This window comes from Phalacrocorax aristotelis, chromosome 1, assembly GCF_949628215.1.
Source record: "Phalacrocorax aristotelis chromosome 1, bGulAri2.1, whole genome shotgun sequence".
NCBI classification, from domain to species: domain Eukaryota; kingdom Metazoa; phylum Chordata; class Aves; order Suliformes; family Phalacrocoracidae; genus Phalacrocorax; species Phalacrocorax aristotelis.
The window spans coordinates 105,722,791-105,969,040 of NC_134276.1; the positions used below are offsets into that span (position 1 = coordinate 105,722,791).

Consider the following 246,250-nt stretch of genomic DNA (forward strand, 5'->3'; position numbering starts at 1 on the left):
ATGTCTCTCGCAGCACATTACCGCCTGCCTGACACAGCAGCCTGGCTTGCTCCTGCCCAGTAAGCATCCCTCTGCATGCTTTGGCCAGGAGTCTCGGTGGATTTCAGTTCCGAGTTCAACAGAAGATGAGGGCGAGAGCGGCAGGAGGACAACACAGCTCAGGCGTCTGCCACCCAGCTGTACACCGGGGAGGCATCCACCGCCTGCCCCTTACATGGCCTGGTGCAGGCCCCCGTTACAGGGTGGCTTTGGTAGCTGCCATCTTGGGAGCCTTGGTGGGAGCAGAGAGGCTGCCACAGGGTCCGCAGGTCAGAGGCAGAATGGCTCAGGCTCTGTCACGCTGAATTTTGTTGCTGTTTCAACATGAAACTCTGCTAATACTCATTTCTAGGTCTCCTTACAGGTTTACTACAGCAAGTATTACGATGCTACTGAGAAGACGAGAAAGTAAGTTTGCTTTGGCCTCCTGATTACGAGCTATGTGACAAAGCCCTAAATTTTAATCTGATTTCTTCCCTGTCACAAGCCTCAGCTCTGCCGATGTTCCTGCGTGCCTTCGTTATCAATAGCACTGCCACAAATTTCGCCTTGATCTTGCGGTTCCTTGTGGACAAAGGAACACCGTGGAGACCGCAGCCTCGGCTCATCAGCAGCGGGCTTAGGCTTCGCCCGTGTGCGCCGGCCTCTCAGGTACGGCCCCGGGCGTAACGGCTGTGCTTACTCATCGCCTCCACCTGGAGAGCGACTGAAGGTCTCAGGCTGGCGTGCAACAGTGCCAGAAGAGGCAGGATGTGTTAAATACCCTTTAAGTCACACGCATTTTCGGGTGTTTTTGTGAACACCCTGCAAGGACGGGCATTGCGTTCCGGCAGGCAACTCTTCCGAGGGGCGGTGGCACGTCGAGGCCTGGGGGCTCCTGCGGGAGCCTCCTGCAGCGGCGGTGGAGGCCGCAGAGAGGGTCAGCGGCGGTGCCCAAGCGGCCGAGTCACCCGCACCCGGGCAACCCCCCCCACCCCCACCGGCGGAAGGCAGGGCTGGGGGCCGGCCAGAAGCCGCATCGAGCCGCTGGGCCCCGGCCGCAGGAGCCGCCTCGCAGCTCGGGCCGAACCCCACGGCGGCCGGGCCCGGGGACGAAAGGGGTCGAGAAGGGCGGGCGGTCCGAACCGGCGGGACGGCTGCGGGCGGCGAGTCGCGGCTGCTCCGCCGGCGCTGCACCGCGCGGGCGCCGCCGCTAGGGGTCTCGGCTGGGCGGGGACGGCCGGGCCGCACCGCACCGCCCGCCCGGGGGCGGGCCGGGCCATCAGCTGACCGGCCCCGCCGCGGCGCTCGGCTGGTGCCGCCGCAGCTCAGTAGCTCTCCCCGGCAGCGGCGCGGCCCCGCGGATTTACTGCCGGACCCCGCCGCGTCTCGCCGGCCGGGCTCTCTCCTTCCCTCCCTTCCTCCCTCCTTCCCCCGCTCCCGGCCGCCGCGATGCTGCCCCACTTAGCCCTCCTGCTGCTGGCCTCCGGCGCCGCTCGGGCTCTCGAGGTAAGCGGGGCAGGGGGCGGCCGGGCGGGGGCTTCCCCGCCGTCCTCCTCCGCTTCCCCGGGGCTTTGTCTGCCCGCAGCCGCCCCTGCGGCGTCGGCTTCCCCGCGACGGGGCGGGGCGGGCGGGGGTCGCCGGCGCCCGTCACGCAGTCGGGCGGCGGGGGGGGGCTCCCCTGCCCCGGCTGCCGTCGCCCTCCCGCCGCCGCCGCCGAACAATAGGGCCGCTCCCGCCGAGCGGTGCGGCCAGCCGCGGGGTGGTGGAGGCGGCGAGGAGGAGGAGGGCTGAGAGCCGCCGGGGCGGGCGCCCCCCGGCCCCGCCACGCGTGTCCGCCGTGGGCGGCTGCGTCCGTCCTTGCCGGCTCCCTTCGCTGAGCCGGTCGCCGCCGGGGCGCTTCCCCGTTAAGTTGGGCCGCCCCCCGCGGAGCCGTCTGGCGCGGCGGCGGGGGTCCGCGGGGAGGGGCGGCGGCGCTGGCGGGCGGGGCGGGGGTGGGCCCCGCGCGTCCCGCGGAGGTTTCTCCGCCGGGGAAGGGAAACTTTTCCTGCGTGGGGGCACGCTGCGGGCGGGGAAAGCGGGTGGCTCAGCGGCATCCTCCCCCTTCCCGGGGTCGTGGAGCCGTGATGCGGGTACCGCCGCCCACGGAGGAGGGAGGGGGGGAATGTGGGTGGCAGGAGGGCAGAGCAGGGCAGCGCCTTCCCCATCGCGCACCCACACGCAGGTGCGTGGGGCGGCGGCGGGGAGCTCCCCGCGGGCTGGCGCAGCAGCCCTGCGGGGGCGAGAAGGCGGCGCCCGCGGGGGTGCGTGGGGAGGGGGCGGTGGCTGCCGGGGCCGTGCCGTGTCTCCCCCACCCACCCGTGGGCGGGCCGGTGTGGGGCGGCGCGGAGGCGTGAGAAGATGGCGCCTCTGCAGTGCAGCAGCGAGGCGCCGCCGTGCGCCCTGCGGCCGCCGGCAGCCCGCGCCCCTCCGCGGCCGCCCCTCCCCGGGGGCGGTCCCCTCCGCCGGGACCCCTCCGGCTGGGGTGGGGTGGGGCCGGTCCCCCGTTCCCCTCCTCCGGCCGGGGGTGTGAGCGCACCCCAGACCCTGCCGGGAGGAATCTGCGGGGCTTCGCAAGGCTTCACCTCAAAGGAGGGGCCGACAAGGCTGGGTGTCCGTGCTCTCCCCACCCACACACACCCCCCACACCTCCCTAAAAAAAAAAAAAAAAAAGGCGGCGTCGGAAGGGAGAGTTACCTCCTGGTGTCCTCCGGTCCTTGGTTGCCAGACGTCGGCCTTGAGACCTCAGCTTCTGTCCTTCTCTAGCATTAACCCACCCTTCTGCCGAGGGGGGCTCAGGGTGTAGGTGGGGGTGAGGTGAATGCCAACGTGTAGCTTAAAAGCAGAGCGTGAAGCTTGGCGCTCCTCCTTGGGTAGGGGGATGCAGGGCTGCGGCTCAGGTGCCCTTCCCGGGAGGGAGCCTGGTACCCAGCAGGTGAGGAGAGATGGAGCAGAAGGCTCTCCGTCCCTGTCCCTCCCGGCTCCGCGGCTGCCAGCCACAGGCTTTCGCTTCCAGGCATGATCTTGCCAACGTTGAGCAGGGTATATCAAGCTGAGCAGTTATAAAGATGCTCAGAGGTTTTAAAGCTTCCAGTTACAAAACTCATTTGGGTTTTATCAGCTTGATGTGATCATTTGTTGTCTGAACGCAATAGGAGGAAATCTCTGCCTTGAGTGCATAGCTGAAGTAAAAAATGAGGCTTTACAATTGAGACCAAGCTTCAGAATACAGCACAGAGGGATGGACGTTTCTGCTGGGTCCCTGTAGCCCTGGTCTTACAGACAGGTGTGTGGGTATTGCCATTGTAAAGGTGCTTGTAAGAAAGGGGGCTTGGATTTTGCACCAAGACTGTTCAGGGGAGAGTCTCTGTTCAGAGACCTCTGCAGTGGTGTCTGCCTTAGTGACATCCAGAATTTTCAGAGACATCCTTTGCCTCAAAACATTTTCTTAAATATGGGCACTGATATTTCTGCAGAAGCTTTAAATCTTGTTCTGTCATTCCATATGAGCATTTGCATTTATCCTTTTTAAATTTTTTTTTCATGTTTGATAGTGGGGTAGGTTTTAACATCTGGTCTTCTTGTGATCAGGCATTTGACAGTCTTGATACTCTCAGGTTCATGTTTTGAACAAGTGACTGCTTTTATAATACTGAAATATTTTATATTAGGGATTATATGTGTGCATTTACCACACTTGAACTGTCTTCATACGCTAATATGTGCAATTTCAATGTTTGAATTAGATTCTCTGTAGATCTCTTTTCTGAAAAGAAACATATTTCTTGCCATTTAAAAAAATTCTTTCTGGAAAACTGGAAAGAACCTCTACTTTGCTATAACAGGGCACAGTATAAGGAAGAGGGAAAGCAGGAACAAAACAAATTCTTTCTCTATTACACATGAAGAATTCCTTTCTAAAATTACAGGTAGATTAATATTTATGTAGCTTTAAAGGAAATATTCCTTAGTGATGCTTTGGTGATGTCGTGGTTGCTTAGCATGTTGCTTCTGCCACTTCTGTGAATCACACTCACTGATGTTAGGAAGCCCATTGGCCAAGGATCTCGTAATTTGCGAAACCATCATATTCTTCAGTAGCTATATTCCCATTTAATCTCTTTCCATTAACTGTCTGATTTCAGTAGATAAACGCAACATACAGTAACTATCCTTGTGAATTTGCGTGAATGATCCTAGTTTATAAACCAAGAATTCTTCGCCTGTTCTGCTTGCTGCTCTAGCTCCATGTTTGCAAGCGAGAGGCTTATGCCAGCCAACGGAAATCAAGTTGCTAAGGTGTCGCTATCATACAAGCTGACCCTCAGAAAGTCAGATGACAAGAAGTACGCTGCCTGACAGCTTTGTGAAACTGGGTGACGCAGTGCTTCATAGGTGGTTATTTTTGTTCTGTACTTTTTTTTTTTCTAAATGAAAGACCCAAAATATTGGTTTCTTCATCGCTTAGTTTTCAAGCAGACCTTTAGAAATCACTTTGCAATGTGGGAATTACAGACTTTCGGTTCCTCTTCCCATCAGTTCTGTTCCCGAATTCCTCTGGCAAAGGTTTTGTGTTTGTTGAAGGGTCCCTTTTTGCACTTCCTATTTAAAATGCTGCCGTGTTGTGGTGGGCGGGTGGCTGTGTGGGTAAGCGGGGCAGGGCAGGCACTGTGGGTTCTGGTGTGCTGACAGGATCTTTGGCAGTCAGGTGGACAGGTTAGGAGAGTAAAAAAGGAACTTTGCCCTTGCTCCCTCATTTGTCTCTTGTTTGATTAATTAGTGAGCAATGAACAATTTTGAGACTTGAGTTCTCTTCAAGTGCGTTTCCTGGGAAAAATATGATCAGCTGCTCTGCTTCTTCGCAAAACATGGATGAAAACACAAGGGAACTGACAAGACACTGATATTTTAAATTTTTTTTTTGCATGAGCTGTTTGTGTGACGGAAGCAACTGATCTTTCATAATCAGTTTTAGTTTATCAGTGTTGAATTCTGTGGCAAACCTATAAGAATTATAGATCATCTTTGATGGCTTTTCATGACTTCCTCTTTGCATATGTTTATTAAACTGTAAAGAATAATGAACAGTTTGGTTTGTAAGTTGTATGAAGAAAAGGTATGATGCTTTGCTTTAATTGGCAGTCCTTTTCCAGTACAAAGCTTAGAAAAATAGCTTAAGAGCGTGGTAACTTCATGTAACCAGTTGATAAATTGGCAGCTGTTTTTCTGGGCAGAATAATTTTACCGAGTCTTTTAGTGACTCGGTAAAATAATTAACACAAGCTGCTGGGTGTGGTGACCTGATCAAGAAATTAGTAGATAGGATCCTTCAGGAAGGCTCTGGCCTACCCCCCTGCCCAAAGCAGGGGCAGCTCTGGGGTCAGACCAGGCTGCTCAGGGCTTTCTGCAGTTGGGTCTTGAAAATGGAGCTCCAAGGACAGAGCCTGTGCAACCTCATGGGGCAACCTGCTCCATCTGCAGTTTGATTGGGTTGCCCCTAGCTTGAGATGCGTCTCCAAGCTGTTACTTGTTTATTTTTAAGGTAGTATCTCTAGGCTTAATTCACATCCTTAGTCCTGACTACTCTGGCTGAGTGTCATTTTGACATCTGCTACATCTTCAAAAAATGTATGTAAAAATCAGGAGTTGAAAAAATTGTATTTGAGTTTAATAAAAAAATATTCATGTCTGTCAAATGTCCATGTGTATATATACACATGTGTGCATACATATAATGCATCAAAATCACCTAATATGTCAACATAATGTATGCAAATATATTGAAATCCCCAACATATTTGCGTATTTAAAGTATGACATTAAAATCACCATACATGTACGTCTCTTTACATACATTATATTATTATATGGGCTATATTAAAGCAATAGTCACTTACATACCTTGTTATGTCCAGGCAGTGAAGAGAGAGACTTCTAGACTGCTGCTGATAAAAATATAATTGGTTTTATATATGGTAATAGGTTCATTGAAGTTGTTAGGTGAGCTGTCTGGTGTGGTTTTAACACGTAAGTCTAGAGCTGTGTGTTACCGGATTTAAATTTGGGGGATTTTGAAAAAATCCTGTGGTGTAAGAAGATTAAAAGTAAAGCAAATTGAAAAAATTCCAAACGACTTTCTGTAAGCTTGGCTAAATGTTAGAGCATGCTCTTGCGATGAGAGTTTACAGCAGTTCCTGCCAGGCTCAGGATTGCTAAGGGCAATGTTGATAGCAAGCTTGAGCCTAGAATCATTCGTAGACAAAGGACTCCTCAAAAGAGAAGTTAAAACTTTTGCTCTGACCTGCCTTCTTTTTTGTTTTGTTTGTTTAAAACTGAATGCACTCAGTCTGATGAACCCTTCTTCTCACAACTTGATCTGGAATCTACCCTCCTTCCCTGACTCTGCTTCAGAAATTCCTACAGTTGGGGTATTGAAAACACATTTTCCGACTCTTTAGGTGATACCAAACCAGCTGAGGGTATCAGCCAGTAATGGCTGGTATGTGGTTTTGAGTCTTCAGACCTAAATAAGTCCCTTTTCTGCCACTGATTGTAATGTGACATTGGTTCTGAAATGTGGGTACTTGTTGTCTTTTTTAATTCATTTTAATTAAAAATCCTTTAGAGAGCTACCTGATTATTAAATATTGTTGTGCTCTGCTGTAGATTGCGAAAGCTCTGGAGATGCTTCAAGTTAACAAAACCATCTACTTTTCCTTGTCAGAATTTAGTCATACAGCAAAAGAGAAACAAAACAAATGGGGATAATGGCCTCTGTTCAAGGGGATGAGTTTGAATGACAGCCAATTAGTAAGTGTGTATATATATGAGTGTTTATTAAAAAAACCTAACAAATGCCACACCTCAAGCTCCTTGCTACTTGGAGGATATGGGATTGTTTTGCTACTGCACTTTGTGGCAGAATAAGTACTTGACAATGATTCAACTTATTACAAAACAAAATTTCACATGATGGAAATATACTGGTAAAGGGCAATACATGCCACAGTGTGTAATTAATGCCGGTATCTTGCAGTGGCTCATAAAACAGACTTTCTGGATGACAAACGCATTTTGGTGTGTGCATGTAAAGATATTAAAATAAGTTAGGCTTTTTAGAAGAGTGGGAAACTTTAAACCAGCTACTGATGGTAAGGACGCTGCTATTTCGCAACTGTGTACTGCAGGTTTCTTGCCTTGCATGGATTAAGAGGACCAGGACACAGTGATAGATATGGGTGTTGCTGGTTTCTTTAGCTTCCAGTGTAACCACTTTGTAAGTGCTGTGACTTCTTCAGCTGAGAAGCAGGACTTCTGGCTTGCTGTGTTTTCTTGATGATCCTCCCAGCAAGTTCAGCAGAATTAATCTTTTCTTGAGGACTTAGTATTAAAGGATAAGTGTAGAATGCAGTGATTTACAAGGCTTTCCAAAAGAAGTAAACCTTCTGGCCAACTGATGGCATTCCATGGATTGTGGGACAGATGAGTTTTAAACAGAGGAGCCCGTGAGCTGGTGTGCTTTGTGGTTTTATAATCTGGCTGCTCTTTTCAGGTGGCAGTTAAACACTGCTGTTTGGCTGGCAACCAACCTAGCTCAGGAGTTGGCTGCTGAAAGCTGCTTGTCCTGCTTCCACCAGTGGCCACCACTCTGTAAGCTCAGCCTTTTCAGCATTCTTTCACCCCTCTCTGGGCTGGTTTTACGATCCTGTGCCATGTTGAAAGAAGTGAGCTGTGCCTTTTTTGGTAGGTGTCATCTTCTGGCAGATGCTTCAGAGACCTGAGTCAGAAAATGGCTGCAAGCAGTTGAACTGGCCCAGCTAAAAGGGCAGGCAGCTTCTTCGGGGAAGAACGACAACCTCTGAAACATCCTTTGCTGAAGTTGATATAATAGCATTTAATTAAGGCGTTAGTCGCTTTGCCTCCCTCTGGTGACCTGCCGCAGAGCTTGAACAGTCTTTTCACAACTGACCCCTCTTTGCTTCCCGATTGTTAAGTGTTAGCGTCAAGTCACTGTGAAAGGCAAAAATCCCCAAGGAGCCCTCTTCAGGGATGGATAACTCCATTCCATTCCCACTGACCCGTTTTGAGCTAATCCAGGTAGGAATTCCCTGTTCACCCTTTCCTGGGTTGTCTTTCCTTAGAGCACAGCGTATCTATTCAACCGCAGCAGATAACCTGTGACAGGAATGGGGCACAACTGGTTGTACCTGTTAGTAAAGGTATTTAAAAATTGCTCCTTTTCAGAGCAGGCTTCCACATGATCCACTTTGGCAGTTTGTATGATTTATGTAACTTCTGTTTGGAATTGCAATTAGTAAAACAAAGCGTATGTCTAATAGGAGTTCAGGCTGGGGCAGGGGGGAGGGTGAGCAAAACCCTGTATTGTTTGGGAACTGCATTAATTTTGGACTTTGTTTTTGAAACTGCAAAAAGGGGGTTTATGCATACACAGCTCAAATTTAGGTAATACAGTTATTTGGTGCTAATAGATTAGAAATAATACTATTAATGATTTTTATTTTTATGGTGAAGGCGAGAGTTGTCTCCTCATCCACCTCCACAATTTAGAAATAGTATCCAGTGGACAAACATAGGAGAAAATAGAGATGGGGCAGGATTTTGGAGTTATTTCCAATTTCCTTGTCGTGCTATTGTATTGTTCCTGTGCCTGCAGCAAACCTTCTCTTACCTTATCAGCACATTTTTGAGGTAGAGATTGCTCATTTTGAAGCTCTGACCCTGTAAAATTGATTTTTCGCTAAATTACGGGCTCTTCAAAGGGCTGATTCCCCCCCCCAACCCGCATTGTCAGATACCATGATATAGTTCGGTGACAAACAGCTAACTTGAGTTGTTCTTCCTGTGCTTAGTTATGTAAATTTATCTGTAACTGGAGTTCTGGATCTGGAATAGGGAGTACTGAACTGATAAAGTAGTTTTGTTGCATACTGCTTTCTCATCATTTGAAAGGTAACTTGAAAAACTACATTTGTTCCCTGTGTCTTACCTGAAAACATGGAGAGAGATATTTTTCTTGTTGTATCATTGTTAAAGGTTTGATTCTGTTAATTTTTGAAGCTCCTCATAAACTGAGTCATGGCTTTTTAAAACACATCCCATATAATGCCTGTATATTTGTAAACAGTGAAAAATACAGTATTATCTAGGGGAAGGTAAACTGAGGAAGAGAACAGAACTGTTACTGCAACAAAAAGGCAGTGGCTTTAAAATGGCATTTGTTATTTTTGGTATTTTCCTTTTTTTTCTTTATAGGTGTTGTAAATTTAAATGTACTAACTGTTGATTGATTGTAGTTTAATTGTTGAGCACTTACAGCATGTAAATTAGGAGTTTTTGTACATGCCTAGCGTTAGTAAGCATCTGGACCTGTAGCAGGCGTTAAGGTGTTGGGTTGTGTTGAAGCTTGTTTGATACTCTTCTGCAGCTCTGCTATGTGTGCCTTCTCTGTCTTCTGCCCAGTTCTCTTCAGTATGAAGTGGAATAACATTGCATTTAATGACACATCTTTCAGCATCCTAATTTTGTTTTGCCAGTTTTGTCTTTGGTTCCATTAAGCCTTGAAGAATAATATTGATCTGAAGTTGCTCAACAGCAAACATTCTAAACTGAGACTTCTGTAACTCCAACTAGTCCTTTCAGTGTTGCTTAGCTCCTAGAACTTCACTGCAAGCAACTTGCTGGCGGGAGCTTGTCTTTAATCCCAGCGTCCAGAAAAATATGACTTCATCATGAGAATGTCAGCTTTACTTTTTTTTTTGGGGGGGGACACCCACCCCAAACTTAAAATTTATTATTTAAATTTATGCAAGAGAGTGGGAGTGGGAGTTGGAAAGCCTTAAAACTCAAGGAGCAAATAAGGGACCTGTAATACATGTGAGTGTTAGAGAGTTTTGAGGACTTCTGAAGGTCCCCAAAGGGACCTGGACACTGACAGTCTCTTTCAGTCTTGTTTAGAATCATAGAACAGTTTGGGTTGGAAGGCACCTTTAAAGGCCATCTAGTCCAACCCATCTGCAATGAGCAGGGACATCTTCACCTAGATCAGGTTGCTCAGAGACCCCTCCAATCTGACCCTGAATGCTTCCAGAGATCACCAGCCATCTACCACCTCTCTGGGCAGCCTGTTCTAGAGTTTCACCTCCCTCATCATAAAAAAATTTCTTCCTTATATCTAGTCTACATCTACCCTCTTTTAGTTTAAAACCATGACCCCTTCTGCTATTGCAACAGGCCCTGCTAAAAAGTTTGTCCCCATCTTTCTAATAAGCCCCCTTTAAGTACAGAAAGGCCACAATAAGGCCTCCCTGGAGCCTTCTCTTCTCCAGGCTGAACAACCCCAACTCTCTTGGCCTGTCCTCGTAGGAGAGGTGCTCTAGCCCTCACATCATTTTTGTGGCTGTCCTCTGGACCTTCTCTAACAGGTCCATGTCCCTCCTGTGCTGAGGGCTCCAGAGCTGGATGCAGCACTCCAGGTGGGGTCTCACCAGAGCAGAGCAGAGGGGCAGAATCACTTTCATTGACCTGCTGGCCACGCTTCTTTTGATGCAGCCCAGCATATGGTTGGCCTTCTGGGCTGCAAGCACACATTGGCTTATGTCCAGCGTTTCATACACCAGAAGCCCAAGTCCTCCAAAGCGCTGCTCTCAGTCCCTTTATCCCCCAGCCTATACTGAATATTGGGGGTTGCCCCAACGCAGGTGTAAGACCTTGTACTTGGCCTTTTTGAACTTCACAAGGTTCACACAGGCCCACTTCTCAAGCTTGTCCGGGTCCCTCCTGATGGCATCCCATCCCTCAGCTGTGGGTCAACAGCACCACTTGGCTTGGTGTTGTCTGCAGACTTGCAGAGGGTGCACTTAATCCCACTATGTTGTTGAAGATATTAAACAGTACTGGTCCCAATACAGGCCCCTGAGGGACACTACTTGTCACCAGTCTCCATCTGGACATTAACCACTACCCTCTGGATGTGGCCATCATGGAGAGTGGCTTGGTGACTAAATCGGGCAATTCCCTCAGGACTCTGGGATGCATCTTGTCAAGATCCATAGACTTATGCGTGTACTGGTTCCTCAGGTCGTCATGAACCTGATCTTCTCTTACGGTGGGAGGGACTTTGCTCCCCCAGTCCCACTCTTGCCGTCCATCCACTCAATTGGTGTGGGAAGAGAGGTTGCCAGTGAAGACTGAGGCAAGCTGTTGAGTACCTCAGCCTTCTCCTCATCCATTGTTACCAGTTTGCTAGTCTTGCTCACCAGGGGGGTTATGCTTTTGCTGACCTTCCTTTTCTGGCTGACATACCTGTGGAAGGCTGTCTATCATTTTTTTGTGTCCCTTGCCAAGTTCAGCTCCAGCTGCTCCATGGCCTTCCTGACCCCATCCCTATACAACCAGGCAGCATCCCTGTATTCTTCCCAGGATACCTGTCCCTGCTTCCCCTGCTTGTGCACTTCCTTCTTGCCCTTCAGTTTGACCAGCAGGTCTCAACTCAGCCATGCTGGTCTCCTCCTGCCTTCCTTTTGTGATTTCTTACACCTGGGGATCGAGAGCTCTCGTGCTCTATGAAAGGCATCCTTAAAGATCTGCTGGCTCTCTTCTGCTGCCTTGTCCCTGAGGGCAGTTTCTCAGGGGGTAAGGGGGTACTATAGGCTGACTCCTTGAAGAACTGGAATTTTGCTTTCCTAAAATGCAGGGTTACATTAATTTCTACTTTGACATTGTCTTTTGTTTCTTATACTGGTACTATAAAGTTGTGGGGGATTTTTTTATGTTTCCTGCTAGCCTTAACACCCGATAGTTTCTCCTTTTCCACGCGCAGAGTGTTCTTTGTTATTGTAATGCCATCTCTGAGCTGTTGATGTGAAGTGTTTCACCTTTCACTACTAGCCTGTCAGACCTCTTTGAATCCAGGCCAAGGCGACATCTCTGACAAAAATCAGCACTTGCCTGGTTGGGTCACAAACTGCGTTGTTTTGGTGAACTGGAAGGATGAGCCAGGTTGGTGGGAGAGGGGTTAGGTGCCTGCAATGGGCAGTTCTTGTGCTGTGGTCGGGGAGGGAGGGTTGCGGTATCAATCTGTGTTGGCACCACGCACAGAGCTGGTGGCTCGCGATGGCTGACAGGCTTCATGAAGTCCTTGTTCTGATTACAGGGGGCTTTTGTTTGGGCAGAGGATCTGACGCCTTTCTGAAGGTGTTTGCAAGAAAATCCTGTAAACAGCTGAGCTTGGGTAGAAAATGTAATCTTTGATAAACAGCAGGGTAAAAGTAAATCAAGGCATTTTACTTCGAAATCACAGTCTAAACTATTTCTGAAAACATATTTAAAGGAGACTTAGGATTTGTCAAGCAGCTTTAGATTAATTTATAGCTACGATACAAATTCTAAACTACTGAGGTATTGTTTAAATCTAACAAAACCTGTGTGGGCAGGGGGCAAAAATTCTGAAGGTCAAGACCCAGGCTTTGAAAACTGAGGCTGATGTTGCTTGGCTGATCTGAACCATCCCCTTTCATTTGAGTGGGGCTGCCCATGCTTGAATATAAATGCGTGCATAAATTGGTGATATGTTTTAAGGAAATTGTGTCTCTTAACTGGTAAGAGGAAGAAAGCTTTAATTAATCTGTCACTTAAAAGAAAACTTCTGAGTAACAAAAGGCTTTTATGTACTCCTTTATAAGCAGAAAGACAAAATGCGACTTAGAGTGCTGTTGACTTGTGAGACTCAACAGTAGCAAGTGGGAGGCTGAATTTTCTGTTTTTGCTGTAAAACCAGTGTTTGATACCAAGGCTGGTAATAAGTGGCCTCCTCATTTTAAAGAGGAATGTTGAGGCCTGGAGCCCATATGGAAAATGGAACATGGGAAGGACTAGCGTTGGGTGAAGCCATGGGCACCTATGTTGTGCTCTGCAGGGCTTCCCCCTGCCCCAGGCTCCTCCTCTGCCCAGGCCTCCTGCCCCCTCACCACCCCACAACTGAGCAGCGGGGCTTTGCTGTGCGGCGAGTTTGGGTAAACTTGGCATGGATTTGAGATTACATTATTGTGTGCTAGGTATGGTTTTGGGGAGCTGAGCCCATCTTCTCCGAGAGGGCTCAGGGAAGAGAGGGTTAGGACAGCAATTAGTTGCTCTGATGGTAGAGGTAATTGAAAAAAATTTAAAGTTTTTTTAATTCCAACTCCAGAGATAAAGCCAGATGAGAAAAACAATCTGTAATTTATCAGAAGAAAGCTTGAACGGCACCTTAATTGCCTCCACAAAGAGAAAATACCAGGCAAGGAAAGGCATGCCAAGTACTGCTGTCTGGAAGGCATTCAGACAGGGAACTGGGGACATGTTTGTGTGACAGTACTGTCTCAGGGCAAACTGAGAAAAGAAACATATTTTTTGCCTCCTGATGTGAAGACTGTGCAACTAATTTTCCAAAGAAGTAAATACAAGATGTTGGACTCCATCGTGGTAAACAGGAGAAACATGAAAGCCTGTGATGTACAGGAGGTCAGGTCAGATGTTTTCTGTTCAAATTGTGGGATTTAAATTCTGTACCCACCCCCACCCTGGGGAACTCCCAGTGCCTTTAAACACACCCTGAGGGGAATACCGCCGTGTCTGGTCATGCAAAGTTTTGTAGACAATAACACTGTTTGCATATACAGCATAAGTTATTTGCTTCTGATTTTAAGAGGTGAGTTTTGCTGTTATCAAAACATAATTAATTATTTTTTTAAACCTGTTGTGAGGTAGCATTGTCTGTGACAAACTGTTTAGTATGGTTTGGGATTTCACAGATAAAATTGTGTATTAATATTTGCAGAACTACGCAAGGAAACATTTGCAAAGTGTCTGCTCTTACTGTTAAATTGCGATAAAAAATGAGTGAAAAGTTTTCTGAACCCTTTAAAAGGTTTAGTTTATTAACAGTCCTGGTGAAATAAAAGACCCTGGAGCTGGACACTGGCAGGCTGGGTTGCTTGGGTCTGTTTCCCGTGCTGCTGAGTAGTGCTGAACAAGTTTGGATTGCATCTGCTTGCAGTTGCCTATGCTCCGTGCATTCAACCCAGCTCCATGGCTCTCCAAACCAGAAATTTTAAAGAAAGAAAGAAACAGTTTTTAAGGAGTTGTCTGGAGTTGTAAATGGCCTTAACAGATAAGGAGTACTTATGTGTTTTCAAGTGTTCTCATTTTTTAAATGACTGAGCCTGCAAAAGAAAAATCCTTGGGAGGGTGATCACTAAATAATGTATCTTAGGAGCGATAGCTCCCCAGTGTTTCTGTAACAGCTGAGGCTGATGTAAAAGGCCATATGAGCTGTTGGGGAATGCTGCGTTTAAGCTGGAGTGCAGACGTTTTTTATGCCCATTACTTATTGCTTTTTAATTACAGGGAATAATTTGGGTAAGGAAAATATTTAAAATTTGAGGAATTGGGCTCATCAGAACTCGCCAAGTTAAATTTCAGTATGGTATCCATGCCTTAGCTGCCAGCAGCTCTCCCTGGAATTAGGCTCTGGCAAGGTATGAGCTTGTCCAGAGAGGTGAAAGAAAACTGTAGTAATTGTGGGTCTCTTTGCTTATCTCACTGTTCCAAGAGAGTATAATTTGTCTTGTTTGATCTTGTCTGAAGTCTTACGATCTGCTTTGAATTCCTACCTTTATATTGCCCTTTGCAAAAGCATGGATGGGGAGACCTCTTGGGTTCTCCCTCCCTTTGCTGAGCACTGCGGTTCTAGTGTTTTTCTGCGGCAGCTCTCCTGACGCTGGGCCAGCCGATGGATTATTGTCAGGGGCTGTCCCTCCAGGGCTTGAGGAGCTTTTGGGTGTCTTCCACACAAAGGAAAATTCCTGTTGTTTACCGTGCAGTCAATAAACCCTTTTGTAATTCTTGTTAGGTTTGTCTTCCAGTAAGCGGTGTCTCCGTCAAGTCTTTTTTTTTTTTTGGTGTTCAGCTGCTTTTGTCTTGCTTCTACAGTTTCAATTCTTGTTGCAGGAGAAACAATGCAGTATAGCATTCACCTCAAAAAAAAAAAAAAAAATCAACAAAAAAAGAAGGAAAAACCATCCCAAAAAACACCTCCCACCCCCCAGTTCTCCCTCTAGCTGTCTTACTTTGAGAAGCGTACGGTATCGCTGGCTTTCTAATTCAAAGCCTGCTTTTAATCATGCCAGCATTCAAATTGCTGGTCTGCCTGAAGGTGATCTGCAAGGGAAGAAAAGCAAGACAACCTTTTATGCTGCTCTGTGGTGTATGTTGTAAAAACCAGACTGAATGGTTTTCCCGAGTTGATGGGAAGAGGCAATAAACAACTTATTGAATGTTTTTTGGAGACTAGTGAAACTCTCACAACAATCCAGTGGAAGAGTAGGGAGAAAGCCTTACAATTACTAATTAATCTCTGCGTGGTTTAGCACTTCCAAATTAAAATGCCCATAGATCTTGGGTAACGCGTACCTTGAAGATTCAACTGCCTACTGCTTTGTTTGAATTAACAGTATGTGTTGTAGGATACCAAGTCTTCTTGCTAAACCAGGTGGTATAGAGATCCGGAACTGATGGGGGTTTTTTTGAGTCAAAATGTTCAGAAAAGAAAAGAGGATAATTTTTAGCCAACTGTTCCCATGACTTCAATTACATGTCATAAAAAAGCACATAAAAATTCCTTTGGGAAGTGCCTCTGTGTTTTAAGTCTTATGTAGTCAAATCACTTATGCCATCTAAATTGGTATGGTGTCAAGATCATTGAAGGTTTTAAACTGTGTGTGCCACGTCCTCCTTGTTGTTCTGCTTGTGCTCTGAAAGGAGAAAACTTATCTGGGGCGAGAACAGCACGCAGGCTGTGGGTAGCCTGCCTGCCCTGTTGGGATGTGGCTCTTTAAGTTCCTGAGAGATGCTTTGCTATGTATGATTTTTACCTTTTCCTTTAGCAAACTAGGGAGGGCACAGCTTTCTGAAGAACTTCCTTTAAAATGTTTATTGTTTCTAGAAATGTTACTTCAGAGACTTTCTTTAAATTGGGGGCCGGGAAGGGGTGGGCATCACTACTTGCAAGCTTGGTGTTCTGGCTACACCCTTACGTCTTTCAGAGAGGGTTGATCTCTCTAGTCAGTTAAAGCTGAGTATCAAGAACTGAAGGTATACAGAGCATAGAAGAGAAATAGGGGTTGAGCACCTACAGAGTTAAACTGAAACCTTGTATGTCTTTTTAAACATATTTGTACAAATCTGTTCTAGTGCTTTGTTTTAGTCTACTTAGAAACTTCCTCTGCTCTGTCTTTTCCTCTCAGACCTGAAATGATACTTTAAAAGCTTCTTAAACCAAACCATGATTTTTTATGGTTTGGTGGGGTTCTTTTTATGTGGTTGGTTTGTTTGTTTACATCGTGTGGGTTTGTGGTTTTTTTTTGTTTTGTTGTTAACGTAATCCTTCATAGCTCTCTCTGATGTACTTTAAAAAAATTCTTGAAACTTCCCAGGCTGATTCTCCTGTCTTTGTCAGATCACGTGTATTGTATTAAAAAGTGTTTCTGATGCCCAGAATTGTAACTTTTATTGGTCCTTTTCTTTTCAGTCTTAGCCAGGCTTACATACAGTATGTGGTGTTAGTTATGTGCAATGCCTAGATTTGGTATAAGCTTGCAAGGTAGATTCCCCTGTAAGTAGCAATAATGGACAAGTGGCTTGTAAACCAACAGCTGACAATTTAATTGCATAGGTTTCGATATACCTTTAAAAATAAAACAAGAAATGGAATGGATATGATGGCTTTGTTTTCAGAAGTAGCACTCTGGTTATGAATTTCTGTTTGCAGCGCTGAGTAAATAATGCGGTTCTACAGCTTGCATTATTTTGATTAGGTGTTCAGAAATGATTGTCGTAATTGCTGGATCATTGGCACTTGCAATAGGGAGCTGGGAGTTTTTGAGAAATTGGTCGCTTACAGCATACTGCAGGAGTGTTGGAAAAATGAAATTTTGTTTAGACATAGCTAAAAATGCAACATAAACGAAGGAGAGCTTGTCATTTGAAATAAGAGTGTTTCATCTCAGTGAGGCTCTACTGTCTCCTCAATCTTCAGTGAATTCTTAATTTTGTAGTTGGTTTCCACGCTAATGCAAAGGATGTTATGACTTGTGTGAGGAAAGAGGCTGGTTTAATTTAGTAGACATGGGTATAGTACTGTTTGTTGTATACACGGGTTTATTAAATAGTTCAAGAGAAAGAGGGTGTTAGGGAAGATACCATTTTTAATAAAAAAATGTATGCTATTATGCAATGGTGGTTGTTACTGTTTGTTTTGATTTCCACCCCCCCCCTCCTTCCAGGTGGGTTGTTAGATCCCTGTACGTAAGTCCTTAACAGCTTCCCCCCACTGACATGTTTAGTACCTGGAGTTATCTGCAGAACTAATTCTAAGTTAGAGAATGGGTTTGGTTGCCTGAAACTGTTTAAAATACGTAGCCCAGTTGTACTTGAAGGTACATGTACAACAAATACTTTGCTAATGTTGGGTTAGCAGACACACCCATGTTTCATAGTGGATTCCTCTCTCTTCCCAGTTCTTGACAATGGGAGGAGATGGGAAAGATGCATGAAAATTACATGCTTTGCTTGCAATAATTATCACTAGGAAAGGTGATGCTCACTATGTGCCTGCTTTGGCTTTGATGCTGGAAACTCTTACTAACTTGTGTTTGGTCTGCTTGGTGTGTCCTCCGCAGTGCCACTGCTATGCCTGCCACCTCCGCTTCTTGGTCTCTGCCTCCCTTCTTCGGTCCTCATCCTTGAACCTGTGGTGCAGGCCGCAGGTTTCTGCTACGTGCCACAACTGTCTTCCAGGAGTGCCTCTCTTGAGCCCTCTGCAGGGATGGCGTTTCTGCCATCCTGCTTTAATTTTTGGTTTGTGGTAGTGTGTGGGTGTACTTGACTTGGATTGTTGTCTTCCCTTCTCCGTGTGCGAGCACATACAGTTCCCACACAGATAATTTTTATGAGGTGTCAGAAGGAAACAATTTTCCCTCAGTGAAGCTTAGCTCTTAGGATGATGTTCTTCTGAAGTGGGGGTGAGTGCGTGTCTACTGATTCCCTTCTGGGGAAGTGATGTTGAACCAAAGAGTAGGCTCTACAGTTCCCCTACTAGCCACATCTTTTTGTCAGCTTTGCGCCCCTACCTTTAGGAGGTGAGGCCCTCCCGGTAGCTGTGAATCATTATTTTGGCTTTGAGAGAGATGCTCCCCCCACCCCCAACAAACACCAGTTCTGAATGAGTTTATACTACAAGGCAGTGGTTGTCGTTTTGCCAGCAGGTCTGAAAGGTCTGTGGACCAGCTTCCAGAAGCCTAGCTCTTTTGGACTAGGGTGTGCATTTCGTGCATGTATTTTTAGAGCCTCTTGGGAGGTGGAAGCAATTGTGCTGAGCCTTGTCTGGCTACAGGGCACCTGCTGCTATCAGCTGATAAACCCCATTGAGATGGTGTGTTAAGCCTTGAAGAGGAAAACATTACAGTGAGTCTAGAGGACGGAGTAGGTTTGTGTTGTGGTATGGTGTGGGCTGGTGCGCACTTGAGTTTCAGGAAACTCAGTGAGTCTGATTTTGGTGTTCCCTTTTGATTAAAATTGGCTTTTTGCTGTGCCGATGGTAGCATTTATGTTCACATCACAAGTGTGTGCAAGGAGAAGGTGCTGACGGGCTGACTCGCTAGGCTCAGCGCTGTGCTGCAGGGTGACCTTGGGGCGTGTGGGCTGGCTTCTTCCATGGTGGAACACAGGCAGAAGATGTTCTCCAGGAACATGCCTGAAATGTGCTGGCCCCTCACGGACACCCACGCCACATAACTGGACTAGGTGTGATTGGAAGTGAAATGCGCTGAGGACTGGTGAAAACACAGCTGTTCTGCTCTGCAGGTTCTCTCTGCATCTAATCTAATGTAACCGCAGAGGCGGCGGGAAGGACAGTGTCTTCCAGGCGTGACAACTTGTAGGGGTGCTCAGTTTGTCTATGGTAGTGTAGTCACTGAACTCCCAGCGTCACCTGGCTAATAAAGGCACTTGGGACAGCCACACCCATGGCCAGAAGCTGTGGTTACACACCACTGTCCTTCTGTTAAGGCTCCAAATGAAGGGGATGGGGGATATGGTCTTAAATAGTGTTTGCAATGAGAGAAGTTCAGCTTGAAGATAGTGGTTTTTTGCACCTCTCCTCTTTTTCTAGGGGCAAAAAGTGGTATGTGGCCATTTGGGAAAGACTGATTAAAGCAATCCGTATCTCTTGCAAAGCACTTAGTGACTTCTTCATGTAATCTACAGCACATTCCTCCAAGGGCACAGTCACATCCGTTGTTGCAAATGGATCAGTGCTGAGGAAATGTGCTGAGCGGGCATCTGGCTGGGACCCAGGATCCCCAAGTATCCATTCCTAACCTCAAGGGGTTTGTGGTTGTGTTCATCATTTAAAGGAGCAGTGCAAGAGCAAGAAACAGTTTCCTGCCTCTTTGGGGCTAGCTGCTTTTTTCTCTTTTCACTGTGAAGTGTATGTTTTAAGAATATTTTGATGTGGTTTGTATGTTATGTTTGGATGTAGGCTGAAGCTGGCAAAGCTCGATGCCTAACCTGTACATGAGCATATGTGTTTTTTGTTTTCTAAGTGCTGACTATTTGGAATCTCCAATGAAATATGAAATTCAGAGAAATTACCACTCACTTAAAATAGAGTGGCTAGCTTCAAGTTTACTTTTTATTTCTAATCCTTGCCAAGTCATCTCCTGTATTGTTATCTATTTGGTGGAGATGTTAATAGCTGCATAGGTGTGAAAATAAGAAGACCCTTGCTAAAAGTGGTAATGACCATAGGGTGGATATATAAAGCCTATTTTAGGTGAAATCCAAACAGTCTGAATGGCACTGTAGGCTGCTGGGGTTGGTTGCAAACAGTGTTTGTTCTTGTGTGTTGATGTGTATGCATAGTAAAGATAACTAATGCTAATTATGGCTAGCTGTAGAGTGCCTGTCTGAGGAAAGAATCAGATGGACAGGGCTCTTCTGAAGAACAACCTGGTTAGGTTTAGCAGCACAGCACAGATGTTATGTTTAAGTTGAGGTAGTTCTTAATCATCTTTTATTAAAATCACCCATTTATAATTAATTTATGGTCAGATGCTCAGGTGGCTTGCAGAAAAGTTGACGATAATGCTCTGGCATAATGTATTTTTCAGAATTTTTAGCAAACTAATTAAAATGCTACTTCTCTATTCTTGTGTTTTTCTTAAACTTACAAATCTGTTAAGAGTGTCCAGCTGTCATTTAGAAAGGTTTTTTAGATTTGCATACTACATAAAATTAAGCAATATGGTTATCATAGTTTCTGTAATTTCAAAAACTTGATGAGCACCTTGCTCATGTCCTTTATGGACATGTTTTGTAGTGTTGCATAAAAATTTTACCATCAAAGGTCTTGAAAGGAGAGGTTTGAACAGGACTGCAGTGTCCTCCTTCAGCAACTACTGTGGGTATTTCCCAACATGATACTTGGAAGTGCAAAAATGATCAAGGTACTCAGTGCAAGAAGAGTAAACCATGGTCGGAGCTAAATCCAGTTGGTGGCCAGTCATGAGCGGAGTTCCCCAGGGCTCAGTGTTGGGGACAGACTTGTTTAATATCTTTATGGAGGGGATTGAGTGCACTCTCAGGAATTTTGCAGACGACATCAAGTTGGGCAGGAGTGTTGGTCTGCTCGAGGGTAGGAAGGCTCTGCAGAGGGATCTGGGCAGGCTGGATCGATGAGCAGAGGTCAATTGTATGAGGTTTAACAAGGCCAAGTGAGGGGTCCTGCACTTGGGTCACAAAAATCCCACGCAACGCTACAGGCTTGGGGAGGAGTGGCTGGAGAGCTGCCTAGTGGAGAAGGACCCGGGGAAGCTGGTTGACAGCTGGCTGAACATGAGCCAGCAGTGTGCCCAGGTGGCCAAGAAGGCCAATGGCATCCTGGCTTGTATCAGGAATAGTGTGGCCAGCAGGAGCAGGGAGGTGATCGTGCCCTTGTACTCGGCACTGGTGAGGCCATACCTCAAGTACCGTGTTCAGTTTTGGGCCCCTCACTACCAGGAGGACATTGAGGGTGCTGGAGCCTGTCCAGAGAAGGGCAACGAAGCCAGTGAAGGGTCTGGAGAGCAAGTCTTATGAGTAGAGGTTGAGGGAGCTGGGGTTGTTTAGTCTGGAGAAGAGGAGGCTGAGGGGAGACCTTATGGCTCTCTACACCTACCTGAAATGAGGTGGTAGCGAGGTGGGTGTTGGTCTCTTCTCCCAAGTCACTAGTGATAGAACGAGGGGAAACGGCTTCAAGCTGCGTCAGGGGAGGTTTAGATTGGATATTAGGACATACCTCTTCACTGAAAGAGTGGTCAGACATTAGAACAGGCTGCCCAGAGAGGTGGTAGAATTGCCATCCCTGGAGGTATTTAAAAGATGTGTAGATGTGGTACTTCAGGGCATGGATTAGGAGACATGGTGGTGTGGGGTTGATGGTTGGACTTGATGGTCCTAGAGGTCTTTTCCAACCTTAATGATTCTATTCTTTGGTTAGTTATTGTCATCTAGGTGATAGTCCCAGTTTCATGTTTCCCTGGTAAATATGATAATTTTTTCTTGATCACCTAGACAGCTTCACTTTTTAGTCTGCCAGGAATAAGGTATAAATATGCATTATGTGGGATCTGTTCTCTCGATACAGAATATTTCCCTGCTAATTATGTATCAGGTGTACCAGTGGTAGATACTTAAAACAGTGAAGTTAAACAAGTGCCAATCGCAAATCTGGTCCTGCAGATGGAATAAATGACCAAGCAGAATTGAAGATTGTACTGCGCTGTGTTGCATATCTTGAAGTTGAATGTGCTGTGAAATGTGTACAGCATGCACCTGTCTCTAGGCTCTGTAGCACCTATTTCCAGCCTGTCTTCCTCAGTCATTCTTATTGTTAATAGAGATGTTCTGTCTTGCCTATAATTGCAAATAAATTGGGCTGACAGAGGTGCCACTAGCGTGGGCTCTGCTGCATGTCAGGGCCTTAGAAATGAGAAAAGATTGGAGCTGTAAGACTATGAAGAAGAACAGCTGGATATGGCAGCTCGCATCTGAGTGGCAGGCTTTTCTTTTGCAGAAAGCAAGCAATGTTTTCAGAGGTGTAATAAACCTTAATGGATGCAGTAATATTCTCATCAAAGCCTTACTCTGCTCATGGTTTCAGGTATTTGCTGGAACTGCGATTGCAGCGGAGGGGAAATGGGTGGAGGTAGCTAACATTTGCTTCTTGTCGAGTTGCTGTTCTTGAATGAGGATGAGATGTCAAATGTGCTGTCCATCTTGGAGGGAAATGTCTTACTTAATGCTTTAACACTGAAAGCTTGGCTACCGGCTTTGCTCAGAAGTTGGCTCTCTAGAGGGTGATCTTTGGTCTGTGTGAATTTGTGGGAGCAGAAATTTTGCAAATGAAGTTCATGAAGTTGCTGTTATGAACAGCATGAAGTTTTTAAGGTTTGATATTGATAGGCACTGATACATTGTTGCAGGGATGAAGAGACTGAGGCAAGGGCTTTATGCAGTTGTCACGATCAGTTTATATGTAAGCTTGTACCACTGTCCAACTTCCCCAATTAGGTTTGCATAGGCTAGCGAAACGTAGGCTGAGGTTGGTTGTGATTAAGGATACAGAAAAAACAGATCTGAAATTTGATGACATAGAGGAAATGTTTGACTTAATAGCTGGACTCCTAAATGTAAATATGCTGGAATCTTGGCACTCTGTCTGACGTGAAAACACTTCCTATTTATATTTCATTTTAGGCTTTAATGCTGTGTCACACGAAACTCTTTGCTTGCAACTTCAGCGCTTGTAATTTATTGAGGGTATTGCTCCATATTTTATAATGACATCAAGTGAGGCAAATGACATCAGTCATGCGCTCTGATGGATACAGGCCTGGTGGCAGAGCAGGGTGTGTGGGTCTGAGGCGGTCCCAGTCTGTCCGGTGTGCACATGTTGCTTTGGAGCGCAACTCACTGCTGCTCAAGGAGTGAAGAGATTCATATGCAGGACATCCACAATAGTAGAGATGGCATGTAGCTAGTTTTGGGGGTGTGGGATAAACAACCATGTCAGCTTTGAAGGCAAGGGTGGGTCTTGCCAGTGTGGGAGTCATCCTTCTTGTCTGCACTTCTACTGTGCCGAGTTCATCCTGAAATGGGAGAAAACTGCCCTGAAAATAAACATAGCAGTGTTGCATGTAAGGTTATGAGCTGTGCTCTTAAGCTTGGGAGTTTTGGGGTCCTGTGGGATGCAGTAATTGTGCAAGAAGTACTCAAAGTGGTTCAAGTCTTGAGGTTTTAACTACCCAACACTTGTACGGCAGGCACTACTAGTAGTTTTTATTCCTCTGCCATAAGTGAAGCTAAAGTGAGTGTAAATGAGGAGTATTAGTGCTCAAAATGATTCTGTTCGTAGAGGTGTATTGTGTTTTTGTATGTCTGCCTGGCATTTATGGATCATCCTTCTCAGAAGAACTTCTATTATTGCTGCTGTACCTTTACCTTTTCTGTTGAGTTGTGATAAAAATAAAATGTTGGAATCATGTTTATAGTCAGGAGTAGTAATAAAAAGAACGGCCAAAATCAGGCTTTTTTTTCTGTCAATGCCGTAGCTATAAAAAAAGCCCCAAAGTAGTTGTTTCCAGTTGTCATTTTTAGGGCAATAGTCAGTGTTACATCTGGACAAAAGGGCTAAGAGGTTTCTTGTTTACTGTGAATTTCCATGTGTGCCTGCTAATAGTTCCCACAGAAATGCCCAATAATGTTACCATTATACGTTCCCCTGTACTGGGGGAAGAAAAACTGGAAAATGTTTGGGTGAGAAGTGAGCCCTAAGTAAATGTGAGAGACTGGGTGGCTTTTGTCTCTGTTTCCTTGCTGTAAGAGGATCATTTTTTATATGCGCTTAGAGTTTACACCAGTGTGTTAAGGGATGATGCTGCAGCCAGGTCGCTGCACCACTGTCCTGAAGCCTGTCCTTAGATTAATTAGGTGGATTTCATTGATTTCCCACACATTCCCATTTCCATAGCAATATAAGTTTAGAGTGTGTGTGCTAATCAGTGCTGTGTAAAACATTCCAATTTTTTGAAAACCTTTTGTGTTTGCTGAAACACTTAGAAACCTCAGGTGGCAGCGCACAGGATTACTGCCAAAAAAACATTTCTGGTACAAATGGAAACTGCAGGATGGGGAAGCTTCATTACGGTGGCTGCTTGGAGATGGACCCAGGCTCCTTTTCATTCGGTTGTGGGGTGGCCAGGTAAGCCCGAGATTGATGCCGGGGTGCCACCTGTGCAGTTAGCAGCTGACGCGGCCTGCAGCTTGCACAGCGCCATGCTTGCAGTGCGGCAACCCCAGGGTGGCCAGATCCTGGGGGGCCACGCAGGGTGGTATGGTGCTATGAAGGGGTGCAGAGGTATGCTTGCTTCATTGTCTCGGGTTTGGCTTCAGTTTTCAGATTCCTAATTATTTCAAGGTTGTGTTTTCACTGTGTGAGACATACTTGTTTTTTCTTCTCCGGATTGTCCTCGCCGCAAGTTGATGTTAATTAGGCCACCGCTATATGTCATTTTTGCTGACAGGTGGGTTTTGCACAGACTCTTGCAGTGTGTTGCTGTGCTTTGGCTGCTCTGTCTCATGTACTGCCAGCTCGGGCGCTTGTGGATGCCTCTTAATCGATTTGGCCTCGGTGCGACCAGATCAAATATTGCTCTGCGTGATCTTGTTATGTTCACATATCCTGTAGCTTACACCGAGTGTTTTGATGCCTGCCTGACCGCAGACAAGTTTATTTTCTGCTTTTTGTAATCCGTGGTAAACTGAATAGAGAATTATAAAATGGGACAATGTTTCTGCAAAAAAATCCGTGCGTTCCATATGTACATGTACTTCAGCTCGCTTTGTGCGGTAGTTCAGACTCAGTTGTCTCAGTCCTTCATGCTGCTGGTGGAAGAAGAACAGGCTTCTGCGCTGGATTGGTGGCCGAGGTCACCACCATCCTGATTTTAAGAAGCTAGTGGTCCCTGGGGTTGTCTAATGTTCAGCATCGTCCTTCAGAGCAAGAAGTCAACAGAAAATCCTGTTGGAGTTGGTCTGTCTTGAGATGAGTGTTTTGTTTTATAAGCACCTTCGGTAGCTTCAGTGGCAGCTAGTTTTGTGGGGCAGCGTTGTTCCGCTCTGGGGAAGTGAGGGATGCTTCTCACCGCTGTGTTGATCTGCTCTGGCGAGTAACGTTTCACGCTTCACCTGTGGATTTGTGTGGGACACTGTCCCGGGTTTACTCTTTGTTTCGTATCTGAGAAAATAATGCCACCTTTTCCTCTTGCCTCCTTGGCAAAACTGCTAGAGGTCTGTATTCCCCAGTAGATTGGTGGGCATATGAGATGGAGTTGTCATTGCTGCACATTATAGCAGTCTTGTTTGTGCAGGGAAAACGAAAGGTTGTACTTTTTCTTCCTTTTCGTCTACCTCTTCTCTCTTCCTCCCCTCTTCCCCACCCAAAGCTGAGGTGGGTATTCCAGACAACCTATATACTGATTCTTATACAGGGTAATATTGCCTTTGATTCTTCAAGTGTCCTATAATTAAAAGTATCTAATTTTATTAGATCAGCTAAGGGGGATGTGGAGGGAGACTTAGAGATTCAAGGGAAAAAAAAAAAAAAGAATATTTTCAGTAAAATCTTTTCTGTGGGTGTTTTGTAGAGCTGTTTTTTGTGTGATATGCTTTTTTTTCTTAAAACCTTAAAGCAAAGATTTAATTGCTGACAGTTTGAAACTAGGTTTGGTTTCATGGCCTCAATGAGTTTGTGAAAATGAGATGCTCAGTTTGGGAAGGAAATTATTTTGGTTAATTGTATTAAGGTCAGATTTAATAGTCGAATTAATGCAGAAACATGTCAGTATTGATGAAAATGTGATGTTCCTTTCTGATCTCTTAATTGTGAAGGTTGATGTGGGGGGAAAAAAATTAATGGAACATAAATGAACCATTTTTGCTATAGAGTCCAATTATAGTTCCTGAAACTGGCTCTTGACAGCTGACTCCATTCTAGGTTTTGCATTTATTTTTGTGCTCCTTGAAGCTTGGTAGACATTTCAATTGATACTGTCTTTGTGTTTGCTCTGCCTCAGTATGTTTGTCTGTAACAAATGGTTTCTAAAACTGAATGCAGTATTTTGGCCTGACTAGTAGCAAACGCTTTCTGTGATGCTTTAATCTTACCTTCTCATCTTTCAGGAGTCAGCAGAACTGTGTGGGTAAGGCTTGACAGTGGAGTGGGCTGAAAGGGGAAAAAAGTGGGAGTCGTTTCACCTTCCCTTCTCCTCCTCTGGTGGCTCCTCAGTCTTGTCCCCCTCTTCATTATCGTGTTGGCTCTTTGAGAAGAGCCTAAATTGGCTTCTTCTGAAGGGACCTGTTGTTGTAGGGAGTATTTTTCTTCCAGCTGATTGCATTTTACTAATGGCAAGAAAAGAAGTGCCCTTTTGTGGCAGAATGCTTCACTTTCCATCCATTGTAAACTGTCCTTTGCAAAGAGAGGAAGAATGTCTTACTTTTCCTTCACACGCATGCATTTTTTTTTAATAGAGTAATGTAGTAAACAAATTGCGTGTGCAGGTTCAGAATGAAAACATCAGCCACATAACACTGATCCCTTCCAAGAGTAAATGCTTGGGTTTATTTGTCTGTGCCAGACACTTGGGATTCGTGAAAGACTGGCAGTTGGGACAGTGCAGGTTTTGTAGCCATGTGCTGTTTTCAGTAGAATAAAAAATGAGGGAAGGAGCACTTGAATGGTGGTCTGAAGAACCTATTTGGTAAACAAAATTGATCTGGGGTGTTTGCTTTGATAATAGTTTGCTGTTAACTCTCAAGTGTGCTTCACATCAAATTTTAGCAATAGTAAATTACATCATAACTTTGATTTATTTTTTTCCCCGGACATTTTGCCAACTGTTTAATATACAGATAATACAGTAAAAATAGATCCATATCCCCAAATCTAGATTTACAGAGATAGTTTGGGTTTTTTAAGATTTTTCAACCCCTCTGGTTGAGGTTCCTGCCTTCCTCAGTATGAGTTTTGAGTGAAGCAATGCCAACATTGGGCAAGTCATGATGGGGTGAAGGCACTGATTATTTTTGGCAAGCTTGCTGCCTTAATGTAGAAAGCCGAATAATGTACTTACTTTACTGTGAAATAATGTTTGAGAATTAATGCAGTGTGCCTGCATAGCTGCATCCCCAAGGGATGCCCCTCCTGGGAGGGGAAGGGTGGGGTGAGCCCTGTGTGACCATGTTCTCTGTGGGCTGTGGGCAGTGTGTTCTCCCCACCGTGGTACCATCCTCTGCAATGGCCCCGACTTTGTGCTATCTGGAGTTCTAAAAATGACTACTTAATTTTCCTAGTAAAATATAACATTGTTTTGGGGGAGTGGGAGGGACATCCTTCTGGAGAATCTGACCATAGGAACATTGCTAGGTCTGTCCACCTTACAGCTCTGACCCAGATTTTCAGCGTACGTTGGTAATATACAAGCACAGAAAGCATGATCTAAACTCTTGTACGTCTTTAATTCAGTCTCCTCCTCAATGGCAGTGGTGGCTTTTCAGTGGTCCAGAAGGCTGTTTGGACATCTCTTACTAAAGCTTCTTCCATTTCCCTTGATGCCGAAGTACTTTGCCAGTAACCTGAATGGTCCTGATCCTAGAAGAGAAACTTGGTGGTTTTGTCCCTCCCTTATCGCTCCCTTTGAAAAAAATCTTCATATCTTATTTCACGCAAGCCCTACTACAGGAGATCAAACAGGTTTTTAGTGCTTCAAATGTTGCTGTGTGTATAATCGTACTCGCACATTGTATGATCATTGCAATGGATTTATGGTGTCTGTTTATTCAGGCCAATTGCTTTTGACAGACTTTAATAACAAGTTTTGATTCAAGAGTGGGTAGCTTGTGTCTTAGAAATGAGAAAGCTGCCTGAACTAGAGACAGAATGTAGTATCTGTCTGAAGAATCAGAGTTTTTCAAGTCCTGGGAAAACAAGCCAAAAAGATCTGGTGTCATGACCATTCTGAAACCTTGCAAACGTCAGAAAAAATGGTATAAAATCCCCTACTTGTTTGAAAAGGCTAAGAACTGATGGCTTGACATTTAAAATAAACCTGCATTTAATTTATTCTGTTATACAGTGTGGGAAGAATCTACAAGAATCTAAACTTGTCAGGCAAATATATTCTGAAGATTTAATGAGATGGTGAAAGGCATGGATATGGAATCCAATTCACTATGGATGTGTAAGGACACATCTGGTGAAAACAGTAACTCTGCTTTTCCTATTTAAAGCTGAGAATTTGTTGTAGAAGAACTAAAATTCTCACAGTAGTTCACATTTGGAAATCAGTAAGGTGAACAGATGTTTGCCAAGGTCAGGAGATGGTGAGGGGAGGAAAAATTCCTATGTGGTAATTTACAAATACTTAGTGCTCTTTGAAGCCTGGGATGAGATCATTGCTGTACTTCTGAAATGCAGTAAATGGTTTTTATTGTGATTTGACACAACTGAGTTAACTTTTCAAAAACTTTTTATTATGTTGTTGTGAATTCAAACAATTGAGTAATGTCTATGTCATGTGATGAATTACTTTACTTTGTATGCTTTGCATGTTTGAAAATACTAGGATGTTTTATGTAGAAGTATGTATTTTTTTTAAGGGAAGTAAGGGTTTGCAGGTGCCCACGTTAGGCACTGAGCCTTCCCTAAGGAAGAGGTCAGTACGTGAGGCCAAGTCACTGTCTGCTTGAGGTATGTGCTAAAGGCTGTGTGATCTGTAGTGAGTGCCTCTAGAGCAAAGGAAGTAGGTCAAATGATCATTCTTACGGCTTGTCTGAGATACTAGTAGTCATTGACTGTTACAATACTGTCTTTTAACATTATTTTGTTAATTTAGATTTGGTGCTTATTTTCTGCCTTTATGTAACAAAGGAAAATAAAAGCGTATCTGAAATTAAGTGTGGTGTTCTGATGGTACTCTTGGTTACCTTCAAACTACTTCAGCTCTCCTCATGCTTGTAACAACGCAAGTCAAAACCAGTGCTGGTGTTAATTGATAATATTCTCTGTTATGTTAGCAGAGGGAAGAACCACATAATGTATGCTGGCCGACCCCAGAGCGTGCGGATGAAAGATAATGTGACCGTGTCAACAAAAGGGAAAACTGTGCTGTTGGTTGGAGTTAGTTGAGGGACTCTTAAAAATTAATCCGTTTTCAAAGTAATGTGGTTGTGGGTGATTTGCCAGTATAGGGCTATACCATCAACAAAGGTCCATTGGTATGCATGTATATACTGGGAATGTAATACTAGGAATCGCTTTATTTTCAGTAAATCCTTGGTTTCAGGTCCTGCGTTGTGCAGGGTACCTCATCACGGCAGACCAAAGGTGATGATGAACACTTAGCTTTGCTAAGACTAGGATGGGCACAAGAAAGGGAGTTGCTCTGTCCCCTCCTGAGTGTTGCCAGGGCTTCTGGAGCCAAACGCTGTGCTGCTGCAGTGCTGTTTCAGGCAGAACACCCCCCTGTTTTAAGCAGAGCCCCCCTGCATCTCAGCAAATGTTGGGAAGCCATGCCTCCCCTTCTGAGCTCGTGGGCAGGAAGGAGGCAGCTGGGAAAGGCTGCTTGCTTATAGCTCACTGCTAAGCTTGTCTCTTGCTGGAACGGATTACCACTCAAGGGAAGAGGACAGTAAGCTTCAGTGCAAGTCTCTGACCTTTTCAGCTAGCCTGGGGTAAAAGCACTAAGCAATTCTTGGTGACTTTCTGTATGAGGGTGGTGCTTGAGATGGTCCCAAGGCTGACATTAAACTGAAGAACTACCTGCTTGGCCATTTCCACTCTGATGCACTTCGAGGTCATCTTTTTACTCTTCTCTGACTTTCCCCTTGGCACGTTCAAGGAACTCTGCCTAAGTTATTGCAGCTTGTATTTGGAATTGCTGCTTTCAGCAACTGAACAGGGCTGGAAATGGGAAGGAGAACATCAAGGGAGCCTTCCTACGGTGGGAAATAAGAAGGCAGCTGTAGGTTGCTCTAGAATATCTTAGGCTGTACATGGAATAAGAGCAGGGTTTTAAGGTAATCCTTGGTGTCAGCTGTATTTTGTGCTGTACTTTTAGTGGTAGTTTCTTTCGACCTCTCAGCATAGCAAGTGAAGTGAAACCTAGTTGTATAAGTCATGTCAGATTCGAAGGTTTCTTGCCCTGAGATTGAAAGTGTGAAAATGAATGTGTACAGCTTTCTGAGAGCACGTTCTTCAGAAGGGGAAAAAACATCCAGAGGAGAGGCTGTGTTGCAGCTTGGGACAACTGTTTTGTCAATGTAGGTCACAAGCAATTTTTAATATCTGCAAATAAATCTGTGAGGAGAATTGGAGGAGAAATAATCTGTTCCCACTCTGTAGCGTTCAGATCATGGACGGCTTGTGTAGAGCTTGTGCTCTACATCTGCTGCTCTGGTCAAATACCTGATGAGGGGTCTGTATCCCTGCATAGAGTCCTTAGGCGTTGCATCGAGTGAAATAAAATAAACATTATTTCTGCTTTCACTGCATGTTGTGACCTAGCTAATCTTAAGAATTGACAGCCATTGTGCTTGTTTCTCTATTAGTGAGTAGAAATAAGGTTTCCTGTGCTCCCCTTATGAGGCATCATTAGTATTTAGTGGGACTTTCTGTAGTAGAGCTCCAGGCTCGGTAACCAAGTACAGATTTTTTTCTTCCTCTCCGTGGTTGCAGACTGTGTGACATCTTTTACAGTATAACTGGTTCTTACAACATCTCAGTAAAACAACAAGCGGGAGGTGGGGAAGCATAGTGCTGTTTCTTCGTTTGTGGTGATAGTTATCAGGATGCTACCGCTGATGAGTTTTAAAAAGCAAAATATGTTGTATTAATCTTCCAGATTATTCATTTAAAAGACAAAAAAACCCAAAACAAAACACCCACAAGTAAGCCACTGTTTGAAGGATTTATGTGTTCAAAATAGCAATAATATAATGGAGGTATTGAAAAATGAGTGGTTTTGTCTTGAAGTATGTGGTTCCAACATGATTAAAGAAACTGGAGATTTTTTTTTCCCCTTAGGAGAGGGCTAATGCTTTGGGTTTTTTTTCTACTTAATGATCTGTGGTGATTTTAGTCTACTTACTGGTGAGGAAAAAACACTTCATCTTTATTATGGCTTCTCATTTGAATCAATTTTCTCATATCTGATAACAGTAGTTAACAGTGAATAATCTCATTTATCTGTGTCATTTGAGGATCTGAAAGTGCCTCAAAGTTCATCTTAACCTCTTCATAAAAGTCTGTTGAATTAAATTAGTGTGAATTTGAAATTGTCTTTAAGGATGCTCCTTTTGAATGCAGTACTTCTCGTAAGCCTTGAAATCAAATGCATGTGAGCACCTCTCTTTTGTTCCCACTGTTGTCAAGACGGAGAGCAGCTGCTGTTAGTGAGTGGACTGAGCACAGAACTCTTGGGGTCCTTAGTAGAGTTAAAAAACCAGAAATCCCCACTTCAAATTTTGGCTTCTAGTTTACCTCTTAAATAAGTGACTTTCTCTATCCTTGTCTGAATGCGAGATGTTTATGCAAGCTTCTGTTAACTATAACAACAGCATATCCTCTTATGGAAGAGCAAGAGCTGTCTGGTACAATTTTTCTCATGTTTCAAAGAAGTTTTGCATAACTAAATGTGAAGGAGATGCCTACTACTGCATTATTAGAAAGTTAGAATAAGAATATGATGCTGGAAGGAAGTCCTTGAATTTACAGGGTCTAGTTGCCCCCAAACCTAAGCAACAGGCCAGGTACTGCCGTGTGGTATAGGTCATGGTACTCCAGAGTGCTCAGTAAGATGATAAGTCCGGAACCCACAGTGGTAATACGCAATGTGAATAGGAAAGAGTGAGAACATCAATGGGGTACTGTGCTGTCTTTTTTTGTGTTAACTCTAAAAACATTAAAATCAGTAAGGCTTTTTGTAAAAACCATCTGTGGAAGAGCTCAGATGAAGGCTATGCCTTTAAACATACTTTTTTTTTTTTTTAAGGCGCAAACAACAGTTGCTGTAAGATATCACAGGTAGGGTTTGAAAATATAAATGCATGAATCAGAAAAACTTTGTGTACTTCTGTAGCATTGGCCTTCGTGTATTGGGCAGTGTGGCTTGGAGTTTTTTTTCTCTTGTCCTGTATTGCTTCTTGCATATTAATTGGGTTTTTTTGGACATCTTGAATTGCATCATGGATTTTGGAAAGCTGTAGGCTTCTCATAATTATCTTTCTGGTTTTTATATCACTGGAAACTTATTTGATTCAGGGATGACAGAATTCCCTTAAATCTAGTTTTGGGTGTTTTTTCTAGTTTTTTTAAGCTGAAGAGTTGTGTTCTATAGAATAACTGGCTTGTTCAGTCAAGCCAGTAACTCCTGTTTATTATTTCCAATAAGATTAAGACTTCTGCCTTATATGATTTGCTCTTGTAAGTCTATCGTGACTGTGCAGAGGGAATGTATAAATCTGATACCTGCTTGAAGGAGAGTTTGTGCTGTGACCCCATCATGTATTACTGTTGCCCAGCCTGCAGAACAGAGCTGTTGGGTTGCTTCTGTGAGGGCTTTCCTCGGTCTTCATGTGCTTGTTCTTTCCCCTCCTCCTGTTCTATGCTTGCAGGTTCTGGAAGGAAGAGGTTCTTGGTTTTGAGTGTTAGCACAATGACATGAAGTTCATGTCTATGGTGCGCATAGTACAGTAGCATTTAATGAGTAAAAGAACATGCAAAGTACAGATGGTAGAGGGGAAGCCTGAAATGTGCCCAGTTGTGAGAATGATGGAATTAATTCTTCCCCAAACTGTAGAATCCTCTGCCTTTCTCTGTTAAGCACTTCTGAGGGTCTGTTTCCTTATTACTTAGATTTTGATCATTAGTATTTCATGTATGTAGTAATGATGGACTTGTCTTTGATGTGGTGGATGAAATTAAATAAGCTGTCTCTGTCTGCTAGAGCCAAAAAGCAGAGATGGAGAAATGGCTTCACCTTGGAGACCAGGAGAGTTGGGTGTAGCATCAGAGGTTGAAGGCCAGACTTTCTTTCTAAAGTGCAACATGATTATTATGAAAAGAACATGATACTTAAAATTTATATTGTGAAAACCTGTACTGAACATGAAGTAGCCGCTCAAAAAGATCATCTGGGTATACAGTGATGCAGAAGAAAGCTTGTGTCTAGTGGGACAGTAGAGTTTGGGTGAGTTTTTTTCTTACCTTTTTAATCGCAGGTGACTCGAGTATCCTAAAAACAGGTCCAGGGTGGGATCTGTTTCAGCATGGGATGTCTAGTAATGCTGTATTAATTCCCTTCTCATTACAGTATTGATGTTATGGAGGGGTAGCATTTAATACATTTTTATGGGGGAAGGATTGAAGGACTGGCCCGTCAATTCAACATAAAATGGACCAAAATCTGTCAACCATCTATTTGACTCTGTCAAGTGGTAAATAGTATTAGGCTTCGGTATGTGCCTTGAAAGGAGTCCAGGTAATTCGGTATGTTGTTAAATCCCAGTGTTGACAACTTAGTTCCTTATGGCTTGCTCATATTGGTGTTTTTGTGAGCTAAAAAAAGGGTTGTCTAATTAAAGACGTGTTGGCATCTTGAGTAGTGTAAATAATATCTCAGGAAGGATCTTATGGACGTGCTCTTCCCTGTAGCAGTCAATGAGTCTTCAACTTGCCAAACATTAATGGTTCAAGTCAGCAAATGCCAGCAATATCTTGTTAATTAATCTTCATGTTGTTTGTGGATTGAAATTGAGAAACCATTATTTTTACTAATAATAAAGCCAACCAGTTGGACAACTTGCAGAGAAGACTGTGAGTCACAGGCTTGCTGCCTGTGCAGAGAATCGTCCTGCATCAAATGAAGGTGAGGAAGACCTTTGGCATATGTGTGGAGCGCTGTTACAGTGCAAAATAGCTGCAACGCTTCATGTTAAAACTAGTGAGTTACGTCAGACTTCTCACATGGCTCTGTTCAGATGTTTGGTTTAGCCAAATGGCAGCAGAGGAGGATACCATTCTGCATAGTTTGAAGAATAACATAAGCAATGTGGTCTGTGGAGCAGTTACTTTAGTAGTGTAGGTTGTGCCTCTCTGTTGAGGGCAGATAATGAACAGTATGCTAAATAAATAATAATGAGAATGAAATATCAGCCTCAGAGCTTCATTTGAAATTCAGTTGATGCAGGGTGGAGGCCCTGTTTCACAAGCAAAAATTCAGCTCTTCTGGCCACAGTGAATTTCTGCTCGGGTAGATGAGGGTTTGTTCAGTCAGACTGTAACACAAGGAAAATCTGCTGAGCAGATGGGTTGCAGCTTCTCTTCCTTCTTGGAGGAGCTTACAAAATGCACTGTATAGTTCCTCCGCTGCAGTAATAATTCTGTAGGTTTAGAGTAATTAGTTTAGTAGTTTAGTGTTGTCTCTCTATGATAGGAAAGTGATGTAAGCCTACAGGATTTTCCAGATTTGGAAAATCTAGTACCTCTTTTTCAACGTTTTTTTTTCAGGAAAACTCAGGTGCCTTTTCTACTTTAACTCCCTTTGTCTAATTACTATATTGTCAAAAATATAGAACGTTAGCATTCTGTAACAAATTAGTCAAATGAGAGTCATGCTTGGAAGTGCAACTTGAGTATTGTAGTTTTCATACTGTGTTTTTAAAGTTGTTGTTGTTACTTATTTAGAAAGTTACAAGTCCAAACATTTAAACAGAGGTGTTTGAAACGGTGTTGTCATCTGTTCTGGGACTGTACTGCGAGCAAAGTCTGCGGATTTGCCCATATGGGCATCCCATATAGGATCTAAAAGGAATATAAAAAAATATGCTGAAGAGGTAATTTAAATAACTTGTTTTCTTTCTCCCTTCTTGAAAATGCTTTTAAATTAAAGATTCTGTGAGAGGTTGAGTACTAATACATTTTATGGAATGGAGGTAAGATGTAAGCATCTCTCAAATGGAATACCATTCTCTTACAAACAATCCATTTGTAGCCCAGTTTTAACAGGAAAAGTTGAAAAAATAAATGGCATAAAAAAGGAGCGAAGTTATTATACAGAAGAATTCTTCTATGAGATGCTTAAGTGAATGAGGTGCCGAAATGTGAGGAATGAGATGTGAAGCTATCTTAAAGTCAACAGCTACTTCAAATAAATTCCTGAAAATAGAAGACTGCTATTCTGTTTAAAAATAAGTCAATAAATTACAGGGCACTATTTTTGAGTGATATAGCTCATTTGAGAAACCGACGTTGCTCGAATGTAAACGTATTTATCAGTTTTGTTGAACTGGGATTGTTCCTCAACTTTTGGCCTGACAGATATAATATTTAGATTTGTTTCATAGCATGAAGTCTAGTTCTGCATATAGTAATTTTTCCTTTTCACATCCTTCCCAGGTATACACAGACATTGAAATAGGTTTAAAATATAGATTGCACCAGCTTGGGGTACCCTTTTGCAAGAAAAGGTGCCTTAATATAAATGAAAATTAGATCTGATTTAGGGCTTTTTTGTACGCTTGCTCTCATCTTGTAGTTTCAGTTATATAAGAGTGAGTTTCATGGGCATAATAGGAACCCAAAAGTTATTACAAAACTTGGAATAGTTCTGTAGTCTGTTGCGTTGCTGTGAAATATACTTTTCTTTTTCTTCAACTTCCTGTATTTATTTAAGGTAAAATAAGTGATGGTATCTCTGAGCATTGGAACAGAAAATACAATGCTGCAATTAGATGGTTTGCAATGAATGTATTTCAGTGCAAAATCATAATTTGTCTCTGTAAAACAGTCTTATGTTTGTTTTTGGGTAATGACAGGCTTTGAGGTGATGAGATTTTAATGCAGTATCATAGCATTTCTGCAAGTGTAGACATACCAAAAGAAACCCTAACACTTGTCATATTTATTGGTATCATTAAACACTACTTTCATCAAACTTGCACACCTGCTGATTGCATCTTTTTTTTTTCTTTATTTTCCAGATGAGATGGAGGATATTTAATTCTGACAGAAGTTGGGCTTTTTTGTTTATCTTATTTATCCTACTGCTATTAGTCAACACATAATATAGCCATGTAAATGACCAAAGACTGTTCCAAAATCTAGGTGAACAGCTTGGGACAAAGATTGACCTTTTTTAAATTATTATTTTTTTAACTTCCACCTTCTTAATGCACTTTTTATTTGGCTTGTAAAATCTTGATGTTTCCCACCCCCCATGTTAAGTGTTAGCTAGTGCTGCACTAGGTTTAATGCTTCCTGAAAGTCATTCCAGTCTTGGATAATTTTGGTCAACCTGCTTGTCATCATTTTTCTTCCTGCCAGAATGGCATTTTTTATAATAAGATGTGATTAAACCATGCAGAGGTACCTGCAGGCTGGGGAGACCTGGCAGGTGTGAGGGTTTTCAGTTACTGTTATATTGATGGCTAACTGCAAAATCTATCAGTTTGACTATGGACTCTTAAGATAACTCCAAAAGAGACCTGGTTGGGTCTGTCTGTGTTGTGCCCGTTCCCTGTGTTGTCCCTCCCTGTTGTCCCCCCGCCTTTGGTGATGCATGTTGTCACGTATATCAAACTGCTTGTGCTGCTGGTCTGGTTGTGACCAAAGTTACACAGAGGTTAGAACAGAACCAGACTATTTGAGTTGGAAGGGACCTACAGCGATCACTAGTCCAACTGCCTGACCACTTCAGGGCTGACCAAGTTAAAGCATGTTGTTAAGGGCATTGTCCAAATGCCTCTTAAACACCGACAGGCGTGGGGCATTGCCCACCTCTCAAGGAAGCCTGTTCCAGTGTTTGACCACCCTCCTGGCTAAGAAATGCTTCCTAATGTCCAGTCTAAACCTCCCCTCGTGCAGCTCTGACCCTTTCCCAATGTGTCCTATGACAGGATGCCAGGGAGAAGAGCTCAGCACCCCCCTCTCCACTTCCCCTCCTCAGGAAGCTGTAGAGAGCAATGGGGTCACCCCTCAGCCTCCTTTTCTCCAAACTAGACAAGCCCGAAGTCCTCAGTGGCTCCTCACAGGCCATGCCTTCCAGACCTTTCGCCAGCTTTGTTGCCCTCCTCTGTATGTATTCATTCACCTTCACATCTTCCTAAATTAAGGTACTCAACTTGAAGGTTGAGAGGCGGTGGGTTTTACAGGTTTTTTGTTGTTGTTTGTTTTTGTTTTGTGGATTGGGTTGTTTTTTTTTCTTTGGAAGCAGCCATGCTGCTGGTGGGGGGCTCTGTAGTGCTGGCAGTGGGTAAGAAACTCTTGACACTGCACTTTAGTTGTAGACATGTCTTTTTATTACATTCATGTAGCTGACACAAAAATCCACCTTATCTGACTTGCTAGGAATACTGTCCCCCTCCTTCCCCCTGATATTCTCCCCACATTTATGATCAAGTCCAGAGATGTTGATTTTTGTAGCTAAATTTTACTTTTTAGTGTCACTCTCAGGAGCATAGAAACATTTGCATGGCGAAGCTAGACGGGCTCTGCATATGAGTTAGGCTTTTGTGGTCCTCTTCATTGCTTGTGTTTCCAGGGGCCCTAACTGGGGAAATCCTTCCTCTCTTGGGTGTGTGTTTGCACGTGTGTATGCAGGTCTGTTTTTCATTACAGATATGATAGCAAAATTTCTGCTGAAGTCTTGCAAATATCTCTGGTAAGCACTTGGTTGCTGAGTCGCTCAGCCCTCTGGGGAGGGGGAGCACTTACCTCCCAACTGCTCCATGAGATAGCCTTGTAAACTTGGCACTTAGTCCTGCATATTTTTGGATTGTTTTTGATACTTATTTTGATTTCAGGGTGGACAGATACTTGGGTCTGGGTTTCAGGAGCATCCTACTGGTACTTGGAACGCGACCTGAGGGAAGTATTAACACTAAGGTGTATGGAATAAATACAACATATGCCTCAGGACCTTGTGAAGGGTGTGGGTGAGGAGGATGGTTGGCTGTCGGAAGATAGTTTTGAGAAAACTATTACTTCCTCTGCAGCCTTGGAGACAGACTTGCTTTTAATGTATTTGTGGAGCGGGTGATCCTTGAGCTGCTGTGGAGGAGTGGGCAGTGCACTGTTATGCCTTTTTGGCATGGCTATTTACGAAGCAGGCAGGAAGGACTGAACACAAGTATTTACACTTGGGTTAAATAGGTGATAGGGCAAATAAACACCTCTGACTTTCCAGGAGCTTTTCAATGGAGTCTGTTTCTCAACCAAATTTCAGGTGCCTTTTAGTTCACAGTGTGTTTGAACTTCTCCAAAGCTGATGGTTTTTTGTTAAGGAGATGTGGGTCTTTCCAGGGTTTTCTGTAGTTTAGGGACATGGACTTTTGATACTGTTTGCCAGAAACATTTGTCTTCCAGGAGGGAGCAACTGTACTGAGCAATTTTACTGAGCAATCAGTAGAATGTTTTTTGACCTATTTCTGTAGGCTGTTGACAACAATAATTGGTGCTGCTGTTTCTGTGTTAACATTATACAATAAAATGCTGTTTCTAAATTATTCATGTTGATTTTGAGAACCTCTTACTCTTGTGACACTGTTTGTCTCTAAGGAGAAGTTGGGAGATGGAAAATTTTCCTTGGTTTTGACAAACAGCCGTCTTAAAGTTGTGGGAGACAATAATCTGATGTTTCCTCCTTTTCTAATTTGGGTCCTTTTTTTAATTAATTTGTTCTGACTGCATTTATAAGAAAGTAAGATTTTTTTCATTACTTACATATGTGAACAGGTTTTTAAATGGAAATAGTCTCTAAAGGATTTATTTTCTGCATAGTTGCCTAATAAAACTAGGAGGAGAACTAGTATTTTATAGCTTAAATAGGAAGTCTGGCAGTCTGTATTCTGTTACTCTGCTGTAAAGTTGCTGGTTAACCAACAGGCAAGAAGCCATGGATTCGTCAGGTGACACGAGCCTATATTAGCATGGCGTTCGCTCAGTTTGAACTGTAGACTTCTGGAATTGAGCAACGATCTTCACTTGTAGGGTGCAGCAGACCAGACATAGGCCAGTGGAAGAAACTCAGATCTTCCCACAGGGGTTAACAAGGTTATCTCATGTTTTGCTCACTGGATGTGTAAGGCCAAGCACAAAGTCCTTTTATATTAATTTTATATTACCTCAGTTTGTTTTAGGAGAAAATAGCTATAAGCAGCCCCGCTTCAAAAATAGACTTTCTTTCAGTTTGCTAATAGTCACAGAGGAAGTGAACTGCTTTGCATGCAAATTGGTGCCCCTTTAGTTAATGAGAAACCTTGAATTTCAACCTGAATGAGGTATAAAAGTTTGGAGGAAGCACAGGCATAGGCTGGAAAGGTGACGTGTTACTTGGGTACACTTAATTCTTCACAATATTTGAACCCCGTCTTGATTTTTATTGTCAGCAGAAGTTGTTAAACCTTAAAACTGTAGTCATTGACTTCTTGGTTGAAGGCCTGGAACTGGTGTTAGCATTAAAAAGGGAAAGCAGAGAGGGATTATTTTAATCACCTCCTAAAATAAGGAGGGCATTTGTTCTTAAGTTGTAGATATGGAGGCTGCTACTGAATGTCCTCTCTTTGAAAGGAATTGCAAATGATGTAATTAATACAAATTAAATATACTTTGAAGGCTTACGAAAGTGGCTTCAGGTTAGCATTTGCAGAATAAAACAACCTAAAACATAGAAGCCATCTAGGGACCTCTGGGGAATGTTTTTTGATGTTTTGATGTTTAATAATAGTACATACAAGGTCTGATGCTTATTTTCATATTATGTGGTAGCCCTTAATCGTAAATTAATAGTGGAGCTATCTGGAGTTGAAGTTTTGTTGCTTTGGTCCCTTGATGGGAAACCTTTTGAGGGTAAAACCTCGCAGTCTGTGTTTTCTGAGTGTAATGTCAGTTGTGAACAAAGCCATCTCTTGTTGTTGAAATAGGGATTATGAAGAACTATTAGAAAATATACTAATTACTTTTGTAACTGTGGAAAGCAATGACGGAGAGAGTGGATGAAAAGAGGGCTACACTTTCTGTCTTAAATAATGGTGTTTGGTAGGAAAAGGCCTTTTGATGTTAAGATGAAATGGTAATGAGCGAAAAAACTCCAAATACCTAAACCATTGCTCTTTTTTTTTTTTTTTTTTTTTTTTTAATTTTGTAATTAGATAAACTTTTTTTCAGTCTTCTGTACTGTGGTGTCTTGGAAATCGTATAAATGGCATCCAGCATGCTATGTGGATGTGGAGTACACGGAAGCCCTAAAGACCCATTGCACATCTCCTCAAACAGATGTGTTGAATTACCAGGGCTGGAAGCGGTGAAGGCAGAGGCATCTCTGTACTACATCTTAATATGGGAAGGAAACAGACGTAGGGACATCTTAGTCTTTTAATGCTTGTGTGATGTCTTCCCCAACCCCCACCCCACCCAGTATTTAAGTCCACTTTTTGACATCAAATAAATACTTGGAATGGCTGGTTTTTCCCCTCTCAAAACAAACAGAAAAATACCGTGAAAAAACTATTTTCAAAGATGAGCTCCAGTAGTTAAACTTAATCATTAACTTTAAAGTTAATCATTCATGTGGCTTTGCCAGGACTCTGCCTTGTTTTGTCCTAATTTGACCAGATTTGTAAATATTTCTTTGATACCATCTGACGGGAAAACAGCTGGATTATGTACCTCTTCTTATCCAAAGCAGTTCTAATTGGTAAGCAGTTATATACCTGATGGGCTTTCTCTTACAGAGTTGTCTTTTGATCCCAGTCTTTGGTGTTGATTGGATTTTTTTCTGATTTTTTTTCTTTTTTTAAATATTCCCCACCTAAAGAATGAGTTCTTTCTGTGCTTTCTCTTTGAGAGTAGGCAAAATACTGAAAGCCTGTAATTAAAAAGTATTTTAATACTATTTGCTGTCAAATGATATTTTAAGCACTTCAGCATTTAGCTGCTCATAAGAAGGAAACGAAGCAGAGGAGCATGCAGAAAGATGCACGCAACTCTGGGTGAAATGAGTCCTGTGGCTGGAAGACAGGCCTGTGAAATGCTGAAACTCTTTAAGGGGGAACCTGTTGTCAGTGTTGACCATTACCACGGCCATGTGTCCTTTCTTTCAGAACTTGTACCCTTATGATAGTTTTGAAAGTTAAAATTATTGAGTAGTTAGCTGTTTCTTAATTATTGTTTTCTGTATCAAAAATGTTAGGCTGGTGCTTGAACATATTGTGACATATTAGACTAATGTATTTACAGAGAGCTCTGAATAGTGTACTATTGATTGAGATAATTTTTTTCAGAATCTGGAAGTTGCCACTTTTCAAATTTAAGTGTTTCCCATTCTAGAAATTGATATCTGATCCATATGCCTTGTAAAAGTGATGAGTAGTGTTTTATTTGGTCTTTGAAAACTGAATATACTGTGAAAACCCGAGCATAACTTCTGGAGTTAGCTTGAGACGGTGTGCTAATTGGTCTGTTATTTAATGATTTGCCAAGAGGCAGGGGAAAAAAAAAAAAGCATGTGCTGCTACTTTGAGGTCATATGCAAAGCAGACAAAATACTATGTGATTACAGTTTCATTAATATGCTTGGAGTTTTTACTTTTGCAGAATACTAATAAAGCAAATAGTTGTTGTTAATGTAATTTGTGTCGCATGAGTTACTCTTTGGGAGACTAATCTGCCTGAGAGCTTTAGGATTAGTCAAGGAGAGATTTGCCACTACAGGCGTTATTTGACACGCTGGACTGTAGCTTTGTGTTATTCAGCGTTACTGCATGGAAGCTGCTTATCTATGTAGATCGGTGCTGTAGATTGTATAATTGCATTGTAATGCAGATAATTTTTCTTGGCAGGGGATGAATTAAAATGAATTAAACCATTGGCTGTGAAGAAAACTTGATTGATACATCAAATTCTTCACCAACTCACTTATATTAGCTGGATATACCTTTGATGTGACCAGTGGTTCGTGAATTCATGTGTTTAAAATATTATGACAGCGTGTGTGGGACAAATCATTTATCACTGCATCTAGTTTTACTCTCATTTCACTCTGGCCTTTTTTTTTTTTAGTTGTTTTTTCTTTCTAAGTGTATGTGTTTTAAAAGAAGTGCTACTCCCCCCCCCGGAACACTGCTGTTCAGTCTCCTTTGTGATGGAATTGCTGTTGGATGTCTCGCTTAAAATCAATAAAAGTTCATTAGGTTTTATTTTACCAGTAACTTGCAGAGACTAGAAACCTCTCTTGAAAGTAGTTGTTATCTCAGCTAAGTTTAATCTTTTCTTTTTGGCTTTGCTGTGATAGCGAAGCATCAGCACGATTCAGTCCCTGGGGAGAAAACCAAACTGTATTTCCTCCCATCGTGCTGTGAAGCTTGAGGTCTTCAAGACAAACTTGATGGGAAGGGAGAGGGCTGAAGAGAAAGTGGTTTGTTTCTGTTTGTGTCATATGCAATATATAAGTGACATTTTTTGGCTCTTACCTGGAGATCTCAGGATAGACCCAGCAGCAGTTTCTAGAAAGCCTTTTGCTCCCTGGAGAGCTTTCCTAGCACTGCCCTAGTGAAAATATAGTTGTGGTGTTGGGTAAAGCTTAGTCTTCAAATGCAGCGCAGCCTAGATGCACATTGAATACATCAGCTGGAAAAGTTATGCATGTTTAGTCTTCCGAGCTGTTAAGCTGAGGTAGAGGCAAAAATCTGTGCCAGAGGCTGCCATAAGAGCTGAAGGTGGAAGATCTGTGTAAAGCCATGGGACATGCGGGTGATTGTGTTGGAGGTAAGTGCTTCTGGATGTTTGCACGAGAGATGAAATGGTGTGCAGTAATTTTGTTGGATTATCCCTTGTTTACTGGGTTTTGTGCTTTTTCCTACCAACAGATGCCACACTGAACACATGAGCAGAATTACAGTGCAAGGCTGGAAATGGGCATGCAGGCCTTATCAGCTCAGGATTACTTGTCATAATGAAGTTTTTTAAAACATATGGAGCTACTGAGGTGTTTATAAAACTCTGGGGTTTGTGCAGGTGGGAGAGACCCCAGGTTAGAGAGGAGGCCCAGGCAGTAAGTGTCGGAGAACCCCACCGGTGCCAGCCAGTCCAGACCAAAGGAGCTTGAGAGGCTTCACGTGTCTCTTATCTTTCTCCTCCAATATGCATCAGCCTTACAAAACTAAATGACAACAATGCTTTCTTGAATTAATTGCTTTAACTTACTGTTCTTAATTCAGGAATGTGTCATGGATTAAAATAGATCCTCAAAAAAATCAAGGCTACGAGGACTGATCTCTTCCAGACACCCATTTCAGCAGGTGCCTTGGCAATGCTCTTGTGTTCAGTGGCAGGGCACGGGCAAGAGGGGCAGCGTGGTGCATCTTGCTAACAAGTTTTCATTTGCTACTTCACCCTGCTTTGTAAAATTAACAAAAGGCTGCATGTTATGTAGGCTTGCCATGGAGGGCTGCATAGAGAAATGGGAAGAAATCAGAATAGGTGGCATCAGAAATATTCTTCTTAACTATCTGTTATTTAACATAACTAATTATTTTGGACCAAGAATGGATTTTTAGCTTTATGGATTTCAGCTTTTTCCTGTGAATTTTGTGGTAGTCCGAATGAATGCAGAGGAAAACAATTTGTAGAAGAGTAGAGCGCAATATGTAGTTTAATGCCGTAGCTGCAGGTTTTTGGCCAATGATTTGAAAAATGTATACGTTTTCCTTTTTTTTAATGTCAGAACCACTGTCAGTCACTGTTTTTGACATGTTCACTCTTGGGAAAATAGAAGTAAAGCTGCTGTGAAGCGTATGCTTGCAAAATGGAGCAAAGGGAAATCTTTTAGTCATGCACTCTTAATAGGAGTATCTTGCTCAGGTGTTGTCAGAAGGCCTAGCAGATGTTCTAAATCTGGGATAACTAAGGTCAGCATCAAATCTGGTAATGTACCCCTCCTTTGACTTCACATCAAAGAATGCTTCTAGGCTTGACTGTTGTGTTTTGACCATCATCTCTTCAGAAAAGCCTCCATCAGTGTTGGCTGTTTCTGTGGACCTTGCAGCAAGAGTAAGTCCTTGACAAGCAGGAAGCTGCCAGTTTTCAGTCAGAAAAAGTGCCATAGCATATCAACTTCTTAGTTTCTTCAGAAATGAAATATCAAGTGGCAAAAATCTTGGATTAGAGGCGTGTTTTATCGAAACAGCACGGAGATAGCACAAAAGCTGTCTAACGATTAGTCTCTTCTCCTGTTAAAACTTTGCAACATCACTGCAAGTTTCACAGATGCCATGCTGAAAATGCAGTGTATAAAACTGCTGCTTATTACTAAAGGTGAGAGGCTTTTATTTTAAACACCAGGGCGAAACAAGGATAGCAAGCACTTAGCTTCAGATATTAAACAGTTTAATGTGTGACTTTTTTTTTTCCCCTGATCTAAAAGGTGATATTTCCCTTCTGGGTGTTTACAGAAAATTAATGTGAGAGCTTAGTGTTGCACCTTAGCTGGAGATAAAACAGACAAATCCATTAACCTACTATCCTTGCTTTAAGGACACTAACAGAGTTCAACTTGGGAAGTTGAGTATTTGAATTATTCATGATGATAATCTAAATGCTTTAGTTCTGTTTACAGAGTCTGTTAATTGCTCCAGTATTTCTTTATTATTAGAAACATTTAGCTGTCCTAATCAATAAGATGAAGTGCTGTGCTGAGCAGCTCATTAGTATGACCCTGTCAGCTCAAAATATAGGGAGCTAAATGTGAGCATGACTTGCGCTGGTAATTTCATTAAGCTGGGAGATGTCATGTCTTTTCTGAAGGGAATGAGGTTTTAAGTAGGCAGTCATAGGTTGTCATGTTGTTAGAGTTAAATTGATAGCAGTCTGAGTAAACAGCCACTCTCCCCCGCCCCCACCCCCAACTTTAGCTGTCTTCCTAGCTGAGGCAAAAAAAAATACCAAAAAGCTCCCTATTATAAAGGACAAGGCAACGTCTCCATAAATTTACAGTTTATGATTTTGAGTGGAAAAAAAATTAAAATCTGCCACAGCATGACTGCTGTGTGCTTTATTAATTTAATAGAGATCCCAGTTGGAGGAGCTGACTGTGACTAGAGTTCACGTTCATACATGTCACCTGTGGAATGACTCGTTTCTATTTTTATCGAAATTTTGAAAGGGTTATGTTCATCTGTAAAGGAAAAAAGTAATTAATTTGGTGGATTTTTTTGCAAGTATTTGTTACAGATGTGTCATGTTTGAGATGCTGTCTGGAGTTTCTGAAGGTGTTAGAAGGAGTAAGCATGTGATAGCCGTACTGATCAAGGCAAGCCAGACGAGGTGTCATCCCAGTTATTGGAAAATTCTCTAATTGGCCAGTGGAAGGACAGTGATGGCTGACTGTTAAATCATACAGAGTTTAGAAGTCCCACAGGAGAAGAGAAATAGAGATAGTAAAGGGAAATCTCCGCCAGCAGAAATGTTCCTACTTTTTTTTTTTAAGCTAAATTGTGGTACCGTGTTAACATCTTTAAAAAGGCAGGAAAATAAGTGTTCTCTCCTTTTCCATAAAAAATGAAATACTTGTTTTAATTGTGGCATTTTAACTTACAGTGTTAAGTTAATGTGTTAGGGTAGTTAAATGTTGAGTCCTGCAATGCTTCTTGGTGTGATTTTTTTTTTTTTTTTAAATTACTGCAGGCCTATAAAATTCCTTTTTTTTTTGTGTGTGTGTTTGTCTAACCAAAGAGTGGGGGAACTAAGATACAGTGTTTGCATACCTCTTGTAAGACAGTAATTTTGTTTCTTCAGTTTTTAATGAATTTTTAAAATGCTTTTAATTTTCTCTTTGAGAAGCCTTCCAGCTAAAAGATTAAAAGATAAAAATAGGTATTTAAACCTAATTGCATACTCTGCTGTACCTCGAATGCAACGAGCTCACCTTTGGAATATGAGGGGCAGTGGAGAGCCATTGACTTCTCTCTTGAGGAACCTAATCCAAAAAGGGAATGTATCTTTGTGTTGTGTTTCTCGGATGGTAAAACTGAAGCGAGTACTTTCAGCTTACACCTGGGTTGGGTACACCGGTGGGCAGAAGGCTGAAAGAAAGAGCTCTTGATTTGCCTTAATGCTGTGGTCCCATGGGAGGGATTTAAACCAATGTTGAGGTTTGTGGGGGCGAAGGGTTAAGTTGGTTTATAAATGCAGGTAGGAAGCTCAGAGATGTTCCAGAGTTGCGTTTAATTGGGAAGTTGTTGAGGGCAGGTCTGATGTTCGGCTTGGTACCCCAGCTGTGCTCAGGTCTTCAAGGTGGGAGGCAGCTGCTGGCGCTGGGCGGGCAGGGGCGTTGCGGGCAGGCGAGGGGGGCCCTGCCCACTGCCTGCCTTAAGCCTTGGGGATTTAGTGTTTGTTCGGGTAGGCGCTGTTCTACAATACTTTGCTGTGAGCAGTCCTTTTTTGACAGCACCCCAACCACTGCATTTTAGGGTCCAGAAGAGTTTGTTTACAGCTTTAAACTCTGTGTTACGCTATTGTGTTCTGGATTTCTGTGAAGACCTTATTTACATTTCTCAAATCTGCCCCAATCAAACAATTGCAGCTTTTGCTGCCATGGCTGGGTAAGCCTCGGGTTTGGTTCTGGTTTGCTTCAGCTGTCCCTGCTTTGGATGGACTGAACTGTCAGATTACAACTATTTTTTTTTTTTCCCCCCTTCTCGTCGCAGGTGCCTGCTGATGGAAATGCTGGGTTGTTGGCAGAGCCTCAAATCGCCATGTTCTGCGGGAAACTCAACATGCACATGAATGTGCAGAACGGAAAGTGGGAATCGGACCCCTCCGGCACCAAGACCTGCATTGGGACAAAGGAAGGGATTCTCCAGTACTGCCAGGAAGTAAGTCCTTTCCTCGGGAACAGCCGTGCTGGTGGTTCTGCTGAAGCATCAGAGTGCTGGCGCGTGCTGGAGAGCTGAGTCTGTAGGGACCTTCCCTTCCCTTTCTTTTTCCTTTTCCCTCTTCTGCTCCATTGCCCTTTTGTCCTTTTTAAGAGATCCGCCTCAGAGCCTGTTAAAACAGCTTCAAAACCTGGTTGCTGGGGGTCACTGAGGCTGTTGGACAATTTTGTTCCTTTGTCTTCTGCCCTTGAGGGGTAATTTTGTGTAGTATATGCCCAATGAACTTCTTGATTGTAAAGTATTTTGAATAAAGCTGAGGTGGCAGTTTATTATTTAAAATGCCCTTGTTCTTTCTGGGCTGATCTTCAAAGAGTCAGCTGTAAGACATCTTTTGTCATCCTACCATGATACTGATATGCACTGGGTCAGTCCAGAGTTATTGGTCTCTGCTGTACACTGAACCATTCAGAGTTTCTTAATCGAAAAAGCTTGCCCTATAGATGAAGTCACAATGACTGATTTCATATTTGAGAGCAGAAACTTATTACCCACTCGCTTATGTCCTAAGAACAGATTGTGGATCTAATTTTGTTTTGTCTCCATGCTGTGATAGTGTGATAACCTCGTACCAGTGTGTGACAATTTGAAAAGAAAGCATGGATTTCATGCCATGAAACAAAAGGGCACAGCTTGAGTCGCTTTAGTCCTTATGTCTTCCTATACTATTTCTGCCTTTTTTTTTTTTTAGCAGGGGCTATTGCTTATTGCCATAGCAGTAGCTGTCTTGCTTCCTAAATGTCAAACCAATTCCTGTGAAAAATGCTTCTTTAGAAAATAAGATAATTCACTCTTCAGATCTCTGCTCTCTTAGCATCTTCATTCCTGTCCTTTTACCCATTGATTGTTCCTTCTGTTTCTTGCAGTGTTCATTTTTTCTGAGTTTGGGCTTTATGGTCTAGAATATTCATTTTAAGGAAGAACTTCTAATGGCTATTAGAATCAATTCTTCACTAGTAGCTTTGTCTTTTTACTAAAGGTATTACTTTGTGAGGTTCATAGTATTTTTGTTTACCACTAACAGAAACCTAACCTACTAGTAAGGTTTCAGAGTTTGGTTTTCCATTGCTTTCTTTGAATTATCTAAATAAAGTTGATTTATACATAGTGAAGTTGTTGAGGGTGAGGGAAGGAATAAGGAAATGGAAGTAGACAGTGAATAAAAGTCCACAGGGTAGTCGTTGGGGTGGTTTTAAGGCATGAATAGCTCAGTAGGCTGGAATCCTGTTACAAATGTTGCAGGTAGGGAAGGGATTCCAGAACAAGGACTGGGAATTGCAAATCTCAGCTGAGTGTCAGGTGATCTTGAAATTTTGGGTGGCATTAAAAAAAAAAAAAAAAAAGGCCTCTTAAAAATAAAGTGAAGAGGAAAGCAGAAGTAGGCAGAAGGTAGTAGCCATATATTGTTAGATGAGAAAGGGAATAATAAGGAAAGCTGTGACTGCACATAAGGAAAAACTCCATTATGAGAATGACCATGCAGTGGTGCAGGCAACCAGGCAGGCTGTGGAGTCTTCATCCCTGGAGCCTGGGAGAGCTGAACTGGACGAGGGCCCAAGCAACGTGATCTGGTGCAGATGTAAGCCCTGCTTGGAGCAGAGGAAGCTCTAGTTGACCTCTGTAGCTACCTTTTAACATTCATTTTTTTGAGAGTCTGAAATGTTCTCCTGATTGGAGAAACAGAGGAGAGACCACCTGTTACTTGTGGCTCTAGGGGTAAATATTTACACTCCGGTGTGATGGTAGCCTTGATTTGTGTGCTGACAGTTCATTAGCTTAAGATTACATGATTGCATTATGATTTTGGAGTGTCTCTTTAGCTGTGGTGAAAAGCATAGCTTAGAGGGTTTTGCCTTGTGGGACGAGGTGCTGGCAGGTCTACTCCCTGAAAATGGGGTGGGTGTTTCACTGGTTTCAGTTGATCTACATTATTACAGGTGTGCGATTAAGCAGTGTGCTCTTGTTAACTTCAAGTGAGCAGTTCTGCTGCGGGGATCTGGCTAAAACCCGTTTCTTTGCTGTGCTCACCAGTAGGCTATCTGTCAGTGGGAAACTGCTGATGTCCTGGCTGCCCTGCCCTATCCTTACTCGCTGAACACACCTGAGCTGCACAGTACAGCTGGCTGTAGGACACTGATGGAGAAAGGGGCAAGCTGGTCTGGGGTGAAAGAGCACGTGGCAGCACCGGGGCTCTCTGTCAGCCGCTGGTTTGGGGGTGGGGAGGAATTGGGTGAGCCCCTGGTTTTTAATACTGGTAATAAATTCAGAAATAGATAGCAAATATTAGGAAGGTCAGATCTGCTGACAGCAAGTTAAAACGAAAAGCCACATGGAAGTGGATCCAGCCTGGCAGTGTGGAAAGAAGCTCCCTGTTCAGTACAACTCTTCTTTGTAGCCTCCCCTGCAGCCCTCTGGCTGTAGCATGGTGGACTTTGGCTTTGGACAGGAAAGGGCGCTACTGCTTTGCTTCTGTTTTACTTTCCCATGACCTGACAAGAGAAACAGAAGAGTCAGATAAAAGCACCCACTTCTACCAAATAAATTAATTTGGAGAGAAGTGCTAGTAAGTGTACCTCAAAATGGCCTCTCAGCTGTGGGCAACCCCTTGTTACTTGATGCTCCAAAGATGCCTAGTATCCTCGGAGTAACAAATGAGGTGGTTTTCCTCTTGCCTTGTGCTGTTTACATTGGCTTTGAGACAGCGCTTGCTATCAGGCCCAGGGAGTGGGGTAAATTTGCATATTCCCATTAGCAGGAAGCCATAGGCATCAAGGCTGAGGTGTGGTACATCTTGCATTGGAATAGTATGCAGGTAAAAACCTACTTCATTACTTTTGCCAAACACCACCTTCTTCCTTCCTTCCTTTTCTCCTGTACATGCTGCTTTTTTCCCCAAAGGGAGGACTGGTACTTCTTGGGTGCATTTTTTCTCAGTATAGGCAGAGGCTGAGCAAATATGCTCTGCTAATCAAGCAGGCAGGTACTCTGCCTGAATCTGAATCTGTTCTTCATGCTCCCTGGCACCATGGCAGCTTCCTTGGTTCTTTGGTCTTGCTGTAGCAGCAGCTGTTAGTCCACTCTGCTGAGGTACTGTTTGTTTTTTTTTTTTTCCCAAGAACTGAGCAGAGCCCTGAAATGACAGGGAGCAAGGGAAAGTAAGATTTTTCCCTGCATCTCGGTGAGAAATCTGTCCATCCTGGTTTTTGTTGCAGATACCTTGCACGGCTCTGCAACAGGTGTGATTATGGCTGTAGTGCAAGAGAAGATGCTCTTCTGCCGTAGATCCTGTAAAGTTAGCTTATGCACCCAGTTCCTCGTACACGAGAAGTGCATCGAAAGGAGCCAACTGGGCAGAAATTCAATGAGCAAGCACAGTGGGGATCTTGATCTATGGCTCCTTGGGTCTAAAATAATACAAGTTTAGTAATTTGTATCACGAAACTCCGGCTAATCCAAAATGATGCTCTTTGTAGCGTCTGGCTTTGTTTTCTTCCATGGAAGGTATCTGACAAAAAAACAAAAAATAAAATCTCCCCTTTCAGCAGGACTTACAAGTAGATGTGTTCCTCTGCCTCCCTGTAGCTGTTTTATAGGAGCTTTTCCTGGCAATGCCAGGCCAAACGCCTGGGTGGTGGGCAGAGCACTGGGCTGGAAGGTGCATGAGGTACACTAGGGCTTGTATTTCCTTGGAGCCTTTTATCTTTTCCTTGAGATTGTCATCATTGCCTCTTCTTGTCCACTGCCAACGTAGGTGGATTTTGAAGTCTTGATGCAGGAATTAGCATCAGAGGAGCTTTGCAGGGGCAGAAAGGGAGGAACGAAGAATAAGCAGAACCACCTACATGTTTTAAAGATGTTATGTCACTTGTTGCTTCACTTCTTTTTGAGTGGGAGCTCAGTGCAGCACAGGAACTGTCTGGATTTATATTTGGACAACACATCACACAGTTTAAAGATGACAAAGCTCAGACTGTACATTGCTTATTTGAAAGGAAATGGAAGATACTCGAGTGCTACCTTCTAAATTCCTTGAGTTCAGTTAAACTCCACTGCCAAAGTCACAAGAAGTGGTTCTGGAAGCAGAGTGCATCCATCCCCTCCTCTGCCCTCAAATCTGCACGTTCTCCCTTGTTCAGCGTAAGCTGCTGGCCCTTTTTTTTTTTTTTTTTAAATATAGCAAAATCAAGCTTGCTTAGGTGGAATAAGATGCTGGTTAGAGAAGTACAATTTACTAGTGGTATCTTTTAATCTCAAACTAGCTATCATGTCGCTATATTAATTGTACCCGTTACTGAAAAATAAAACATCATGGGCCTGATCTGCAAACAGCTGTCAAATGCAAGTGCTGCAGGCACCAGAGCAATGTTGCATTAATGTAAATGGGGTGGTTACACCCGTGTACGTGCCAAAATCCTCAATGTGTTTTGAGTGTACTAGCTGACACTTCAAATCAAGCCATCGGTCAATCTAGTCCTGCTGCTGACGCTGCAGTACCAGCTGTTTCGGAGGGATGTTGGAAAAACCCTGCCATACACAATTACTGGGTAACCAGCCCCCTGGGGAAAGTTTCTTCCTAACAGCCCCTGATAGCTGATTAGCTCATGTCCTACAACATGTGGGGACCGCTGCTCCTGGATTTTGCTTTTTGTTGTTTTGTGGAAGAAACCAGGTACCACCACCCACACATGTTCAAGCACGGGGGTGGCACATCACTGTCGAAGGAGGGTGTGTTTTGGAGCAGGCTGCGCTTGTGCTGGAGGCCAGTCAACTCCTTGTCTTGCTAAACAGTTCTTATAAAACCAATCTGGAGCCTGCCCTTTGGCAAAGTAAGTGTTTTCAGAGTCACATAAACATGCAGAGTAGGAATTTAATTTAGGTGTGTTCAGTTCCCTGTTTAAACGGAATGAGTGTTCAGATGGAAGATATTGGTGTATGTTTTCTTATATTAGCAATTTTGTACAGCTACTATGTGCTGAATTTTATGTCTAGCAATTAGGATACATTATATGAGTTCCTTGAAGGACTGAAATTATTTTGCTGTCTGTGCTGAACTCAGTGTCCAAAATGAATTGTAAAAACAACACTCAGAGCTGGCAAAAAATTCATGTCGTCTAACGCGTGCTTTTTTTCCCCACTTAGTTTAATTTGGAGGTGCTTGTTTCCATTTTAAGTATCCATGGAATTGAACAGAATTGAAAAGAATGTTTCTGAAATATGGGGTGGGTTTATTTGTGGTTCCCCCCTTACCTCCCCCAAATCAAAACTGTAATAAAACCAATTTGGGTCTGGATATCACGTACGTGCCTGAGTGGAGGGAGTGTAAACCTGGGAGCCTGGAGATCTAGCCGCACCTTGTAAACAGCTGCTGGCTCACTGCAAGATCTTTGGCTAGGTGCTTAGAATAACTTTCAGATGTAGAGCGTATGTTGGCTTTGGCAAGTGTTACACCTGGCATCTCTGCAACAACATTGTGATTCCTTGGTTTCTTTTGTGAAGTCATGACATGTCCATGTTCTTTCTAAACATCGAGATCCATGAGCATCTTGCACTGAATGTGTATTTCTTCCAGAAGTCCTCCCCAGAAATAAAAAAATTAATTATAAATACATGCTACTATGCTCTTAAGTATATCTTTGTGTTACGTGGAGCGGAAAATAGTAGGGTAAATTCAGATAACAGATGATTCTTTATAACTGTTGACAGAACAGTGTTGACATTCCTAATCTCTAATCATAATACTTCCAGAAAGGATGATCTTGTCATTTGCTCAAATATTCTGTGTTTATGCCATGTGTTTAGGTAAGTTGCTGGTGAAACACAAAGCTATTTCTTCCCCAGATCTAGTACAAGCTGGAATGTGACCATAATGAGACTTTCACATTAATTTACCCCACAACCTCTGGCTTCAATGTAGTCCTCAAGTCCCGTATTTTGTAGATGGGCCAAAAGGGCCATCAGACAACTGCCCCTTCTTTACTTTTATTTACTTGCTTGCCTCCCTATTGCCATCATCTTGGATAATCATCATGTGCTTGTTGCCTTCACCAGGCAGGATCTGGCAGGCAGGCAGGACTGGTGGCAGTGGTTCCCTCCCTTTCTAGTCTTTGTCCTTGTTGAGAGCTTCTAGAGATTTGTCAAAGGGTTTGTTGAGCTGGCAGGGATGCTGAAGATTTTAAAAAGAAAAGAAACAGTTTGGTCTTCTCTTCTCAGAAGAGAATTTGAGATGCAATGAAAATGGTCTTGCTGCTTTGATAATGGTTTCTCTCCATGTTACCTTGTCATTTTCATCCTAATATGAATTGTTGTTTTTATCTAGGCTGCATAATATGCTCTTTCTAGTTTCTCAGAAAAGTAGCCACTGCACTGAAGAAGAAAATTAATTTTAAACCTGTGCTGCTCTAAATTCAGCAGCCTAAAAAGCCATACTTTTTGCTCTGAGGAAAACGACCAGTTTAATGAAAAATCATGGAAAACATACAGATTTTCGGCAGCACAGACTGTCCTTAAAAACAAATGACATTTTCAAGGAAAATGTGTGTTGGTATATTCTGAGATGTGCAGAGTATTGCTTGAAAGTTTGGGTGAACGGTATCTTAGCACTGTTCACATTGATTATTGAGGTCTTTTGTTTTCCTTAGCTTTTGGTCTACGGCAAAAGTTGAATTAATTCACTCTCTCTGTCAGTGCTTAAATCTCATTCGCTTCAATGAAGCCTTAGATTTTGGAAATGCAGGGTCTACTACTGATGGTATGTTCATCCTGCAGTTAAACCTTGTGCTCACCATATAACCTTGAGAAAGAAAGCTGGGCTTTTTAGCTCAGGCTGTAGTCTACCATTTAAACATATATTTCGAATCAAGTGACTAATAAAAATTAAAGCATATGTTGCAAGATAACGCCTGCCATTCTCTTGCTGATAATAAAAAGGTCCCCTCTCACTTTTTGCCTACACAGACTTTTTTTGTGTGTGTCTCAAAGAAATGACATGAAAAACATGAGGTTCTTAGTATGTTGTTGTTTTTATGATAAATTTTCCAATTCCTTTTGAAGTAACATGGTTTTCTTGTGGAAGGAGGGTGCTTCTGCTTTGAAGCTGAGGAAGGAAAAAGGATGAAAATGGAAGAGGGTTGTCTGCGTAAATATATATTTAGGTAAATGTGTACTGCCATGTTTAATGAAGCTGCAATGCTGCATTTTCCCCTAGATTAATTTTGAATTTCACAGATATGATGGACTAGATGAATGGCTCAACTTAATCAGCAGGTTCCACCAGCATAGCATTTGTGCCAGGAATATGATTGTTTCTCCTGTCCTCTAAAATATGAATGCAGTGGCTGTATGGAGGGTAGTCCTGTTGCCTTTTTTTGGCCCATAGTTGAACTAGCAGAGAACCTTTTAGCATGTGATCAAAATGTCTACTTAAATTGGAGATGTAAAACATCTTGTCTTTTATATTATCATCAGCATGCTGTGCTCTGTGCTGGTGGTTTGCTCCTTCACATTACAGAAGGACCAGCTGACCACACTTGCACAAGTCTCTTTGCATGCCTAGGGAAGGGGGCGAAGCTCGACTGGCTCAACTCTTGGCCTTACCAAAGCCCAAGAAACTTCCAAGAGGACTGTGTAGCATTGCATGTGGTTTGTAGAGCTGTTACCTCTCCTGCACCTGTGATGTTGCATGGAAGGTGTCCTGGTGGGGACAGCATGGTGGACCTCTCCTGCTGCGTTTCACCATTCTTTTTTCCTTCTTACCTACAGAGTTACCGTAGTAAGCTGTATGCTATTTTCTTTACAGATGCATCTCCCAAATGTCTTACACTATGTAGCTCTGAGATGGACTGGTAGCAGCTGTTCCATTAATAAATAATATTACAAGCCTAAGAGATACTAGGCGTAAAGCATGATGATTACCCTAAGTAAAGAAAAATCTGTTATAAATATACAGCTGTTACATTTCAGTCCTTCTGAGGAGGAAATGCCCATGTTAATCTGCTTTCTTTTCCCCCACCTTTTGAGACCATGCTTGCACAGACACTTCTGTCTGGCACAGTTCTACCCCCCTTCTGCTAAAGTTGTCCTGTGTTGTCTTTAACTCCTGGCAGTTTCCACTGTGATGCAGTTTTTATTCCTGGGGAGGGATGTTTTCAGATGTAGGTCAGTTCCTTGATCCAGCTTCAGTGTTCGCACTGGCTGGTGGAGAGGTGCTAGCAATAAATGGACAAGGGATGGAATAAGGCAGGAATCATGCCCTGGCAATGTCAGACATGTGTCCGATTAAAGGCACTGAAACCACAGTGCTAGCATCCGCAAGTGTACCTCTGCAGATGGATGGGTGCAAGTGTGACTCCTTCTTGGGATTGGTGCTCTTGAGAGCTGGGAGGCTGTCCTGGTTTCGCCTGGAATTGAGTTACTTTTCTTCCTAGCAGCTGGTATAGTGCTGTGTTTTGGATTTAGTACGGGAATAATGTTGATAACACACTGATCTTTTAGTTGTTGCTAAGTAGGGCTTACACTAGTCAAGGTCTTTTCAGCTTCTCATGCCCTGCCAGCAAGAAGCTGGGAAGGGGGACAGCCAGGACAGCTGACCCGAACTTACCAAAGGGATATTCCATACCGTATGATGTCACGCTTAGTATGTAAACCGGGGGAAGCTGGCCAAGGGGCAGTGACTGCTGCTGGGGAACTGTCTGGACAGGTCAGTGGGTGGTGAGCCAATTGCATTGTGCATCGCTTGTTTTGTATATTTTTTTTATCATTATTCTTACTTTCCCTTCCATCTCTGTCCTGTTAACTGTCTTTATCTCAACACACGAATTTTACCTTCCCCTCTGCCCCCCCTCGGTTCTCTCCTCCATCCCGCTGGGGGGGAGTGAGCGAACAGTTGTGTGGTTTTTAGCTGCCTGCCAGGTTAAACAGCAACAGAGGCTACTAGCAGGATTTGGGTGTTTGGGTGGGTTTGAGAGTTGAGGTGCTTCAGGTTTTTTTGGCCTTCATTATGTCTCTGTGCATGATTGAGTGTATGTGTGGATAGGTAGTATGCCTGGTGGCGTCCTGTGTTTTTTGGGTCATCCGCATCCTCGTGGATGGCTCTATAGCTTTCCTGTGCTGTACCTTACTGCTTTTTCTTGTGGTGGGAGGGTTACTGTCTTCTGGGGGTTTTCTTTGTTTTTCTCTTTCTTGGAGGGCAGGTTTCTTTTTTCTCTTGTTCCTGTCCCCTGCCCCCCATTTCAGCCTTGTCCATCTGCTTTGAAATATATGGAAATCAAAAATACTCACTACAGGTGTGTTTATTTCCCTATAACAGTGCACATGAAGCTTATTAGTAGCAGACGGTGGGCTGATCTGTCTACATTGGTAGCACAGAATAGGTTCGTGTTCAGAAGTCTGTCTTTGCAAGTAAAAGGGCATTACGCACATGTTTTCAGTTGTCAGTCTTGCAGGCAAAAAGTGAACAGGGGAAAGACAGTTGTTCTTGCTCTGTAGCTTTGAGGCTGTCAGGAAGGTGATGATTGAATTCATTGCACGTCAATATCACAAGGTTGGATGGGGGAAATATTTCTTGATTTCTGGGACATTCCATTTTTACCCCAAGCAGTTTATTACCACCACTTTCTAATTCATATTGGCAGCATTATCATCCACTTAGCCTTTATCCAGTTGAAAATATTATTTAGTACTGTACTAAAGTACCTGCTTTAATCTTCCAAATACTGTATACCTCTGACTAATAAAAAATTCCGCTGATGATCTGTTTTTATGGACGTGTGCTTACAGAATGTTGTTCTAGATGGGCGTGGATTAATTATTTATAATCATGGAGTGGTTTCTGCATATCTGACCAATTATTGATGGCTTTATCAACCTTTTTCCATTTTTTATGTATGTCTGTGTGTATATTCCTTTTTTTACTTGAATGGGGTGAGAATTTCATTCAAGGGCTGGTATTGCAAATTACTAATGAAAAGTTGGAAAAGTGTGAGGGTTTTAGATTTCTCTCTTCCCCCTCCGCCGAGCTCTTGAGGTATCTGGTTTAACATTGAGACTGAAAACAGAGCACTGGATTTAAGGTCCTTAAGGCCATTCCAAATTGTTATGAGGCCTTAAGGTGAATCCTTGCTAGGGACTGGGAAAGCATCCTTCTTTTTAGCTAAGACAGGAGTTTCTACTAGAAAGATACTATATGTAGTGGTTAGAAGACAACACATCACAATATCTGTTAGAACATCAGCTTTGTATTTTGTGAGTGCCAATAGCTGTTGCATATATTAACACACACAAAAAAGGATGTTTGCTTGTACGATAATGACACCACCATGCTTAAATTTTTTCTTCTGTTTCGGTATGAATATTGAAACATTAATACTGTTAACCTAGATATGAGGAAATATTATCTGACCCAAAAATCTTTTCTTGCTAGCATAGTCTCTCTTTCTATAAATATCATTGTAGGTTAGAAGAGCACTGACCCCATGGAAATGTAATGATATGCAACATGTCTGATTCCAGCTGTTTGAAAAAACCACACAGCGTTTCTAGTAGAACGTAAACCAATGCAATTTAATTTATTTGGTACTTATCCTAAGTCTTCTTGAAGAACAGTGATAGTTAAGCATTTATAAAACACCTAACTTCCTCCATTCGTTACTTACTTCTTCCTCTTGGCCTGGGAAGACAGCTCTGCCAAAGAGTTGACCAGTATATGACTTCGTTGTAAACTCAACTTGTGAGTTGCACATGGGAAACTATTGGGTTTTGAGGCAGCATCAAGATCCTTTAGTATTTTTTCCTTATACTTTGAGCCAGTTACATACTTAAAAAAGTAGATAAGTTTTATTTTATTTTAGTGAGTATTCCTTTGAACATCTGAAGTGTTGCAGCTAACGTTGCTTGTCCAAGTTCCCACACAGCCTGGTGAGTCTGCACACTTCATCTAAGAGGAGGAAAAAAAATCAGAAGGATCATCCAAGAAGCAGGAATTACATTATGCTTCTAAACAAGGAACCTAAGGGAATTTGGTAAAGCTAAACTCGTAATACCATATATTTAATATGTGTATACCTTTTAGTATTTTAGAGGAGATGGAAGCTCTCATTTTGAGCTATTGCAGAGAACATGTTGGTAGATACGCTAATAGGCAATTACTTGCTGAAGTCTGGAAGATGGCTTTTAAGATTTTGGTGCCAGTATGGATCAGAGTCGCTCTGTTGAGCAGTGGTGTGATGTTTTCCTACCACTGTTTCATTCCTCTACCCCAGGAGGGTAGGAGGTCATAAAAGAGCACCGCTCTGGTTTGTAGTTTGGAGTGATGCAGCAGACTGAGAAGTCCCCCGTATTCAGCCAGGTTCGAAGCTCCTGAATGTGTCCCCACCTCTGCATACTTCTAATTTTGGCATCTTGAGCTGTTGTAGCTTAAGATCTGTAGCAAGAACAAACAGTCCCTCCTATGAGACGGTCAGATTGTCTGAGCTAATTTTAGAGTTCCTTACCAACCTATCAGGAGTGCCGCTATAGAGCGGTTTAGCAGAAGTGTTGAGCTTAAGCAGTACAGGCTGTTGCAGAAAGAGTCGGTTTTCTTCCCCTCCTCCTCCTCATTTCTGCTCTGCCAGATTTAAGCGTATATCTGATCTTGCAGTGAGGAAATTTAGGGAGGCGAACTGGCACAAAGCTAACCCCTGCAAACGAACAGAAAAAAAGGATGAGTTTCTCCCTCTGACCCGGCTCGCTGAGGGTCAGGTGAGCCTGGAGTGCTAACGCAAGAGAGGTGGAAGGGCAGGGCAGGACTTTCCTTTTTTGTGGCAGCTGACCAGAGGATGGCTTTGCTATGGTGTTTGAACAGCCTGTGAAAGAGAAGCTTTTCAGATATTTCTGAAGGCACTACATCTTTCTGCCTCTTGGTTCTATGTGTTTTCAGAAGAACATATCCAGTTAATACCTGAATTTCCCCAGCAAGTTTCCTCTGGTGACAGATGACGTGAACAATTTAAATGGGAAAAAATTGGATGTTATTAGGTCTGGAAGGCAGATGTCAAATCAAGCCTGTAATGAAGAGCAGGAGACATGTTAATCAGAGATGCAAATGTGGCTCCATGATTTAATTTTGGGCAGCAGTAGGAACATAAGTGGAGAGCAAATAGATTCAAAATACCAGAGTCTGTGCAGAAAAGAAGAGAAAAGAAGGCAGGTGGAAATAAAGAAATGTGAACAAGGCTGGTATTTTTAGGCAGGATGATGACAACGTGAAGGACAGGAGAATTGGCAAATGAAAGAAAGACAGAGAAATTTGATGAAATGCAGTGTCCTTGTAGTGGTTATCCCATCTGAAATGTAGGTTGTTTGGGTCATTTGCTAAACCTTTCTTCCACAGGCCTGCCATAAGTATTCTGAGAAAAAGGATATGGACCCTCCATCTCAAACTTAGAGTCCCAACTGCTGCCGGTTTAGCTGTTGCTTTTGCTTCTGCCAGGGAGGTAAAGGAGGAGCAGCTGTGCTCAGGAGCACGTCTCACATGCTGTTTTCTAAGATTAGTGTTCTTTGTTGCTGTTGTTTAGCAAATAAAACCCCATCTTAAGCATAATGCAGAAGTGGAATCAGTATCTGCAAATTAATGGGATGTATTAATTTACCACATTTTGTAGCCATGTCAAAGAATTTCTTGTGGGAGAGTGCTGGGCTCTCGTACGGGTGTTAGAGGGTCTGCCTGGCGGTGCAGAACTGCTCACACTGCTCTAGAAGTCTGATACAGAGTTATATGAAGTCTGTAAATCCTTACATTGGCTTTGCTGCATAGATTAGTCTTTGGAGAGGGAACTTCAGTCTGGTTTAATGTCTCACTTTCATGAATCCTAAAGAAATTAAAGCTTGTTTCTGAAACAGTTACCCTGCTAAACAACAGAAACTGTTAAGCCACAGAGCGCAGTGAAACAGTAGCTTGCATCGTAACATGATCCTGAAGAAAAGAGCATTTAAAGCTTTGATACGCTTTTTTTGTTTCTGAAAGTTTCAACAGAAGCATAGGTGTGGTTCTGCGAGGGGAGAAGTAATCTCTCTCCCAGTGCGAGCCAAGGCAGTACGGAGTGGTAAGAATTTTTTGCTTCTCCTTTCTTCATCAGCTTGAAAATCCTTTCCATCAAGAAGTACTTGATTGGAATGGTCAAACTTGATTTCTTTATTCTTACTTCAGTTCAATTCAGCAAACTTAGTTCCTGTTGGAGGAGGGGTGCCAAAGAGAATTTTAAATTATATGTATTGTTTGCCAGTCTTACTGTGAAACAAAAGTAAAAGAAGAGACATATGATAAATTATCATACTTATTTTTAATGTTAAAGTTCTTTGTGGATTTTGAGGAATTGGCAAATTGGAGGATCAGGCAAGAACAAAAATTATTTGATTGCATTACTGCCACCTGAGTTGTGATTGCCATGATGACTCCAAATGTACCCGTTTGTGTAGCAATTAATACAAAAAATAAGTGTTTCTGCTTAGCTACTGTTCCTGATGCCGGTCTGTTCAATATTGTTGAAGTAAACATTTTTGATTATGAAGGGCGAGTGAGTTTGATGCCAAAGGTTGAGTTTCATACTACTTATAAAATAATACTTGAAGCCCCTTTCTTCTTACTGTTTCTTTGAAGCCTTTGCTGGGCTTTCCTACACAAAACGTCCTGTTCTTCAGGTGCTTTGAGCTTGTTTAGTTGGATGCAGCCATAACAATTGCATGTGAATTAATTGCCTCCAGCAACTGGTTAACTGGGGAATTGTTACGCAGTAAACCAGGAGGACTGACAGTAGACTCTGGTAGACTCCCGTCAACACCTTTTGTCAGATGATGTACTTGGCATGTGGTGTCATCTTCTGGGCATTCCTGGCTTCTGTTTTCTTAGGTTCAGAATTGGAAATGTTAATCTGCATCATGCTAAAACTTCCCTTTCTTTTCTTTCTTTTTTTTTTTTTTTTTTTCTAGCAGCAGTAAGAGTAAAGTAAGTGAGGGTTTTCATATACTGTTTCCTCTGTGAAAGGTATTTGTGCATCTGCCTGGTAGAGCTCTGTTAGAGGAAATTGCTCTTCATCTGTGCAAAGGGCACGGATGTCCACTGTGGGAATTACTGTATGCTCGGGCAGGAAGACGACTGACGCAACATAACAGACCTGCTCTCTCAGTTGGCTTTTTTAAAGAGTATTCACCCAGGGTCACGCTTTCTTTCCTGATTTTTAATCTTACCATACCATTAGCCCAGCATATCTTAAAAATACAATCGGCAAGACAGGAAACCAGCTTGAGAGTGCCAGCAGTTAGGAATGGCTGAGTTTGCAGTCTGAAGCTCCTAAACCTTGTTAACAGAGCAGAGCATTTTCTATGGTCCTGTCTCTGTATTTCTTTGAAGATTGTGCCTCAGTGAGAACGGGGTGCGAGCTTCAACAGAAATGAAATCCTATTGCAAACTTCATTGCCTGCCTTTTCAAGAGTGGAATATACTAAAAGCTTGAGGTGTGTGAAGTTCAGAAATGTCTGTGGAGTGGAGTTGGTGGTATGCTCTTAAAAATGATAGAAGTGTTTACCTATTGCCCCCCTCCCCTGTGTACTTGGAGATGATATAAACTGGTTTTGTATCGTGTTTTGGGACCACCGTACTGAGCTAGCCTGGTTCCAGTTTCAAGTAGCAGAGCAGTTCACCCCGGGTAGCAGTCAGAATTTGGCAAGATGTTGTGTTACGCTGTCAGCAACCTGTTAACACTGTTACTCATGTTAAGTAGACATTATTTTTTTTCATTTCGTGTTGAAAGCCTGATCCATACAGTACAGGGACTGAGAATGTGTGCTGATATTTGCCCTTTTGGCCCTGCGACAGTATCTGGCTGAGATGGGTGCTCTTTGCTTTTGACCTGGGTGTTTGCCCATTGTGTGAGTGGGTTGGGAGATCTGCTGGCAAGGGGCATGTGCATGGGCATGGTCCAGCTGCAGAGTGTTTTAGATTGGAAAGCAGATGCAGGATTACAGTCCTTCTTATTCTGTCCTTTAAAATTCAGGATTGATATATCTCAGAAGATTCATGATCAAGTTGGACTTTTGAAGTTTATTCTAACGCTCCCTTTGCTCAGCATGCCTTTGGGCACTTGGAAATGCACATCCTGTTTCTGCTTGAGAATAAGGTCTTACATGTATTGGTGTGGAAATTTTGTTGGATATGATTGGACTTAATGTTATGCCACAGCAGTGTTGTTCTCTAGGGATTAACATCGCTGTGGTCAATTGAGTCATTGGGAGCAATTTGAAGTGCTTCTGGTTTCTCCATTTGGCAACCATCCTAATCCTCTTGAGATTGTTCTTTTGTAGGAGAGGGGAAAAAAAGGCTTTTCATTTTTCTGGCTTTCTTTGCATTGGTGAGTTCAATCTTTCTGTTAGAGAAGTCGGTGTCAGGGTTCCCATTGACTTCAGTGGGGCATGCAGTACAAGGCCTCAAAAAATGTTTTGCCATCTGTGTGGGAACAGACTGCAGGAGGAAGAAGGCTGGCAAGGAAACGTTCAACTTCTTTTTCAGTGGGGGATGGAGCACTAAGACAGTTTGTTCTTCGGTTTGCATGCTTCTGAGCTGCTTCTGTTAAATGTATAGATGCCTATAAACAGCCCAAAGGATGGGAACTTCATGTGCGTCTAGGTTTGGTGCTTATATACTGATTTATGAGCAGCTTCTGTGAGAACTTTTCCTCCTGTCTACAAGGTTTGATAGCCAGCTCTGCAGCAACGTTCATCAGATGTAAGTGGAAAAAATTACTTAAAAGCTTTGGCCCCTAACCTCCCCTGTCCTGTGTGAACAAGTTGGAGCCCATGAGTATAGTGGGGCTTGCTGCAGACGTGCAGTGGTTGAGCGTGGGTCTGAGAGGCTGAGAGCCTCCTGTGTTCTCACTGCTGGAAAATAAACCAAGCCAGGTAGATCTGCCGCATTAACGCAGCAACAGAGGAGGATTTTCTGCTACATGGGTTTCCACTCTGAAAAAAAAAAAAAGATATTATGATTTTACTAATAAAGAGAGCAAACCAAGTGTCACACAGGTGAATTGCCCTGGGAGAACACTGCATGTGCACTTCTGTTTCAGACCCACGGCTAACTCAGTCTGCCACTCCAGGCACTGTGTGTGGAGTACATTTGTTCAGTTTATTCAACTTTCAGACTGCAGTACTGGAATTTATGGTCTGTGCTTTGGAGCATTGTTATTTTATAGAGTCCCCTATTTGAAACACAGACACATGTGAAACATAAAGACTAAATGAACTTTTGTCTTGGTAGCAGCTCCAGGTTACAGTTCCCTTGAGTAGACAGAGCTTCAGAAAATGCTTAGTGACAGTTCCTATAGATTAGCTTTGACGGTGAACCTCATTTAATCTGAGATATAGTTAATATTAGTATGGAAGTAAGAAATACCTGATGTATCTTCAGTCAGGTATTCTCCAGGTTACTATCCTAAGAGAGCAGTTTGCAGGCAGAATAACTGTATCTGTGTGACGCAGTGGGAAGGCAGTTCTGGTTACTCTGGACCAAATGTTATGAGAAAGACTTAACTTGGAGAAAAACAGAAATATATAAATATTTGTGAAGAAATGTGGGTTCTTTAGGAAGGAAACTTCTATTTTTTACTGAAACTAAATATTCTGTGTTTGTGTTTTAGAGCTATAGCCTATATAATGTTTATCTCATGCATAAGAACAAGAATTATTAAAAAACATTGTTGCTTGATTTTTTTAAGGTCAAGTTGTATTTTAGAACATCGGGTAGTCTGCTTCTAACTTGCACATTTGCCAAACTTTTTCTGTATTCCTTTTGCTCCAGGACTAGACCGTGCATGGTTTTCTATTATTCTGGATGATGGAGTACAATCACTCTTTCAGATATGACCTTATATTACCACTTCACGTTCTTAGTACTAGAGCCTGAAGTTGATTTCATGAAAAGGGAAATCACAGCCGCGTATGTCTCTTGGGGCATGCATACAACTGAATCTAGGCCCTTAGATTAATAAATCACCCTTTGGCTAGTTCTGCAGTAAACTCAAGAATGCATAAATTAATTAGATTATTAAAAATGAGTTCCCAGGCCTGTTACTTTGTGACAGTTCTTGCATGGCCCCGAGGACAACTTTGACATAAAGTAGGTCATTTCGTAAGCAGTGGAACTTGGAACTAGTTGAATAGAGAACAGTTTTATTTTTTCAAGTATATTGTAATAGATTTTAGGCTATTGACTAGGTATGTTTTGTACTATGATCTACTGAACAAACATAACTAACGACTCTGTTATAGTCATATATGTTCCCGTTTGACAGAAAGGTGGGAGGTTTCTTTAGTTGAAGCTTGTGAAACTAGTTCAGGTAGATATTTTGATGATTTAAAATTTGTATGATAGCCCATTTATATTGATGACTTCTTTCAAAACCTGGGAAAAAGGAAATTGTAATTTTCTGCATGTAGTGATTTTCAGAGCTATTAAATTGCTTAATTTCATGCCTTCAGAACAGTACCCCATCTTTGGGCAGAAATTGCTGGCACAAGATCGGGTTCTTTCCCTGCAAGCCATTTTTGAAATGTATCATGCTTGAGATGAAATACACTGTTTCATCTTCATCATGATAGTACAAGAAAAAGAAAGGTCAGACTTTGTTGTTTGGCTGTCTTTTTGTTCGTTTGGTTTTTTTTTTTTTGGTTGGTTTGGTTTTTTCTTATAACGTGTGCTTTTTTAAAAGAATAGTCCTACAAAAGACTCCTTTATTGCAGTCGCTTGGATGCTAGTTCTGTAGCCAAGACAGTTCTGTTTGAACACCCTCCTTATATATTAGTTGTCTTACACAGATCACTGACATTTCATATATTGATGCGATCGCTAAAGGAGCCGCTATCCAGGAGAGCACTATGCCTTGCCTTCCTCCTGCTGACCTGTGCTGTCCGAGGGGTGGCAGCCTGCAGGAGAATCCAGAAAACTGCACCCAGGCAGGCTCTCTAGCTGCTTACACTGTCCCACCTTCCTTGGCATGGTGACACAGCGCTTCAGGTAACTCTTACAGAGGGAAGGGGGTGTCAGGTTACCCTTACAGAGGGAAGGGGATGGGTGAAATCTTGTATCATGCCTAAAGGAAGAGAGGTGGTTTTTTTAATACTACTTCTGGCTGCCTGTTCTTTCCCTCTTGGGAGGACAGCAGTCGTTATCCTTTGTACCTGAGACTAAAAAATATTGTTAACTCGATTAGGTTTTATTCTGTCTCACCACTCTAATATGTAACCTTGTTCCTGCAGAAATTTGATAAAAAGAAACAACAACAAAAAAAGCCAAAAAGCACCCCCCCACACCCCCACACCCCAAACCTGTTAATTGCTTCTAGCAATACTGTAGAGGAACGGGCAGATGTAGTCTTATCTTCTGTTTGTACTCGAGCTGAGTAAAACTGTGAACGGACTTATGGTGGCATGACAAAGTGGACTTTGCTGTCTCTGTGAATAAAAATTTCTGCCTACAGAGAAATAGAAGTGCTTGTTGCATTTAAACCAGTAAGTGCTTAAGGTGGTCAAGGAAGCAGCTTAGAAGAGACTCTAAGTCCAAGCCTGTTTACTCTGAGGTTTTACAGTATGAGCAGCTGGATATCCTCCATAATTAGACAAGAGAGACTTTACAGACCTGATGTGGTAAACGGAATTTGCCTGGCAGGGCAAATTTTGGCATTTTTGGCATTTTTGGTTTGGTTTTCGTATTGCATGCAAACATATTCATGTTATAAAATAAAGGACTTGAAAGCCATTGAGGAGAACATGGTTGGCCATGCAGCCTTATATCTGCTTACATAGGCTTCTCCATTCCCCATATGCAGAGGAGAGCATTCAGAGAAAGCCAGTGTGCGAGTGTTCAATTAAGTCTGTGTTAATGCGTGGATTCCTGTGCGTGAATTAGGTTTGAGCAGGTTACCTCACGGCTGGTGCTTTTTCTGATTGCCTTAATTACAAGGTAAATAGCGGTCTTCCATGAAATTCCAGATAAAAAGCATGTTAAGGATTTTTAAGAGGAGAGATCATGTACACTTGAACCTCCTTGTGGGCTAACCAACCCAGCTGGCCACTGTATAAAACCAGCTCATGTCTCTACCACTCTCAATACCAAAAGCACTTCGGTTACTATGCTAGGATTTTGTATATACCCTGTTCACAGACAAAAGCTGTGAGTGCGTGTTCTCATGACCAGGAGCGAAACCGCAGCAACATCTCGATCTCTTCTCCCTCTCTGCCCCCATCTCCCTCCCCATCTGTGGCTAATACCTAGAAGGTTCGTTGTCTCTTCACAAACACAAACATACACACACCTGGTTTTTTGTTGGCTTGTGGTTTTCTTTTTTCCCTCTTCTGTAGGATAGGATCAGTAATGAAGGAAACTAGTTTGTGCGTTGAAATTATGCTGGTTTTGCATTCTTGGAGGGAAAAAATTAAGATGTTTTAAAAGACGCTTAGGAGAAGAGGACAGAGCGTTTGCTTCTTAGCGTGAGACTTGAGTCGCAGGGTGGGCAAACAGTTTGGAAACGTGAACTAACAGGATGCCAGATGAGCGGAATGAAGTGAAAGGAGTGGGAATAGTGGGTAAGTGTAATGTCAGGAAACTCTTGAACAGCAGCTCTGTGTATAATAGTGAAGCAGCTGAGATTTTGGAAGGGAGGAGGATGATGATTTGTTAGATGGGTCCTAAGAAATAGTTCTAAGAACAATATGTGAAGCTCTTGGATGAGGCTGAGGTTTGACCCAGATAGCTAGTGAGGCTGCAGCCATTAAAAACTGAAGGATGTTATAGATGGATGCTAGGTGATGTGGCCGAAGGTAAGTAGTACTATGTCTCTAGAAACTTGTCCTCAGGCTGGTTTGGAAGACACTCAGCCTGGGGTTATTTATTTACTCTAACTCATAGGGTGCAGTTTTGCTTTTAAGGATTGATTACTTCTCTTTTATTTTAAACTGCAACGTTGAAAGGGTTCTCTCTTCCCAAGTGGCAGCTGGAAAGTAGTGCAAATACCTAAGATGTTATGCTGAAGAAGTTGCAGAAGCAGATACCTGGGACTTAAGGTGCGGGGCAAAGGTGTTCCTTCTTGGTCACCTTGCTCTTTCTCAGGTTGGCCTGTGACAGCGAATTTGGCAACTGCTCCAATGCAACTGGTGCTGGGTTTGACTTTCCTTTCATAATTCTCTTTGAGCAAGTGAAGGAGTTGCAGGAGTTACAGCGAATGGCAGGAAAAGTTGGGATGCCAGCTAGCTCGGTAGTTTAGCTTCTGTGTGTAAAAGTGCCTGAGTAGCTGAGAAGGCCAGGGGCAAGTGGCTGAGCTTGGTCAGGCATGACAGGGCATAACTAAAGCAGCAGGGACGTGGCAGAGAAGGGAAGGCATTTTTGTTCACCAGGGGAGTGTCTGGACTGGACTGGAGGGTGATGGTTCCTGCCCCGGGGGCTGCCGTGGGGAGAGCTGCGGGCTTGCGTTAGGCAACACTGACTGTGTAAACACGCGTGTACCCTGATATTTGCAGTGCTAGGTGAAGTGCGACTGTGTTCTGCTTTTACTTGGTAATGAGGAGAGCCAGCTCATATTTCATAACTTTCTCTGAGGATATGTTAGTCAGAAGGAGAACAGAACTATTCCTGCATAATAACTCTGAGGAAAAGTGGAAGAGACTAGGATGTGGTGGCTGGGAGATGAGCCAGGATGGCAATATACGGTTTGTCTCTTGTGAAACACAACAGCTACTGTCTGCAGGTTTTGGACCTCAGGGCTCTCCGGAGTAGTCAACTTGACCCACACGTAGCATGGTTTTTGTGTTGGTGTGTTTAAAACCTTTCTAAAGCTTGCCACAGCTTCTGTTCTCTGCCTCTCTTGTCGATTAGGTACAGAGGTTATGCCCATGCCTTTAACAACTCTGTGTCCGTAAGAGAGGACTGCAGAGGTGGCGTTACCAGAGGCTTACTGTGCTTATGGTTACAGTGAGCGTTGTTTCACCTGGTAAGCATATGTGTCTGATCAAGAATTGTGGCTAGAGCAGACGCACACAAAGCAAGGGTTAAAAATCATAACTTGGGCCAGGAGTTGCTGAAGAAACAAGCAAATTTAGGACAGATGGTTGAAGTGAGCGGGAGTGTAAAGGTAATAAGCACCCATAGTTGTATGTTTTAAGTGTGTGCAATTTAATATATTTGTTTTCCTTTATTTGTAAATAAGAGAGTTCAAGGGACAGTCTTTCCACCAGAGTTTGAGGCTCGTGTTCTGTGTATAGCAGCCTGTTTTGCAGATGCAGATTGCAAGATTCATGACAGGGTATTTTATTCAGGGTTGGCTGTGCTTATGACGTTGCTGCTCATGTGATGCCACTACTGCGGAGTGTCACTGCTTCTGAAGGCATAGACTGGAAAGCTTGCAGGGATACTGTGCACAGACACACAGAAAGAATTATTGTATGCTTCCTCTGCATGGACATGCCAAACTCTTGAAGAATGAGTGCAGCATGTCTGCTTGTTACTGCTCTTCAGTAACATATCTATGCACAACACTGGGAAGCAGTTGATCTTGTGTTTCTGTCTGTGGCTTTAACATGTAGGTTGCCTTCTGCCCTCTGACAGGAAATTCCTCAAAGGATTTTATTTATTTATTTAGAGATGTACTCTAGAAAGTAGAAATAATTTTGATCCAACTGTAATTTGTTAATCTGCAACTGAAGGCTTTTTTTTTTTTTTTTCATAGTTGAAGCATTGTTTAGCTATCTTTCATATACGCTTGCTGTCAAAGGATGTTTTCCACAAGCCATTTTAAGATCACATTCTTCCTAAGCACTGGTTATTAAATGTGTGTAGGTTTTTGTGCTTGCAGTAACTGTTTGCAGACGTCTTCACTGAAGTGATAAAGTTCTTTGTCCATTTAAAGCACAGAATAATTACATGTGTCACGTAGTGATTTTTATTTACAGTTTTAAAAAGCAAATTGTCTGCTAATTTCTGTGAACAGTTCTCAGTGTTAAAGCAACATCAATATTTTAAGTATAGAATATTCAAAGTATAAACTTGCATGGTCCAGCTGGAAGGAAACTTGTCCACAGATCAACTTGTTTGTTTTTTTTTCCCTTTTTTTGGGGAAGGTGAGGGAGGAGAATAGGCAGGGGAGAGTCTGGATATAACCTAACTGCATCCTAGTTTGAGTTACCTTCCCCTTTCTTTAAGCAAATCAAAGCATTCAGATGATTCAAGTTGCTAAAGATGCACCTGCTAAAACCACCCAACTTTTTGTTCCATTTAGAGCAGTGATTTAGTTTCTTTCATCTGTATGAATATTCCTTTCTAACGTTTCTATGGTCAGTCTTGCATTTAGTTTTTATATAGATACTGTCACTGACTGCATGAGATTTCAAGCAGAATCCAAGCTCATAAATACCTGTCAGATCTGGGGTGCATTAGCACCAGTTCTTCAGTGGCATGTTGCAGAGCGACTGGACAATGTGCTTTTGGAGAGACTGAGCAGCCTTTTCTCATTGTGGGAGTAGAGAGTTGGGCATTACATTTTAATTCAAACTGGCTTCAAAGTCTTGACGTGCCAGGTGCTGAAGCTTAGGGTAAAAGGAAAATCTGGAAATGAAATGTGTGATCTAATTTAAGCCAAGGTATCATAAGTAGGTACAGCAAACTACTGAAGGATTAAGAAAAAAAGAACAGGAGGCAATGGTGATAAGAAAATGTGTGCACTTCAGCCTGATACAGCATTCGGTGGCAGTTAAACTAATACAGAGCTCTGATTTGGAATGGTCAGAATTCAAACTGGTGTGGCATGCACTTTGGAGAAGAATACTAAGGTGTTTAAATAAAAACTGGCAAATGATTACGTATTGATTTTGCACCTTAATTTTAAACAGTTTTGGTTTTTACCTCTTGCCCAAGTTCTCTGCCATTCCAAATTGTTGGTGAAGATGGACCCCAATTCCTGATTACGCTTTACATTCTTTAGTCTAAGATACTGTTTTCTTTTTGTTTTTTTTTTAAATATTTCTTTCAGGTGTAACACCACCCTGTATTTTCCAAGGGGTGCACATACATGTTTGTATGTGCAAGTGCGTGCAGGTGTGTGTTCCATTTAATGATTTCTGTGGATGGAGCATACTCCATTAGTAACTCAGACAGTTTGTTACTCTGAAACTGAATGTTCTTCTCTTCCCTTTGATGATTCTGCTTTTGGAATAGACAGGAAAAGATCCTTGAGTTCAAGCAGAAGCAAGAATAAGTCTGTACCACTTATTCCAATCATCTACATTATGTTAGTACTTGAGATTTATATATATTTATTTATATTGTTATTGTTATTTTAATTGTGTAATAAAAATGCAGAAGTAAATTGAAATAGCTCCACTAACCTCCTAATCATCAGCTAACCTTGTAAACCTTTCAAAAATTTATTTGAAAATATGATAAAAGAAGCAATATTCTGAATGGTCAGAGTTACTCTAGAAGATGAAGGGCATAATGAATAATATCAAGAGGTGAAATACTACGCTTTTGAATCTGAATGTCTTTTAGTTACAGGGATGACTGTCTCCTATGATTGTGCTCAAGTATTAGTTCAAGATTGCACCAAGATGTACAGAGTTTGTTTGCTTCTGCTGAGCACATATGACTGGGTGGAGAAACCTAGGTATATAATCATGTTTCAGGGATTGATTTTAAAAAAAAAAGTATCTCAGAGATTTCAGTAGTATTTAATGATGGTATTTGAGCGCTATAAATACCCAGAGAGACTGTGGAGTCTCCATCCTTGAGGTATTCAAAAGCTGTCTGGACACAGTCCTGGGCAGCCAGTTCTGGGTGGCCCTGCTTGAGCGGGGGAGTGGAGCCAGATGACCCCCAGACTCCAGAGGCCCCTTCCAACCTCAACCGGCCTGTGACTCTGTATGGATCAGGGCAATCATTAAAGATGGCTAGCCTCGTTCATAGGACACGTTTCCAAGTCTCATTGTGGTGGCTGAGTAGGAGTATCCTTGTTAGGTAGATATTTCCCGTTCTAACAGAGAAACCTCTAGTAGTGGGTAGGCTACTTGGAGAAGCACCCTCGGGGTCATGGTTTTTCAGGCTCAACACTCAGCAACTCACTCTTGTTAGCTATTTATGTGATAAATTAAGATCTTCACAGATTTCATATTTCTGAAGGTGGTTGTGAACTGCAGCCAAGCTTAGGCATACGAAACGGACTATTCCTGGAGCCAAGCACTTCCTCTGCACAGGATACGTGACCTTGTCGTTGCTCTGTGATCCTTCTTTGAACTCCTTCCAGTTTATCCAAGTCTCCTGAGCCTCTGCCCCTGCTGCTGGGCCTGGTATTGCTGGAGGGGCCTCGCCTCTCCGCATGCCCGGGAGCCATGCCTCTCTCTTGCCTGCAGCGTACCGCAAGGAGCTCGGTTGGCCGGTGGCTGCCATCCGCTGCCCAGCCGGCCCTTCCTGAAATGGTCTCCCCATCCCATGGGAGCGGCTGGCGCTCCCGGTGCGCAAGGGGCCGGGGAAACCCATGGCCTGCGCCGGCAGAGCCAAGAGGCATCTTGGCTGGTCTCCCTCCTTCTCACAGGGCAGCTGCGGTGGTGGTGCCCTGTTCACCTCGTTGCTTCAATTGTTTTCTCTGCCTCCCAACTCCATATCTTTTTCCCAGGTTTGTTTAAAAATCATCCCAAACCTCCTGTTAGGTAACACATATTCAATGAGGTTGTCGTAACGCTGTCACCATTGTATCATCAACACCTCTGTTTGTGGACAGATCAAAATGCCCTTTCTTTCATAAAGCTCATCTGCATTTCGGTCCTAAACCCGTGTGTCATCAGACTTGGTAGCAGTAAACAGGAATATAAACAAGATTACATTAAATTCTCAGTAGCCTGAGTGCAGAGGCTTTTTAGATTTTTGTTCTTGAGGATGGTATATAAGGAAAATCAGTAATGAGAATGGAAGAAAATTAAGATCTAACTTTTGATTGCCGGTTGAAATTTTTAGAGTACGGTGACCTCTGTTTCTTCCACCGCTTCCTTTAAAATATATTAAAGGAATTACTCTGCAGCAAGTTACAATAACATTGAAAGTTTGGATCTCCTGTAACTTTCTAGAGCTGCTCGCTCTGACTCTCTAGGAGCGGTTACTAATTAGGGACACTATAAATAAATGAGAGGCTCATTTTTCTGTGCCACTAAGTAGGTCCCACTTCAATTCAGAACAAATATCTTATGTAAGTCTAGTCTGGGGAACTTTCCTCAGTGCATACACGTTGCTGGCATTAACCTATTGATAATGAAATTCAAAGCCTCCTTTCTCTTCTGAAGGGTGGACAGAGCTTTGTGTGGGCTGTCAAAGGAAATCAGGAGTTTAGTAACTGATACAGAAACAGAAGAGGCTTCTTTGTATTTATTCATCCTTGTGTGCTTCTGACAAATACTGTTAACTACTTAGAATTTGGTCTACTGTACTAACCAGAAGTTAAAATGGTGGTTTTGGAAAATAGCAAAAGTAAAAATAATTTATTAATTTTTTTCCCCTCTAATCTTACTGTTTCAATAAATTTCTACAGTAATAGTTCACTCTTACTTTTTAAAAATTCACTTCAGGAAAGTGTGTCTTTGTTCTCACAGATCAGAATCCTATTTCCTATCCTTTTAAAGCTATGTACATATTCCTGTGGGTGCATAAATTGCTTTGAGGTTTTTTTTTTTTTCTTAATTATCTTTTTTTAACATTCCAGTCCAACCACTGTAAAATTTTTTTAGTTCTTTTCATTTGAGGCATTTACTTCCTCTATACGTGACAAGTGACACTTCACCCTGAGGAATGTTAAAATGTCCCTGATGAGAACGTGTCAGTGACACTGTGATATACCAAGCACGTGGTTTGTGACAGCAGCCAGTATTACGTAACTGTGGGCTGTAATCATCCAGATGTGATGTCTGTGGACACATGACTCTGGAAGAGTGCAGCATGACGATGCGAAAGGCAGTGTCCAAAGAAAATAAAATCTTTCTCTTGCATCTTGCTTTTTAGCTCTTGAGGCAGCTACAATGCCTTGCCGTGTAATACTTACACAGCAGTTGAGGTGTGAAATTTCCCACCGCAGTGACATCCTAATCCATTTTGGCAGTGCTGTGACGAGAGTCAAGAGTATGAGCATGTGCAGACCTGTTTGGTGAAACCGAGGGGACCCAAGGGAAAAGATAAAGAGACTGCAGAGGAAGGGGGGATCTTTCCTTGAATTCTGAATTTGCAACCTTGCTGTTTCACTTCAGAGTTCAGTATGTGAAGCACTGGTGGAGCGGGGGGAAGCAGCAACTTCCTCTGGAGCCGCTTTCTGTGATGAGTGTAAAAATGGCCGTGTATTTGTAATGTGGACAATGACCATCAGCCCTTGTCAGCTGCTGACAAAAAGAACACAGCAAAGCTGCAATCGTCTGAGTACAGGAAACTTGCACTCTTAAGTTTTCAGTTCTATTCTGTGGGCTTTTTTGAAGTGAACTGTATCATGTGTGCGGGGTTAACGCAGAAGGTTGCATCTGAAGCCTCTGCGCCCACTTTTATCTGCCTGTTGTAGTGAGCTGAGGGTGCTGCTGAAGCTGACAAAGATGTATCAGAAGGCTTCTGTGAAGTGCTTATACAGGGAGAGGTATCTGATTAAAAAATGCTGTTTTGTAATAGAAGGCAAGGTTGATGTTCAGCCTCTTTAGCATAAAGTGCATTGTTTAAGTAGTGTTTCTTTCTGTAGTAATTTCCTTGGCATTGTTATTGTAGTTGACCTTGTTTTGCGCATGAAGCTGTTAATATAGCTCCGTTTTTAAATTATCCTAGCCCCTTCCTGTCTTTTAATGGAAGTAGGAAGTTCTGCCCAAGTATTTCCAATCATGCTTTGATTACTTTCTCTTGTTACCATGCCTGTGGACCAGGCCACATTAATTCAAAGATTATTGATCTGAAATCTGAAAAGGCTGTACTGCTGTTTAGCAGTGTCTTTCAAAGTTTGAAACTTTTACTTGAGCTGTAGTTAAATAGCCTGCTTGCTTCATTTTTGCCACGGTTACATTTTAAACCTTGGGTCACTGATTCAACAGACTGTTAATACTGTGCAGACTGCAGTGGGAAAGAATTATGATTTCATTATAAAGATTGAGATAAACATAAAGGAATGCTATTAATTTTAGATATATGGAGATTAGGCCCAATATATGCAGTTTCGCAAGGGGAGCGATAACCTGGACGTGGAGGAGAAGGCATTTTAGTCAACTATGAAACAACTGTTTAGCTCACCTGTAGCTCAAGCAAGTATAACTGGTGAAGTTATATTCTGACAGCCAGCTGTCACCACTGTTGTATTCTGAGCTGGCAGCCATACGTTTTTACGTATGAACAAACACACCAGCTTTTCAGGTAAGTGCACGTACTCATATCATGAAGTAAATATAATATGCGGAAGAAGAGGGAGAAGATAAGAAAATGAGTATTGCATTGTGATATCCGTGCTACAAACACGTGTAACAATACTGCGTGACCCAGAGTGCATACTTGTGATAACTTTTGCCCTTTTTATACTTTTAATGCTAGGTCTACCCTGAATTACAAATCACTAATGTTGTTGAAGCCAACCAGCCAGTGACGATCCAGAACTGGTGCAAGAGGGGATGGAAGCAGTGCAACGGACACCCGCATATTGTGGTTCCCTACAGATGTTTGGGTGAGTGACTTGAATTTCGGTCTGTTTTTTTCTTGCTATTTGGTGTTTCAGTCTCTTCATGAAAAAGATGGAGAATCTACATTAATACCTCTTACGCCTCTGTATTATCATTTTCTCTGAGGTGAGTTTTGCCCAGTTGTTCACTCTTTGGAACTGCATTAACTAGAGAGAAAATACTCCCTGCTCTTCCTGATACTGTTTTCATGAGTGACTGCAAACCAGGCTTCTGCTTACTGCTCCGACTTTTGTCATTATCTCTCCTCCCCTCTTTTCCTCCCATATAGACACGCATGTGTGCACGCAGTTTACAGTTTTTTTTGCTTCTAAGCTATCCGTCTTTTCCCTAAATAAATACCTTTCCCCACCCTCCCATTATTTTGTGAATATCTAGTACTTGGTCTGTTATTGTGAAAGATAACTGGAAATCTGTTTTTATAATCTAGCTTCTGCTTGCTTTCAATAAAGTCCCCTCTTTCTTTCTGTAACTTTATTTTTGTAGCAGTTGCTTGCTATTCTCTACTGTGTCCTTGGTGCTTTGAATCGATTCACCAATTGAAAAGGGAGGTTCAGTCCTTCATTTTTTTGTTAATCTTTACTTCTCTGTTAGCTTTCTGTCAGCATTCAGAAAACAGAATCATATTTATTTGTTGTTTTTATTAACATCCTAGGCATAACGTTTTTCTGAGATTATTCCATGAGCTATTTAAATATGTTGCTTTACCAGTGCCAAATGAATTGTGATAAATTGGCTGCCTAGTTTCATGTTTAAATGCTGGAGTTCAAAGTTGGAACTTGCTTTTCTACTAAGCCAGAGCAGCTGAAATGTGTGGAAAGCAACTCAGGCCAGTTATTCTGTGAAGTAAATAATGAAAGAAATCCGGAAAATATGCAGTCATTCTAGAATTTTTGTTCATTTGTGTAGAATAGGTAAAACACGTGGCATGCTTTGCCTGATGCTCAGGCAGTGAGTGTGCCAACTTAACAAAGATAGGACTGCAGAGTAACTAACAAGCATGCTACCGCTATGGTCAGAGGTGCCAAAACAGCAGATGTACAAAATGTATACTAATTAGTATCAGGGAAATTTTATTGTTCAGTAAAGTTTCTAGATCTGATGTTTGTTTGTATGGTTACGAAATAGGTGTTTCTAGACCTGCAGTTTACTGTTACTGATGCTACTGTAGGTAAGAATGACTAGTTTATTCTGAGAGAAAGTGTTCACAGAGAACCCAAATTCAAGACTTCTGGTGAGGGGTAAGGACCTGCCTCTAGCAACATGAATCCTGCAGGAAGGAACCTACTGCTTTTTGTGTGTTTTCTAAACTTTTATGTGAGTTGAGTTGGTCACTTTCACCAAAAGTGTTAATGCTAAAAGGGACATGCTCTCCTACCCATTTGTTGCCGTGTTTTCTTTAGTTTTCCACAGTCAAGATAAAAACCTCAGCTTGTAATGTCGACGTACCTGTAGAGCCAGCTAAGCAGCTTGTTAGAGGTGGGGCAGGACTGAAGTCTTACCTAGCTTCATGATGATGCATTTGATGAGATTCCATGTGAGTGGACTTGTACTAATTAGAGATATGATTGCAGATCAGACTAGTGGAACTATAAAAATGAATTTTTGTTATTTATTATATTGTCATCATAAGCAAAGCTCTGAATTATGATCAGGGAACTATTATGCTCAGGACTCTATAAACTTATGTAGATTTGGTCAGTGCCCTGGAGAACTTGAACCTAATTTAAGATAAAAGACAATGTCATCACAAGAGCAAATGAATATAAATTGGCCATGAATAAATTTAATCTGGAAATTATAAGTTTCTGCAAGAGTAAGGAGTTCCAACAGTCTTCTGGTAAAAGGAATAAGAAGTCTAGTAATTTAGAAGGAAGTTCATAAATTTATGATCAGGATCATACGCAGTTCCCTGCAGGAGTGAGGAACTGGACTTTGACTTTTAAGGTGTCTTTCCTGGGTTGTGGTTTTGAATGAAAAATTATCAGGAGTTGAATGTCTGCTATCTTAGGTAGCGAGGTAGGCTTTGCTTGCTGGAGGCAAAAATTTGAAAGACATTTAAGCACCTCATGCCTATTAATGCTTTGCCCTTAACTCTTATCTTATATTTTAAAAATCCCCCATGTGCTATTTTTGTCTGACTTCCTTGTAATTGAGACTTATGCCATTATGTCTGCCTGTGTTTGCCATCCTTCTTCCATGCTGTCATTCATCTTTTCACCCTGACTAGAAGAAAATGAATAGAAATAAAAGCCTTAGATACTGATGTTCCCAAGAGTTTACTGTGAGAAGAGTGGCCATGTAATTATCTCCACTGGAGTTTAAATGGTCAGCGTGGGCCATTGTCTGCACTTCTCCATCCACCGGCCTTCTGCTTGTTGTGTGTGGTTAAAGTTGGACTTTTTTGCATGTGGTAAAAGTGCATTAGAGGTGGAGGCTGGAGGAGTGGGTCGTTTTTTGTCACGTATGGCTGGGAGTACAGCCCATCATGGCAAGTCAGGCTTGCTTAGTACCCAGCGGCTTGGAGTTCATGTGTTGCTGGCAGCCTGCATTGTCCTCACCAGTTGGCTCTCTGCCTTCATAGTGGTGAAACTGATGAACAGATCCTCTGAAATAAGAGCAAGTCTTGAAGGAAAAAAACAAAGTGTAGTTTAGGGTTTTTAACAAAGACCGTTCATTTACTTTTCCTGTTGGACAGTTACACTTCTAATTTATTACTTTGATTTTTCTGTAGTCTAAATGATGTGATCAAATACCTTGAACACTCTAGCTGCCTTGTACGTCAAGGGGGTAGACTGGAGGCAGGGAGTTGATTGAATTATTCTGTCAGTGTCTCATGGCTTTAATAACAGATTGTTTTTCAATATAATTTTATGCAGTATCATGTTGTTTGGGGGTTTGGGGTTTTTTGGTTTTCTTTTTTTAATTTTTTTTTTTTTTTTTTTTTTTGGTAACCAGACTTAGAGCCTGCACAAACAGCTCAGTATGGGGATACTGCTTTTATTAATTATCACCATAAGCAGTACTGTGCCTGTCTTGGAATACTTTTTCCTAAATCTTATTTGTTACAGAATTAGGGATTCCTGAGAGCTTTTTTTTTTTTTTTTTTTAACTTCATCTCCTGCTAATACTTCTTCAGTGCTAAAAGATAATTTTTTTAAAAAAGTTGATTCTTACCTGTCAGCTCTGTGTGTGCCTCCGCAGTCCTTGGTGTCGTAGCTGCCTGTGGCCAATTTCAAAAGTCAGGCACTGGCAGTGCCCATTCCTCAGCAATTTTGGTGCAAATAAACCCTAGATGTAGACCACCATTAAATCCAATGACTTGGGCAAGAATTAAGATGCCAAAAGAAAGTTTGGCAGTGGGCAGCTAATTCTGGTGTTGAGTCTTACAAATTTTACTTTTCTGTGAGAATCACTTTCAGTATCTTGAGTCAGCTTACAGTTTCTTCCATGTTGACATTTGTTTTGCACGGAGGTGAGAAACAGTGAGTGACAGAAATGTGTCTGCTTTCAGGCCAGAGCATCTTCACAGTCCGTTTGCGTCCCAGTCTTCAGCTGAGGCTTTCTGTGATGTGCAGAGAGCATATCGCTACAACGCTTGGCTGCTCCATTAGTTTCCTCTCTTTGAGATTTGTGCATGATAGGAGTTACAGCAGCTATTTGTAGCAGTACACTTCAGTAATATTGATCAGATTTATTAGATTACATGGCTTCATATTTTCTTTTCTTAAGTGAATGCAACTAAAGTATAAAAGCAGTAATTTAAATAAGGCAAAATGAAAGCCCGGTGTTTGAGTCAGCTATGTGTCTTTTCAGTGACCACATAAATATGCCCCTTAAATGTTCTAACTGAGCCCAAAGAAGAGGAGCATTACTGGTTTAATTTAATTTTAAGATATGATTTTATGCCTGTGTGCAGGCCTTTGCAATATTCTTAAAACTGCAAGCTTTGAGAAAATGTTCTCATGCAATAAATCTGATTTACCGATGTATTCATTGCATGCATCCGAGGACACAGGGAATTACTGTACAGTTTCAGTTCATTGAAGAGGGGAAAGCTCTTGTGAAAGGAGAATTGTTGAGTAAATTTTGGTTACCTTTCTGAACACACTGAAGGCATTTGCCTTAAAACTACCTTTATTTTTATCTTCCTGCTTTTAGAAAATGACATCTTCCAGTGTGTGCTTATTACAGCTTGAAGCTCTGTTAGTCACCTTAAGACACAAACAAGAATCTAGGTGGATATTTAGGTGTCTTGAATGATGGTGTCAAACTGCTGTCTTCAAGTAAAAAAAAATCTGGGATTCGAGAGGTTTTTTTTCCTTTAGTAATACAAATCCTAAAGGGTTAAATTATGCTATGTGAATGTGCTGCTTGACGTAGAGCCATGAATGTGTTTTTGGTGCTCAGGCAAAGATGATGAGCCATGAGACATGCTGGCCGAAGAGTGAAGATCTGCAGCGCTTCCTTGGCATGGTGTCGGGTGTGCGTGCTGGCATCTTCACACCTGTAGCACTTAAAAAGCAGGTGCTTTTAAGATCGAGTCCTCCAAAATGGTGACAGCGAGCTTGCTGTGGGACACGGGCTGCAGTGTTTCATCAGGCAGTGTCAAGAAGCCCATGATTTCCATTTTGGTTTATGGAAACGGTTCTCAAAAAATATCCTGGCTGCAAACCTGGCTTGGTTAACGTTGGAGGGAGACCTCTACCAGCGGTAGCAGGAGGGCAGGATTTCTGCCTGTGTTGGGGCAGTGTGAGCAATACACAGTTCTGGTTTGCTCTCTCCTCTCTTTGCTTCTTGCCTAAGGAAAAGCAGCTGGCGAATTAGTGCAGCGTGGGCTGTGAAATGAAGTAATTCACTCTGTGTTCCCGGCTGGCAGTGGGAGTGGGCATCCTTACCCCAGTGCCATGATCCTTTGAATACCTTGGATGAATGTATGCCTGTATTTTTCTGAATAGATGACATTTCATTTACGGATGGTGAAATACACCCCAGCCTAGCTACTAATTGTGCACCGTAGCCCTGGAGAGAGAGGAGAGGCTAAATTATGAAGATGTTCATGGATCGATCTGTGGGCATGGCAGACAAACAACTGTGATGTGGGGTAAAGGGGAGTTACCAAGGCATTGATTAACTGCGCTGCGTAAAGTGTTTGCTGGCATACTCACATGTGAACCTGTCTTGTTATCCCATTAACGTATACTGCTAAGCACTGTATTCAGGTGGTGTTTGAAGGATCCAGATGTATTGGAATATCATTATGTATGTAGCCTCTGTCAATCAAAACGTTATTACTTGCAGTAGTTTGTTCATAAACAAGTCGATTAGCTTAACAAGTATATTTTGCTGTTTGGTTATGTAGTGAAAAGCTGGCTTCTGCTTCTGGTTTCAACAAAAACATCTTTGAAAATATTTATTAACTTGTCATGCTTTATTACTCTAACAGCTTGTAAAGTTAACCACTTGTTGATGTCAGAAGAAAAGGCGTACTCAACTTTTGATACGCATGCCTAGCCAATTATACCAAAGAAAACACCAAGGCTATGCCTGGAATGAATCATTGAAATAGAGATATATGTAATTGACAGTTCTTTTGGTTCATCTAGTACTTGCAATTTTAACTGTGGGATTTCTTCACACAAGCATGTGAAATGCCTGTTTACTACTGCTACGTGACAGTACTTGCTATTTCTTTTCCTCTCAGCTTACTGGCTGGTGCACCTATTTCTGATTGCAATGGCAAAGCTTCTCTTCCAGATACTTTGGAAGCACTTTCCAGTGGCTTTTCTGTGCAATGCCTAATCAACAGAATGACATCAAATAATTGTCTCAGAGTTTTCCTGTCCCTGCTAGTTTAGCTATCCACCTCCAGCATGCCTTAGTCTCCACTCAGCCACATAACTGATGCAGATGAGCCTCACACTACGCTCCTTTCCTAAAATAAAAAAAAAAAAAGCACTTAGGTTCAGCCTACACAGCTACATCTTGTCTAGTTTTTCTGACAACGCTAGCTGACAGGAAGGAGAGGATCTCCAAGAAGACTGACAATCCAAATTGCATAGTGGGGAGACTGCGGGTAAAGAAATCTTAGGCGCAATGAAAGGTGCAACTATTCATTGGGAGAAATATTTCTCCCTCTCTTCTTTGCTCCCTCACAGACAATACTCCTGCCTGCTAGTGGTATTTTTGGTATAGTGCTGGCAGGCAGATGAGAAAGCCCTGCCTGTACAGGCTAGGCACAATTTTTTGTGAAACTGCAAGCGCTGCAGGGATAATGAGGTGTCCTAACACACTGGCTTCCTTCCACTGCAGCAAAGCCTTGGCAGGTGCTCCCTAGCCAGGTCCCTGGTTTTTGCCCAGGTCCAAAACCACGCTTGGCTCCACAGCACCATGTTCTTGTTTTTGCAGTTTGTGTTAAAGATTGGTGTTGGTTTGTTTAGGCTGCTGTGTTCTGCTGTGATTAGTAATGTTTTGCCTAAGAGATTTACTGGCCCTGCTTGTTCATCATCCCGTTCTAAAGGAGTTGACTTCTGCTTCCAAGATTTCCTCTTGTGTATGGGGGCGTCTGATACTGTCGCGGGTTGATTTTCTCACTCAGCTCCAGTGCCTGTCCTGGGGATTTGAGTAGCCACAGTGCCTGTCCTGGGGGTTGGAGTGGCCGCAGTGCCTGTCACTTTGCCTTTCAATCCAGAGACATTCTCTTCCCCTTGGGAGCACTGAATCCTGTTGAGCAGGGCTCGGTATGCCTGGGCCAGGCCCCAGCACATTGCGGTTATCTGTGTCTCTCTGGAGTTCCCAGCGTAACAACATACTTTCTCCAAATATTCTACTAGTTTTTGAGGATTCTGCACTTGTTCGGGTGTGAAACTCCAAAACACTGGGGGTGCCCACTGCCCTAGGTATTTGCCCATGCTATCCCACATGCCCTGCCGCTCGTAACTATCAAGCCTTGGGGGCAGATTTCTGGGTGATATTCTTAAGTTGCTTAGTCAAAACCAAAACAACATGCCCAAAAACTAACAATAAGTATATCTTAACTACCCAAGGATGTTCAAGATACAAAAAGGTGGTTGTAATAAAGGCGGAGACATCATAGAAGAAAGTTGCAAAGGTACTATTCTGTATTTCCTCCATATAAAATCTCTCCGAGGAGGAGGTATCATTGCTAATTGCCTCAACAAGGTGGTATCCAAAGCACAGTAACGGTTTCAGCAAAAAACCCCTAATACCAGATAGAGCTGAAAACCAGTGTTTGTATAAGAAATCTCTCTCGGTGTTGCGCCGGCAGTCAGAGTTTTCTCCTGTTTCTGTGTCCTCGTGGCTGAGCTAATTGCGGCAATCTTTAAGGGCCTCAATTCATCAAGTGTGTACTTAAATGTGCTTCTGTGCACCAGTGTAATTAAGAGCATGCCCTGACATGCTTTGTTGAATAGAAATAGTTTTCTGTGTACACCTGAACTCTGTTAACCTGAATTTTATGGTCAGCTACTGTAATAGAGGAGAAAGTGGCCGTTAAGCATCACTTGGGTTACTGATCATTTGTACAAACAATAATGAGTTTATCTTTCTATTAAAATTCTAAGCAGCTGTATTGCCTCGTGGTTTATACCTGTGTCTTTCCAAGTATTTCCGTCACAGAGCAGGACCGTATAAACCGTTAAAGTGGCCTTTGGCATTTTTCAGGGGACAAAATATCTTCAGTTGGAAGAACAGGTGGGGAGCGGGCAGAGAAATCCTGAATGAGATTGCTCACCAGTAGCATGAAAACATCCTTAGGCAGTCACGGAGCTGCTTCTGGAAGCTTCCATCTCCTCACTTGAGCCAAACATTGGTTCAGCTCTTCCTTGGTTTACCCAAATCCTAGCTGCAGGTGTGGAAACCTTGAAGTGAAGAGCCAAAGGAAAATTAGCATTCTGGTGGTGACTAGAATGTGCCTTTATGTAGGACTAAGAGTAAATATAAAACATCTTAGTTTTGTGTAATAAGTGCAGAAGAAATAAATCTGAACTTGTGTATTTCTGTGCATTTTTCAGGTGTACAAATGTGTTACTTGTTTGGTGACTGCAGTAGATTTTAATAAGAAAAGGATTTGTGGAATAAAAAACTTTTTGAGATCTTGAACATAGCAGCTCTGCAGATCTACTCCTAAAGCAGTGAAAGAATTCCTTATAGGTAAACATTGAGAATGAGGGGCTTATTTGTGTCTTTACAGTGGACAAAGGAAACCAGAAGAGGTGGTGCATACACTTCAGGAGCAGCTCATAGGAAGTGATCACTGTCATGTGAAAGTTTTCTGTCTCTTGTAACACTCTGTGCAGGCTATTTGAGTGTGTTGAGGATTAAAAGCAGCATGTTCCTGCTTTTTCTGCAGTGCTTTATATAAGATGAGTTAACAGCAAAAAGTAGTGCTGCAAGAGTATTAGTAAGGTCAAAAATAGCTCAAAAATTACGAAAGGGGGAAGCTGAGGTGGCCTTCTGATCGTAGTTCGACCCTTCCTATGCAAGGGTGTACCAGGGAGGCTGTGTTTGCAGGACGGCCCCCTCTGCCTGCCCTGCCCCGCTGTGTGCATCTAGTCGTGCTATTTGGTGCGTTCTTCTGACCTCCTGGTTCAGCCTCTCCCACAGCTGTAGCTACTGCTCACCACTCAAATCCTGCCTGAAGACAAAACTAACTTTTCTCTCAGAAGCTTCTCTAACCTTACCCAAGCACTTCGGAAACGCAAGTTTAGTTTCATAAAGGTCATGAGGTGAGGAGTGTTGTCTCAAGTTTGTAGTCAGAAGGCTGGGGAGAAGTGCCAAAACCAAAAGTATCTGCTGATAGTTGGGCTCCAAAGAGTAAAGCACTTGAACCAGCATGTATGTGTATGTTTGCATATGTACATGTGCACACAAGGATTCTTTATGAAGCATAAACGTATATTTGGTTTTGATAGATGCGTGAGTTCACAGGTGCACGCAACCTGTGAGTAATGCATGAAGCCACTGCATAAGTTTCATATCTTGTTCATTGTACACTGCCAGCTTTTGGAACAGGCAAATCAGGAACTTCTCATCTGAGCATCTCTGTAGTGCCACAGAGCTGATTCATCTTTTTTTTGGTGTTTCCTTCCCCATACAGTACTTAATTTTGCAGTGGGAGAATTCTGCTAATTACAGTGTGTTGTTTGCTTAGCTTTTTAGGAAGGAGAGATGGGGAGAGGGAGAGGAAGGAAGTGTACATCTTACCACATGTCATTACATTGATTTGCATATGGAGGATCTTCCCACAGATTTCTATCGCCTAACTGAAAGAAGTGGTAAGGTCTCATCCTAAATACATTCTGGTCTCAGAGGAGGATTGAATGTTGCCAACAGATTAGGTGCAGTTCTTAACTGCAAAGGAAGAGTCAGTGATGGGAAACACTGGATATTTCTAAAAGGTGCTAGGGAAGATCCTGGAAATGCTTTTCAGTAAGCTTGTTAAGGAGGGGTGATGGTGCTTTTTTGAAGTGCTGAACACCTAGGAATATTGCGCTTGTCAGTGAGTATGATACTGAGGAAGAGGCTCTTTCAGTTTTTTTTTGAAAGGCGTAGGTAGGCAAATGGATAATGTGTCTACTCTGATTTTTCAAAAGAAATTCAACAAGGTCCATTACCAGAAGCTATTAAAGAAATTAATCTACCATGGAATAGAAGAGAAAACTCTTATGTGGCTAAATAAGAAGATAAAAAAAGGCAGGAATTAATGGTCCATCCTCAAGGTGGAGGAAGGTCACCAGTAGAATCTCGAGGGATCAGTTCTTGTGCCTGTGACATTCAAAATATTTGTGATTTGGAAAAAAGGGTAAATTGTGAGGTGATCCGTTTGATGATGACACTAAATTATTCATGGTAGAATTAATAAAGGCAATCTATGAAGGATTTCAGGTGGGTCTTTGATATTTATTGACTGGAGGTAAAATGACAGGCAAAAATTGATTTAGTAAAGGCAGTTTACATGGGAGAGGCAAAATACATTAGTTTATCTTAGTGTATATGGTGATACTGTGAGTAGCCTCTAACTTTGCAGGACCGAGACCTTGGGTATTAGTAGCCCTTTGAAAACGTAGGTTCATTAGTGCCAAAAAAGCGGTGTTGGGGATTATTAGGAGAGGAATGGGGAACAAGATGTAGAGCATGACTGTGCCGCTGTGTCAGTTATGGACTCACGTGTATTTGTGAACACCATGTGCAGTTCTGGTCTTCCTCATAAGAAGTATATAGAAGAAACTGAAAAGTGATGATGAGTGCTTGAAGTATGACATTTCTTCCCATAGAAGAAATGACATAGTAGATCAGAACTTTCCAGCATAGAAAGAAAGATGCCTGGAGACTGACAGTGCTGTGTGAAGTTGTGAGTAGCTTGGAGAGGTTGGATGAGGAATGGGTGCTCATACTATCTTTCATGATGAGACCTTGGGTTATCAAATAAGACTAGCAGGCTTCAGGCTCCAAGCAAACAGAAGTCGTTGTATAGTTTTATATAGACACTGTGCAACAAAATAAGAGTTCCTTATCCCTCTGCTACAAAGTCTTGTGCATGCTGAGAGCCCACAGAGGTTCAAAGCCCAACAGGACAGTTCACTACAGGATAATTTATCAGGTGTTAGGGACCTTAGTCTTGTGTCTGTGGAGGTGGTGGTGAAACACGGACTTGGGGAAATACTGCTGCATGCTCTTCTACACTTTACACCCTTTTTGATGTTATATTGTAGGTACCTGCTGTTGACCACTTGAGCTAGAAGGTTTCTTTGGACTAAGATAGGCATTCTCGTGGGTTTTCTTTCCGATAAGAAAGCAGGGAGTGTTTCTCATACCCCATTTACATGGGTTCCTTTCTCATATCAAAGTGTGTTTTTCATCAGGCTTCTTAGCCCCGTCCCCTCTAACCTGCTGCTCTCCGGCTTTTCTGTATCTCTGAGGGCTGCTGCCCCTGTCCTGTTCTTCTTGCCAAGTCTCTCTCTTTCCCCAGGTTTCCCAGCCTCGCTCCCTTCTTCAGCTCACCATCACCATTCCACTCAAGTCTCCTTCCCCCAAGCACTGATTTTTCTTCTGAGTGATCCTCTTCCGAGCTTGGCATCCATCTCCTCCTCTCAGCATGTACTCTTCTGCTTTTTCTCAGCATCTGGTATCCAAGCCAGTATTACTTTGTCCGCTTCCCAGCTCTTCATCAGCTCTGCCATGCATGTCCTATCATCTCGTTTCACGTCTCACTTGATGCTACCTGAGCCAGGCAGATAGAGACCTGTGATCCATCCTGGGAGCAATGAGATCAGTCTGTTCTAGCACAACAGCAATGTAGCGCTTGAGAGGAAAAAAACCCACCCTTCTGTCACAGCAAAAACATACTCAGGGTTCTGAGCGGTAAGGTGTTTGTGCACACCTGTCAGTGCTTCATCAGATATAAAGAAAGGTATAATTGCCTCAACTTAGCTTCTGTTTTATATTATATTTTTCAAAAAATTGCAATAAAAATTGCTTTATTAAAACATTCTGTATTATCACTGTTACAATCACAGACTGAGGGTTGTTTCTGATGTTGTTTCATTTGTGTCGAAGGAAGTTCCGTTGCTCGGTCAGATGACACAACTGCTGCGAGATACTCTACTTAAAGCTTAGCTAAACTAAGATGACTTTGTGTTATATAACAAAAATGGTCATTGGTTTCCCCTTTGGTGGTATCTGAATGTTTTAAACGGTCTTTAATACCCCATTTTTAAGCAAAAAATGCAGATCTGTGATTCCATGTGTCTTACAACTGCATTTAATTAATATTTTAAAACAAACAACCTAAACAAAAAAAAAAACCACCACCTTTCATCCTTAAGATTTAACACTCCTTAACAATACCTTAAGGGCTGTTCTAAGGAGGTGACATGGCTGACAGCCCAGCTGAAGTGCCTCTACACCAGTGCAGGAGCACGGGCAACAAACAGGAGGAGCTGTAAGCCACCATGCTGCTAGAAAGCTACAACATAGTTGCCATTACTGAAACTTAGTGGGATGAATCCCATGACTGGAGTGTGGCTGTTGATGGCTGCAGGGTGATCAGGAGGGACAGGCAAGGAAGGAGGGGCAGAGGGGTTGCCCTCTACATCAGGAAATGGATAGAGTGTGAAGAGCTGTCTCTGAAGAACAGCCACGAGCAGGCTGAAAGCTTATGGATAAGAATCAGAGACTGAGGCAACAAAGGGAACCTTGTTTACTACAGGCTGCCCGATCAATGGAAGCCTTTTTATTCCAGCTACAGGGGGCGTCACCCTCGCAGGCTCTCATCCTGCTGGGGGACTTCAAATACCCTGACGTGCTGGAAAAGGCAAGCTGTGGGCAACCCAGGAGACTCCTGGAGTGCACTGGGGATACCTGTTGGTCATCAGTGCAAGTGAGCTAACTGGTGACTTCAAGACTGGAGGCAGCCTGGGCTGCAGTGATCATGCACTGGTGGAGTTTGCAGTCCTGAGGGATACGGGTCAGGCAAAGAGTAAAGTCGGGACCCTGAATTTTAGGAAAGCAAAATTCCAGTTCTTCAAGGAGTTAGCCTATAGTACCCCCTTACCCCCTGAGAAACTGCCCTCAGGGACAAGGCAGCAGAAGAGAGCCAGCAGATCTTTAAGGATGCCTTTCATAGAGCACGAGAGCTCTCGATCCCCAGGTGTAAGAAATCACAAAAGGAAGGCAGGAGGAGACCAGCATGGCTGAGTTGAGACCTGCTGGTCAAACTAAAGGGCAAGAAGGAAGTGCACAAGCAGGGGAAGCAGGGACAGGTATCCTGGGAAGAATACAGGGATGCTGCCTGGTTGTATAGGGATGGGGTCAGGAAGGCCATGGCGCAGCTGGAGCTGAACTTGGCAAGGGACACATAAAATGATAAGACAGCCTTCCACAGGTATGTCAGCCAGAAAAGGAAGGTCAGCAAAAGCATAACCCCCCTGGAGAGCAAGACTGACAAACTATTAACAGTGGACGAGGAGAAGGCTGAGGTACTCAAGGACTTCTTTGCCTCAGTCTTCCCTGGCAACCTCTCTTCCTACACCTCTCAAGTAGATGGACTACAAGACCGGGACTGGGGGAGCAAAGTCCCTCCCACCATAGGAGAAGATCAGGCTTGTGACCACATAAGGAACCAGAACATACACAAATCTATGGGACTTGACAAGATGCGTCGCAGAGTCCTGAGGGAATTGGCTGATGAGTTGCCAAGCCACCCTCCATATTTGAATAGTCATGGCAGTCAGGTGAAGTCCCTGGTGACTAGAAAAAAGGAAACATTGCACCCATTTTTAAAAAGGGTAGAAAGGAGAACCAGTCTTTTTAATGCAGGCGGGCAAAACTCCTTGTATTTAATGACTTAAGTAGTTTTCTGTGGAAGGTATTTTGTCCTTCATTAAGAGACTTCAGTCATTTGTTTGTAAATATGCCCTTACATTCTCATTCTTAGTGGATAGCCTAGCTTTTGGGGAAAGTTTCTTTCAAAGAACTCATCTGTAACCTTGGAAAAGTGTTTGCAAAATGACTTTCAGTAAGAGTAGGAAAGAACTTGGCTAATTTTTAGTAAAGTACTGCTCATTTAGGGTACGTTGCCCATCAGGCAAAGAGGACTGATAAAGCTAGTACGTACAATGTGACAGCGCAACACCTCACTGTTTATTTGCCCTCAAAGGACAAATTGCCCATAACTGTTAAGGGGAGGCATGGCAGCATTATGGGGCTGTTCTTGAAGTGATGGAAGTGGCTCAGGTCTAGCCACACGTTCATTCATCAGACCTGGTTGCTGACACCCTCGGAATGAAGGAGGGGTACGGCCTTACATTGCCCAGGCTCATACGTAACAGCATTCCCATGAAGCGACAAGCTGGGATTCAAGGGCTGCAGAGCAGTGTCCATGGAGCTGTGCTGGGATGACACCAGCCGTCTTCCTGCTGGATGGTTCACTGTGCTCAGAGTGTCTCCCTAGGGAAAGTGTTATAGCACTCCATGCTTGTGTAAACATCCGAAGTCTTTGCAAGATGAACATGCTGACATTTGAAGGTCAAATATGCTTCAACACTTGCAGTCCCTTACCCACAAGCACAGGAATCTTTATCATGCAAGCAGAAATTCCCTTTGGGTTCCTTCCTCTTTCACATGAAAGCTTATACTAGTGGTCAATGCTAAGAACTGCTGTGTAACCGGAGACATTTGTGTTCAAATGTGGGGGTTTATTTTCTTGCGGAAAGCTTCTGCAATGGAAGATACAAGCTGAGAATGGTTATACTCTGTTCATAAGAATGAAGCATCCATTAAGCACTAGGAATTCAGGTTTGGATGAATCCATGTATATAGTAGATTCTCTTTGACACTGGAAAAGCAGGCTAGTTTTAGTGTGCTTGTCATGGGATCAGTGCTAACAGAAACCCAAGAACTTTCTCATGCAGTTGCTTGTTGTGGTTTTTGTTGTGGGTGTTGGCTTGTTGGTTTTTTTTCTTAATAGAAGCATCCCAGATTCTCTCAGTTCTTACTTTTGATGACCTTTTTTCAGGTTTTGGGTTTAAAAAAAAAGTTTGCTTCTCTTGAAGCTCTTCAAATTTGGACACATGGTTTGTCAAGAGCCCTTAAAACTGAGAGCTGATAGACTACAACTAGCAGCCCTCTATCTGACCCCTCTTCCAAAAGAAGTGGTACAGTAGTATAATTTTTTTTTTAAGGAATCATTTTGACTGTGTGTGAGATTTTTGTGCTCAGAAAGCTGCGTGGAGGCCAGGTGGGGGGAGGGTTAAGTGGTCAGGATGGAGGTGGATGGTCCAAGGAGCCACCAGCTTGGCCCTGGGAAGCTGCTGATGAAGAGGCACTCTGGAGCAAGCTGTTATTTACCTCCCACCATCATCTGCCTCCTGCCAGTCTTGTCTGGCCTGTTAGCATGGGGGGTATCATGAGTTTCTGTAGTCGACTCATCCTTATTGTTATAGAAAGCTAAAGGAAGAACAACTACAGTACCCCGGGGTAGGAATGCAGTGGTGTTCACTTACCAAAGCAAACATCTGATGGGATTATCTGGGTGGGTTTTGGGTTTTTGTTTGTTTGTTTGTTTGGGGTTTTTTTTTTTTAATCCTGTGCTTGCATTTATTTATTTTTCTCCATAAGAAGACTTGCATTGGTTTTATTTGGAAGGGGCTGTACTCTACTATTCTTCCCTTGTGCCTTTGTTGGGTTAAAAATTAAAAAACATGCCAGCATAGGCAAATTACAAAGTGATGGAAGTGAAAAATCTGCTTCTGCAGAGTGGTTGTGCATGGCCAGTTTGGGTTTAAACTTCCTAGACTTGATCTGTTTACGCATAGATCATACCAGTGTAATACTTAATACCCACAGCCTGCTTGTTAACAAAAAGAAAGCTAATAGCTTTAATACTTCATTACCTTGAAGAATTGCTGCTGATTTACTGATTACAGTTTACTCTTTCCTCATGAGTGGTTTCACCTGTATTAGTGAACATATGAGCTGTTCTGCATTTTGCTTTCCCTGTGGATTTAAACTGTACTCAGACATTTTGAACTTTCTTACTGACCTCCAGGTTGAGAAATAGTAGTAGGGGTTTTTTTAGTACGTTCAGAATCCCATGGAAACTTTTCCTAATGATCGGTAAGGGAACTTAAGGGAACTTTACTTTTAGTAAAATATATGAGTATGCTTCAAAAAAAAAAAAAGTCATAACAGTTCTTCCTAGCCTGCTGAATGTTTATTATTGTTGTCCGCCCAGGAGTTTTTTTTGTGTGTACCTAAAAAATGCAGAATTGATAGGTAAGAGTTGTATCATAGTTCTGTACTCAAGCTGATGTACTTAACCTGGCCATTAAAAATGCTTCCTAATTTGTTCAGTTCGAAATGCTGAAATACAGCAAAAACCTGTGCTAGGGATAATAAACAAGGATCATGATTATTGGAAATTATTTACTTTCTGCATTAATATGTTTGATCTTTAACTCCCGGTGGCTTTGTCAGTAAGTTCTTGATGTGTAAACTATTTAAATTACCCTATTTTTTTTCTATTAGATCATTGCAACTAGGTCAACAGAAAATTGAATCATAACAACTTGATATCAAAGTTAATTTCGGTAACATAAATTAATTTTGACTCAGTAGTAATATCGGCTTCTACTTCTTCCAGAAGGTACACGGGTGAATACATAAGCAGTGTCTGCTTCTAAGTCTGATCCTCCATGCTTTGAAGGAGACTGGTTTTTATTTTATTTTTCCCCTTACTTCTCCTTCACTGAGCTGGTCTTATGTATGATGTGTTTTCATACCTTTTTTATCATAGTTTAACCCAGGATGCAATTCTGAATATCTGTTATTTTGTCAAGTCATTCTCTTCCCCTCATGACTCTTCTTAATCTGTGACAAGATTATTGATTATTTACAGTCAGCTCCCTGTCACTACAGCTGTTTGGAACCAGTCCACCCAACAGAGATTTCAAACCCTTTGGGAAAAGGACTATCTTACCGTTTTTACGATACTTAACACAGGAGTATCCTGCCCTGTGACTGAAAAGCCCATATTTCACCTTACAGTACAAAAGAAATGATCAACAGCATGCACATGAGTCGACATCTGGAGCAGTTTCCTTTTACCTGTTTTGGGGGATTTGTTTATTCAGTCTGTATTAAATATGTGATAGGCAAACTCTTTGCGTACCATGGACTGTTTTTTGTATATGTGCCTTTTCTTTTTGGAGAACAACCTTCAGGAATATTTCCTTCTTACAGTGAAATCCCTTATAACTTCTGTAATCAACCTCAAATTCAGCTCCCTCTGTACCAGGCAATTTTTGATACACCTGTTTCATAAACCGGCTAAGCTTGAAGTGAATTATGTAATTTTTCTTTAGTCTGCAAAGAAATAAAGTCTTCTGGGCAGGGTTTCCATCTGATGGTGCCTGTACTGCCATAGGGAGGCCAGTAGCCTCCTATGAAGACTTTGCTGAGCAGAGCTGGAGGAAGCGTTCAAAGGTTGATAGATCTGGGTTTGTCTTTCTGCTGCCTGTCCTCCAGCCCTCCTCTTGCAGCTCATCTCAGTTCAGCAAAGATCAGCTGGCAAACAGCTTTGCTGGAATGTGAGCCAGGCTGACTAAATAATCCCTCAATTGCCTTTCAGTAAGAGGTGTCTCAAAACCCAGTCTCTGATCTTACATGGTCTCAGAAGTGGTAACGCTGGGAGGAGACCAGGCTGAGTGGTGCAGCTGAGGAAGATTAGAGCACGGAGCCTCCATTTTTTTAGAGAAACATTGACCTGGATTGGCCTAAGCCAATCTAAAATGTTTACAGTATTCACAGGTTTTTTTTTTGAAAATGCAAGCTCCCATGCTTATCAATGGCCCATGAAACATTGGCTTCTCAGAGTGGTTTTTGCTAGTTGTCTTGGGTATTATACTCTTAAACACTGGGTTGACTTTGAAAATAGAAAACAAAGCCTGTATAAATCACCGTCATTGTTATATGGTTGTTCCAGAGCACTGAAATGATACATCTTTCATTTATTTTCCAGTTTCAGATTTGGGGGGGGGGGGGGGGGGGAGTCAAACTTCAGTCTAGTTACAGCGTGAACTTCCCCTCGACATGCCCTTTTGCTCAGTTCTGTAAATCCTAAATACTTTGATATGTCGCTTTGTTCTCAGTTAGTGTGGGAAACAAGGTTTTAAAGATTAGAACTTGATTGAATCTTAATCTAGCTTTTTTTTTTCCCTGTAGCCTACCCAGAACCTTTTTAGTACTTCATTTGTTCTCCTTTATTAGCTAACAATGATCCCCCAGGTTAATTTGGCATATCATAAAGGAGTAATACTGAAGTCTCGTACCTTTCCTTTTTGCTAAACTCTTTAAAATGATAGGCAGCTGTAAAGTTTTATTTCAATTTTCAGTTATGTAACTGCCCCCATAATTTACAAAATGTCTCCTATGTCAAGGTGTTTCAAGAGTAACTTTTAAATTCTAATAAAAATTGAAGATGTAATTTCAAGTTTAATGCCATTTTTAGTATGTATGAGCAATTGGCTGTGTACAATTACTGTTATCTGGTCATTTACAGTAGATTTTTGTACACTATCAGAGGTAGAGCTCTTAAGAAAAATGTGCTTTAGAATTTTAGAATAGCATGTGCTCTGCTGAGACCAGCTGGTTTAGTTACGGGCGCTGGAGAAGTGGAAGGGTGCCTTTCTGAGCCTCCTGAGTGCTATGAGGTGCCACCTTTCCCTTTGTCCCCCTCCCCTCTTCCAGTGATATGGCTTGCACGGTGTCTCTGAGGTTGCTCATTGTGAAAAACTCCTGTTGTTGTCAGCTGTGAGACCACAGGAGAAGTGTGAAAGATGCCTTCGCTGTGTTTTGGCCTGTGTGCCACACAAGGAGATGGGGGCTACCTCATGCCCAAGCATTCCTCTTTGAAGTTGGTTATTGGTAGACAGTACCTTCTTGGGACACTGATGCCTAGAAATACCCTTTCTTGTTTGGTTTTTTTTTTTTTTTTTTCAGTAGAATTTCCCGTTATTCTCTCAAGACTTCTGTTTATCACATGATGACTATAGCTGGGGATTAAATGGGGTAAAATAACACCTTCGGGGAAAAACCTGCTGAAGAACTCACTGGCGTTGCCTCTTATTTGGCAAAACTTACTTTCTGAAGTGCTGCCTAAAGCAAAGTGCTTATTTTGCTGGGATGTCAGTTCACTCAATCCTTTTCTCTGATACGGCAGGTTCGGGTTTCAGAGTGAGAACAGCCATGCTGCAAGAAGTGCTCGAGCACCTTCCCTGCTCCAGCAGACCCCTCTGAGAGGGGCCCACCTTGAACCTCTTTCCCATATGAGGCAGCCATGGTCTGAAGCCTTGGTTAGACAATGAAGTCTGAGCAATATATGTAAGAAAAAGAGGTTTTAACCATGACAGTCTGTACAAAATTCTTATCTGAATAACTAAATCGTACTTAGGTAAAATTTTTCTTGTTAGCGATTTGACTTCAAAAGCAAGCAGGCAAGGAGGCACTTGCTGTCCTGTTTGGTCAGTCCGGGCCCGAGTATGTTGTGAGTTTATTGACAAGGTGTCTCTGTTGCTGGGCTTAAAGAGGAGCATTGAGAGATGGGATCAGCTTCCTGGGCAGTTAGAACAGAGGCACTTGTGTGGGAAGAGGCAGCACCATCATGAGATGTTGTGCTGGTGCACTTTTGTGTATGTTCTCCATTTTTAGTTACCAGTGCAGCTAGTGAGCTGTCTGGAATGCTGCCTTACCGCCAACATCGGAGGAACTGTGCAGAGTAACAGCAGTATTCATCTGCTGCTTTGAAAATTTTCATTCCTGACCAATTACCAACCTGTTCTTTAAAGCTGACTCCTTCCTGGTGTCATGCGTAACTCCGGAATTTGGGTTCTCCTGCCCATGAAACAATTTGGCCAGCTTACCATTCTCTCTGTGTGGGAACTTGTAAGATGCGTTTCAGCTCGTGTATTTACATACACATTGTCAAACGTATATAAAAACATATAGTGTACTGACTTTGATTTCTTTAATATCATTCTTGTGTTGTCTTACAGGCTTTGGACAGATGCTTTGCCCTTAAATTTTTTTCAGTGATGATTCAGCTAGACACTTTTGACTAGGGGCAAAAATCTGCAAAGGATTTAATTCTTAAAAATAAGCTTTTATAGACCTTTCAGATGCATTACAAAATGTTCCATTCCAGTGGTTAGTCTTGATTTATTCAATCTAATCTGGTCAACCTTGCTGTAGGCCTACAATATGATAAATTTACTGTTATTGTTGAGTTTAATATCTTCCTTACTGTTGCTCATCTTACTCTAAAGTCCATTTATTCATTTTTATCTGTTGATATGATGCAAGGTATTTGAGTAAAAAAAAAATCTTCATTCTGATACTGTGGATTAGGCTTAGACACTAGGCAGTGTTTCTGAGCATAAAGTCTCTACAAATAGCAAATATTATTTTATGATATCGCCCTCCGTGTTTGCGTGTAACATACTGTTAATATGTTAATCCTCAAGGGCAGGATTCAGTTCTCAATAGAACATGATCTTGCATGTTAATCCTGACTGGTTTCTGTCCACAATGACTCATATGTACAAGGAAAAGAAAATAAATAAAACGGGTTGGAATTAATCACTTGATAAAATATGACCATCTTTTACCAGCTCTTGGTAACTACTGCTCTCTTCACTGCGTTTAATTCTTGCAATGAGAACTGGAGAGGAACGGTTTTGTCATAAAGTAGGGGGTTTTTGTAGATAACTCCACCGATTTCTGGGTTATTGGGTGGCCTTGTGGGAGGGTTAGGGACAATACAGATCTTTTGCCTTTTAGTTAATGAGAGCAGCTCAGCCCCATCATTAGTGTAGCAGTCGTTACTTTCACATCCTCTTCTTCAAATGGCGCATGGAGAGTTGGATCTTGGTGAACAGTGTCCAGTACCCTTTCCCTTGTCAGTATGTTTAATGTTAGAAGCCAGAAATGGCATTTGCATTGGGGTTTTTTTGTTTGGTTTTGTAAAAACTATTTTCTAATGTCTGGAGCGGGTCCAAAAAAATTGTAAACCTAGTAAGGCAGGTGATTTGTCTAATCTAATATACTGTGTTCCTCATTAGCCAGCAGAAGGTAGTGTGAGAAACCTATTCTGTGAACAGGAGACTTCAGTATATGATATTGAGAGTGTGCCTCTTGTTTTGTCTGTCCCTAAAGTTGACCCAGCCCGAAACTGGATGCAGTATTATAGGTGCAGTCTAAGGAGTGCCAAGTAAAAGGTGTTAATCACTTCCCTCAGTCTGCTCTATGTGCTTCTGTTTGTATAGCCCAGGACCCTGTTGGCCATCCTTGCTGTCAGGACACACTGCTGGCTTGTGCTCAGCTTGCTGTTGGCCCCAGCTGTGCCTTTTTTGCAGAGCTGCTCCCCAGTTTGCCTGTCCACAGCCTGTATCATTCCTAGGGCTTATTGCTTCCCAGGGGTAGGGCTTGGCATTTGTCCCTGTTGAATTTTGAGGCTCCTATCAGCTCGCTCCTCCACCCTGTCTAGGTGCCTCCGAATGGCTGCTCTGCCTGCAAGTGCATCAGCTGCCCGCCCCTCCCCACTTTGGGGTCATCTGCAGACTTCTTGAGGGTATGTTCTGTCGTCTTCTCCAGATCATTGATAGATACGTTAAAGCAAGTGCTAAAACGAAGCCCTGAGGTATTCTACTCTTTAATTCCTTCCAGGTAGAGTACAACTATGAGCCACTGTCCACTGAGCTCGACAGCACAGTCAGTTTTTCACCCAACTAATAGTCCATCTACCCAAACCGTAACATCCCAACTCACATACAGAGATGTTGCGAGAGGGAGATGGTGTTGAATTCCTTGACAAAATTAAGGTAGATGGTATCTATTGCTATGTTCTTACTCATCAATATTGCCGTTTCATCCTAGAACACAAGTTAGGTTGATCAAGCATGATTCTGTTTTGGCTGTTGCAAATCATCATCTCCATTGCCCAGAAATGGCTGTCAGTAGGACTTGATCCATGATTTTCCAGAAACTGAAGTGAGGTAGACTGGCCTTTAACTCCCCAAAGCATCTTTCTTGCAAAGTGGTTGCGGTTTCTGCCTTTCTGTGGACATCAGGAACCCTCCTCGGGCTCCATGCTCTCTCAAAGATATGTAAATTAGTCAGGTTTTGCTTTGAACCTTGTATTGGAATCTGGTGTATAAATCGAACAACCTGAAGCTTCTGACCGTGACGACTTTCTTTGGAGAACCAATATATAATAGCAGTAGAGAAGTTTCAGGGAGTTCTCTACTACTCTAATAATTCAAAACATGGCTTACTAGCCATTTAGAACTGTCCTTACATGAAGAAATTACAGCGTTTTATCAGTTGTCTGTTGCTTATAATTAGTGTGTTATTTCTAAAAAGTGGTGCTTGCTGAATGCAGAATGTAACATTAGATTTAGTCTACCTGACTGCTTGTCTTCTAGCTTCCTTGATTTACCATGCCCAAGTCAGTTCTCTTTCTCCCAAGCTGTCCCGTCCCAGGTGCCTTGTAGCTGAGCTGCGAGACCACACTGCCATCTTTCCTGCAAGATGAGTAAAGGCTTTACTCTGTGTAGAGCAAAAGCACATTTTGCCAGGTAGTCGTTAATCTGGTTACCTGTAAACTTCGCAAAGCCTGAAAGTGGTTTCTTATTTTCCATGATGCTGGTGATACAGCAAAGTCCTTCACCCACAGGTGGTAACAATTCGAGTGGCAGTTTGGTCTTGGCAAGTAGAACATTCAGGGCTCAGCAGTGCTACGATAAGTGATTGCTTAGGTTGTTAATAATCAGCAAGATATTTCTGCTAAGTTGATCTTCAACTGCTGCTTATGGAGTTATTTATTCACTCATCAGAGCCTTTGCACAAGATGGTATTGCTGAAGCAATTACTGCCTGAACTTGATTTCATAGTGATTTCTGTTCTTTGCCAGAAGAGAGAGAGCGAGCAACAGCTGAATTAAATTACTACTGAAGTAAAAACAATCCAAATTTTCATAAAGAAACATGCAGTATGAAGGTGTTTAGGAAGGGGAAAAAACCCACAAAACTGAAATCTTACTGAAGTAAACATTTCCTTGTTTAAAATGCGGTATATTGCTCATTGGAATCCTAGTGTTAGAAATGGCTTTTGATGGGCAAACCTTAAAGGTGTCTGTAGCATTTTCATTCTTTCAGCCTATCCGTAGGCTTATGGTTGTTACTACCTCTAGACATCAGTGACGAGTGGGGCCTTCTCTAGCCTTACTCCTAATACGCAATGCGTTACCCCAATTACTAAGAATTGCCCATGAGAAACATTTCATCGTATAGTAATGCAAAGCGCAGTGGGATTACTGGTCCCAGTTGTGCCGAATTGTTTCCAACCATCCTAACTTTCTGCCATCTTGCTGTTTGATCGGTGTCCTTAGCAACTCACTAGTATGAATAATAGGGTATTGATGAATTAATTAATCCAATTACTTCTTACTGCATGCTGTTTCCATTTCAGAGCCCATTTTCCAAGTACATCTTATGTAAAGAAATGCATTAAGTGTCACTTCAGTCAGAAGGGAGGCACGGAATTTTAAACTGCGTGGAGATTTGCACTTGCAGATCTTGCTGCAGAACGTGTCTGCTGCCTGCTGTGAGAGAGGGAGCAGAAGCAGTGGCAGCTGACGTGCAGCTTGTTGTGCATCTCAGCAGCCCCAAATTGTGATGTTAATAGCTGGAGTGTTAAAATTCCTACATTTGGTAGCATTTATGAAGCAAAATCAGTTTTGAAATATAGCCATATTATAGCTTGTAAAAACCTGAAGGCAGTGGGGAAAAACAAGATTCATACAAGATTCATAAAGATGCAATTCCTGAAGATTTTCACTTTTAAGAAATATCATGAAGTATATTTTGTATTTATATTTAAATATAAGGAAGAGTATTAAAATGTGTCCTGCAGTATCAGTCACCTTTATTTATCAAATCATGATGTGCAGTTTTCTTAATAATTTCTGAAAAAGTTCTTAGAAATGTGTGTATTTGTTTTGGTTTTTTTTGTTTCAAAAGCTGCTAGCTTTTGTTCTCTTTTGACATATTGGGAAAACCAACTTCATTTAAATCTTACTGAGACGGAAGAGAGTGGCTGATGCCTTGAATAACCCTAGCAATGGTTAACGACTTCACTGACGTAGATAAACTATTTAACATCCAGATTGAAAACAGTTAAAAACAAACAAGGGGGATTTCTCTTAATTTGTTGTCTGACTAGAGCTGACTGGTGTTTCTGCATGGGGAAACTCCATTATAGTGCAAGAGATAGCCCTGAAGAAGTCCGGCACTCTCACCTGAAACTAAAAAGCTCCTGTAAATTAAAAGTACTTTGTCTGGGGAAGGGTACGCGTTGATCCTGTATCATAAAATGGGGAGATCGCACCTCCTCAACTTTTCCTTCCCCTTCTGTTCTGTTGTGATTGCCAAATACGCATCCTGGCTCATGTGTCTCCAGCTCACCTGGTGAATTTAGAGCACAGGAGAAGCAGGCAGTTCCCCTGCCAGTGGCAGGGGCAGGAGGTGGAGGACCAGCTGATGGGAAACATGACCAAGTGGTATCCAGTGCAGCTCTGCTGGTTTCTGTCCCCTGCCATGGGAACCAAGGCATTTGATCTGTGAGCGACCTGTGCTGGCTTTCCATGAGCAACTTCTCCCTTGACAGGCTTTTTTGGTATTTTTATTGGTGCTTGATTCATGCCATGCTCCACTATTGAATGTCCCACCTGGCAGCAATGTTAGCAAAGCTGTAAAGGAGCTCATCAGTCATGAGACAGATGCATAACTGGGGGAGGACTTAAGTACATGAGTACAAGGAGTGGAGGGAATCTCAGAAAAGTCAGAAGACTACAAGGCAGGAGGCAGTTAATATTTTGAGATGCACATGAAAAAATCATAATGTACTTTTTACAAAGAAAGAGCCTGAAAATGATGACAAGACTGTATCTCAGCAAAATAATTCTCCCCACCTGAGGCTTTTTTTCACATCCCTGACTTTTCTTGCATTCTCAATATCTCAACGCTGGACCGATGATTCTGGTATAAAGACTGTTTTGGCTGTGTACCAACGACCTGTTTCTGTCCTGAATGAAACAGGGCCTTTCTTGAGGTGATAGGAGGTACTTTACCAAGAACCGAGCAGCACCTGTATGTATGACAAGGCCAGGGTAGCATTCCTGTTTCCTCCTCTTGAGCTTTCCTGCGTTAGTGTGTGTGTCTACATGGTGGTGTTTCTTCAACTTCTGGGGAAGGGGTTCTTGGGAAAAGCACCTCCTTAAGAAGAAAACCTGTGCTTCAGCCAGTTCCCCTAGTACTTTTTGGTGTCCACAGTGGTATACTTTGTGTTTTACCTGGTTGACTCAGCAGCTAATGATTTTGAGATCCTGGGACATGGTCGATGATGGCTTTTATTAGCTAAGCACTGTGAAAAGAAGTGGATGTGGAAAACAAAAGGCATTTGGTGAATTTAAACACTGGGTGATGGAGAATTGCTCTATATTACAGCACTGTCACAAAATGGGGGATGGGAGCAGGGGAATCTTACCTTTCTGAAGGAAGCATTCCCAAATACCTGGCGTCTTTTCTGCTGCACCATTCTGGTAAATAGGAAGTCCTCAGCATCTGAGCTGGGGTTCAGAAAGCTTACGATATTTCCCCCCCCGCCCCTTGATTCCCCATTCCTTGTGCCCCTGCACCCCACACATCACTTTAAGTACTTGACAGGGATATGTGCACTTCAGTGTGGAAGTAAAAGAATTAAACTGTTTTGATGGAGGAGAAATATTTGTGAAGAAAACATTTTAGGTTTTGTTTTCCATGATAGCTTTCAGGGGCATGGAAGGTCAAGATACTCTTATCTCTTGTCCCTTGCACTTCCTTTCCAGACCAAGGTGGTGAGTGCTTTGAGGAACAACATTTCTGTGTTTCTTTTACTGCAGCTTGCTGTAAAAAGCTACCCAGGAACAGGATGCTTTCCAAACAGAATGGCAGCTGGCATGTAATGGCAGGCATGTAACAGCACCTTCCAGACAATGCTGTGTAAACAGCCTGAGTGCACATACTTTTTTGTGGAGTAGAAGTGCTGTTACCTTTGAAGGTACCACTGTCCTATTTCCCTCCTGATTTTTTGTTCCTTGTGTGGTTGCAGCCCAGGATACTTGAAATAATTTCTACTCTCTTAAAATTCTGCTTGGGGAATCTTGACAAAATCTTATTAAATCTTCACAAAATGGTCTCATTAAGCTTTTCACATTTCAAATCTGTTCCTTAGAGTTTTCTAGTACTGTTCTTTTTTCACGGTTATTCCTTTCTGTGAATTTTACTGACTGTTTCCTGTAGATCAAGCAATTTCCAATAAATTCTTGGGTGATTCTGTCTTCCCACTTGTGGAACTCAGTAGTTACCTCTGTTACACTGTATGCAGAATCAAGCAGTGTTTTCTAATTTGCTCTGGCTTCCAGCACCTTCCAGCTTTTAATTCCCTGCTCTTTTTATAGCACTGTGGAAGATCTGTTTTAGCTAGACGCATTGCTGCCAGTTTAGGATGGGACCTGGAATCCCCCCAAAACACCCCCCTATTCCAAAAACCACCAAAAAGCCCCCACCAAGTGACCCTGCAGCAAGTACCCACGAGTAACATCCTTCACTTCACAATCTTTTTTCCACTGTCAGTACCTAGGCTTCGGTCCCCAGTGCACCCCAATCACCAGCCCTCCAGAGCAGTTGACTGCGTCCATTACAGATTAATCAAATAGGACTACTGCGATGATGGATTGAAAAGTAAAAAGTGGATATGAACCGTCTGTTCGGGAGAAGAGAGGGGAAGCAATTAAGGATTGTGTAGGAGGAAGGGAAAAGATTTTTGCTTGGGCAGCATCACGTAGATGCTCTGTGACTGAGACAAGACAGAGTCAAGCTATCCAGAGTGACATCTCTAGACTTTATTATTCCTTCTGTTCCCTAACTCGCCATTTCCAAGAAATTAGGCAGGATTTTATAATTAGGAGGGAGAGGCCTGTGTCTGCAAAAAAATACTTCCTCGTTTGTGGCAGAAGCTTTGCAGATATAATCAGTGCACTGAGGAACTGGAAGGGAGAGCAATTCAATCCTGAAATTTCTCAACTTCCTGAGTGGAGCCTGCTTTTGTGCCTATTTCTCAGTAAATCACGTTTGAGACGCAGCATTTTGATTTGTGGCGCAGGGCAAGAAAGTTTGCTAGTCTGAGGGGTTGGTGCTTAGAGAAAGCAAACTGAGTGGGAAACCCTTCAGATAGGCTTTTTGGGGTGACCTTTGCTGCTGGTCACACTGATAAGTTCTGGGAGGGTTTTCTTTGCCCTCCCTGTGGGCCTTTTAGGAAGACGGGGCAGGAGGAGGAATCGCAACATGTGACATAACCTGTGATGCTGTGGAAATGGGAATTAGCACAGTTCTGTTACATTGCATTAATGAGAAAGGGAGGGACAGAAGAGGCATGTTACTGGACTCCCATGAAGATTTTTCCCTGAAGATGGGAGAGACAAGTGGAAAAAAGGAGAGAATTCACGAACTTGATGCTCCAGTGAACCGTTGAGGTGCTGCAGACTTTTAAGGAATGTTTACATGTGTTGTCTATAAAGATGCCAGAGCGTGTGATGATGTGTATTTGAATCTTCTTGCATGTAAACAGATCTATCTGTTATTGGCATAATGCATCAAATCTGAATGATGCTTGTGTTCTTTCTAGAAAGTAAGACAAATTTATCAGAAATGCAGTCAGGCAAAAAAGTAGCAAAGCAAGCAGAAATTCCATTTATGTCTATGAACAAAGAGCTACAGAGGAAGGAAGAAGAAAGCTTGAGAATAACCCTTTTTTATGTATGATACCTTATGAAAATGAAGACATAATAAACACCATGATTTACAGGTATGTTTCTTGGCATATAGTTCATTATTTTCATCCAGGCAAATGTACTTTGATGGACTTTAGCCCTTCAACTCCGGAATTTTGTGTGAGGTATTTGGACTTTCTAAAAATCACAGTAGACACATTATATATCAAGACTGGAACTCCTTGTTATGTTGCATGTGTGGTTATTTAGATGTCAGTGAGTTCATTACAGTGGGTTTTCTTTTACCTTGATCTTGTGTCCCAAGAATGGTCTTACGTTGTGTGCTACTGCACCTTAGTTGTTGTGATTTTTCAAAATTGTTGTTAGACCGTCAAGACACTGAAGTGTAGTACAGCTAGAATTACCAGTCAGTTTTTAATCTACTAGAAGAGCTTTGCTTATCACAAATCATTGCCTTTTGTGAATAGTGAAGATGGTTTACATGAGAGGTGTTGTATTAGGGTGTATTTGATATGTATGCAAAACAACAGGGCAATAAAACACTTTTTAGTGGGTTTACTGTCTTTACCTTTTCAAGTTTGGCTGAGAGCAGGAATACAGAAGCATTCAAGGACTCTGTTGAAGCAGGAGAAAATACTAAAGCAGTAGGCACTTGCTTTGATGCATGAAAATGTCTGCTGGAGAACCGCTGGCCTTACTTTCAGATGCTTAAACCATAGTGGATAGCTTTGCTCAAAAATAAATAAATTTTAAAAACCCCAACCAGCTGTAGTTATGGGAAATAGCTTCTTGGAACTTAATGAGGATGAAAGGGTTGATACAGAGATGTAGTAATGGGGTCAGTGTTGGTTTTAGCCAAGCCCCTAGAAGACTGAAGAGCTGCAGCTCTTCCCACCTCATGCCCCAGACATGGCTACGCAGGTCGTGCTGTCAGTTCTGCTCCTGCCCTTCAAATTTGGGTCTGTATTGCTGTCCCTCTGCTGTGCTGTGGGTCTCTTACTGAAATTTTTGCCATAAGTTATAGATAAAATGTTGGAATGGGGACAGGTTTCTTAGAGCTGTTTTGGGGGCAGTTGTATGGGCAGGAGTTAAGCCCATTACTCATCAGAAAAATATAGATGGTCTGAGCTGCTGGGACACAGATGCCATGTTTTATCAGGACCACCTTGCCTTTCTGTCAGCTGATGAATGTGTTTTAGGGAGAGGCCTCTAACTTAGGCGTTTGGGATGAGATTGAGGGAGGTGGCTTAGAGGTTTTAAGGCTGGTTGGATTTTGATGCAGCACCAGGATCTCCCCTTTCCCACTGCAGTCCTTGTATGCAGGCTCTGTCACAGCCTGCCCTTCGCTAGCGACTGCCTGGGGGGCTTCAGCATTGTTTGATGCTGCTCTCAGTGCTTACAGCTTACTGATGGAGGAGATACAGTAGGGTGGTATTTGATCTCCAGCTGGCTACTGGTTATTTTTAAATGGCCTTTTACGTGCTTCCTAAACACTGTTTCTTTTTAACTTCCATTTAATATTGAATTTGAAATCGGAAAAATCTGCAAAGCCCTTGTTTGCTGTATGTTGTGAAAATCCTTTAGACTAGACTGAAGATATTTAACAGTGGCCTAATGTGACTTGTGCCTGAGTTTAGAGGAGAGCCGCACTGTGAGCTGGGCCAGGAATCCTTCCCCAGGGGCTGGGCGTAGCAGCAAACCCTTCTCCAAACCAGGTTGGACAGGCACCGCCTCACTCTCTTCATCATTAGATACTGAGTCTAAAACCTTAATGTACTCTGTGACTAGTTCAGTGTGTTGCTAGATAATTGTGCTTACTAACTAATTTTGCTGAAAAATGAAATGTATTTTTTAAGTATCTAGCTGCTTTGCATCTTCTTTCCTGGATTTATGAAGAAAAGAAAAAGCATTTTCAGTAAAGTGTTGTTTCTCTGCACATCAATTGATGCCAGTGTGTTAGGCTTGCACTCTGATGCAGATTGCAGCTAACCTTCAGTTAGCAACCTGTAAATAAGAGAAAGCATCATGCATGAAGACTTCTATAAACATCACCCTTAATAAAAGCACCTAAAGTTACATGGCTGCTTAAATAAATGTAATAATGTATGTTTGATGGAATAGGTAATAAAAAAGTACGCCTGAGCAGGCACAAGAGCTAGCAGAGGTGCTGTGGGGAGCTGAGCTGTTGTGCCGAGGGAGCAGGGCAGAGCAAAGCCCCGTGGCAGCAGGACTGAGGAAAGACACAGGGTAACCCTGCTCCTTGCTGTGCTGCGCCGAGGGTGCCGTGGCTTGGGATAATGTGTGTAAAGGTACAGAGGAGAGACATGTTTCTCCAAATGTTCTTAAATACGTATGGCGCAAGCACTTGAGCTTGTAAATTCATTTTAGCAAGGCCTTGTTCTCACCAGTGACAAGGCAAATGAAGCCTTGAGTCCTAGAGACTCAGTATGTGTGCTGCCTCCTCATGCAAAATTTAGCACAGGCTTTGTTTGAAAGTACTCCTCTGAACAGAATTTGAACATGCTTACTTTTGGTTGGGATCCTAACCATCTGCAACTATCTGCTAGCAGGTGTTTGGTTTTGTCATGGATTTTGTTTTATTACCTTTATCATCTTATCTTTGCTCTCTTTTTGTGCCATGTTGGATTGATCCTTGCATCCCATCTGTTCAATGCAGTGGATGGAAAATCTGCTGATTGGGACTGTCTCTCACACAGTGTATAGTATTTTTATTTTGAATTACTTTGCCCTGATATCATACCTGCCATTTAGACAGACAGGGCAGTCATCTTAAAAATGTGCCCGCTTGCTGAGCCTTTTTCTTCCTAGAGAAGATTTAAATGAGCATGTGATCAGATGCCTTCACTATGATCCTAATTATAATCCTAATTCTTTTATTAGAGGTTGAGTCTTAATGCTCTTCTTAAGCTTTGCTAGGTTAAAAAATGAAGTTTCTGAACCAGAACTTCTGGTTTTACAGCGTGAAATCTCTTGTTGTTTCAAGAGTATTTTTCAGAGAATAGTTCATGCTTGAGTGAAGTAAGATTATCTTTGAAAAATGTGAACTGCTACCCCATTGTGATACACCAGGATGGGGCTGTAAGAAGAAATCCACTACAAACATAATGGAGAACAGGGCATCAGGAAAGGGATTATTGCTATTAGGAAAAAATGAGAGTTGTAAAATGAACTTAAACTGTGAGTTACTACATTGACACAGTCCGTGTTCCAGTGATGTGCAGACAGTGACTATCGCAACTTAAATGTTGCTGTTAAAGACGTAGGTTCGAGTTATGAACAAGCAACTTATTTTCATGAGGCCGAGCTGCAGATTGTCTGCCTTCAGCCAAATGAACTGTAGGCACAGGGTGTGTTTTTCTGGCATGGTAATGTGATCTCTGCCCAGAATTCCCCTTCAGGTCTGTTTTTTTCCAGACTGATCAGAAACCCACAAGCCCGAGGGATCTGGTTTTGTCCAGCCCTTCCCTGCAAGGGTGGGTAAGCAGCAACTGGAAAACAAGTAGCTGTTATACTTGTGTGACGGATCACTTGAGGGAGTTTTGTGATTTATGAGCTCACCAAAAGACAAATTGTGCCATTGTGGTTCATTATTAGAGTACCTCAGCAGAGCGCAGATGTGCAGCTGTAGTCAAAATGCAGGGGAGAGAGAAGAAGGCAGAAAAATACAGGAAAAAAGTGATAAATGCAAGCCTGACAGAGGTGGTGCCGGTGGTGGTAATAATACCAAACCCTTGCTGGTTCAGATACGATACAAATTTTGCAAACCCTCCTGTCCGTGGTGTGGCAGCAGTTTAGCCATTACTTGCCCCCAGCAGGGAAGGTGGTGCAGGGAGTGGGTAAGGTGCTGGTAGGGATGGCGCAGGTCCAGAGAGGCTTAAGGCGGTGCTGCTGCTTGGGATAGTGCTCATCTGACTTGACCCTCGCAGGCAGGGTGTCAAGGATAGCCCGGTGAGGTGAAAGTTGGTACGTTGCTGTATGGGAGGGAAAAGTAATTTTGGAGTTGAATTGTGTGTTGTGATTCCAGCACTTGGCAGTGGAAATTACAACCAGCGCTGGGCTGGGATGCTCTATCAGTCAAAAAAAATGTGCTGATCAGCAAACACCTTAGTCATGGCTTGTACTGGCAAACAGAAGTATTACAATTTTTCCTTATTTCTACAGCCCATACACATTGACCCTCTTTCATAGGAGGCACAGGATTGCTCCCCCTTCATACATGCTTGTTTTCCCTATGTAGTCTGTGGGTTACTTTTTCAAAAAAAAAAGCAAAGAACCTTATGATTCAGCGACGTTGAAAACTAAACATGTACTGGAGTGATACAGGTAGAGGCTTGTCTGCAAATCAAGTGTGTTTGAGGTGCTTCTTTCTGATCAATTTGTGTTTCTGTTAGACTAGCCCAGGCACGATAAATGTTGCACTTGTCATCTGAACTTTAGTTCATCAAACTGCCACTTGAACATTAATTTATTTTTTTAAAAAAAAAATCAAACACAACAAAAATAGAAAACAGTTCAAAGCGCTGCATTCACACTTCAGTAATAATTATAATAAAATGAACGAAAAAAGTTTCCAGGATGAGTTCCGTGTGTGTAAATAAGGGAAGAATTAAATCTTACTTGTAATAAAGAATTGAATTGACGGCAATAGGAGCCATATTCTAAGTTGCAAATGGTTGCTACTGCTCAGACTTCAGTAACTCTTAGTAATTTATTGTAAATCTGTAAAATGAAGGAGTGTTACATTAAACAACCACACCCCACCCCGTCTCCTTCTTTCCGTTTGAAAACTGGTGGGTGCTTGCTTCCGTCAAATTTTTTGACTGTTATTGACACTACAGCCCAGGCTGCCTTGCCCAGAACTTTTGACATATAGCTTTTCATTTTATATTTGGTGGCTGTAATTCAGTTATATATCAACATTTGTTACTTTTGCTGAAAAGGCGTAAGCTTATTTTTTTGAGCTATGAGGTATAATATCGTTAACTGCCTTTTAACTTTGCGCACACAATATTCTGACAACGTTACAGGGTGTTAAGGTGAAGGGAGTAGCTTCATGCAGGTTGTCAGAAGTCAGATAGGTGACACCGGGTAGCAAGCATGACGGTGTGCATCGCTTCTGAAATCTGATCTAGTTTGCTGGAGTAAAATGCACTGCAGGATTTTTTGTTTGTTTGGGGTTTTGTTTGTTTGTTTTTGTTTTGATATAAAAGTTTGCCATAAAGACTGCTCTGAATGTTTTGCATGCTTGAACAGCCAGCAAAACATAACTGCAATTTTGTATGAAGTTATATGTCCTAGGAGAGTGAAGTTGACATGATCTGTGAGTCTTCAGCAAAACACCAGTATGCTTGCTTAGCGCTCGGGTACTTGGCAAAATTGAAACATTAGCAGTTACTTGAGCACTGAGTGATTTTGGGTATGTAGCAGGAGGGCCCCCTAAAAGGGCAAGTGCTGCTAAAACCAAGCTGCAAATTTATTCAAATTTCAGTGCAAGATTTGAGTGTGAATCCACTGGAAGCAGAGAGTTTGTTAACAGAAGCTGCAGATTTTGTATTTTGGGTTACCAAACAGTGTTTCAACTCATTACTTTTGCAAGTTTATTTTGGACGCCTCTTGAAGGCATTTCTGTTAATAATTTGCAGGCATTAGAGTATGTCGCTGAAGAATAAAGATAACAAAATCCTGTTTTTCATAGTAAACAAACTGAATGGCTTTTAAAGGCTTCAGATCAAAAGCACTGAAATATAGCAAGGAATTTAATGTGTAATACACGTCTTGGTGATTAGCAAAGGTATATATATCTATTTGCTGAACTCTGCTTTCTTACAGTGCATTGTGTGTTAGTTATTTTAAAACTGACTTTTTAATTGTAAGGCTCAAGGGCCACTTCATCAGCTCCCTGAGACAACCTTCCACCGAACAGTAAACTTGTAGTCATGTAATTTTGATTAATTAACCTGTTACTACATCCATGCAGCCATTGGGCCATCTTGGTTTGTTCATTTGACACATACAGGCTGTAGTTTTTTTGGAGGTTACAGGTAAATGTGCTTCAGGGAGCTGATGATTTATGCCAGCTGAGTCTTGTGCTTTCACAAACCAGTGTCTGTTCAGTATATCGACTTCTTGAAAGTAGTCTGTAATTTTTCCATTAAAAAAATGTCAGGGGATTTGGGGTTATTTAATTGCAGTGCCAGAATTGTACAAAATTACAGTGATTTTAGTCTAATAAATCATGTTACTTATCAACTGAGTTTCTTCTTATTCGTTAGTACTGAAGCTGTGAGCATTGTTGACATCATTAGCGTGTAAATTTTTGTCTTACTGCTGAAGATAGCACGTTGTCTTTTATCAGTTACGTCCTTGGTAAAGAGCCTTTTTTCCCAACTTCAAGCTGAACAGATACTCAGATGATCTGTGAATCATCTTGTTCCCTGGCTGATGAGCTCCACTCACTCATCAACCTTCTTGGCTAACCTGAATTTGTCTGGCTGATGAAATGAGGTTGCAATAAAGAGGCTGCATCAACAAAAATAACTAAGCGGACTGTGTTGCTGTTAGCACTGTAATTCAGTAGAAATGCTCTCAAATTGTTTGAAACAATATGTTGGTGTCAGATTTGTTTTGTGTGGAAAATCTAGGTATTTCAAAACACTTCAAACCCACTCCCTATCACTACTCAGATGCAAAACGTTAACTGTTTCTCCCATCCCTGCACTCCCCTTCTAGGAGCTGGATCCACCGACTCTTGACTTCACATTGCACCACATACTGGTGGTGTCTGACCGGTAGACCCGTCTTTGATGGGTCCTGCAAGTTTCACACTGGGTATATGGAAGTTAGCATATTACAGTAAAGTTTTCATGATCTAACACGTATCTGAGATCAAAGACAGGAGCTACTTTCACATGGGAAGTATGAAGAAGGTGGTAATGGAAGCACCATTTAGAAACTGTTCATTCTCTGCAGACAGACCCTGCCCCTCGTTCATGAAAGCTGCCCTATGCCTAGGTAAAGGTTTAAAAGGATGAGGTACTGGAAGCAAAAATAACGTTTGTTTGTTTTTCCTTTCAGTGGGTGAGTTTGTGAGTGATGCCCTTCTGGTACCAGACAAGTGCAAGTTCCTTCACCAGGAAAGGATGGATGTGTGTGAAACTCACCTGCACTGGCATACTGTTGCTAAAGAGGTATATTCATCTGTCTTAAATTTTCCTGCCTTCTTTATTTAGAGCTGTGTCATTCTTCTGAGGATGAGTTTAAATATAGCAGTGACATACAAAACAAAAAGCAGCACTTATGAGTGTCTGAGTGAATGGCTTTTTGTGCTGCTTTATAGGGTAGGAAACAGCTTCTGCTGAGCACGTCAGAGTCCACTATTGGATACTTAATGTTGGTCTTTGAATGTTGATCCTGTTTCATAGCACTGTTTTTTTCCTCTCATCCACTCACACACCCACCATGTTTTCTTCCTTCAGCTTCCTGTGTTAGCACTGCTCTGGAACTAAAGATTGGTCAGCAATGCCTTGGCTTTGCCTTGATCATTGTTCTCAATATGGACATTGGTATGCCAGGTGCTTCACAGAGATCAAACAAGCCTCAACGAATGCCGTATATGAAATTCAGCATAAAAGGGTAGAAGAGCTGATAAGACAGAAATTTTGCAGTCAAGCACAGAGTTTTTGCAGTTCACCAGTGCCTTACTGAAAACAGAAATAAACCTAATGTTATAATTGCTGATGTGTTTTGGACATTTTTGTCCTTATGTAGAAAGGTTGTAGGAATGAAAACTGAGATGAGCTTCAAGAAGATTTCTGGATGTTACTTTGTTTGGAACCTCATAGTTTGTATGTTATCCCACCTTCTGGAGATCAAAATTGAAATGTGCCTAGCAGCTTTTAAAACTTTCAGTTTTTGCTTGAATCATACTGTTGCCCCTCAAAGGAAGTGTTTAAAGCACCAACCTTCATGCAGGCAAATTCTAGTCTATTTTAAGTACTTGCAGACTTGGAATGACATAGCCTAGGAGAATGTCATCATTGTGCACCGTTGAACTATTTTCCTTTTTTCACCTGTCCTACGTTACTGTATCTTTCTGTCCTACTTTGTTATATCTTTAAGGTGTAATTATGCATGACTGGCTGTTTTCCAAACAAGGCTAGAAGATACTGTACTGACAGAGGTGTCAGACCAGATACAGTGTGTTTCCATTATATCAGATATTTCAACTATTCATCTATCTTGCAATGAACTCTTTAATAGCATCAGTACATCAGGATTAGGATTAATACATCAAATTATCCTTCTGCCTTCAAGTTTTCTGTTTATGAGGCAGAGCCTCTGAGGATTTTAGGCAGGAGGATATGGAGTCATCAAGTATATGGGAGGGGACAAGTCCTTCTATGCTGGCAAAGACTAAAGGGGAAGGGAGAGCATGTTGCCTACAATGGTCTTGTGGACACAGGTGGGGAGATAACTATGGTGCAGGTAGTGAATGCACATGTGACCACTCTAAATCGTGTTTCAAAATTCAGAGATCGTGCAGTTCACCAGCTGCAACCTCCTAAGGCAGTATGCAGCCACTTACATTTTCTCAAGGTCTGTGATATTTTTTCATGTTTCCTCCATAACAATATTGTTGCTGTTTTCTTTCTATTTTCTGTAGTCCTGTAGTGAGAAGAGTATGAATCTGCATGACTACGGCATGCTGCTGCCCTGTGGAATCGACAAGTTTCGAGGTGTGGAGTTTGTTTGCTGCCCATTAGCGGAGGAAAGCGACAATCTTGATTCAGCTGATGCCGAAGATGATGATTCAGATGTCTGGTGGGGAGGTGCAGATGCAGACTATGCAGATGGAAGGTAAGACTGATTTTCTACCCTTCAATTTGTTAATATCATCTTACTAAAAATGCCAAAAATCTGTCTAAAAGACCTCGGTGTAGAAGAGTCACTGCTCCTTATAAGTGACCTTGCAACTGCAATGGTTGAAAACATCAGTGTTCTACTGGTTTATTTTTAACTGTCTACAGAAAAGCTTATTGTTAATATAGTTATTGTGCTTTTGATGCCTTCATCTTTTCTTCAATAAGAAGTATTGCCATATTTATAAGAAAAATGCTTAAATGCATACTTATGACAACTGAATGATAAATACTGTACTCTTAAGATGCTTCATGTGCAGTCCAGGGTACTGCAGCGGATACTCAGCCAACATAACCATTGGAGGTTTTGAAATGTCTTCATTTATAATAGGCATTAGCTGTGTGCCATTATTACGTAAGAATATTTTTCTGCTGACAATTACTTTCTAAATATGATCTTTAAAAAATCTGTTTTAATATCTAGCCTTTGACAGGTTGATTAATACACTCCTGTTAGGTTGGAGTATGGAGGTTTCTTTTACAACACAGCAGTGGATGGGAAAATCTTTACCCTTTTAGCATCCCCTGTGCTTGTAGGCTGATTTTTGAGCCAAATATAGGTTATGACTGTGTTGTAACTGAGTGTTCTGGTGCTGTCAAAGCCTTTTTATATCACTCTGTTGAGAGTTTGTGAGAAGAGAGTACAACGTTATGTCCTTGCAACTGAATTCAAACAACTCTCTAAGATGGCTTTCTTCATAAAACTAAGATCTGCATTCAGATTCTGTTTGTGCTCCCTAGACTTCTTCCATCACTTCATACTGTACTAATGCAGTGTTTCTACTTCTTAGGTGACGGTACTGCATTTGTACAAGTAATACACAAAATCAAAAACTTGGGGCAGATTACAAGTGGTTTCAAGGCGAACCCTGAAAACAAATGGGAACCAAATGAAGTGAATAATGTGGAAAGTTAGCAGTACTGAGTTGCATTAAGTTTGAGGTTTTAATAAACCAGATGGAAACAAGTTCAGGAACAGTGTAGAGAGAAAGATCAGAGACTGAGTTGCGGCAATTTGGTGCAAAGAGATGGCATTACGACAATGAAAAACTAGAAACCATGTCAAGGCGGGCATCAAAATCTTTCATGACAAAGCATTAGTGTTTGCAGGGAAGAGTTCTTTGTGACTAATGGAAAAAGTTTAATTAAATATGTCCCCATTGTGATTTCCAGTTTTCTCTCATAAATGGGACTGACTGGTGAGGGCTGTTCAATGCAAGAAACCTGTGTCAAGCAACATTGCATTTTCCACCTTGACACCTTCAGGCTTTTTTCTGACTTGTACTTCCAACAGCTGTCAGTGTCACAATTTATAACCCTTTCAGTGGGATTTGTACACCAGCTTTGTTGCTGTGTCGCTTCTGTATATTTTCTTTAGGTTTTGATTGAAATATGTTCTCTTAGAATAAGACATGAGTACAGACCATGTCCTAATTGAGACAAATTTGCTTTTTGTCATCATCTATATATACACAATAGATACACAGATCTATCTTATATACCTATTACCTGTCTTATCTATGCACCTTTGATCTATTATATATCCCTATATACAAAATACATAGATATAAAATTTTTCTTTCATATATCTGATCAAAGACTCCCAAAATATTTTAAATATAAGAGCTCACAGGGGCATATATAGAGTAGTTTTGCTTGTAAGACAGATATCCCTTTCATTTCTCTTTTCCATGTTTATCACTGAACATTTAAGTTACTATTCTAGCCCATTTTGTTCCTCATAAAGTAGAACTTTGTCTGTGTATATTCATACTTATATAAGCATATGCCTTAGTCCTAAGCTGACTGTGAGGGAGGAAAGAGGAGAAAGGAAGTGTGAAGTAGGGGGAAACTTTCCTAATGCGAAATTCCCAATGTACTCTGCTATTAAAGCACCTTTGTTTGAAGTGCTTGCTTAAATCTATGTTTTTTCACCTCACATGGGTGATCTCACACTAACAACGTTTGCTTCGCCTTGAAGCCTTCCAAAGAGTTTAAAATCCCTTTGTGTGAAGTGCATCCTTGGCGTGACACTGCATGAAGGGAAGAGAAGGGGCTGGTAGCTCATGCACTGGCTAACGCCGACATCGCTGCTCAGCAGCTCTGAGGCAAAGCCCTCTGTCCGAGGAGGTTTGGGTTCTTCATGGAGCCCAAACCCTCTGGGCAGGGAGGGGGAGCGCTCTTAGCAAATCAGTTGGTCAAAGTATCCATCAAAGTATTTTCCTCCCTCAGGAATGGTGATAGTTTTTACTTGGTCAGATCAACTGAGCGCAGGTTGTTGGTGTCTTCCAGCTGACGGCTTTTTACGCGCACAGGGTGCGCTCCAAATCATGAGACACATGCTGCGCGTTTCAAGGCGCGGGCACTCAGTCCTTGTGGGGGATTCTGGTGTTTGCTCTGCTGGTCGTTTTTGTGGCCGCTGCTACAAGTACTTTGTTCATGCAAAGTACAAAGTTCACGACAGGAGCCGGTCTGTTCCGTGCCATTGCTCTGCTGCAGGTTTGTGGCGGCAATTCCACAGCATTCCTCTGGCAGTGGTTACTGGGTCTACATCTTCTGCCCATTTCTACCCAGAAGTCACAATTTCCGGCTAAAACTAGTTGCCAGTGCCACATGAGTACTTCAGTAATTGCTCTTTCTTTTATTTTTTGTTTCTTGAAGGTCTAGGTTTGGTTCTCTTGTACAAATAGGGCCTTTTAGATGCTTTTGCCATGCATATTTCAATACATTCAGTATTTAGAATTGCTTGGTAGTCCATTTAGAATATAACCCACTCCTCGCACCTAAGCAGAAACCAGTCTGCTGTAAATGATCTCATCTGCAGGATTTTGTATTCCTTCTTTCTCACCCTGCCTGTGTCTGGTACCTCTCCTGGGGTAGGGGAGCCTTCTAGGCTGGCTGCTTCATGCTCCCATCTCTGTAAAACGGTACTGGAAAATGTTGGGCACGATCCTCCATCAGTGGGTGGTGTCATGGTAACTGCCGTGTGCCTCGGTGCGTGGGCCTTCAGAAGGGCTGTGGTTGCGTTAAGATGCCCAAGTCAAAGTGAAGGTGATGTGTTTGAGGTAGAGGTGCCAACCTGAAAAGCAAATTATTATATCCTCGTTTTTCAGAACTCCCATCATGACAAAGCAGAATCCGATAAATGTAGGCGATGTATCTTGAAGTAACTTTGTACCTCAAATCGAAATTTTAAAGTATTTGCATTTATGATTCTGAATATTTAGAGGAAACCATACTGTAGCTGTTCATTTTGTAAACATCCTTTTTCAGACTGTCTTGTGTTTTCACCCCCAGCAGTTGTCTCTGGAGCACTGCATTTCGTTTTTTGTGTTGTCGTGGCTGTTCTCTTCTGCACAGGAGGAAGCAAAGCTCAGCAGCACATTGCATCCGCACCATCAGAGGGCACGTGGAGGCAGCTTGTGCAGCAGTGCTGTCACAGAGATGCTCTTCCTACCTGGTGCCTGACCACCACCTGGGTCTGGGCGTAAAAAGATGTGGCTTGCCTCGTGGTGTGGCTTGTTGACAGAACTCGGGGTGTATTTTGGCGGTGGGTGTGATATACCCTCTTTGTGTCATGAGGCCAAGAGGCAGGATCCACCCATGCTTTTGAAATTGTGTTGTCGTGCTTGTCCTGAACTAGAGTATAACCTCTGACTAAGAGGTCACGAGCGTTTTTCAGCAGTGGCGTTCCTTGCTGTTATCTACACCTTTAATAAAAATTTACCTTGAAGGCCTCCCTGAGGGACAGCCAGATGCAGGTGCTGGCTTTCAGTATAGCTGCAGAGCTCTCCCTGCATAGCTACAACTCAGTCAAGTGACCTGCAAGCTCTGGCTGCCCTTGAGACTCGGCACAGCCTTGTGGCCCTCCTGCCTGTACCTGGGTACTTGCTAGAAGCTTTGGCGTCCTTTGGCGTCCTTTAGGAGAGATGGCCAAGCTGGAAACTTCCAGGTTTTCCCTCTCGACATGTCTTGTACGTGCCTCTCCTCATCTTCCCATCGCTATGCACAAGAGCTCCTGGGCTTTCCTTCCCACCTGAGAAACAGATGGCTGTCGTTTTCCTTCTTCCACAGCAGGGAAACTGAGGCACAATAAATTGAGGGTTATACAGAAAGGGGTTTTTTTTTTAAAGTCCTGTAGCTCAGGAGCAGAAGATAGTGCCTTAACTTCAGCCAACTCTCATTTTTCTAGACAATCTAAATATATTTTCAGGGTCCAAAATAGGAGATTTAATTTCTCCTTGTTTTTTCCCCTTATCAGGTTAGGCCAAATTAATTCTGTCTGGTGTATAAAACATATGTTCAGGCTGATATAAAGATTGGGTAGTGTTGTAAATGTCGCGTTGTAGGGAGTAGTGTATTTTACAAGGGTTTGGTTTACAGTTTCTCATAAACTTCTGCCAAGCAAAATTTTATGGTTTGTTCATACTTGCCATTAGGATAGTTAATATGGTAGGGTTTTTACTACAGTAAATAATCCTAAAGGGTGCAGTCCACTTTGTGCTGATAATGAGGCATCTGTGAAGTAAAACTAAAATAAATCTGTGCTATATAGCATGGTAATTGTGTTTTTCTCTGGTTTTGCAACCCTGTACCAGACTGAGCTTAAGGATGAGTGCTTATCTCCCAGATGCTGCAAAAAAGTAAAGTGCTGTATCCTTTTTGACACCATAAAGATGTATTGGGGCTTTTTTTCCCAATGGTATTTGGGGAAACAGACTTAATTTTCTTAATTGCTTCCTCCGACTCTAGTCCAAGAAATCTTGAAAGGCTTTTAAAACTTGTCAATTTTTTGTAATGGCGAAAGCAGCGTTGTGTATGTGCCTGTTACGCTGAATTGCTTCCAGGTGAGACTCTATGCTTTTACTTATCAGTCTTGTTCTAACATTTGGGGAAGAGGAGTCACAGGGGCCCAACAGAATTCCTTTGAGTAATTTGTTAGACATCTTCACTTGACATGGAGGAAGCATACATTTAATTTCTTTCGCTTTCTGTCTCTTCTTATGTCTTTATCTATGACTTAGTGGCACAAGGATGTCAACACACATTTTACCTAGTGCCTTCCCTTCAGAAATGTCTGTGAGTTAGCCTCAGCATCAGATTAGTTACAATTGAAATTCCCCAGAGTGCTGTCATTAAATCAAGCTGTTACAAGGTGTGTTTAATTTGGCCACAGTCAGATACAGTCACAGTCAAATATGGTGCTCTGACCTGATATAACAACACACCGAGTCCTTGCGGTATGTCCCCTACCGCCTTGACGCAAAGTAGACAGGCAGGCAGTTGGGCTGTCTGCCTGTGGCACATGTTTATGAAAAATGCCTAAGTTTAAATAGTGACATATAAGCAAGTAAATTTAGTAGCATACAAGAGTCAAGTATAAGAATTTTGAAAGTAAAATTTAATGGGATTTAGTAATTTCTATACTTGGGAAAGTCTCCTTCCTTTTTCAAGTGTAGCCTTGACTAGCTACTGCTTAATTCCCTTTGTTTGGGTCTCTGCATGCCAGAGCGGTGGGAGATTTAATGCAGGGAAGAGTCGGGAAGCTGTTGATGTCTTAATCGTGAAAGCAGGGAAATGCTACCACTGGCGTGGCCGTTCTTTACTGTTCTCTATACTCTCAGTGTTCATCAACAAGGACTATACAAAATATTAAATCCTCTTGCCCCATTTCTCCCCATTACATCTCCCTGTGCCCCCTTACCCTTCTTCTTCCCCCACTCCTCTCCTCCTCCACCCCCAGAAAGTGTATTTGGAAATAGAGAATGAAGGAAGAGCCTTTAGGGGATTGTTTGACCTGGGCACATCTTGTGGCCATTGCATATTAACTGACCAAGGAGACTAAGAAAAAATAGCCAAAATACTCTAATCTTCCTTATCTGTTGCTCATATGGGTACTTCATTGTCTTTGGCATTTGAACTACAGCTGGAAGAAACAAAAATTGTTTGAACACGAAGACAATTGGCAAAGCTAGAAGGGTTAAAGTGGTGATGTTGATATGCATTGCCTCCTCCAATTTCAAAGAGATGTTTCTGTGTTGTGTCCCCAGAAAGCCTTAGTGGACAGGCTCCCAACCATATGTGATGTGTTGGCCAGTGCTGGCCGTTGGGCAGCTGGGTGTCCGTCGGTTAAGTACACCTGCCGGGAGGCCGTCCTCTGGCACCTGGAGTAAACCCCTGCTGTGTCTGTGTGGACCCTGGGGCATCAGAGTCCCCATGCAGTGGGGAAGTGCTGCACACCTGAGGAAGAGTCAGGCCCTGAACTGTGTCTGGATATAGAGCATTGCTGATGCAGAAATCAGGAGGGGGAGGGCAGATCTTTCCAAGATTCTTACTACTTCTTAAATCCTTCAATTTCTACTGTTTGCTTCGTTCTTTTATCTAGTATGTAGTGACATTGTGTTTCTTGCCCATTCCTCCCTTCTCCTCCTCCTTCTCTCCCATTGTTCTTAGTTAATGTCTTCCAGAATTGGGTCAAAAATCTGACGCTTAATTGGAAGTCTAGCTCTGAGCCCAAAAGATTTGTCTGAATAACACAGAAATGGGACATCTGGAGTCTTTTTGAAGTTTTTGCTATTCCAAAGCTAAAAAAAGTGTTATTCATCAAGAAGAAGGATAGTGCCACCGCTAAATTCTTCATTGGAGGCACATTCACCGGAGGAAAAAGAAAATTAACGTTTTGTCTCTGTTGAGTATTCATCTGTTTTCATGCCACCTTGTCACTCATGTTAAAACAAACAACAAGTTCTCATTGATGTAAGCTTTTTCTTTAAATTGGAAAGTCAGTTTCTAAAAATTCAGTGAGAAGTGCTCCAGTGGGAATCTCCTAAACGATTCTTTTAAAAAAACCCAAAACATTTAAAAAACAAAAAACCAACCCAAAACCCACAAAACAACCAAACCCACCCCCTACTCCCCAAGCACTTGAGCTAGTAAAACCGAACGAGGCATGAAGGGTCTGTACTGCAGATTCTGACTTAGAAGCAGGAAATTACTTCCATTTGGGTGGATGAAAAGATTTTCCTTTTTCCGTACTGTGCACACTGAGCTGTAGGCTGTTCATACCCCTGAAGCTGAAGGAAAACTGAACATTGTGCCAGTGGCGACACGCCTATTGCAGTGGTTCAGGGTCTGCTTGGTGGGGAGCTTGGTCGCCTGTGACACAGGAGCGGGGCGGGGTGCAGCCAGAGGCAGCGTCCTCATCAGCTGTCCTCATACTCCCAATTAGGAACTATTTGTCAGTGCCCTGAAATGAATGCTAGGAATTATAAACTTGCTTAGTTTTCCTTTCTTTTTTCCCCTCCTCTGCAGTTTGCCATCAGTATAGGTTAATGCCAATTATTGAAATGGGTGAATTTTGCACTACATGAATTGTCCATCACTAAATTGGTATTTTAGAGAAACTGAATTCATTTGGGGAGATGGTGTGTAAGGTGTTCTGATTACTGCAATATAGTATTTCAGCTAATTGGTCAGAAGTTCATACTTGGTTTTTGTAGTAGAACTGTTCTGAAGTAGAAAAAAGTGCTTTATACCTGTTCTAAAGCACTATTAACAGTACGGCTTATCTAAGAACTTCTGTGATTTTTATAAGTATTTTAATGTTAAAATCTAATTGCTTTTCTTTATAAATTAAACTAAGGCATTACCAAACTGTAGGCATAATGTTACTGCTTATGTTGAATGTTTGTCCTATTTGCATATAAAATATGCTATTAACACATTTTACGTTGTACATTCTTACATTAATTGGGTTTGTCTCTCATTTTGGCTGTTACTTTAATATTTGGGTAGTTCATGATACATTATTAATAACATTTTTTTTCCTTTTTCATGTGGAGGATATTAAAATAAAATTCAGAAAGCATAGAAACACCAGAGCATTAATGAATCTAGAAAGGCTGGTAAGTGTCGGATTTCTTCTTAGGACAAGTAAAGTTGGAACGGAATTGATGAAACAGCGCATTGCTTTGAGAGGTAATTACAGCGATGCTGAGCTGGCAAATCCAATCATCATTTGAGTATAAAGCATTAACTGAAGTGATGGATGAGGCTATGGGTGGAGAGAATTAATCTAATTGAGGAAGTGATGAGTAGAAGATAGCCAGGCTTTCATGACCCCTGATGAAAGTGGTTTGCTAGCTGTGCAGGCTACCTATCTGACTTAAGTGGGTGTTGAGCTCGTTTCAGGAGGTTAATGGCATCAAACTTGCACATTTAGTGGAAGGTTGACTTGCAGAGAAGGGTTACGTTTTCTTGACCTCACAAAAACAGAGCCATCGGCTGCTGTGTTTTCCTGAATAGGCAAAAAGTTTATAAGCAAAAATTTTGTCACTTGTGACGATTGAAATGTGAGAGGAAAAGGTTCCCCATACATGTTCGTGTAGTAATTGGCTCAAGAAACCCTTCTGATATGTCTGCAAGATGTTCTGAGAAGTTCTTGCAACGTCGTGATATACAGACCCCATTTCAAGCGCTGTACTATTTATAATTCATGAAGAAAATAGGAAGTGAGAAATTTACAGCTGTTTTTCAACACGTACTGTCACACCAACACGACTGTGTGCCTGTGAATGCACAGCTGGATATCCTTCCATGAAGTTATCCAGCAGTTCTGCCCTGTTTTACCTTTCAGTGATATTTGTGGTCTGTACTAGAAATAAAAGCGCAGCATTGGGGTGGATTGTGGAAATTTTAAGAATTCCACCTCTTGTGAGGTTTTGATATTAACAGCACAGTGAAGTAAAGTATTTTCTGTAGTAAGTACTTTTTCTCCTTTGCCTTCTAACAAAGGCTACACACTTCAAATACATGGATGAAACAGCAAAAACATATAGGGTTTTTTTTTTTTCCTGGCAGAAAAGGTTTCTAATCTTGAATGCAAACGTTTTGGCTTTGGTTACATGATGACAGGCCATTTCTTCACATGAGATCTCTGTTTTGATCACTGCTGATGGAAAAACAAACAAAACAAAACACTCAAATTGTGACCTGAGCAGAGAAGAAAAGGTTAAAACGGTAAAATGTTGACCTGAAGAACTGGATCTGTGCATGCTGCTTGGCTTGGCATGCTGTAGCCACCAGAAAAAGCTTGGTACAAAAGGCGCCCCTTTTTCTTCTGGCCACATGGGTGGAGATAATCTGCTCTGCAAAAGTCCTGGCCTCTTGCAGCTGCTGCTAGTGGCAGCTGTATTTAAAAAGCTTAAGATGGCGCATTGTCTGAAAAATGTTATTCGACGTCTTACATTGGACATCCAGAGTTATTACATGCTTCTGGTATTTTTTTGTTTGCTTTCCCAATTGCAAAACGAAGTTAATCTTCCATTTTTACCCTGTTATTGTTGTGTGAGGGTACCAAGACGATTAATTCCACAAACAGGGCAAGTACTTAGTTTGGAACAGAAATCACGCGGTCTGCCTGAGACAAGCTGTAGGATAGCAGGATGGACAAAGCGACACTGAATAGTCCATTCTGAGTACAGCAGAAGTTTTGTGGAAACAAACGTGTTGTAACATCCAGATTTTTCGGCTTGTTCTCAAGCTGGCTGAAATAGGGCTGAGCAGGCGACCTTTGCTCTGCCCTCTTCCTCGCATTTGGCCTGAATGCATTTTTGATATCAGGATTTTTAATTTCATATTTATTCAGTGTCATCAGGCTCACAGAGCCTGATTTTGTGTGTTTGCAGGTACATTTACTTTTCTAGTTTTTAAAACTAGCAAAAATAATCGAAGTGAGGAAGAATAGGGGTTACTCTGTCCTCTAAAAATGACATACTTCTTGCTGAATCCTCCATCTTCCAGAGGAAACTGCCAGAACAGTAACACCAGCAAAGGCTTTGTTTCAGAGAGAAAACTAGGTCGGTTTTGAAAAAATATTCTTGCACATCAGTCAACAGGTACCTTCTGCAAATGCACAAGATCAAATGTTACATGCTACCTCATATACCCGTCTTTTTAGGCAGGTCAGCTGTGGAAAGAAAGTTCTGACAGTATAAAGTGTACCTTCTTGTTTAATTATGGGGGAAAAGATAAATGTATCTGTCAGAGGCAGTAGGGCAAGGAATGTGTGTTTGGTTTTTATAAATGTCCTATTTAAAAATTAATTAAAAGATTTTTAGTGCAACTTTTCTTGTTTCCTATCAAAATTAATGAAACTAGGCACACTTTTATATTGTTTTTGTATAAAAGGTTAAAAGCATACAGTAAGTGGAGAGAGACAGTCTGAAGCACATAATTCAGTTGTTTGATAAGGTCTAAGAACTCAAGAGGTCTATGTGACACTTACTGAAATAGCTGTTTTAATATTTTTTTTTCTACTAGGAAATGTGAAAATAAATATAATTGCAACCTCTTCAGTAAAGAAAAAAAAAAAAGGAAAGTAATTAGAAGTGACAAAATGAATATCAGAAAAATGCTAGGCAATATGAATTGCTCATCCTGACTTGTGCAATGCAAGTTGCTCATTTGAGTTCTTAAAAGTTTAACTGTCTCTTAATAGGTGTTTATATGTGGCGGAATATTACATTATTTCTACTTACTGTAAGATTCTTGATTTGCTAACCTAGTATAATCCAATCGTGAAGAAAATAACCAAGGCAGTTTTTAAGCAGTTTCTGCTTCTGTGGTCACTTAACAGACAGACCGGAAACATTATTGTGGAGGTACTTTGGGGGTCAGACTTTCAATTCTGTAAATCACTGTAACTTTCTAGACTTTGATGCCAATAAGTCATTTAAAAGATCAGCTACATAGACCGGAGGTCTGGTATAACCCTTTTCTTTCCTGGCTCTGTGCCTAATCTCACGACTGCAATGCAGTTTAATTCTTGCCCTGCTGTCTGGTTCACCTCCATACTGCAGGAAAATAGATGTTTTTGGTATAACCCTCTAATCCTAGACTATCAAGGTGAATGCTGAAATCTTAATTTCACACTTGGTTTTGACTTGCTTTCCTCTTTTCTACCCCATGCAAAATTACTTTGGTAGTTCTTGTTTAAATTTACTACCTTGGGTACTCAGTTTCACATAGTTAGCATATTCACCTTAGCCTTGGAGTTGGCTAGTGTACCAAAGCCAAAGTTAAATAACAGAAGGTACAGTGAGGTGAGTGTTCATGGGCCAAAGTACACTGTTGCCGTAGATTTTAGCTTTAAGTACTTCCTGTGTTGACTTACATGTTTAATTAGCAACATCATTCAGAGGAGCGTGGTGGTGGGATCAAACCCGGTTCCTGAGAAATCTCATCCTTCATTCAGAAGAACTTTTTCTAGCATGCAAGGTTTGGAAAAAACTGTTTGGTGGAAAATACCCAGGCCTCTGATGTGCAGGTTTGTTGAGGAGGAGTTTGGTTCCTTGCCTATTAGCTTTCTGATTTGCTTTTAACCAAAAGCCTGGTAATGAGGCTGTCTCAAACGCACTCGTCTTCTTGTTTGGATTCCAAGTATGTGTCCTAGTCTTGTAATTTGCTTTGTGTTTCTGTTTTGTGTTTTCTTTAAAGGCTTTAACTCTTAAGGCATGTAGAGATTCACAGTTGGATCAGTCCATTTCTACTCCCACAGTTAAAGTACTTTGTGCTGTGGTGCTTTCATGCCCACAGGATTTAATATGTATCGGTGGTCATCATTAATCTTTTGCTGGAAGCAAAGCTAGACCCAGGCTGAATACTTGACAAGACAGTCCCATCGCAAGTTTCCTGGAGTTCGTTTGGGGGAGCTGTAGAGGCTATAAGAGGGGTGGGGTTTTTTGTGCTTTCAGGGACCTGAGGCACAAGATGGTGGAAACTGGGGTGGTGGCACCCACGGAAGTAAAAGTTATGGATGCATGTATTACCATCAGCGTGGCCTGTTAGGCTGAAAGAGCCCAGGCTGCAAGGTACATGCAGCAATTGATGCTTCTATGTTAACTCCCACAGCTGTCTAGAGCCAACATATACGGCCTTGCTCTCTTAGGCAGATGGCGGCTTGTTGCTACTGCTGATTCGGTTCCTCTCCTGGAATTAGCTTTCCCCCAGCTCTTTGCTTAGGCGTGGTAGCTGGTAAAAACCACAGTCCAGATGGAATCTATTTGCAATAAAGTACAGTTGCAAAGTGTAGCGAATGCTAATGTTTTCAGATATTAAAACATCTCTCTTGAACACCTTTTCATTCTTTTTTACCCACTGATGGAGTAGATGTTTCTATTCGTGTTACTTGGCAAAATCACGGTTTAAATACATCTAAATGATTGAGCGTTTATTGCAGACAAGCGTGAGCCGTTTCCCAAAACCATTAATTAGTCCATAGTTATTTGTTATCCTAAATGGAAAGCTTTGCCATGTCTTTGTCTGAAGTGAATAGTTGCAGACAGAAACCTCCTCTTAAAACATAGCTTATGCTGCAGCCCCATGAGTTCAGAAGTGCCGTTAGAAAGAAAACTCATTGTTCTTGTCATCTGTGTTCTGCCTCTGTCCCTGTTGCAGGTTATTGGGATACAGAAAGGGAACTTTCACTTACTGATGTTTTCGTATTTCTTGAACATGAAGAGGTAGCATAGTTCGCTTTCCTTCGCTTTTCACTTCAGTTTTATCTTAACAAAGTAACAGGACAATGCATGCTTCTGAGCGGGGTGAATAAATAATACATTGGTGCCAGGTCTTAGTGCAGGGATGGATTGAGAAAAGGAACTTGTTAGATATTACAGATCCACTGCTTGTAATGACGTGCTTAGGTGCATGCTAGCAGGAGCTGTACAGTGGTATGTGTTTTAAAACCAGAAGTATGTCCATTGGAGTGGTCCGTATGTTTCTGTCGGACTCAGTGGAACCGGTTACCTCTTAAGGCTGTCTGGAACCCCAGTGTGTCTGAGGCATCAGAAATATAGCTGAAACCACCAAACTCCAGATACCCTGTTTCACCACACACGGGAGTGTGGATGATTTGTATTGATGACCCAGTGTGCAACTTGGATGCTCAAGGACGCATAAGTTCCATTACAGGGGGAATGGATTTTAATAACCCATACGGGAGGATGTTGAAGTGGAAGGTTCAAAGCCATGATGACCTCTGTGTCCACCATAAAAGGAAAGTGCCAGCCCTCTTTGCCAGGAGTGTCCACTGACAGGAGATAGAGATATACTAATGTTTGGGGGGGGGGGGGGGGGGGGGAGGGGAGGGGGTTTGCAAGTTTTTCAAAACTGCATTCAAGCCTAACAGTTTACCTCTGTTGTTTACTGCTGAACTGTCAAATTCAGATGATGTTGATAATATGGCTTTACAAATCTGTGAATTTACCAGTGTATCACGTAAATTTTTTGAGCAGCCTTTGAAAAATCCTGTCACCAGCACCATGAAGCTAAGGTGGAATGTCAACAATTTCTTGTAAACAAGACACTGCAGTCTGTGGCATTGACAAATCCCTGGCTGGGGCGGTATCAAGGGGGAATATACAGAAAAAGCTGTTAAGGTGTCGTGGTTTAACCCCAGTCGGCAACCAATCACCGCACAGCTGCTTGCTCACCCTCCCCCCGGTGGGTGGGGGAGAGAATCTGAAGAGCAAATGTAAGAAAACTCATGGGTTGAGATAAGAGCAGTTTAACGATTGAAATAATAATAACAAAGTAATGAAAAGGAAAAAAACCAAAACAAACAAAAAAAGAACAAAACCCAGGGAAAACAAATTATACAACTGCTCACCACCCAGCCCGCCCCCAAGCAGCGATCGCTGGCCCCTGGCCAACTCCCCCCAGTTTATATGCTGAGCATGATGTCATATGGTGTGGGATATCCTTTTGTCAGTTGGGGTCAGCTGTCCCAGCCATGCCCCCTCCCAGCTTCTTGTGCACCTGGCAGGGCATGGGAAGCTGAAAAGTCCTTGATTTAGTATAAGCACTGCTTAGCAACAACTAAAACATCACTGTGTTATCACATTATTATAACGTAAAATCAAAAACACAGTGCTATACCAGCTCCTAGGAAGAAAATGAACTCTATCCCAGCTGAAACCAGGGCACCAAGGTATCATGGTTCCAGCAGATAGAAGACTGAGTTGTACTTGTTTACCAAAGAAGGTAAAATGTAATAATAATACCAGGAAGTAAGCACATCTGGTATTATTATTAAATAAAACTCCAGACTTCTGACAAAAATATAAGTATCCACATTCATTGGCAGTAAACCTTTGTTTGAAAACGGTGGATTTAAACTGATTACTGTGATGAAAGGTGTGCAAAAGTTAGATCACTGTGGTGGTGCTAACTGAGAAATGTGAATGGTACCAGAGCATTTAGCATGACAGGGAGAAACTGCTCTATACACTGTGCAAGAGAGAGGGATTTGTCTCTGTTGGAAGAGTTGATGGTTTTTTCCACACATTGAAGTATAAGTTCATTCCTTCTGTTGTTCTGTATTGTCCCTCTCACACGCATGCTCTTTGAAGAGGAGCCAGGGTGATAACAGCGGTTGAATCCAAGGAAACACAACCAAGCATAATTTTTCATGTTTCTTACAAGACGTGGTACCTTTTCTAATACTAAGAATATATGAAGTCCACCCGCTGTCTTCATTTGCAACAGAAGCACATCAAGATGTAGCATCGCTTGTATTAAACCTGTGTCTTGGAGCATCATGCTCGAAGTCCCCTGATTACTGACAAATACTGGGGCATCTCCTGCTCCCCCCTGGCTCCTGAGGAGTGCTGCTAAGGCGTTGCATGGTATTGTTGCTTTTCTCACATCTTTCGTAACTGTGGCCTCTGAGAACGCACGGTCATCATCTGCACTGCTGAGCGTGGTTACTGTAATTGACTCTTAGCAGCGCATGACTTAGTGGGTAGCCTTGATATCTAATGTGAAACTGTTGCTGTTGTTACTGATAGGCCTTGCTAGGATACGTCCCTACCTGTTGTGTGTTCGTGCCATTTGGTTTGTGATACTGTGCAGTATAGCTGAGCGTGATTAAACCACCAGAACAATGTCAGTCCACTTAGTTTCTGTTACGTGGCTTCATTGAAGAAGAAACCTTTTAAGAGAGCATAAAGCACTTCATCTGCCCATCCCCTTCCCTTTGGAAGACAGTACCAATAGGGGAAGAGACTAACTCATCTTTGTATAAATAAAGTAGACAATTGGGAAAATATTACTTCTAGAGAAAGCCTGGAGTGCTTCTTTAGAACCTGAGTGTAGTGTCACACTTCTGTACAATGAGAGTTTTTAAAACATGATTAGAAGGTCTCTTCCCTATTAAGCCCAATTTCAGGCATCTTAATTCTATAAGTATATAGCAATGTTCGCAATTCCATTTAGGTATCTAAATCTCAGGCAAAACCACTTCTATTTTCACTGCTCCTTTTTCTTGAAACTTACAATAAAATACAATCCTCTGAAATACTACCTTTGTGATTGAGTCTTGCAGAATATGTTGCTAGCAGAAATATTGTTTTTCTCAGAGTGATCAAAATAGTACAAGGAATATTCTAGTACCTTTCTGTGCAAGCTTTCTAGAATACTTTCAGGAGCCTGATCCAGTAAAATGTTGTGGACTTCCATCACTTCTGGCATTTTTTACCTTCTCACATGTCTAGTTCTTCAGCAAGCAGCAAGTCGTGAATGGGATGCAGGTGGAGGCTACCTTTAAACGTTTACTTTCTTGTAAGTTATTGGAGAGGAAACAAGGGCCCACTGTAATCCTGGGCATAGCCAACCAGTACACACAGAGAATTGTCATCTTTCATCCTGCCCCCTTCACCATCACACCCCTAAAAGGATGGGGTGGGGGGAAGGAGGAAAAGAAAAAACAAACCCAACAAAACCTTGGCTTTGATGCTGAGAATTTCCCGGCAAAATACTGTGGACTGACATAGCTGGGTTGATTGCTTTTGTGTAGCTAAAAACAGATGGATATTGGATGCACGCATACAAATTATTTTTGAAGTGGCTTTCCATGTGACTAATTGACTTTCCTTTGTTGGTTTCATTAGGTTGTTTTTGTTGTCCTTTTTTAACTTTATGAGCTTGCCAATATCCGAGAGTGATCATTCATGTGAAAGGAAGAGGAAAAATAATTGCACTATTTTTGCAGCATGCTGTGTTTGTAGCTTAGGTGAGAGAGAGACGGAGAGCAGCTTTCTTTAATGTTGAAAGGCATATGGTGTCTGATGCTCGTGATCAAAACCTGCATGTCTTATATTCAGCATGCCTAGTTTAAATGTCTGTAGTTAGCCAAAAATAGAAGCTTCTTAATGTGGGGATGGGAAACAGATACTGGACTTACAAAGCCACCTCAGTCTTGCAGTTGAAAAGTGATGGTGTATGTATAGCATTTACTTCATGCTCTTAAAGAGGTGAAATACTTGATAAGAAAAATAAAAAGAGAAGAAACCTGTTGTTCAGAAAGGAGTTAGTAAAAATGAAGTAGAATTTTTTGGACATACTGGATTTAGAATGGCAGTAGAAAACCACACAGTGCAGATGGTGAAATTTGTAAGCCAGTTCTTTGAAATCAAGAAACTAAAAGAAGCAGCCAGTGATTTTGTGCTCCTTTTTCAGTCTTTCTCCCGTGTGAATGGAAACAGGTCATCTCTTATCCAGGTTCCTCTGCAAGTTGGCTGTTACCGCATCCACTGGTATATCCTGCCTGGGCGTGAAAGCTTCATTATTCCTTTAAGTCTCCCTTGTGTTTCTGGAGGCCAAATATTTTGGGGAGAAAGGAACAAGAGATTCATTCTTGTTTTTATAGAGACTGAACTTTCTCCTAGTAGAGTCAGGCTTGTGACGTACAAGATTTTTATCAATAAATTTTTTTACTTCTTAATACCCTCTAAGAAAGATTGTACTGTCCTCCTTTTTGTTCTGAATGCAGTCTCAAAACTGTAATGGGCAACCTATAATAAAAATGAAATATTATGGACTTGGTCTCTGAAATGAGGTGAAGGAGAAAAGTTGCTAAGTTCACATAAAAGGCTGTTCAAGTATATGCGATGCTGTGAAAAAGATGCAAAACCACTTGTGTATGAAGGTGACAGAAAGGCACTGCATGTTTGAATATTTAAAGATAATTTACTCACTAGTAGTGAATTTCAAGTAGAAGATCAGATTAACAAACCTGAGACCTTGCTACAGCTGGGCACTGAGTGAGGAAGCCTTTCAAAAACAACAGTAGCAACTCATAGTACGCTCATACATGTTTTGGCTTATTGCCTGTGTATCATTCAGAATTAAGAGTGATCCCAGAAAATTCTTGACATATTAAGCCACCACATGCATTTGATAGTCAACTGCAGTATTCCCTCCTATCATCCAAGACTGATTAAATCCTGAGGATTTTAGGCAGCTATATAAATATAAAGCATAATAATGGATAACAATGTTTAGCCCAGTAGTTTGGGGTTTCTTTGTGAGCATAGGGGTGCTTGTGCTGCTGTCCTAATACACGTTGGTACTACAGGTCTTGTATGGAGGCGTTACAGATCAGCTGCACAGCTGTGTTGGCAGTGCAGAGCACCTGAGCTGAGCTTGCTGTGCTGAATGGCTGTGTGCGTTGGGCAAGATGGCAGCCTCACCAGCAAAACCATGTGGCTTTCACCTCTCCATTAGTGCTGCTGTCACACAGAAGACCAAAACTGGGTCCTCTCCTTCTCTGGGTGTTAGATCCTGAAAGGCAGTGTCGTGGCCACTGTCTGCTTTCAGGTGCCAGAAGGAGATAAAACCACAAAGACAAAAACTATCAGTAGTCAGCTAAACAAGAGTTGCAGCATTACATGTCGACAATCTCTGCCCTGTCCTTCATAGAAACAGACAGCTGAGTGCACAATTCGTGTAGAAGCAGCTTTTCTGTTCACAACACTATAACAACAGAACAAAAAACTCAGCAGTCAGTGTAGGCAATTCCAGGTCAGTTCAACACTTGGTAGGCTTCTATGAACAGTATGCAAGTTAGTCCACAGCAAGCCTCTGAGTAGGTTGTCTCCTGGGTGAGACAATCCCAAGGAACTCTCTCATTTCCATGTCGATATGAACTGAGTGCATTTTGAGCTAATTTGAGCTTCTTTCAAAATAAAAATTGAATTGTTGATGGCAGCGTGGAGGAAGCATGTTTGGAGTGTTATTCAGCTGTCAAAATATGGTATTGATGATGGGGGTTCTTTCTCCATTCCTTTGCAAAAGGAGGAGCTCCAGTCTGGCATCTTGCTAGTTTTCTCACTGCATTGCTAATGTTGACTCTTTTTTTGGCTTTTTAGCATTTCTGATTTCTTACTCGTCGGGACATTCCAGAGTCCCTGATTCTTTCTTTTTTATTTAAAGGGGAGGGAGATGGAGAAACTGGTAACTTACGGTGTTTCTGAATAAAATGTTCTCTCTTGTTGAGATAATTTTGTTGCTGATACATCATTATTTTCTTCATTTAGTGATGATAAGGTAGTAGAAGAACAACCAGAGGAAGACGAGGAGTTAACCGTTGTAGAAGATGAAGATGCTGATGACGATGATGATGATGGTGATGAAATTGAAGAAGAGACAGAGGAAGAGTATGAGGAGGCAACTGAAAGAACGACCAGTATTGCAACCACTACCACCACAACTACAGAGTCTGTGGAAGAGGTTGTCAGAGGTAAATTCATGGGCATTTAACTCGGGGCTGGAAAACTGATCCGGCTGCTTTGCATGTTTGCCCTTTACAACAAAAAAATGTTCCAAACAGCAAAACATCCTAAGTTGTAGCATTGTCATGTTTTGGCTTCTGTAACTTGCACATTGAATCCCCTCCCCTTTCCCATTACAAATAGCCTTTGCAGATGCCTGTCTATGAAGTGTGGTCGTTGCATGTGATGAGGATGGAAGCAGAAAGGTTGATTTTATTTTAAGGTAACATCAAATAAAATTTTGACTGCCATAGGTAGCAAATAGCACAGGAAAAGTCTGTGTGAGGGTTGTCGTGTGCGTGTGTTGCAAAAGGGTAAGGAATATCAATTCAAAGCAGGAGGTAGCACTAGCTGGTTTGGTCTCTTCTATTAACAGTAGTGATTAGTCATTTTGTGTGATTTTTGTTAGTTACCTATTTCCAGTATGTCTCCATGAGCTAGTAATTCAGTAAAATTAGATTAATTTAGAAATAATTATGCAGAAAAGTGAACCTAACTGATGAGTTGTACTGGGGGGGGGAGAATGAAGTAGAAATGCATTGCCCAAAAAAGAAAACATGGAGTGAGAAAGAACTCTTAGTTTCTAAAATTTGTTTTCATTGTATTTTGCAGTTATTAACCACATTGCATTTTAAACTTTGAATTTTACCCTAGTCCCTGGGCAACATAGGAACATAAGGTTTTTAAATGCCACATTTCTCCTAGGATACGTATTTGTATGAATTATCCTTATATTTCTGTTTTAATAAGTACAATTCCATATGGTGTCTCAGTAGGACAGATGCTGGTTTTCCTACAGTGCTTAGGTGCTGCAGGTAATGGCAGAAAATAAGATTAGAGGCTACAGTTGGAAAAAAAAAGGAGTTGGGACACGCAGGAGGCAGAGCAAAAATGGGAGCGAATGGGGCAGCCATGAAACAAGGCAGAAAACATCTTGCCTGGCTTCCTTCCTCCCCCCTTGCTTTCCCACCCCGTGCCTCTGGGGATGCTTGGGACTGAAGTGCCAGCGGAGTACCCCATTTTGCATGTGGCAGCGTCCTTTTCTCTTGAACCATGGTGCCAGAGTCTGGCAGAGCAGGTACGGAGCAGAGGGCTGCTGGCTGTGATTCATAATGTGTGCTGGGGGCAGAAGGGTCCCCAGGGGATACTTTGGAAAAAAACAGTTACTCCAGTCTATGTGTAGATAAGCTCGCTAGTCAAAAGCACTAAGGCTTTGCTAAAATCACTTGCAAATGTTTCTTTCTAAGGCTGGCAACACAGTCTTGTGTGTTTCTGTCTTATATAATTGCGTTGAGTGTTTTGCTCAGTTATAGAGAGTCATTTCAGTGAGGAGGGGCAGGAGGAGATTATGCTTAAATCTTTAAACCAATTAAATATATTTCCATATTTGAGCTTTTACCACCTGGGGATAAAACGCCCTTGCTGGTAAATGAATATTGAGAGAGAGGAAAAAAAAAAAAGAACACTTGACTTTAATGGGATTTTGGATGAGTGGAAATGAGGACAAATTAGGTAGAGCGTGTTTCTTTACTGAGGTTGACATTTCAAAGAGGTTGAGATGTTTAGCCGTCAGGAAAATAGTGTGTAATAATCCAAATGTAAAATACAAAAGAGATGAGGCAAAGTATTGAAGCCACCTTTTAAAAATCCTTTAGAAATGTATACACTTGCTAGCTGACAATGAAATGCTATTGTCCTGTTTATCTCAAGTCTAAAATGTCCTACCTTGGGTGACTATGAGTAAAATGTGTTGCTGCAGGTGAGGTGAGGGCAATCTGTTACCAATACAAGTTTCCAGTGCAGTTCTGCCACAGCCCTTTGGGCTTTCTGACCTCCAGCCGTCCTGGGGTTTGGAGGGTGTCGAGACTGTCCCTGGGTGTGTTTAACTGCTATCTGACAAAGCTGCATTATGCAAAATGCTTGCCCATTTGTGAATGTACATGTGTCCAAATAACTTAAAGTCTTGGCCCTTGCTATACTTCCCTTGCTGCACTTGAGAGAAAGCTTCCTACAGGGCCCCTGTCCTCCTGATGGAGCCACCACATCCAGCATAGGAGCTTCTGTGGTGAGCATCAGCTGTTGTCTTGCTGTTGCAAACAGAAAAGTTTGTCACTGTCAGTGCAAATGAAAGAGGCAGAGGTGCCTTGTAGACAATGTATGTATTAAGAAGTGGTCTATCCCATGGAGACACCTTGAAAGCCTTTCCAGATGGGGTTATGTGTTGGAGCTTCATTCTCGTGGACATGAGCTCTGCTCAGGCTATTTTTCCCAAGCATTACTAAGTGCCGTTCAAATACTGTATCCTAGGATGCTCTTCACAGACACTTTACAGCCAGTTTTATGTATGCTTTATGAAGCTGTAACTAATATTATGTCATTAGCATTAAAGAGCACAGAGAGTGGGTTTGTCCAATTTGAGAGGAGTTGCTTTTCATATGTGAAGCCAACAGAGCAACTGTTCTAAAACTGTAAATTAGGATCTAATTGTGGGCTGGTACTGAGCCCTTTCTCCCCCAAATCAACAGAATGATTGCTGTCAACCATAAATAATTGGAAAGTATAAATGTAATGTTATACTTTAAAGACACTTGAGCTACTGTAGAATCAATTCGTCAGGCAATTTTATTTCTATGCATATTTTAATGAATCGTGATCAACATAGCAATAGCACAACTACTTGCAAACTTACTTCAAGTGAAAAGGAAGTTAGTCTTTCCTAGAGAATGGGAGAGGCCAGAAGGACAGTCTTTTCATTCAGTTTCTGCAGCTATCACATTTTTATAAGCTAGTGGTTATTCAGAAATGTGAATCAGTTTTTCCTAGCACAGGACTTTCCAGTATTTACTTTCCTGCCTTTTATGAAGGACCATCTCTACTCTCAGTTCATATGGAGTGGGGCAGCAAACCCAGTTTAAACTTGAGATATGTACTTATTGGAGTTCAGATGTTAAAACCAGCCGATTGTGGGTCTGACGTTGCAGGGATGCAAAGATTGAAACTAATGTCAGGTCAACATTTTTCACCTTTGGTCTCTGGGAGATGTTATCACTGAATTTGTAGTGACGAAAGTGTGGCTCATTCATGAAGCCCTGCAGGAAAACTGTGGCTTGTGACTTTTGGCTCTGTATGGAGCACGGGAGGTGATTCTCTGCTGGCCAGGATTTAAGCAAGGGAGCGGTTTGATTTCTGCTGTCATTGTCGCAGCATCTGGGGTGTTGCAGAGCTGCTCCCAGGGCAGCCAGGCTCCAGGTGATTCTTCCAGCGCGTGACCAAAGCAAGCAGAATTGCTGCTCCCCTGTCACATACAGTTGTTTTGTGATTTTGTTTCTGCTCTCCTTCAGCACAGTAGGTGACAAGAAAGATCAGTCTCTCTCGGCGTACAACAAAGAATAAGCAATTTCAGCTTAGTGCTTCCCGTCAACATAGCAGTCAATCAGGTCTCATTTGAAGGAGAGCAGCGGGGTCAGCGCAGCAGCCCGGCAGAAAACACTTGGCAGCTTCTTCGCGTCCCTATAAGCAGATGCAGGGGATTCAGCAGCATAAGCTTGACCTGCCTCGTCTAGCATATAATGTTGCCCTTTAGCAATTCGTTTTGCTTTCTCTAATTCAGCTGGATTTCTTTAAACAGTTAGGAAAGAATTTAAGCACTGCTGCTTGACGTGACATTTTAACTGTGTTTACAATCTAGAGTTGCAAGCGAGAAGACCATATGCTGGTTTCCTAGCAAGAGAAAAGTAGCCTGATGTTTGTATGGTACCTCAGCTTTATTGATCTAGCATGGGTTTTTTTGCTGAAGGTTTTTATGTCTAAAAGACTTTAAATCCATTCAGTGACAGCTACCATCTATTCCAAGGCAAGCAAGCTTAACCCTGATCACTAGACCTATCAGCTGTAAATTTTGACGTAATATTAGTGGCAAATGCTAGATTAATTGGGCTTTTTTTTACCCTCCATATCTTTGCCTCACTTTCTTCTTTGAAAGGTTATTATCTTTCTTTTTAAGTAGTAGTTCCTTCTTGTTCTTCTTTTGCTTCAAGACTTCAGTATGCTGTAGTGGGCAAGTGATAATGTGGGGTTGTATTCCATATTAACAAAACATCAACAGGTTGCTGTATGAATAGTAGGCAGACATTATGCTTACTGGATTTTTGTAAGGAGATCTTCATTAAGAATGATAATCTACTCTAACCCATGAATAAGAGCTGATAAAATTAACCTAATGGATTTGCATTAAAATAACTGATAGCTTTTAATTAGATATTATAATTTAAAGCACAGCTATTCCACCGTTATATAATACCTTAAGATATGTTGCAATTGGAAGAAATCTTTTTTATTATCTAGTAATCTTCTTGATGAAAAAGCAATATATTATTACTGTTTTGGGTCAAGGGCAAAAGTGCTGAAATACTAAACACAGTAATAGCGTTGTTTTACGTAGGGTTGGAGGGTTGACAGTCGTTTCATTTGAAATACATTCTGCTGAAGAAAACCCCCAAGAATCTGCTTCCCTAGAGAAAATGCCATTTTATTATGTTGAAGAAATTGAGTATTTTGTTTTGCTGTGTAAAAAGATTGGAATGCACTTTTGGGCTAATCCTCATATTCACTGTCTTGCCGTGTTAGCATAATCATGATGTTATGTGGAAATGATACCTTTTCTAAAATGCACATAAATTAATGCAATTTTACTGACCTACGAATAAAATCAAGCTGGGCTTTTTGTTTGGGTCCTGGCTATCAGTAGTAACTATATGGCACCTTGGTTCAAAATGTAGTTGTGCACAAGTGAATAGAAAACGTATTTTCACATACTTGTTCTACTTTAGAAGTGTAAGACTTTGTATTCTAGCCAAGTATACAATTAAATTTTTTTCCTATTCCGAATATCCCCCTCAGTAGCTTAAGAATAAACATTAGAGAGAGAGAAATCCAATCTTAATTGCACAGGATGGAAATTACTATTTTAGGGTATTTAATAGTTTTAGAAGAGCTGTTCTTCAGCATTGTGTTTAGAAGTCATAATTTTGCTTTTTTCTTTTAACTTCCTCTGTACAAAGTATTTCAGCAATTGTGTAGATTGTGCACCAACTTTATTCCTAGAGTATGTGCCAGCTTCACAGCTGTCCTCTCCTAATTCCAAAAAGCTCTTCTGAAATCAGCTTTTGTCTTTGAATACTCAAACTAAAATTTGGCTGCGTCTTCTGACCATATATTCAGAATGAGAAAGCTTTGTTTCAGTGAAATTTTCTTTAAATATTCCCTTTTGATGAATTCATTGAGCAAAATAGTATTGTGCCTTTTTGGAACAGGAGCAGTATAACTAAAAGAAAAACAGAGTGCGTTTACTCCTGTCTAATTTTTCTCAGTTAGTTAAAAAATGGAGACTGATATAGATAGATATGTATTAATATCCTCAAACTATAGCTCTCAGTTCCTGAAGGCACAGAAGCCAAAATTACTCCAGTTGTAATATTATATATACTAGCACATGATAAAGTGGAGCATATACCTAATGATATACATTTGAGCGGTATATTCCTTTGGCCTCCTGTGCATTAGTCGATTACTCTGTTCTTCAGTGAAATATGAACGGTACAATACAAGATTGTGATCCTGTATACTTATGCAGCTAAGTGTTTTGGGTCCTTGCTTAAGACTTGTTCAGGTCCTACGTGATAATGATACACAGTTTGAACTGACAGCGACATAGACAAAGCAAACACATACCAGTGCTAGTGAGCTGGTTTATACCACCGGTATTTGTATGTACTTGACAACAACAACTTCGAACTTGAAGGGCTGGTAGTGTAGAGAGTGTCATCGATACAATATATTTTCAACTACCAAGGCTACATTAAAGAACTTGTAGTATTTATAAGCCAGCGTGATGGTATCTTTATACTGTAGTATTAAGGTAAGGATGTTTTTCAGAGGTGTAAACTAAACACAGGACCCCAACGACCCAGAGAGGTTAGAGTTGGCATTCTAATTCCTCCTGTTTGTCCTTTTTTTCCTTAGCTTTCTTCAAATTTAATTTCTGGTTTAAGGTTTGTGACTGACTGTACCAGCATTTAAATTAGCTTGGTTCTCATGATCATGTACGTAAGTTCAAATCCTGAAGAAAATACTGAGTAACCTTGATGTTAACATCAATAAAAGTATGTAAATGTAGCTTTAACTTCCCCCCACCCCCCATTAGAAGTTTAAATTTTATTTCAGATTCCTCAGTTGAAAATGTTGGTGTTCACAGAGTAAGTGTTAGTCTCAAGTGGAAAAAAAAAAAGCATGGAGTTGAGTTTTTGAAATAAAGCAATTATAATTTCACTTTGATTTAAAATCAGTTTTCTTCAAGGAACAGAAAAAAAAAAACAATTTATATGGTAATGAAAAATTTTAAAATGCCATTCAGAACCATACTTTATATCTCCCTCTGTAAAAACTGATCATCAAAAGTATCCAAAATGTTTGCATATAAATTCTAATTAGCTCTACTTACAGCATTTTTGTAAATGAGTGTTTATAGAAGTATTTTGTATAAAGCCACTATAAATCAATGCCCACATACTTGAAGGCTGTGTATTTCCTAGGGTGCTGAAGTCTGTGCTTTTCAAAGGAAAAATAACATAGTCAGTGCCGATGTTCAGTGTAACTGATTAGTTTTCAGTGTATCAATTTATTAATTTAAAAGCAAATCAGAAAGCTTTGCCAGGGCACTGTCCTCCAGGGAATGATCTACCTGCTTGGTTAGAAACAACTCTTTTTGCAATGAGAGGCTGGAATATGTAGAAGCAGCTTGGAATGAGGAAAGTTGAATTATACTTTCCTGATTATCTCAAAAATAAATTGCCATGTCTAAGGTTTTGGAAAAGGAGGGTATTGGCAACTGTAATCTTTGGCTTAGAGGACAGAGAAGGTAGAGACATTTTACTATGGAAGAAGGATGGTTTGAAAACTGTAAGCGTCTGAAAACAGAATTTAGACTGCTTATGAACCTGGGTTGTGGCAAGGGCTTATCATCTTCAATTTTATCCAGTTTCATGGAGCCCAAGGCAAAAATACATCCTTGGAGGAGGGAGAGTGAGCAAGTTCCCTAAACAAAGCAAAGCTCACTGTTAATGCTGTACTGGTTACAAATTATTTGTGGTAGCAAGTCAAATAGAATTACACAGTGGCGAAAAGTAACTCATCTTTTAATCAGTTTTCAGCAACAAGATTAATAAGAAAGACAGCTTTTAATTTTTTGATGAATCATTTAGCAGCGTATGCTCCCTGCCTACTGCTAATATCTGTGAAAATAACGTAGCTCATCCATCATAGGCATTAATTGCTACACTTGGTAGCAGTGGAAGGGGAAATGGTATTTGGATTAACAGCCCAGGGAAACCTGTTGAATTTCTCATCTCTGCACTCCATCCCCCATCTTCTCAGATGAAGTGGTACAGCTGAGGATGAAATGTGGTAGCTTTTTTCTTTAAGGACAAGTGATGGGAAAATGGAGAGGCATGGGAGGAGCAATTGGCCCACGAACAGGGGCAATGGGGACCATTTTCCAGGCATTGAAGTTGGTTTGAAAATGCAGGGGTGAGGGGACGCTACTCTGAGCCCTCCACAGAGAACAGGCAGTGGTGGACAGTGGTGTGGTACCCTGGGAGAGGGATGACAGCAGCAAGAAGTTTCCTAGACTGGACCAACAACATGCTTCCCTCAAAGACAGCAGTCATGAAACAGTAACCCAGAGCATTTTTTCCTTCTTGCTAGATGTTTATTTAGGTCATAAGCTGTTTGACCATTTCTCTCTGCGATGAAATAATTACCATTTAGGTCTTAGCAGTAGCAGTACAGTTGGGCGTGCGGAGTAGGGGGAAGGATGTCTCCCCACTGCCCTGCACTGTCACCGCCAGCCTGGTGGGAGATGACAAGTCAGGCAAGAGGCAGGTCCCTGGCCACAACACTAGGCTGCAGTGCTTCAGGCTCGCTCATTTTAATATGTTACCCTGTGGTTTCCTGAACGCTTGTTCAAGTGCATCTTCATGTGTATAAACGACCTTAGTGTCCAAAGAGCTAATTCCTTGTTGTCACTGGCATCGGTTATTTGATGGGTAATTACTTTTGCTTTTGCATATGCAAAAAAAAATCTCTGCTGCTCTTTCTGTGAGAGAGGTGCCTATAGAAAATTTCAGGTTAAATCTGTGAACCGTTCCCATCCTGATAACACAGTGCAAAATTAAATAAATCAGACTTTATTAGCAGAACTAGGATTTTGAGGGAAACCTAGAAGGCGCTTACTGTGTGGGTGGAGGTCAGCCCATAGTCAATATTAACTAGGAAAGACTGAGTTGTTGAGACCTTTGTGTTTTTTGAAATGACATATCCTGTCAGCAAAAATTCTCTTGATTATACCTGTCTCTCTAATGTCAGAGTCACTATTCATTTTTAATTGACATGTGGCAGCTCTTCCAAGGCTGTGCAAAGTTAGCTTTGTGTGAAGATTAGACTGTATAATTGGATGGCGGAGCTGGATTTGATTTTAAAATAAACCAGAAGAAGCACTTGTATACTAAATGTGGTCTATAATTAATCATATGGTAGTATATAATTAATTGTAATTAATGTGTTGTACAATTAAATATACTTAATTTGGGGTGTTTTTTTTTTTTTAGTAAAAAAAAAACTGGTGTTCCTTCACACTCTTCTGTTCTTCTCCCCCTAATTGCTTGGTACAGAATTGCGACATTTGCAGCCCATACTTGATGGTTGCATGCACTTGGATCTGTTTCTTTTAGACCAAATGTATGCTCCCTAAAATTGGTTCTTGATGTTATTTATAGTTCTGATGTGTGAATATGTTAAGCACATGTAAAATTAGACCTATGTTATATATTTAAGGAAACGTAGGTATACACCGACTGCCAATGGCAATTGGACAGAAAATTGGTTTATAAATAGCAGTGCTCCTGGGTGGGGGGTGAAACGATGGATCAGGACAGAGTCGTCTGAAAGATGGAATTATTTGTAGCCAACACCTGCGTGGTGTTGAGTGGCGGGGAGCATTTTCAGTGCTGATGCACTGATATTCATACCTTTAAACCCTTAGGGATCTGCCTTCCACAAAATTCAAATATATGCAGAGAATTTAGAAGCCTCTAGTTGAACATACCGGTTTGTCTGCCGCTGCAGTGCGTGGGATGAAAGCAAATGAGGGGCGTATTGGTGTTTAACGTTGTGTAGGTTTGAAACGACGTACGGCGCACGTTGAAAGATGAAACTGTTTTTGTCTGTTTGGAACATTATTGGTAAAGGGCTATACGTTTACGTGTGTAATTGGCTGAATTCCAAATTGCAGGCAGAATTTGCTTTGTCTTCCTTTAATTCGTGTGGTTTGGTTCTTCCCGCAGGTTTTCATGGGTTGCAGGATGTAGGCAGAGGCTGTGGCAGCTCACAATGAACACAAACCATTTTAATTTTTTTCCTGTATATATTCACTGGGGATGAGATTTCCTCCCATGGATGGCTTAAAGCTATGGCAGTAATTTTATATATGTGAGCCCTCAAACTGTGAATTAAAAACCCTGTGCTGCGTGGCTTGCAAGAGGGAGTTTCTGTGACAGTGACTATATATAAATAGGCATCTGAAGAGAATTTGTTTTCCCCTGTAACTCATAAATATTTTGGGTTTGTTTTTTCTTTTGTATAAGCTAGGAAACCTTCTCAATTTAGGCAGGGAGGGGGTATATAGCTGAAAAACAACAAGAAAAAATGTGACTCCTGCTTTCAGGTGTTCCTCTTCCAGACAGGTACTAAGTGGGCTGCTTGGGCAGGAATCTGCCTGGGGGCATTGGCAGACCCTGCGGACAGCCAAATGGTTGTACCCCTCTGGCTTGGAAGCAGATGAAACTTCATGCTTGTACCATTGCCACCATGCTGGAGCTTGTTTCAGGGCAACACCCCTTAGTGCGTGTGGATAAAGTAGCTAAAAACATAAAAGTGTAGGCAGGCCAAGGAGACTTAGTGGCACAAATCTGAGACAGTTCAAAATTTACCGTCATTGTCTCTGGGGTGGTTCTCCAGGGAAGGGTTTCCTGTTCCCCAAAGTATCTCCTTAGTGCATCTCCTTCCTCGCTCATGTGCGCGGACATTGAGAGGCACCTAATTAAGAAACCGAGACAGTACCATTTACATGCTAAATGTGGTTCCTCCGGGTCTCCTGTGACTAGAGGTGTGCTCTGAGCAAGCCGAGACTGGCCCCTGCCGCGCGATGATCTCCCGCTGGTACTTTGACGTGGCCGAAGGAAAGTGCGCGCCCTTCTTTTACGGCGGCTGCGGTGGGAACCGGAACAACTTTGACTCGGAGGAGTACTGCATGGCGGTCTGTGGCAGCGTCAGTAAGTGCCCCTCCACACCTCCCGCCTCTTGGGAGCGGGCCTGGGCTCACACTAACCCCCGGCCGCGGTCTGTCCAGCTCCTCCGCTCACTGCTAGGACCTCTCTCTAACCCAGCATGGTAGTGGGTGACTTCTTGGTGCTGTAGACGGGGGTCCGTAAGTAGGTAGCTAAAAGCCTAACGCTTCTTAGACGAGGCCTTCGCACTCAGCTTCTCTTAATTTTCTGTCAAACCGTACTGACATTTTGTGTGTCTCTGTGTATGCATGTTTTGTGAAGAAACCACAAACTTCAGGGAAGCGTCAGGTAAGTTTAAAAATAGCTCATAGTTTGTACAATGTATTTTCATGTATTATTTCTGACCTTTTTTAATCAAAGCAATATAAGCTCCTTATAATACCAGAATATTTATTTCCAACCTCAGAACAACTGATTCTTTTTGTTTGTTTGTTTTTAGTTTGATTGAATACTTTGTGTGTGTTTGCAATGAGAAGGGGAGAAATGGCTTTTGATTTTTAGGTTTCCCTTAGGGCCACAACGCACATGGATGTGAATCACCTCCTACTTACTTTCTTTAACACGGCATTTATTTTAATGTTCATTTTCCATGAAGAAAGAGCATTCTCACTGTAATTTAGGGTTGAGAAGGATGGCTTTCTCCATCACAGGGTATTGAATCAGATGCTGGATTTATCAGCTGTGTTATGGTTCAGGAGCCTCTGCTATGCTCCCTTCCCAACTGCCTTGCCTGCACGTACGCTCAGGAGAGTATTGGCTTCCATTTACATCTGAAACATCAAAGAGTGAGTATGTGTCTCACTGTCCTGCCTGCTTACAGAGCATGAAGCAGGATGTTAGGGCTGCTTTTAGTAAAATATTTCCCAAACTGCATCTTGGAATATTTGCAATATGTAGAAGGCGTAAAAATGCACACAAACATGGACATCAAGGTGTGCTATGTGTGTCATGGAGCAGAGGAGCTGACCTGTATTTTATTGGAGAGGGAGTAAAAGCAGTCATGGAAGCAGGACTGCTGCTCAGGTGCTACAGCTGCATTTCATCTCAGCATCTTTTAGAGCTGTTCGTTGTAAAATTCCATGGAGGGACGTCAAAAAAGTCTACCAAAAGGCAAATAAGGAAGATACATCATGGACAGTGATCAGCTTCTGTAACAAGTCAGAAGATGTAGTGAAGAGAGAGAAGACCTATGCAGTAGGTTGGAGTGAGGTCTATAATATATTTGCTAAAAGAATGATGTTTTGAGCTGTTAAGTCCCTGTGTTAGGTTAAGACGTTTCCAGACATGCAAAACATGGTTTGTCTCTGGTTACATGCCCTATGACAGGCAAGAAAAACTGGGGCTTTGTGACAAGTTAAATTAGGACAGTAGTATTAAAAAAAAAAAAAAAAAAAAAGAGTTTTAAAGAAGAAATATTTATGCAATGAAAAATGCAGGGTATGTGATCTTGACGAGCGGTTGATATTGTAGACATGGAAGGAGGAAAGAAAAGTAAACTGAAGATAGCTGGCTCATGCAGCTTAGAGGCCTAGAAAAAACACTGCAGTGAGAGGGATGTTGAACAGTAAGCCTAGAAAAGCCACTTCAGCTCATGTACATTTAGTTTCGGGTAGCCAAGATGAGGCTGTGTTTAGTCTTTACTGTTACGGCCAACAGAGAATTTATAAAGGACCATGACCTTTCTCAGTCACATGTGTGTATCGCATGTAAATGGTGATTGGATCCCAGTCAAGATGGTGGCCATTGAAACTGACAATGGAAAATAGCTGAGAAACTGAACCTTTTGCTACTTTGCATCTGGAAGTAGTCTCAGTTAGCAAGGGAAGAATGACAGGACTAAGCATGTTTTACTGCACAGAGCTTTGGACAATTCAGGTGTTTGCCTTGGTCTATATGAGGCAGATGAAAGTCACCTACCTCTGATAGTACACCTCTTGTGACAGTAGCTGTTCCTCTTCCCAGAAACTAAAAAAAAAAAAAAAAAAAAAAAGGGGGGGCAGGGGTGGACTTAATCCTTATGTTTCATGTCCAACAAGGTAGGGTTAAATAAAGAATAGCTGTTGGCCTTTTGAGCTGAGCATTTTACTTTTATGGTCAGTATAAGAATTTCTAAAAGCTGCATACACTGGTTCGTGTTGAAAAAAGTCAGCCTTTTCACATACCTGGTAGGAATTAAGAATTATTGCTGCTTTTGTCAGTGTTGCTAAATCTGTAATATTTTTTTAAATGCTGGACAGCAGCATAAATAAGGTCTTGTAGTAGATCTTGACTCTTGCAAGGTTGCAATTTTGTTTAAACATTGATTTTTACAGCTTTTGGCTCCTGCCCTTCAAGGTGAGCCATATGGATGCATTTCTTTGTCCAGATTCTGCAGTGGGACTATGTACAAAGTCTGAAGATCATGTGTCTTGCATACGGTGCTGTAGTTACTCACCCAGCACTTCAAATCTGAGAGTTTCATTTCTGGGTTTCATAGTGCTGCAAAATCATTACACAGAGGGAAGGATGTTGCTGACTAGAAGAGCAGTCACATCACAAAACAGACTTCTTAAGAGTTATTCTTACACAGTAAAACTTGGAGGGGTGAGATTCTGATTTGTCACCGTGATAATGCAGTGGCTTTGCCTTTCATATACAGGTTGTAGGTAAAATCATAGCACCGATTACTTGTAGTAGCAAGCCAGGAGAGTTTACTACATTACGCTTCCAATCAACCTAATGATCTTTTTGCAGGAAATCTTCTGCTACAAGAGGTGACCTAGGTCATGATCTCAAAAACAATATTATGGATTGAATGAAACGTGGAAATTAAGTTGTCTTCCTTTTTTCAAACTTGTCTCTTGGCAGCAGAAGTTGTTCAGCTCATGCTATTTGGGAGGATGAATTATATTCTCTTCTAAGACTGGCAGTTCTTTCTCAGCATGTGCAATCAGAAATGAAATAAAATAAGAAACAACTTCTAAATTTACTGTATATGAAATTCATTAGGATATTCAGATAAGCCCAGGAGATTCCTCACTGTCTCATGGAATTTTTTTCGCCCCCAATGCCTTAGATTCAGTTCAATAAAATAATGCCAAGAGCATTACCGTTTGTGTTCTTTCCGTAGTTATCTTGGCTTACGTGGGGATTCCCAATTCTTGGTATGAGTAGTTTTCTCTTTAAGGAAGATGGAGTTAGGTTGGGTACTTGAGCTGCTTGGCTTCATTTGCACAACTGGCAGTGAGGAAAAATAGAGCTGGTCTTGTCTTTCAAAATGCATCTCCCAGAGGGCTTCTCCCAGGTTTCTTTTCTTCAGTAGTTTCACAAAAAACATTTGAGCCTATAGGGTACACTTTCCAAGCTACTTTACGTATATTTTTGTTCCTGTATTTTCACATTATTTTAGTGTGTTCTATACCCTGATCTATACACCTGTTATTTCTGTTCCTAAGATAACTTTGTTTTGCTTTGGTTTCATCTACTGTTTCAGTACCACCATGCTGTTTCTCCCTATTCTTCATCATTTTGCTGAATAGAAATGGTAATGAAAATAATTAGAAGTGCTGAATACTGTATGTTTCAGCACTTAAGTGAGATCTTGTCTTTGGTACAGATCTAATGTTACTCAGAGAGTTTTTTTACCTGGCTGTAGCACAGACACCACCCTCACCCCAATCCCACAGAAGAAAAGAAGAAAAACAGTGGAGAAGAGTTTTTATCTAGGCCACCCTGGTTCTGTCCTGTCATTCCCTCTCCACTCCGCCACCCTTAACTTAATCTTTCTATGTGATCTTTGTGCCCCCACCCTGGCCCATTCCTGCCTATTTATTTACTCCATTCTTTATTCCTTTTCTCTCCAGTGTTCACATTATTGTTGCTCCCTTGTGTCCTATAAAAAAACCAGTGAGCCTCCCTTAGGCAGGAGAGAAGGTGGATGCTAAAGGCACGTCTTCCCTTTGTCTAGTTGTAGTTTACTTTGCAGGATGAATGAGTTAGATTTTACAGAGAGTAGTATGAAATAGTGGATAGCGGATGGGTTTCTCTTGAACAGTGGGCAAAGGATGAAAGGGTGGGATGTGAGTTTATTCTTCTTGTAATGCATAGAAATGGGACTGAACCAAAACCTGAGAATGTTCTGTTGTCACAAATACTCACATACTCTGCATACTGAAAGTATGAATACTGAATACTAATAGCCTGAACACATTGTCTACAGAAAAAAAAAATCATATTTTATTCTGCTTCCTTGCCGAAGTCTCTCTGCTTTAATCTGAAAAGTTGTGTCTATGCTGTCAGGCAAAGCCGTAGACTCTCTCCACTGTTCAGGAATTTGACTGATGCTCTGAGATCTGACAAAAATTATTGTCTGTTGGGTAGGAGCTAATAAGCACTATTTTGAAATTACGTTAATGTTCAAGTCTTAACTTGCGGACACAAGGTGCTTCAAAGCTGGGAAAATTTGTTCTCTTAAATGTGCTTCATTTATCAGCTGTTGCACAGAAGGCAGCTCTCCCAGCAGCTCCCGCAGCTGTGGCATGGTGTGTTCAGAGCGGAGTAGAATTTGTGCTGCCTTGTTTTCATTTGTTCTGCACCTAAAGCAGGAGTGAGCTGTACTCTGGTGGCACGGCCAGTTTTTGAAAACTTTGACATATCATTAAAATCACCTTTTATAAAATAGGGTTTTTATCATCGTACTGAATTCCTGCAGCGAACAACAGAGGGGGGGAAACCAACAGGGTTCAGCGTTGTCAGTTGCCTCCTTCCTTGTGTAAACCCTGAAACCTAGTAGTAAGTTTAAATGTTAACATGCACTGTTTTATTTTTGATCATTTGAGACCACGATCACAGATTTTTGGGTGAATTTAGGTAGGATAATATTTCTTCTGTAGACTAAATGTTGGAAACTTACAAACTTGCTAAATCTCTTGGTGATTTTTAAGTGACAGATACTTTATTTCAATTTCAAACGGAAGATATGAAAAGGAACACTAAAGGCTACAATTTCATAATGTATGTGGAATTTCACACCCTCTTAAGTATAGCTTAAAATTTTGTGCACAAGAATAAGACTAATATGGGGGATCCGCTCTTACTGCCTTTCATATAGGCTAACTTCAGCTTGCCCGTGGATTAGTGTCAGTCTGTCCCTGATAATTGATGAGATTGGTCTTAATGTGTTTCCAGTTCACGCTCTTAAGTGAGGGGAAAATTCATGACCTCTAGCATTTTGCAGTGTCCAGTTTAATTTCTCTTCACAAGTACTGCAGATAACAATCTGTACCTTTTAAGAGCAGCAGCTTGTAAGATGATACTGCTGTTGTCAGTAATTTCCTTTATCCATTTGTTAACTTGTTTGGGATCGTGACATCTCCCTGGTTAGCAGGAAGTAAAATGTTTTGGCAGCTAAACTTGCATGCCAACTTCCAGAGTGTGTCTAAGGCACTGAAGAACTGCAGTGCATTCCTGTAAGCAGAATGGTAAAGTTTACCCAAGTTTTAGTTACGTAGCACATTTTAATCCTTTGTCTTATTTACTGGGTGTTTGTTTGCTCATTTTATCTGTATGACCACAGAGACTGAGGCTGAGGTCAGGTAGGAGGCTCAAAGGCAGAAAGCAGGCCACATTTGCAGCACATTCATCTGGACCGGGTGATAGTGCCCCCTCACCGCTCGTGAGCTTCGTGGGGGAGCTGGCAGAGCCTGCAAGTTGCTTCATGCCAGGAATGCTTTTTTTTTTTTTTTTGACAATGCATCTAGTGCTGAAAAATAGTCATTGCAGTAACTAGCTACAGTGCTAATTTGTCACAGTACTACAGGAGATAGAATTTAAAATATGGAAGTCTGTCTTTTTAAGTAGTGGTTTTGCAAGGAAGCATTTCACATAGTAAGTATGAAGTCTTTTATTTGAATGGATAAAAAACCCCAAGTTGTTACAAAATACACTAAGCCAGTCACACTAGGACAACCTGTTGCTTCATCACAAAGGCTCTTTCTATTCAATTGTCTTACTGCTTCCCAAATTAGCACTAAAGGGGGCATTACCTCTCAAGATTTTACCTAAATGTGTCCCTCTCCCACCATCTCCAGCCCAAATTGCCTGTACCTGCTGGGTTTTATTTTCTCTGGCATGAAAACTCTGTCGAATCATGTATCTTGGTGAAGTTGAGGCCGATTCTCCAGTAGTGTGGATAAAATCTGAACAAAAACATATTTTTACAGTTCTTCATTCATTGTGAGTGCTTATTGTTCAGTGCCTAGGAGCTGAAATAGGATGAATTCTAATAAAATATATTTAAATTGTTAATTTTGACTACCACCTTTAGTGGATGCAAGTGACTAATTTCTGTTTCCACAGTTTCTTCATCTATAAAAATTTGCACTTGTATTTCACCCTTGAACCCCACGTGAAGCCAATTTTGGACTGGGCCATTTTAAAAAAAACAATTGGGTAAAGTTTAGGTTTCAAAAGGGAAATGATGCAAATGTTTTCATATACAAGAGTTAGACTACTGATAACTTCAAGCACTGGAAATTTTGTTAGTGTAATATATTGTTGTAGACACTGTTTTTGCTGTACCTTCTTTTCTTGGGTCTAACCACAATTGTTTGTTGGTTTTTTTTTTCACTCTGTGGAACTTGATGACTCTTGTTTACAGCCTTGGCAGAAGGCATGTTCAGGAGAATATTTGTCTTGTATTTGTTCGCAGCAATCTCGTTTGATGTAACAGATGAAGAATTTAAGGGATTTTTTTTTTCCCCTCATAAATATTTAAATTTATGGTGACAAATCAAAAGAGAATGACCTTGAAGCAGAGTATTGTAAAGGTGCTCGAGGAAAGTTTGCTTTGGGGATCTCGTCCCGAGCACGAAATGAATCGAAGAGCTTGGGGTGAGGGGTGATCTGAGCAATCAATGGCCGAGATGCTGTCAAGTGCATATGAGCAAGGCAAAATTGCATTTGTCAGGGCTGGTGAAAAGAAAGTGGCCGTCAAGGTTGCCAAGTTCTAGCTGCGCATAGGTTGAAATTGATTCTTGAAGTTCTTACACAGAAGGATTCTTACATGAGAAAATGTAACATGAACCTAGTTTAGGTGGCAAGTATCAACTTTAGTTAAGGCGATAGATGAAGAGAAATAAGAGTATGGTATTTTTCTTTTCTCTCCAAGAGATCTCTAAGAGGGATTTCACTAAACTGTCTTACAAGTTTCCTATTGTTTTGATGCCATGCCAACTATTTAAATTATAAGATATCAAAGTAAGATAGGATCAGTCTTTGCAAAGTAAAGTTCAAAAGGGAGTGTAACTCTCAAAAATGTGATTTCTCTATCTCAATGCATTTAATTATATTTTCAGGCTAAGATTCTTTGAATATTAATGCAAGTTATGAAATATTACAGAAACGATACACAGTCTTTTATGACAAAGCAGTTTAGCCTTGATGGTTAATAAAAACAATGAGATAACCCAACTGTTAAGAAGGGAAAGATAATCCCTCTGCAGCATTGGTTGCTCTTTCACGTGTTAACTTTCTTCAAGTCACCTGTGCCTGGAATTTCTTTCAATTAAACTCGAAGACATTTTTAAGCAATGTGCTTTCTAATCCGCTTTAGGAACATTCATTTAATTTAACAAAATTTTGGAAGGTAAGACGCAGCTTGAAATTGAAAGTGGAGAAGTCAAGTCTCAGAACTGGTGATTTTTGGGTTTTTTTACTGTTTCAGATGTGATCCCTGAGCATACAACCACCACTTCTATAGGGGGCTTTTTTTCTTAATTCGGTACCAACAGGCGTATGTTTCTTTTCTGACAGAAGAATATATTTGTTATTATCCAGTCTGTTAGTCCATTTTTTGTGCTTTCAGAGTCCCTACCGCTGTAGTTAGAATTCCTCAGCTTTTGTGAAGAACACTCTACTTTCAAAGAATTTTTGGATGTCTTCAAATTGTCAAAACATGAGGATAAAATAAATATGCAAGATAAATAAAGCCCAGATGAATGGTTATGCAGTCAGATTGAATGACAAATGTGTAGTTGAAATGGATGAGCCTTAACATCAATGAGTAACTTAATGGGAGTTCACATTATTGAGCATCTTTGCTGAAAATTAAAAAGTGGGCAGCTGGAGTTGCATGGCTCGAAGGACAGGAGTACCGGGCTCTGACCGTGATCAGCACAGTTCGCTGCTCTGCAGTTAGCTTCTGGGCAGGGAGAGATGTGCTGATGAGCCACGAGGTGAAAGATCTGGCTCTCGGAACTCCTGCCAGTCCAGGGGTGACGCCAGCCCTTGGAGCACAGCAGTGCTGTCTGTTTGCCCCCAAAAACCTTAAAAAGAAACCAGCAGCAGTAGCAGCAACCTGCCGCTTACAGGTAAAATACTAAAACTGGGAATACGTCAGGTTTTCATCCTCACAAGGTCTCCCTTGTGCTGTTGATTGTGGAAGGAACTCTGCCCTGCCCTTTATTCTTTAGTTTTAGAGAGGGTCGGGAAGTGGTCTTGGTGAAAGTGAGTATGAGGAGAAAGTAATTAAAAGTGAAAAGGAATGGCACTTTGCCTGCTGGTCCTCCAGCTTACAGTGAGAATAGTTGTTTTTATAATGCAGTAGATTATAATTTATGTATAGTATGTAAATGTACTTACTGTTCTGTGCTCTAGTATTGATCTCTACTAGAAAGCATACCAATGGGCACACACTTTTCTCCAAGTAATTAAATTATATTAAACTTAACATCTTATGTAAAAACTCATCCTGGTACTTCCTTTTCCCGATGGTTAAAATAATGGTAATTTGCTACAATCTTAGATAAACTTTTCCCAGCCTTCATTTGTCTTGTGTCATTCAGCCAGTAATTTGTTTTGTAATAAAGAGGTAATTGCTATTTTCCTTCCCTGTTGTTTAGGTTCTGTTCATTGGTTTTGCCACCCTGCTGTAAGCAGAGTAGCTTATTCCAAAAAAAAAAACAAAAAACCAGGGGATAGCATCTTGTAAAAACAGCTCATTTCACAAGGCAGCAGCAGCAATAATAGAAACCCTTCTTGCTAAAGATATTCCATACCCACTTGTGGTTGTCAGAAGTGCTACAATTAGTTGTGATCTTAGTCAACTACTGAAAGCTTTGGTCTTAATCCTTCATTAATGAGGCAGTTGCATATGTGGAATTCAGGGGCAACAGATGCATCCACTGAATACTACATGGTAGTTGGGCAATGCTCCTAATTCAAATGGTTTCCCATCTTTCATGCAATAGCCAATGTCATTCAGAAAAGGGGCATTTCCTAATCCTTTCACTTCATATGAGGTTGGTGAGTGACTGTTTTTTCTTTCACTGGAGAGTCTGATATGATTATTTATTTTTATGCAAAATAGTAAAACAGGATCTGGGAGTATATTGTTGCATTTTTTTTGTCTTTTTTTTTTTCTTGGCCTTCTGACACATAAGACTTGTTCTTAAATGGCAAGAAGTGTAGAGAATAATTTGGCTGTATTACTGAACCTGTGTCTCCAGGAAGGTTAGAATTTTAAAGTCTAATAAAAATTCTAAAAAAATCTGTTTGGGAATTGACAGGTAAAATGAGTGGAAGTGTGAAGCAAATGTCATCTGATACTGCATTTCTTCCACACCTGTCAACACACACTTTTTGATCAGTCTTCATGCAGTAGTAGAATAAGTTGCCTTATAAGACAAGCAGTGCATAGAAAATGAAACCTCTTTCTAAGAGCAGATGCGGTCAAGAAAGGAGAGCAGGCTGCAGATTTTTAAGGAATCGTTACATGTAACTGATGTCTGACCAAACATTCTCAATTCACTGTAAGAAAACATGCAATACATCTCTAGAACAAAGTGCCCAAATGTATTGGAGTGCAAAGGGTAGGGTTTGTGCCAACAACCATGAAGAAATTTTAAAATGTTTCTCCTTTATGCCAAGGAAGGGAGGCTCAGTATGTTTGTAACTCTGTCTCTTTTTCTTGGTGGGGAGGGGAGGGGGCAGGTAGGCTGTTGATTATTGCGATGTTGAAATCACAAGAGTTTTTTAGCATACTATTGATAATTATGATTTTTTTTTAATACTGGATGGAGAAGTGGTCACATAATTATTTGCAGGCTTTGTAAATACAGGGAGCAAAATCTTGTAGGGTTATTTGGTTTTAAGCAGACTCGTTATTTTTGTCAGAGAAACATTTCTGATTTCAAATTACATGAATAGCTAACCATTCCTAAAAAGACCGCTTCTGAGTTGCAGTTATAACAGAAAACAAAAACATATATCATCATTTCATCTCACCTTTTAGTATTTTCCTAAACATACGCACTGAACTTCTTTTTAATGAAAATTATCCTTTTTTTTTAAAGCAGCATCTCTGCAGAGTGGGATGTGGTCGGTGTTGGTGGGTTGGTTGGTCTCTGCGGCCAGCAGGAGCCGAACAGTCGTTCCAGGAGCAGTAAGCAGGCTGAGTCCTTACGGCTGGCTTTGCACAAGCTCAGCCTGCTCTGGTGTGTACTGGCCATGGACTGACGCCAGCAGCAAGCAGGGAGGGAGAAAACACCCGTTCTACCCCTTGCTTTCATGCCTGTTAGCTGGCTGGGTTTTGGAAAGACATGCTGAAGCAGGATGTTTTCAGGCATGTTCTTGGGTAAATCAGCGTATCTCCGTAAGTTGTTCAAATACTGAAATTGTACTTATTACTGAAAATGGGTGGCTTATTTCTGGTCTGGATTTCCAGCCTTATTTCTGCCTAGCTTTGGTTTCCAACCATCAGACCTCAGTTGCTTCTTTCCGATTAAGCTGTTGTCGGAAATCTTTTCTCGGTGGAGATTTTCTAAATCAAATTGGTAGTCTGCTCCCTGGTGGGTGAGTGTAACTGTTTTAGCTTTTTCCCATGAGACAGGTCCCCCAAGTTCCCATCAGCCCACATGCCTGTTTCCAAGCCCTCTTTCTTTTTGGGAGCACATGGTGGGGAGCCCCGTGGTGTTACACCAGCCTTTTGCACAAGGTGAGGGGTAGTGGCTTTCTTCTCCTATGCAGTGTTGCTCTTCGTTAGCGTTACCCTCTTTAGCGTTAGCTTGAGAGAGAGAGCAGGTTGAGGCTGGATATCAATGTACTTCCCATATTCTTTCCCGTGCTCCTGGGCACAGCCTGGCTGTCTCCGGCATCCAGGTCTGTGGTATTTAATGCGAGTCTTCGATTTGGTTTTGCACAGGTTTTGGAGGGGGATGGGTGCTGTGACATTCTTGGTTCCAGGCACTGAAATCAGGTTTTTCAGTTCTCAGCACCCACTACTCTTACCTGTTCAGAAACACACTAGCAAGCACCCCGGTGGGAATTAAGCATATCATCTGGAAGTCTGGGCCATAAAGACCATGCATGTGAGACGGGAGCTTTCGAAAATCAGACTTTGAATATGCAGGTGGCTTAACTGATCTCAGTGCAAATGCTAGTGACCTTTTTTTCCTGTTCAATAAATTAAAGGTTAAATTTGCATAATTTATTGGACAGTTATTTAGATTGTCACTTCTTTCTATTCACATTTGTACAGACTTAAGTTCAGTTAAAAAACAAACCAAAAAAAGCCCTATAAAAGATGGAGAAGGACGGCGAACGCGCTAGAGCTCTCCCCATTCGATCTTCCCATGCTAAACCCTGCTGTGTCCTGCAGAGGCAGCGATGGAGGGTGTAGGCAGAGGGGAATCCTTCACACAGAGCCTGATTAAACCATGGGACTCATTGCCACACCGTATTGTGAACATTAAACCTCATGCAAGGTTTTTTGGGGGGAAAAAAGCGAAGTTAGAGCCATGGAAGGAAAATCCAGCAATGTTAGTTAAACATTGCAGAAGAGTATTTACTGCACTTGCCTCGGGGTGTTTGGTGGACCCGTCAGGAAAGAGGAGCGTGGAAGGGATGGCCTTTGCTCAGCCTGACACTCTTAAATTTCTTCCTCCTTTGAAATAAAATTGTCTTTTCAGCTTTTAAATTGAATTAAAAATGTACTACGCTTAACTGCAGCTTCAGTAAAGATAAAGATTAAATTAATTTGGTGTTTGAGAGATTAAAAGGCAAAGATATTTAGAAATACTTCTGAGCGTTACAGAATGTTTTCACTCAGTCCAAGCTCTGGGTGGTTTGTTTTTGGAATTTGCTTACGCTGGTGGTAGCCTTTCCGGCAGGCAGCACTGCACCCTAGCACAAACCACATTATCATGGAGGATGCGTTGTTTTCATTAAGAGTTTAAAAAGAAAGAAAATTTTTATGCTTTTATAACAAGTATCAGAAACTTTAAATTGTCTGAAGCTGTGAGAGTAACCACTGAAAATATTAAGAGTTGCATTCTATTTTTGCAATTTTTGTAGCTTGTCAGGAAGCTTATTTGTTCCTGTATGATTGTTACAGTACTTAGGTAACACAGTTTACGATTTTACAAAATGTAAAGTTGTAATTAAATATTTATGAAACAAATCTAAAAATGGCGGGAGGAGTGATAATTTGCATTGCCTGTGACTTCTCAGTTGGATTTTTTTTTTTGGTTGCTTGTAGATTTTTGTTTGTTTTGAGACAAGCAAGACCTTTCCTTTGATCCAGTGAGTGACTTACAAAATCCATTGTGCAATTTATACCAACAGCAGCCAAAAAAGCCTGTTGCAGAGAACGTGCAGAAATATCTCAAATGCAGGCAAATCCAAGGGCTTTCTGCTAATCTGGGGCGGGTTGTTTGTTTTGCTTTTGTGTTATACACTTAAGGTAAAATTGAAGGAAAAGTTTGGATTTCGGTTTAAGTTTTTCTTAAAATTTGAGGATGTATTTCATTGGGACTAACATGTCATGCTTCTAACTGATGATTTTTTTATTTTAATAATTTAACATAGGTGTGTTTATAGTTCAACTTGTTTGGGGGAAGCAGTCATAAATATATATTGTTTGTTATTACTCAGTCTGATCTTCAGATTAAAGTTTGCTCTTGTTCAAGACATGGAGAAATGTTTGGGGTATGGGAGGGTCCTGGGTTTTTCCCTACCTGTGTAAGTGTATCTACTAAAATGTATTACCTCTGTAAGTGAAGTCAACTATGGTACATTTAGTCAAACACGTCTAAAAATAAAACTCCTGTGCAACTATGCGTATGGTCCTTGTGTGTTAGAATTTTTAAACTAGCTTTGCAATTGTTGAACTAAATGTGACTAGGAAAATTAAACTCATTATATAATAAAATATGTAGGGACAATATAGTTGAAACGAAAGAGTTGATCATCATTGGAGGGTTTTTAAAATTGCTGTTATGGTCCTAGCACAAAAATGTTACTCTAGTTAATGTAGGGGTTGTTGGATGTCACTGCGTAATGAAAGAACTGTTGCTCACTTTGCTTGAATTACCCCAAATGCAAATCTTCCACTACTGGTGTGATAGGTATCGCCTAGTTATCCAACAGGAATGGCTTGCAATTAATGCAAGCTTGCTGATTATTTCCAGCATCCATGAGGGGTTTTCGTAATTAAAGTTGTTACAAATGAAGCCAGTACGTGTGAGGCCAAACTGTCACTAAGGGAAGGGTTTGAGGTATTTCATTAGGGTACTGTGGGGTCCATAGGTGCTTTAAAACTTACTTGTGTTGGCACTCGTGTTACAGTTTACCTTTTAAAAATAAACTAACATACAAAGCATGTAACTTTGCAAAGGGCTTCCTGCTGGCTTATGTACATTAGTCATTGCTAGGCTTTTTTTTTTTCTGTGGAATTTTTCCTTTGGCAGCAGTTTCTAACCTGTTTGAATAACATTGCTTTGCTTACTCAGAAGAGTTTCTCCTGGTTTATTAAATGGGCGGGGGTAGGAAATCCTTATCTATTTTATGTATTTGCTGCGTGTAGCATATCCACCTAACAATATTTTTGTATCTTCCTCTGAGGTTAAATGAATGGCTTTATTCCGATGGAAATTAGAACAGGTGCTTCTTGCTTGGTCCGACTAAACTTTACCTGTACTAAAGTAAAAATTCTGCCTTTCTTCCCCCTCCCTTCCCTCTTCCCGCCTCAAAATTTTGCCTCAGTCCCTACCACTGCCGCTAGCACTCCTGACGCTGTTGACAAATATTTGGAGACACCTGGAGATGAGAATGAACATGCCCATTTCCAGAAAGCCAAGGAGAGACTTGAAGCTAAGCATCGTGAGAGGATGTCTCAGGTAAGGGGAGCTTTCTTTATTCCTGAGTGTGGGAATTTTGTCTGTCAAATCATGAGATGCTCGGGACCCTTCATCTCCTTATTTCCCAAGACTTCAGCCAGCAGCCCGGCCTATTTGCAGTGCTGTAAACACACCATCTACTGCCTTTCTGACTCTATCTAAGAATTCAGCTGTCTGGGAGGTACATTTGTGGTTGGGTCATGGCTGCGATCCTAAGTTGATACAGTTACTTGTGCTGGTAAAAAGGGGAAAATGCCTGTTAAAAATTGCTCTCATTTTTGTGGAAAAATGTTTGGTTTGTGAGATTATTCTTATTTCTAAGTCCAGCACTTGACCACTGTATTAGTCATTGTTCCTTTGTAGCAGCTGAGGGAGATTCCTTGTGATTTGCTTCATTCTCCCAGTGTATGCGCTTACAGGGCCGTGCCCTGGGAGAACGTAAGCTCGCATATGTTTGTCTAATGGTCTTGAGCCTCAAGTTAACATGAAATGCATCTAAAGCCAAAGAAAAGGGGGAAAATTAGTGCTTTTGAACAGAACTGAAATCCCAACTGAATCAACCCTTTTTTTCCCTTTAACCAAAAAGATTTGTATAGCCTGAAACTGTACACTTTTTCATCCTATGGAACACTAAGAGGTGAGCTATCCACTCTTTCAGAAATATGGTTTATAATAGCAATGCTAATTAAAAAATGGCACAGTTCTGCTCTGATAACAACAAAGAAAAAATACAAGAATTTCAAAGGAGAGCCTGTGATGTATATTTTTTTTTTAGGATGGAACAACCACTAAAATGAATGTAGTATAATCCAGATCCACTGCATATATCTCTGTAGGTCTTTTACTGTAATTTTTCATGGTAACTTTGTTCTCCTGTTGCATTTTCAGTGTTTCAGTGTATTACTGACATATTAACCTTTAGCTCTGTGGTAAAATGTTTGAGTAGGCCTGAAATTAAGCTCTTAGAATAAGTCCTCGTCTACTGGCACTGTAGCTATGCGTTGCACTTTTCTAATAAATAGAGCAGGGCATCTTAACCTGAAGCAGTCACCCGATTGGTGCAAACCATATGCCATGAATATGACACATAATAGATATGAAGATACGTGCTCCTCATCTGCCTCTGCTTGGGAAGCATTGTAGCATCAACAGGCTGTCTCCTTAAACAGAGAAAATAGTTCCAAGGAGCAGCTTGCAAGGCACCGGCGTGCTGTACTTCTGCCCAGGGACCGGCTCATCCCAGTCCTTTCTGTAACAAACTGCTGTGTGCCTCTAGTACTGAGTTTGGGAAGGGCAGGCTGGGAATTGGGATAAAAAAGGGTATGCACGCAGCCTGCCTGGCAGAGGAGAGAGATCCTGCCCTGGCTAGGCATGTGGAGGGTCGGGGGTAATGCAGTCATCACCCCGTTGTTACCACCCCTTGAAACAGCCTTTTTTTAAAAAACACCGTAGCGGGGCAGGTGTCCTGAAAGCTAAGGGCAGCCAGTGCGAAAGGCAGGTTTCCCTGGAACAGTCCTCAGATCCTCACCGTGGTTTCAGGTTTGTCTCCAAAAGCTAAATATGTAAAGGTTAAGCTGAGTATTTAAGGGCAGTATTTGGTTGAACTGTGTACTTTTCTATTTTCTGCAAAGCTGATGGTTTGTGGAAAAGAGCAAATCAAAGGCACAGACGCCCAGAAACTGTCATACAGAGAGACCTTACGTCGGTGCTTGAGGCCAACAAAATTAGCTGGGAAAAGCACTGAACCGTAGCACCAGAAAACTTTTGGGTAAATGCGCTGCACATTTTACTGTGCGTGTTTAGGGTGACCTCACAAAAGAAGGCTGTGGTTCAAGGGTTTGACTGAAGATCACGCCGGTGCTGTGTGTGCTCTGCCCTCATTAGCACATTCCCAGCCATCCTTTCCGTCAGGGCTAATAAGCGTGCGGCTGCCGGCTGAGGCAGGTCAGCTCCCTCATCCGAGTGCAATGTCACCCTTCCAAAAAAAAAAAAAAAGTAAAAGAAGCAACTCTGGCCAGTTCAGCAAGCTAAATCAGACCTGGGAAGCAGCAGCATGATAGGTACATCACGAAAGAAAGATCTTTGACCTTGAATTTGCTTAAGCTGCTTATGAAATCACAGCTTAAAGTACGTATGTCTTGAAGTACCTAGAACCCCTGCAGAGCTTTGAAGAAGAAAGTTAACTTAAGTTTTTAAACATCAGTTTTCCCTTCTATGAGTAATGTTTTGTACAGTATTGAACTAGCCTCTCCCAGTTAATGTTGTCAAATGTTTAAAAAATGTAAGATCTTATGGAGAGGTAGAAAAGCCACCTAGTTTACCATTCTGTGTTTCCTCATGTGGTATGTCTGTGTCCCACACAGTTTCTGGCAATTTATGTAAAAATTTCTTTTTACATTTTCTTTAAAATCAGGTATGCTCTTAATACACATTTAACTAAAAATTAATGTGAAGTTGTTAATTGTTATGTTAAAAACAGTGCTGAATAAATTAACTCAATAAGCTTTTGCTATCAATGTTAACAAGCGAGAGTCACTAGCTAAGTCCTCCAGCAGCACCAAATGTAATTATTCTCTTTTTTTTTTTTTTCTCTTTCAAAATCCAGTCAAAAATGCCCATTTTTCTTCTATTAAAAGACGAGGAAAAGATCAGTGGTTTTAAGAAAACGATCAAGTCATTCTTTAATCTCGATAAATGTCATAATCTGAAATGAATTGGTTTGTTCACAAAATTCAGTTATTGATTTAATAAAGCAGCTAGTTTTAAAACAGTAGTGGATTTGATGCATACTTAACTTTGCAACAGCCAATTAACTAATATAAAAATTCAGATACATTCTAGTTCGCATATAAAATGTAATCTAAGAAGTAGGGAAGATTGTCATTAAAAAAAATAAAACCGAATTTAAATATTTTCAATCAAAACATGTCATCAGGGCAAATGCATATATTCTGTATATCCTCTTTCTGAGGTTTCCCTTTGTTTACCAAGAAGTTATAACTCGTATTTCTTTTTCGCTTGCATAAAGATATTCACGCAGTCAGAGACCCTGCTTCTGTCGGTGGTTGTGTCAGTTCATAGTTCACAGCTCCTAAAAGACTCTCTTACTAGGGGAGTCTGTGCTCTGTAGTACAATGACCTGATGCACCTCTGGTTCAGGCTGCTTTAATCCCTTCTGCTCTTAAGTGTCTGTCCCTTTAGACTACAGGCCATGAAAGTTTTTCTGCCTTTACATCTTGCATGGCACCTGGAGCAACAAGGCGCTTAAACTTTCCTAGGCACTACTGTAAAGAGAATTACATTAGCATAAAATTTTAAGCTTTTCCCAAGAATTGTTAATGCAACTCCAAATAACAGTAAAGCTACATTCCCATGCAAACAGGATAGCTATTCAGTGATGCATGTGTAACCTTTAAATGTTTGCTGTTCTCTGACATATAACAGGGAGAGGTTATGCAAACTGGTTGCAGGATGTCATAGTTCTTGTTTCCTGTTTTGGTACAATTCCCCTTTTCCTCTTTCTCTTTCCAGTTTAACTCCTGTATAGCTCCCTCACTTAAATAGCTGCTGCTGAATAGCCTGGTGGAACCAGATATTGAACCTTACTCAAGGGAGCAGTATATGATATGTTTCTCTCCTCAAACATCTTGTGACACCCTCATGTCTTAAATTTACTCTTCCTCTGGCTGCTTACAATATTTTAGGAATCATAGCGTGTACAATACTTATGATAGGAAGGAACTTAATGATACCTTGTCTCCTAGAATAGTCTTGCTTCTTGGAAGTTATTTCCAAAGCAACTATCTGAAAATACTGCAGTCCTCAACCAGCCTGAACAGGACTGGTGTTCAAAACTTTTTTTGGATCATTGCATGCCACTAGTTCCAGTGTCTTGGAGGCGTCTTCAGCTGTTTTTTTTAGCACCAGTGGCACTATAAATGGTTTCAGTTGGAAGGGACCTTAAAGATTGTCTAGTTGCAACCCCCCTGCCATAGGCAGGGACACCTTCCACTAGACCAGGTTGCTGAAAGCCCCATCCAGCCTGGCCTTGAACGCTTCCCAGGAGAGGCCATCCACAGCTTCTCTGGGCAACTTGGTCTAGTGCCTCACCATCCTCTGAGTAAAGAATGTCTCCTAGTATCTATTTCAGAACTACCCTCTTTCAGTTTAAAACCATTACTCCTCATCACTAGACTCCCTGGTAAAGAGTCCCTCCTCATCTTCCTGGAAGGCTACTATAACATCTCCCCAGAGTCTTCTCTTCCCTAGGCTAAAACAACCCTATTCTCTCAGCCTGACCTCAGAGGGGAGGTGCTCCAGCGTCCCTGGAGCAAAGATGATTCCCTGATCATCTTTGTGACCCTCCTCTGGACCCACTCCAACAGGGCCATGTCTTTCTTATACTGGGGCCCCAGAGCTGGGTGCAGCACTCCAGGTGGGGTGTCCTGAAAGCAGAGTAGAGGGGCAGAATCACGTCCTTCAACCTGCTGGCCACACTTCTTTTGATGCAGCCCCGGATACGGTTGGCTTTGAGCTGTGAGCACACATTGCTGGCTCACGTCCAGCTCTTCATCCACCAATACCTCCAAGTCCTTCTCAGCAGGGCTGCTCTCAATCCACTCATCCGCCAGCTTGTATCAATGTTCAGAATTGCCCCAACCCACATGCAGGAGCTTACACTTGGCCTTGTTGAACTTCATGAGGTTTGCATGGGCCCACTTCTCAAGCTTGTCCAGGTCCCTCTGGATGATATCTCTCCCCTCTAGAGCGTTAACCACATCGCTCAGCTTGGTGTCATCCACAAACTTGCTGAGGGTGCACTCAATGGAGATGTTAAATAATAACTGCTCCCTATATTCCCTAGATCGCACCATCTCTATTATTGTATATGGCAGGGCTCTTTTCTTCTTTAAAACTGACTGTCAGCTTAGTAGGAGTACCCCCCTCAGTTACTCTCAGGGCTCTTTGGAGAGGTTTAATGATGTTATTACCAGAAAAAGGGTCACGACTTAAGTGTGGAACAAAAGCCCTTGACAAAGGTAGGCATTTTATTGGCATGACCTTGACCTTCTAACTAAGCAAACCTTCAGGCAAGCACCTCTGCTGATCTGATTGCTGTAACCCAAATGTCTGTCATAAATTTTTCTCTTGCAGATATGCTTCTGTGCCCCAGTGTAAAAAATGGGAGTAAATTCTGCTGTTTTCTGTATAATGAGATTTTTATGCTTAGCATCTTTCTTAATAATGAATGACAGTTGCAGTACTTCCTTTTTCCCTCTTGCTCTGTCCTACAGTGCAATTTCAAAAGGAGTCTGCCAGCCACTAAGTCTTGAGTTCTGAAGAAGTTTGACTTTGAAATGGCTTGCTTCTTAAATCTCAACCAGAAGTTGTCATTTTCCCTGCACAAAGCCGCCAAGCCTTGAAGAGCCATAAATCTGTGTGGCTTTGATAGGTCTGTACTGTCAATGAAGAAGAATAGGTTTATAGGTGCACAGAGGCCAAGTTCAGCCTTTCTCTGCACACGTGTGTCTGGGGCATTTTTTCCCCTTCTTGCTTTCTGGTTTCATACAGAGTGCTATAGCATATTTCTTAGTTGCTCATAATTCTCTAAAGCAATGACCTTTGGTGAGGACAGAAGTTTTCTCTGGGTGGTAGCATGACTGCCCATAGATAGATAGCTGTAGGGCAGCTGTACCTTCAGTTAGTTAGCATACACAGAGAGATGCTTTCAGCCATTGAAGGCTTCTCAGTTGCAAAAATTAGCACTCAAAGCACAGCTTCTGCAATCTTTACATTGAATATTGTTTTTGCAAACAGCCATGTCATTCTGTATTTTTTCATAAGCTATTCACTCTCATTGCACGAGAGCTGAACTCTGAAGCCTGTAATTTACATGCCTCCCAACTAGCTGTGTAGGCTGTCAATTTATCATCCTGCCTTCCATGCCTTAAAAGGTTTAGAGAAATAAAACAGGCAGAGAGACCTACTCTAGCCAAAGGTCTCCTTATCACATTACCCACAATACTTGTTTTCATCCTATGGATTAGCAGAGGGTTAGTTTGGGGGATAAAGATGGCAAGGGAACAGTTGTTCTGAAAACCCATCAACTGATCATTCAGAGTGAAAAAGAGTATTAAGCAGATGTCAGAGATGTGATTTGAAGACATAAAAGGAGAAATCATAAAGAAACTAACCTCGGCCAATGCTCAAGCTTGAGCACATCATTGTAGTTTATGACTTGAATTAATGCCATAATTTCTGGGTCTTCTGTAATGTTCACATCCTGGCACCAGTGGTGTTCAGGTCTCTAGAAAGGTGCTGCCTGTATACATGAATTCAGTTTTCTCAGCCACCACAGTCCTATGGCCAAAGCATACAATTAGGAGATGAATACCTAACGTGCAGTTAAGACACAGCAGCCCCCTAAGCATTAATAAGTTTTTTCCAGAACACATCACGGTGCTCTGAATTGTGGTGTCGGTTTGTCTCCTCTAGTCCTGCTTTGTCAGAGAAGTGTAAAATCTCCTGTGCCAAAGTACTGGGAAAGTATCCCTAGCAAATGAATTTTCGTGTCTCCTTGTAAATTTTGGTTTCCTACCCCCCTAGAGCTTGGCTGCAGTTTGCACATGAATGCATATTTGTCTGATGAGAAGGTAATGTAAATTGAAAAGGTACTTTTAGGCTGCCGGTTTCTGTAAATTGTAGTACAGTTCTTGGGACTTAAGTTTCAGCTTACAGTGCCCAGTAAAAGAGCAGAGTGAAGTCAAGACTGTGATTTCTAAGTACTTGACTTCAGGTCGTTGTGCTTACAACTGCTGTCTAACCATGCCCCTGCTGAAGCCCAGAAAACAATTTCCTCCTTTAAAGTTTTCAGCATCCAATTAGCTTCCCAAAATATACATCTCTACTCTCTTGGGCTATTATTGAGCCCAGAATCTCCTAGAGATAAATAGTTTCACTGACAGTGAGTCGATCTGTTTTTACTGTGACTGATTTACTGCTGTCTTGACATACATTCCAAGGCTTTGGGTCAAAAGGAAGGTGAAAACTTGACAACAAAATCCCGTATGTTGAGTCAGCCTTGAGTGCAGGTGTCTGCATGCTGGTTAATTGTTGAGGTCTACAACCCTATATAGGATTGTGAAGGGATCACATTTCAAGGACCGGGATTTGTAAAAGTCTCCTCTGAGCCCAGGTTTGTTTGGTTGGGCTTTTTTTTAAGGGCACAGGCTCAACCAGATACCCTGAGGCACCACCAATGCTTTCCAGTCTGTCCATCAAGGAGCCTGATTAACAATGTCCTGCATGTGGGAAAACTGGAAAGCCTGAGACAGGATCTGAGTGGTGGAGGCTCAACTTGCAGATGTGACGCAGCAGGTCCAATTTGTCCTGCCTTTGGTGTTGGTATTGGTAAAATTTCAGTCATGCATGTGGACTCCAAGCTTTTCTAAAATCCCCTTTAGAAAAGGTATGTTTGGCTATTTCTATTAAATGGTATGAAAGTGTGGTTTTTCATAAGAAAGGAAGGAAAGGAAATGCACATTTTGAGTAATTGCTTCTAGGTTTCTTCTGTCTTCTGTCATTGTGCTAATCCTGTAAATAAGCAAGTCTCTTATTTATGTGCACTGCATTTGGTGAGAGCAATTGTTCTTGCATAAAATGTGTTATCTGAGGAGATTGCTGTCTAGGTGTGAAATGAGTAAACTCCCTAAGACAGACCATGAGAAGGTTTCAGATGTCAAGGGCAGCAAATTAAGAGTAACTCATTCCCTGGCTATTGAAATACTGCCCTGTGTTACACAGGAGGAGGTGGCCTCTCACCTTGCTGAAAGGAGTGGTACTGAAAGTTCTCTTATGTCATTTTTCTGTCAGTGTTGTTCTTGAGATATAAATATATTCAGTTCTTGAAGCGTTGGACGACTATTTCTGGACAGACTAGCACAAGGCCAACAGCATCCTGGCTTGTATCAGCAATAGCGTGGCCAGCAGGAGCAGGGAGGTGACCCTGCCCCTGTACTCGGCACTGGTGAGGCTGCACCTTGAATATTGTGTTCAGTTTTGGGCCCCTCAGTACAAGAAGGTCATTGAAGGCAACAAAGCTGGTAAAGCATCTAGAGCACAAGTCTTATGAGGTTGAGGGAACTGGGGTTGTTTAGCCTGGAGAAGAGGAGGCTGAGGGGGAGACCTTATTGCTCTCTACAACTACCTGAAAGGAGGTTGTAGTGAGGTGGGTGTCGGTGAGCAATAGGACAAGAGGAGATGGCTTCAAGCTGCACCAGAGGAGGTTTAGATTGGATATTAGGACATATTACTTCACTGAAAGGTTTGTCAAGCTTTGGAACAGGCTTCCCAGGGAAATGGTTGAGTCACCACCCCTGGAGGTATTCAAAAGCTGTGTAGATGTGGCGCTCAGGGACATGGTTTAGTGGAGGACTTGGCAGTGCTACATTTATGGTTGGACTCAATGATCTTAAAGGTCTTTTCCAACCTAAATGATTCTATGATTCTTTAGTTCTTTATCTGTTTACTCAAAGGCCAGCGATGTAGTCCAAATAAATCTAAAAATTCTTGTGAATACTAAAAAGAGTGTCAATTAGAATGAGTTGAATTCACTCGTCTTGGCCAAGGACACGCAGTAGATGGAAGCAGTTTCCTTTCTCTGAGGTGAAAGGGGGTTGATGTGTTCACCTATAGAGACCTCCACGTCCCCCGTATGAGTGCTGGTTAACAGCTGTGTTGCTTCACAGTGGAGTTATGAGAGCTTTGCACAATGTTCAGACACTGAAGTACCATCTTTGTTTAATGTAATAACAGGATCCTACCTTTGTTAAATTATGTAACCGCTTTTTTAATAGATATAAAAGGAGAAGAACAGGAAAAGATGACTGTTGGAGCTGCAGTGTTTGGCTGTTGCTAAGCCCTGAGATAAGAGAGGAAAATACGAAAGTCATGCTCCTTGTTTTGTTCATTAGGTCATGAGAGAGTGGGAAGAGGCAGAACGCCAAGCAAAGAACTTGCCAAAGGCCGACAAGAAAGCTGTTATCCAGGTAAAGGACCTTACCCGCTGGGGCAGCAGTTAAAATACAGGGACTGCTGTGTGTTATATAATTTTAAAACTTCTATGGGGATTTAACGTTATTCTCTGCTCTTGCTGTGGTTATTTTTGTTTCCAGCTGTTCGTGGCTGCTGGGTGTCTCTGTACGTTGCAGACTGTCCCTGGAACTGCAGTGCAGAACATTGCTCATGACTGTGTGGAGGGGTAGAATTTCACCTGAATTTAGATTTGCCTCAGTAAGAACTGAAAACTCAGTTCCCACTGGCCCCTTTCAAAATTTAGGCCATGATAAACTAATATAATCTGCAGGACCTAAGATCAAAGCACAGATGGAAGATGTGATTTAAGGAAGGAACTGCCATCAGTTTTATCTGAAAGAAACTCTCAGCCAAAAATTATTTTATCCAAAATTATACTATAATTCAAAAATTCTGACAAGCCAGACACTCCTTGAATCCCACTGTGGCTATTTCAGGTATTATTCAGTACTGGTAGGATGATTTCAATGCAAAACTATAAAAAGGTACCGTTCAAAACCAGATTGCATCGCACATTAGATTCCACAGCTTTGCTCTCTGTGCATTTTACCCAGTCAATCTTTTCCTTTATTGAAAGAAGTTTAAGCTCAATTTTTCTTCCTGGTGGCCAGTTTATAAGAAATTATACTGACTCTGTTCAGGTTGGAATTTTGTTTTTTTCTCGCAGCGTAGATTTGCTCATGAAGTCATGCCGACACATTGAAAGCCCTCGTGATGGCAGGGAGTGTATACTTGGCCAAACTCCACCCTTTTCTAGACACAATTCTCTAGCGCTGAACCACTGTCTCAGGGGGCAAATGAAGGGTTCACTGGTGGTTGTGCTGAACGTGTCAGGAATATTTGGTTAGATTAATAAAACATGGCAAAGTGTTCAGGAGTGCAGGGCATCAGCAGTTTGCACTGAAATCAGTAATAGGAGCATTCAGCGTAGAGCTCCTGGCAGCCAGGCTAGACTGACACGGGTAAAGATTTCGGTGATTTGCAGATGGAGGTGTTCACGTACGCCAGTCGCTTCTGTTGTCCTCACTGTTCCTCTTGTGATGGGGTTTTTTTTTTTCAGCATTTCCAGGAGAAAGTGGAATCACTGGAACAAGAAGCAGCGAATGAAAGACAACAGCTGGTGGAGACTCACATGGCACGGGTGGAAGCCATGCTGAATGACCGTCGCCGCATCGCTCTGGAGAACTATATCACAGCCCTGCAGACTGTCCCGCCCAGGGTAAGTGCAATACCACAAGCTCTGTCAGCTGTGTCAAAATCACATCACTGTAGTCATCCTGGGGGAAAAGAAGGCGTGCCCAGGTACAGTCCAGCAATGGAGCAGGGAGTGTGTGTAGCAAGAGCTACTACAGCAGTCAGCTAGTTTGAAAGTTAAAGGTTTAGACTTTCTTTGTACATAAATGTAGGCACAGGCACACACAGACCCCGGTACATACCTATAGATAGATACATACGTACAGAAAGATACTTAAGCACATAACATGGGAGTGATTTGGTTGTCAGAAATTGTAGCCATTCACAGGTCCTGCAGAAGGATGATGAAGCATCCCTCCAAGTGATGCACAGTAGGCTACTCCGTCACATCAGGATGGAGCTTAAGGATGAGGGTAGTTGTGATTTTCTGTTATGTTTGTTGAACTGTTGAAATGTTTGATGGAGGATCTTGTAAGGATTGTCGGATGGCATGAAGATAGCACACTAGCAATTCAAAGTTGTCTGTGTTGGATGTGATTGCTATTGGTGGGTGCAAAACACTTCAGAATGTAGATTGAATGGAAGTTTTAATGACTCCATATCTATGACGTTTGTACTCAATACCAAAATAACTGGTCTGTGATTTCCAGAAGAAGAGAACCTGCACGAACACTGTGGGAAGATAGTCAAATGTTTTATATACCTCTCGCCTCTTGAACACTTCCTGGATGGAAAAAACATTATGTTACTAAGAGACCTTTGGGTCAGCAGTGTAAGATATAGCGATTGGATCCTCAATTTGGCCTTAAAGGGAATTACATCAATATGAGTAACCTGGTAAAATTATATGTTTTAAATGAATTTCCTTCTGCAGAGAAACCTGCATATTCAGTGAGCATGGAAAAGCAATCATTGTCTTAGTTCTTTATCATCATCAAACTTTTTTCTCCACCCTATGGTGCAAAAATCTCTTTATTTTTACTGCGTGCCAAGTAAAAGAAAAATGTACTTAGGTAAAAAAGTCATGGGAAGACTTCAGAGTGGTAGTATGACGAGCTAATCTGTATTTTGCAACATAGTAATTTGTGAAAATGAAGTTACTCTGTATTAAATTAGTAGAGGATGTTGTTTGGTCTGAAAGAAGCATATTGTAACCTCTGACTGTTTGAGGGTGGTGAAGGGCTTGGACGTGAGGGTCTCATTAGCAGACAGATTAGCAAATTACAAGCTGGAATGCAGCTTACTTGAGGAAACTGGAGTCCGTGGCTCAGAACTGAGAGTGAGATGAGGTGAGTGTATAGACTGGCTGCAGGTCATGTTTGCTGTCTTGCGGTGTGGTTTTCAGTAGTTCACCTAAGATACGATTTCACGTTTGGCTCAAGCCAGTCAGCTGTTGCTGTAAAGTTGAGCCTCATGCAAATGTAATACTGTCTGAAAAGTATCCCAGGAAAATGATTTGATTTCAAGTTGTGTGTGGATCAGCTTGGTCTGCAGGTATCTGAGGTTGTCGAAGGTGAAGATGGGGACCACACATAACAGCAGAACGGTCTCTAGAGCTGCCAAAATTTGCAACTGCATTCCTAGCGCAAGGGAGTTTGACTTTTCATGTTTGTGAAATGCAGGTGACATCTCCACTGCAGGAAAAAAAAAAAGTAAACTTCAGCTGCAGGACACTAAGGGGCAAAAATGTTAACACTGGTTTTGGGACCAGAAGAACCCGCATTTTATGCTTGGGTTGCTTGTAGTGAGCTCCCAGGACATTTAAATTAATAATATGCTTACTGTGTCAGTGGGAGAGCATCAGGCCTGAAAGGCTGTGTCAAAGAACACTGTTTGATATATGACTCCAGCAGAAGTAAGTATTGAAGGTAGTCTTAAAAGGCTGAGGTGCATCCTATATTGTGTCCCTACAAAAGCTGGTCATTCTGAAAGGAGCAGGCAGCAAGCATGAAGGTAACGTCAGCTGAAGGTGCTACCAAACTAGGATTCATCTCAAAACTAACGGGGGGGAAGTTTAAAGAATAATGTCTTAAAACAGTTCCTTTGTCAGTCTTTTTGATGGTACTGTCCTTGCCTCAGCATTTTTTGGTGTTGTGCTCTGTGGTTACTGACAGTTCAGGCATGTACCTCTGAATAGCTGGTAAGATGTGTGCCAAAGCACATGGAAAAAACTGACCTTGAATTCAGCAGGAGGATTCGTCTGGTTTTATTGTGGGCCAGAGGGTGAAACCAGAGGAGTGATTGATGATAGCTGAATGGCCTAATGAATGAATCCAGTCCACTAACTGCTTTGCAGGATATGGAGACAGAAGTCTTGAATACACTGTGAATCCAAACTTTGGCTGCCTAGCCAAAGAGAAAATGGCATTAAGGGAAAATTCAGCTCCAATACCCTCGCTATATTTCTCTCTGACAGTTCCCTACCTAACTAAAAGTACTTTTGATGCAATTATGTTGTCTTTGGGAGAGTAAGTCATAACCTTACCGGTGACTTCTTAAGTAATCTTACAAAAGGGAGGTTTTTCTGGAATTCTCCAAAATTTTTAAGGATCCCCTTCCACAGCCTGCTTCAAATTATGTGGTTTGCTATTAGTATGTTTACTACAAAAGTAGATTCTGAATATTTAAAGTGGTGGAGTCTCTTTCTCTGAAGTTATAAGGCAGAAATGGGGTTTAAATTGAAAAATTAAGTTAGGCTTTTTTAATGAAGTGCATATCTTCTGCACATGGCTAGGAGGGTTACTGCGAGTCTGACGTGTATAGATAATGTATATAGATGTATGTGTGTGCAAAAAGTATTTTCCATGTGCTGTTTAATCCCTTGGACATATTGCCTTGTACTTGCTTTTGAACGTTTCCCAAGATTTTTTGGACTTCTGGCAGACCACTTGAAGCAGCAGGATTTCATTTTGCTTTTGGATGTCTAGAAATCCATGACCAGTCTTTGCCTGAAGATCAGTTATCACAGGAACACAGTGAGTTTGGCACTCCTGGTGTCAGCAGACTGATCATGGATGTGGTACATGGTTCTCCATGAGTGACGAAATCCTGATCCGCTGGGATCTGCTGTTTTCTATATGTTAGCAGATTATGTGGTGCTTGTGTTCACGGGGTAGCCTCTTCAGGAGGGATGAAGAGAAACTTCCTCTGACTAGGAAAATCCTTGAACTATAGACAGGGGAAGCTGGAAGACTATGTGAAGAGAAGTATCGCCATTTACTTGCTCCTTTGGAGGAGGCTTTACTTGTAGGATAGCAAGATATGGGACTATGGGAACCTATGGTCCAGGCCAGTAGCGTAGTCATTACGTTCTTATACATGCTTATAAAATCAGTGGGTTTCAGTACCGTTCCACGTAAAACTACAGAATTCTGGGAATCCTTTATGAATAGCTTCTGTACGAGACCAAAAATTTTAACTGCAGGTTTTTTCAGGTGTTATGCAAAAGATTGCCCAATGGCAGTGTCAAAGGAGTGCTTCAGGGAACCATTCTGGGCAGCAAGGGAGACAGGGAGCATATAGAGATGAAATTGCATAGCTTCAAGGTCTAATAGAAAACAAATTTGAGCACAATCAAATATTTGTACTGTTGTTCTGTTCTCAGAAGCACTGTTGTGAAGGCTGCCCAGAAATTTAAAATTTGATCCTCATCCCTGATTCCTGATGCAGCTTAGCTGTGCTTTGTTGCCTTTGAAAATGGGGTGCAGCTGTTCAGTATCCAGTGTCAAAATACTGCATTGTTTCATCCTGCTTGATGGCCTTACTACAGAAAAGGAGGATTAGTGGCAGCTGGAACCAATATGCCTCTAGTTTTTAAAACAGTTGGAAATTTTCCCCTTCATTTTGCAAGTTAAATAGGGGAATTCAAATCCATCATTCGCTGTGAGCAGGTTGATTCTATAATTTGTTTATATTTCCTCTTTCACTTGCATGTCAAATTTTGCTGGATTTATGTCTCCCTGTTTAATCTTTGTTGGTAAGCGATGCACATTCTCTGTGGGAAGCCAGTAGCAGGGGGCAAAGAGAAGCAGAAAAGAAATCCAGCTCCTAGTGGTGAAATAAAGGGGTTTCAGAGCAAGGAAACATACAGGAAAACTTTGAAAGGTTTTAACCTACCTACTTACTTATTTATATTAACCTCATTACTTTGCACATAGAGTAAAGTGAGCATATAATGATTAAAATCAGTTTAAAATGCTTCTTTTCTAATTTGGTACTACTTTACTGAAATGTAAATTATTGCCAGACAGAGCAGGATTGTTAGGATCAACCCTAGCATGTACCTTAATCCATTTGAATTATTTTATTGCCATGTTTTTTTTTCCTGTTGCCCTCAGAATTTGCTCTGGTACCTTTTGTCTGTGGGAGCAGTGTCTGTTCATACAGAGAACACAGTGCGGGCTGAAACTAGTCGAGTTTCACTATTTGGATGTGGAAGAGGGATCTGCAGAGGGGCCCTTACTCAGTGCCTCTGCATTCAGGAAGCTTGAAGCCTTTCCTGAGTCCAACGAGGCTGCTGTGGAAATATGCAGTTGGAGGCAGGCCAAAGCGTCACTGCTGATCTGGTGATAAAAATCCTCCTGTGCAGTGGGAAAGAGCAGTCCAGCTCTCGTACTCCACCCTTCAGCTCCGCTCCACTAAACCCATAAACTTACAGCTGTGGAATTTCTCGCGTACACTTAATTTGGTAGGATTTTGTGCAAAGGGTGGCATAGACTTCGAGAAATGTGGTCACCTAACTCCACTTTCCAGCAGCTTCTGAGGCTTTCATGTGAATAAAACCAGACTGTCTTGTTTTTCCCCCAGTCTGTGGGCTTGAGCATATGGTGTAGTCATACACCTGGGCTTGCCGGTAGGGTTTTATACAAGACAACTAAAGACAGAATACGCAATTCCAGATGGGTATTAAGTTCTGAGAACCATGGCAGGTTCGTTATATCTAAAATGCAAAGTTTTAAAAGAGTGAGCAGAAACAAAATTTGTCTTAGTTTGTCAAAGTTGAGTAAGTTCAAATCCTGAAAGTAAATAATGAGATTGAATCAAATACAGTTTTCATTTTATTCTGCCCTGGGAAAAGTCCTTAAGGAGGTCAGGCAAAGGGAAGCTTTGAGTACCATTATAACCATGTATTTGTGATGTGTGGGGTAACATGTTTTGTTATAAACTAGCAGAAGTTATGAGAAGGCATCTTTAACTCCACAGGAAAGGTAGCTGGATGGGGGTTTGGTTGTGTTTCACTCATGAGTGAAAAGTCTTGCATCCATCCTAGCGAGCCTTTCTTGAATGTTCCTAAAATGAACTGTTGTGCCTGTGTCAAACATGACCCACAAGTTAATAAAATAGCAGGTAAAATATATACCTGATATGGTGTACAAGGTATTCCTAATAAGTGAATAAGAAGAAGCAATTTTTGCACATTTCAAGAGCAGTAGTCAGAAAGGGCTGGTGATTGATTTTTCTCTAAAGGCAAGATTAAATAGCACAATACAGCATTGTGAAACTTTCTGCTCTGATTTAGAAAGAATTTTGATCAAAATGACAAGCCAGCCCAGGATTTCCCATGGAAGTTCCATGGCACCGAGGCAGGAAGTTGTATTTTAAACACACAGAAGTGCTTTAATATGATTTTTGTGTTATTTCTCTGTAGTAAGTAAGTATTTTGGATTTCCATGGGGAGAGTGTAAGTTACATTTGTAGCAATCCAAACTACATTTGATATTTCCATTTTCCAATGAAATCGCACTGTTTTATCTCTCTCCCTTAAAATCTGAAATAGTAGACTAGGATCATGGGAGAGGCATCTGCATACATATGTAGTCATATTTGTATTTATGTGTATGTATTTCATTTAATAGAAACATTTACTAGATCTCATATATGTTTCCTTTATGGGAGTGACCTTATCTTGATGCTGATGCCACCTGAAATAAAGGCACTGGATTACAGAGTCAGTGGAGCCATCAGCAGTTTCTACTTCATTTGAGCCTGTGTCTTGTACAGTTGGAAACCTGTTAACCACGAAGTTAAGTTTTAAAACCAGGGCATTGCAGTGCAGGTCCTTAACTCTGCCCTGGTGCATATTTATATTCACAGAAAGAACTCTTCCAAATAAGAGAGTAGGCATATTCCCTACAGTTTGGATGGAAAGCCTAGATAGTCTACATAGACCACGTACGTAGTTTGTGAATCTGTCTACTCTGTACCAATTGAATACATGCGAGTCCCAACATGCTCACAAAAACTATATATGAAATAATACTTTGACAACATTCTCCAGCATTAATAGGATTTTAAACTAATAACTAAAATACCCACAGACATGAATACATCTGTTGGCCTGTCACAATATTTTGTGAAAGGGCTACGACTGATCGGTGCTCAGTTCTACATAAAAAGTAGGTGTTTGAATCTGCTGGAAAGGGGGAGCTTCGGAATGACTTTCATGGGAGCAAACAGCATGACAGAGCGCACTTGAAATAGTCAAAAGCAGCGTGTAACAGCAGCATTCATACTGCTTCACCCGGCATTGCCTGCCGTGCACCTCGTTTGATGCATTCTTTTTTTTCTGCATCTGCCTAAATAGTGAGTGTGTGCCACGAGACTGAGGACTCGTGAAATAATACACATTCTGAATTTGGTGCTGGATCCTGATGCTTAGGAAGTTACTGGCCATTCTTGTCACTGGATATACGACAGTCACCAGCAGCGTCGACCAGGGTGACTAAAAACATAGGATGACGTGTTAGGAGTCACTTTCATCCTGGTCACTTTCAGAGGAAGGCTGAAAAAAACAGCCAACAAAACAAGTACAGACAACTGAAAATAGTGGAATTAGTTCATGAGGCTTAGGTAGCCCCTGGTGGCTGATAGAAGTTAGTTATTCTGTGAGACGTTTTTTAGCAGATGACTACAGATGTGAATACATTGAGCTTTCCTTAGCAAAACATGCAGCAGAATTTCAAGTGCTAAATCCAGAATTTTTAAATGAAGTTTGGTGGTTGGTACATTATTTATGAAGAGCGAGAGGTGCCGGGCTGGTCCTGGCATGTGTCAGCCGTTTGTTCTCCTGCCATAGACAGTGTCAGAGCTCAGGCCTCAGAAACTTAATTTAGCTGATAACAGCACCACTTTCATTTATCATTTAATCTGAAGGTTCATGCCTACGGTTGAAGTAATAGATGGCTGTGGATATAATAGCTTCAGAGACAGGGTCTGACTGCATCTCCCCAGCCTGTGGAGCCTTCCCTCACCTCTGTGCTTGACTGTTCATTGTGGCCCCTCCGCCCTACCGTCACAGGAGTTCATGTCACTGCTTGATGTACTAGATTTGGGGGCGAATGCTGCTGAAAGTATCTCTGCAAGAAGTGCTTGTGTGGGTGGAATTTTCAAGCAGAACCATTTCACTCCATAATGGCATTTAAAGAAAAATGTGTGTAATATACTACGGAGGTGGGACTTGGGGTGAGAGGTACTTTTGCTAATATGGAAATTTGTTAAAACTGTGCAAGCAGTAGGTCTACAGTTCTGGGCATTGAGGAGAAAATGATCAATTAATTTTTTACTTTCAAAGTTACATTCACGTGTAAAACTTGGTCCTCATTTATGGTAACTGCTACACTCAGGTATGCAAAGTCCAGGGGAGAGCTGCCCATTGCCCACCACCAGCTCTGGCAGTTCTAAGCCTTCAGCCATGGCCCTGAAGCTGTGAGGCAGTAGCATCGCAAAGTTGTTGGGAAGGTTGGAGGTCTGACCTGATCCAGTGCTACTGGGGCTTTGGGCAGTTATGTCTACCTACATACAATGCTTTTCTAGTGGGTTTTTTTGCTTGAGAAAAAGCAAAGTCGCTGCCCCTGTAAGGAAACATCTTAAATTTAATATTCTTTCTGCATGTCCTATACTTGAGTTATGGTTTTCTGCTGCCATCACAGGAAGATTTCTTGGCAGACATGCAAGAGGTATGTGTATCCATTTCTCCTTTACAGTGAAAAGTTAGGGGCATTTTGCAATGCTATAAAAGGTACTAAAGTTGGTCCGGTTTACCTAAGTGACTACTACCTGTTAGATGGGTTCTTTCAGGATTGTTATCCTATTAAACAAATCTGCTTGCAACTCTTACTGGAAAAGTGTCATTGGCATATTGCAGTGAATACAAACATACTGAGGGAATACAAAAAGTAGATCCTTCTGGTGTTAGACATGACAATTAAATTAGGATAACTCTTGAAGAAATAGAAATTAATCCTTTTCTCTGCAATGTGCCCAGACCTGCTACCTTGATGTGTCTTGGGGGCAAGGAAAGCTGAAGTGTCAGGAAAGGTAACAATGCTTTCTGTCTTCAAAATTTTCTTGTTAAGCTTTCTGGTCTTCTAGCCTTTGTTCCTACAAAGGTTTACAGCTGGCATTTCAGTTTGTTTTGCCATTACTATAATGTTGTGAGGATTACTTACTTTCCAACATTTGTCCGCGGTTGCTTGCAACTTGATCCCAGGGTGCTTGGCTTTTGGGACTTGGGGTTATTTTCCTCGTGAATGAATTTTCAGTCATGGAGCCACTACATTTAATCCTTTGGCAGGGAGTGGCTTCACATCTCTCTATTTCTATCCAACAAATCTTCTTCAAATAACCTTTGTTTTACTGTCTAAGGACATTTTTTAATCTGTTGCTTCTCTTAAGCTGAAGAGATTGTTAAATCTTTGAGCTCTGTAGCTTAGTATTCATCTTTTGTGTAAATGTTGAATTAGTTCAGGCTCTATATTTGTCTGTGAATCTAAGTCTTCGTAAAGCTTCAACTTCGCCCACGGTTCTTCCTGCTTCGGAAAGCTGTGCATGGAGCCTCTGAGCTTATTTTGTCACTTCCCCACCCTCTTCCCGGTATCTCTGCCAGTGCCCAGACGAGCTGTTCACGACTTCTGCTCATTCTTTAATCGACTGCACACTAAGGTCACCTTTCCCTTTCTTCTTGCCTGCCTCAGCTTCATGCTTTTCACTGCTTGGCAGCTTCAGATAGGGTGCACAAGCGCAACAGCACAAGCAGAGTTGGGAAGGGGGGTGGATTTTCAGAATCCATCATAAACACTGAATTAAAAATTAATGTCTTAGCTGAATGCTAGAGAACACTTCCCTGTTTTGGCACTGTATTGTTGTACAGAGTAGGAAAGTACATAAAAATATGCATTTCTTAGTCTTCACTGTTCTACCAATCAGTCTGTGTATATTTTCGTGTCCCCTTCAGCTACAGACCTTTCCTTTGTTCGTATTCAGTTATATGCCTTAAGGTGTATATTTAATAGTTTTTACTAATTTAAATCACCTGCAATACATGCATAGGCTAAGATTTTTACAAAATCTGGCACCCAGGCTGAGTGCCTTCAGAAGAAGCAAGTAGGTCGCCCTTTTTTTAAGTTTTGCAGTCAAGTCTGATAATTACTACTTGGCTTAGATAGAGTACTGCTTTCACGTAGTCATCTGTGCAGCTGTTGAGCAGGTTACCTTCTGATTTGAATCTGAACGTGTGCATTCAGTTTACTGTTGGTAAAACTTCCCAGTTGTAATCAATTTTGTTGCAAAAGTTTAACTGTAGTTGACAGATGTTGATACTGGTTGAGTATTGAGTGTAGTAGAGCGTATATGGGGAATCTTTGAAATGCTTCCAATGGAGTCCAGGTTTCAGGGGATCTTCTGGGTGGGATTTATCTGGTGGTGGTAAAGGTTGCAAAACCGGGAGCTTGGATCATGGGGGCTTCCTGAGTTAGGGGAGAGATAAAATAGAGTCTGATGGAGAGAATGGAAGCAAAGCCCAAAAGAAATTGATGTAGGGTGTCCATTAACTAGCATGTTAAGGTGACACTTGCTGTCTTGTTGGGGCAACAGTATAGCAGTTAGACAAGGAAATGCAATAGCCAAACTTTCTGTTATGGTCAGAGATGAAATACAAATGCCCTCCCTGGGAACCATATATAGTACCTACAACTACTATTCAACGGTGCATCTTGCCAAATGGGTTGAGTGAGTGGATGTTCCTTATAGTATTCAGGCCTGCCTTCAGAAGGTAGCTACAGGCACTGGCTTTTGGTTTGGGATATGTCCCCAGTGAAAGGAACAAAAACATGTATTGTCCTAAACTAAACTGATTTCCCCCCCCCCCCCTTATTTCTTCCCTGTAGCCTCGTCACGTATTCAACATGCTGAAGAAGTACGTGCGTGCTGAGCAGAAGGACAGGCAACATACTCTCAAACACTTTGAACATGTCCGCATGGTAGACCCAAAGAAAGCTGCCCAGATCAGATCTCAGGTAAATTCCACTGAGGGTTAATGAGGTCGTGTTTGTTCATAACCATTGTGAAGTTTCTGTCAACCTATTTTTAAAAAAAAATACTTGACCCCTTTCTATGGACAGCTTTACATGCAATAAGAACTAATCTGCTTTCCAGCAGAAGATTAAGACAAAGTTATTGCTTTGTAGATAGGAGTAGAGTGGGTATAATTTGTCTTCTGAGAAGAACTGAAAAGCAGGTTTTCTGTCTGTCCAGTCAGTGAGTCAGTTATGGGCATTTCCCGAGCAGCCCTCCAGAGCATTAATGCCCAGAGCCTTTATTAGTGCTTTGGTAAATGCCACCTGTGGGAAATCGTCACTAACGGATTTAGCAACCACACATGATTATGCTTCCCTCAGCTGAAGTGGCAGAACCAGAAGTGGTGTAGCCATCTGACCACAACCAACCTTCCTATAGTCATTGCAGAGGTGCGTGTAGTGTCTATAAATGCCATTACTACTGCGCACTGGAGTTTAACATGTTCTTTTAAAATAGGCGCTGTACTTCATGGCATTTTAACTGCTGAATGTTACTGCAGTCCTCAACATTTATGTTTTGGATCAGCTTATATGTTGCCTTGGTAAATCATGGAGGGTGAGAAAGCAAAAAAAAAAAAAAAAAAGGTTAAGATGTAGTGGCTTTCAAAACAGCAATTAAAATTGTAGGCACAATGAACAAGCTGTAAAAGAAGTGTGGTGTAATGAGCAGAATCAGCTGCTGTTCCTTCTGCAGGATGCAATGGGAAATGCTGTTCCAGCCACAGTTTTTGAACTGACTGTCATCTCTAAAAGCTAAATCAAAACAATATACCTCCCTGAATGACACAGTTGGCATATTAGACTTCTCAAACATCTATTCCAGCTAGACTTGTGCATTGAGGTCATGCTGCCTTGAAATGCACGCTTCTAACAGTCTTCTGCGGTGACAGTTGTCTTTGCCTTGTATTAAACATTAAAACATGTCCTCTTGCATCTAACATGAGTTTTAGTTCCTAAAACACTGGATTATTCAATAGCAAAAAAGAGTGAAATTTTGCAGACTACACATTGTGTGGCAGCACAGGTGAAGAAACTGACATTTAGATAGAAGAAGTGTAGTGTATTGCTCAGTATCATCATAGGAAACAGTGTTTCTACAGTATCTTTGCTTCTTGAATGGATCAGAAGGTTGCGGGAATGTAGGCTGGAGGATCCAGCCTACTGAAATTGTTTTCAGTGGAAAATGGAAAACAATATTTTCTTCAAAAGTATAAATGCTACATTTCAGTTTGAAGAAAATGTAATGTTTTTTTCATCGAAATTGCTCTCTGCGAGCCATTTTCCTCTAGGTCTAATTGCCCTGTCAGTCTTCTAAGATGCACCTCAATTTCCCTCTCTACTTAAGAGGGGTGAATACTTGTGGAGAGGACCCTGAGGGAGCATATATCATGTGATGTCGTGACTCAACCTGTAGTAGTGGGCAGAAACCTGAGGCAACAGAGTTGGAGTCACATGAGGCAATGCAGTAATGCTTCTGGGTGGACATATTTATGTTTTCAGCTGAAAATGTTTGCAAATGTTTACCAAGAAAACTGGATTTTTTTTCAGAGAGCTGTTTCTTTTTGCAATATTAGGATAAAGAAGAAAAAAACAGCTGAAACATTTTGATGCAGCAATCATTGTGCCTCACTTAGTTTGTGTGTTATGTGGAAACTTACATGTATGGGCAAATGTAAATGTCGTTGAAGGGTAAATGAGGCTCTGGCTTTCTGCCACAATAGCTGCTTGCTTTGTCCCACAGCAACTGTAAACCCCTACCTTGATTGCTGCATTCCCATGGGATTTCAGGTAGTTGCTATGGAAGAGCGCCTAGAACAATATTTTTGTAGTAGCTGTAGGAGAGAGGTGAATTTTGCAACGGATTTGACAGTTTCAGTACATAAAGCATACTGAATTCTTATCCCTAGCACGAGTGAAAACTGTCTTGCTGTCTATAACCTATAAAATTTGTCATAATGTCAAATTACCACTACTAGTCCCCTCCTTAAAATACTCTTTTTTTCCATAGGTTATGACACATCTACGTGTGATATATGAACGCATGAACCAGTCTCTCTCCTTCCTCTACAATGTGCCTGCTGTGGCAGAGGAGATCCAGGATGAAGTTGGTATGCAAACTAGAAAACGGGAAATATTTCTGTGATGAGAAACTACCAGCAAAAGCGAAAATACAGGATCTTACTTCTCCTATAGTTACACTGTCCCAGCTGAAAAATAGGAGAGTAAACTTGCCAATGTTCTTAAATCATAAATTATAATGAATACTTGGAAGACAAATTGTATATAACGCATGCAATGGCATCATCCTATTGTTGTGTTTTCCCTGAAATAGGTTCATTTACATTTAGAGCCTCCATGCTATATGGAAGCAGCTATTGGCCATGAGATTTAGCAAATCCTTCCTGGGTTTGGATATTTAATTTATGTGGTAAGTATTTATATTATCTGATGCAGGCCTTTTGGGATTCCCCCAGCTAAAAAATTAGTTGCAGGCTCAAGCATCTGAGAACAGTGTAAGTATCAAATGGAAGCTGCTACGTGCAGCTTGGCAGTATCTTACTGGTCATGCTTGTTTAAACATCTCTTGTTTAGTTGGTCAAATGGGTGTCTCCTCTCCTCCCATTTTTTCCAGCGCACAGGCTGGGCTGTGGACCAGTCAGGAAGTAACAGTCTCATGTTTGACTCTTCCTTGAATGCTTTATAGCAGACAGCTGTGAGGGAGAATGGTATTGCCTCCCGTTCAGTTCCTGCTCTTGGCGGTGGCATCACTGCAACAGAGGTATCTCCATCACAGCACTTGGACTCTGCTGTGTGCTGCTCTTGCAGCAAGGCATCTTTACTTAGCATATATTATTTTCAGACGTAGCCACAGCTCTGGACATCATGTTGCTAATGTGCTTCTTTAAGAAAAATAATACATGGAGGAACGCAAAGGCTGGAGATGGGATGGATGTTGTCTTTGGAACAGCTTTTTTCACAAGATGCAATGCTCTGCCAAATGGCAGTTAATGGATTAGTTTCACAAATAACCAGCTTCAGCTGACTGAAAAAAATTATTGATTTCTTTAGAACACAAGGGAGAGAGGTGTGCCATTGTAGTAAGGATTAGGATGCATTTAGGACATAGGAAGGGGGATGGACAGGGAGAAGTGGTGGATTCATTTGCCCAAAGCACAGGTTAGGAAGGAGATGTGCTTCTACTTGTGAGGTGGCTTGAGAGGGCTGAGGATGAGATCAGGAAGTTGGGGAAGAGGTTGGGAGGAAACAAAGAGGAAGCTGAACTAGTAAGTGTCCTTCACCGTGTGTTTCTATGCTCCATGATTATAAGGCACAATCAACAGTCTCAGTCTGTAGTTGCAGAGAGTTGTTCGGGCGGGGGGGGTGAACACAACTTATTGATCACTTGAAAGCATATCATTTCTGTAGCAAAGGAGATGCCGATACTGTTAGGTCTTTGAGATGCTCATTTTGTTTTCTTTCTGCACCACTATCGTTCCCTTGGGTTTTTTGCTTGAAGCTTCGTTTTCTTCTATTATTGGTAATGTTAATGCTTGTTGGTGAGCACATTCTTCTAAATTTTCTTCTCCCTGCTAAATACCAAAATGGAATGGGAATTTCAGAGGCTTTGAGGTGACATGGGAGCACACGTGTATTAATTGCTAAGTGGTTTACAAAAACCTGACTCCTAATCTCAAATGTAATACTTATTTTTAGGCGAAAAAAGAGCCTAAAATTAGTAGGATATTATTTCCTAATAAGATAAGAGAAGCTAAGATATCTCAAAGAGCAGGCCTATCACAGTCTTGAGTGCTTTTCCCCTACCTCGATCTTTCTTTTTGTGGGTTTGGATATACTAAAAATTCTTCAAAGCATTGGAAAGTTCAAAGCAATGAAAAGTAAGTTTTCATACTGGGAGTTACCAGGCAGCAAATATTACACAAAGCACTATCAGATCTGGGCTGTACTAGATAAAAGTTTTCAGTACTGAGAAGAAAGCCTGTTCTCTTTCAGTATCAGCATTCTCCTTGTTGGTAACTTTGGCTGTATTCTTGGTTTTACATATTAGTTTTAATGAAAGTTTGTTGAGGTCCTTCCCATCTGTTAAAGGAAACAGCATTCTTCTAGCTTTGAGCACTGATCCGTCTGTTTCAAATTCTGTTCTGAAATTACTGAATTTCTTAGTCTCTGTACTCTTCCTTAACCCATGGAAGAGGAAATATATTACAGCTGCAGAATGTGTGGAGAAGTAAAACACTAATAAAATTGTACTTTGTAACATTCTCAAGAAATATTACAACTCTCATTAAAAAGACAAATGTTTCATTAAATACCTTTTGTTAGAACCATTGACCTAGAAAGTCTGAATCAGTGGAAAAGTTGAAAAATAACCTAGGTAAGAACATCTCACACACACAGGGTGTCTGAATACTAAATTACGTGTAAGGAAGCATAGTTGAAAATAGTTCTTCTAGGCTGGGATGCAAGTTAAATGGCTAATGTTTTAGTTCAGGTTTTTTTGTTCATTATACTTACAGTTTGTAGTTCCACGCTTTCCTGCAGAACTCTTCATGAACAGTTTTCACCTTGAGGAATAAATAATCTTTGCTTTAGAAGAGACAGCTCTGACAACGGTAGTTTTTCGCTAAATTGCACAGGTAGTTCTGTGAGCAGTAAAATAAATGAGATCTAGTTTCCTGTGAATTTGTACCATGGGTTTAATTCCTCTAATATAGCATGCTGGTTTTTACTAGATTTTCTCATTGCTAGAAATATTATGCTCTATTTTGCAGTTTCTCCGTTATTAGCTGTTGACAAATTTGAATCTCAGGTCTTGGCATTTAATTATTTTTTTAGAAAGTAAATGCAAATACATTAAAATTTCCCTTATGTCTTCCTGACAGTCTGCTACCAAAGATTCATCCATGAGAAATAGGTGGTGTTCTGTCATTGGAAAATATATTTGCCTGAAGATAAGGTGCACACTTGTAATTTCTGTCTGTTATTTTTGAAGTTTTTATGCTGAGCAGTGAACTTGAATTATATGAAACAGAATCTAGAGCTATTCCTGGGGCATAGCAGCTGCATAGAGAATATTTTCTTCAACAATCTGAAGATTTTTTAATTAATGCTTGGTGATCAGATGAATTACAATCCAGCAGTTGGACATTTGAAGTTCCTTTAAAACACAGGATATGTTTGAAGTTCCTACCTCAAAAGGCAGGCTTACAGCCGCCGTTTTAAGGTGCAGAATCCAAAATACAAAATCCAGCTTCTATGCTAAAAGCAGCCGTTTAAAACATCTGGTTATTTTCAGAACTCCAGCAGAGATGATGGGAGGAATTCAGGGTAAAATTTGAAAGAGTTGTAGTCCTTACCTACAGGTGTTCATGACCAGTTGATGCCTGTTGGCTTAAACAGAAGATGCCTTGGTTTGAGTCTATAGATACACAGGAAGACAAGCAGCACTCTGAAGGGTAGAAAGCAGCACTTACATGAAGTGAGGATTTTTTTGCTAAGCATTTGACCAACACGTAATGTGCAAATGCCCCATTAGGGTGACAGGCACATATTATAGCAGCAAATTTCAGATGTGTAAGGAAGAGTGCTGCTGGCTGTCTTTCATTCCTGTTGGGGCAGGGGAAGAAGCGTAAGAGTCGCAGAAAGAGGTCTGTCTGACCATGGCTGTTATGACAAAGCTTGGAAAGCATAAGCAGGTCATGTGTGTAGGAGACCGTTTGGCATTCTGGCTGCAAATGATTTCTCAAGAGGCAGCGATGCAAATGTGCTACAAACCAGGTTACTCTTGGTGGCTGATGTAGTTCTTGGTGTTAAGTGGTGTTGCTCACAGGCAGGAGTATGCCCCATAACAGGAATGTGCCACAAAAAAATCTGAGAAGAGGTATTTGTTTGCACACTAGGTGAGCAGATTATTTTGCTACCTTGGTATTTGTACTCACCTTTTACCTCTGATAAATCTCATATATTATTTAATATGTACTGAAGCTCAGAAAGAGCAATGGCAGGCTTTAAGAGAAATCAGCAGTTCCTTTAAGCACATCCTGCTTTAAATCCTTATTTGATTAGACTGCTTATCCATGTATGTAAAAGGCAATTTATTGCTGGGAGTGGTACAGCAGGCACAGCTTCTGAATCAGAAGCTACGTCAGAGCTATGTGCATTAGTCCAATGGGAAGGCGGTGAGCTGAATTTTTAATTCTGTCTTTGCTGCTCTGTTTCCAAACTGATGTCCTCAGCTCCATGTTTTCTAGCCCACCACTGATGAAATATTCAGCACCACCTACCACAGCAGTATCGTAACTAAGCTCTGAAACATTTGGTTATAGCAATAAGTAAGAGAATATGATTTCATCTGTCCCTTGACAAATAAAATCAAGCTATTGTTATTGTATTATTCTGTTCCACTGTGCCTATCCCATTCTTCTGCAGCATGTTCTGGATGCCACACTCACATTCTGTAGCTGGGAGAGAGGACAAGCACAAACAGACCCCAGATCACTGCTTCTGTTTAAATGCATAGTGTCCTCTGAGTCGTGTGCTATTTCAAGTATTTGTGTGCTCCAGCTTAGCATGACAAAATTTGAGCAAGAGAGTTTTGCCTCACAGCTTCCTGTGAAGACTTCTAAAGTATTTTTAGAGAAAGCTTGACAGCTGTAAATATAGGACAAGCTACAGACTAAAGATGTCTGAAGGCTTGCTTTCTTTTAACCCTTTCTCTTTAACCATTAGGTCCCTATACCTGTCAGGCTGAATCAGTGCATGTTGTCTGGACTACTTGTGGAGGGCAAAGTTACTGCTGCCTCAGCTGGTTCTGGTCTTTCAGCATTTATACAACTAATTGTTGATTTCGTGTTTCTAGCTGCTGATTTTGACCTGTAGTCAATCCGCAGCCTTGCTGCATTTCTTTCGCTGAGTAGGATTAGGATGCTTTTCTCCATTCATTCTCTACCTTCTTAAGAAGTTTTGAGGGCATTTGCTGCTTGCTGCTGGCTGACAATACCGTACAACAATTGTTGTGGTTTGGGAATTGATATTGCAAAACCAAAACACACCCTTGGGGGCTTTGCAAAGGCAAATGCTGTGTCTGTCCTGTTTGGTGCCATTTCTTTTGTGATTGTTTTCTACATCCTCTCCATTAAAATGTTATTTTTTGAGTATGTAATCAATAATGTCTTTCAGACTGCAGTGGGACTTCGCAGTGTCTTGTTTTTCTGTAACTCTTCCTTATACTTTCTGTCTTAAGATTTAGCTGAAGAGAACAACACTACTTTCAAAACGTATTTAAAATCATGAAGTGATGCTTAGGATTTCTGCACCTTTATTTGAAGTTGGGTTGCCATATTGAGGTAACAATAATAAAGGGAAGTTGATATACATTAAATGTGTCATTAGCTTGTTAAAAGGATGTTGTAAGATTATCAAGGGTATTGGAATGGGATCGTGCAGAACCATATAATTCATATCGGGAAAGAACAGTAATTGCTCTATGACTCAATTTCAGTACGTTACACTAGAAAATTCTTGAAATCGCTTGTTGGTCATGGAGGTGGCAGTTCTAGTCTACTGCATGGGAAGCAGTTCTAGTCGGCCTCTTAGACTAGAGGCGAAAGCACTGGTAGCAGCTGCTTGATGCAATTGATGTCATGTATCAGAGTGGTTATAATGCCTTTTTTTTTCTTCTGGCAAAGAAAAACAGGGCTGTTGAAGCATGGGTAAATGAATAAGCACACTGGGACAGACCAAGTTCAATCAACTGGTATAGAGAAAGATGAGGAATTGTCATTCATGGTGCTCATCCTCTGGCCAGTTGAGTTTTGCACAGGTTGACAAACCTGCTTAATCCAGTCAATGTAAATCCTCCTGGGTCTACCTACAGTAGCATTTTAGCTCACATAGGAGTACATTTTGGTAACAAATGTCTCAGTTGTCCCTATTTATTGTGTTGTTCCGCTTCACGACTTTCTAGTGTAAGCATGGGCTCTGACTACTTTTGGGAACAGGCGCTTTCTAGCAGTAGATGGAGTTGCAGAGGAGTATGATGATGACTGGGAAGCTAGAGATGTTCTTTCTGAAGAAAAGCAGTTCCTCTTTGGTTTTGGTTATCCATACTTTCCTTTCCTCTTTATAAAGGTGTCAAATGGAGTTGAACTTTTTACCCAGGATAAAATAAACAGCCACAGATCCAATGTGCAGCTGCAGTAGTTATAAAAATCTGTAGCTGAGGAAGGTTGGACAATTCCTGCTAAGTTTTATACTTTCTGCCATTCTAGAAGTCAGTGGAATTGTCCTTTCTGAATTGCCCCAGGCACTTACTTGGCTGGTACTTGAGAGGGAGCGTCTTCAATTTTGGACACAAGGGAATGTCATCTTTGCCAATCCTTAAGTGTTGAATTGCCTGATGAGCAATTAAGAACTCTTCCACCCAAGTGTATATACATGAAGTGTGTGTGTATATATATACACATACAAACACACTTCAGCTTTTTTTTTCCAGGTGGTTTTTTTTTAATCATCACAAGCTTATGGTCTTTACTAAGCTACCAGTTTTGCCATTTTGTTACTTCTATAAAATATTTTTATAATGACGTAAATGCCATAAATAGTTCAATAAATACCATCAAGGTGCTTATTGGAACAAGGTGATGTATTCTGTTTATGTGGGGAATCAACCAATGCCAGAGAATCACAGAATGGCTGAGGTTGGAAGGGACCTCTGGAGGTCATGTGGTCAAGCCCCCTGCCCAAGCAGGGCCACCTAGAGCCAGTTGCCCAGGCCAATGTCCAGACAGCTTTTGAACATCTCTAAGGACGGAGTCTCCACAACCTCTCTGGGCAACCTGTGCCAGTGCTTGGTCACCCTCACAGTAAAAGAGCGTTTCCTGATGTTCAGAGGGAACCTCCTGTGTTTCACTTTGTGCTCATTGCCTCTGCTCCTGTCACGGGACACCACTGAAAAGAACATGGCTCGATCCTCTTTGCAGCCTCCATTTAGGTATTTATACACATTGATGAGATACCCCGTCAAGCCTTCTCTTCTCCAGGCTGAACAGTCCCAGCTTTCTTAGCCTTTCCTCATAGGAGAGACGCTCCAGTCCCTTCATCATCTTTGTGGCCCTTTGTTGGACTCTGTCCAGTAAGTCAATGTCTCTCTTGTACTGGGGAGCCCAGAACTGGACACAGCACTCTGGGTGCAGCCTCACCAGTGATGAGTAGAGGGGAAGGATCACATCCCTCAACTTGCTGGCAATGCTTTGTCTAACGAAGCCCAGGATACCATTTGCCTTCTTTGCAACAAGGGCACATTTATGGCTCATGTTGAACTTGGCGTCCACCAGGACTCCCAGGTTCTTTTCTGCCAAGCTGCTTTCCAGCTGGTCAGTCCCCAGCACATAGTGATGCATGGGATTGTTATTCTCCAGGAGCAGGACTTCACACTTCTTGTTGAACTAACTATAACTAACTGACCTCCCTTAGTGTGTTATATGTTAATAGGCCAAGGTAGTTGCCAGCCGGAATGACAGTCCCATGTTGCTAAGGCTTTGTAAATTCTGCATGCCATTCAGAAGCTTGGAAGAGCTGAAGAACTTTGGTTACTTCTCCAGATTGGAGACTCTCTGTCTGCTAGTAAAATATGTCCTTTGCTGCAGCTTAGAAGAGAAGGAAAAAAAATCCTGGAAACAGATCTGACATTTTCCTCTTCTAAGCATCTCTTATTTTCTGTCCAGATTATTTAACTGTCATAGAAAATTAGGCAGAGAATAGTAGATGATTAAAATAGATATAAATGCACTTCACTGACGTTGATGTTCTCAAAGGCTTTCATTAGTAGCATACTATATCCTCCCCATCTTTTGTAGCTAAATGGTCTATTGTGTCTTGTCATGGGCACTAATATTCTTCAGAAAGGATATGAATCCCGATTTTTGTGCGCACAAGCCCTCTTTTAATCTCATAAATATTGTGAACATGACTCAGTATAAGAGCCAGTTTCCTCCAGGTTTTATAGATATTGTGAAAAGGATAAATGACTTCACATGACTTTGGATCAAGGTGGCTTTTTCATTAGGGAAAAATATGGGGCATCTGTTTTCCATGTACTTTTCAGAAATTTGATCAGAATGAAAGGACTTACGAAGTTTCTTAAGAGAATATTTTTCCTCTGGTTTGAAAAGCACTGTTCTGTTTCACTTACACCTTTAAGGAAATCTGGTCTCATTGTCTAAATGTTAGAACTAAAAACCAGGAACTTTTGATAATAATTATGGGCTCATAGATTGTAAACAAAGTATTTTTAAAATTTTCTGGGCATCAGCTATTTAAGCCTTTCATTCTAATTAATTGATCCTTTAGTGGGATGTTTAAAGGTGTTGCTTTGATGTTCTTCAGGAGCTGATGGCTAGAGTACTCTGTCCTGCATTGGTAGATCCTTCTTGAAATATCTATTCTGTATCCTTCCTGTTACTCTAGCCTCAAGTATTTTTTCATAGACACTTCTTTTTAAATAGCAAGTTATCATCCCCCACCGCAGGTTCCACAGGAGGTTTATGACCAAGAGACCACTCTGGGTTCACAGTGGCAGCAGGTGGAGGCTGGTACCGTGTCCATTTCACAGCTTTCTTTAAAGATCCCTCTGGAGAAGTCTACAGGTGACCTTGTGCGCAATGCATTTTTATGCTAGAATTAAGGAAAAAATGCACTTAACTTTGAATAACTGTCCAATGGTTGGTTGTATTCTCTTCTGTTTTTTCTTGTTTGATTGGATACATGGAAACGTGTGGATTTGATGAGGATTTTCGTCTAACCCTCCAGTCATTTCACACGTCATTTTCTGGTGTCATGGAGACAGCAGACCGAGAAATTCTGTGTCGGAGGGCATTGTTTCTTCTGGTAGAGGGGGTACAGTTGTGTGAAAACATTGAATGTATAGGAGTGTGTATATTATTTAAAATAAGTATACTGGATACGTTTGATTTTAAAAAGCATCATAGGTCAGGATTACCTCATAGTTACAGATTTGTTGATAAACATCTATTTGAGTTGATTTCCTGCTCTACTGTGTCTTCAGTGTAAGTGAAAAGAAAAGCTGGATCACTCATATTTGAGACAAGACAGATAAAGCATGTGGTGGTACTAAAATTTTAAAAAAGTCTGATTTTACTGTCTTATGAAGAAGGATGGCTTCTCTCCGCCTTTCCCTTTTGTATTGCCTGGTAGTTGCTTTTGCCATTATACTTTAAGGAATTAATACATTAGCTCATGTGCCAAATTTAAGATGTCATTCTTTTATTGGATGGATAACAGAAGTCTGAAAAAATCTTGCAGTTGTTCACCTTGCAAATGTGATCTGAGAGCAGGTTAGCTCAGAAGAGCCTGACTTTCTGAATGCATAGTTTCCATTCAGATGGGGAGGCACTGGCTTAGTGAAACATTGCCCACTTACAGAAATGTCATTGTGCTTTAGTATTGAAAATTTTCTTGATGCAGTAAATATACGTGTAATTTAATTCATAAAAATGTTATCTTCCCGTCATCTTAAATCAGGTTAATGAAGTCAGTGTCCATGAGTGCTGAAGCAGCCCAAAATCATGGGAGCACAGGCACCCCAACAACAGCTCCCACTTCATGCTTGCTGTTGAATGATTGATTTTATTTTCCTAGTTTCTTGGTTTGGAAACACAGTTGTGTCATTCTGTCTAACTAACTCTAAGATCAGATTCCTAATAGGAAGTGTTAGATTGTGAAAGAAGCAAATTAATCATCTTAATTCTTATGTGCCAGCAAATTGCAAGTGCCCAGTGAGAACCAGTTACAGACCATCTGCACAAGCTATATATTTTAGCATTATTATATATTACAGAGTTAGCACGTCAGTCGTCATTCCCAGAGCAGTCTCTGGGATTGTTTTCCAGGGGAATGCAAACACTGAAGCCTGAAATGCATCACTGTGGGCAGGTATCCTGAGGGGGAGGGCTAAATATGTCTGTAATGCAACGATGTGCTAAGTTTTGCTTTACTCAAGCATAACTTCCTCTTCAGATGTGCAGAGTGAAAATTCATGGGTGCTTATTATGGCCAAGAGTATCTGACCAATTCCTGCTAGGCAAGCTCTTACTAGTGGGATAAAAAGGGAGGGGAATTACTGAGGATGTTTGGTTTTGCAGAACAGCAGGATTGATGGAAATGTTTCAGTTATCTCCTAATGGTTCCCATGCATGTGGGATTACAAATGAAGCAATCTTTCATCAGCGCAGCTTTCTCCCGCTGTGTGGTTTTCATATGCCCAATTTAATCGAAAAATGCATTTTCCTGAATAGTGCTACCTAGGCGGAGTTCCAGTCCTTTCACTGTTCTGCTTCCTGCTATTAGGTTGTGCATATGAAAAAAATGGCGTAAAAGCCATCAGAATAGGTCATTTCCCACTTAATGGATACATTTGTTAAATTTAACAAATGCATCTCTTTAGAATACTGGGACAACTCAGGATACATTTGGCCTATCACGTGCTAAAACTGCAGTTAATAAATAGGCAGAATATATTTTATCTGGAGCAGGTGCTGCACAGTTCAGTTTTCGTGAGTTCTGATTTAAACTGTTACAAGTGAGTCAAAATGAAAATACTCTCTTTGACCAAGGGAATCAGGTGCAACAAATAAATGTTCAGATTTCAATATTTTTATGGATTATTTAGTGATTCCCAAGCTGCCTCTGAGTTCAGTACACATCAAAAATTGTTGTGGAATTCATACTCTTCAGAAGTGTTTATAGAAAATGATGGGTAACTGACTTTTTTCAGGTGTTAGAAACTAGTAGAGTTTCAGGTTCTACTGCAGTTCTGAGTTTTACTGTGTATTATAAGTGTGGCAAATAATTCTGATCATTTTTATCAGTAAATAAGACCGATAAATAATTTATAAATAAATAAAGTAAATAATTATTTTCAGAAAATAAGACAATAAAATTCCAGAGCCATTTCTCATATAAATGCTTTTTTGCAGGACAGTTTCACTTATAAGCCTTACAGCCTACTTATTTAGGTTGGAAATGTACTTGCCTTTTTCTCCTTCACACAAGACTAAGGGGGAATAATGAATGTTGATTCATCTGGCAGAAATGTCAGGGATGATTGTGGGGGGCTGTTTATTTGTTACAATTTAGACTCTTCAGCCTATTTTGAAGCACTTAATGATATGTTAATTTGGAATTAAATGTGGAGTTAAATTTAAACCTGGGGAATTTGTCACAGTGCCTTATGTGGATGAGGATGATGACATACAATGTCTGTTCTGATTGCAGTATAGAGTTTCAATTCAATTTTTTCCCCAAGATTTTTTAATATTTCCTTGTCTACCTTAATGTCAGGTTGCCGTCATCTTACCTGGAGAGGAACTTTCCACATGCTAGTACAAAAAACTATGTTTCATTTCAAGTTTTTACCTAAAAGAGAGCCACAACGTGGAAATAGGATTTTTCTGCATTTTAATCCAGAGCTTCTGAGGCTATGAATGGTGAATCATTTTTCTGAGACAATATTATTAATTTAACTAAATTGAATGCGGAGGGGATGAGAGGAAGGGAAGGAGACAGAAATGGGCAAAAAGGCTTGAAGCTGTGAAAGGGAAGAGCAGGGTCTTTAATTTCTATTTAATAACTTTTTTGGAGATCACACAAGCTTCTGGTTTTGGACTGACTTTATCTCATAAACTTCCTTTAATACTTTCGGCTTTGAACTGAAGGGGAAATGCAGTCATTAATCAGATGACTTGCTGATAAATATTTAAAAAAATGATAAATGTGCACACATCTATAGCCATATATTGATACTTAATTTTAGCTAATAACTAATTCATGTAGCTGTCAGGTAGCTAAGGGTCTGTAGTAATTACAATATTCTTTCATTGAAGGTAAAGAGTGTCATAGCAGCCTTCTTACAAAATCAGACAAAATTTCAAGACCTTGAGCTCCAGAGCAGGCTGTAAAAATGGGAGAGGATGATTCTGGTTCTTCCTCGATGAAGTGATGTGGAAATTCTCATGAACCTTTGCTCAAAGGTCTCTGCAATTGCATAGCCATGTACAAAACTTGGATTTGTGCTGAAGTCCATCCCTAATGAACAAGTCACCTAGGTCATATTGAAATTAATCACTACATGGTAATAAATGTTTTCCTCAATTGGATCTTCCAAGCTTGCTTGTGCTTTGAACACTGTTCACTACCAGAAAACTTGTTATAACGGGATCTACCTGCAAAAGGACAATTGCTCTATATCTAAGTTAAACATCCTTGGGTTTATTTTTAATTTAAGTTAAATAGTCTGCAAGGCAAATGTAACTGAAACATTATTACATGTACTTGCTTAGAGGAGGAGACTCACTTGTGTTGTTTTTATGATGGGATTTGGGAAACATTGAAATTCACATATGCTGAAAGAGCAGAAGCAGCAAGAAATGGGAAAGAAATGAAAGTGATAAAGTTGTGATTTTTTTAAAAATGTGTTAGAAACATGTTCTTTTTAGTATGTTCTAAATATTGCAGCTATTCTTAAGTTCAGAGGTGTATTTCTTCTGAAGTTTGGTTCTTAGGGAACAGGGTATTGTCTAAGGCTATGGGGTGGTTATTCTTCTACTAACTTCTAGGAAAAACTTCTTCAGTCAGCTGTTTTATAATACCTTAAATGTTCGTTTTCTGAGAACTTGAAAAAGGAAAAGTTGTTTCACCTTATTGAACAAGATTTTCATACACATAAGAAATTTCTGAAATCTGAAAAACTACTGCTGCTACTTATTCTTGTCCTAGTGGTGATGTCTCTGAAGGACAGGAAGTAAGAACTATGAAATACTAATTTCCATGGTTCTTGCTCTTTCAGTCTCAGTTTAACCCTGAGAGAGAGACATACTGCACTGTAAAAGCTTCCAGATAAGGCCACCTGTGGTGTAATTTCACAGGCTAACCAGGAGAAGAGAAGCAGCTTAAATCTGATGGGGTGGTCACATTTCTCTGTCAATAGGGGTCTGAGCATTATAGGTTGGGCTCATTTCCAGTATTTCACAGATCTAGCAGATCACTCTCTTATCATCATCTTCAAAGCATGCAGGCAAGAAAGCCACTCACACATTCCAGTAGGCAGGTCACTTCCGATAAAGTTCTCATCAGAGTTGTTCTCTAAATTATACTTGACTTGTACTCTACAAATTAGTTCAACGCTGAATACCACGTAATTGTGTTTTGCAGCTTGATAATGTTATAATTATGACACCTAGTAGTATGTAGCATTATAATCTTATATTTGATTCAGCAAAACACCTTAGAATAACAATATGCTTGAAATTCAGTGGAGCTTAACTCCTTGTGGTTAGGCACAGACTACAGTGTGATTAAATTTAAGCACATGCTTGAAATTTCCTCTGACTTGGGCAGAGGCTGGAGGAAATACCCATGGTATTTTCTGGTATATTCTCTCCTTTCGCCTCAGAGGAGGGACTCCTACTTGATGCAATAAATTAAATATATGAAATCCACAGGATATACAAGTGACTGAACTACCTTTCTGACTCCATTAGAATTTGCATTCATCACAGGTGCAGAAAGCCCTTTGGACCTTCCTAAAACACTTGTGCTACTAATACTTTGTATTTTTGAGTTCCCTATATAAACGCTTATTTACTACATGTCTCAGTAGAAATGACTTGTGGGGAAATATATGTGCTTCCTGAATGTGAAATATGTCTGTTCATTTGCATCAAGTTTGTGCTGCTAGCATAACTGGGTTACAAGCGTGCTGTCAGTTTTTGTAAGCACTAATATAAATGCAGATATTCAGGTAAATAATGTTTTGGGTTTGTTTTGTTTCAAAGTATTCACCAAGGCAAAGCCTTTGAGGAGGTCTTGTTTTCATATTTACCAGTTTGGGGAGTTTTGATTCATACAGCTGACAAGATACAGACATTCAAATTTAGTTAAAACCTGACTGCATTACATCAGTGCAACTCCTTTGGGCACATGCTTGTGTTGAAGATTATGAACTATGGCATATATAATTAGCCCCTAAAGTAGGGCAAACAGACAACTGCATCTAAACCCGTTACCTCTTATCACATGCACTGTTATAAATGATTGTGTAAATGTTCTTAGTGAACCCTAATAGTGACATGCAGCATTTGCATGATTTAAACTGTATTCAAATTGGTATAATATGTGTGCACGTGCAAATGAAACAATTGCTGTGACTCAAGCACTCTAATTTCTGCCATTAAGAAGAATAAGGAGGTTGCTGACACTTCTTAATTTTGTCATTTTGAAAGCACATGTTTAAAAGCAACTGTAACCTTGGGAAGAACATATGTTCAGTTCAGACTGAATGATGACTGGTAAGATGATGAATATGAGGCAGTAGGACTCTGCATTTGTATCAATTTATTTGAGCTGGTTCCCAAACCTGTATTTGTTGACTTAATATATATTATCTCATGTCAATGTTGTTCTACAAAGAAAGTTTGGTGTTGGGTCAAAACTGGCAGGTAACTTGATGGTGTCTTTAATTAGTATTTAGAAGAGGTTTTTTCAGTGCACTTTGTTTCTCATCTGGTTCAAGACGTTAAATTGCTTTATAGAACTTTCAAAATTACAATTGTCAATTTTAAAGCTGCTTTTCAAGTAAACTCAGAAGTCTTGCACATGATAGTCATAGCAGAGCTTTTCATCTGGCAGATAGGCTCCTTGAAGAGAAAACACAACAAACAAATATTATGATTACTTTTGGAAATTTTAAATCATGAACTATGAACTAAATAAAAATGATGGTTTGAAAGATAACTATTGGATTGCTGGCATTTTGGGGCAGCAAGTGGAGCTGTTCCACATGAGATTTCTGTTATTATAGCTATGCCAGGTGGGGACTGGGGTGTGTATGCCCCAGAGTAACACTGGAAACAAATACTGTATGCCAATAAAACCTAGATAAAGTCACAAAATAGCATGGTTTTTGCCACTGCAAGACTCCATCACCTCTGTCGGGATTTGTCATGGTATCTTCGCTGGTACAGTGCTTTTTGCAAAGCCTTGTAAGAAGTGTGGTCTAGGGGCATTGTGGACAAATAGCTTCTAACAATCCGGTGTCCACCAGCAGATTTTGTGATAAGTTTTATTTCTTTTCCTCTGCTGCTTCTTCGCTTTTGGCTCTATATGTGTCCCTGCAGGATAAGAGAATGGATTTGAAAGGAGGTTGTAGTGGTACTACCCTTCTATTTTATCTAATTCCCCAAACATATTTCACTTCAGTTTTTCTAGATGCTGTTGTTGAGTAGTACGTACTACTACTACTGCTACTCAACAACAACATCTAGGTTGATAGACTACTGCTACTACCCAGTACCCATGGGGAAATGCCTGCAGCGAGTCCAAGAATGAGTAAAACTTCCTTAGACCTGATGATAATTCCCAGAAGTGTTTTATTGAAGTACCAGAAGTGAGCCTGGGTCTCATCCTGATAAAGACAGGGTTTGGGTGCCTGAAGGAGAAGCAGTAATTGTGCGTCCCTACACTACATCCAGAGCTGCTGGGAGGATTGAGATCCCAGGTGACTGTGGGTTTTTCCCAAGGTCATGGTCGCTTTTGAGCACATGTTCTCAGAACGACAAAAAGTTTCAACATCCTCCTCGATGGAGGGACTTAGCAGAACGCTACAAGGAGATAATGAGCCAAGCAACAACAGCAACAAAAAGTCTTATTATAGGAAGATTGTCATGGGGTTTTTGTCCTGTTGGTTTGACAGGAGATGAAATTTTGAAGAGCAGCCTAGAATCTCTATTTTCAGCACCTAATAATGAAGATATTCACCACACAAAGAAAACCCCTGAAACAGTCTTGAATGCACATCCTAGCCTCCAGCTGTGTCTGTACTCCCTGCTTATTTAGGGGAATTGTCTTCTGCAGGGTGGGGGAATTGAGCTGGCAGTTGTGATAAAGGGAGGGAATACTCTGGATGGGTAACAACGAGGCTATATGGCTTTCTATTAGCGTAACTGATGATTCAACTAGCCATCAATACTCTGAACAAAATCAGCACTGAAAAATTGATCTTGGACTTGGCCAGCCAGTCTTGATAACTGGAAATCCTAGGGCAAACTTTTTTAGCAGTTCAGAGATTGAAACAATTGTTTGCAAATAATTTAGTCAATGCAGACACAGCTGCCTCAGTCTGATGGACTCCAGCACAGTTTCTAAGCCAGGAACTTCCAATTTCTCATTGTCGTTCAGTGTCTGATTCATCATGTCAGATGGGCTTGATTCATTTTGGCCATTGTTTCCTTGCTTGTGAAATGGATGCGATCATAATCTGTTGGTTGTAGTATCTGTCCGCCTCACTTGAGCTATTGTGCAGGTCAGTTAATGTCCGTGCTGTGTGCCGCAGCTGAATGGGAAACAATGGAGCCTGCAAGCGCCAGCGATGACGTGCTCCCAGTTGGGTAGTGTAGAGAGAGAGAAACTTTGTGTATGCATCCCTGCCAGCCTCTAGGGATTTGGAGTATCGTGATGGGAGTCAGGTGCCCCTCGCTGTCAGCCTGGTGGGCCCAGCCATGCCTGCACCGTGGCCTCCCCCCAGGCCCAGTCCCAGCCCTGGTGCCCTTCCTTCGCTGCTGGAGGCCAGGTCCTTTTCCCTCTGCTCCTTATTCTCGTGAACCATTTGTCCTTCTCCAAGGGCAGGAGCTGTCTGCAGAAAACAGAGTGCATCAGCAGTGGGGAAGGCATAGGAGTTGTGGAAGATCAGCACCACCCAGAGAAAAGGGGCAACTGGGGCACAGCTCCTGGCCGCCACTGCCTGGGCTACAGCTCTCTGCAGCTGCCCCACACGATCCCCTGGGGATGGGGGGGACAATGAGAACATGGGGAGCTGCACCCCAAAACAGCAATCCTTCTCATTCCTGCGTCCAAAAGGCTTGCAGGCACTAGGATGCTCAGCAGCACTGTAATACTCACTTCCCTGTGGTTCATGATGACTTGGTAAATAACATGCACGGCTGGTATCACCCGTGGCTCCCTGCAGGGCACTTGAACGCCAGGCTTCTCTCTCAGGCCGCTAATATCCAGGTCCTTTTCTGTGAAGCCTCTTCATCCCTAGCTAATGAAAATTAGTATCTGTCATGTGATACGGTGTCTGCTCAGAGTATTGAGGTGCTTCATCTGCGTCTCCTCTGATACAAGGAGACGCTTTAATTTGATAAAGGGTTAGTCTAAGTGCAGTGGGGAGACAAAAATTGGACTTGCCTTCCATGCTGAAGATTTATTAGGTATCTTATAAAATAATACTGTTTTCAGTAGCATGACCGCAAAGGGAGAAACAGTTCAGTGTTATGTAGGCTTTCTATACTGTCCTAGTAAGTCCTCCTAATGAACAAATTAAATCACTGAATTAAATTTTGTATACGCATTAGGCTTACTGTCTACTAAAGCAATTGCTGTTTAAACAGGAAAATTTGCTTTAAAACATCATTTTACAAGATTCAAGACCCATATTTGCCCCAGGGCCAGGGTTACAATTTTTTGTTTTAGTTTTGATGTTCTGAATTTGGTGCGTAATGGGGTGGCAGAGGGTTGCATCAACTGTCTCACTAAGAGGGAGTCTTTATTACAGAGACATATTACAGAGCAGAGTCCTACTACATCATTGTTTATAAAGGCAGCTGATGAAGCAGTGCCAGCTCTAATGCTTCTGACTTGCTGGGGATACTTACTGAGGGCTGCTGCATGGGTACAGTGTACTTCTGTGGTGGTACAGCACAATATAAGGTTGGGAGGCAAATAACATTCAAAAGATTTTACTGAGGGCTATAAAGCTCTGCTGTGTGTAGAAATGTAGATGCACTTTCTCACTGATTATATAGGAAAATAAGTGAGCCCCTACAGAGTGACATAAAGGGTCTGTCAAATAGAATGGGGATTCCTGTCCCTGAATCGCTACAGGTTGCAGATGTGGGCGTGAAGCAGTGACAGTCAGGGGGTCCTTAATGAAGTGAAAAGAGAAGCCAGTCTTAATAAAAGCTTTTGTATCATCAGCTCATATGTGTGCCCTCATGTGTGCAAGCACTTGAGTAACCTTTACAGTCTTTGATTCTGAACTGTAATGGTGCGTACCAATTACATTGATGCATTATTAGCGGTTAGTTATTTTCTTCATTCAAATTGCGTGCTTACTTGAATGTGCTCTTCTCCACCAAGTTCTCTCAAAGTACCTGCAAGTAGTGTGTTGCTCCTACAAACAAAATAGCAGTGAAGGGGAAGATCAAGTGTGGGTGAACATCAGTGGGAGAAGGGAGTTGGAATAAAGAAGCGCACACAACCTCTAAGCTTACTTTTAACACTGAGTTGGACAGTCTGTCCTATATACCTGATGGAGCTGAAAAGTGCTTCGGTTGTTCTCACTTTGCTTAACTCCAGAAAAACCCAGCCTAGCAGTATTGCACAGCTTTAGGCCCTGGTTTCTTGTAAAATAATTTGCCTACAGATACCTATTACCACTTGGATTTTTAGCGAAGCGCAGCTTTGGTATTTTGGCAAAGTTGTATATGTTAAAAGAACAAATGGTTCTTCAGATTCAGTGCATTATAGTAAGCCAAATTTAATACAGTAACTGTTGCGGTGATGTAGAATTTAAGTGCCACGGTGAGCTTTGATAGTGAGCATTTAAGAGGAAGGGGGAATAAAGAAGGTGTTCCTTCCTGTGGACTCCTTGTGTGTTGACTTATGGCAACATGTTGAGTTGAAGAGAATTGATTTGTGTTTCTTTTAAAAGTGGTGGGGAGGAGTCCAGGGACTTGTAAAGCACAGACCTGCGATCGGTTATGTGGTAGAAATGTGGGTAGGAAATGGTATTGAACAATTCTGGTTGATGTTTCCAAAAAATGCCTTACTTCGCAGCAGTGCTTTTCACAGAGTTTTGACTATTCCAAGCTTTTATGGTTTTTCTTTATCAGAAGAAAACAGAATCTCATGACAGTAAATTATTACTTTAATAGCATTGGAAATAGGTCCTCAGAAATGCCGGCTCCTTCAGATAGTTTCTGTGTTGAAATTTCCTTGCAGATGAATTACTTCAGAAAGAGCAAAACTATTCTGATGATGTTTTGGCCAATATGATCAGCGAACCCAGAATCAGCTATGGAAATGATGCTCTCATGCCTTCATTGACGGAAACTAAGACCACAGTTGAACTTCTTCCAGTGGATGGAGAGTTCAGCCTAGATGACCTTCAGCCATGGCATCCCTTTGGTGTTGACTCTGTTCCAGCCAATACTGAAAATGAAGGTATGTACAATAGGGGCAGAAACCGCAGAATATTCCGAATTGAGCTTTGTGCTCTCTCTTCATGTTGTTCCCTGAGAATTGACATCTTTCTGATGTAAGCAGGATAGAAGCTCTCAAATCTAAGTTTAGAACTGGTCTGCCGTGTCAGCTATGTCTCTTTGATGGAACAGAAAATCCTGATTAGAATTTGGAATTCAGACACCCAACAAATTTTGGTGTTCCAGCAAATCATGAGCGACAGTCTTATAAAATAGGTGACAATGAGCTAAGGGAGTTAGATAAGTTGTTAGATTTGTGCCATGATTGAGGGAGTGTTTTAGTTAAGGAAGAGTTTTTTTATTTGCTGATGTGAACATGATTACAGATCCAGCACAATCCTAGCATGAGAGTTGATTTTTATTTCCCCCTGCACTGGTTTTCTGGAAGGTACTGCAGAAATGTTCCTGCATACTCAGCAGTGCAACTGCCTAGTGAAAACATTTTTCCTGACGGGTATTTTATGTTGCTCATGCACTAATTTATTGAAGTGACTGCATAATACTTTAATAATTTATGTATAATCTGGAATTGGTAGTTTACTTAGGTTCCAGAGCCAATTAATCAGAAACCTGAGGGACTTCGATCATGTCATTCAAGTTCCTCCTATTGTGTTTGTTTTCCTTTATCAGTTCAACTCAGTGCTAAGTTAATCCTAATAGTGGAAGTTTGTTACTGCAAAGCAGCAGTAGATTCACAGAGGCTGGATCTACAGAAGACTTTTTTCAGGCAAATTTGTGTTTTGTGGATCTGTGATTTGTAGCTGAACTGCACAGACTTCAACATACTCCAGCAGTCTTTTGAAACCACTGTCTTAGGCTATACCTGCTTTTAGAATGAGTTTTGAGACCCACCTTACACAGTTAGTCTCACTCCAGCATGATGTGTGAGTGACTGTGGGCAGCTGGGTGCTTGGGAGATGAAACATGGTGTGTGAACACGGATTTGCAAGGTCTAGTGTTGGTGCCAGGTGAAATCAGTGGAGTCAGAACCAGTTTTGTGGTCAAGGTGGGTCATCCCCAGGAGACAGAGAAGCCTAAGGTCAAGCAAAAGAAAAGACATGGCTAGGATTGGAGTGAAGGTCAACAAACCCATGAGGCAGAAGTGTACCAAATTTGAGGGGAAGAGGAGAAGGGTGTTCAGGAGTGGGGCTAAAATCAGACCGCCAGGGAGTCAAGAAAAAGAGCAGAGAGAGCTAGAGTAAACTAAGTAGACTGGCCAGGAGCAAGAACCAGAGGATGGGAGATGGTGACAAGGACTCCAGACGTGTCTGGAGGGCACTTGCAGCCAAGTGATCTGCTGAGCGGCCAAGAGCATCTGGCTGGATTGCGTCAGGTGCTGATAAGTAGTACAAACGGTTGACCAGACTGGCAGGCTAAACTTCAATTTCCTGGGGAATCAGCTGTACCTCCTATAGTGCATGTGTCAAGGCTGTCTGCCAGGAGCAGGCCACAGTCCAGCTGGTGGTGTCTCTCCTGCAGGAATTTTCCAATAGAGCTCTCGCTGCAGTTTTTTTCCATAGTTGAGGCATAAGGGCATCAATTTCTATACCCTCTGCCTGCTTTCATGAAACTTGGAGGGGGAAAATCAATTACTTTTGAAGTTTGTCCTCCCAGCTTTCAAACTGTATGGATTTCAGTCACCAAGTTCAGAAGTTATTAGGTACACAGATGCACCCAGACATGCCCACAGTTTAATCACACAAGCCTTTTTTTCCTTCAGAAACCTGACTAAGCCCAGAATTTAATAATGAAAGGTACATACTTCAATGTGACACTGAATTCCCATTGGCAAGTATATTGAGCATGGTTCTCCTTTTAAAATGTTTGACAGCAAATAAGAAACAAAAACTCTTCTGCCTTGAATAATACACTGTTTAATTATGAAAACTGCATTTGAATGCACTACATGGTTTGTTGCAGCACTTCTTAATGTTTACTGTGGGAACATCTTTCAACTTTCATGCCTGTAAGTTGTTGGCAGTTAAGGGTTGGGTTTTTTTGATACCAGGACTGAATTCATCATGAAGTTACTGTGGCAAACTGTTCTTTTAGGCCAACCATTATTAGCATTTAAGTCTGCACAGTTAGAAATAGAAATTGTTTGATGACTTAAACCTCTTCCAAGTCCTCCTTGTTTCCCATTATACTTCTCTGTCATCTACCCAGACCATGATGCTGTCAATGTGATCATGCCTACAATACCTTCTTTCTCTCTTTAGATACCCTGTCTGTGCCTTTGCCCATAGTATCAAAGGGGGATTTCACAGCCCCATCTTTTTCCTTTGTGTTTGTCTCCCACATCTTTGTTCCGGAAACCCAGGACTAACTGTGCCATTTGTCCTCGCTTCCCATGCCTGTTTTCTTCTGTGGCTATGGTCTAATTCCAGGCTTTGTCTAAATGTCTTCCAAAAACGTGTGTCTGTCTTGTTATAACATGCTTTGGAAGTAGCAAGAAGTAAATAACAATTGACACAATTTTCTCCTCTTTTTTTCCCTCTCCCTTTTCACTAAAGGTCTTTTTGCATAGTCTGTTTTTCATGCAATAAGTTCCCCTTATGGAGAGAGGTTTTTCTATTTTATGCAGTACTGAGCAAGTTACTGCTGTTTCTTAACAAATAACCATTGATCAAAAAAGTGTAGTTTCAGAAATCATGGCTAGAGAAATCTCAGATACTGTAGAGTGACTAACTATTGCAGTCTTAGTGACTGTCAGCATCTCTTGCTGCTGGGAGATGCCAAGCATGCCAGCAAAGGTCAGAGAACTGAGCATCTCATCTCCCATTTACTTGGGTGAGGGCTGAAGATACTCAGCACCATCAAGAAAACCACAGCATGTTCTATGTGAACAGCCTGGTACCTGGGAAATCTGCTGAGCAGTGGGTCCACCAGATTTATCAGAGACTACCAGAGGAGTTTCAGATGGCAGGCAAGTCACAAGTTCAGTTGTTGATACTGTTTTGGACTAGTTTGAAAGCTGAAGTCAACTTTTTTAAAACTCAGCTGAACACAGATTCAGAGTGCTAACAGCTCGCCCTGTGCAGGTGGGTTTCTAGGTAGAATGAGAGTCTCAACTTCCTCACTGCAAAGAGCTGTTGCACTGTATAAGCAATAGTTTTCTTCAGTCCTGAGCAGGCACACCAGGTAAATCATTTACCTCATTACAAATTTGCTTTACTGTCAAAACAAATTTCTAATGGGGTCGTTGACATCTGAGAGGCAGCTAAACAGATCCTGGAGCTGGCTGGGTTAGGATCCCACCCCCTCCAGCACAGCCACAGCGACAGGACTTGTTTTTAATGAACCATTCAGGCAATGCTTAAACCAAAATGTGGGTGTGGAAAAAGCGGAAGGAAATGCAGCCAGTAAGTCTTAGTTTCAAAGTATCCAGTATTCTGCATACAAGTGATGAAGTTAAAATACTACCAAAAATACCTTAAATTTGTCACTAGTTCCCATGCCTGTTTTCTTCCATGGCCATGATCTAATCTCAGGTTTCATGCAGAGATATTAATAATGTATTGGATTGGTACGTTGCCATATAATCTCAAGGCTTCATAACTCCATTTGAAATTTTCTCAATCTAAACTGCATGTTTAGGTAAAAGGATGGGGTTTATGCAGAGTTTATTTTACTAAAATTGCTTTTTATGATGAATGAGTGAAAAACAGTCTAAAAATAAAAAGACCTTGAAAGTCTAGGGTGGCTCAGTATTCTCTGAAAGTATTTCCTTCCTTGTTGTTTCCCTGAGGTAGTTTCCCAGTAAATGTCCACAGACATGAATCCAATGCACCGCACCGGGTAATACGCTACACAGCCTGAATAGCTGAACGTATGTCTAGCGTATTGCAACACAAATTAGGTCAACGAAAAATGCTCTCTGAGGACACTGCAGAAGGCACCACCAAACTGTCAGGAAATTGTATTTTAACAATGAAAACACATCCTCAGAGGTGGGGGCAAAACCCCAACAGCTGTGAAGCTCTGACACTGCCAAGGTCCCTGGGCGTTTTGCCGATGACTAACTGGGTTTAGTGTTTTACCCTTTGTATTTTACTGTGCGGTCACACTTAGCCTTAGTGACAAAGTATTTCTCTAAAGTGAGATTTTTGTGAATATACTGCATTATCCTTATGACCTGGCCAGTTACTCCCTCCAACACTGTTGTTACTAGGTGAGCATCACATAGCTCTCCTTGCCTGCTGCTTTATACCAGCTTTTGGGCTTTTTGATTCACCTTTCTTTTATTTTTGAAAAGAGAAGCTACCACATTCTCTCTCCCTCTTCTGAGATGTATTAGCATTAGATATAAGGTGGGATGAGTACCCTGTATGAAGCCTGCATAGTCAGCGTAAGCAGGTATCTACCAATTTAGTTCTGTGAGGCTGTTTGGAAAATAAATTTTGGGTCCTAATTCTGTGTACTTCTGTGCACATGGAAGTGTGTTCAAGAGAAATATGATTCTGGAGCATCAAACGGAATGCAGTTTTTATAGTAATACATAGCACATCTTAAGAGTTTTGACTATTGATAAATACTGTAATAGGTTTAAACTATTTAAACTAGGAGGTGGTGTGGTCCAGTGGGGCAGGCAATGAGGAAGCCCACGGACAAGATTTTTCAGAGTTAACTGCTGTTCGTGCACACATCGGTACCAAGGCAGGAGCAAGCAGGTTTTAAAATGCAACTGAAATTCAAAAGGTGGCAGCTCAGGGTTCTCCAGAAGCCAGCCTTTCTTTGTATCGTGCTGCCTGGGGTGCGTTACACTGAGGTGCCTGGAATTACAATCTGCTTTGCAAGACCCTGGGCTCCGAGCTTTCAAAGTGCTCTCAGAACTATAGATGGCAAGAAGAATTATTCATTATTAATACTTTCACCTAACTCCACAAACACTGCATTGCCCTGAGGTGAGGTCCGTGCTACTGTACAACAGAAACTTCCTCTCTCCTTTTGTCCCTTCACCTACTCCCAGTTCTATTGCTAGCCACAACCTGCTCTCTCAGTTGCAGTAGCTATGGAAATGTAGGGTTACAGAGTGGGGAGAGAAAGGGAAATAAAACCCATCAGGCTTCTAGGGAGGAGGTGCGGGGGCCAGGGTGACAGAGGAGGGTTCTGCAGGAGCAGTTTTGGTAATGTTGGTCCTTGGTTGTTTCTTCCCTTCAGTCCTTTCCACTGAAAATTACTGCTGACCTGCCTGAGGGCTGGGGCCGACAATATTGGAAAACCTAGCAGAAGACTTAAATAGGAAAATACTCAAAATAGTAGTTTTTAGTTAAGGAGGGAAATTGGTTTTTGTATAGCGCTTTGTAAGGAAAGCAATTACATGGTCTGCTAGTGCCACTTGAACTGCTGTGAAGGAAGGTGGTTTGATGGCTTGTCTCTGCAGCACCAGACCAGCAAGCTCTGTGAAAATTTTGCCCTTCTGGAAACACAAGCAAGTCAGATGTGCAGGTGCGTTCTTAGTCCACGGCTACTATAAAGCTGACTTACTGCTTTTTTTTCTGGCGGCAGGAGCTATTGCAGTCATCTCCCGTGTACAAAGGGCATGGGTGCCACAAGGGCTCTCACTTACAAGCATGGCAGTTGTTTATCAAACCCATAGGAACACTGAGCAAGTGACACAGACCTCTAAGAAGATGGGCAGTCCCCTTGCTTAAGTCAGCAGTATCATAAGAGCAGTGTGATTTTCTGATGCCAAATACAGTGAACAGTTCACGATTCAAAACTGTACTTTTGTCAGGTTTCCTATGTTATTGTGGCTCTCTTACTGCTGATTAGAAGGTTCATACTTGAATCCTGAAATTCAAATTAATTTGAATATCCTATTTTAAAAATTCTGGATTCCAAGCTACAATGTAAAATTTTATTTCTGAATTTAATTTCTTTCTGAGAGTGGCAGTTGGGTAGATAAGGAAGGCCAACAGTATTGGAGCAAAAGAGAAAAACAAAAAAAAAGTGTGCGTGTGGGTAAAATCTGAATGTTTTAATGAACTTCTCCAGTATGTTCAGTTTGGACTTAACCAAGGCAGCTCTAAAAGTTCTGCACATCCTGTTTTCTGTTAATGCCAGTGAGCTCCATCAGCCTTAGGTTTCAGCTGGTAAAGCATTAGTATAGTAATACAAGAGTTTTAAAACTCTGTATGACACACAAGTGGGTAGAAAGTGGTGTTTCTCCTTTGCTTCCCTTTCAAAAATTGGAAGACAAATTTGCTGTCTACAAATGGGAGCGTATTGGAAGGCAGTATCGATTGTATTTTCAAAATGTGCTTTGCTTTTTTCAAACCGTGTAGCTAGGGCTGTAAAGAATCCCTATTGAAAGGAAAAGGAGTCAGGATTCAGTGGGTTTATAAGTCAGCATTGATCAAGACTGGCCACAAGAACTCACTCATCATGTCTGTTCTTGCTGCCTGAACGATCAATTCTGATCAGACAACTGGTTGCACATAATGAATATAGTTCCACTTTATTGACAGAAATTCTTTAATCTTGATGGCTTCTCACTTTAAGCAGTAACCAGATATATGATGTAAAATTGACAGCTGTCAATTGATCAGCTGTGAAGCTTTTCTTTTGGAGTCGTGCCCATCCCTTCCTTTTCCTTCAGGATTAACTGAAGGCAGATCTTTTCTAGCTGTTGCTTTGGTAACTTTGTTTACGCAGTATGTCTCTCCTGCACTGGCCCAACGGAAGAGCAGTTGACTTTATCATTTTGGGGGTTTTTGTTTATTTTTTATTTGCTTTTTTGTTTCTTTTCTGCACATGCCCAGTTGAGCCAGTTGATGCCCGCCCAGCTGCAGACAGAGGACTCACCACACGACCAGGTATATAACTTGCATGGCTTTTACCTAACCTGTGTTTTCCCAGCATGCATGTGGTCTGCTTGAGCTGAAATGATCACTTTTTCTTTGGTGTAACACACTCTTAAGAGGTAAAGCTATGCCACGAACCAGGGAAGAGTCCCCACACAACCCCCCATCGGCCTGCGTGAGTGCTGCCTGTGTCCAGGGTGTTGGGAATGGGTACTTGCAGAGGGAGTGGGGCCCAGAGACCCAGAACTGACATTTGCATCAAGGTGTCATCCCTTCTAGCAGCAACGCTTTGGCAGGTGCAGGAGGCAGTAGACACGGTACCCTGTAGCGCAGAGAGTACCTTATTTGGGAAAGCATGATAGAAATGTCGAATCCTCTATCTAAAGTATACAGCTTCTTGTAAGTTGGGGCTAATAAAGAATTCATGCATACAATTTTAGAACTGCAGGGGACATCAAGATTTTTTGCTGCGATAGCTACCCTAGCAAACTCCAGATATCTAAAAATTGATACATATATTCTCCCTTGGATTCACTGAGGACACCTCTGTACAGCTGTTCATTCCATTCTACGACAGAGAGGGGTGATTATTTGCCCTCTGTAGGTACCTGTGTCTTCCTGTTGATTTCAGTGTGATAGCAGGTGACTAGCTTGAGTCAGGTTGCAAATGTTCGGAAAAGTTAAATGGGACAAATCCAATTTTCAAAAGTAAAAGATTGCTTTTCATATGAACTTTTTTTGCTTTTTAGGTTGTTTTTCCCCTTGTTTTTCGTTAGAATTATCTAGGAATGGCTGATTCCATTGAGAGCAAACAGCCTTCTATTTCAGAAGAGGTTACTCTCCAACACATAGTGAGATTAGATCAGTATGTTTTAGGGTCGAGATTATTTCAGTGTCACGTTGTCATTGTGTTTTTTTCTTCAGATCAGATAAAACTGATCAATGTCATCTTTTTGCCTTCATCTTTTCCTTCAAATGTCCATTAGATAGCATTATAGGCAACACCCTCCTAGTGTGTTTAAATATGTCTGGTATCTCACCAGTGTTTACTGATTATGGAAATTGCTACAGTGGGAACTAAAATAAGCTCATACGTTACAGCAATTGGGATACATGTCAAGGCTGGCCAGGTGACATACTCTTAGGACTGTTTTAGGAGTCTGACATATTTACTTGTGTTTGGAGTCTTAATTCATTCCATGAAGAGAGCCTGGAAACAGGTACAGAGCTAGCTGTACAGCAGTGTCAGAAATCGTGGGATCATCCATGGGGAGCCATTCTCTCTGCCTTCCAGATTAGTTTTCTTCCCCAAGAGCAGTAGAAATATCATCACAGATGACACATGAATGTGTTCAATCCAAATTTTGTCATGCTAGTTCAGTCTAGCAATTTTCTTGTAACACTAAAGTTTGTGATTGTTAAATATTTTAATTTCAGTCATCTTGAAAAATCTCCTGTTTGTGAGGCTCATATTTATTACTAAAGATTATTCCTTCCTCCCCTCTATTCCCCCACACATACACAAGCTTGACAGAAATCTTTGGTGTCCCTTCTCCTGAGAAAGGATTTCTTCACACTGCCACCCTGTAGTTTGAGTGAAATTATATGGTTTAGTCCACTGCATCAGAGTGCTTTTTGGTTGGGGTGATACAGATAGTACTAAAAGAGTGGCTAGCGGTAGGTCATGACTGATCTTTGTGAATGTGTACAACAGACTACTGAGGAGAGGTAAAAAATATTTCAGCGTGTGACCACTGTGGCTTGAAATTTCCAGCAGATACAGTCATTTTTTCACTATGAAAATCACACAGGATGTTTCCTCAGTTTTCTGCTCAAATGCAAAAGCAGCACTGCCCGGGGGCCTGTGCCACCTTTGTTGCTTTTAGCGCAGAGTCTAAGTGCTGCAAAGGCCCCATGCTCTGCTTTTGGCACAGAAAGTGAACCCCTCCAGCCGGGCAAGGACACACGCCGCATTCCTCCATGCAGAGGGATGGTTGCTTCCCTGGAGAGACTGAAATCTCTCACTGCTGTGCCTGCATTCCCGAATTTGACAGCATGAAGTGTCTTACATGTTCATGTGAAATAGGGATTTTTCCTCCTTTACAGTAGTGTTAAATGTATCATAACAGGAAGAAAAACGTATTCTCTTCACCATTACTGGTAGACCTTAAGTTCCTTATGTCTTTAATCACGAGGTCTGGACTTCCACAAATTTGTCCTTACTGATACAAAATCTGGCAATAGATGTCCACTTGATTTTTCATCATCCTTTAAAAGCAATTTATCTGTGATAAAATTTCGATTTAACAAAAAACTGTTAGCAGTAGCTTCATAAATTAGGAAAAGAGGAAAACAAATGGGTGCTCAGCTGAACTGTGAAATACAAAAGGGAATCAGACAGCGTAAAAATGTGTGCTTTAAAATTGGTTTACTTGCTAATTATAAATAAAACTACTATGTTAGAGGTTAAAAAAGGAAAAGAGATACTTTTTTTTGCAGTCACTATTCTTTTGGGATAGTAATTTTTTATTGCTTGAGGCTATCCCTTATGGAAAAAAGAAATCTGAAAACCAAGGATATTTATTGTAGAATGAGAAAGTATTAACAAGGGACCTGGAGGCAGATTAATACATGCAGCTGCTTGTAATATTTTGTGATGTTTTAATTGCCCAGATTCTTGTTGATTTCCTGGAAGGTTTGTCCTTTTCATAGTCCTGACTTTCCAGTTTGTGCTTCTGCTTGTTTGGCTCAAGTGAACAAGGTGGTGACCTGCTTCTTCGGGGTGACAATACTGGTGTCATGTCAACATGCAACAGTCCAAATCTGAGAATAAGAACAAATTAATGTTTTGTAGGTGTTCAAAATCCTTGAAGAAAATGAGCTCTGAAAGGACTAAGACAAACATACAAGTGCCCTTTTTTCTCTTTTCCATTTTGTTTTTACCACTTTTCACCCACACAGCATTCTTATAACGATCACTACGTTTTTCTTTAAAGTAGGTCAAAGTCATGCAGATGATCTTTGTCCCTTTCCCACAAGAGAGATAATTTGGTCACAGTACAGAAAAGAGCAGCAAGTACTTAGCTGTCAGTAGTATTTGTGATAAATAGTATCTTGTTACTTCAACGCGTCGTTCTCGCTCTTTCAAAAAATAAATATATTAAAATCTATGAGTGAAGTCAGGAAATGTGAGGAGTTGTCCAATCCATAGAGCAGAAAAGCTTTTGAGTAAGGACCAGGTTTAAAGCATTTACTAAAATTTAAGCCAGCTGTCAAAATCGCTACCTCTGCCTCCCTCCACCTTGGCCGTCAGCAGTTGAAGCTTGAATTTTAATCTGATTTACAACAGTCCTAGGAGGAGAGTAATGTTGCGGGAGGGGACCCGTGTTTCCTAGTATAGATCCAACATCTGTGTGATTCGCATTGGTATTTGAAAAGGAGACTAGTGCTTCCACACACTGTCCTTCCCCTTTTTAATTCACAAATGGGGGAACAAAAGTAAGGATTATGCCTAAATCTCTTTCTTGTCATCTCCTTCCTGAAAATGAAGTAAACAGAAATAATAAAAGGTCAAAGGTAAGGAAAATATGTAGATGTACTAGCAGTCACCAGTGAGCTATTTTTTAGTACAGCACAAAATGATAAGAGATTATGACGTGTTTCTTGCTATTTATAAATTGCTTCGTACAGGGAGAGGTTAGAAGGCTTCAATCCAGCCTGAGAACTTCCACAGGAAGAGCTTCAAATAGAAAGAATACCTCTTTACTTGACAGCCGCACTCTAACAGCCTTCTCAATAGCGTTTTCTTCTCACCTCTGCCCCAAAGGTCACTTTTTCAGGATGAACATTTAATTTCTTGCAGCTGAATTTTGGGTGGGTGTCTATTAGTAACTTCTTTCTCTTTGTGTGTGTGTATATAGAGAGAGATACATACACGCATAAAGATACGTATAAAACCATCCTTAAATACTCACAAGCAAGCTCCTTTTCACTTATGTTAATTCAGCAGGTCTGATCTGTGGAAACTGAGTGAAGATTAGAAAACCTGCCATCAAATGGATGTTGCTTGGTATCAGCAGATTTTCTGAAATTCAAGGTGATGAAGAAAACAGCCAGTGCTCTGTTCAGGGTAGATCATATTCTCATCTGTTGCACAGTTGCAACTGTAATTGTACCGCTAACAGCTGTAATTGTTTCACTCACAGGATGCCCGTAACTCACAATGCAAGGATTTTATGATATAACTGTTACTTTCTTCTATGTTGTATAGTTTGGGGTTTTTTTTTTGCATTCTCCCAACTCTGTCAGTTAATGATTTTTGCAAACCGTCAATAATTTTGAGGAGACATTGCACATAAAGCTGGTTCTGTGTCTCTGGCCCTTCTGCTGATAAATCAAGACAGGTCTGTCTTTATGACATTATATGGAAAGTTGAGGGATTTTTTTTTTTCACATGGTTGCAGAGGCTCTCTAAGCCTAATGGCCATTCTGCAGAATCATTAGCACATACGCTGCAGTCTGTATGAGGTGAGGACATAGAGCAGCTCAGTGAATTATTTATGATCTTCTTGCAAGAAATTGCCAGGGGTTTTCTTCCTGTCTTAGTGGTGTTAGGTCAATACAGTTGTCTTAAACCAACTGTCTGCAGCTACCAAATAAAAATCATTAACGGATTTTTTTCCATTAGGTTGTTTTGTTTTATAAATCAGATAGTTATTAACTGTGGATGCAATTTTATGTACATATGCACAGCATCTGCATTGACATGCCAGAAAGATTACCAGATTATACTTGTTTTGATTATTCATTTTTATACACACGTAAAATAATCTCTAGTATTCTGAGAAAGAATTATTCCATACTAAGTTCCAATGGGATTATTTTTTAAAAAGATAACAGTCTTTTTTTGCACTTATTTTCTGCTTTCTCCAATTTGAGAGCCCTGTAGTCATCCATGAAGTAAAAGCAAACCACCATATTACTAACTTCTAAGGAGAGACCAGAAGGCTTTAGTTCCGTGCAGTCTTCAAAGTACTTACTCCTAAAATATATTTGAGGTGTCCTTACAAAACTGAGTATATAATCTTCATTTTAATCTTCGTGAGTATACGATCTTCATTCTTCTTCTTCCATTTCAAAATGGAATGAGCTGCACAAAGTCATAGAGTCATAAGGAAGTAATAGTTGAACTTCCACTAAGACCATGCAGCTGTCTACCCAGGTAGTTGCTCAAACCCTGCATTCCTTTCCATCCCCGCTTTTTGTTTTAGGTGATTCTTTACCCAGATAAAGCTGTTTACGACACTTGTAACAGGCCTTGATTCAACAAATCTTTTCTTCTTCTTGACGTTACTCAGATACACTTCATGGACATGGAGTTAAATGTTTTCCTGAATGCAGTCATTACATCTGTTGCTTGAACGTGCTACTTCTGGTTTTCGCTGTGTAGACACTGGTAGTTTCAACTATGCTTCACTTGGAGGTCTAATTTTTAGCTCTAAAAGTAACTGGAAGACCTCAGGCACAGCTAATGCTGTTTGTTCCTTGCAAAACAAAATCGCAAAGTCTTGCTAGGCTGTTACTTAAGCAGTAGATGAAGCAAATACAAGCAGTGTAGTGGATAACGTACACCTAATTGTGTCCTTGGTGGAATTCATTGTATCCTCTTTTTCTTATCCTTCTTAAAGCCTAAATATATATTTACACAAATGGAAAAGCTCATCTGTGGGAGAATAAAGTGTCTCCCAAAGCAGTTTTCATGTCATATGAGTAGTTTTCAACTCCCATGTGATTTTTTTAATATTTTCTTTCCTTTAAGGGCGAGGAACAATAAGGTTTGCATATGCTGCTCTTCTTGATGCTTGGATATGTGTGTGCCTGCACGTGCGTGTGTACACATGTATGTATAAAAGCAGTTAACGTTGCTAATTAACAGCAATATAATTAAAAGCCCATCATTGATAGCTCATTTTGTTGGATTGTACTAGATGTTCTTCAGCCCATGTTTTGATGGCTAAATAGTTTTGTCAGGTTTTCTAAGGAGTTGCAAGTTAATTTATTTACCAGCTGAATTGTAGCATTTTTAAATGGAAGTAATTAGGAATGCAACTCCCTAAAGATAGTATGTAATTCAGAAGAAAAAGCACTAATAATTATCATTATTTGTGAATCTGCAGTGAAGCTGTTGCACTCACTTCTCTTCTTTTACATTGGCTTTTGTGTTTGGGTTGTGTTGTATTTTAGACTCAGTAGTGGAAAAACCATCATTTTGTGTCAGAATTAAAAGTCTTGTCATATAGTTAACTTTTCTTCGTATACTCATCTTCAGTGCGAGAGTAGAGTGGTATTAGGCAGCCCGTAGCTGTTTGCATCTTACCTGATTCACACACCTCTGTTAAAAGTTTGGAAAGACCCTTTTTCTTCTTCAGTTAGTTTTTCCTTCTTCAGTTACTACCTTTAAAAATAAATCTTTGATTTTAGCATGTAGGACTAAGTATGTAGTCAGCAGGACAGGAGGGTGAATGAACTGGAACTAAAGAAAAGTCTGTTAAATAGAAAGTCTAAATTCTATAATGTAACATGGTAGAAAGGCATATTAACCCCATGTATATTTTTGTGTTATACCAGCTGTTTAATTGATTCCAGTGCAGAGTCATGCTTCTCTTACTATATGATTAATTATTTGTAGAAGACCACCAGTTTACCCTAGTTGTACTTTTAAAAGTCTTTTTCCTCACTTCTAAGGGAGATAGGAGGAAGGAAAAATTTCCTATCAGGTTTGTTAGAGCAACAGAAGATTTTTCTGTTTCTGACCTTTTTCCTGTGCCAAAGACAAGCTTTAGTAAGTCTAACATCATTAACTTCCTAGTAGCAGGCCCTACGTTGTGTTCAGATCCCATGGCATTTTTGTGGATTGGCGAGTAAGGCCAAGTACGTCACCGGACCTTGGTCACACGGCACAAAGCAAAAAATTTCTGCCTGACCAAAAGATTGTTTAACCTGCTGCACACTGGAAGTACGGCTCCAGCATTACTGTTTGATGAGAATGCAGGAGGAGGGAGGGGAACCCTCAAAGAAATGTAGATTTAGGGAAGCCTGAGCCTGCATTTTTCCAGCAGCTGAGACTGCTGATGAACATACCACCCTCTATGGCTCATTGATGTGAAGGCTCCTGACTTGTTCTGCCCCCTGAAATGATGCCATAACTCATGCCTGTGGCGATTGGCTCCATTTAACTGAAGCTAACAAAGACCCTCAGTCTAAGCTATCGTAGCTTGCTTTCACTGAAAGTGGTCAGAGCCCAGGAGCAGAAGTACCCAAGCCCATTATCCTGTCTAGCAGTGGTGCATACAGGATACTTAGAGGCTTCACCTCTGCCTTATACTCCTGGCACATCAAATGAGCCTTTGGCAGCCAGCATTTTATAGAATTCCAGGACTGGAAATTGTTTTTTTCACCGTTGTGTTTAGTAACCCTGGATGAACCTTTCTTCTTTGCATTTGTTCGTTTGTATTTTGAACATCCTCATGATTTGTGCCAATGAGTTCCACAGTTCAGTTTTGCATTATGCCAAATTATATATATATATAAATACACACAATTTTTTTGTTAGCTTTTAATCTGCTGCGTTGTAGCCATGTTGGTATCCTGTACTTTCTTAGGAGAAATCATGAATAACCGTTTCTTGTAGACTTTCTCCTTGTCATTCAGTTATGTAGACCTCTGTAGTGTTCCCCTTGGTTGTCTCTTCCAGTCTGAAGACAGCCAATTTGTCTAGTCCTTCTTGTACAGAAACCATTCCATACCAGTGATCGTCTGTCTCTCCCTGCTTTATATCTTTTCTAGTTCTTCTGCCTTTGTTCAAGGTGGGGTGACCAGAATGGATAGCCAGATTTAAAATGAGGATGCATCATTTATACAGTGGTGTAACAATGTCTTCTGTTTTCTCTGTTCCTTCATAATTACTCCTAGCTTTGTCTTTGCCTTTTTGACTGATACTGAGCCACCTGCCCACAGACAGATATCCTCAGTGACTACAAGGTCCCTGTCCTGTGTGGAACAGAACTACTTTAGAGCCTATTGTTGTGTATGTGTAGTTAGGGCTGTGTATCCCTCTGAGCACTGCTTTACATTATATCAACACTGAAAACCATTTCCCTTTTATTGTGCACTCAGAATTTGTAATATCCTTCTGCAGTCCTTTGCAGCTGGTTTTACTTTGACTACCCTCTTTTTTTCTTTTCTATTTTTGTCAATAAACTTTGTCACGTCACTATTCACTCCCTTATCCGGATCACTTTGGAAACAGCATAGCACAGATCCTTATGGGACCCTGCTGGTAACCTTCCTGCCTCGTGAAAAAATGGCTGTGTATTTACGCTTCGTTTCCTATCTTTTTGATCAGTTAGGGAAAGTTGTGTAGGACTTTCCTCTTAATCCTAGCCATCCTAGCTTCTGCCAGAGCTTTGATCGGGGACCTTCTCAAAGGCTTTTTGGAAATCCAGACTCACTCCAAGCTGAATCACTGTTTCCTATGTGCTTCCTAACTCTTCAAGTGACCTCTGAGAGGTTTGGGAGGCAGGACCTCCCTCAACAAAAGACAAGTTGTTTCTTCACAGATGTATATCATATATGTATGGATATGTTCCAATCAATATTTATAGCTTCAGTCAGTGTGCCAGCTGTAGCAGTAGAGTCGTGCGATTCCCCAGGCCCTTGCCTTGGGGGAGTTTCCACGTGGTGCTTTTGCCAGCGTGTCTAAGGGGCAGCAAGTGTGGCCGTGGACAGTGGTGAGCAGCTGGGAGCTGTCTGCCTGTTCAGCTGCTATACCTGTGAGCAATGAACCAAGTCCTGGGAAAGCCCTTTCCCGCAGCTGTTTAATCTATGTGAAGCACTTTTCCACTCTTGTTTCCCCCCCGCCCCCCCCCCCCCCCCCCCTTTTAATCCTAAAACCAAAAAGGCAGGGAGAGTTGAAGAGGTGAGCCTCTGTGTAGCCCGATACATGTTCTCATTTTCTTTGCTTCCCGTTGATTGCAGGTGTAGGGGCTATTTTGAGATGATGCATAAAGGAGAGTAAATTGTATTCTTATATTAGTTTGGAAAACTAACCGTAGCTGCTTCAAGGATAGAAGGTTAAACCTCTTCTCATGTACCATGTGAGTTTTATTTCCTTCCTGTCCATTTCATCCTGCATTTCATTGACAGAATATCAAGGTTTGTTTTCAAACTATAATTCCATTTAGAAACAGTCTCATATATAAACATCATAATATACTTGTGTCGGTACTGTAATGTGGCATCAAAAATCAGATGCTTAATAAAGACATTTGAGATCTTTAAGTGCTCTATTCCTTAAAAAAAATACAGTTACTAAGCTAGAACTTATGGGGCAGTCAGACTGTTAAAGAAAATAACCGTAAATACTTTACTGCATGAAGATGGTTCTTGTTCTCTCTTTTGCATGCTTTACTGTGAAAAGAAAGATCAGAATCTTAGAATGGGTTTGTCTGTACAGTCCAAAGTAGTTCTCAGGAAGGTCTGTTCTTGCTGACTCATAATACAAAAATAAATCAGCATTTGATGAAAAAAGAAATTGCACATTCAAAGGCAATAAAAGGGCAGTAATTCTTGCACTGAGCGCTACTTTAGACTGTGGAGCTCATTGGCACATGGAAGTCTTCAAGAATTTATTGAGAGTCCAGAGAGGCAGTGGAGCATAAGAGCAGTCAGTGGTGATGAGAATTTTAGAAGAGGTTCTTCCTCTGCATCAGAGCTTAAGGTCAGCCCAAAATACTAAGAATCAGAATGAAGGCTTGGAGAGAAGAGTTGGAGTGATAAAATGCTAAAATAAATATAGACAAGGAATAGAAACCAGTTTGTTCTTATCACATTAGATAGGGTGAGGAAATAACTTCTCATAAACACCATGCTTCTGCAGTGTTTGAACCTCCAAGAAATACAAATGTCAGTCAGTTGGTACTGAGAAGGAAAATAACCAGCTACATGAATACCCATATGTTCTCTATAAGCCAGAGCCAGCTTTTCAGGACAAAACATTCATATATAGAGAGAGAGATAGATAGATACATATATATATACACACACACACATATATAAAAGATGCACTGCTCAGCTGTTGTAAGTCTGGCTCATTCTTCTAAGGCAATTTTCCAGGTGGAAATCCTGGCCACCTTTGCAGTTAGACAAGTGCAGCATCTCCCCTTTGCACCCTTAAGGGGAGAACACGACTGCAAACTATCTACAATTAAAATCGCTGCAAGCTTTGCTTACTTGCTTTACTGTAGGTTTCTAATCAAGAGGGACAGTTACCATCTGTCAGGCAGAAGTCAAGACTTGAATCATATTAATTCTGCGCAGTCTGAAATACGAAAACAAATAACTGTCTAAACTTCACAAACTTTTTAATAACTCTTATTTGTGCATGTTTGTGCAAAAAGGTAGAGACTCACAGGAAGCAAGAAAATACAGTGTCTGGGGTTCCCCACCTCACACTATGGGTATGTATTTTTCCCTCACAGCTGCCTGAGCTTAGGGATGAGGAAGATTTCAGCCTAAACACCGAATTTTCCTGACATTGCTAAAGAGGTTGTCAGAGCAGATCTGTCTGTCTGTGATCACTGTCCTGTGAGCCAGTTCAGGAGACCACTGTTGGTCCCTTGCAGCTTGGTTCTTGTGGTGTTCCCTGCTGAAAGCCTTTGGTGCTTGTACCAAAATAGCTGGAGTGGATGGCAGAACATTTAACAGAGGATAAATTTTACCAGCTCATTCTGTGTCACCTCAGTGGGACTGAAACATCAGATGTACCTCACTTTCCTCCCAATTCCCTTTCATGTTGCATCACACCTCCTCCAAGTGAATGGTACCGTTGCCCTCTGCGCTTGTAATGGTGGAGGTAAAGCAGAGCATAACCGAGTCGATGACATTAACGATTGTCATTACGGTGCGATGCAGGTTCTGGGTTGACCAATGTTAAAACAGAAGAAATATCTGAAGTGAAGATGGATGCAGAGTTCCGGCATGACTCAGGATATGAAGTTCATCATCAAAAGCTGGTGAGTAAACAAACAGTGCTTTCCACGCGTGCCTTTTGAGTGGCTGATTCAACCTTGAACTAGTTATGGCCATTTTTCCCCTGAGTGATGTGGATGCTGAAAGTGCCAACAAAAAGTTTTCACATGAACAGATGATGATTTTTCTGGTTCTCTCTCAAGTGAGAGTAAACCTGGAATAACTTCAGCAGAGAGGACGGAAAGCCATTAAGGCTCACATGACAGGAAATTCTGACAGTCCCTGCTCTTGCACCGCCACGTGACTGGATGTGGTCATATGGGCAATACTTGCCCCACAGTCCATCTGTCATGGTCACGTAACTAAAGAGAAGGGATACAGAGGAAGGAAAATGCTAAGTAAGTTTAAAAAAAGAAGACGACCTGTTTGATGGAGACCCGCAGCATGGTGCAGCAAGAAACAGAGTGGCACCGTTTCAGGAATGGATTCCTTTTCTCTGAAAACAGATGGTGGTGGTACACGAAGGAGGCTGAACTCCATGGAGCATAACCTTTTGCAAGATTGCCTACTTGGGATAAGAGGAGATTCTCCACCGGCCTGAATTTTAATTTGTACCTGGCTGTACCTGTGTGTATTGTTCCTTAAGGTATATTAAATTATTAACAGGTGAAGGGCAGGTAGGAGCAAAATATTGTTTCCCATTTGAACTGTGCTTCTTATGAACACAAAAATACCACCCAAAAGCAAAGTAAGAAAGAATAACCATCTTCTAAAGGCTTTTTTCAGTCCCTTAGTCAGTAACGAAGAACCCCTACAGCAGTGTTGACTATAAACCTGTTCTGCTTCCTCTTTTGTAAAGGTATGTTACATGATGAGATTTCAGATCCATGACTTTCGATATCCTGATATTAAACTTGAAAGCTTTTTTTCTTAATATATTCTTAAAGCTAAGTAGTGCTGAAAATTAAAATTAACATGGGACTCAAATTTGCATTTGAACTAGGCAATCACTGTGTGAAAAGATATTCTGCCATCTCTTTGATGCTGAGAACTGAGAATTCCCAGTTTGACGAGCTAATCCAAAATGCATTAGCACTAATTTGGGAATTTCTGATGTGCTTAGCTCAGATGGGTTAAACATCCTGATGGAGTAAACCTGTGCAGTTTGCTGAAGAGAAGGAACTTGCAGGAATGTGTTTTAGACACAGTGGTTATTGGTCCGGTGTCACATGCACTCCTCAGCAGCAACCTTTAATGTTTAAGTGGTCTGATACCATCCTGAGCAGTTTGGTGCTGGAATCTACCCTTGCCGTGGTGGCTGGTAGGGAATGCATTGCAGTCCCTGCACATGAGTAATCTGTGTGATGCTTAAAATGGGACCTTTCCAGCTTTTTAAAGCATTTTATGCTGTACTTCTTACTAATAGGTACAACCATTATTTAAAAATTAGTAAGCTGTCCTCTAGGTTATCTTTTCAACTGAGACTGAGCAAGGAGTGTGGCGTTGCTGAGAAAATACCAGACTGATCCCTTACGGGCGTTGCTTCTTTACCACTGATGCCCTTCTCCATTAGCTTTAATTCAAAAGCAGTAAGCAGAAAACACTTTCACCTGTGTTTTCCTTCTCCTGCGCCCAGTAGTGTTTACTGAAATAGTCTCCTTAGGATATTGCTTTGAATTCAGCTGCACATTGTATCTTACACGCAAGCTTCTGAATTGAGCTGAAATTGCAGTTATTTTCTTCTTTATGAGTGTTCACATTTTAACTGTACATTAAGTTGATTTTCATGGCTCAGAGTGCTTAAGGCCTTCCTCTGTTGCACATGTATATTAACTGGGGCATTTCATGGTGCTCTGAAATAGTATGGTAACAGAATTTCAGTCCTTGGCAGGTAAAATTGACAGAAGAAATTATTACTTCACATCAGCTTATGCCAACACTGTCCATTGTGTGTACTTTCTAGTGAATTCTTAACTTTGTTTAAACACATTCCTTGCTTATGGCTAAGAACAATATAAATATTTATACTGCATGCTTTAATACCTCTCTGAGGAAGATTGTGTTTCCTAAAGAGTGCAAATATTATACAGCTCATTATAATTCTCAGCTGGTTTCCTTGTTCCCTCTGCATTTTTTGTTAAATACTTGTCAAAGTATTTAGTCTTTCAGAGTGAGGTAGTCTTACAATTCTGCGAGTGTAATTTATTCTCTAATCCTTTTTGCCCATTTGGGTTAAAAATAATAATAATAAAAGCCCGCTATTGACAAGCGGACAAAAGGCTTGTAAAACATGCATAAATGTAAAATAATCCAGCATATTCCTCGAATACAAAACAGGACAGTGAAAACAATTACCCACGTTTCATACCTGCTCCTGTTGCTAAAGGCCAATGTTATTAGATGCGTAGTAAAGCATCTTGCTGTCCACTGTTTTGCCTTATCAGTACATATAATTCAAGTGGATCTTTTTTTTTTTTTTTTCTCACACAACTGTTACCTCCTCTAGGTGTCACATGAGTCTTGTCATCATCCAGGTATAGCTCATTCTCCCTTTACCCTGCAAAATCTTGAAGCATCCCTTGGTGGTCACTTAAACCAGCAGCTTGTTTTTGTTGGACTCCTGTCTCTTTGGTGTGAGAACTTTCTCTCAACCGGTTGCATGCAGGTTTCGCTGTTGTCCTACAGGTCTTCTCTACTCTTTTATCGAAGAAATGCATCATAGTCCAAACAAGCCACACAAGCGTAGGTATATGAACGCTTTCAGGATTAACATTCCAGAAGTAAAGAAATGTGTATTCTCCCTGGTTACTCATCTACAAGCTTATCGGTATTTTGCAATTAGCTTGACTTGCTTACCCAAGGGAAAAAAGCAGCTACTGTCTAAGACCTGAGTGAAGCAGAAACATGGAGATGAGCCCTTCCCCTTTGCCACAGCACTGCTACACCACGGGCAATGCAGATTTCTCAAATTGCTCTTCTCCAACTATGAGAGCTTTGTGGTACAGTAATCCAGTTTTGAATAATCAGGAGGGCATGCAATACTGTTTAATTACTGATGCTTCAGTAGGCTTTATACTGCTGGACAGGTTAGCCAAATACTCGGTGAGCTTTTTGTTAGCCACCTTCCTTTATTTTTCTTTTGTAGGTGTTCTTTGCTGAAGATGTGGGTTCAAATAAAGGTGCCATCATTGGACTAATGGTGGGAGGTGTTGTCATAGCAACAGTGATTGTCATTACTTTGGTGATGCTGAAGAAGAAGCAGTACACATCTATTCATCATGGGGTTGTGGAGGTAAGAAAAGACTACCAAGTACAGCTGGTGTCATATGTACAGCATGCTCAACACACTGCTTTATAAATACCTTTACAAACGAGAAAACCGTGGTTTTGGCTAGCCCAGTGTTCAGAGTCAGAGTGGTTGCATCTGGCAGAGTGGAATCAAACTGCCTTATTTTGTAAATGCAGACACAATATAACCATGTCAAGTTGGGTGTAAAACCACAAAAATCTCTTCTGGAACTATCTCAGACCAGTCACCTCATCGTGTGAAAGTTCATTTTAAAGGAAATTTAACAGTAGCCAATGAGCAGATACTGCACAAGAGGAAAATCTGGTTTTATTGTTGTTGGGAATTCACACATGCAGATTTCTTTACTTAGCTTGCAAATAAACATTTGAGGCAGGTCTTCTGTGGATTGGGCTGTACACTACAAGGATTTTCCCTACACAGATACTTTATTACTTTTTGTTCTCTAAACAAGATTTTCTTTTGCTACCAACAGCTTTTGATTTATGGCTAATCTGAAACTTACAGATTTGAGAAACAAATAATATACAGGACTCTTACATGGGATTTTCGAGATGAAAACCCTTGTCTCTTCCCAATCTACCAAGTAAATTTGTGGTCAATTTACAGTAACTTAAAATACCTCATCTGTTGCTTGGATTTAAAACAAGATCTGTGTAAGTAGGAAAACTTAATTATGAGAACTGGAAGGGGGTTCATGTAACTTTTTTTCCCCCTAGTGTGGATTGATATCTAGTTTGCTGTGTGAGTGTCTGGTTTGCAGATAGTACTTGCATGAGCAAGCATTGAGACACTTATCTGATTTTGCCTTCCAAAACTGGCATTTTACATTTTTGATTGAAACTAAATCTTGTTCAAGTCCACAGTTTGTCGGTTTCACCTTGAGTCAAATGAACCTTGCTTTGGTCTTGCTGGAGACGTACATGCTTCCTGATGCATGTAGTCCACTCTCTGGGGCAATGAAGGGTCTTAAAAACACTTGACTAAGCCTTTGTCATAAGCCTGTGCTTGTGTGTCCCTATGTCCATGCTGTGGCTGCCCAAGTGGTTTGAAACCTTCCAAAGAGACATGGTCAGAAGAGCACCAACTGCTTGGGGTGAGATCTGAGCAGACAGCAAGCCATGGAGAATTTTGGACCGAGAGGCCGAAAATAGCAAGCAAGAATCTCAGCTTTAACTTTCCGCATGAAAGCTTCCAGCCTATTTTGTACAAAATTGAAACAGGTTTTAGTTTTACACCACTGAGTTGGTAGCTGCTGCCAACAGTTGTGCAACCTGAGACCCTTCTTTAGCTGAATGTAGCGGCGACAGAGTACATCGGGAGACTTACTGAAGCCCCACGTCAGGCATTGAATGTGGACATACCATTACTGCAGGACAGCCTTAACGTTTCAGATGGGCTTCACCTGATCGAATGACGAGGCAAGGGTAATCCTGGATTCCTGTGAGCTTTCTTCAGTGACAGTGAACTTGGAAATGTTGGGCTAGAAAAAACATGCACAAACTGAACAAGTAATTCACGTCAAAATGACAGCTTCACTTAGGGACAAAAAAAAAAACTTTGCGGGTAAAACCATAAAGCCATATCATGCAAATCTACCAAAAATATTAGTCGGTTTATAGTACCACACCGTAGATGGTGTTGCCTTGTAGATTTGCTGCATTGTGTCTGGCACCGGCAGGCAGGATTCCTTATTCTGCCAGACTTGCTCTGTGGTCTTGGCAGACTGCATAGCCTCACTGTCTGAGCTTCTCGCCTGCAAGAAAGGCATAACATCTATTTTTGTCCTAGGTTGGTGAAAATTTTGTAGCGCTTGCTTTGGGGCAAAAGAACCCAACCAAAGACCCATATGCAACTGATGTTTAATATTGAAATGTCTTCAAAATTAAGCCGTTCCATTTTAAAGAGGATTAATTTATTTAGCAACAGTGCACCTTTAATGTACTGTGCACAAAAAGCATGAAAGAGCAAAATCACTCAATGTAAAAATAACTGTACATCAGCTCTAGGTTGGCTGAGTGTATTTTAACAAATCTTGCAGCCTGTTTGTTGCATGACAGAAGTTACTGTGAGAATTTAGCTCTGTGATAATGGATGCAAGATTACAAAACAGGTTTTGTTTCACCTGTGTTATCTTCCAATAAGTCAACTCTGACTGTAGCAGTTCTTCTCATTTCACTATTTCTTTAACAAAAAACATTATTAAAAATCCCGTTAGCCTTTTTTTGAAGCTCTGAGGAGGAATGTACGTGTCCTATTTAGAAAAAGTGTCAATGATTTTCTTCCAGTCTGAGGATATAAGCGTTTCAAAGTAGTTCAGCCTCTCTGGGAGCAGGATTGCCAGAGTTAAATAAATGACTGATTGAAAATTACTTATTATATGTGCACATAGGAGCTCCAGCAAACGTTCCGAAGGTGTTTCTTGCTGGTGCGCCCACCCCAGCTGTCTGCAGGAGGTTACTTCCTCTGTGAAAGCAGACGGCAAAAGAGAGGTTCTCACCTCTCCTGTGCTCCATACTACAGCCGACTCTCTGAACTCCTCCTCTTTCAGGATCTCCTCTTTGAAGCTCATTTGCTTTCTATTATGAAGGCAGCACCTCCAGCAGGAGCGAGTGGGGAGAGGTGACAACGGGAGGGCTCACACAAAAAGCAAAGCAGCCATTAAAATTGCTGTAGTACTCTCCAAGTCCATCTCCCAAAGCCCAGTCTGCAGGTGTATATTGGGCAGCATCCACTTCCATCATTTAAACAACAGTGGTTTCAGTGCATCATGGAGGGCTGACAGCACCTCCTGTCTGGGCTTTTGATCTGCCCCATGCGTGTAGAGGCAGCACATGAACTTCTCTGCAGCATTACCATCTTCCTGACTCCACATTAGGATTTTCTGTGTGAAAGACCCATAGGCTGGAGCAGAAGGGGATAGATGGACAAACAGTCTCAAAAGAGGTTATCCACCTGACCGAGCTGTTTTCTCAAGAGGCATCGCTTCGTAGAAGAGAGAAGTGTCTGTGCTGCTTCTCAGCAGTGCCAGAGTACCCACACCTCTTATGTGCTGTGTTCAACTTCTGCCACCTCCATAACGGGTGCAAAAAGCTTCTTAAAATGGTAAAGGGCTTTAGGGATTTACTGACAGGGAGATAATCGGGTTGAAGGCATGTCGTTTGGCAGAGCAATACCTAGGACAGAGGTTGTCAGAAACAAGAGGAACAGTTTGGCAGAGTCGAAATGGGTACAGTGAGTAGAAGCAAAGACATTCAGGATGAGCGATAGTGCACATAGGTTGGCAGTGAGATGGATTACCGTGCAGCAGACAGCTACAGGAAAGAGAGGGGCTAGCGTACCAGCACTAGTTATTTTAAAGGCTGAAGGGGAAATTTAAAAAAAAAAATAATTGACTAAGTCTGCAAGTAGGGGCCTCAATAAATCCCTTTCATCTATAAATGTCATACTTCAGAGGTTATTGGACTCCCACTGTAAACTAGTTCTATCAAAGTGGGGCTTTTTAATATGGAATATTGTGCCAGGGTTTTTAAAATTCAGTCTGATTTTACTGTCCTTCATCATATTTTTTCATGATCTTTCTCCTCTCTGATTTTCTTCCAAGTTTCTCTAGTTTCTTGTCAACTCTTTAGTCTCTTCTGCCTCGCACTTTCTTGGATTCTTTTTTTATTTATGTTGTTGTCTTACCCTGTTTTTTCCTGCAAGCAGGTTATGCTGTGTGCTTAACACATCTTCTAGTCCTGAATAAGAAGTGCTGAGTGGGAGGCTTAAGCTAAAACAGGTGACAGAGTTCAATGTAGTGTTGTTTGGAGCTTAAATACGAAGAAATGCAGCGCAGGTTCTGGCATACCCCTCCTTTGCATCCCAGCCTAGTGGGGGGAGCCTCCTAGAAAGGATGATGCTCTCAGGGATGTATTGGTACACAGAGACCCCTGATCCCTCAACTCCAGAGCTTCATATTACACTTTCGTTCACACTGGAAGGAGTATCTTTTAGAGCTATTGGTGGGTTTGGCTGTGAACTGTGAGGCTCTCACTTCTTGACTTGGAGAAGCACCAGCTATTCCTGTAGCGTGGTGTTAGTTGTGCACCAGAACCAGGGCTGACCTCATGCTACATCAGCCCATTCAAGAATGAAAGGAAGGGTGGCTTTTCCTCTGCACATGCTTTGTATTCTTATTTTTTGTAAGTGGTGAAAGGGCTACAGGGACATTTGCCTGCTTTGTTCTTCTCTTCCCTTCACATCCATGTTAGCGACAACTTCAGCAGCAGCAGATGACATGTGGCGACACTGTCGCAACAGAAATAGTTAACGCTGTTAAATTCGCATGGTCCTCAGGGCAGGGATTAGGCCTTTCACATGTTTGTACAAAACCTGTGTGGAATGGATTTATTAGGCCCTACTGCTGTTGCACTGATGACATACATTGAAAACAAGTGCTCTGCTGAACAGCAGTAGCATTAAGGAACGACCAGAAGTCGATTCGCTGCATATGGATATAGATGGTGCGTATCCTTGTGGAGGGAGAAGTTGGCAGCCCCTGGAGAAAGGACAGGTAAAACATCAGGAAGCAACCCAGCCCCTGGAGATCTTTGCAGAGATGAGCACTGTGAGTTGTGGCAGCTCTTCTGCTGCCTCTCACCCAGCCCCACCGCTTCCCTCTCTGATGGGCATAGGTGAGTTTTGAGCAGCAGGCATGGACGAGGCTTTCAAATGTGAGTGCACAGTTGTACGCTGGCTGCTGAGTGCGCCGTTGTGCTGAAGTGTCTTGGGGATTTGGGTGTAGAGGCTGGAGAGGAGACAGGCTGTGAAATTCCCAGGGGTTCTCCTGTCCTTGATGGATCAAAATGATTGTTGACAGTCAAGCAATGCACTCACTGCTCACATGGGCTGGCCAGGGGGAGCTTGCATGCTTCAGGAGAAAAGAAAAAGCTTCTTTTGTCACTTTTGGAGAGGGAGGGGGGTAGGGAAAGAAAAACACTCCCCCTCTTTCCCCCTCCTCCCCCCCCCAATTTCTAAAACAAGGGAAATCTGGAAAGAGCAGCTTAAAGCAAAAGCAACTTCTCTCTAAATAGGATCTCACTGCCTAAGAGCATGTCACAGGAGGTGAAGAAATAGATGTATTTTGGGCTTGTTTCATAAGAGAATTACTCCATGCAAACCCAACTTTAAAAAAAAAAAAAAAGAGAGAGGAAAAAGCCAGCCTTTGCATGGCAGTATTTTAACAGCAAAAAAGGCCAAGTTTTACTGCAGAATCTGAAACACAGGGAGCACTGTGTCAGTTCAGCCCAGTAATCCTTTCTGCCTGGTATCGTGTTCCTTGCCAGCAGGAGTCAAGGGCTTGCTGGAATGCTCGGGATTCCCAGCTATGAAGAGTTTCACAGAGCTTGTGAGCAAAGGCAGTGTGTGACCCTTGAAGTTGGGTATTTCACAAAAATGTGCAATTATTGCATAAGAAAAAGATTTGATGGAAGATACAGTGTTGATTGAAAATGCAGTTTGGGAGTTGGAATGTGGATGAGGAGATTTAGAAGCTGCACAGATACGAAAGCAGATCAGATTTGGCGCTAGCAGTCCATCTGAGCAGTCCAATACACATGCCACACACAGAAGCATTTCTTCTCCTAAGTAACAAATAAAAGAACGTCAAGACAGAAGATTGCTCTGAGAGGAGCCATTTTCTGGTGGTACTGTGGGGAAGGTGGTCCTGTGGTATAGCCTACCACACTAAAAGAATGGCTGCAGAAATAGGCTGAGCAGCCTGCATTTGTCCCAAGGGTGGAGGAACATACCTCCCATCTTTCTCCAAGTTATCAGGTAGCAACTTACCAAGGGTCGTAGTCTGTCCTCACTGAGCTATTTCCAGTATGGTAGAGTAGATTTAAAATGGGTATCAGACATAAATATTTCTCCTTTGCTTTTTTATTAAAAGGTGAGAGAAAGTTAGCCTGCTATATAAGGCCTCTTGAGAAAATACACTCCATTTTCCAAAAGGCTACTTTTATGCCAAAAGTAAATGACTGTGTTTCCTAAAGGTCACTACCTGTAGGAATCCACAGGAAAATGTTCATACGTAATACTTCAGTGTAGAGTCTTAGGCACCTCCCTGATTTTAAATTTTTGACATTGTAAAATTCACTTTTTACCTTCTCTTTTAAGAGCTGTCAAATAATAGAGATGTCAGAGAGCAAATGAAATAGCTGACAAGCAGCCTTTCTTAGCTCTGTTTTCGAAGGTGGTTAGTGAGATGGCCAGGATACGGTAGGATTTGAATATACAACAGCTATTGAGCTCATACAGCAGAGGTAAAATACCTAATTAACATTTAAAGACTGTTCTCACCCACTCTAATTTGATGGAGGTTTATATTACTGTAATGTTCAGTGAAGGAAGAAAATAATTTGTGGAGCAGCAGGTATTCGATGGAGAAGTCTTGACTGAGCTGTCTTTGTGCCTGTCTTCCAAGTAATCAGGAAAGATCAATTTTTGTTAAGTGGAAATACTTAAACCAGTGCAGACACATCAAGCTTTTTGTCACTAAACTGAACCAAACTCAACCTTGGAGCCAGAGAAGTTCTGTTTCCGTGAGTGCAATAGGACTTCTTGCTCACCTTGTGCCTGGCTACTCTGGCATTTTCTTGCTACCCTCATTGTATTTTTTCCACTTAATTTTTCTTCATCTTGAGATCACAGCATCTGCAACAGATCTGAGAGCACAGTATGGAGAGCAGGCAGCCTCAAGGTACTTCCTTCAGCCTTTTAGTGAGATTTTTCTTTTCTTTTGAGATCCAGTTGATCCCAAGTATAGATACCGACCTATATCCTGGGGGCAGGGAACTAATAACGGGGGGCTAGCGGGAAGATGCAAAATATAGCCCCTTTTTTTTGTTTGGTGAGTTGCACGCTTCCTGATCCAGACAACAAAAAACCAAAGCTGGTACTGCTGAGTTTGGTCAGCTGTTTTTGAAGTCCCGCAGCAAAATAAGAAATTGCAGCATTGTTCCTGTTGCTGTATCTTCTCCTGCATATTACTCTGTCCAAAAAGTGAACTATCATTACCCAGGCTGGAAGGGCCATCTCTTGCAAAGCTGCTCTTTAAAGCTGTTTGCTGGCTTCTTGTTTGTTGCGGGGTGCAGTGTCGTTTGTTGAGGCTGTTCGTGAGGCCACTCGCAGTGCTGCGTAACTTGGAGAGAAGAAGAGTTTTCGGAGACAGTTGTGTCTTCAGGCAACACGAGAGCCTCCAGGTCCTAGGTTTAATACTCTGTTTAGTGGAGAGGTATCCCGGTCACTTCCCAGCCGCCTTTCCTTTAGACTTTTTTATTAGATTTGGACGGAGCTTGGGACCGAACTTTCTACCCTGAATGTTAAAAAAAAAAAAAAAAAAACAACAACTGGGGGAGGGGGAATAAACCTGCCCTCGACTTGAAACCTGTCTTGTGTTTCAGAGGGTGCTTTCTGCCTGAATGCACAATGGGAGGGTACAGAGTATGTTGGATGGCCATAAAGTGGGGAAACGTCGGGTATGCTGTGAATTAAGCAAGAATCTGACCCTGGTTCGTTCTTCTCCCGACAGGTGGATGCTGCAGTGACACCAGAGGAGCGCCACCTTTCCAAGATGCAGCAAAATGGCTATGAAAATCCCACCTACAAGTTCTTTGAACAGATGCAGAACTAGGACACCACAGCAGCCTCATGAGTTGGACAGCAGAATGATTGCTTCACTGCCCATCGGTGTTCAGTTATAGAATAACGTGGAAAGAAAGAAAAACACTCTGTTTTATTATTTACTCATTCTCGCCTTTTGACAGCTGTGCTGTAACACAAGTAGATGCCTGAACTTGAATTAATAAAATCAGTAATGTATTTTCTCTCTCTTTCTCTTTACATTTCAGTCTTTACATTATTAATGAATGTTTTTTGTGTACTGTAAAGAGGTTAGCTGTATTTAACTAGTGCATGGGTAGATTCTCTTTCCCGATTATTTATCACGTAGCTCCTTAGCCAGTTGTATATTATTCTTGTGATTTGTGACAAAAATTAAGTCCTAATTGAAATATGCTTTAAGAATTGATGGGGGATGCTTTCTGTGTCTGTGGGGTTTAGCTGCTTCTCTTTGCTGAGCATTTTTTTCTGATCACTATGCATTTTAAAGTAAAAGAACATTTTTTAAAAAGTATTCCAGATGAGTTATTGAAATTCTTTTCCTCTGCAGCTGCATTTTATTGTACAGATTGTTGCTCCTGCTGTATTAGTGACGTAGAAACCATGGGAATACACATTTGTTTCTTTGTGCCTGTTTTATGTGCACACTTTAGGCATTGAAAGGTAAACTTTATTTTCTTTTCCATGTATCTTTTTGACCTTAAAAAAAAAAAAATTAAAAAGAATCCCTGTTAATTGTGAGCACTTCTGGGGGGGAAAAGTGCCTGCTGGTCGAAAATTAACAGGGATCCTCTGCAGGATGATTGTACAGAACCATTGCTTATGAATTGATAGCTTTCTACACTGTGTTACATAAATAAATTAAGAAAAAAACGTTTGGGCAAGAGTTTTCTTTGGAGGCAGAAAACACACATTTCTGAAAGCTGCTTAAATGGAAAACATGGATGTTCACACTGAGAGAGGGTTGGGAAGGGATTTTCCTACAAGGATCACAGCACTTGCAGTCGGACCAGAGCGGAAGGAAGGCAGCAGCGAGACTGGGTGGGAACGAGGGGCACCAGCTTCGGCACACCTGCCCCTCTAAGGCATCGTCTGGTTTTTTTTTTTTCTTTTCCTTTCTTTCAGCTTGTATGATAGTGTTTTCATGTAAATAAATACATTCCTGGAGGAACCCCATTGTAGCGGTGTGTTACTGCGCCGACCAGCCGCCCTCGCTCGTGCAGAGGAGCACAGCGTGAATGCCTGACCTCCTGCCTCCCCGCCCATCCCCAAGAGCAACTTGCCGGCAAGCTCTTCTCTCGCCACCATTGATGCCCGCACTCGGCGCCTTGCGCTGGCAGCTTCCTGGCAAGATCGGTGCCCTGCAACGTGCCTCATCGGTAAATGCAAGGAGGACCTTCACAGGCTACAAGACTATCAAGCCCGGCACAGCGGCATGACAGTGGGTACCCAGGAAGGGTAAAACAGCACCACCAGTAATTTTTGACCAAAAGCTGCAGGAAGGGGGTGAAGCTGTTGGTGAGCTGTGGTACATAAACCCCAGCCCGGCACCTCCTGCCCATTGCTGGCTGGAAGCCGCACTGAGACCTTCTGTCAGCCTCTGGCCCTCCGGGGCCTGCCTGCAGCAGAGGGAGAGCGCAGTAACCCATGCCATAGGGCTCACCTGCCAAGAGAGGCAAGGCTGGCAGGTGAATAGACCCAGCGATCTCCAAGGTGGCCTCTGTACCCAGCTCATAGCAAGGACCCCTCTGGTTGAGCTTGGAGATCAGTTGATGGAGCTAAAAACTGGGTTGGGAAGTAAAGCTGGAGGTGCGTGTTCCATGAAGAGGAAAGCTAGTAACTTTCTCTGTAGCAAACAGGACTGAGGAAGGAGAGCTCGGAGCAGAATAACAGCAAGATATAAATCTAGGGAAAGCTTGTTAACTCATTTTATCTGCAAGCCATGGCAGCATCTTCTCTAGCATTGCCCGTGGCGTTTGCACAGCAAGATGAAGCGTGGCTGCAGCAGGGCTGCACGGCTCAGGTGAGTGGGTGGGTCACTGCAGATCCTGACTAAGACAAGGCTACAGTTTCCAGCCCTGTTGCACCAACTCGTCCCTCCTCCCCATCCATGACCTTCCACAAAACCTCACCTGTTCGGCCAGTTTGCCTGCTGGCCTGGGACACAGCCGTGCTGGGTAGCTGACCAGGAGGTATGTTCATTCAACGAGGGGAGAGCTGGGGCAAGTCATTTCAGAAGCCACCTGCCGAGAGGTAGGATGATGAAGAGATACCTGCTACTCTGAACCAGTAGGAGGAAAAACTGCGGAGCCTCCCATTGCCTGTCACCAACCAGGTGTTCACTGCCTTTGCTCTCCCATCCCTGCAAGGGAATTCAGTGCAAGGGATCAGAGCCCTGGAAATGGTTGGCGTTATTTGCAGGCCCTGGAGTACCAGTGTTTTATAAAGAATTTGCAGAACATGGCTGGAGGATTTACCATCTTCGGTTTTGAAGCTGGACTGTTCAGGCCGGAACAATGGGTGGTGGTGAACAGAGACCTTAAGGCCCAAAATTGCTCCAGAAGAACCAAAAATGTTTTGTTTCACAAATATTCTGGGTTTGGCCTGTGTCTTTGTGGATGTCTTGTTATATGGGTCACGTGTACCCCCTAGAAAGGAATAAATAAGACTGTCTTCTCTGTGCATGTCCAATATCATAGAAAAAGTTTCCACTTTGAGGGAAAGGCAGGATATAATTCAATTTAGTGCAGTCTCATTAAAGGAGCATTATCAAAATTCCTTTTAGGAGAAGCTGGAGTAATCCATAAGATATAGAGGTTCACCAGCCTTTAAAGCAAATCACATTTATAATACCATAATCCCCTGCAATCCCAGTTATAGAAAAATGAAATTACTTTGAACAGTAGTTCCCAGACCATCAGGCTTTGCAGTGCGGGGTTATTTGTCCAGTGAGACACTGGTGCTGCTCTTGCTACTCATGGACCAACTGTTAATTAATCACTCGGTTTTATGCCCTGATAAAGTAATCAGTTTTTACAATTCCTTTCACACAGGCACACCCCTGAAAGAAAGGCAATAACTGCACACCGTGACATGCACGTGAGGCACAGGGGGTGAACAAAGTTCCTGAAACTTGACAAACACTCCCACAGCTGCTGCAATCCTGAAAGCTGCGTAGCAATTTATCACGGTTCCCAGGTAATATCAGCAGCCTCCTGCCCGTCTCCAGCCATGCAAGCTCCTTATTGTGGAAAGATTATATTAGGAGTGAATAAAAACATTTTGACAGGCTCATAAAATAGAAGAGCTGACAGAGGACAGTAGCTAAGCACCTTGCTTCCAAGTGTGGGATTGATTGGGCATCATCCACTTCAGCAATAAACCAAGCAGGGCAGTTGCATGCAGCTATGGGCTGGAAACAAAATTCCACTCCCCAGCCTCAGGGAAATTACTCTTGGGGGGAGGGGGAGTGGGGAGAAATAAATAAAATAAAAATACCCCTGGCTGTTGAGTTGATACATTTAATGAGGAAAGTTTTCTAGACTGAGTCATTTTGACAGAATGGGGTTAGTGTGCACTTACACTGCGGGTCCATCAGCAGAGCTGGTGAGGGTGGTCCCTGGCAAGGGAGAGCGGTGCTGGGCAGGGATGAGGGCCAGCCCCAACCTCTTCAGCTGCTGGCACACCTGCTGGCTTTTGAAGATGCTGGTGGTCTTGCTCTTGGTTGGTTTTCACAGGCCCACTCTGATTAATGAGTACCAGCTGTGAGGTGAAGCTTCAGACATTATCTAGAATCTATCTATTATCTAGACATGCCAGAAGAGCCACCCTAAAAAACATGTGTGCATGTGCCCTGCTCTACGTTCAGTATCTGCCTCAGGTGAATTTGGCTGTCCAGCTATGGGGTGGTCTAGGAAAAGCAAACTGAGGCCTGGTGCTGCCCGTACAGAGAACCACTCACAGCAGCTGTATTTTCCATTAGGTCTGTCATGATCCTCGCACAGCTCCGAAGTCTCCATCCTCATTATCCTCTTACCAAAGCAATTTTAAGACCATTGCTGTGTGGCCAAACAGTTAATTTTTATTGTTTAAACTAGTGGATTTTGTGGGTGGTGGGTAAGCTGCTGTTAAAATGCCTCCAGGCAGCAAGGTTGAAAATATCCTAATGACGTGTGAGAACACATTACAAATAATGCTGTGCACAGTGTCCTGGTTGCATTCCTCTGCAATTTTTCCACCACTTGGAAAGACAGGGTCTCAATTCGGTCAGACCACGATGGCTCTTCTCTCTTGCTGCTTCCCAGTAATTGTCTCTTCCACCTTCTGCCTAGAAAAGGCAAACTCTAAATCTTCCCTGCAACTTTCTACGGTCCTGGGAAATTTATTTGGCTGACTATACAGAAAAATCTTTTAAGGGTCCAAATATAAGTATTGAGATTTATATAGAAGTAATAAAATATTCTGGCTTTAATGGGATTCTTAGTTAAAGCTGAATTTGGAGACTGAATTAGAGAAGGAGTCTCCCTAACTAGTGCCTTCTGTGTTTGTAACCCAGTTTCTCTGAGGTAGCTCAATGGAGAAAATCATCCACACTGGTTTCAGATAGGATAGCACCTAGATCAAAAGGTAGACATTACTCTTTAAATGCTGCTAATAAATAGAGAGAGAGAGAGAAAGAGAAAATTAGCTGGCACTGGGCAGACCCCCCTCAGCAGGGGCTGACTAGCACCTGCAAGAAGCAGACCCTTGAAACAGCTGTGATGCTGCTGCTGGTCCAAAATGGGATGTGGTAATTATGGCTATTTTGAGCCCCTGATCACCACACTGAGACCATCTAACTATGCCTAAGCGCTACTTTAGGCTATAGCTCTGGGGAGCCTTCCAAGTGTGGGATTTTTTTGCCATTTAATTAGGATGAGGGGTGGGGAGAAATGGACAGAATCCCATTTACCCCATATGATGCTTCTTTAAAAAGGGTTTGTGGAAAAAGCTCTGCACCCCTCCAGCCCCTGCACAGGGACGGGACCAAACCCAAGCTACAGCCAACAGTGGTCCCCACCAGGCTGGCAGGGGGGAACCAAGCTCCAGCAACGTAATTTGATTTCTAGAGCCCTTTGATAAAATAAAAAACTCCTAGAATAAATAAATACCAAAGAAGATGGTTTTATTTCCTTTTACAGCATTGTCCCTCAACCTGCTTCATAAAATAAAAAAGAGGTGGGAAGGAGGGAGACGTCTATTTTTATGAATTTTTTGAGCGCTAAGAAGCTGGCTGGCGGTTGAGGAGGAGGCAGGGAGGCCGTACCCCCTGTGGGTCGTGTGGGTCGGCCCCAGGGCAGCAGGCCATGGAGGCCCTCAGCCTGGTGGCTCTGGCACGTGCCCGGCACAGTCGCTTGTCAATGCGTTACAGTGGCAGCACAGGGACTGCCGCTCACCATGAAACGGGGCTGCCCTCCAGGAGGCACCCGGCGGCGGCGGTGGAGCCCCTGGAAGCGCAAGCCCCGGGCACCCTTCTGAGGCGGTCTGGAGGGAGCGCGCTGAACGCTGTGCCTCGGCCTGCCGTGCGGCTGTGCCAGCCCACCCTGGCCACGCTGAATGCGCGGCTCCCTCACTGACCATTAACGGCTCAGTGCCGTGCCTATGGGTAGCCGTAATGTTAAGGCAACACAGGGGTGCAACGCCATTTTAGGCTAGCTGGGATCCAGCCTGATAATGACAGGTCTGATGTTACAAAATCATACCAGCAGCAGTGCGGACTGGAATCTTCTTTGACGTCTTAGATGCGTGCTGCCCAGTGACCACCTGGGTGGACTCGGCTTATTGGCACTGTAAGGGCCAGATCTGGGGAGCTGAACCACCACCAAACTGGCTTTAGCACCTGGGGAGATATGATGGAGCCTCTGGTCTGCTGCCAGTTCTCTCTGGCACAGCACTACAAAAGATGATTGTCACCTGCCTTGCAGGTATGATTGTTAGAAAACCTTTATTTACAACAGAATAAAGTCTCCCCAGAGCTGATATAAAAAATAAGCAATGAGAGACTGAGCTGCAATTAGCCCAGACCTTTTTTAAAATATCATAGAGTTCTAATATGGTTTGTCATTTGGGTTTCTGGCATAGAAAACCTGCACTACCAAGGCACTTGGCTGGTTTTGGTAACACGGTTGCTAGAAAATCAGCTATGAAACAATCTGTGGGCTGCCAAAATTCAGTAGCCAAGAGTTTAGCAGTCAACAGCCTGTGTTTTGCAAAGCCTGATTTTTATGTGATTGTTACAAAAAAGGTATATAAAAGCTAGATATAGAGAACGAAACTCTCTATTCAATGCCCCCAAGATAGGTGTTATCCTTAAGAGCCCCTATAGGGGAAGTCAGGAGGAGCAAGTTGGTTACAAGCAGCAAAGAAGAGCTTCTTTCCTTCAAGGCAGGCTGGTCAAGCCTCCCTCTGCGGCTTGTCAAGGACAGCCCTAAATCTGCAGTTCTGGCCTAGTCCAGAAAGGGTGTCAGGGCATCCTCTATGAAATCTGTTGACACTGGCGCACACTAAAGGTTCATGTGCCCACAGAGAGTGGAGCAACTCTCAGCCTCTCCTTAGAGAAGGAGACACCTGGAGCCACAGAAATAATTAATCCATGATTGCAATCACAGTTATGCTCTGTAGTTTATCCAGCAAACAACCAACATCCCCACCCTGCCTCCCTTAAATGCATAATCAGTGCCCTAAGCAAAGGCCAGAGGACACCTTCCAAAGGGTGTAGGACCCACCAGCGGAGGCTCAAAGTAGAGAGAGAAAAGTCTGGTTTGCACTGCATAGCACTGGCATGACCAAGTCTCCTAAGCCAACGCAGAAGAGAACAGAAAGACTAAGGAATAGCAGAAATACACAAATGGCTATACAGTGTCATAGCAAAGGTCCATCTAAACCCAGCATCCTGCTTCCCATGGTGACCAAAAATGGAAGGCTGGAGATGAGTGTAGGAGCATGGCAAGTTTGCAGTGCTGCTTTCTGTGGTTATTCTTCATGTCTTACATAAAATTGTGGCTCGGAGAATCTGCGTGACCCAGAGACAGTGGTTTTGTGTTTAATTCCCAAGTGAAGGTCTTTTCCACAACCTGCCTAGCCATTCTTAAGGCAACATACATTTTAGCATCCTATGACAGCCTAAGCACAGGTTTGTGAGGAACCATCTCTTTTTGTTTGGTTTCGACCTTCCTCATGGTAATTTGATTTGATGCTCCCTAGTTCTTGTACCAAAAGAAGCACCGAGGAATTGATCTCTACTTGCCCTTTCAGTACTGTTAGAGATTTCCTAGATATCCACTGTGTTCCCCCCACCAGTCTCTCTTTGTCAGGACTCCTTGAAGGGTGTTAGTGACTGAGCGTACTGTAGCTGGTGCAAACCTCAGGGAACATTTAACGCCCACAACACCTGGTCCGGAACATGCCAGTGCAAGCTGGGGCTTCAGTGGGATGCAGGCGTATGGGGTCTGTTATAGAAATACCACAGCAGAGTGTGTCTAGCCAAGGTAACTGCTACTGCCCTTGGCCTTTAATGCATTTTAATGGAGAATCACATTTGTGACACAGAATCATTAGAATAACACCCAGAGCTTTTAGGCAAGTGATGTGTCTGAGAATAAACTCTCTTTAATTTGGCTGAACATATACTAGTCCCACCAGAGGACTGAATCGTCATTCTGAGCATGACTTTGATCAAATAATATAATGTTTAAACATAATGGTTAAACAGCATAATGCAAATAAAAATGATCATTTTACAGAGTTCTCAGAACGCCCACTTTCTTTAAGCTTCTGGCAATATTAAGGAATTGGGATTCAGTAGGATTTTAGTTGGAGTTGCTACTGAGCTCATGGCTAAAGCTAAACAATATAAATGCAGACTGAAGGTGGCTTCAGCTTTCAAACCTGAACTCCAGACTTGCCTGCAGTAAAAAGTCATGTAAAGCCCGTTCTGGGAAGATGCTTGTGATTTCACACCACTGCCTCTGGGACAGAAGAGGTACAAGGAAGCGATGAGACGAGGCACTGTCCACCCCTCCTAGTCATGCTGCAGGTGCTAAGGAAGGGAGGGCTTTCCTTCCTGTCTTTCCTGAAGTGCAGGCTCAGCCCCATGCCTACCTAACAACTTGAGTAATGCGGATCTATCACTATTTTCTAGCGATAAGCCCCATGACAAGAGCCTTCCTCAGCTGCGGAAGTTTCACACGTATTTTCCCATTTATCCCAGCAAAGCAGCCTGCCTACACAGTGATATTACTGTTCAGCAATGGGAGGAGGCTCTTCTGCTCAGCTTGTGCCATCTTATAGCATGAAGTTAACTGAGCCTGGGAGAAAAAGAGAGCCTAAGAAGGTTCCTATAAAATAGTCATGAGGGGTGGTGCTTTCTTTAAATCCAGATGCGAGATGTTTCGGCGTTCTGTGTTAAAAATCAGTTTAATGTAAAATAAAAAAGGGACAAAAATCTCAACTGTATTTTATGAGCAGAAGATTAAACCTTGGACAGTTTATGGAAGGAGGAGGCTTACAAACCTACTTTCTGGGGAGGATTTATTGCCCTACTTTAAGAAGAAGCAGAGACAGAGTACTGAAGCCCTGAGGATATGGAATAAACACCCACATCCTCAGTTTTTCTTGCTGGCTTGTTCTAGAGGGCTTTCCAATCATTATCCTCGCCGTAGGACCTCATCTGAGGCTTGGGAACCAAGTATGTTTAAAAAAACCCTACAGCTTTTATGTGTATCAGTCTTTTATTGATCTGCCTAAAATCATGAGCCCTGGCATATGGCTTTGATAGCCACATGTGAGAGCTGTAACAAGTTTAGTTGAAAGAAGGAGCATTTTGCAGCATTAGCAGTCCTATGCATTCAAAACATGTGCTTGAGCAATGCAAGATCCTGAGACTTCAATATATTATGCATTCTTATCTGCCTCCCGATTTCAGGACCTTGAAGATATACTCTCACCTCACTGCCAAGCGCTTGGCTGCAATCACATGGACTCCAGCCTACTTGTGATGCTGTCATCAAAATGCAAGGTGAGATACTTGTGATGTTAGTCCAGTCCATCATCAGCCGGAATGAAATCCCTGATACTGCTGAGACTGACACAGAGCAGAAGATCATGTTGCCCTCTTGCAATTATAAAATTGCCTTAAAAAAAAAAACAAACCAAAAAACCAACACTTCCATAGTATGCTTGTGAAAGGAAGCAATTTTGTGGCAGAAATCTTACCAAGTTAGCATACCTAAAATACATACTTGTTCAAGATGCAATGCCTGTATGCAGGCAAGATACCAAGAGTCAGGGTTTTAGACTCAGAAGTGAGCATGAAGATTCACTTTTTCCCCAGTAACGTCTCTTTCTTAGCCCAATATCATGTAAAAACACAAACACAGCAAATACCTAATCAAACAATTACTCTTACTGGCTGGGAAGGAAGACAGAAAATGCTACTATTATTTCTATTTTGAAATAACTGGGAACTCTTTGAGGTCCGCAGCTCTGTGGCTTTAAAGAGCACACAAGACTCTCATTGACATGGACTTTTATATTTAAAAATTCAAATTTAAATACACAACTCAAGAAATGTTGTAAGTCAAAGGCAGTAATAAAAACAGGCCTCTATCACAGAGTCAACTACATTAAGAGTACACCCTTGTATATGCATCTCTGTAAACCTATAATTACAATAAACACTAAATATACGTGCAGTGTAGGCAAGTCAGTGTTAGCTGAATGGCATTTTAAATGGCTCCATATGCTTTTGACTAAACTACTTTGTAAATGTACACAATAAAGTTCTCGACATTTTGCTACTGCATAATGTTTCCTGCAGTTTTATGGTGCTGCAGACTATTACACAACTCAAGAACAAACTCTGACTCCATTAACACAAAGCTGTGGATTTGTTTATAAGTTTGCTCTGATTATTTTCCTCCAACCTGGCTGCAGACTGCATAAGCTGGAAACTCTTTGAAAGCGTCTTTTTTTAATCTGCTTTGGTGGCACTTAGCTGAAGGAAACTCTGGTCCAAAATCCATGCTTCTTCAATAATAAATAGTTAGACCTCAGTAAGCACTCTTAGCCTTTTCTTATCTGTGAACAATGGTCTTAATTAGTTCAGAAGCAGGCAAGTTATTGCCTCTGTAAACATGCCGTATTTTTCATTTTGTATCACTTCTATCTTGGGAGCATTCAGCTCAGGGCTTCATGAGAGAGGGGAGCGCATAGATCTCAATATTGCAAAAGAAAGGCAAGTTCTTCTAGGGTTGAATTAAACAGAGTTGTTCAAGCAACTGGAAAAGAGAGCAGGGGAACCATGAAATATAAAAGCTGTTCTGAAGGAAATGAGTGCTGAGATGTATAGGAAACTTCATGCTGCTGCTGCTTTTGATGAAGAGAAAGCTGGTGTGACATCTGGCTCAGCCTACCTTAGCAATTAATGCAGTGTAATAAGTGTGGATCTGCTGATCAAAGCATTTGGTCCTGAGGCATCTCACGTCCTCATTACGACCCAAGTTCAAGATGTTTATTTCAGAGTATCTATAATCCAGCCTCCAGGGCTAAACAATTCAACTGCATGTATGGTCTGGCACTTTCAGAAGCCCACCAAATCCTGCCTCCCTCACTTACCACCCCTTCCAGAAAGTACCACACTGTCCTTTCATCTCTCTTCTGTAATGTGTCACTGCCCACGTCAGTTTGTACACATATCATCTCCCTTTTAAGGCTTAATGCCAAAAACTCTATTTCTGTCTTTCCTAGTGCTGCTTCTGAGTGGCACCATAAGCTGACTTCTCCATCTGCCTCCCTGCTCGTGTTCCCTGCGAGGGGCTTTGGGCTGAGGGTGGGAGCCTAATCCTGCAGCAGTACTGGGAGGACTTCTGATGTCTGTTGTCCTGGGCTGGTTTGTTTGGTTTTTTTTTCCCAAAGGATGAGGATGGCAGGATTCCTCCCAGGCAGTCACCATGCTTGGACTCCTCTGCCCGAGTCTGACCAGGGCCTTGGGGCCGCATCAACCCTGGGGTGTCTGGCAAACATCCAGCTTCTGGATGTGAGTGGCCACAGTCAAGGCCATCAGCTGTGACTGAATGCTGGTGCTCCCTTTGGGAGCTCACCCCTGGGATCAGCAGTGGAGCTACTGCCCTAGGGTGTCTCACCATGTAAGTCCTTCCAGTCAACCATTACCCAGTTTGGGGTGGGCAAGACTGCCAGTGTAAGGTGTGGCTCAGGGTCTGTGAGATAGTCCTCCAGGCTTGCTCCTTCTGAGCAGCACAAGTGGGAGAGGCTGCCAAAATAATGCATCCTCCAGGCCTTCAATCCCTGTGGGGGCCAGCATGGCGGGAGCTACTGGCTGCTCACACTGACCCATCCCTAGCTTAGCTCAGGGAGGCCCTGACAGCGCTGACCATCAAGGCTGTCTAGTCATACAGTCATAGAATCTTAGAACAGGTTGGGGTGGAAGGCACCTTTAAAGGCCATCTAGCCCAACCCCCCTGCAATAAGCAGGAACATCTTCAACTAGATCAGGTTGCTCAGAGACCAGTCCAGTCTGACCTTGAATGTTTCCAGGGATGGGGCATCTACCACCTCCCTGGGCAACCTGTGCCAGTGTTTCACCACCCTCATCATAAAAAAATTTCTTCCTTATATCTAGTCTAAATCTACCCTCTTTTAGTTTAAAACCATGACCCCTTCTCTTATTGCAACAGGCCCTACTAAAAAGTTTGTCCCCATCTTTCTTATAAGACCCCTTTAAGTACAAAAAAGCCACAATAAGGTCTCCCTGGAGCCTTCTCTTCTCCAGGCTGAACAACCCTAACTCTTTCAACCTTTCTTCATAGGAAAGGTGTTCCATCCTTCGGATCTCCTGTGGCCCTCCTCTGGACCCGCTCCAACAGGTTCATGTCCCTCCTGTGCCGAGGGCTCCAGAGCTGGATGCAGCACTCCAGGTGGGGTCTCACCAGAGCACAGAAGAGGGGCAGAATCACTTTCATTGACCTGCTGGCCACGCTTCTTTTGATGCAGCCCAGCATATGGTTGGCCTTCTGGGCTGCAAGCACACATTGTTGGTTCATGCCCAGCTTTTGATCCACTAGCACCCCCAAGTTCTTCTCTGCAGGGCTGCTCTCAGACCCTTCATCCCCCCGCCTATATTGATACCAGGGGTTGCCCCAACCCAGGTGCAAGACCTTGCACTTGGCCTTGTTGAACACCATGAGGTTCACACAGGCCCACCTCTCAAGCTTGTCAAGGTCCATCTGCATGGTGTCCCATCCTTCAGGTGTGGGTCAACTGCACCACTCAGCTTGGTGTCATCTGCAAACTGGCAGAGGGTGCACTCAGTCTCACTGTCTACATCACTGATGAAACTATTGAACAGTACTGGTCCCAATACAAACCCCTGAGGGACACCACTTGTCACTGAGGTCCATCTGGATGTTGAGCCACTGACCGCTACCCTCTGGATGTGACCATCCAGCCAATTCCTCATCCACCAAACAGTCCACCCATCAAATCCACATCTCACCAATTTAGAGAGAAGGCTGTTGCAAGAAGATTGTGTCAAAGGCCTTACAGAAGTCCAGCTAGGCAACATCCATAGCCTTTCCCTTGTCCACTGATGGAGTCACTCCATCATAGAAGCCCACTAGGTTGGCCAGGCAGGACTTTCCTTTGGTGAAGCCTCACCCATGCTGGCTGTCTCGAATCACCTCCCTGTCCTCCACGTGCCTTAGCATAGCTTCTAGGAGGATCTGATCTTCCCAGGCACAGAGGTGAGGCTGACAGGTCGGTAGTTCCCAGGGTCCTCCTATTACCCTTTTTAAAAATGGGCACAATGTTTCCCTCTTTCCAGTCACTAGGGACTTCACCTGACTGCCATGACTTCTCAAATATCAAGTGGCTTGGCAACTACATCGTCCCTCAGGACTCTGGGATGCATCTTGTCAGGTCCCATAGACTTGTGTATATCCAGTGGTCATGACCTTGATCTTCTCTTACAGTGGGAGAGACTTTGCTCCCTCAGTCCCTGTCTTGCAGTCCATCTACTCGAGAGGTGTGGGAAGAGAGGTTGCCAGTGAAGACTGAGGCAAAGACGTTCTTGAGTACCTCAGCCTTCTCCTTGTCCACTGTTAATAGTTTGCCAGTCTTGCTCACCAGGGGGGTTATGCTTTTTTTGACCTTCCGTTTCTGGCTGACATACCTTCAGACGCCCTTCTTGCTATTCTTTGCGTACCTTGCCAAGTTCAGCTCCAGCTGCACCATGGCCTTCCTGACCCCATTCCTGAGTCATACATGGACCCTAAGTCATACAAACCCTAGTCATACATGGGCCTTCATGGACCCTGACAATATATTTATAGACGGCGCTGCAGGAGGACTCCATTACCCACAACATCTGCTTCCAGCCTTGGGTTCAATAGCTTTGCTGGTATCTTTCTTTTCAAGCCCTCACCATGAGCATGGTGGAAGCTGAATAGCTGTTTCTTGCCGGCAAGGGAGCCCTGCATGACTGACAGGGTGCCAGTCCTCCCGTGGCATCCAGCACATAGAGCTAATGGCTGTCATTGATGAGGGTTACAAACACACTGGTCCCCTGGAGTTGATTGCATGAGGAGGGTGGGGAGCGTGCTTCATCACTGATACTTTTGTCATTGTAGTGAATGTAATGTCAATATGAGAAGAGTCCTGGTGTTTCTCTCCGTCACCTTTCTCCACTCCCTTTACTCAGAGAAGGTTTATTCTTGCCTTCCTACATGAGGCAGGAAAAGTGCAGTAATTAATGATGCTAACTGAAGGAGTCAGTAGCTCTACAACAAAGACTCTGGTTCAAAATTGGGAGCAAGATTACCAAATTAGAGTGAAGTAGCTAGCAAAAACAGAGGCTGTATAATGATAACTATATTATGCAATCTTCAGTTGGTCAAAAAGGAACCCCAGTCAGTAAACTTACTGACAGGGAGTCCAGTTCCAGGGTGGAAAAAAGCAGGAATTCCTTACAGACACAAGTTTAAGCCTTTCAGTCAAAATACCTAGACAGTGAGACATTTTTTTAAAGCTTTTGATAACTGCCTCAGAAAGCTTCACTCAACAATAAATGTATATTTGTGCAAAGCTGCAATATTTTCCTCTTTTTTATTCTGACTGTAAGACACCACCTTCACCTCTATGCCTACAAACAATTAATTAGGCAGCTGGTGTGTGGATGCTGCTTATCACACCGAAGGAGAAATGGTAGCACACAAGGTTCGGGGTGTGAGTTAAGAGGCCAGCCGTCCTACGCTCACTTCGTGGGCGAGGAGACAGAGCTTCTGGGGTGAGTCAGGGAAGGAAGACTCAAATAGGACATACCCCCCACTCCCCACCCCCGTTCATAGCTGGGTGCTGCAGAGGAGATTAGAAACTTTCCCAGGCAGGCAGAGCCTCTGCACTACATATCTGCAGGCACAGTACCTCACAGGCTCTGGCTTACTTAGAAATAACTCAGTTATAACTAAAGAGCAGCTGCATTTTAGAAATGCAGAAAGAGAACTATCGGCTTTTGCAGAATAGGTGTGAGGTTGTGTAAAGGTATAAAATGCCAAGGCAGGAGGAAGGGGCAATCAAAAGAAAATCTGAGGGTTCAAGCTGACTATCAGTGTACTGCTGGAAGTGCCAGGAAATGCCTTCCTCCTTCCCAGGGACCCCTGATTGTAGCTTTGTAGGGAGAAAAAAACAAGCAGAGAAGAAACCACCGAGACTCACTTGCACTTCCCAAGACAGCCCAGCTAGCTAATGATCCACAGCAATTTTGCCTTGTACTAGAAAATGATTTTGCCTGCTGATACCTTTCCTTGAAGGAGCCACAAGCAAACCCTACACCCAACAGTGTGATGCACAGGTAGGGAGAGAGAGGGCTAGGGAGAAGTTCTTGTTTCATTTGAGCAGAACAAAACACAGCTGGAAAACAAAGTCTGTCTAAAATAGCCATATTCTGCTGCCCAGTTCATTAGAGGAAGAATTTCAGACTAATGCACGGTTACTCACCATTAATATGGAACTAAACCAGAAATAGACACGTGGCAACTTATGGAAACCTCAGTAAGGAGACAGACAAAAAAAATGTGGTAATATGCACAAGTTAAGATATCAGCATTTCAGGATCCTGGTTTTAACCGCCTAAAAAATGTATTTACACATCCCACACATTAGCTACATGATCTCTTCCTAACACTAACAAGCCAACAACCTTCCCCGTCATTTGGAATATAAAACGCTCATCAACTGCTTGGAAAAAGCAAAGAAAGCATTATTTGGAGGGGCCTTGGGGTGGGGGTGTGTGTGACCCAAGGTTTACAAAGTTGTGATGCTGTATGCATGTTATCCACCATCTCGTGCACAGCCAGAGTTTGAGGGCACCTGCTAAACTTTGTGGGTCATCAGTCACAGACAGGGAAAAGCAAGTGCCTCTTTACACCGCAGGCGGTCAGCTTGTACTCGCTGCCTCAAGGAACTCAATGGGACAGACAAGATCATTAGGTCCAAAAAGGGGCTAGAAAAATTCTTCAACAACAGGTCTGTAAATAAATGCTAAAGGCACTGTGTGAGGATGTATTGCCTAACAGAACAAATGCAGTGCCTGGGAATGTGGGGAGGAAGGACTGCCACTGGTAGCTGCATTCACATGCTCACCTTAAATGGCATCTCCCGCTGGCACTGTCAGAGTTAAGATGCTGGGCGGCAGAGATGGCCCATTAATCTGATTCAGAAGGGCATTTGTCATGTTACAAATAACCTTGGCGGGGGGGGGGGGGAAGCTCTTCCGTGTGACTGCAGAAAGTGAGAAAGGCATAGAGAGCATTTACACTCCTGGGAGCTTTGGCAGTGCTGGCCACCTCAGGAGCTGCTTAATTACACCATTAAGCCCATTCCCGCCCTGGGGCTCTCAGCAGCCAGCTAGCACTGGAGAAGCACTGGGGGTAATTTTTCAGATGGACTGACAGCAGAGATCACTGGAAGGGTCATTTTGCTGCTCTCTTCTCCTGCTTTATGTGCATTAGAAAATTAATACAAAGAATCAGAATATGGCAATCCTGGAGCAGGAATGGATACTGAAACAGAAGAATAACACTGCAGTGATGACATGGAATAAACTCTGACCAGGGAATGGTTAGGGCTATGCATGGTCAGTGTTCCCTTCAGTGACCAAATTTAAAGCAAGCAATGCATGGAGTGAGGGAAGTACAGGAGCACACCTAACACTGCCACAGGGGTGCAATGCCTTGGACATTGCTGAGCTAATGGTTTGCTTTTCCCCTCTGTGGATATCCAGTCCATGCCACACTGCCTCAGTCTGTCGCTGCAGCAGCCAAGACGTTTATCACCAGGGATGGTGATACAGAGCCGGGGAGGAGGATGGGTGATCTGGATGCCATGGTGTGGATCACCTCACAGTGGCAAGGAGGGCTGATCTCTGTCAGCACTGAGGTGGATGGGTGCAAGGTGGAGATCGCTGGGAGGGTGCAAGCAAGCTTACATGACTCAGTAGCACTGAAAGTTGGGGGCAGCTGCTGAATGCAGCCATTGCAGATGGGTTTTGTGATGCTACAGTTTAGACCAGAGATTAGCAAACCTGTCTTCAAGTAGCTTCAAGTAGCTGTTAGGAATGTGGCAGGACAGACCTTGTTTCTTTCCTTGCACCCCCTCCTGTTGAGCATCCACCTGTGTGATATGGCCACCTGTACTGTCACTTTTGACTCATGCCTGTTTTGTGTGCGTACTTGCTCTTGCTCTACCAACAAGTGCCTTCTCACACCATCATTAAAATACTGTGGCATTCAAACCTCAGCTATAATAGGATTTGTAGTCAACAGGACTAAGGCAGCTTTCAAAAACAATATAAAGAAAACAACTTGTTTGATAGCCAGAGGTCTTTTTGTTGGTGCTCCTTAAAGGGAGTGTGATGCTACACCTGCAGTTACCAGGCAACAGCCAGGAGTTCTCTTCTTTTTTGGGCTTGACCCAGTGGACTTGTCAGCTGAGGCTTTCTGGCCCTGAGAGGAAACAGGAGACCGGAAGCCTCACGGAAGGAGGAGCAGGCTCAGGAAGCCTCACTAGCCTCTCAGATTTCAAACCCTTTCTTGTCTCTACAAGAAGACATTAGCTGGTCCATCATTAAGGATGCTGGAGCTGTGGGCTAGTCAAAGCAGGCTTGATGGATGATCTGAAATCTCTCTTTCTGAAAAAGAAAAAAAAGTTAACACTTGATCATTACTGAGAAACTCACTTTGAAATCATGTACCCAAATCCTCTGACTTAGCACAGTAAATTTTCTCTGAGCTTTCCTGGGAAGAAGAAGGCAAAGGCTAAGCTGGGCTCTTCTCCCCTCTCCTTTGTCTGCACTTTCTCCTCACCTCCCTCCGTGTTGGGCACCGTGGCCATGCAGCCAGCATCTACTTCTCCCCTGCTTACAGGGAGAGCCTGACCTCCCCTGGGGTTTAATTGATTTCTTTTGTGTCTTTTATGATGCTGATATAAAACCCTGTAAAAAAGTGACAGCTATCATTAGTGTAATGCTGGAATGAAGTGATTAAATGTGTGGAAAAAAAAAAAGGGGAGAAGGAAAGAAACAAGAAAGCAAACTTAGCCTTACACTCCATCTCTAGAGAGAGCATTAATGCATCTTCGTGCCTTGCCCAGAACAGCCTGTGCTGTAAGGATACGCCTCAAGGAACTTACCACGGTGTCGGTTACCACGGAGTCGGTTCTGTACAGCCTCTCTACTTCAAGCTAGGATTCAGCCACACCTTTTGCCCGGCCCCCGGAGGTGTGAGCTTCTCCAGTGCGCAGGTGGGTGCCTGTGCCATTACAGCTCCCTCTCACAGGGAGCCAGAGCCCCTGCTGCGGTCATCTAGGTGAGGCAGGCAACATTTCTGCGTGCCTTTTCTCTCAGCACCTTTTGTACCGCTCCTTTTTGAATTGTTTTATCAGCAGTTGGTAGTCAGTGTGATAAAAACCCTCCACACCTGGGGCAGGGGGGGAGGAGGCAGATGAGAGACTATGTCCTGTGTGGAGAGGTGCAACTCTGCCATTACTGCTCATGCAAGGACCATGGTTTGCTATGACTAGTTCAAAACATCATGGTAGCTCCTATGTTGTTTTGAAAGAATATCCTCCAGAGCAGTCTGTAGCCTTGCGGGCTCTGCCTCGGGCTGCCCCACGGCTGCCTTAAAGACAGCCTCTGTGGGCTCAGCTTTCCCAAACTCACATCCCTGGACAGCTGGGGCCTGCAGGCTCTCATGGGATCTGGTGGTCAGTTTTGCTGCACCAGAGACTGTGCAGCCAGCTTGAAATAGAAAAGGCAGGCTGCTTGGTGTGGAGGGCAGTCCCCAGACTGCCCTTAGCAGAAAGTACTGGCACAGTAAATTAGTCTTCCTGCATCGCGCAGTAAGGGAGATCTGGGGTCAGGTGAACATTACTGCCTGTGTTACAGCTGGCAGGCTAGGTGCCAGGGTGCACTAGCAACACCCAGGCAGCATCATGCCACCTGAGCCATCTTTACAAGGAGCCTACAGGAACCTCTGCCTGCTAAAAAAATATCAAGGGAATTTCCTTTCCACAAAACAAGAGTTTTTTCCCTCACTTCTTGAGCCTTCCCTGCAGGACCACCTGTGGCAGGCAGGGTAGCTGGTGGTATACCTGGCATCCTGTTACTCTCATCTGTAGGGGGGATAGCACAGTACCCTCAAGCTAATAGACCACTTTAACATGGTTTTATTTTACTTTTTAAAATAAGAAATTGAGTAGCAATAAGCTCAGTTTATTGTCCCAGGAGCAGCAGGTAATTCCCTGTCTAAAGAAAGGCAATATGTCAAGGAAAATGTGTGGGCTGCAATGCATGATAGTTTTCACTGAGTCCAGCATCAGGATGACTCACTGTGCAATGGTGTAAGGATAGACCTGCAGAGGACTAATAATCTGTTAGGCAAGCAGGGAGCACCTGAAAGTGGAGTTTTCACTAAACTGCTTAGGAGAGACAACATACTTTCAGGGATTGCTTGCAAAAGAATAGAGATACAGAGGAGCTACTACCACTGGCACCTATTACAAGCAGAAGCTGCATGCCCTCCCAGGCTGCCGCAGCACGGGGAGCCCAGACAGGGAGTAACAGCAATTTATGGGCTGGGTGAAAAGGAGCAGTGACCCTCCTGTTCTTTCAAGGCTTGCATGTGCTTCTTTCTGGCAAGTTGTTGCCAGCAGGGCTGCCAAACTGGTTAAACCTCCAAAGAGCTGATACTCCACCAAAAAAAGGGGGGGGGGGGAATGACCTTAGCTAGCTCAGCTGGCTTACAGACACCCACCCAGCTGCTCTCTCATTCCCCTCCTCAACATGACAGGAGGAGAAAATAAGATTAAAAAGCTTGTGGGACATGATAAAGACAGGGAGATCACGTACCGTCATGGGCAAACATCAGTTTAATTTATTGCCAATTAAAATAGAGTTGGACGGTGAGAAACAAAAACAAAAATTAAAACATCTTCCCCTTAACCCCCTGTCTTCCCAGGCTCAACTTCATTCCTTCAAACCCTTCTGCTGTCCTCTCCCACTCATGAATGGTGCAGGGAGATGGGGAATGGTGGCTGTGGTCAGTTCATAACAGCTCCTTTCTGACAGTCCTTCCTCTGCACACTCTTCCCTGGCTCCTGTGTGGGCTTTCCATGTGCTGCAGTCCTTCAGGAAATACCCACCTGCTCCAGCATGGGGTCCTTCAGGGTTGCAATGTGGATATCTGCTCCATCTTGGTCTCTTCACCTTGTCCCCTTCCTCCTCCTCTCACCTCAGTGCTTGCAGGACTGCCCAGTTGCCTGGGCACAGTAGACACCCCCACCTGCAAGTGGTGCACCCTGGCATCACTGGGAAAATGGCCCCAGGGTGGTGGCACAGGCGGCAGCTTTTCTTGTTTTATGTCGCACTTCCCAGTTTCATCCCGATCTTCTGGGATATTTCCCTGTGCAATACCCCCTCCTTTGTCCTGGTAGTGTCTCCTTGGGCAGTGAAAACATTTCAAAGATCAGTCCAAACAAGTTTTTGGGTTGGTTACCAACCCCCTATCCTGGTGCAGACCCCCTCCCCATCAGCTGTTGCCACCAGCCATCCCCATCTCTCTCTCCCCAGGAGTCATCTCTTCTACAGCCACGGTTCTCACTCCTATCTTGGGTTTCTCCAGCTTTAGCTGATGATTCCCAGAGTTATATCACAAGCTTTAGTGAAGCAGGTGGCTTTGGCTATCCTAGATTTCTACCTCTCTCTCTGCTTTTCAGGAGGTAAAACAGTGTGTGTGTTTGTACCCTGCAGAGCACCCCTCACCAGAGAGCCATCAGAAAGCACGAGAGGGCAGCGGGCTGGACACTGAGGTCGAATGAGCACAAGCTGCATCCACTCGATGTGTGTAAATGTGCATGGCAGGAGGCTTTCAGGTACAGTGAAACCGTGTATGCCAATGCTCAGGCCAACCAGCTGTAGGCTATCCCTGAGCACTTAATGGAGGGGTTCACCTGGTGTGAAGTAGGCTGCTGAGCCTCATGAGTCCTCTGGTGTGGGGATTGGTGTTGGCGAGGTGCTCAAAGCAAAATCTGGGTTTAGTGGGATTTTATCATTTGAGAAGTGGCTGACCCCTGTGACAACGGACAGGAAGGACAGAGAGGACGGTGTGTGATTGTAGAGGCTGCTTACGGGGACTCAGGACTGAGCCTGAGCTACTGACCCCGATACTGAGTGATGCATACTACTTACCTATATCTTAAAGCACCCCAGAGAGGTGGCAAAAGCTGTAACAGAGCTGGAAGTTAGACTCAGCAGACCAAGCGAGGGCCTGAGGGAGACAGGGAAGCTGGTTTCTGGGCCTGTGTGAGTACTGCTTCTGATCTTCTTTCCATGATCACATGACATTAAAACAAGAAGGAAAAAAAATCTTTTTGCTATGGCAGAATGTGGTGACATAAAATTCAGGCCTGCTT

The 246,250-nt window shown here is 42.0% G+C and overlaps 1 protein-coding gene across 4 annotated transcripts; it reads left to right on the forward strand.

Annotated features, from left to right (window-relative positions):
* The first annotated feature begins 1,283 nt into the window (after nt 1-1,283).
* On the forward strand, nt 1,284-226,403 carry APP (amyloid beta precursor protein). 4 transcript variants are annotated; one of them, XM_075101477.1, is made up of 17 exons: nt 1,284-1,527; nt 46,966-47,133; nt 74,789-74,918; nt 109,430-109,542; nt 111,018-111,211; nt 129,651-129,853; nt 140,102-140,269; nt 154,304-154,437; nt 163,410-163,484; nt 164,591-164,749; nt 174,888-175,016; nt 177,085-177,184; nt 196,170-196,391; nt 203,194-203,247; nt 214,207-214,307; nt 217,409-217,555; nt 225,144-226,403. In XM_075101477.1, exons 1-17 carry the CDS (start codon nt 1,471-1,473, stop codon nt 225,243-225,245), a joined length of 2,256 nt encoding a protein of 751 aa, XP_074957578.1. In that variant the 5' UTR covers nt 1,284-1,470; the 3' UTR covers nt 225,246-226,403. The 4 variants fall into 4 exon arrangements, with proteins under 4 accessions (XP_074957578.1, XP_074957587.1, XP_074957594.1 ...); XM_075101486.1 differs by lacking the exon at nt 203,194-203,247; XM_075101493.1 differs by lacking the exon at nt 140,102-140,269.
* Nucleotides 226,404-246,250: the final 19,847 nt, after the last annotated feature.

Coding starts and splice junctions, on each gene's coding strand:
- APP (XM_075101477.1), top strand. CDS start 1,471: ATGCTGCCCCACTTAGCCCTCCTGCTGCTGGCCTCCGGCGCCGCTCGG. Junction 1,528..46,965: donor GCGCCGCTCGGGCTCTCGAG/GTAAGCGGGGCA, acceptor TTCTCGTCGCAG/GTGCCTGCTGATGGAAATGC. Junction 140,270..154,303: donor GGCGGTCTGTGGCAGCGTCA/GTAAGTGCCCCT, acceptor ATTTTGCCTCAG/TCCCTACCACTGCCGCTAGC.